Consider the following 288,358-nt stretch of genomic DNA (forward strand, 5'->3'; position numbering starts at 1 on the left):
TATACACATACAGTTCAGTACACCGTCCATACAAGTCAGTAAGTGCCTAAGAACTTGTGAATGTGAATGTGTGAGGAGCAATGCCTCGTGGGACATGTATTCCGGGGAAGCCGAAGGAAGTGATTTAAAGTGATTATACAGACAGAAGGCTTTTTACCCCAAAGATTAACTCCACTTTTGTTGAAAAAAAAAGAATAAACATTACCCCCTGGGTGTTCTATGAAAAATACTGATTTTAACAAACTTTGTTTGCAGATTCTTACCTTTTGTTCTGAAGGAACATGTGTCCATGTGATGAGTGAATCTGTATGGGAGTGGTTTTACAATTATTAATCAGCTGCTGCACCTGCAGGGCTCTAATGCAGAAACTGCCCCTGCTGAGTTAGACCTATAGCGATGAAATCAGTAAAGATTATGCTCCCTACTGACTAGAGCGCTTTAGTTCTTACTCAGAAAGGGGCATGTTGGACCTCTGCAGAGAGGGCACTCTTTAACATACTAGCAGGGCACAGGCTTTTCTACTCAGGCTGTAACTGCTTATTAAAGAAAACAAGATTTTGGAGTTTAATAGGGCTTTAACTGTTACATTCCCAACTTTTATTGTTTTTTTGTAAAAGGTAGGTAGAATTTTCCCTTAAGGATAAGTTTTAAAGGTTTACCTCATTTACTCCTAGACAGTAAATACTGTCTTGCAGACAAACAGAAGGGGTAGGATGAGTGAGGGGGAGTCTACGTGGGTTTAAGAGTGAAATGGTTCTGCAGTTCTATCTCTACTCTAGCTTTTGTCTTCAGCAGGGCTGTCAGCACACTGTGTGCTGATGATATGAGCATACCATATGATTCTGACTGGTCGCAGTTTCCCATTATCCATCTCAGATCTGTGGCATTTACATCATCAATAATAATAGTATAGTGAAATGCAATAAAGATCAAATGTTTTTTCACTTTTTCTGCACTGGCTATAGACCTTCTAGGAAATGAAGCTTGTACAGGCTAGCTGCAGGGTTGCCAACATTCAAACAGTATGCAGACAAAAATAAGATTGCCTGCATAGATTATGGAAAAAAATAAATGCATGTAATAAAAGTGTTTTTTCCCCCGCATTTTTATATCACACAGTTACAATGTTTATTTTGCATTTTAACTTGATGCACAGCTAAAAAATGTATTTAATTGTTTCCTGCCTTTTAGTGAGAAGTGTTTTGGGTGTCATACAATTCTCTACTGTGCAATGCCCAACCTACTGGCACAATGCTAAACACTGCATGTTATGTTATCATTTGTAAAATTTTACATACCTAAAACATGTGAATGTTTATGTATATGTGAACCCTTACTTTGTAAATAAACATTATGAATACCTTTCTTTCTTTTTGTATAACTGACCACATGACCTCTGTTCTCAGCTGCATACAGGGCTTAGAGAGCTAGGGGTGGAGAAACAGCAATACACTGATCTTCACAGCGAATGCAGAGTGGGGGGGGGGTGTCCGCATAAGTCTTAGCCATTGAGGGACAGGCTAGGTGTTCTTCTATCAGTTATGGCAAACCTTGGCACCCACATGCTTTGGAACTATATTTCCCATGATGCTCAACTACACTGCAAAGTGCACGAGCATCATGGGAAATGTAGTTACAAAACATCTGCGGTGCCAAGGTTTGCCATCACTGTTCTAGATGGATTTGCTCTCATGCCTAGCATGATCAGTTTGCAGTAGGAAAACAGGGAGGGGGTGGCAAGATCACCAGGTATTTCACACAAAGGAAGCAATACAAAGAGAGCAGGATACTTTTTAACAAAAATACACAACAGATATATATATATCAGGAATATGAAACATTGGGGTAACATACACTATAATAAACAATGCTGAATGCACACACCATGCAGCAAACCATGAAAGTCATTATATAACATTTATATACATCCACACTATATTGTGAAAAGTATTGGGACACCTGCCTATACACACACATGAAATTTAATGGCATCCAAGTCTTAGTCCGTAGGGTTCAATATTGAATTGGCCACCCTTTGCAGCTATTACTAGCTTCAACTCTTCTGGGAAGGCTGTCCACACTAATGTTGGACAAGAAGGCCTGGCTCGCAGTCTACGCTCGAATTCATCCCAAAGGTGTTCTATCGGGTGCAGGCCAGTCAAGTTCCTCCACCGCAAGCTCGCTCATCCATGTCTTTATGGACGTTGCTTTTTGCACTGGTCCAAGTTGTTTGGTGGAGGGAGGATTATGGTGTGGGGTCATTTTTCAAGGGTTGGGCTTGGCCCCTTAGTTCCAGTGAAGGGAACTCATAAGGTGTCAGCATACCAAGAGATTTTGGACAATTTCATTCTCCCAACTTTGTGGGAACAGTTTGAGGGTGGTTCCTTCCTTTTCCAACATGACTTCACACCAGTGCACAAAGCAAGACCTATAAAGACATGGATGAGCGTGTTTGGGGTAGAGGAACTTGATTGGGCCTGCACAGAGTCCTGACCTCAACCCGAGAGAACACCTTTAGGATGAATTAGAGTGGAGACTCTGAGTCAGGCCTTCGTGTCCAACATCAGTGCCTGACCTCACAAATGTGCTTCTGGAAGAATGGTCAAACTTTCCCATAGACACACTTCTAAACCTTGTGGACAGCCTTCCCAGAAGAGTTGAAGCTGCTTTAGCTGCAAAGGGTAGGACAACTCAATTTTGAACCCTACGGACTAAGACTGGGATGCCATTAAAGTTCATGTGCGTGTAAAGGCAGGCGTCCCAATACGTTTGACAATATAGTGTATATTTGGACCTCATACCAGCAATTCTGTATTTAACCGTGGCTGCTAGCATTCAAAGGCAACGTATATAGGCCTGGCTATAGGTAAGGAGGTCTAAAGCAAACTTTCTCTGCAGATAAAAATTCTGTTTATTTTCACCTTGATCCTTTAATGCAACCAAGGTAAAATATGATCAGTACAGTTTCTAGCACTTTCCCACTCCATTATCCTAGAAATTTACTAAACATAAAATCAAATAGTGCAGCAAAACAACATTTACAATTATTATAAAATGAAGCATTATTTTTCATTTGATTTCAACTTGCTGCTGTTTTCAATTTCAATCACAGCCTATGCTGTCCTTTCTGTTCACAATCCCACATGTGCTAAATAATTCTTGTTGTCTAGGTGAGAACACGGGGGTGAGAAACAGCATGTGACTTGTCTAATCTTCATGGAAACAGCAAACCACATAGAAAGGATTTTGAACTGCGACACATTTGTACTTGGGTGCGATGAATGGTAATGCATTTCCCGTGAAAAGACTTCAAATGTATTAATATTTCTGATGCACACGGTGAAATATCCAAACATTTATATATATGTGTATATATATATATATTTTTTTTTTTTTTTTCTTATGACAGTTGCTTCGCTACAATGTGGCATGCATTTAAATATGTGACATCTGTAGAAGAAAGTCAACCAGCAACAATATAGTAAGGTCTGCGATGGAAAAACACAGGTTCATACAGTATTTTAATGATAATTTTCAGTGGAAGAACTGATTACATCTGCAGCAAGGAGAGGGTTAATTTACAGTATTCTTAGCACAAAAGTGAGTGACAGTGACAGATATCTCTTAAAGTGACCCTGTCATTAAGTGCACAGAAGTAAACCAAAATCAGTTTATTAAAGAGGTGGACCTTTCTGATGGACCATATCTTAAACGTCCACTGTGTTTCGGACCTGGTTCCCCACTGCACAATGGTTCTTCTCGCCAGCTCATCACTACAGAGTGTAGTCAGCAAGAGGAAACACGGCACTTGTAAAATAAATATTGTATACCTAGAAATTACGGCTTAAAAATGGATTCAAACATTTCTCAAAATAAAATAATATTTTACCCCAAACATAACAGTTTATCTTTAAGTAGCGGTTCACACCAGAGCGGCTTCAAAGCCGCATGACTTTGAGGTCAACATCCCTGAGCGACTTTATTGCGGCTTGCATACGACTTCTTTAACAGATGTCAAAGCAAGTCGTGTTGAAGTTGCCCCAAACTTGTGCAGGCACCTTTTTCTTAGAGTTGAGTCGCACCAATTAGAACGGTTCCAAAAGAGGTTTTGTGGTTTTAACACTATATGAGAAATTCAGCCATGAGAAAGGAGTTGCACACTGACATTAGTAACATGTTTCAATATAGCAATGGGTTGCTACAATGTGTCCACATTGATTAGCACCCATCGCTGTTTATACAACTTAAGAAAAATAAGATAAATATAAACTATGTCACTGTGCATTGCATTTTTAGATTAGTCACATTTGATTATGTTGAATCGGGTATATCCATTAATATATGGAGATAATAATAATAATTTTTTAAAAAAAAAAAATTTTTATACATACGATTCACACACATGTGACTATCTCTTATATAATTTTACTAGTGTTTCACCATCTGTAAATGTTTCATGGAAACATATCCTTGAGACATCGATGCGGTAATTCATATACACTGTGAATTTTTTATTCATTTTTCATTTTTTTATTTTTTCACTTTTTCTTCTTATTTTTTCAAAAATATACCACCGCATTATTTTGCACATGATTGTTGGGCAGAAATTCACAGATTAGAGCTTTTTACTTTTTCCACATTTTTGTATATTGGATATTTAAACTGCTCCTTTTCTGAATACAATACATCGTTTTTGCGGCCGGTTAAACGGCTCTTTTAGACATCAAGAATTTTTTGTGACATGGCACATGACCAATCAATATTTTATAGTATATCAATATCATTTTCAAGTCACTCACAAAGGTTTTTTCAATACATATTCTTTTTATTTATATTTTATATATGCATATATCTTTCTTATATATATAATTAATGTATTATATACACTGAATATATGTTTTTATTCTTGATTATTATTTTTTCACTTTAGCACTTACCACTAAGGATATTCATTTGATTGATATCTATATATATGTAAAATGTTTTTTCACAAGTGTTTTTAAGTTTGGATTTTGTTGGGGTCACTCTGTCTGTGCAATCTAGCCGTAGATTCCCAACAGCTGACCAAAGGGAGGAACAACTAGCTTGATGACTCCAATTGTTGCCAGCTGTATGTATGGGGTGTATATATGGCCGATGCACATCCAGAGTGAATTTGGTGATGAATAAGCGACATATCCAGTCGTGAAACGCGTCCACCGATTGTCCTGCACTCACAGTGTGTATTTGTATTTGCCAACTCGATTGATGTGGAATAAAGACACTCCTTTTCTTTGAAGTTATCGGAAGTGCGGTCATTTCTTTTGTTTGAAAGAACGGTTCCATTGCCATTAATAGGGCGTGACTTCTGTGAGTCTGCAAGTGGCCTGAAGAACTGCCTATTTCTAGATAATATTATACTAGCTCCTATATAGGGACTTGCAACCATTCACTGTCTCACCAAATTTTTATGTATTAAAGTTAACGCCTTATTTATATTTTTATTAACACTGATAACTTTGGCACATAAAAACTTAAATAAAGTTTACATCAAAGGGTTTTTCTCTTCATGCAGGCGCGTGATTAGGCCCCAAATATTTTTACATAAGTAAAAAGCTAACCACATTTGTTGCAATGAAGACCACTGTACTTCTGTATTTACGAAACGTCCAGTCTATGCTGGGAATGCTTTGAGGAATTGAAAAAAAAAAAAAAAAAGATACAGTAATCCCCCGCTACATCGCGGTTCAGTTTTTGCGGTCCCGGTAATTCGCGGTTTTTTTTGTAATGTTATTTTACTATATAAATCATTGAAAATGAAAGATTTTTGTGTTTTTCATAGCTCTTGCTCTGTCTCTAAGTATCTTTTATGTGTTTAAATGAGTTTCTATTGTTTTAAAAGGGTGTTTAAAGACCTTAAAATGCTTTTACACGTACAGTGACAGTAAAAAAATCATGCCTACAATGCATTTTAATAGGGTTTTTCTATTTCGCGGAATTTCACTTTTCGCGGCTGGGTCCGGAACGTAACCCCCGCAATGGAGGGGGGTTTACTGTACACTCACCTGACCACAGAGCACCTGTTTCTAAGAAACAGTTTTTCTAGTTTTGAGGATGGATTGCTAAATAAAACTTGCAGCCATGGAGGCCAGTGAGGGCATTTTTTAAAGTGTACCCAAAGACAAAAGCTTTTTTCTGTTTGGATAGAGGAGAGAGGGAACAGCTGCTGACGAGGCATATGCCTTTCAATCACACTGAAGCAAATTTCATTAAAGGTTCTCCTCTATTTACATTGTTAATCAAGCCCTAATGAAGGGGGTGCTCTTGGACCCCCAAAAATATGTTAGCTACTTTTTGGATTGCACCCATGACTTTTATTGGAATAAACCTCTGGACCTCTTGGCAGTGGTGTGGCACTTCAGTTTCTATTTTGTTACATTGCACTACAAGCCAAGGTATCCATGGAGATCCTCTAGGGCAGGGGACCCCAAACTTTTCACTTTGAGGACCACATTGTGCCATTTTAACATATTTGCAGGCCAACAAAAAATACAGTTATTTATAAATTAATCTGCAGCAGAATAGAAAAGCATTTGACAGGCTGTTGGCAGTAGAGCTGGATGGCGCACCTGTATCTTCCACCCAAACCCAAAATCTGTAACCTCATGCACAGGGGCTAAACTTCCAGTGGGCAGAGGGTCTTACATCTGCGTTACTGTCACACACACACCTCTGTACATTTGGTCCCCATCAGACCCCCACTGCACATTTGTGTCCCCCTTAGATCCCCCTTTCATATTTGTGTCCCCTTTAAAGCCCCTTTCCATATTTGTGTTCCCATCAGAGCCCCCCCTGCATATTTTTGTCCCCATCAGAGCCCCCCTGCATATTTCTGTCCCCATCAGATCCCCTCGACACATTTGTATCCCCATCAGATCCCCTCTACACATTTGTATCCCCATCAGAGCTCCCCCGACACATTTGTGTCCCCATCAGAGCCCCCCCCCACACACTGTCCCCATCAGACCCTCCTACATATTGGTGTCCCCATCAGAGCCCCCTTCCATTTGTGTCTCCATCAAAGCTCCCTTCCATATCTGTGTCCCCATCAGACCCCCCCTGCATATTTATGTCCCCATCAGAGCCCCCCTTCCACATTTGTGTCCCCATCAGAGCCCCCCTTCCATATTTGTGTTCCCATCAGAGCTCCCCCCTTCCATATTTGTGTCCCCATCAGAGCCCCTTCCATATTTGTGTCCCAATTAGAGCCCCCTGCAAATTTTTGTCCCCATCAGAGCCCCCCGATGGAGCCCCCACACATCAGACCCCCACCGCATGTTTCTGTCCCCATCAGAGTCCCCTGCATATTTGTGTCCTCATCGAAGCCCCCACATATCAGACCCCCCCACATATTTGTGTCCCCTTTAGAGCCCCCTTCCATATTTATGTCCCCATCAGATCCCCCTACAGGTTTATGTCCCATTAGAGCCCCCTGCATATTGGTGTTCCCATAAGAACCCTCTGCATATTTGTGTCCCAAGCAGAGCCACTCTGATGGAGCCCCCACACATCAGACCCCCCCCCCACATATTTGTGTCCTTATTAGAGCCCCATTCCATATTTGAGTCCCCATCAGTTCCCCCCTGCATATTTATGTCACCATCAGAGCCCCCTGCATATTTGTGTCCTCCTAGGAACACCCTGCATACTTGTGCCCCCCATCAGAGCCCCCACACATCAGACCCCTGCTGCATATTTGTGTCCTCATAATAGCCCCCTCAGATATTTGTGTCCCCATCAGAGCCCCCCTGCATATTTGTGTCCCCATCAAATACCCCTTATATATTTGTGTCACCATCAGAGCTCTCCCTCACACATCTGTGTCCCTATCAGATCCCCCCTCACACATTTGTGTCCCCGTCAGGACCCCCGTCACACATTTATGTCCCCATCAGAGACCCCCTGCTCAATTGTGTCCCCCTTAGAGCTTCCCCTTCCACATTTGTGTCCCCTTTAGAGCCCCGATGCTCATTTATGTCCCCATCAGAGACCCCTGTACAATTGTGTCCCCCTTAGAGCACCCCCTTCCACATTTATGTCCCCATCAGAGATTCCTGCAAAATTGTGTCCTCCTTTGAGCACCCCCTTCCACATTTCTTTTCCCTCATCAATGCCACCTCTCCACATTTGTGACCCCATCAGAGAACCCCCCCTCCCCACAGCACCAGCAATCACATTTGTGTCCCACTTACATCGGTGTCTGGTTTTAGTGCTGTTCTGCTGCACCTCCTGGCTACCATCCTGTTATACAGGCAAGTTGTAGGCAAAATTACAGCTGTAAAGGACACTGATGCTAATAGGAGGGCGGGTGCCAGGAGGTGCAGAAGGTCCTAGAAATCAATAACTTAGTGAGGTGCCGGGTTGGGCAGGCATTGTCCAGCTGCAGGATCTTCACTGTATACTGTCAAGGATGAGTATGCAGAGCAATTCCTGCTACCCAACATAGCTTGAATGGAAACTGACCCTACAGTGAGTCTGAAAACTCCAGCTGCAGGCCAGAAAAAACGTCCTAGCGGGCAGGATGTGGCCTGCGGGCTGTACTTTGCAGGGAGCTTTTAAACCCTAGAGCAGGGGTCTCCAGTGAACCAGATCATTTACATCAACATCAGTACTTTAAGATAACAATACAAATCATTTAAAAAGGAGTGATAGAAAGGTAATTACACTTCTGCCCACTCACCCAGCGCTCAGAAAAAACAGTTTATATATGATGTTGTTCTTATATTAAATGATTTAGAGAAAGCTGCTGCTATACACCAGAATTAATGATAAATACCACATGTGTTACACTCCCCAAACAGAGGAAATAACACATTAGCAGCACTACAAACAATCCTTATTATCTCAGAGGAGACTATGATCAAATAATAGTTCAGTGGAATTCCTTAATGTACAGTCCTTGTCCTTCACCGGTGTATCTATTAGTCACACCATGCGCCTTCACCACACCTTTAGTCAGTCCCCCTAGGCAATACACACTCACCGAAAGACTATTATACAATGCGTCTTTAAGTATATTAATCAGGTCACTGGTTCCACTGCACCGCACACTTCCAGAGAAGGCAAAACCTCTTTCCTGTTAGTTTCACTCGGTCCCATGATGTTGTTCAACATTGGAATCCAGAACTCCCATTGGCAGTGAAAACCATAAAAAATAGAGAGGAGGGGGGGGGGCAATAGAATAGTATTGTCAAACATCTCCATTTATTGTTAAAACATCCCCACCTCCCTTCAAATATTGCACTTACAAGTAAACAAAAATTGTAGACCTATATATCTGACAAAGACATTAGTAGAAGGTCAACATATGCGCACTGGTACCGCTGTACCGTTCTCACCATCCGTCACTCTCAAACAGCTGATCGGTGGTTCCCGGGTGGTGCGTGCGGGGTCCAGGTGTCCTGTTACCTTGGTGACCGCGTGCTCACGTTCTGACGCATTTTGTCATCACGACTTGGACTGAAGGTGTGGTGAAGGCGCACGGTGTGACTAATAGATACACTGGTGAAGGACAAGGACTGTACATTAGGGATTCCATTGAACTATTATTTGATCATAGTCTCCTCTGAGATAATAAGGACTGTTTGTAGCGCTGCTAATGTGTTATTTCTTCTGGTGGATCGGTTCCTTTGTTTGGGGAGTGTAACGCATGCTTACTATTATCACCAAGAGTGAAAGGTTGGGTTCGCAGAACAGTAATAGGGGTGAAATCCTTCAATAGGGAATAGTTTTGGTGACCCTGGTAATACCCAGGGATTCCTCCACTTTGGAAAGATTTCCCCTCACTTCCTGTTTTAGTTATCAAACAAGAGGAAATCTCCCCGATGGGACACAAATCATTAATAAACTAAATGAAAAACTATTTTATTTTGGATAGAGTTTAACTTTAAATTGCATTTACTGCTTGATAAGAATATTTAATACTTGAATGTTCATAGCCTGGACACAGGTTCACTTTATTCAAACATTTTGGACTAAAAAATGCTCATAGGACAGCCCTCAGGAAGCTCAGGTTGTTTTCCTATACTCAGATCAACATAGTCTGTGACAGGTCATTCATCTGTGTCAATGGGGTACAGAATAATTGTGTGGTGCTCAAGCACAATTTTTAATTTCCAGCAATGTTTTTTTTTATAAAACATATAATTGCTGCGCTAGAATATAATAAAAATAAGTATGCGAAAAGCAGCCAACACAAATCTTTGGAACGGAAAGATCAATAATAATAAAAATACAAATGTGGCGCTAATCTGGTAGCTAAAATCAAAGAAATGTCCTTGATATGCGTGGATGAAAAAGCAACAGTTCAAATTCTTTCTCGTGCATCAACAAAAAACTTCACAAAGAAGGGAAGAAATGTGAAGATCCTCAGCAAGGGAGACCACCACCAGGCACCCGCACACACTGATCCTTACCAGATCACATTGACCCTCATCACAAAGGTCAAAAAACGCCCATGGTACAAGCACTGGAAAGCCGGGATCATTCACTCCTCCTCCTATGAAATCTTCCACCAAGCGGACAGTCCTTAGGTCCTTACAGGGTCCCCATGTGAGGAAACAAAATACCAACACATAGTGTACACTGCTATGAAGTTTATTGCTCCCCAAAGATAATAAGTACACTTACAGGATAGCCGCACTTAGAGAGCGTTGCTTTATCCACCTCCGAGCGGTCGGGTGCTCGCGCATCCCACCAAAAATATGGCCGCCGTGTCTCTTCCTGGTGTGGCGTGCGTCGCCACAGGCTCCACCCTTTTTTACATTCAGCTGTCAGTGGGAACCTGATGCCTCATACATTGTAAAGGTTGTGCGGCCGGCTTCCTGAACCACTCCATAACAACCAGCTATTCACTCTTCTTTAAGAACACTGGCGGCCCCACCCCTTAATGCTACAGCTACTAAACATAGCTTACACATTAGGCTAATCAGAGAGAGGAGAGTTATGGCAGAGGATAAGAAGGTTCCCATGTTACAAACAATCATTGGAAATGGTACTATATGTACCTGTTACGGCACCCCTGACACAAAAGGGTTAAAACCGTTTAGGAGATCTTCCCCTTCCAGAGCTACAGGCACAGCTACTTGCAGGACACCAAAGTCCCGAACTGGAAACCAAGGAATGATGCAAACAGTGTAGCTGGAACCTTATGAATGCTGCATACAGCTGAATAGGAAAAAACATATGAAGGGTTTACACTCCTAGCAGTCAAATTGGAACAGCATACAATAAATCCCCCCAATAACGAGACAAGGCTCCGCGTTGAGGTTAAAACAGGAACAACATTTATTGGAAGAACACAGCACACTTTTATACAGAATTTGGAACATCCTTCCCCCAACAACCGCTTTCCCATTGGTCAATTGCACAGTACCTGCAGTTCCCCATAAGGTCCTCTCCAGCCATGCAAATGAGGGCTTGAAAATGAGTCAGCAGTGATTGGTCAGATAGCTTGACCAGAAGGACTGCCATGTGCAAGGAGACAGAAGCCCCCAGGTTGTAATCAATGTACACAATAGCCAGACACAGAACAATGGTTCCCTAACGAGCCCTCAATACACATTACTCTGAGTGTCAATACATCTCTTAGCAGACAGCAGGCAAGTTCATTAGCACACACGACAATAGGTGAATGGAGAGCCACCTCAGACAGTCCGTCTCCTCATTGGACTTCCTGGAATGACAATATTAGGAGTGCACTTCCTGTGCCTTACAGTTTACAGGAATAAGGTTTAGCTTCCAGGATAGAGGCAAGACTCCATTAGCCACATGGTTAAAGAAACACAAAAAGACACAGAAATGCATAACTCCCAGTCTACTGAACAGAACCCCCACATTCAACCCATCCCCAGATAGCCTGGATCTGAGCGCTCAACATATCCAAACAGCGCTCAGATGCCACAAACACAGTCAAATCGCCATGGGGTTTACGTTTAGCATGGGCCGATGAGAGGGTCCATAGTCACATTGCAGGAGGCGAGCAACCAGGCTTCTCCAATGCCCAGTGGCGAGATTGGTCTCGTCACATTTCTCCCCTTTTCCAAACAGACTAACAGGGTATCTGACCTTCTGCCGATCAGTGCCCTTGTTAGTCAAGCAGCCCACCCACAAAACAGAAACAGCAGTACAGCCCACCCAAAATAACGGGTTACTACACCTGGGTAGAAGAGAAATTTGTCCGTGTCCAGGTGCCTCACCTTGGCTGTGTGGGGGACTGGTAGACTGCCTTGGTGGGTTGCTGAGTGGGCAGAGACCAGCGGTACTCTGCCCTGTTGCAAGCGCTACCACGGAAGTAGCCTGGTTGGAGCCTGGTTGTTGGAGGGGGAGACCGACTGTCTCCCCTTTAGATACACCACCATACTGCTGTGGGGGAAGACCGACTGTCTCCCCTTTGGCTAAACAGCCCTGTTGCTGTGGGATGGAGACTGGGCTCCCAATTCCCAATAAAATACTCTGCCGCTGTGGAATGGAGACTGGGCTCCCAATTCTCAATGAATCCATCTGCTGCTGGGGGACAGGACCAACTGTGTCTGCCCCCTGTAACTCAGCCTGCTGCTGGGGAATGGAGACTGGGCTCCCAATTCCCTGCACTTCACTCGGTTGCTGTGGGATGGAGACTGGGCTCCCAATTCCCAACAAATCAAACTGTCCATGGGGAGAGGGGGTAACAAGCTCCTCTCCCAAATATACTTCCAGCCCCTGGGGAGGGAGACCGACTGTCTCTGCTCCCAATACAGTGTCCTGTTGCTGGGGAAAGGAGACTAGGCTCTTTGTTTCCTGCAGGACACTCTGCTGCTGTGGGATGGAGACTGGGCTCCCAATTCCCAATAAATCAATCTGCTGCTGGGCGACAGGACTGACTGTCTCTGCCCCCTGTAACTCAGCCTGCCGCTGGAGAATGGAGACTGGGCTCCCAATTCCCAATAAATCAGGCTGCCGCTGGGGAATGGAGACTGGGTTCTCCTCTTCCCTTAACTGTACCTGCCGCTGGAGTTCCTCCCAACGTGCTAGCTGGCCCTCTCTCTCTGCCCTGTCTAGCAGAGACATGAACACTAAGTCCCTCACGAACCGCTTGGATCTCTCCAGTGGATTGGGTCCGAAGAAGCTCAGCCATAACCAAACCATACGGTCATATTCTTTCAGAGAATATCTGTACTCCACTGCTGGTTCCATCCTGTTGCTTTAAGGGTTGCTGTACTGAGACATGCGTTGCCCCCAACTTGTAAATCCACGGAATGGTGTCTCCTGTAGCTGTCCTTCTGGCTGTGGGAAAGATCCCACCGCTGCCACCAATTGTTACGGCACCCCGGACACAAAAGGGTTAAAACCGTTTAGGAGATCTTCCCCTTCCAGAGCTACAGGCACAGCTACTTGCAGGACACCAAAGTCCCGAACTGGAAACCAAGGAATGATGCAAACAGTGTAGCTGGAACCTTATGAATGCTACATACAGCTGAATAGGAAAAAACATATGAAGGGTTTACACTCCTAGCAGTCAAACTGGAACAGCATACAATAAATCCCCCCAATAACGAGACAAGGCTCCGCGTTGAGGTTAAAACAGGAACAACATTTATTGGAAGAATACAGCACACTTTTATACAGAATTTGGAACATCCTTCCCCCAACAACCGCTTTCCCATTGGTCAATTGCACAGTACCTGCAGTTCCCCATAAGGTCCTCTCCAGCCATGCAAATGAGGGCTTGAGTCAGCATTGATTGGTCAGATAGCTTGACCAGAAGGACTGCCATGTGCAAGGAGACAGAAGCCCCCAGGGGGTAATCAATGTACACAATAGCCAGACACAAAACAATGGTTCCCTAACGAGCCCTAAATACACATTACCCTGAGTGTCAATACATCTCTTAGCAGACAGCAGGCAAGTTCATTAGCACACCCGACAATAGGTGAATGGAGAGCCACCTCAGACAGTCCGTCTCCTCATTGGACTTCCTGGAATGACCATATTAGGAGTGCACTTCCTGTGCCTTACAGTTTACAGGAATAAGGTTTAGCTTCCAGGATAGAGGCAAGACTCCATTAGCCACATGGTTAAAGAAACACAAAAAGACACAGAAATGCATAACTCCCAGTCTACTGAACAGAACCCCCACATTCAACCCATCCCCAGATAGCCTGGATCTGAGCGCTTAACATATCCAAACAGCGCTCAGATGCCACAAACACAGTCAAATCGCCATGGGGTTTACGTTTAGCATGGGCCGATGAGAGGGTCCATAGTCACATTGCAGGAGGCGAGCAACCAGGCTTCTCCAATGCCCAGTGGTGAGATTGGTCTCGTCACCGTACCAAAATTAAAAATATGCAAAATAAGTGTGCAAAATGTGTTAATGATTTAAAGTGCTTGTTCACCAATGCCAGAAGTCTGCCAAGCAAAATAAGTGAGTTGGAAGCTCTGGGGCACCAGGAGAACTATGACTTAATTGGTATTGCTAAATCTTGGCTTCATTCTTCACATGACTGGACTATTAATATTCCTGGCTATGCTCTCTTTCGGAAAGACAGGGTAAAACGGAGAGGTGGTGGTGTCTTTCTCTATGTGAGAAGTAATCTCAAAATGAGTGTGAAAGAGGACCTAGTTGATGGAGAGTGTGCTGAGTCTGAAGCAGTATGGGTGGAAATGTACATGGGTGTGTGTAATACAAGGATTATCATTGGAGTTTGTTATAGACCTCCCAGTATTACTGAGGAGGTGGAGAGCTCCTGGCACAGATAGAAAGGGCTGCAAGGGCTGGGACAGTGTTAATAATGGGGGATTTTAACTACCCAGACATTGACTGGCGTAATGGCACTACTGGAACAGTTAAAGGGCAAAAATGTATAAACCTATTACAAGACAACTTTATGGTGGAGTTTATTGAGGCCCCCACTAGAAATGATGCTCTGTTGGACCTGGTAATCTCAAACCATGCAGAGCTTATTAATAATGTTCATATAAAAGAACATCTGGGTAACAGTGACCATAATATGATTTCTTTTAATATTAGCGGTAAGGAAAAAACGCATACAGGAAATACAAAAACACTTAACTTTAAGAGAGCAAATTTTCCGAAGAGGAGGGCTGCTCTCCAGGATTTAGACTGGAAGGGAATATTGGAATCGATGAGCACAGAACAGAAATCGGAAATTTTCAAAAAGACTTTATGCAAACTCACTGCAAAGTATATTCCCATGGGTAATACGTTTAAAAGGTTAAAAATAAAAACTATATGGCTCACGGCCGAAGTTAAAAAAGCTATAGATAACAAGAAAAGAGCTTTTAAAAAAATATAAAAATGAAGGAACACTATCATTGTTTAATTGTTACAAAGAATATAACAGAATATGTAAAAAGGAAATCAAAAATTCTAAATGAACGACAGATTGCAAAAGATAGTAGGAAAAACCCCAAAAAATTCTTCAAATATATTAACAGTAAAAAGGTTTGGTCTGAGCATGTAGGCCCTTTACAAAATAATCAGGAGTGGGTGACTGGGGACAAAGAGAAGGCAAATGTTTTAAATACTTTCTTCAGCTCTGTATATACAAAGGAGCATGGGGGAGCTCATGACCATAATGAGGATGGTATTGACACAGCCCCAAATGATCCACAATGGCTCAAAAGTGATATGGTCCAGAAATATTTAGACAGAATAAGGGTGGATAAAGCGCCTGGACCAGATGGCATCCACCCACGCATCCTAAAAGAATTGAGCGCTGTAATTTCAAAGCCTTTGTTTCTAATTTTTAGGGACTTGTTAAGGACTGGAATAGTACCACTGGATTGGTGTAGGGCCAATGTGGTGCCTATATTTAAAAAGGGATCAAAGTCTTTGCCAAGTAACTATAGACCTGTTAGTTTAACTTCTATAGTTGGGGAGATACTGGAGAGTTTAATAAAACACCACATAGATGAGTTCTTGCTGGAAAAAAATATTTTAAGCAACAGACAGCGTGGATTCACGAAAGACAGAAGTTGTCAAACAAACCTGATTTCTTTTTATTAGGAGGTAAGTAAAACCTTGGACAGAGGGGTGGCTGTGGACGTAGTATGCTTGGATTTTGCAAAAGCGTTTGACACAATTCCCCACACACGGATAATGTGTAAGGTAAAGTCTACTGGTTTGGAAAGATTGGTTTGTAATTGGATAGAAAATCGGCTAAAAGATAGAATTCAGAGAGTAGTGGTTAATGATTCTCACTCTGAATGGTCTAAGGTTATCAGTGTTGTACCCCAAGGTTCAGTGTTGGGACCCTTACTTTTTAATATCTTTATAAATGATATAGGGTCTGGGATTAAAAGCACCATTTCAGTCTTTGCAGATGACCATTAGATCATCATTATTACATGATACATATAAGTTTTTTTGATCCAATACATTTTTATTAAATTTTGCAGTTTTACAAACAAACAAACAAAGAGTACTGCAGCATACAAAGAGGAAGGAAGTATAATATCAGTAGCATATGACAACAATTGCATTCAACATTGCAAGCATATAGTCGGCCGGATGATAAGGATGAGCATTCATTAGTAGGGAGTTATCTATTGGTCCATATGTTCCAAATTTGGGTGAATTTGGCAAGGTTTAGAGAGTTTACTATAGTCACTACTTCAGATATGTTCGTGGATATGTTTGTTTTCCATTTTCTCAGAATGGTGAGCTGGGCTTTCAATAGTATATTGGTTACCAGTGGTATGTATGGGGTCAGGTACTGGTCTATACCTATTTTGAGTAGGGCTAAGGCAGGTTGTGGTTTGCATAATATACTTCTGCATAAAGCAATGAGGTGAAATGTTTGATACCAGAAGCTAGTGAGATTAGGGCAAAACCAAAGGATATGCAAAAGATTACACACTTTACTGCAGTCACGCCAACATGGGAGGTAGGAGTTAGGGGCAAATTTGGCTAGTCAGTAAGGTGTATTGTGGGTAGATGGGGCATGAGTAATATGTCTCCAGGCTCAGAAGGAGAAGTTGCAGGTTTGAGGTGGGAGAAATTTTGTGTTTTATGTCGATCCATAGTGGAGGTGCTGTGAGGGAAAGCCAGTGTTTAAGTTGATGTTCATCTTGACTGCTGCCAATCTACCACACCTTTTTCAATTTTGGAGGGGTAAGAAGTTGGCCGCCACCAAGGAAGTAGTGGAGGTTGTTAATGTAATACCAATATATGGGATTCCTTCATCAGACCACTTAAATGGGAATCAGCTTTGTAGCTTGAGTTTTGTGAAAGATTGGACTCCCAGATCTAGGATAAGGTATTTGTTGGCATTAACTTATAATATATTACTTGACTGAACTGGGTAAATGGGGGCAACCCTGTCTAGTTCCATTCTTGATGGAGAAGGGTTTGAACAATAGGCCTGAAGCATAAACCTGTGCCAAAGGGGTGGAGTATAGGGCCATAATTGCACTAAGTATAGTCCCATGTAAGCCAATCCTTTTTAGAACCTCAGACATGAATAGGCAGTGGATTCTATTGAGCACCTTCTCTGCATCCACTGAGAGGAGCAGCTTTAGTGAACACTGAGTTAAGGTGAGGGGTAAGGGTCTGGGCAAACAACTTACAATACTCGTTTGGAAGGCCGTCAGGGCCAGGGGACTTACCCGTGGGTAGTAATTGCAAAGATTTAGATTTCTGTATCTGAGAAAGGAGCATTGAGTTTGGAAAGTTGCTCCTTTGTCAGAGATGGGAGTTGTATTTTAGACAGGAAGATTTGGATATCAGATAAGGAGGGCTGTGGAGTATTTGAATCTTCTCAAAGGGTATAAAGCGCACTATAATAGTTAGCAAACTTATCTGCAATGGCTTGAGGGTTCGTAATCTTACATTTAGAGGTGGGGTGTATGAGGTGGGGAATTCTAGTTTTTGCTTGGGCAGTCTTTATTCTGTTAGCTAAGTGTTTACCAGCTCTGTTAGAATTGGCATAATATGTGAGTTTAAGTGCATTTTGGATTTGCCAACTTACCTAGCTTTAGTTTTGGATCTCTGGTCACCCTACCACTAATGCCCCCGATATTGCCTGCTGAACCTTGTTCCCCGCTGACTAGCTCCACATCTGGACCCTCCCCTCATCACCCAGTTTAAAAACCCCTCTAACTTTTCAGCCATCTTCTCTCCCATTAGGGCTGCACCCTCCCTATTTAGGTGCAGCACCCTCCCCATTTAGGTGTGATGAGGATGAGGATGACAGGGGGTGGGGTGTTAGCAAGGTTGCAGTGGGATGCCAGGTGTGATAAACATGAGGATGACAGTGGTTGGTGTTTTAGCAAGGTTTCAGTGGGGAGCCAGATGTGCTGAGGATGAGGGTGACAGGGGGAGGGGTGTTAGCAAGGTATCAGTGGGTTGCCAGGTGTGATGCAGATTAGGAGGAGGATAACAGGGGTTGGGGTGTTACTGAGGTAACAGTGGGTTGCCAGGTGTGATGGGGATGACAGGGGGTGGGTTGTTAGCAAGGTATCAGCGGGTTGCCAGGTGTGATAAGGATGAGGATGACAGGGGGTGGGGTGTTAGCAAGGTATCAGTGGGTTACCAGGTGTGATGAGGATGACAGGGGGTGGGGTGTTTGCAAGGTATCAGTGGGTTGCCAGGTGTGATGAGGATGACAGCGGGTGGGGTGTTAGCAAGGTATCAGTGGGTTGCCAGGTGGGATGAGGATGACAGGGGGAGAGAGAGAGAGAGAGAGAAAAAAGGAAAGGCACAGAAAGAGGGAAACAAGGATCACAAATATGAAAAAAGAAAACATAACACATTTTTTGGCATGATCTGTATTGTTTAGGAATTTAGAAATTGGAAATTAAATGTATTTTTAAAAGTTTAGAAATATCTATGACCTCAATATGCATGTCTGCAGGCTGTAACCGATGCTGTTGAGGTAAAAAAATGAACACTGCAACAGAAGCGCTGCACGCGTGAGGGGAGTGGTCATGGGAGGACGTGCCCCGTGAGCCTCGTGTGAGACTCCCTCCCTATCAAGTAACCCATCCGAAAATGGTCCGAGAGAGCCGCAGGTAAAGAGCGGTGGTGAGACGGCGAGCTGCATGGACCCCTTATCTCCTACCCCTGCTAGCTGTGTGCGGTGATTGTCCACTACAGCGGAGCTGCAAGCCCGGGAAAAACTCCGGCGTCCGCCACAGGCAGTCCGCTAAGCGGAGGTACCGGGACTCAAGACGCAGGACAATCACCGCTAGCCTGCACGCACCTGAAGCCCGGTACAAGGTGGGGGGAGAGAGCGGCTGTGCGGCCGGCGCGGCGGCGGGGGTGGCCACCACTGGCCCATGTGGAGTGGCATGCCCCGCGGCCGAATCCCTTGATACCAGAACCTACGGTCTGAAGGATATCCAGTCCCCGCAGATCAGTGCCGCTGACTAACTGAGCGGAAGCCAGGAGAGATCCCTACAACAGACAAGAGCGGCGGTATCAGCCTACCTTCTCCATTCAGTATCCACGGCTGCATGGTCTGACACAGGCAATTTGGAGAAAACACAGATCCAGAAGCACAGGACCCCCCGAAGAGAGAGTACTGGAAAGGGCACTTTTTTTTTTCCCTAAAACCGTGAGTGAAACCCCCTGATAGCTACTAAGAATTTATGAACAAAACAAAATTGCCAGAGTTCTTGGTAGTGTAACATAGATATATGGTTACATGGGGGACAAGTCTGGAAGGGGATAGAAGAGGATGTGATCGGTAAAATTGGAAACAAAGCCAATTACCTCCTATCACCCATGGACTGATAGAGAGCAAAGGGGAAAGACTAACATAGAATTGGAACATTGGGAGAAATCAGTAAACTGTTGAACTTGTGTTGAGGGGTACATAAGCTTGGAAATATACACGGCTTGATAAAATACCCCAGAAAACGGAAGGGTGCCCTTTAGTGCTATATCACTGTCCTACTTTCCGGAAGATAAAGAGCTAGTATGACCCTTACAAAAAAACGCAAGATTAAAAAGAATACTGGGAAAACCCCAGGGAAACCAGAAGGAGAGATAAGGAAATTCCTTTCTACCAGTCTAAAAACTACAATAGCAAGCAATATGGCAGAAATGGGGGACACACAGACAGATTGGGAATCTAGTGACATCATAGACTCTAGAGCTACGTTACCCCTAGAGGAAAGAGACCTTGGGTCTGATTCCAAATTCCAGAAAGAACAGTCTTTACCCTCCCCGAACGCTCAATGGGCAGCGCAAATGGCGGAATTTAGAGCCATGATTAGTTCGCTCCCTACCAAAAAGGACATGGAACAGCTAGTGAATCGGGTAGAGGAGACCCATAAAAAGGAAATTCAGCTCATTAAAAAAGAGATCCAAGTATTGTCCACTAATCAAAGAAAGGAAGATGCAGAAATTGTTGCAATAAAAGAACGGCTAGCAGTATTGGAGAGGAAGGTAGAACACCAGGGTGAAAATGAGGCTAGGCTACAGCTTCAGATGGAAGATATGGAGAATCGAAGCCGTCGCAATAATTTAAGAATCCGAGGCCTAACAGAATCATTAAAAAATACACAGTTGGAAGAGTCAGTAAACAACCTATGCAAGGATATTATGGGGGCAAGTTACCCGGGTAAAATAGAGTTTGACAGAATTCATAGGGCTCCCGGCCCAATGAAGAGAGATCAGGAAAGACCAAGAGATGTAATATGCAAACTGCACTACTATGCCCAGAAAGAACTGATATTGAGGTTGGCCCGGAACACTAGAGAGTGGAAAATGGAAGGAATGACCATTCAGGTTTTTTCAGATATCTCTAAAGGAGCTCTAAAAAGAAGAGCTATGCTGAAACCCATTTTGGAACTAGCTAAGCGAGAGGGATGTACTTATAGATGGGGTTTCCCGTTTACAGCAACATTTAACAGAGATGGTCGCTTCTTCACGTTGCGCAATTTTCAAGATAGGACGGCTTTTTTTGATTTCCTAGGGGTCCCGGCGATAGAGATCCCAAATTGGTTGGGGAAAATCAGTGGGAACCCGCTTAGAGACCTCCCACAACCCCGAGAGATGGAGGGGAGGAGGGAGGGGAGGGATTAGAGCTTTAGGGTCATCACATTGGGGGCTGAGGGGGATCGGGCCTCTGGGGGACTCCGGAGGTCAGTAAGGACGAGGGGGGACGCAATCCTGTTGGTAGTTGGGAGGTAGGGGCTGAGGATGAAGGGAATAGGTCCCTCCGTCTAGAGCCCCCCCCCCCCCCTGTATACTCTGCGGAGGAGGTTTTGGGGGTTTTTTTGGGTTTTTTTTTTTTTTTTTGTGACACTGGGAGCACAGGGAATGTAGGGGCACAATTCCCCTTACTGGATTAAGTCACCAGAGTTTTTAAGATAAGCTTTTCTCTTTGGGTTTTTTTTTATTTTATTTTTTTTATTTGTTCTTGCACTAAGAGCATATTGAAATGAGGGATATATTCTTTACCAAGGTATTAATTTTTAATAGAAGTGTTGTTGCACTTTTTTTGGGTTTCTCTGATTTTTTTATTTTTTTTATTTTCATGCACTAAGAGTATATGGAAATTAGGGGTATATTCTTCACTACTGTATTAATTTTTAACAGAAGTGTTATTGTAACTTTTTCTGGGTCTTTCTGTTTTTTTTTTTTTTTTTTTTAGTATATAATAGAGCACAGAATTGAACATAGAATATACCAATGGAGACTGTGGGAAGCTTTGGGACCAGATCCCCCAGACCCCCGCCCCAAATTAATAGACCCCTGCAAGTTAATAGAAAAAGGGAGATAGAGAAATCCAGTATTACAGTGAGAAACAAGAGTGGGCTAGGACGGTTAAATGTGAAAGCTGCATACAGAATAGGTTATTCTCCTCACTGACCTCCTATTCCCCCAGGTTCTAATATTATATTCCCCTTTTTTTTTTCTCTTGTTTTCACTCTTTTCACGATGAATTTAAGGGTATAATACCCCATATTAAGACACACAGTCGGTAGTAATTACCGGGCTCACTTTATGTTTATTTTTTATAAATTTTTTTTTTTTTTTTTACACAGGGTTGATTTGGGGTACAATAGCCCCTATTAAGTAGAGTTTTTTAGAGTTTTGAGGGGAATGGGAGATTCACACGTTATTGGGTCATTGGTATATGGGGGGTTGTTTTTTTTTTTTTTTTTTTGGGTTTGCGTACCTATGGTTGTTTTGGGGAAGGTATGGTTAGACATCAAGGCTCCAGGATAAACTAAGATAAACGTGGAGGTATGGGAGGGCAGTAACACAGAGGTATAGGAAGCTAGGGGGTTAGGTACGCAGTGAGGACTGGAAGAGAGGAAAGAAAGGGATGGATGGCGGATATAAAGAAATAAAAGTAAACAAGTATATAAATAAGTATAGGGAGGGAGAAACGGGGACAGAGGGGATTGTCACAGGTATTTCCCTGAAAAAGTTAGAACACACAGGTGGCAGTAAAATGCCGTGTGTTGGAAGGATTTAAAAATCCGACCTGGATTTGACCGGGAAGAGCTACTAGTTCTACCCGGTAGGGTAAAGATCCACAGGGAAGGGCACGAGAGTGAATGAAATAATGTGAGGTGGTTGAATAAAAGACTGAGTGAGTGATTGTGTTGTGAGTTTTTTTTTTTTCCTTCCCTCTCCCTTTCTCCCCTGCTCCTCAGCCTTTGCTTACGTAGCGCACTGTGATAGGTGTAAATGGAGAATATAAAGATTGTCTCAATTAATGCAAAGGGCCTAAATACACCCGAAAAAAGGCGAATATTATTAGCAGAACTCAAAAGAGTGAAGGCGAATATAGCGTTTATACAAGAGACGCACTTTAGATCGGAGAATTTACCATATCTAAAAAGCAATGTATTCCCATATATATATCACTCAACCTACCCACAATCAAAATCAAGAGGGGTATCAATATTAATTGATAGTAAGATACCATGGCGGTTGGAGGAGAAGCTATGTGATGACAGCGGTAGATATCTCTTCCTAAAAGGGAAAATAGGAGAATTGCAGATGACATTTGCTACATTATATTCTCCCAACAAGCAACAGGACAGATTTGTCACTAAAACATTAAATGTACTCAGAGAATTTACTCAAGGCCAACTGATTTTGGGAGGAGATTTCAATACACCGCTGTCTCCCGTGGCTGATGCCTCCAGAACCAAACCTACTTCATCTGCTGGGATGTGTCGGCGGATGAGGAAGAATATACATAAAGAACAATTGATAGATGTATGGCGTCTCCAACATCCAACTGAAAAGGAGTATACATTTTTTTCACACCCGCATGGGACCTATTCGAGAATAGATTTTTTTCTAGTGCCACATGCCCATCTCCTGGCGGTAAAACACACTGACATCGATAACATTTCATGGTCAGACCATGCAATGGTGTCAATGATCTATAACATCTCTACAGTTAAAGCAACTAAACAAAGATTCTGGAAAATAAACGAAAATCTGTTACAGATAGAGGAAGTAAGGTCAGAGGTACAAAAAGAACTTAAGGATTTCTTTGATCTTAATGATCTACCTGGCTGTGCGATAGGCACGTTATGGGAGGCACACAAATCAGTGATAAGGGGAATCTTAATTAAGCATGGTGCAAGAATAAAAAGGGAAAGGAATAAACAACTACTAGCATTACTAGACAAGCTTAGAATATTAGAAACAGAACACAAAAAAAAAAAAGGAAAATATAGCAGTAGGGGAATTGACTCTTGTAAGAAAGCAAATACTCGATTTAATGCATTATAAAGCTAAAGCCGCGATACAAGTATCAAAGAAAATTACGTATGAGTCAGGGAACAAATGCGGAAAAGCGTTAGCAAGATCTGTGCATAATCAAAAAGTAAGATCCTATATCCCACAAATTGTGTCTCCAGAAGGAGTAAAAAAAATATTGCCGGATCAAATAACGGAAGAATTTAGGAATTTTTATTCACTGCTATATAACCGAAACTCTCCGAGGAAGATAAAGAGGACCTAGAAAGGCATATTTCACAGAAGGGAATAGAACAGACCATAAAAAGTATGAAAAGTGGCAAAGCGCCAGGCCCAGACGGCCTGACATCACAGTACTTCCATGTATTGGCCCCCATTCTGGGACCATACATGGAGAGACTGTTTAATGAATGAGGCCCAGAGGGAACTTTATCTAGGGATACATTAACTGCCTATTTAACGTTAATATTGAAAGAGGGTAAGGACCCTTTGAATTGCGGAAGCTATAGGCCCATTTCGCTCCTGAACTTGGACTTAAAAATTTATACAAAAATCATAGCGGCAAGGATGGCAAAGGTACTCCCCAAAATAATACACTTAGATCAAGTGGGCTTTATGGCGTCGAGGGAAGCAAAGGATAGCACTACAAGAGTTCTTAACTTAATTCATATAGTCACCAAAGCAGAAACACCTTGTATCATACTGAGCACCGACGCAGAAAAGGCCTTTGAAAGAGTTGAATGGACCTTTATGCAGTCGGTGCTCAAGTATATAGGAGTAGGCGAAATAATGCGGGAAAGAATAACCAGGGTATATTCCAACCCGACCGCAAGAGTAAAGGCAAATGGGGTGCTATCGGAACCTTTGAGTATAAAAAATGGCACAAGACAGGGGTGTCCATTGTCCCCCCTGTTTTTTGTGCTGACATTAGAGCCCTTTCTGAATAAAGTCCGACTAAATCAGGATATAAAAGGAGTCTTGGTAGGTAAGGAACAATATAAGACTGCAGCATATGCAGATGATTTGTTGTTCACATTGACAGAGCCAGGAATATCGCTACCAGTACTCCTAGAGGAAATCAAACAATACGGGGAATTATCAAATTTCAAAATAAACTATAGGAAATCCGAAGCAATGGGTGTGGGTTTATCAAAAGCAAGTAAGGATAGATTAAAGAGCAATTTCGGATTTTCATGGGTAGAGAAAGCAGTGAAATATCTAGGGACTTATATACCCGCAAATCTAACCCAGATATATGAACTAAACTTCACTCCCCTGATTGGAGAGACAAGGAAAACTTTGGAACAATGGAGGGGAGGCCTTCATTCATGGTTTAGAAGAGGCAATTTGATTAAAATGAATATTTTGCCAAAATATTTATATATTATGAGAGCGCTCCCAGTTAAAATTCCTAAGGGCTCTTTCACACGGGCGGTCCGATCAGATCCGCCTGTCAGTTTTTTAGGCGGATCTGATCGGATCCTCCATGCAGCTCTATAAGGCAGCGGGTGTCAGCGGAGGTCACCTCCGCTGACACCCGCTGCCATCCGCATCCAATCCTGTGCTGAAATCTGGACGGATGGAAACCCTATTTTTCCATCCGTTCAGTAATCGGAGCGGAGCGGATCTGATGAGAGCAGACAAGCAGTCCGCTCTCCTCCGATCCCCCATAGAGGGCAACGGGGGCTGAGACACCTCCCTCTCCGCTCTGCAAGCGGAGACGGAGCTGTCATCCGCCTGGCTCAGCGGGGATAGCGGATCGATCCCCGCTGAGCAACACGGATCCGCCTGCGGAGGCGGACCGTGTGAAAGAAGCCTAACAGTTTTTTCAAAGCTATACAGGGTGTGTTTGGAGGATATATCTGGGCGGGTAAAAAACCGCGTATAGCGCGTAATACTATAACACTTCCCAAAAATATGGGTGGGTTAGCTATACCTGACCTGCGTAGATATTACCACGCCATCCATTTAAATAGAATATTGGACTGGTGGCACCATCAGGAAACGAAAAGGTGGGTCCAAATGGAACAGGCTCAAACGATGGTCTCATTAAAGAGAGCAATTTGGTGCTATAAGACACTCCCCAGATCTTTGAAAACACATCCCTTGTTGGGAAATACAATAAGAATAGGATATCAGCAGACCCTGAGACAAAACCTAACTTCAATCGATTCCCCACTATACCCGATCTTGGGAAATCCTAAATTCACCCCAGGTCTAGAGAGACAGCATTTAAAAAAACTGTGGGAAACAGGACAAGATGGCATCAAAACTTTTGCGAGCCAGCAGATGTGGCCCCCAATTGGTAGATTGACAGATGAGGAGGGACCATATAGGCTACTCTTATGGGAAGCATTTCAACTGTGACACTTTTTAGAGTCGCTGCCGGAACCGGAAAAATTTAAGAAACCACTGACACACTTTGAAAAACTATGCGAGAAAACAGGAGGTATAGATCGCCCACTATCTATTCTATATAAAATGCTGAACACCCCATTGGACCAACCGAATTTGAAATGGTTGGAAAAATGGAAAGCGGATCTAAATATAGAGATAACAGATATACAGAAACAGAGCATGTTTAGGGCAATATTTAGACCAACTAAATGCACTAAAATTCAGGAAATAAACTATAAAATCCTAATGAGGTGGTATAACACACCAGTTAAAATGCATAGGTGGTACACCCAAGAATCGGATAGGTGCTGGAGATGTGGAGAAGGGGAAGGCACATTATACCACATCTTTTGGAACTGCCCAGACATAAAGAAATTTTAGTCAGAGATTGGGGACATAGTCCAAAAAGTAACAGACTTTATAATTGAGGGAGAAGTTGCCTTCTGTCTCTTACAGATACCAGGGCAGACAGAGAGGAAATACGCAAGATCAGTACTACCACACATGATGAATGCCGCAAGAGCATGCATTCCCCAAAACTGGAGAAAAAGACAAGCCCCTTCATTGTTTGAATGGGTAAGAAAACTAGAACACATTAATAAAATGGAGGACCTAGTGCTCTCTTCACAACACAAACAGGAGCAATATAAAAAGACATGGAGAACATGGAATTTATTTATATCTTCGGATATAGGTAAACAATTGTTGGTACCACCATCTCAAAACACAGATGGAGTCCCTAGCCCCATTTGAGGGAGAGAGGAGACATAGGGGAAGGGAGGAGAATTAATTTGAATGTTTTTTTTTTTTTTTTGGTTGTTGTTGTCGTTGTTGTGGGTTGTATGGGGATGTGGGCTGAGTGATAGTGGGTATGAATGAGGGGATAGGGGGGGGGGGGGTAATTTAGATAAAAAAGAGGGGAAGGAAGGGAATGAACAGATAGAAGAAGAAGGGGAAACAAGGACAAGAGTAGAGGCTAAGGGTCATTTAAATTAAAGCACAACGAAGTAAAGAAAGGCAAGGACTGAATGAGTAGGAACAGAGAAGGAGACTTGCTGTCTTAACAATATCTTGCCTTAGCTGATTATTCGATAAATGACCATATATCAATGAGTTGGAAATCTCGGGAGGATTCTATTAGATACCGGAGATGAGAAAACTGATGTAGATAATGTCTTTGTAACCCAGTGACTTAATATGGTGCTATATATTCTGTAATGACTTCTTTGAAAACTCAAATAAAATGATAAATATAAAAAAAAAAATGAACACTGCAAAAATATGTACAGTACAGTGGTGTTCTCTCCTTTATGGAATCACTGCCTCTTGAAATCCCCTATAGCCTGTGTCCTCATGCTTTTATGGGAGACAGATCATCCATCAATCAAGATGTGAAATCTCATCCACTGTGTTCTTTTTTAGTTACTGGACATGGAGGAAGAGGGAGGGACTGAGCTGTCATTTAGGATCTGTATACACGCCCAAATGTGTAAAAGTTAATACCATATTACCTGAATAGCTCAGCTAAAACCAGGAAGTGTCCTATCAAGCAATAGAGACCAAACTGAGCATGTTCAGCTGAACTACACCTACTGTGCTTATCTGGACTTGTCCAGAGTGAACATGCAGGTGGGGGAGGATCTGTGCATACAGGATCACACAGCCTTTTTACACAATGCAGAGGATTAATCACTTAAGTTACACAGTATATATAACAAGCATGCTATTCTGCATCTACAGACAGATTTTACTGTTGTGGGTTTAGTAACATTTTAAGGACATGGCGACCGGCTTTCCGGTCTGCTCCCTAACAACCAGCTATTCTTCACACTGAATTCGAATCATTACGAAAATTTGGAATTCTTTAGAAAATTTTAAATTTAATTAAACTAAAATAAACTAAACAAATTCCAAAACAAATCAACTAAGAGCTGGTTCACACTACCACTACCAGAAAGTCGCCCCGTGACTTGAAGAGACTTGTTTAGAGACTTGGAAGAGACTTGGAAGAGACTTGTGCACTACTTTGAAGAGACAGGCGACTTTGTCTGTGGGGAATGCCTGGCTAATCTCTTTCTTCTTCCTGGAAAGTCTGATAACAAGTCGTGTCAATTAAGATAAGGAGGCAACTCCCATTGAAGTATATGGGACAGTCGGATCACAGGTCGCTTCAAAGTAGTACAGGACCCTTTTCTGAAGTCGGAGCAACTTCAGTAGTGCCAATTAAGACGGCACTGATTGATTAACATTGCTTTTGTTATGTCAAGCTACCTGGGGCAACACAAGTTGCCTCACAAGTCACGCTAGTGTGAATGGGCTCTTGCTCTGGAGCTAAAGTAATGTGTTCCTTACATCTTCTTACCAACAAATCTGACCACTTCAGGGAGCTGATAAGTGTCTCAGTAGTCGTAATTGTTCGTCATAAGTTAACAAAAGAAGAAAAATTACAAAAGGCAAGGCCATGCCAGTAACGACCAAGGCACTGCACATTGTTAGCAAGCTTATAGAGAATCAATCATTTTGTTAATTAGCATAAATTATGGGAATTAAACACATTTTGTGAATTTTTAAATTTCCTAAAAGTTTTCTTTAAGACTAGACCAACCTGGGGTTTAAAACATCAGCTCCCTTTTTAAATGTCAAATTCATGCTTTAAAATTTTAATTAGCTAAACTTAGTTGCCAAAAACAACTTAGTTACTAACTACTGAGGTACAGGGCTGCTGATAGAAATCACGGGGCCCCATACAACCTACCTGGCAGGGCCCCCCCTTGTATATAGCAAAACAACATTTTCACTAAGGCCCCTTTCACACTTATGCGACGCAATTTTACCGCGATTTTGCGGCGCAATTTTGATGGGACTTTGCCGCGATTTTGAAAGCAATGGCTATGGCTCAAAACGCAATCAAATCGTGGAAAAGTAGTGCAGGAACTACTTTGAAGTCGGTGCGACTTCAAAACGCACTGATATGAATGGGGCTCATTGAAAATAATGGAAAACGACTTGTCATGCGATTTTGCGGTCCAAAATCGCGGGACAAGTCGCACTAGTGTGAAAGGGGCCTAAAAATGTACTAAAATCGTTCTTAGAGGACACAAAAATAACAAAGAAGTTGTGTGAATTAGCCCTTTTTTTTAAATTGTCTTTTACATATTTAAAAAAATATTTTATAATGAAAAAGAAGGTTTAAATGTTTTAAAATAATTTTATTTTACATTTTTTTAATTATATTTTTACAATTTGGTATTTTTTTATGGAACAGGGAAGCCAGCGGGGGGAGGGGGGGGTTGGGGGGGCTGTGTCTGTGTTTCTCCTTACAGCAGCTGAAAGCAAGCAGGAGAGAAATAGGTTTTCAGCTGCTGCAGAGAGTCGCACAGGGCATCCTGTAATTGCCCCTCTATCTGACCGCACTGATTCCCTCTGCTGTTCGGGCACCCCTGTGTGCCCGGGCCCCCTACAGGAGGACTGGTGGTCTCCCCCCCCCACCATCAGCGGCCCTGGTGAGGTACAAACTGTTATTTGCACACTCAGATTCCCTGGTAACACCTGATGTCTTTATTGTGTGTCTGTTCTGTTCATTTTGACTGGACTCATCCATGGGCCTAGTGTAAGTAGTGGTTTCTTTTCAAATGAATTTACTGATTTCCTGCATAGAACAGAATCTATATTATTATGTTTTTTTACACATCAGCTGGCTGCTGAACTCTTTGTAAAATAAAATGATCAAATAATGTGAAAAAAAACAGCAAAGAGGATACTGTATATTAATTGTGTGGGATGGATCGGAGACAGAACTAAGTAACTTCTTTGAGTATTGCAATGGCAATCCCTTCACTCATGTTGTTGTTGTATTTAGGTAACCAAGAGATCGAAGGCGTTTCATCGCACCCATCAAGGTGCGTAAAGTCCAAATGAAAAGTAAGACCATTGTGGGCCCCTGGTCATCTGTGTTCGACCAGGGAGGGAACTTTATGTGCTGAGGGAACAACTGTGACACCTGTATGTTCATGTGGCACCGCAAAAAGGAAGTAATGGAGAAGGATGGGCACAACCAAAAGATTAAACAGTAAGGCACGGGCGCTCTCAAATGAAGTCCCGCCTCCTGGACCATCTCCTACCAATGATAGCACACTGGTGACTTCTATCATAGGAGGCGGTCCAGGAGGCAGGACTTCATATGAGAGTGCCCGTAAGCAGAAAGAACCCTGCTCATAGTGTAATCAGGCGGCACTCTAATCCCCATTCACTGGTCACTCTGCATTGGATGGAGCACTGGTCACTCTGCATTGTTGGGGGCACTGGTCACTCTGCATTGGATGGGGGCACTGGTCACTCTGCACTGTTGGGGGCACTGGTCACTCTGCATTGATGGGGGCACTGGTCACTCTGCATTGTTTGGGGCACTGGTCACTCTGCATTGTTTGGGGCACTGGTCACTCTGCATTGATGGGGGCACTGGTCACTCTGCATTGGATGGGGGCACTGATCACTCTGCACTGATGGGGGCACTGGTCACTCTGCATTGTTGATAGCACTGGTCACTCTGCATTGTTGGGGGCACTGTTCACTCTGCATTGATGGGGGCACTGGTCACTCTGTATTGTTGGGGGCACTGGTCACTCTGCATTGTTTGGGGCACTGGTCACTCTGCATTGATGGGGGCGCTGGTCACTCTGCATTGATGAGGGCACTGGTCACTCTGCATTGTTGGGGGCACTGGTCACTCTGCATTTTTGGGGGCGCTGGTCACTCTGCATTGATGAGGGCACTGGTCACTCTGCATTGTTGGGGGGCACTGGTCACTCTGCATTGATGGGGGCGCTGGTCACTCTGCATTGATGAGGGCACTGGTCACTCTGCATTGTTGGGGGCACTGGTCACTCTGCATTTTTGGGGGCACTGGTCACTCTGCATTGTTGGGGGCACTGGTCACTCTGCATTGTTGGGGGCACTTGTCACTCTGCATTTTTGGGGGCACTGGTCACTCTGCATTGTTGGGGGCACTTGTCACTCTGCATTGATGGGGCACTGGTCACTCTGCATTGATGGGGGCACTGGTCACTCTGCATTGATGGGGACACTGGTCACTCTGCATTAAATGGGGGCACTGGTCACTCTGCATTGATGGGGGCACTGGTCACTCTGCATTGGATGTGTGATTGAATGGCCCATATAATAGGAGGCGGTCCAGGAGGCAGGACTTCATATGAGAGTGCCCGTAAGCAGAAAGAACCCTGCTCTTAGTGTAATCAGGCGGCACTCTAATCCCCATGCACTGGTCACTCTGCATTGGATGGGGCACTGGTCACTCTGCATTGTTGAGGGCACTGGTCACTTTGCATTGGATTGGGGCACTGGTCACTCTGCATTGTTGGGGGCACTGGTCACTCTGCATTGATGAGGGCACTGGTCACTCTGCATTGTTGGGGGGCACTGGTCACTCTGCATTGATGGGGGCGCTGGTCACTCTGCATTGATGAGGGCACTGGTCACTCTGCATTGTTGGGGACACTGGTCAATCTGCATTTTTGGGGGCACTGGTCACTCTGCATTGTTGGGGGCACTGGTCACGCTGCATTGTTGGGGGCACTTGTCACTCTGCATTTTTGGGGGCACTGGTCACTCTGCATTGTTGGGGGCACTGGTCACTCTGCATTGTTGGGGGCACTTGTCACTCTGCATTGATGGGGTACTGGTCACTCTGCATTGATGGGGCACTGGTCACTCTGCATTGATGGGGACACTGGTCACTCTGCATTAAATGGGGGCACTGGTCACTCTGCATTGATGGGGGCACTGGTCACTCTGCATTGGATGTGTGATTGAATGTGCAGAATATCGGCCCATATAATAGGAGGCAGTCCAGGAGGCAGGACTTCATATGAGAGTGCCCGTAAGCAGAAAGAACCCTGCTCTTAGTGTAATCAGTCGGCACTCTAATCCCCATGCACTGGTCACTCTGCATTGGATGGGGCACTGGTCACTCTGCATTGTTTAGGGCACTGGTCACTCTGCATTGGATGGGGGCACTGGTCACTCTGCATTGTTGGGGGCACTGGTCACTCTGCATTGATGGGGGCACTGGTCACTCTGCATTGTTTGGGGCATAGGTCACTCTGCATTGTTTGGGGCACTGGTCACTCTGCATTGTTGGGGGCACTGGTCACTCTGCATTGGATGTGTGATTGAATGTGCAGAATATTGGCCCATATAATAGGAGGCGGTCCAGGAGGCAGGACTTCACATGAGAGTGCCCGTAAGCAGAAAGAACCCTGCTCTTAGTGTAATCAGGCGGCACTCTAATCCCCATGCACTGGTTACTCTGCATTGGATGGGGCACTGATCACTCTGCATTGTTGAGGGCACTGGTCACTTTGCATTGGATGGGGGCACTGGTCACTCTGCATTGTTGGGGGCACTGGTCACTCTGCATTGATGAGGGCACTGGTCACTCTGCATTGTTGGGGGCACTGGTCACTCTGCATGATGGGGGGCGCTGGTCACTCTGCATTGATGAGGGCACTTGTCACTCTGCATTGTTGGGGGCGCTGGTCACTCTGCATTTTTGGGGGCACTGGTCACTCTGCATTGTTGGGGGCACTGGTCACTCTGCATTTTTGGGGGCACTGGTCACTCTGCATTGTTGGGGCACTGGTCACTCTGCATTGTTGGGGGCACTTGTCACTCTGCATTTTTGGGGACACTGGTCACTCTGCATTGTTGGGGGCACTGGTCACTCTGCATTGTTGGGGGCACTTGTCACTCTGCATTGATGGGGCACTGGTCACTCTGCATTGATGGGGGCACTGGTCACTCTGCATTGATGGGGGCACTGGTCACTCTGCATTGTTGGGGGCACTGGTCACTCTGCATTGATGGGGACACTGGTCACTCTGCATTAGATGGGGGCACTGGTCACTCTGCATTGGATGTGTGATTGAATGTGCAGAATATCGGCCCATATCGGCCGATACCGATACATTGTGACCAAAATATCGGTATCGGTATCGGCCCTGGAAAAAACATATTGGTCTATCCCTAATGTACTCCATATATAAGTATGTGAAATTGACATGTTCTGTAGGCTCTGAAGAAGAGGGAAACCTTGAAACGCAATAGCCAATGTAAATACAAGTGTTGTGGATTTTCACATATAGATTTAAGCGGATGATTTTATGGTAATGCTATGACACAAGTACTATGACTACATTCACCTCTATTTTATTCAATAAAACCATGTATTGAGAATAATGCGCAAGTTCTACGTGCCCTCTGTGTTGTTCTATGCTTTCAGCAAAGGTGGAACCACCTGTAATGTTAATACTAGGGAGATAAAGCTGGGAGCTCATGTGTGGAATTCACCAATTTGCTTCCCTAAATTGCTGCTTTAGCTTATAGGGTTTTTTACATTGCTTGCCTTTTTCTTAAGTGCAGGGGAAATGGGAAGATCAGCTTCACCTTTTTACTCCACTAAGTGAACATGCAGTTTGCAAAGTCTCTAATCCATTAGGAAAATCAATTAATGCCAGAGTAAGATTTGCAATGACCTTAGAAGAATTTTCTTTTATTTCTATACCATGCCCTTTATTAAGTAACTGTGAGAAATTCACAATCACAAGTGTACATTTTCTCTTATGTATGTAGAATTTACAGTAGCAGTTGCATAGAAAATAAATTGTGCAGAAAACCAGTCTTTATATTGTATTTAGGTATTTGAGACAGGTGAGGGTATGACAGGTGTTTATGAAAAAATGCACTGGGCACCCACTCCTAAATTTATATGAAGACATACAAGTGGTTTTTATTTCAGGCTTTTCTCCTCTGCTCTTTAAATGTTTCATAGTCATCTGGGATTGTATCTGTAGAAAAATAAATACATTTGTTAAGCTTCATCAACCATTAGAAAACAATACAAATATAAAAATTTGGGTAGGCATAAGTTAAACTTTGATTTGAAAAAAGTTTTTTTTAATCTCAGTGTATGAACAAAGTTCTTGCTCAGACTTTGTTAAATTGATAAAGAGATTAGTGGACGATCAGCTGAGAAAAGTGTCAAATGTTAGATGTGAAGAGGAGACGACCTACTGAACAGTGATGCTTGCTTACAATGTTCCACCTACTCATAAAAGGTAGATTCCCTGATTCAGGTAAACCTTAAGATTAAAGGTCTAAAAGCACAAGCACGAAGTCTACTCTATGCTTCAAGACTCCAGGACTTCTGCTTTTACTCCTTTATATTCCCCTGCCACTTTTGCCAAGGGTGATTGCATTAAATCACACTGAGTGGAGATTCAAGAATCTTGAATATTGAAATAGCAGCTTCCTTTTGAGTGGAACAAGGAGTCTTGGAAGTGATGATTTGGGCCCCACAGAGCCCTGATCTCAACAACATCAAGTCTGTCTGGGATTATATAAAGAGACAACCTATCTGCTGAGTTCCTTCAAAAATTATGTGCGATTGTACCTAGAAGAATTGATGCTATTTTGAAGGCAAAGGGTGATCACACCAAATATTGATTTGATTTGGATTTCTCTTCTATTCATTTACTTTCTATTTTGTTAATTGCTAAAGGTAAACTATTAAAACTATTTCAGAAAGCATTATGAATTTACAGCATTTTTTCACACCCACCTAAAACTATTGCACAGTAATATACAGTGTTTATACAATATGGGTAAAATAACTATTGAACACGCCACCATTTTCTAGGTAAATATATTTCTAAAGCTGCTATTAACATTAAATTTTCACCACACGTCCTTAACAAACCCATACAATCCATACATACAAAGAAACAAAAAAAAAGAAAAAAAAAATAAGTTCAGAAATTAAGTTATGTGTAATAAAATTGAACACAGGAAAAAAGTATTGAACACATAAAGAAAGGGAGGTGCAAAAAGGCATGGAAAGTCAAGACACTAACTGAAATTTATCAGTAATTAGAAAGCAATCCTGCCCCTTGTCAGTGCAAATTAATATCAGCTGGTTCAGTCTCAATTACCAAGGTGTCACACAAGAAACATCTCATGATGGGTAAAAGCAAAGAGCTTTCCCAAGAACTTCACAACCTTATTGTTGCAATACATACTGATGGCATTGGTTACAGAAGAATTTCTAAACTTCTGAATGTTCCAGTGAGCACTGTTGTTGCCATAATCCAGAAGAAAAAAGAACATAATTTTCTCCATAAATCTGCCACAACCAGGTGCTCTTCTCAAGATTTCTGACAGAGGAGTAAAAAGAGTTATCAGAAGCCAAAAGCCAAGGAACACTTGTGGAGAGCTTCCAAAAGACCTGGCTTAGCAGCTACAATTGTTTAAAAGAAAACAATATGTAATGCATGCAATTGGCTTGTATGCACGCTCACCACACAAGACTCCATTGCTGAAGAAAAAGTAGTTGAAGCTCATTTAAAGCTTGCTGCACAACATTTAGACAAGCCTGTGAAATACTGGGAGAATATAGTCTGGTTAGATGAGACCAAAATTGAAGTCTTCGGATGCCATAATACACACCATGTTTGGATGTCAAATGGCACTGCACATCACCCCAAAAACACCATATTAACAGTGAAGTTTTGAGGTGGGAACATCATGGTGTGGGGTTGCTTGAAGGAAGGATGAATGGAAAAATGTACCGAGACATTCTTGATAAAAATGTGCTGCCATCTACCAGGATGATGAAGATGACGAGGGTGGACATTTCAGCAAGATAATAATCCCAAACACAAAGCCAATGTTTCTAGTGGTAGGTGATCGAAGGAGCACTCAAAATCAACAATAAGAATCCTACTTGGATCAAAGATCGTTGATTTATTGGTAACAGAACATGTTACAGCCAACGCGTTTCGGGGGATCAGAGACTCCCCCTTTTTCAGGGCGTGAACACTGCCATTCAGATCTGCAACCGACCACTAGGCCATACGCTAAGGTAGCAGCCCAGACCCTTCAACAAGAGTCCATTGCCATTTTTTCATCCAGCTGGGCAAAATCAATTGGGAGGTAATTTCCCCAAGCAGCTCTCTCTTACCACCCACCCGCAGACCCCCTATTGAGCAGGTCAAACCAGCGCAGTCATCAACTTTAAAAAAAAAAACACAACGCCAAGGAAGCACTCACTTGGTTTCAAAGAAAGAAAATAAAGCTACTAGAAAGGACCATCCAATCACCTGATTTGGATCAAATAGAAAATCTATGGAAAGAACTAAAGATCAGAGTTCAAAGAAAAAGCCCATGGAACCTTCAAGATTCAAAGACTATTTATGTGGAAGAATGGGCCAAAATCACACCTGAGTAATGCATACAACTAGTTTCTCCATAAAGCTGTCATTACCAACAAAGGATTTTGTACAAACCATTAAATAGATTTCCGTTTATTGTGTTCAATATTTTATCCCTGTCATTCCATTTTATTACACATAACTTAATTTCTGAACTTATATGTTTTGGTTTATTTGTATGTGTGGATTGCATGAGTTGTTATCGACATGTGGTGAAAATTTCATTCCAATAGCACCTTTAGAAATATATTTACCTAAAAATGGTGACCTGTTCAATACTTATTTTACCCGCTGTATATAGAACTTAACTGCAGAAAGATAGCTGAACTGACACTCAGACCCACATATAAGAACATGAATACAGCAGTATTCTATATATTATATATTATCTATATATTATAGAGTTATCAATTAAGATTCATTTAAGCTCATAACATGGAAAATACATGGGATTTCCCATTTTGGCAGTAGATATTTTTTGGGAACAAAATCTGCTTAACCAAACATAAAGAATCTGCTAGATTTACAAGTTAAATGACCCTACCAATAAGATTTCAGTAATGGGTGGCTGAATTACCCTCTAGCTTTTTATAACTAGAACTGTAATTTCCTGAGTTAGCAGCTCAGATTTCCCTACTCCTGAGTCTCAGTTCAACTGCTCATATTATAAGGAAATTGTGTTTCAATATAAAAGAAAAAATGTAGAGAGAATCTATTGCAAAGTTTCTTACCTGGAGTTCCTGCCACATAAGATCTATCAAACAGGCAATCTTATGCCTAACTGAATGTGACAGGCTGACAATAATGCTGTTAATAGTGCTGTCACTGGCAGGATCTCTAGGTAAGAGATTTTGCAGTTTCATAAAAAAAAAGTTTGCTTAGGAAAATGTTATACATTAGGATATGATGCCAAACATCCTGTAAAATATTAGGGCTTCTGTGTACTTTAAGATAAAAAAGGGGGGATGCAATTACTTCACTTCTGACAATGCAAGCCCTTGCTATTCCTGGCTTAAATACTGCACTAAAATGCAGACCCAGAACAAGAATGAAAATCCAAAAAATAACAATGCTTGTTCCAGGTTAAGCCCCGTACACACGATAGGATTATCGAACGATCTGTCATCCGTTTTTTGTGGCATGCTAGTCTGATGTGGAAAGTGAAGAGGTTATTTTCATACAAATTTTCCCGTACGACAGAATTCTACTTCAGAAGTGATGTCATGTGTTGGATTGCTTTGTATGTGTTCTTTCGTCTCTGAGCATGCCCAGTCTTGCTCTTAAGATTTTTTTCCGTCGAAATCTGTACTAATGAGATGAAAATCGGACGTTGTATTACGGACAACAAAAATTTTATAGCCTGCACATCAGGATTTTGTCAGCCGAAAAGTCGGAGTTGGCTGTCGAAAGCACCATACTAACAATCAGAAAATCGGCAAATCGGTCGTCGGACGAATTTTCCCTACAGATTTTCTTATCGTGTGTACGGGCCTTTAGTGACTCTGATGCTTAGTGGACACCCAGGGAATTAGTACCATACTTTCAGAAGGGGAGGCCAACAGTGACTGCCTCCATACTTTCCCTGAAGGTTCGACATATTACTTAATGGTTTTCAAACATGGTATTACTGACAAACCAGTGTCTTTGTTTGAAAATGTTTTCTTATGGTGTGTACATCTTTTCAGAATGGTTCATTGCTCTTCAGTATTCATTATTCAATACCGTGAAAATAATGGCCTGAGCTTTTAAAACCACTGCACACTTCCCATCCAAAAATATCAAACTTACCATTACAACGATATCTTAGGTTGGACCAAATTATATTCTCCTGAGAGAAACAGAAGACTCCTAGTCGTCCTCCCCTCATTGTGGTGTCAATTATGACCCCAGAGTCTGCTACCAGCTCAGGGCCCTCAAAAAACTTCACTCTGAAAAACAAAGTTTCACATGTACAATGACAGGCAAAAACTCGCATAGCACAGTTATCAAGGACAGACATCTCAACTAGGCTGCTATAACCAACAATAAATCCAATGCATTTAATTAAAGTGGTTGTACAGTCAGTGATGACAATTACTGGCAGCCTCTCTGTTATAACAAGCTATACTTTACAGTGTCTGTGTTTTTTAAAATTATACCTCTAAATCCCTCATTGCACAGAACTGCTGTGCGGTCATGTTGACATCCTGCTGCTGTCCTTCCCTGATATGAGGACTACAACAGGAGGGGCTGAGATTCCCCTCTGATTTTAGCCGGGAGGTCAAGTGACCACACAGCAGCGCTGTAAAATAAGGTATTTCACAAGTTTGGAGATCAGCTCACTGACTAGGAATTAAAAATGTAAAATATAGGATGCACTAACTCACTAAAGAGCAGCACCTAGACATCCCTGGTCTGTGGGAAAAGAGATAAAGTGTGTATGTGCTAGTGCGCTCAAATAACTTAAATAAATTGATATAAAACAGTAAATGATGATCACTTCATCTAACCATGGGAAATGGCTAAGAAATGTAACAAAGTGCTAAAGTGCATACAATTATGAACAAATAATCAATATACATAAATACAAAATACTGCATTTCTCTAAAACACAAAAGTGCAACATGCTTGGTGCATAAAAATGTATCAGTGACACCAGTGAAAGTACCACACCCAGCATCTGGATGATTTAAAGATAGAGTCCGTCTTATGTGCACAGGTGTATTAATTTAACCACTTCCTGCCCGCCCTATAGGCAATTGATGGTGGGAAGGTGGTTGCATTATCCTGACCCGCCGTCATATGACGTCAAGCAGGATGATGCGTTCTGCACACCCCCAGGGGCGCGCAGAGTGGTGATCGGTGCTGCCGTGTGTCCCTCTGACACACCGCATCTCCAATCTCGGTAAAGAGCCTACTGACGTAGGCTCTTTACCATGTGACCAGCTGTGTCCAATCACAGCTGATCACATAGTAAATAGGAAGAATCATTGATCAGCTTTCCTCAGTTCATGCCTGACAGGCACAAGTAGAGGAGAGCCGATCTGTGGCTCTCCTGACAGCAGGGGGGGGGGGTCTGTACTGGTAATCAGAGCATTGATTACCAGTGCAGACCCTTGGGGGGTGCCACTAGAGCCACCATGGATTGCCCACCCATGGCCAACAGGGATGCCCACCCATGACCACCAAGGATACCCACCATGGATACCAGGGAGGGCAATCAGGGCTCAGGGAGCCTGCCAGTGGTGCCCTCCCCATCAGTGCTGCCCACCATTGCCATCTATCAGTGCTGCCCACCAGTGCCCATCATTGCCGCCTATCAGTGCCCACCAATGCTGCATATCAGTGCTACCTATCAGTGCCACATATCAGTGCCACATATCAGTGCCCATCAGTGCTGCATATCAGTGCCCCCTATCAGTGCCCATCAGTGCTGCATATTAGTGCCACCCCATCAGTGCCACCCCATCAGTGCCTCCTTATCAGTGCCTGTCAGTGCGGCCTCATCAGTGCTCATCAGTGCAGGAAAAAACATATCTATTTGCAAAATTTTATAAGATAAACAAAAAACTTTTTTTCCAAACTTTTCGGTCTTTTTTTATTTGTTTAGAAAAAAAGAAAAAAACCTTGCGGTAATCAAATACCACCAAAAAAAAAGCTCTATTTGTGGGAAAAAAATGACATAAATTTGGTTTAGGTACAGTGTTGCACGACTGTGCAATTGTCATTCAAAATGCAACAGCGCTAAAAGCTGAAAATTGGCCTGGGCACGTAGGGGGTGTAACTGCCCTGTATTAAAGTGGTTAAAGTGCATTTTTGGAACATATCAACAGTCTTAAATAATAAACATTTTCTTGGTAGCTTAAATGGATGGGTGCTAATTCAATTTGCTTCACAAACGTTATTTGGTGCTGCATGCAACTCCCGGATGTTCACACACAAACGTCAGGTGGCAGCTTACCAGAGAGACTTAATAGCCAGCGTGAATAACAAAATATTAACTCCACTTTTGGAAAGGGATTCCTTCCAACAGCAATACTACTTCAGTTATGAGAGATTCCCTTAACATTCGGAACAATCCACTTCCCACAGAAAAATACTGGAATTTGCAATGGTACACCAAACGGGACAAATGCTGTTTCTAAATAGGTCTCCAGTACATTCCCATGATGACCCAATAAACTTCTGTGGAAAGCTCCAGCCAAAACAAAGTAGAAATACGAAGTCATGGATTAGACAGAATGAGGAAAACCCACCATCTCTGACTGACTCAGTGAGAAGCCAGCACTGTGCCACATCCACTATACATGCAAATGTATTTGGAACCATAGTTACCAAAAAAAAGGTGGATTTTGTCGCCACAACGCAAGGCAGCCTAATAAACAAAATCCAATATTTTATATCTCCATAAGTTAAAACTTGAATAAAAAGCAAGTGCAACACCCTCTATTCACAATATGTCTGATACCAACAAATATCCAACCCAGTGATGGAGATTCAAAACAGGCATTATATCTAGGACAATGTTCCTTCATTCACTTAGATCACATGTACTGTAGGTAGCGAATTAGTGTGATATAAGTATAAATGCTCTAGATAAATGTCCAAAATTACTCCATTCTGAAGAGTCAAGGCGTCTCCCGAAAAATTCTAACTTCCTCAGGACTGGTTGGGTGGGTGTTGCTGATAAGAATATGTGTAGGAGATGGATGGTAAAAGGTCTTGGGGGCAGACACAGGAGCCCCAGAAGAAGGGGGAAATATTCACCCCAGGCCTGAAACCGGACAGACTAGTGGGCGAATCGCAGTCCACCCATGGAGTAACATTAAGACCTAGGTCATCAATTTCCAATAGGGTGAAGGTCAGATTATTCCAGTGGTTCATCTACACATTGCGCAATCTTGTTCACAAGAGTAGAGATAGAAGGAGGGGGAGAGGGAAATTTAGGTCAAACAGGAGGCCTAGATAGATCCCAACAATGTGGTGGTATACACATACACAGAAAGGCCATATAATTCACCAACTGTCCAACCCTAATCCATGTAGCCATTAAGTAGCGCCCCCTCGGTTAACACAATATTCCCACTTATCGATGTGCCAACAATGTACCCCTGGTTCCAACCAAAAGACTTAAAATAAATCTACCAGCACGCCTGTCGTCCAGCATCAGAATAGATCATAGTACTGATCTTGCATATCATCTCAATACACTATAAGGAGAAATGGTATAAGTCCAGAAGTCTAATACGTTTCAAAGGACTTGCCCTCTTCATCAGAGCCTGATAGTGGCTCAGATGAAGAGGACAAGTCCCTATAAATACTTTAGCCTTCTGGACTTATATCATTTCTGCTCGTGATGTCTTGAGATGATATGCAAGAACCCTAGCATTCATACACATTGGTTTGTGAGTATATTATACATTTTCTGATTTTATTAATAAAAGCAATCTAAAGCATAATGCACTAGGCTGGTGCGTCCTCTGTCTATTTATGGTTGCAGTTTTTCCAAACTACACAAGTCCTGAGAGTGCAATAAACTGTGGCATTTCCATCTGAGTCATGATTTAAACAAGGAATTAGGTGCCTTACACATCTGAGTACCACAATCAAGAGCAGGAGACTTTTTTTTGTCTACTGGTTCCCATACTCTTCCATGGGATTGTGAGCAAGTGATTTGTCTGCTATCTATTTTAAAATAGTATGTGACACAAAAGCAATGCAAAAACAACAAGACTGTGCAAAATAAATATTAATCTATATACTGTTCTGTGTGTTGTACATGTATTCTATGGGTATACATATGCTTTTCCAACTGCTTTGTACTTACCTAATATATCCTACTGAAGGTCTGTTTTGCAAGAACCAGCGGTATGATGTCTTATCTTTCCAGCCCACATTTCGGGGATCTTTCCATAGTAGTCTGACTTGGTTTGCTGAGTCTCCTGTATGCCACAAGGAATTCCTAAGTTGTTCTCCAGGCCCGGTAGTGGACTTGACAGCCTGTTGCAAACAGATGATGACATTTTCATATTACTAACCAGAATAAAAGTAACTAGGTACACTGGGGTAATTTACTAAAACTGGTGCACTTGGAATCTGGTGCAGCTGTGCATGGTAGCCTATCAGCTTCTATTTTCAACTTGTTCAATTAAGCTTTGACAATAAAACCTGGAAGCTGATTGGTTTCTATGCAGAGTTGCACCAGATTTTGCACGCTCCAGTTGTAGTAAATATCCTCCAGTATCAATGCTATTAGACAACAATGTATGGGTTGTATCAACTAGACTGAGACTGTTATCGCAATGTTATAGTATAATGGAAATGACATGATTTGCTTAGATCTTTTTTGGTTAGGCACAAAGGCAGCACTCACAACAGGGAACACACATCAAAGATTATGAGTGGAGTCCTTCACTGGATGCTCTGGTACTCATGGCCTCCAGCCATTGAATACACAGCTCTGCCTCAAAATATAAGACTTTTTGCTGTTTTTCATAGGAATTAGTAATAGAAATGTGTGTAAGGCAAAATGTATTTTTTAATTTGGATAGAGTAAGGTTGAGTTAAAACTCCTGTCAGTTTACTTACTGTCTGTGTCCCATTAGCGAGATTTACCTTCACCTCCTGTCCTGGAAATATAACAGAAATTAAGAGGAAGTCTCCCCAAAGTAAGGGGAATTCCCATTTAAAAAAGTTGTCATTTCAGATGACTCTAAAATGTTGGATTTCCTCTACTTATCTGTCATGGTGACAGTGGGGTGAATCTTCCAAATGGGGACACAGACAACAACAAAAAACTTGGGTATGTAAATGGGTCAATACGTTTTTAGTTACTGATATCTCCTATTGAAAAAGACTAGTTCAGAGTAAAGATCTGACTAGCTCTGGGAAGGTTGCCCACATGTAGCAGGGCACCCCTTTGTAGGTATCAAGATGAAGTCTAAAATGTAAATAGAAGCAATAACAGTGACTTCTATTGTGAACACTAGTATTGACTGTTTATAACATCCTCTGCCTGCAGATCAGTCTGGTTAAAAGAACTTTGGGTTGATTTACTAAAATTGGGGAGTGCAAAATATGGTGCAGCTGTGCATGATAGCCAATCAGCTTCTAACTTCAGCTTGCTCAATTTAAGCTTTGACAATGAAACCTGGAAGCTGATTGGTTTGTATGCAGAGCTGCACCCGATTTTGCATGCTCTGGTTTTAGTAAATCTCCCCCTTTGGGTCCATCTAACATTCTGCCATTTCACCCAGCCCTGATGAAGGGGGATTGAGTGGCCCTTGGAACGTATTGGTTAACATTTGCTTTGTTTGTTGTAACCAGTTGAACAATAAAGACTTTGGACTCACTTTGACCTATTACACTTGGATTCCTCTCCTGGGGAATCTCTATATTTGTGGTGAGCTGATGAATATGGGACAACAATTGAGTTCAAGTAATAATTTTGTCCACATTTTGATAACCTGTAAAAACCCATGCCCAGCACCCCTCTACCACTGCATCTTGTGGACTTATACATTAAAAAAATTGGCAGGCCTCCACGTTTCTTCCTTTGAAAGAAAGGCCTCATTCACATTTAAGCTGAGTATCTTTGATTGTTTTTAAGGTGTTAATTTGAGTTTTTGTTCAGGTGTTTTTACATGTTTCAGACTCAAAGGTTTTTTTCTTTGGTAAGGAAATAACAACCCACTCCAAGATGGGGAAAAAAAGAACTGTTAATATTTTCGTTGTGAGGAAGACAGTGCTGGACTTCGTAGGATGGTAATTATGTGTTTTAATAAACTCAGCAGCTACAGTACTTGTAACTGCTGACTTTTATTTTGGGAAAGACAGGTAAAGTCACTCTTTAATGATACACAGCATTTACCACACACTGAAAAAAAAAATTCAACTCTGAAAATACAGGGCTCAGACACCCGTATGTGGTGAACACGCTCCAAATGCAAGATTTTCTGGAAATCTTTTTAACTATAAAAAGACCCAATGATGGAAATTTGTTCCAATATTACAGTTAATAAATATATATGTAGCACCCGCCTAGATAGGTGCTAGGTAGGGGGTGTATTTGCTCTGCCTGCTTATCTGGGGAGCGGGATTTCTTGTCAGGCCTGTTGCATGTGTCCAGGGTGTGATTCATCTGGGCTAAGGGAGTGTCCCCACTGTATCCAATAGGAAGGCTTGTTGGACAGTGGAGGAAACCCAGCCAGTGACACACAGGCTTTTGTGGCTGTCCCAGTGGGTTGGCACAGTGGTGCATCCTAGGATTGGTTATAAAAGCCAAGGACACATGTGGCAGGGTGTCTTTGGGTGGGAAGTCAGGTCCCAGAAGGAGGGTACGGCTGTCTCTCCTTCCGTTTGCTGAGGATGGTGGTCACAGGCGGTCGGCCTTGTGAACCAGGAGTGTGGTGCTGAATCCAGAGGTCCAGGAAAGCTGACTGGGGGAGTAGAAGGCAGAGCAACTCTGGAAAAACAGCATCAGTGAGTACAGGGAAGCTTGCCAAGGGGTCTGCCCAGTAAGAGGACCACTCCAGTGGATAGAGTCAGTGGACGGGTGTCAGCACACACAGGCAGTAAAAGTAAAGGGGTTGCCAAGTTAGAACCCCTAAAGGGAGAATAACTAAAAGCAGGAACTTTTTAAAAGTATCTTCACTTCAGTGGCAAGGTGAAGCAGCGGCCTTGCCGCACTCTACAGTTAGTTGTCCTCAAGATTGTGCATAGTTAAAGTATCCCACTCATCCCTTCTCCTATCCCAGTTCTAAATAAAAACACAAAAATAACATCCCCCTGATTGATTATTGACTGAGCCAAGGACTTTCATTGCTGTCTATCTACTATCAGTTGCTAAGGGTAACCCAGGTGAATTCAGAAAGTGTAATTCTCAGCAGTCCTCTAGGGAGCAGTGCTACATTTACAATCTGAAACTTTTTTTTTTATAAATGAAACAAAACATTTTACTTTTATTCATTTGTATGCTCACATTCAAAAAGAGGAACTGTTCCAAAATATAAGAAAACTTTGACATGACCATGGCCTGGAAAACTTATGTGATTCTTTTTTCTCTTACAAACCTAAATATACTTTTAACAAAAGCTTGCTATAAATTTCTGTAGATTTTTACATTTCATTTCTTCTTTAGGTTTCTGTTTACGTTAGTTAACATTATATATTTGGTCAAGGTTACCCCAATTGTACTGTTTTATTATGTATATTATTATTCAATATTTTGACCTTTCTCCTTTTCTAGTGTACATCTAATTTGTTAAAAGATAAAAGAGCAACAGGATTCGTAAACATGTAAATATTTTAGTGAACAAATACTATCTGTCACTGTCACATGGTAATTACCTATGCCCAGCTTAGGGTGCAGAGAGAATATATAACAAAACCAGGGGCCCGTGTGGAAGATACTGATGTACAGTAGTGTTCAGTAAGCCTCGGTACTATTGGCGCCGGATTCACATGAAAGGATGTAAACAGGCAGCAACTACGGCTGCATCTCCTGCACCTCACTGAGCGCAATGTCACAAGGGGAAAGGAGTGGGTGGAGCGACGCATTTCCAGGGCAACACCCTCTTTTTCCAACTCACAGGCAATTATCATGTGAGTGATACTAATTTTTCAGTAAATGGTTACTGATCCTTGCTCTTTTTATCTTTTTACATGATTTACTGGATCAAGATCTGCTATTAAAAAGCTACAGGATGTTCTCTTCATTTCTCATTGTGTTTCAGAGACTGCAATATTGGACTCCTATATTAACATATGGCACAGATAGTATGACGGAGCGCTGAGTAATTATCTGTGCAGTCCTTTTTCTGTACATATTTTTTTAGTTGTAATTACATATCATTTGTAAATCTTTTACAAAACAATAAAAGATAATAAAGTCAACTTGTGCTCAGGCTATAAGTTATTTTTAAGTAGTGAATGTGTGTGCCTGTACACCATAGTACACTCTTCTTGGATTACTTTTTTTGTGCTGTGTTTTTATGGGATTTTTGTTTGTTTCACATCTACTGGGGTAGACTTTTGAAAAAAAAAAAGTTTCTGTTGCTTTGTACTCCACATTGTTGTAATAATACAGCTATTGTGATTTTTAGGCACTGCATTAAATAAATAAAAGTTAAATAAAAGTTGTAGGTTGACTGCTTAAAAATGTCTCCTTTTTAATGGAAGCAGAAAGCTAACGTACCAACATCTTTTGTTGTATTCAACCTAAAAGAAGGATTTAGAAGTATGTCTGCTTAAGAGTTCCTGTAATTTTTATAACTGTCCTGCAGCAGGAAAAGAATGGGAGGCCAACAGGACAGTAAGGCTAGTGGGCTATACTGTATACAGACAAACAGAAAGAGATGGCAGATCCAAATAATGAGTCAGAATGGCTAAAACCATGGGAATACAATTTATTTCAAAGGAAAAAAATAGGTATAATTTAATTTACTTTAGGGCCTCAGTCACACTGGAATTCCTGTGTTTTATCTTTTCTGAGCTCAGGAGAAGACATCTGGAAAGTTTAAAGTGTAAGTCCACTTTTGTGGGAAAATAATATAGCAAATTAAAAAACAGTAGTGGCATATATCATTGTGTAATTTAATATTATTAAAAATCACCTTTCCTTCTCAATCTGCAGTGCTGTAATTTTCTGTAAAATTCAGTACAATTTGACAACCTGACAACATTATGTATGTCACTTAAGGGACATGATTGCCTGCACGGAGATGCACAGATGTTTGTGCATCCCCGTGCAGGCAGTCCCATTTATGTCAGTTGGGATGCAGTGGCTGCAAAGACACAGCCGCTGCTACCAATTTGACAGCTCTATGGGGACCCGCACAGATCTAATATTGGGGGTAGAGACTGTGTTCCAATTTGACTTGAATGGGACTGCCTGCGCCGTCATGGAACCCCTTTCAATTCCATGTGGGCACATCTGGCCAATCAATTAAGTAAAAATTTACTTTGCTAAAAAAAGTAAACATTTAATTTCATAATCCTTTATTAACCACTTGACCTCCAGAAGATTTTACCTCCTTCATGACCAGGCAATCAACCTCAGTAAGCCAATGAGGTTCATTTAATAAAGCAGTATAGGCTGTCCACTTCAAATAGCTTTGTGAAAGTTGTTGTGTTCACTTCAATTATCCAAACGTGTGCAAGTAAAGCTCCTGTTTTTTATTTTCCTTTCCTATATTTATTACTTTTTTCAAGTGAATGTTCTTTATTCTATTCATAAATTAGCCCGTGAATCCAGAAAACGTGTGCAGGGCAGGAGTTTACTCAATTAAGCTTAGTAAATTTTTTGGGGTTCCAACTCACAAAGTAGTAAGGCAAGGACAAGAATGACAGTCCTAAAGCCTGAGGTTGCATGCACACGGGCAGAAAAAAATGCCACTGCTTAAGGACGTCTGGAGTTTTTTTTTAAATTTTTGTTTTACTCCTCTGAAAGCAGCTCTAGATTATGTAATGTGCATATGTACATTGTGAAATTTACTGGTGTACTGCAGAGCAGCTTTCAGGGGCTTAGAAAATAAAAATAAATGATCCAAGCCTGTGGTCAGTGTGCAGTTTATCAGAAAGATTGGCACACATAGGTGTGCAAAATGTGTATAAGCACACATTTATTTTGATGGCCAGAATAAATTAAATTTCTGGCCAGTAGAATGCGTTTACACCTAACAGTGTTAGACCGTAGTGCAACTGTAGATCTGGCAGCTTGGTAATGCAGGCAGATCTGTAATATGGGCAGCCTAATCTTGGGAGTAATATTGGTCCTCACACTGGGGTGATATCGGTCCTCACACTGGGGTGGTGTCATCCACGGGTGGTAGCCAGGTTACCCCAGTGTGAGGACCAATATCACCCCAGCGTGAGGACCGATATTACTCTCTAAGATTAGGCCTGCCTGCATTACCAAGCTGACAGATCTACAGTTGCACTATGGTCTGATTAACACTGTGACAACAGGCTTACCTATGGAGGGTTATGTTTCCATCCATGATTTCCATTATCTTTGATTGTTTTAAGCATACTGAATCTACTGTGTTTTGCTATCAACCTGGGATCCTGGTTAGAAGATCCTCTTATCTTAGATACCCCCTCACCTCAACCTGTTTGGGGATAAACTTTGTGCCATCCACCTGCTCAGCTGAATTGTTTTCTTGTGTATTTTGCAACATTTGGATTGTTATTGACATTTTGATCTAATTGTGTTTGATACTCTCCAGAAGAAGCACGGTTGCGCGAAACATGTAGAGAATAGTATCATACAGTGAATCCACCTCCGCCGTTGGAGACTACCCATCATTCTTATACCCTATTATATTCTAGAAATAAAACATAGGGTTCTTTCCTTACATTTTCTAATATCGGTTGGTGTGGTGGTGATCACGTGTCAGTGATTAATACTTTAGAGTGATGGTGTTGCATATTTTAAAGGCAATGTTATGTGAATTTGTTAACTATTTTTTAATTAATTTGTGTCAGTCTTGATGTGGTAACAACGTCCATTTCTAGCTTTCCATTTTTTGTTTAAGCACTTTTTAAAAAATTGGGAGAGTAATTCTGGTATTAGTAATATAGAACAAAATATCGTCTGCATATGCAGCGACCTTATGCTCATCTTCTCCAACTTTTACTCCGCTTTTATCTGTATCTTCCAGGAACAAGTGCTTGGTCTGGGTTTAGGCTTTTGCCCCTCTAGGGCTATTGATACTTCTGAAACCATAAAAGACCTGCACCTTTTTGCAAGAAATCTTACTTTCAAGTTTATGTTTGATGAAGACAGGAAACAAAAAAATTTAGAAAAACAACTGGCCGAACAGACCAAGCACTTTACCATGGCTGAGAGCCGGGCGATCAAAGACCTAGTCTTGCTATATGAAGAAGGTAACACGGAAGTTGTATCCATCATTGATTCGATGGATTCACCTGATGAAACCCTTCCTCTTCCTATTTTCCAAATTCCACCAAAAAAGGTTTTCAAACCCAAATCAGAAAAATTTCCAGATCTATCCAATAATGCCAACATCTGGACGTTCGTCCAACGGGTGTCTAGAGATTTAAAAACTACCCCTTTGCCCTCTATCCCCAGAAATCTCACTAGAGATCAGGCTCTAGCTCTATCTTCACTCCAAAACAATAAAAATATTCTCATAAAACAATCAGACAAAGGGGGCAACATAGTTGTTATGTCCCCCCCCCAGTACGAAACCATGTGTCTAGAAGTCTTATGCAATCGGGAATGGTACCTTCCCATTGAGTCTGATTGCATAAAGGACTTTATTTGTGAATACAGATCCCTGTGTTTCGAGGCCTTCACCCAGGGCCTCATAGACAGGGATACGTATAATTTTCTGTCCAATAAACATCCGAAAACTCCCACTTTTTACACCTTGCCCAAGGTGCACAAGAGTCTTGTGCACCCTCCTGGCAGACCTATCGTCTCTGGCAACGAGTCGCTCACGGAGCACGCCAGCAAATTTGTGGACTCATTTTTACTTCCTCATGTCCTTGCACTCCCTTCTTACATCAGGGACACTACTGACCTTCTTAAACACCTTGAGGAGATTCAGGTCCCTCCGGATGCCCTGCTTGTAGCTATTGATATTGAAGCATTATACTCCAGTATCCCGCACGACCAGGGCATCCGGATGGCCGAATCTTTCCTCAAGGAACAGGATTATAAAACTTGGCCTTTGATGGACTTTGTCCTTCGGTTGCTAAGGTTTATTCTCACGAGAAATTATTTTACCTTTTTGGAACAAACATACTTGCAGGTCCAGGGGGTAGCTATGGGCACTTGCTGCGCTCCTTCTTATGCCAATCTGTATCTGGGTGCCTGGGAGAGGCTGGTCTTTTCGGATGAGGGAATGGAACAATGGATGTCTCACATTTTAATTTGGTACAGGTTCATTGATGATCTGTTGATCATATGGACAGGTACAGTAGATGAACTTTCATTTTTTTTGAAAGCTATTGACAACAATAATTTAAATCTCAAATTTACCCACACGTTTGACAGGCATTTGATCTCGTTCCTGGACCTGAACATCAGCCTCTCCCCGGATGGTCTCATTGATACAGATCTTTATCGCTAACCTAGCGCAGGCAATACCATTCTTAGCGCAGCAAGTGCCCATCCCGCCCCCTTGATCGCAAGTATCCCTTATGCCCAATATTTAAGGCTCCGCAGGAACTGTTCCACGGACGCCAAGTTTTACGTCCAAGCTGGCCTGCTTCGTGAGCGACTCCTTGCCAGAGGATATTCCAAGACGTTGCTCAGGAAGGCTTACAATAGGGCCAACTCCTATTCGAGAGCCGATTTGCTATATAAAACCACCTCAAAAAAAGATGATAAAAGTGTCAGGTTTATTACCACGTACTCTGCACACGATGATGTTTTGCGAAATAACCTGAAACGTCATTGGTCGATTCTTACTCAAGATTTTACCCTTCACAAATATCTAAGTGCTAGACCCAGTCTTGTATTTAGACGATCGATGTCCCTTAGGGACTGTTTAACTAAAAGTCATTATACCAAAGAATCTACCAATGCAGGTCCCCAAAAAGGCACATATCGTTGTGGGTCCTGTGACAAATGCCCTTGGGTAAAAGTTGGAACAGGTATCCGCTTACCCAATGGGAAATGGCTCCAGTCCAGACGTTATGCCGACTGCGACACTCAGGGGGTCATCTACCTCATGAGTTGTCGCTGCGGGGCATTTTATGTCGGCAAAACTATTAGGAAACTAAGCAAACGCATAGATGACCACATTTATCATTCTGAGGGAGGTACCATACAAACGAGCGTCACACGTCACATAGCATTTCGCCACAAGTATGATAACTCTATGGTTTCGTTTTTTGTCTTGGAGGTTATCCCCCAGGAAACTGGGAAAAACGGATCCTACAAAGGGAGTCGTATTGGATAGAATCCCTAGAGGCTATCATACCTCCTGGGATTAACAAGGTTTTGACTTATAAACCATTTCTGGGCTAAAAGGGGTTTTTTCCCCCTTTTTTCCCCTCTTTTCCCCTTTCCCCATTCCCCTCATTTCTTTTTTATTTTTCATGCTTTTTGGAATACCCTTGAGTCCGATCCATGTGAGCTGCTGGGCATCCATGCCCTCACTCTGCCCACAATATGTTCCCGGACCATCCACTTCCTGCGACACCGCAGCTATGACTCTGGAGACCGGTAAGTTTGTCAGTTACTCCAATTTTTGGAAACACTGCTTTTTTCTATATTTAAATTCTCTCATTTGTGTCTCTCCGAGATTTTATATTCTTGATTGCTGTAGCATTTAAAACTATGATATCTCCTATTTTTGTGTTATTGACTTTTTTCCCTGTGTTGGAGGATTTATGTACTCCATAACAGGGTATCTATATGTAGAAACTAGGGGGGACTTTTTGTTCCCTGTAAGTTTCTTTTGCAACAATTGTCCACGTTTAGGATTGTAACTCTATGTTCCATGTAAATGCCAACAGGTGTTTTTTGCTACAATCTTATTTTACAGTTGGTTAGGTGTTTTTCTGTATATGCATGCCATGGTCCTCTTGGTAACCGATTTGCATCCGGAACGTTGTCCACCCTTGTGGTTTCCCCTCCGGCCACTGGGTGGTGTGCTCCCCAGACGTCCCAGCGGATGTGTGGTCCTCTCACACATCGCTGGCCGGATGTTTTCCTTCTGTCCGGCGCTGTTGTGGCCGTTCTGGGCTGCCGTCTGTGGCCCGATCAGAACGACACTGCGCATGCGCCTCCCCAGATGCGCGCTCAGTTGAGGACCTGACCCGCCCACGTTGCGCATGACGTCATGCGCAGCGTGGCGTCGGGTTGAGAGCCATATCAGGCGGGATCAAACGCTTCATTCATTCAGGAGTTGGCATGTATTGGTATGGCGGTCCCACGCGGGTAAGAATTTTGGAATACACTGGTGTATTTGTTACCTGATGATAGATGGGTTTACTAACTCTTGAATTTTTTCGTCTCTCCGGTAATGTTATATAGAAGTGCTTGATGGCTGGTCCTATCCCCCCTGACCCAGCGATATAAGCATAATAGCCCATATCTGGGCTTTATTCAGATTTCAAGCCACTAATCCTTACCAGGAAGGGCTTATCTACCATTTTGCAGGTAAAGCTCCTTTCCCCCCCCCCCCCTTCTTTCTAATCACTCATTGGAGAGATACCCTATAGATTCTGGATTACAGGTATACTTTTTGATTTCCATCCCAATAGATCATTATCCCGCGTGGTGGTTTCCAACACGGCCGCCATACTTGAGCCCTCCTGCTTTTAACCCTGTCCATTTTGACTATATAAATGTGTCTATTTCAGACACTGAATAAGGTATATATACCAGCCTTATATACAGGTTTTTCCTTTTTGCCTTCCTCCTTTTTCCTTGGTGGTGGAGGTGTTTTAAGTTTACTACACTTATATCCTTATCCTACCTCATATGTCTCTCCACATCCGCTGGTGAGACGTTTCTCTTGGGGAGTGTTTCTATCCAACTGGTCTGGTAGTGGATCTCTCTATGGTGGCGGTCTCGGATGCATCTTGATGTTCCATATTGGCATGCATTTTATGTTTGATGTTATATATATATGTATTTGAACCAATAACAAATATTTGTTGTTGCTGTATTATACAGGCACTGTACACTGATATGTTCTTACTCCCCTGAAGAAGCGGTGCACTGTTGCCCGTGAAACATGTCGGGATTGGTCTGATGTTCATCATTGGACCCATTCATCCTTATCATTTATTTACTGCCTTATGTCTCATATATTGTTCTTTTTGTATATGTCAAAATACATGTATCAATGTTGTATTGTTTGTTTTTGATTTTAAAGATGTTATGTCAATAAATATTTCTTTTTTTTTAACTATGTCTTTATCATTTTGAATTATCTGGTACCTTAAAAGTCCCACCAGCCCTCCCATTCCTCCTTCTACCTCTTTTGTTTCCTTGTTTCCCTGTCCTATCCTCCCTTGGTTCTTGCCCCCCTCTGTTCCCTTTCCCCTCTTCCTTCCCCCTTTTTACTTCCTCCTCCCCCCTTTTTCCCTTCCCCCCCTCCCCCCTTCCCCCTTTTTCCTTTCCTCCCTTCTATCCTTCCCTTTCATCTATACACCCTCTCCTTTTGCTTTTTACCCCAGCACTTACCTGCACACCTCAGGTTCCAGCTGTGGGTTTCATCCTTTGGGATATCTTTCCCAGTATAGATTATATACAGATTAGGGATGTGGTACCTTTTGTTTATAATTTTGTAATACAAACACACTCTCCATTTCAATTTATCTGTATCTTGTCTTATTTTTGCCAATAATGGTTCTAATTATAATATAAACAAGGGGCGAGAGAGGGTACCCCTGTCTCGTCCAATTGTTCATTTTAAATTTTTGTGATAATTCCCCATTTACCTTGACCATAGGTGTAGGGTTCTTATATAAAGCACTTATCCAACGTGCCATCTTAGGTCCTATACCAAGTTCTTTTATTGTTTCTATCATGAAGTCTATGTTTCTAATAACAAGGCTGCATAGACAGCTGCAATATGCTTTTTTTGTCCAGTTTCCTTTAAAGTCTTTTTGCTGTTTTGTCATTTAAATATTCTATTTTGCAACTCCCCCAGAGACATCTAACAGAAAAATCCAGTGTGTATTTCTTCCTTTTTTTTTTTTTACCTTTAGCTGAATGCCAGGTTCAGCCACAGCTCGAAAGGGATTCGCCTGCCAATATGTTTGTTCCATCTGTTTCCACATAACTGCATAGAAGCTGGAGCTGTCCTGGTATCCAAATATAAAACCAGCGTAATCATCATCTGTTTCTGTGTTAACATGAAATGTTCCTTCAAAGTCTACTCCATTAAATGCAGTGTAACCTAAACAGAAAAGACCAATACAAAATGTGTCACTTAGGTTTGATAAGCTTGAAAAACAGGGCAATGTTCAGATGTTGGAATAATTATATATATACAGTATTTATAAAGCAATTATTTCACTTTTGAGAATTTATAGGAAATAATATTTCTCTGTCGCTCATTGACAGACGTAGTCCTCCTTGATTAATATCAACTCGGGTTATACTGCCCTCTACAGGAGTAGGACTAGACAGGAAAGAAAACGTTCTGGCCACACCCTAGGGGCAGTCCCAGAGGGTATATCCTCTCACTTCCTGCTACAGCAAATCAGTTTTTTTCTGTCTAGTTAGGAGTAAGGACCTAGATTCCTTGCTATGATCTTCGGTCCTGGCAGGATTTTTTTAGAAATACTTTTTTTAGACAGCTTTTTTTTCTCCAGTGTTCCTGTGAGATCTTCAAGCAAGTACACTGAAACTGGGCGACGGGCTGGATGTTGAGATCCAGTGGTCACCCCAGTTCAGCCTACGAGCGCGTGCAGGCCATAGCTCCGCGCTGGGTCGGCCGCGACATAGTCCCACTGGACGGGGACTGACCCTGCGTGTTAAGCGTCTCGCCTGGACACCAATGACCAACAGAGTCACGGAGTCCGTATAAGTCGACAGCCCCCCCACCCCGGTGGAGAGGGGTTCTGTCAGGAGTTGGCACCCGCCTGGTTCCGGTATGGTGAGTAGAATGTTCCCCCTCTCCCCCTGTCGGGTTTGTTGGTGGACGCGGGCCCCTCTCTGGGATGGTCGGACACTCAGTTTCTGGGTCTCCCCTCTATCCTATAACAGGTCACAGATCCCCCAATTTGAGTGTGATTTTTGTGAATAGAAACCAGGAGGCTTGGTTTGGGAGCTGACTATCTAAAGTCACTATATGACTGTAAGGGTGACTGAAGTCAGTGGCAGACTACTAAAAGGCATTACTATTGAGGTATAGAGGTATCCTACCTGTCTAGTGTGTACACAGGCCGATGCCTATGCCTGAGTTACTGCGGCCACAGATCGCCATCCCTCCAGAAAGTCGGTCACTTCCACAGGCCGCACAGCCTCCCGCAGGCCGAGGACACCTCCCGCAGGCCGAGGCACTTCCGCAGGCCGCACAGGCCGAATGCACACATCCCGCAGGCCGCTGCTAACTTGCAAGCCGCCGCTATCCTACACAGGCCGCCGCCATTTTCCTGCAGATCGCACGAGGCCGCCATATTGGCGTAGCCTCGTGTCTCCAGCATGGGGGCGGCCATGTTTGAGGTGACCAAACACCTCGTGGAGTAATTGGGAGGCGCCGGAAGGCGTGTAAAGGGGCGGAGCCGCCTCCTTGGCCCAGGGAAAGCAAGCCAAAGATTTCCTGTCTGTAACAGACAGTGCTGGAAGTAGGTTGATAAGAAACTTCTGTGCATCAGGTGAGCCTTGGGGTCTCTCTCTCTCTCTCTCTCTCTCTCTGAGGGGTCCAAGCAGGTAGACTGAGGGGTGCTACTGCGCTGGGGGACTAAGTTAAAAAAAAAAAAAAAAGATGTTTTTTTCTTGCAATTAATTTTTTTGTGTTTGCTGGCAAGTGTCTTGTTACATGAACCCTGCCACACATGTATCCCCACCCGATCCCCTCAGGGTGGCCGCAGGACCCTCCAGTACCCCACTTGCGATGATGCATTATCAGCAGTTTTGGAGTCTTTGGTATCCCGGGTGGAGGTAGCCTGTCAGGAACGGGGGTCAAGAAGAGCGACCCCCGCCTACCCCTATGTCATCTGATACCTCAGATACGGATTCTGAGCTGGTCATTGCAGTCCCTTTTCTGGGGTTGTTGTCTCAGGTACGGTCTCCTCAGACAGTAAGGAGGACGCTTCTGCCTCCGCCAGAGCACAAGAAGCGTTGGTGGAAGCACGAGTTGTGTCTGCCTGGGAAACCTTAAATCTTGAGGTTACACCGGCAGAGGTAGCTGAGACTCATATTCCTTTTTTGGTACTAGCAAGCCTACCAAAATGGTGAAGGGTTTCCCTTGCCCAAATAGGGTCGTCCGTAAATGAGCCCTGCTATTTCCAAACGCATGGCTAGGCGCTATCATTTTGAGGAATCCCTCATTACAAAGATGGACGGTACCACCAATAGTGGACTCACAGATTTCCAGACTAAATAAAGCCACTGTTATCCCGTTGGATTGACAGAATGGGCCCCACCCATCTCTAGGGTGGGGGGACGTCTTCACCGGTTTCCGGATCCAGGGCTTTCCAGAATCCCGGATAAAGGGGTTTGCAAGGTCATATGGTCGGGATACAAGATCGAGTTTCGATCACTTCCACCGGTGCGATTCTTCCCTTCCAATAGTCGACATCCCCGGGTCGCTTAAAAGCTTTGCGGGGGACAGCTTGATACAACAAGCAGTGGTAGTTTCCATTCCTTGGAGGAGTTCTAGTCGAACTTGTTCATAATGCCCCGGAAAAAGGGCTAGGTGCGTCCAATTCTGGTCTTGGAAGAGATGGAGTCCATCCATACAGTGGTGGCCTCCCTGCATCAGGGGGATTTCCTGGCGTCCATAGACATTAAGGATGCCTATCCTTATATCCCCATCTTCGCTGGACATCAGCGTTTTCGTTGCTTTTCCCAAAGATCATCCCTGGTTCCCACCAGGAGACTGAACTATCTGGGCCTAATTTTGGATACATCCTTGGCAAGAGTGTTTCTCCATGTGGAGAAACTCCAGAAGATTCAGTCAATGATTGGGATGTTGCTGTCCGTCAACTGGCTGGGATTGATGGTCGCCTCCTTAGAGGCAAGTACCGTTTGCCCAGTCTCATACCCGAATTCTCCAAAGAGGAGATTCTTCTCATATGGAATCGGAATCCCGATTCCCTGGACAATCGGATCCGATTGAGTGAGCGGACCAGGGAGGCTCTGGTCTGGTGGCTTTGGTCTCCGATGCTCAGCCAGGGGAAGTCATTTCTTCTGATAAATTCCAGGTTACCGATAAATGTGTTGGAACTGAGAGCGATCAGACTTTGTCTGATTTACTGGACCGAGCAGCTCCAGGGCAGCCCGGTTCGGATCCAATCGGACTATGCCACGGTCATGACTTAGGTCGATCACCAAGGGGCACCAAGAGTGCCCTGGCGGCCATAGAAGTGGCCAACATTCTTATTGGGGGAACAGTTGTTCCCTTCGTTTTAATGGCCTGGCTATTGAGACCCAGGTACTGAAGGACAGAGGGTTGTCAGCTTCAGTTATTCCTACTCTAATTAAAGCAAGGAAAGCGACTTTCAGCAAAGTCTATTATCGCACATGGAAGACTTATGTCGCGTGGTGTGAATCTTTGGAATTTCCCCCACGCACCTATTCGGTGACCCGAATCTTGGCTTTTCTGCAAAAGGGGGTTGAGCAGAAACAATCCTTGAGCACTATCAAGGGTCAGGTTTCAGCATTAGAAATCTTCTTTCAGAAGCCTTGGGCTACTCATTCCTTGGTGTCCAGGGGGTGCGGCACTTGGCTCCGCCAGTGCGCGCGCCCTTACCGCCCTGGGATCTTAATTTGGTGTTTGTCGGTTCTTCAGAAACCTCCCTTTGAAAATATCAGGGAGATTCCCTTGCTTACATTATCCCAGAAGGTGGCCTTCTTGGTGGCTATCACTTCTGCACGCAGGGTGACAGAACTGGCTGCATTATCATGCCATTCCCCATATCTAGTGGTTCATAGGGATAAGGTAGTTCTTCATCCGAAGCCATCCTTTCTTCCTAAGGTGGTTTCAGATTTTCATCTGAATGAAGATATTGTGCTACCTTCCTTGTGTCCTAAGCCCAATCATCCTCAGGAATATGCGTTGCATTCCTTGGATGTGGTTCGGGCAATCAGGGTATACCTGAAGACTACGGAATCGTTCCGTAAGGCGGATTCACTTTTTGTGATCACGGATGGCCCCAGAAAGGGGTTGCCTGCATCTGCCGCGACTATCTCCAAATGGATTAGACAGACGGTGGTACAGGCTTATTCTATTAAGGGTCGGAATCCTCCGTTCCCTGTTAAGGCGCACTCCACTTGAGCGCTCAGTACTTCCTGGGCCTACCGCCATCAGCCGTCAGTGGTCCAGGTGTGCAAGGCGACTACCTGGTCGTTGGTTCATACCTTTACAAAATTTTATAAAGTTGATATGATGGCATCGGCGGATGCCTCATTTGACCGCAAGGTTTTGCAGGCCGCAATTTGAGGAGACCGGTGGTCTACCTCGAGGGTTTTTTTCCATTGGAATTTCAGTTGAGTCTCATCGTGTGATTGATGAGCCTTTAAAACTTCTAGTTGGCACCGGTTGGGCCTTCTAGATTGGATTTTGATTTCCATTTTCCCACCCCTCATTTGTGGCACTGCTTTGGGACGTCCCGAGTTGATATTAATCAAGGAGGACTACGTCTGTCAATGAGCAACAGAGAAAAATGGATTTTTGTAAAATCTTACCGTAAAATCCTTTTCTCTTAAGCTCATTGACAGACGTAGTACCCGCCCCTCTGTTTTTGAGTTGGGTTGGGTTAAATTCTCTAAACACTGCTTTGTGACATAACTGATTTGCTGTAGCAGGAAGTGAGAGGATATACCCTCTGGGACTGCCCCTAGGGTGTGGCCAGAACGTTTTCTTTCCTGTCTAGTCCTACTCCTGTAGAGGGCAGTATAACCCGAGTTGATATTAATCAAGGAGGACTACGTCTGTCAATGAGCTTAAGAGAAAAGGATTTTACGGTAAGATTTTACAAAAATCCATTTTTCCTGTTTATATTCCTGTTTAATTTATATCATCTGTCACAAATAAATATAGGCTGCCAACAACAGGGAAACTAAAATTGGTTAACTGCACATATGTATACCTGCAAAGACACAAAACACTAACATGTTGATATAAGAGATATAAAACACCAGTTACATATTACAGTACTATTTAACTTACTTGGCCTTTTTTTTTATTATTGTTTGCAGTAATAGCTCATTGCTGATCAGACAAAAAAAAAGATATCTGGTTTGAGGACCCATTCAAACCTTATGTGCTGGGATGTGTCCCCAACTCATGGACACAAAAAAAACAATGGGTGCAGTTCACATCAGCACTACGATTCTTTGCACAAAAACAATCCTTTTTCTTTAAAGCGCCATGTAAGGGCACAGCATGTCAATGTATGCCTACACAATACGTATGCTGCGAGGAAAAACACCTAGCTTGTATATGTTTAGCTGCTTTGATGAGCTGTACACCATATGCTCGAGTCCCCGTGGAGGTTCCCACTAGGTGGGCTATTCCCTGGATACCTGTGTCCTCTGTATCACTTAAGACATATCTGATTGACATTCTGGCAATCCTTGAGGGCATCTAACATAGCCGAGACCTGGGAGATTCTCTGCTCGATACCGAGCCCCCAATTACCTACTCTGTTATCTTTTTATCTGTTTGTGTATGGCCCACACTCAGTCAGCCCCATACTGAGGGCCTTAACCACTTAAGCCCCGGAGGATTTGGCTGCTAAACGACCAGAGGGCATTTTGCGATTCGGCACTGCGTGACTTTAACGGACAATTGCGCGGTCGTGCGACGCTGTACCGAAACGAATTTGGCGTCCTTTTTTTCCCACAAACAGAGCTTTCTTTTGGTGGTATTTGATCACCTGTGCGATTTTTTGATCACGCGCTATAAACAAAAAAAGAGCGTAAATTTTGCAAAAATAGCAATATTTTTCCCTTTTTTTTATATGAAATTCCCCCAAAAAAAAATGTAAAAATCAAAATTTTTTAATATTTTCGGCCAATTTGTTTTATGCTACCTATGTTTGGTAAAAAAAATCGCAAAAAGCGTATTTTGATTGGTTTGCGCAAAAGTTATTGCGTTTACTAACAAAGGGAAAGATTTTTGTCATTTTTGTTGTTTTTTTTTTTAACGCGTAATGGCGGCGATCTGCGATTTTTTTTGCGGTACTGCGACATTGCGGCGGACAGATCGGACCCTTGACTGACATTTTTGACACTTTTGGGGTTACCAGTGACATTTCTACAGTAATCAGTGCTATACATATGCACTGTTACTGTAAAAATGCACTGGTAGTGAAGGGGTTAACTTTATTTGAGAGGGAGGGGCTGTGTGTGTCCCTAGGGGCGTGATTCTAACTGTGATTGGCTGTGGCTTCAACTGTATGCAGAGTGATCAATGGATCTACATAGTAGATCCATGTGATCAGCTCTCATACAGAGAGGAGAATGACAGGCAGCTTGTTTACACCCTTAAACCCTCACAGGCGAGCGACGTAGACCTACGTCACTTTGCCTGTGAGGGGCTGACCGCCCACGTAGATAGTCGTGCGGCGGTCGGCAAGTGGTTAACATGGGCTGTATTCCTGAATGTGCATATATTAATACCCAAGTACTATGTTCTGATTTATTCCCTGAAGAAGGAATTGCTGATGTTGGATATGAACATGGATATGTCAATGTGAGCCTTTTGGGTTGGACATTATATCCTGATACCCTTTCGCTCACCCTGATTAAACCTGCGGTACATTTGCACTTTTGTAGATGTTGCTTTTATTTTGATATGTATTGTTAATTTTATTCTTATGTGAAAAAAGCTCTATGTTTTTATATTGCTACTCCATGTTACTCATTGTCTGCCCTTAAAAGTCCCATTTGTTTTTTTTTTTTCCTTTCTGTATGTCATATGCTGGAGATAGAGAGGTCTGTCACCAGGGCTGTACAAAGCTTTGCAAATGAAAAAAAATAGCAACAAAGAAGGAAGCGAATGGGTTTAACAAAAGACTGCTTTTAATTAAAGAATATTCTAGTAAAAAAAACACACAACACATGTAAAAAAAATTCACACTTACAAATATAAAAAACAAAACAAAAAAAAAAACCACACACAAGGCAGCACAATGCAGAATAAAATGTGCAATTATTATTCCCCCCCCCCCCCCAGAGCCAGCAAAGCATTGTACCCACAGTCAGTGAATTGGGGTTGCAATGTCAGACTTCTGCAGATACTTACACCAGCTTCCCTGCCCAGGCCAGCTCTGTTAGAAAACTGGGGAAAAAGTGGCAATAAACTATGAGGGCACTGTCTGCTATGGTGGAAGAGGGGATTTGTAGTTCCTTAATTTACAGATTATTGTGCTCTGTCCACACAGCCATGCCAATTTTTGAATGTGACAGTGGGTCCAGAGGGGAGGATCCTCCATTTGCTGTCACAGGGGAAGGGGTGAGCAGGTCACTAGCTGGAACATTGTAACGCTGAGCGCTCCAGTCCCTGCTTCTGGACCGGAGCGCCCGCGGCGTTCGTTCCAGATCCACTCACCTGTGCCCGCTCCGGCTCCCTCCTCCGCTCCCCGCTCACGTGGTTCCCGGCGTGTGCGCCCCTGCACCATAGGGCGGGCGCGCGCCGGTTGTTTGAAATTTAAGGGGCCTGTGCACCAGTAATTGGTGCCTGGTCCAAACCTCCCTTCCTGTTTCCTGTGACCTGTTTCCAGTTTCCTGTGACCTGTTTCCTGTGACCTGTTTCCTGTTTCTTATATAAACCCACTCCCCCTTCCTGTCCTGGCCAGATCTTGTTGCCTTAGTGCCCTGAGAAAGCGATTTGTGTTTTGCCCAGCCTGTGTATCTGATCTTCTGCAGTTGCCTCTGACTTTGAACCTTTGCCGTCTGCCCTGACCTTCTGCTACGTCTGACCTTGCCTTTGCCTTGTCCTACTGTACCACGCCTTTCTCAGCTGTCATTGAGGTTGAGCCGTTACCGGGGGACACGACCTGGTTGCTACCGCCGCAGCAAGTCCATCCCGCCTTGCGGCGGGCTCTGGTGAAAACCGGTAGCAACTTAGAACCGGTCCTCTAGTACGGTCCACGCCAATCCCTCACTGACACAGAGGATCCACCCCTAGTGCCTTCACCTGCCGCCAGTCCGGACCCTGACAGTAGATCCGGCCATTGATCCCGCTGATGTGCCGCTGCCTAGTCTCGCTGACCTCACTTCCGTGGTTGCCCAGCAGTCCCAGCAGATTGCTCAGCAAGGTCAACAGCTGGCACAGTTGACCGCTAAGCTGCAGCAGCTTCTTCCAGCTCAGCAGCAGCCGCCTCCACCGCCTGCATCTGCTTCTCCACCGCAGCCTGTGGCCGCCGCCACCGCTAGAGTCCGCTTGTCTCTCCCGGACAAGTTTGATGGGGACTCTAAGATGTGCCGGGGATTCTTGTCCCAATGTTCCCTGCACCTGGAGATGTTGTCAGACCAGTTTCCCACAGAACAGTCTAAGGTGGCCTTCGTGGTCAGTTTACTATCTGGGAAGGCCTTGGCCTGGGCCACGCCGCTCTGGGACCGCAACGATCCTGCCACTGCCTCCGTCCAGTCCTTCGTTTCTGAAGTCCGCAGTGTCTTCGAGGAACCTGCCCGTGCCCCGTCCGTGGAAACAGCCTTGCTAAACCTTGTCCAAGGAGACTCTACAGTAGGCGAATATGCTATACAGTTTCGCACTCTGGCCTCCAAATAGACCTGGAACAACGAGGCCCTCTGCGCGACCTTTAAAAAAGGTTTATCCAGCCATATCAAGGATTGTCTGGCCGCACGAGAGATACCTGCCTCCCTGACTGAACTCATCCAGTTGGCTACTCGCATTGATATGTGCTACATTGAAAGACGTCAGGAACTCCGCCAGGAGAAAGATCTTGTTCGCATCAGGCGATACCCACGCCTGGCTCCTCTCTTCCAGCATCCTTTGCAGCCTATTAATGTGCCTTCCGCCGAGGAGGCCATGCAAGTGGATCGGGCTCGCCTGACCCAGCAAGAGAGGTCTCGCCGGAGGAACGAGAACTTATGCTTATACTGTGCGAGCTCTGAACATTTCTTAAAGGACTGTCCTCTTCGTCCTCAGCGTCAGGGAAACGCTCGCACCTAGTGAACGTGGGAGAGGCGTCACTGGGTGTAAATTCTTCCTCTCCACGCCTGATTGTTCCAGTACGGATTTCTCCAGCCGCTAAAGTCTCCTTCCCTGGGGAGGCCTTCTTGGACTCTGGTTCCGCAGCAAACTTCATTAAAGCCTCCTTCATCAACCGGTTTAGTATCCCTGTTATCCGTCTCGTCAAGCCCTTCTTTATTTCTACAGTTAACAGAGAGAATCTGAACTGCACCGTGCGTTATCGCACAGAACCCGTGCTCATGACCATAGGGGTTCTCCACCAAGAGACGATTGAATTTTTGTTCTGCCTAACTGCACTTCTGACGTCCTTCTTGTCTTGCCCTGGCTCCAGCGCCACTCTCCTACCCTCGACTGGACCTCTGGGGACATTAAATGATGGGGCCCTACCTGCCACACTCGTTGCCTCAAGTCGGTACCTACTAGACAAGTCTCCTCTCCATTGCTCGGCCTTCCTAAGGCCTATCAAGACTTTGCTGACGTCTTTTGCAAAAAACAGGCAGAGGTCTTACCACCACATAGACCCTTCGACTGCCCCATTGACTTGCTTCCTGGTACCACACCACCCCATGGCAGGATTTACCCTCTCTCCGCTCCTGAAACCAAGGCCATGTCGGAGTACGTTCAGGAGAATCTCAAGAAAGGTTTTATCAGGAAGTCTTCTTCTCCTGCCGGAGCAGGATTCTTTTTTGTTGCCAAGAAGGATGGGTCACTACGCCCTTGTATTGATTACCGCGGTCTCAACAAAATCACGGTAAAGAATCGCTACCCTCTGCCTCTCATCTCGGAGCTCTTTGACCGTCTGCGCGGAGCAAAGATCTTCACTAAGCTTGACCTCAGGGGCGCTTATAACCTCATGAGAATCCGTGAAGGAGATGAGTGGAAAACCGCTTTTAACACCAGAGATGGCCACTTCGAGTACCTTGTCATGCCTTTTGGTCTGTGCAATGCCCCTGCAGTCTTCCAAGACTTTGTCAATGAGATCTTCCGGGACTTGTTGTATACCTGCGTAGTGGTCTATCTTGACAACATACTATTCTTCTCCTCCACTCTGGAAGAACACCGTCTCCATGTTTGTCAAGTAATCCAGCGTCTCCGTGTTAACCATCTTTACGCCAAAATTGAAAAGTGCCTCTTTGAACGTAGCTGTCTTCCGTTTCTGGGATACCTAGTTTCTGGACAAGGTCTTCAAATGGTTCCCGACAAGCTCTCCACAGTCTTGAATTGGCCACGCCCCTCGGGACTTCGCTCTATCCAGCGCTTCCTCGGATTCACCAATTACTACCGCCAGTTCATCCCCCACTTCTCCACTATTGTGGCGCCTATTGTGGCACTAACCAAGAAACAAGCGAATCCGAGATCCTGGCCTCCCCAAGCTGAAGAAGCCTTTACTCGCCTTAAGACCGCCTTCGCCTCCGCTCCAGTCTTGTCTAGGCCCGATCCGCTAAAACCATTCTTCCTGGAGGTAGATGCCTCCTCTGTGGGAGCCGGAGCGGTTCTTCTTCAAAAGTCCGCTAAAGGAAAAAATGTCACCTGCAGCTTCTTCTCTAAAACGTATTCTCCTCCAGAAAAGAACTATGCTATTGGAGACCGTGAACTACTAGCCATTAAGTTGGCACTAGAGGAATGGAGACATCTCCTGGAAGGATCCCTTCATCCTATCACCATCTACACTGACCACAAAAATCTGTCATACCTTCAGTCTGCCCAGCGCCTTAATCCTCGCCAGGCCAGGTGGTCATTGTTCTTTGCCCGATTCAGTTTCCAGATCCATTTTCGTCCTGCTGATAAGAACATTAGGGCGGATGCCCTATCACGCTCCACCGATGCCTCCGAAGCTGAAACCGTTCCTCAACACATCATTCCTCCTGAGTGTCTGATTTCAGCTGCCCCTGCTTCACTGGTACCAGTTCCTCCAGGGAAAACATATGTTCCTCCACGTCTTCGCCTCCGGACTCTCAAATGGGGTCACTCCTCTCGCCTGGCGGGTCACGCAGGAATTAAAAAGACTACTCAGCTAATTGCCAGACACTATTGGTGGCCCTCCTTTGAGAAAGATGCAACTGAGTTCGTTCGGGCCTGTACTGTCTGCGCACGTGACAAAACTCCCCGCCAGAGGCCTGCGGGTCTTCTCCTCCCTCTACCAGTGCCCGAACAGCCTTGGTCCCACATAGCGATGGACTTCGTCACTGACCTTCCCGTATCCCATGGCAACACAGTCATATGGGTGGTTGTTGACAGGTTTTCCAAAATGGCACATTTTGTCCCGCTTCCTGGTCTCCCCTCTGCGCCACAGTTGGCGAAGCAATTCTTTTTGCACATATTCCGTCTCCATGGACTTCCAACACATATCGTCTCTGATAGAGGCGTTCAGTTCATCTCAAAATTTTGGAGAGCACTCTGCACCCAATTAAAAATCAAATTGAATTTTTCTTCCGCCTACCACCCTCAGTCCAATGGTCAAGTGGAGAGGGTTAACCAGATCCTTGGTGACTATCTGCGACACTTCGTCTCCTCCCGTCAGGACGATTGGGTCAACCTGTTGCCCTGGGCCGAATTCTCATATAACTTTAGAGACTCTGAGTCATCCACCAAATCTCCATTTTTTGTGGTGTACGGCCGTCACCCGCTGCCCCCCCTCCCCATTCCCACTTCTTCTGGAGTTCCTGCCGTTGATGAGTTGACCCTGGACTTCTCCTCCATCTGGAAAGAAACTCAAAAGTCGCTCACCCTGGCCTCTTCTCGCATTAAGAGACATGCAGATAAAAAAAGAAGAACTCCTCCTGTCTTTGCCCCTGGTGACAGAGTGTGGCTCTCTGCCAAATACATCCGGTTTCGGGTCCCCAGCTACAAACTGGGTCCGCGTTACCTCGGGCCTTTTAGAATCAAAAGCCAAATTAACGCTGTCTCTTACAAACTCCATCTTCCTCCCTCTCTCCGTATTCCTAACTCCTTTCATGTATCCCTTCTCAAACCCCTCATTCTTAACCGATTTTCCCCCAAAGGTCACCGTTCCTGCTCCTGTCTCTGGGTCCTCTGACGTCTTCTCGGTAAAAGAGATCCTCGCCTCCAAGGTTGTCAGAGGTAAAAAAAAAAATTCTTGTTGACTGGGAGAATTGTGGTGCCGAAGAGAGGTCATGGGAGCCCGAGTCCAATATCCTCGACAAGGAGCTCATCCACAGGTTTCTGGGTACCAAAAAGAGGGGGAGACCAAAGGGGGGGTACTGTAACGCTGAACGCTCCGGTCCCTGCTTCTGGACCGGAGCGCCCGCGGCGTTCGTTCCAGATCCACTCACCTGTGCCCGCTCCGGCTCCCTCCTCCACTCCCCGCTCACGTGGTTCCCGGCGCGTGCGCCCCGGTTGTTTGAAATTTAAGGGGCTTGTGCACCAGTAATTGGTGCCTGGTCCAAACCTCCCTTCCTGTTTCCTGTGACCTGTTTCCTGTAACCTGTTTCCTGTTTCCTGTGACCTGTTTCCTGTTTCCTGTGACCTGTTTCCTGTTTCTTATATAAACCCACTCCCCCTTCCTGTCCTGGCCGGATCTTGTTGCCTTAGTGCCCTGAGAAAGCGATTTGTGTTTTGCCCAGCCTGTGTATCTGACCTTCTGCCGTTGCCTCTGACTTCGAACCTTTGCCGCCTGCCCTGACCTTCTGCTACGTCTGACCTTGCCTTTGCCTTGTCCTACTGTACCACGCCTTTCTCAGCTGTCATTGAGGTTGAGCCGTTACCGGGGGACACGACCTGGTTGCTACCGCCACAGCAAGTCCATCCCGCCTTGCGGCGGGCTCTGGTGAAAACCGGTAGCAACTTAGAACCAGTCCTCTAGTACGGTCCACGCCAATCCCTCACTGACACAGAGGATCCACCCCTAGTGCCTTCACCTGCCGCCAGTCCAGACCCTGACAAACATGTTACATGTTACACCCTAAATATGGATGTAACATGTTCCAAAGGTGAACTTAGCCTTTAACATCTGCCTAAAACAAGCCTGCACCCTTTCTCCAACACACACTCACATCCCAGGGATAGACAAGTTTTACACCAGGTGGGGAAAAGGTGTGGCCAGTGCCTAACCCCCCTGTATACTGCTGCGAACCTATCACTGCCACCAATTTATCGTATGTTATGCCATAACCTACAGTGCATCCGGAAAGTATTCACAGCGCTTCACTTTTTCCACATTTTGTTATGGTAAAGTCTTATTCCAAAATGGATTAAATTCATTATTTTTCTCAAAATTCTACAAACAATACCCCATAATGATGACATAAAAGAAGTTTAGTTGAAATCTTTGCAAATGTATTAAAAATAAAAATTGAAAAAAAATCACATGTACATAAGTATTCACAGCCTTTGCTCAATACTTTGTTGAAGCAGCTTTGACACCAATTCAAGCCTCAAGTATTTTTGAGTATGATGCTACAAGCTTGGCACACCTATTTTGGGGCAGTTTCCCCCATTCTTCTTTATAGGAACTCTCAAGCTCCATCATGTTGGAGCACAGCCATTTTCAGATCTCTCCAGGGATGTTCAATCAGTTCCAGTCTGGGCTCTGGCTGGGCCACCTAAGGACATTCACAGAGTTGTCCCATAACCACTCATTTTTTTTTCTTGGCTGTGTGCTTAGGGTTGTTGTCCTGTTGCAAGGTGAACCTTCACCTCAGTCTGAGGTCCAGAGCGCTCTGGAGCAGGTTTTTATCAAGCATGTCTCTGTACATTGCTATATTCATCTTTCTCTTTATCCTGACTAGTCTCCCAGTTCCTGCCGCTGAAAAACATCTCCACAGCATGATGCTCCACCACCGTGTTTCACTGTAGGAATGGTATTGGCCAAGTGATGAGCAGTGCCTGGTTTCCTCCAGACATGACGCTTGCCATTCAGGCCAAAGAGTTCTATCTTTTTTTTTATAAGACCAGAGAATTTTTGTTTCTCAAGGTCTGAGGGTCCGTTTAGGTGCCTTTTGGCAAACCGCAGGCAGGCTGTCATGTGCCTTTTACTGAAGAGTGGCTTTCGCCTGGCCACTTTACCATACAGGCCTGATTAGTGGAGTGCTGCAGAGATAGTTGTTCTTCTGGAAGGTTCTCCTCTCTCCACAGAGAAACACTGTAGCTCTATCAGAGCGATTTTCAGGTTCTTATCTACCTCCCTGACTAAGGCCCTTCTCCCCATATCGATCAGTTTGGCCGGATGGCACCCACTAGGAAGAGTCCTGGTGGTTCCAAACTTCTTCCATTGATGGATGATGGAGGCCACTGTGCTCTTTGGGAACTTTAATGCTGCAGAAATTTTCCTGTACCCTTTCCCAGATCTGTGCCTCAATACAATCCTGTCTCGGAGGTCTACAGACAATTCCTTGGACTTCATTGCTTGGTTTATGCTCTGACATGCACTGTTAACCGTGGGACCTTATATTTAGTAAATTTACAAAGATTTCAAACAAACTTCTTTCATGTTGTCATTATAGGGTATTGTTTGTAGAATATTGAGGAAAATAATTAATTTATTCCATTTTAGAATAAGGCTGTAACATAAAATGTGGAAAAAGTGAAGCACTGTGAATAATTTATGGATGTACTGTATGCAGCAGGTACACTCCATCCACATCTCTTCCCTGGATTGACAGGGGCCGTTTGTCACACCACCCAAACAAATGTATACCATAGTGTCAGTGAAAACAAAGCAAATTACAGTGTTTTCCAGTGATAGAAGTAACTGTGTTAAAGTAAACGGCGTTACTTAACGCAGTTACTTTAGAGGGTAACGAGTAATCTAACTGACTACTCGTCCCGTCAAGGTAATGCAGTTGAAATTACTTTGGCTGCGTTACCGCAATTACATCTACCGCCACTAGATGGCAGTAGTGTAATTCCTCCTCTCCTCTATGACCGAGGCCAGCGCTGTCCGCAGCACTGGCCTCAGTCAATGAGAGAGAGAGAAGCAGCAGCACAGGCCTGGAGGAGGAGGACGTAGCCAGCCCAGTGTGCTGGGCTGGCCACCAGCAGCCAGGCAGCACCTCCACCAGCAGCCAGGCAGCCAGCATCTCCACCAGCAGCCAGGCAGCCAGCATCTCCACCAGCAGCACAACAGGTACCAAAACAAAAAAATCTCAGTAACAGACAGTCAAGACAGGAGGACCCCCACAGTGCACTACACCACCATCAGCCACCACCACCACCACCACCACCTACCCACCCTATACACCCATTGACCCCTATATACACCTACCCACCCACTCTATACACCCACTGACCCCTATATACACCTACCTTCCCACCCTATACACCCACTGACCCCTATATACACCTACCCACCCTCCCTATACAGCCACTGACCTCTATATACACCTACCCACCCACTCTATACACCCACTGACCCCTATATACACCTACCTTCCCACCCTATACACCCACTGACCCCTATATACACCTACCCACCCACTCTATACACCCACTGACTCCTATATACACCTACCCACTGACCCCTATATACACCTACCCACCCACTCTATACACCCACTGACCCCTATATACACCTACCCACCCACTCTATACACCCACTGACCCCTATATACACCTACCTTCCCACCCTATACACCCACTGACCCCTATATACACCTACCCACCCTCCCTATACACCCACTGACCCCTATATACACCTACCCACCCACTCTATACACCCACTGACCCCTATATACACCTACCCACCCACTCTATACACCCACTGACCCCTATATACACCTACCCACCCACTCTATACACCCACTGACCCCTATATACACCTACCCACCCTCCCTATTCACCCACTGACCCCTATATACACCTACCCACCCACTCTATACACCCACTGACCCCTATATACACCCACCCTCCCTATACACCCACTGACCCCTATATACACCTACCCACCCACTCTATACACCCACTGACCCCTATATACACCTACCCAACCTCCCTATACACCCACTGACCCCTATATACACCTACCCACCCACTCTATACACCCACTGACCTCTGTATACACCTACCCACCCACCCTATACACCCACTGACCCCTATATACACCTACTCACCCACTGTATACACCCACGGACCCCTATATACACCTACCCACCCTCCCTATACACCTACTGACCCCTATATACACCTACCCACCCTCCCTATACACCCACTGACCCCTCTATACACCCACTGACCCCTATATACACCTATCTACCCACCCTATACACCCACTGACCCCCAAATACACCTACCCACCCACCCTATACACCAGCAGTTTACCACGCAGGTACCACAATGCCACTCTCAGCAAATACCACGCAGGTACCACTAACCAAATACCACGCATACAAGGGGCATATAAGTTATTTGACATATTTAAATATTTTTTTAAAGTAACGCAATAGTTACTTTCCCTGGTAATTAGTTACTTTTTTACTGCTGTAACTCAGTCACTAACTCAGTTACTTTTTGGGAGAAGTAACTAGTAACTATAACTAATTACTTTTTTTAGGTTACATGACCAACACTGGTGTTTTCAAACTGAAAAGCTAAAAAAATCTGTCACTCTATAATTTAGTAAATCTAACTGCATAATAAATAATGATAGCTAACTGCATGTAGAAACTAACCCCTATGACCAAAAGTTTTTTTAACCAGATGGCAAAATTCTCAATTTTTCCTAACCATCTGAATAATGAACTACTACTAATATATAGATACAAAAAGAGCAAAATCACACCTATAAAGTGCGCTATAAATTCAAATTAAACTGCACACCACATATCATTATATGCTACTGACTCCACATCTGCAAATGGATCCAAGTGTGCAGAATTAGAAGCAAAATAATCAATTATAGCAATCAAATCAACATCTTTTAGCTTTTTTTTTTTTTTTGCAATTGCCAGTTGATGTCATCTTAAACCCTTTGTAAAAATTTGCTTTGCGACAATGTCTTCCTTAGTGTGCTAACATTTTGGTGTCTGAAGAGAGGATATGGTTTTATGTCTAATGCTTAAGTTCACACATATGCTGTTCCCTTGTGGCCACATTGGTACAATCACAGTATCCCATTCATTTGAAACTCAGTAAAAAGGTATCTGACCCATGATGCTTTGCACAGTGGTGGCACAGTGGTGTAGTGGTGAGTACTTTCACCTAGCAGCAAGAGGGTTGCTGGTTCGAATCCCAACCACGACACAACCTGCTTGGAGTTTGCATGTTTTCCCTGTGCCTGCGTGGGTTTCCTCCAGGTACTTCAGTTTCCTCCCACACTCCAAAGACATGCTAGTAGGTTAATTGGATCCTGTATAAAAAAAAAATGGCCCTACTGTGTATGTATGTGAGTTAGGGACCTTAGATTGTAAGTTTCTTGAGGGCAGGAACTGATGTGAATGTGCAATGTATATGTAAAGCGCTGCATAAATTGACAGCGCTATATAAGTACCTGAAATAAAAAAAAAAACATTTGTGCGCAGGGGAGAACTTGCCACATTTTCGAATGCATGAGGGTGCCATCCATTAAGTTTCTAATGACACCCCTCACTTCTGCTAAACAGCAGCACGCTTTTGCTGTGGGTGCAGGAGTGTGCGCGATTTACACGCCTTCCAGCATCCACAATAGTGTTAACCTACCTTTAGGCAAAATGTATCCTAAAATAGTGTTGGAAAAGAAGTGTCAGCTGTGAGTGACTATAGCACCTAAAGTAGGCCTTCTGCAGCTTATCTTTTACACAGACCCAGTTTATCATCTATTTCACAGCGCTGTACTGCTTATGTGGCAGTTGTATTAGTGGAGTGCAAGCTATCACAGTCTCCCCCCTGATGACAGCATTAGTGTATTTCATTACCCAGAAGAAAGAGTAGGCAGAATTGTCAAAGTCCTGAAAAACCCCTGTGAGCCTAAAAGAATGGAGGGTCCATAGATATGTCATATGCACCAAAGTGTTGCTTCTAATCTGGGAATTATATGTTAAAGATACATTTACATTTACTGCTTGCTGTGTCACACAAACCTGTATGACTATTTCCCTTTGGACACCCAAACTTTAGATTTTAAATATAGAACGCTTTACTATGTAGTTTTACATTTTATTTTATGAACAGATATAAATTCAGAAGGGTCTGGGATCTTGCAATGGTGTTAAAAAATGTCTTATATTGAAGCACGTTACTGACACTTCAATGTCTCCACAGGGAAGGAGAATGCTGAGAGTCTGTTGACAATCCCTAGTGCTGTTCTTGTTACTGCTTAAGTAAGTTATTTTGTTTAATATACTAAACATATTTGAATATTTTCACTATTCTGGAATGTTCTTCGGATTTTGACACTTTGGATAGATTTGATGAACATTTATATTATAGTTGAAATTCTCTTACCGAGGTCTATGGTCACCTTAGTCCAGCCTTTCTCAACCAGGGTTCGTCCAGAGGTTGCTAAGGCTTCTTTGAGCAATGAGCAGTTTCTGCCTTCGAGTCAAGGAACCACTGTCACAAATGATCTTTTTAACTATGTATAAGGAATATAATAGAATCCTTGCACTGGCCACAAATGTAAGGAGAGTTTTTGTTACCGTCATGCTAATGTACCGTGAGCTGTATTCCCTGTAATTATTAGCAGGGGTTTCCTGAGACTAGAAAGATATTACAAGGATTCAATAATGTTGAGGTTAAGAAAGGATGCCCTAGACCAGGCGTTCCCAAACTGTGGGTCGCAACCCACTGGTGGGTCGCGAGCTGCGTTTGAGTGGGTCATGATGAGTTAGAAATCACTGAGAGTGGACCCGCTTAAATAATGCTGTGTGAGCCTACGCAAATTACAGAGAGCCAAAGCAGTCAAATTGTGATGGATTCAGGACCCCTCCCATGCAGTTTACGGAGGCTGGTCTGCATTTCCCGCAAGGAGGATACTTGCATCAGTGGGTACGTATGTGGGCTGTTATGTAGGATATGTTCATGGGGTGCAGAGCCAGCTCCTCGGTCCTGCTGGCGGCAGTGGTGGTGGCTAAACTGGCGGTGGGATTCTCTCAGCTATAGTGGGCAGAAATGGTAGCCTTGGTGTCATAGGAGGACTATGCCCGGCGGTGTCAGGAGTTCATGGCAGCTTCTGTGACCCCGGTAGAGAATCTGAAAGGGAAGAGCCAGGACACCAAGACCAGCATAGAGCTCCTCATCATGGAGACTGGGTGAGGTGTGCTGGGACCTGGAGAGGGCAAACAGGGGCTTCACCATCACTGTGGACCACTGGGAGAGAAAGGAAGGTGAGTGCCATGTAGCCTTATATTTATTTATATATTAATTAAGTGTATTCAATAATAAATTAAAAAGTAGTACATTTATATTTTTAATTTAACATCCCCCTCCCTTTAAAGTATGCATTATTATTATTATTTGCATTTATATAGCGCCAACAAATTCTGTAGCTCTTTACAATATTCAGTCACAAGCAAGTGGGTCCCGAAAAATAACTGTATTCAGAACTGGGTCTCGGCCCAAAATAGTTTGAGAAGCCCTGCCCTAGACAATATACAAAAAAGGTCTTGGGGGCTTGGTAAGGTTTTGATTTTTGGTTGTGGCAGTAAACAGAAATGAAGTATTATATACATTACTGAACATAGTGGATTGGAAGTCTATTCTGACTTATACTAGTATTGGACCATATGCAACTAGAGCAGTTGGTGATTTTTATCCATTTAGTTATGTGCATGACAAGAACACAATACATCTAAAGTAGATCTCTATCCAAAACCTTTTTTGGGTTGGGCTAAAAATTCTGACTGTCTTTTCTTTTGTTTTTTTTTTTGCTATCTATATTCTTGGAATATTTTCCTTACCTAAACTGTCCAGAAGATGCAACATAAAGTGAGGTGGAATTCTCTCTTAAAGTTGTCTGGAATGGATGTTTGAAGCTATTCTCTCACCTTCTGTTCTGACAATTGTAAAGTTTTAGATTTCTTTTGAATGACTGTTTCTCGCACTCACGCTCGCATTCTGCTTCGCATGCTTTTGTTGTATGCACGTAAATTGATTTTGTTACACTGGAATGATGCTGTTCCACCTTCCGTTCAACTGAAGTTTCATCTAGTTAATGCCGATCTGGCATGTCCTAAGGGGTTTACCCAGATATGGCAGCTATGGTTGGATATCTGGGTTGTTTTGGCGGGAGGTTTCTTTGTCCCAACCAACTTAGGTGCCACTGTCCTTCCTGTGTTGCTATTTACTTATATGGTCTATAACTCTGTCTAGGTTAATTATTTAATTGTTTACTGAGCATATACATGAAGATTGTGGCACAGGTATGTGTGATTGTACGTGTGTGTATGAATGTGTTCTGGGGGTTTTTGGGCACTCCACACTTTTCAGATATTTATTTGTAAAAGAATATGAAAACCTATTTTATTTTCCTTCCACTTCACAATTATGTGCCACTTTGTGTTGGTCTTTCACATAAAATCCCAATAAAATACATTTACATTTTTTGTTGTAACATGACAAAATATGGAAATTTTCAAGAGGTATGAATACTTTTTCAAGGCACTTTATATCCCCCTGGATTTTGGTACTGTCACCCATGTGTTCCATGGCTATGTGTAATCTTTGGGATCTATAATATTCTTGTCCCTATTGGGTGCTGTACTTTTACTTGTTTTCTATGCAATCTCTGTAATTTTCTTTTTGTTCCTATAATTTTTTTTTTTGTGTGTTTATGAAAAAGCTAAAACACCTTTCGAAAAAAGATTTCAGTAAATTTCAGTCAATTTCTAGTCCAGTAACAGCGGCAAACTGAATACAGAGAGCGAATCTTCCCAGAACTTTAAGATACACTTTAGGAAATAATACAAAGTATACATACCAACTAAAAGAAAAAAAAAAAAACTATTTCTTACCAACAGCTAGTCCTGGATCACTGTTCATTGTTTGGACAATTTCCATTCCCTGAGAAAGATAAAAACTTTTTTTCAACATACTAGAATTTATCGTATTTGTTTACCGCATTGACAGTAATATTTTTTTCTGGAGAATGCATCAAGCTTGGCTGACTCTACAAAGCCTGCATGCTGGTTTAACCAGACTGCTCATACATTATCTGAAAATCAATATTATTCCAATGAAAGATCAACTATATTATTAAGATGACAAGTTTTTTATTAATTGTAAACTTAAAATAACAAATATCTAATCTGAGCCCAAAAACCTGCAAATATCTAATCTCAGCCCAAAAGGATGTGGCAGTTACAAAGTAGTTAAATATGCATTGTTTTTATTATTACTTTAAATGCCACAAATCTAATAAAGAAAGAATTATTTTAACAAAACATTCCTATGAAACTTACAAGGTGGAATTATCAAACGTGTCAGAGAGCCACATCTTCCAAATCCATACTTTTACACTTACCTGTCAGTAAGTGACAGGTTGGTTCTGGTGTTTCAAAAAGCAAATAGATTTTCGAGAGATGAGAGAATGACAGGCTCATTCTACTCTGTAGTTCTCCCCAGTTGTCAGAAACGTTCACGTTCCTGTGTTCTTATCAAAACCGACAAAACTGAAGGACTGCAGTTTGGCTTGCCTTGTGTAAACAGTTCACTTCACAAAGATCTTGGTAGGCAGTGGACCTGATCTAGACTCACTGTAGGGCAATATCATCTCCTTACACATTATTTACATTCCTTTATATGTTAATTTGGTAGGTATAATTCAAAGAAAAAAAAAACAGAAAGCTCTAAACATTGCTGTGAATTAAAAACAATTGGCAACCATATTTAATGGTGTACTTGCATTCAGACAGGTAATGTACTTAGGTAATGTGCTTATAGATTGTATTTTATACATACACTATATTACCAAAAGTATTAATGGCATTCCAGTCTTAGTCCATAGCGTTCAATACTGAGTTGGCCCACCCTTTGCAGCTATAACAGCTCCAACTCTTCTGGGAAGGCTGTCCACAAGGTTTAGGAGTGTGTCTATGGGAGTGTTTGACCATTCTTCCCGAAGCGCATTTGTGAGGTCAGGCACTGATGTTGGTCAAGACGGCCTGGCAGTCTCCGCTCAAATTCATCCCAAAGGTGTTCTATCTGTTTGAGGTCAGGACTCTGCGCAGGCCAGTCAAATTCCTCCACCCCAAACTCGCTCATCCATGTCTTTATGGACCTTTCTTTGTGCACTGGTCAGTGGCGGCCCGCCCATAGAGGGCGCAGGGGCGCCGCCCCCCCAAACGAAGCAGAAAAAAAAAGATTAAATAAAAAAATAAAAAAAAGTCAAGTTTTCGCCCACTAGGGGCGCCGGACTGTGTGCTGGGTATGGGGGGGTGGGGTTTTTGACCCCACCCTTGCCCCGGCAGAGGCGCCGATTGGCGCTCTTCTGGCGGTGTGTCAGGGCGTAGAGAAATGCACCCCGACATACCCCACTTTAACAATGTCAGGGCTGGGATTGGTCCAGACTCCAGCCTGGACCAATCACAGGAGGACATCCCGGGTGACGTCGTGACGCACTGGCGCATGCGATCACCTTCCTGCCCACCGGCGCCGCGTGAGGAGGACAGAAGAAGAGTTTGTCTCCAGCAGTGAGTGACCAGTCCGCACTCCGCAGACAACACTCCCGCCGCCCAGGGCCGACTCAGCAGCAGCACACAGGTCGGAACCATGAGTGAGGTAAGTTCAATTGATTCAAGAGAAGCCGCGAGCCGCCGCAGCCTGCCCCCGCATCGAGCCCCACTCAGCCGCCGCCTCCCTCGCTGCAAAAGAGCTTGGCATCCAAGCGCTGCTCTTCGGGGTCTTTGTGTAAATACTCTGCATGGATCTCATTGTATGTGCATGTAAGATCTGTATCCGATCGTATCCATGTGCAGCACAGAGGTCTCAGGTGTTAGATAAAATCTAAGGGTGCCCATACATACCTTGATTTGTATTGCACAATGGAGGCAACCAACGGCTGCTTGTGAAGACAGAAATAGCTAATGTCTTTGGCAATCATCGTCCGACCTGCTGGAGAATTATTCAATGCAGATCTGCTATCAGTGCAGCGATCGTGCGATGGGGTTTCATGTCTGTGCAGTGATCGGGGACAGCCAACAATCGCATATGCCCGTTAAATGTTTCCATCATGCATTTGTTTGATCATTGCAGTGATCAATCAAGAAAACACGTTTACCAAATATGAAAAATCAGACTAAGTTCTGTGTATCCTGCACAAGACTGGGGCAATGCAATCACCCCGCTCCCTCCATCTCCATGTACAACTATATGGAATCTCTGACATTGTACCTATGTGTGGAATATATAAACACCAGGAAAGTGTTAAAAATGACTCCCACAGAGTTAAATAAACACTGGAGATTGTATAGATACAGTATATGACTAGGTGTAGCATCTATACATGTCCTGGATGTGTCATTATACAATGTATACATCTGTATGACCATTCTCTGGATGTCAACACTATTTCCCTCTGCTATTGAGCAGTGTTGGATAAGGTTTATATCCCTTTAAATGTTATAATGTGCTCCTGTCCCTGTAAAATAGCTTTGTGTATGCCTGAGTAACCCTATTTCTTCTGATTGCTATGTGTACCCAGGAAGGTTAAATGTCTCTACTACCAATATCATGTATAGGCAGTGCAGTGCCTTTCTAGTATAGTTACAAATGACTCTCTGTATATGATTTATTCTTATATATAGTTGTGTATTTGATGTATCCTTATATATAAGTATGTGTATATGCTGTATATAAACTTATATATGTCTGCAAAGTCTATGGCCAAGCAATAACTTTCCTCTGGGCACCAAGCAGGCTCCGTGCTGGATAGTCTTCACCTGTATTCTCTCCCACAAAGTTATCCCTTCTGTCAGCCAAAATCTATTCCTACTGTAAATGACCAAGATATCTAACCAATCTACTGACCTATATCTGTTTCTGCCAGTTCTCTTCTATGTACCTGGATCTGTTCCACTCTATTAGATCAATGTTATCTTTTTCATCTATGTACCAGTTTATATTCCCGCTATGTAAGAACAAGGTGATACATCACTTCTATGTACCTGTATCAATTCCCTCTAGACTGTATAGGGCCAATCATATGTACTGTCTGCCACATATATGTTCAACTAAATGAGAATAAAGTTATTTATCCCATATATGTACAGTACCTGTATCTGTATAAATTGATGGGGGCATGCTGTGGTCACTTTACATTGATGGGGGCACGCTGTGGTCACTCTACATTGAAGGGGGCACACCGTGGTCACTCTACATTGAAGGGGGCATGCTGTGGTCACTCTACATTGAAGGGGGCACACCGTGCTCACTCTACATTGATGGGTGCACACTGTACCTTGATTACTGAAGACCCCTTTCACACTTGTGTGACCTCAAAGTCACGCTATTTTTTACTGCGTTTTTTGCCGCGAAGTAATGCTTATTGCATTTTTCTGTTTGCGCCCCCCCCCCCCCCCAAAAAAATTTTGAGCACCAGCCGCCACTGGCACTGGTACACAGTCATGTTGGAACAGGAAGGGGTTCTAGTGTTCCCATTGGAGGATTTCCCCTCTATTAATTTTCTGGTGACAACTTAAAATTTGCGATTTTGTTTATTTTATATTCACTGATAACAAAAGTAAACAGGGTAAATAGGGAGGGTAAATCTTCCTAACAGGGTAGAGACAGGAATACAAACCTGACAGATGTCCCAATCACTCGCTCATCCATGTTTTTATGAACCTGCTTTGTGCAATGGTGCCCAGTCATGTTGGGACAGGAAGGGGCCGTACCCAAACTGTTCCTACAAAGTTGGGAGCATGAAACTGTCCAAATTGTCTTGGCATGCTGACGCCTTAACAGGTCCCTTCAGTGGAACTAAGGGGCCAAGCCCAACCCCTGAAAACAACCCCACACCATATTCCCATCCCATCGGCACAAAGCAAGGTGTGTGTGTAAAGGCAGGCGTCCCAATACTTTTGGTTATCTATCTATCTATCTATCTATCTATCTATCTATCTATCTATCTATCTATCTATCTATCTATCTATCTATCTATCTATCTATCTATCTATCTATCTATCTATCTATCTATCTATCTATATATTGTGACAGGAAGTCAGGTAAATCTGGGAATGTAGTCACTGAGAGGAGACACATTCCCACCTGCTTTGAAAGTTCACTGATACTATAGGGTGTTGGCTGCAAAAAGAGCCAGCAGGAAGTTGAAAACCATTCAGCTGTTCAGAATGAGGAGATCAAGGCCTCTATAATTTGTCCAGAGAAAATCTATTGAGTGCTGCCTCCTGTCGCCGTGTGGGCTGGGAGAGGAAGGCAGACATACGTGTACCTCCCGACGCCGTGTGGGCATGGGAGAAGGACTGCTGCCTCCTGTCGCCGTGTGGGCTGGGAGAGGGGGACAGTCGGATGTGTGCCTCCCGACAAGCTGGTGAGCATGGGAGAAGACCCCCTACAGCGATGTGAAGCTAAGGAGGGTAACCACGAGTGAAGACGTCTCAAAGGTGAGAAGACAAAGTGTTCCATGTGAAGAGTGTGAAGAGTAAAGGGACCTGTTAAATGAACTGTGTTCAATGTGAAGAATCTGAAGAGTAAAGGATCCTGTTATAAATGAACATGTGCTGTGTGAAAGAAAACAAAGGGACATGTTCAATGGACAATGTTTGTGCTGTGTGAAAAGCAAACAAATGGACATTTGAGTGTCTGCTGTAGGATCAGCAGTGTCGGCCCAACAGTAGGTTGGAAAGACTTCTTAGGTAGGTTCCAGCGTGAGAAGGTAGCCGCCCACAGAGGCAAGGATTTATTTTGTCTTTTATTTTATTTTGGCTGTTTTGACGCTTGCAATTGTGTGAAGTAAATTGCATGAATAAATCAGTCTTGTTTTCAACCTCTGCTCGGCTATCTCTCTGTGAAAACGCACCCCCAAAGGGGTCATCCACGCCTACCACCGAGCTAATCTCTTACATATGGTGGAGGTATGCAGTGGGCATAAGCAGAGATCCCTGCAAGGAAGTGCAAATGTTTGATGAACTTTATCTGGTGCATGAGATTGCACAATCTATGTGTGCAGGAGAGAAGATCCTGACAGAAAAAAAAAAAAAAAAAAAAGTGTTTTAAAGAGACAGAGGTCTCAAAATTATTTGATGAACTTTGTTGTGTCTGGTGCAAGTGACTGCACAAACTGTGTGCGCAGGAAAAGAGATCTTGCAAGAGAGAGAACAACTACATGTGTTAAAGAGACAGTGGTCTGAAAATTTTTTTGCTGAACTGTGAAAAATTTGTTTGTGGAGTTATTGAAGATGGGGCGATCCAAACGCCTGAAAAATGCAAAGATAGATGAAATGAGAGACCGGATTCTATGGATGGAGGGGATGCTACCATTTGAACCAGCCCCATCCATGCCTGAACGGAATCGGCTAAAGAGAAAAGTTGTTGTCCCTAGCAACACTGGGGCAAATGAAACTGCTATGGAGACGCAGGGTTCTCAGATGAAAAGTAAACCCAAAATGGGGGAGATGCTGAAACAACGGAGCTTTGCAGCTCAACAAAAGGATCACCAAGAGAGCATGGCAGGCTGGAAACAGAGACGCCAGCAGCCAATGGAGGCCATCGGTTTGGAAGAAACCGAGTATGTGTGCAGGGCTGAGTTGGATGCCTTGCAACGGAAAATGGAAGAAAAGGAACAAGCCTTGGAATTGCTTAAAATGGAGCATAGAAACTTGCAGGAAACGAATGAACTACTCAAGTCTCATGTGTTACAGTGGGAAGAATCCACTGCTCTTCTTTTGGTCGAGTTGCAAAAACGCAGAGAGACTATAATGGAGAAAGATACCATCCTCATGGAAAAGGAAAGTGAAATTCAGACTTTGCAGAAGCAAAGTATGGCTGATATGTTGGAGTTGCGTAATCAGCTGGAAAAAAGTCTTCAGTGTTTGGAAGTTACAAAAATAGACCTGCAGGAGTCGCAGGAACAGAATGTCGCTCTGAAAACGACATTGTCTCTCAGCGACAACGAGAAAAGTGAAAGAGAGGCTAAATTACTGAGTACTGTGTATGAGCTCACCACTTTGAGCAATGTGGTAGATGAATTACGTGCAGACTGTGAAAGTTGGAAAGGTGAAGCCCAACGTTTCCAGCAGCAGTTAAAGGAGAAAGAAGCCTGTGTGGCAGAATTACAGTCTCATTCCCAGAAACTAGCCAATGAGGTGAAGGCTCTTATGCAGGGAAAAGGAGATTGTGAACATAAGAGGGAAAAAGTAGAGGCACAGCTTCTGGAATCGCAAGTCAAGGTGTCAGAAGGTGACCGATTGTGTGCTAAGCTGTCAGAGAAGGCAAACCGACTGCAGGTTGAGTTGGACAATGTTACAAATCAGCTTTCTCAAGCAGACAGCAAATCTAGAGAAATTGCGGAAGATTTTTCTATCTTGGAATCGCAGCTGCAAGACACGCAGGAACTCTTACAGGAAGAGAGGTGTCAAAGGCTGAGTTTTAGCACAAAGCTCAAACAAATGGAAGATGAGAAAAATGGCTTCCTGGAACAATTAAAAGAGGAGGCGGAAGCAAAGAAAAACCTATCAGAGCAAGTCGCAACATTGCAAGCTCAGATAGCGGATATGAAAAAACGCATGGAAGAAAGCGTTGGTTCATTACAGTGTGTTGAAGATGTGAAAAAGAAGTTTGATCAGATGCTTGGTGAAGAGAAGACTGTGTCTGCAAAATATGCAGAAGAACGCGCCCGTGCAGAAACGGAGGTGCGTGATAACGAGAGCAAAGCCCTGTTCTTGGCTCGCTCTTTGGAGGAAGCTCTAGAGTGTAAGGCTGAACTAGAAAGAGTTAACCAACAGCTGTGTACAGAAATGGAAGATTTGGTCCGCTCCAAGGATGATGTTGTGAAAAGCGTTCAGGAGCTAGAAAAGTCTAAGCGAGCCTTAGAACAGCAAGTAGAAGAGATGAAGATTCCGTTGCAGGAACTGGAAGAGGAATTCCAGGCAACAGAGGATCTGTCCCAAAGAGGGGATAGTGTGCCTGATGCAGTTTTTAAAAGGATCAGTGTTTTGGGGTCTGTCCTGAGTGAGCCTCAGAAATGTGACGACATGTGGCTTGAATCACCCCTTTGGAATAAACCGTTCCTTCAAAAACTTCAAGCATTGGAAAATGTATCATTAGAACTTCAGCAAACAAAGGAGCTGAGTAAGAAATGTGATGATTTCTCAGTTCAGGCTGAAAACCTAGTGGGGAAAACTAAGGCTGTTGGTGAAAACGTGAAGCAAATGAATAAGTGCCTTTCAGGGAGTGTTTCCAAAATGGAACTGGTGAAAGACGGGTGGCAGAAGTTTGATCGTGATCTTGAGATGCATTCCATGTGGAATTCAGATAGAGAAAAAGAACTAGGTGACCTTGAGCGGTCAAATAGTTCAGCAGAAAGTGCATTGAAGAAACCTGTAAAAGAATGTGTTGCAGTTCCATGCTTCTTCACTGATGCAGAGAGGAGGTCTATAATGGATACCACCCAGATCGCTGGGTTCAACTGTGTTGTTGCCTTTAACCCCTATGTTGGTGGAAGGAAAGTTGATGATGTTCTGGTTGGCTACTTCTGTGAAGAGTTTGGCAAGAAATATAAACTGAATATCAAATCAAATAGTAGGCCTTTACTGCGACTCGCTCAGGAGGGCGAAAAGTTTAAGAAGTTGATGAGTGCAAATGCTTCAGATCTGCCTATGAATATGAAATGTTTGAATGATATTGATATCTCTGGGAAAAGGAACAGGGGTCACTTTGAAGAAATGTGTGACAGCCTGTTGTCTCAATTGGAAAATCCTCTGCACAGCATCTTAGAGCAAGCAAAGCTCAAGAAGGAAGATCATTCCCTTTTACAACAAAAAGTCAATGATTGTGTACAGCTGTATGGAGAGGCAACTCAAGTCACAGAGGGATGTCAAGAGTCCCTACTTGGAACAAAGCTTAGTGAAGCAAAGGTTCTCAAAGTTTTGTGGAAAACATTTATGGATTGCAGAGAGAGGCGTCTTAAGAATGTTGAAGACATTAAGACTAGCCCAATTGAGTTGCCTATGGATCACGGTCCTCCATGGTGGATTGGACAGACGGTTATGAGGGACAAGCTGTCTGACATGTATGAGAAAGCTGTCAATGAAGATGACAGAAACGAGAAGGAGCAAAATTATGCCAAAAATGCAGTTGAAGAATGTGTATATGAGATGAGAGACAAACTGTGTGGCATTTATGAGAAATCTATCAGTGAAGATGACAGAAACAGTTTCATCCGGAAGCTTGAGGATAATAGGAGGCTTATCAGTGAGTCAGCAGTGCCTGACACATGCGTGCCTGGAAATATGTGTCCCAACCCTAGGGTTGAAACAAGAGGGGGGGGTATGTGACAGGAAGTCAGGTAAATCTGGGAATGTAGTCACTGAGAGGAGACACATTCCCACCTGCTTTGAAAGTTCACTGATACTATAGGGTGTTGGCTGCAAAAAGAGCCAGCAGGAAGTTGAAAACCATTCAGCTGTTCAGAATGAGAAGATCAAGGCCTCTATAATTTGTCCAGAGAAAATCTATTGAGTGCTGCCTCCTGTCGCCGTGTGGGCTGGGAGAGGAAGGCAGACATACGTGTACCTCCCGACGCCGTGTGGGCATGGGAGAAGGACTGCTGCCTCCTGTCGCCGTGTGGGCTGGGAGAGGGGGACAGTCGGATGTGTGCCTCCCGACAAGCTGGTGAGCATGGGAGAAGACCCCCTACAGCGATGTGAAGCTAAGGAGGGTAACCACGAGTGAAGACGTCTCAAAGGTGAGAAGACAAAGTGTTCCATGTGAAGAGTGTGAAGAGTAAAGGGACCTGTTAAATGAACTGTGTTCAATGTGAAGAATCTGAAGAGTAAAGGATCCTGTTATAAATGAACATGTGCTGTGTGAAAGAAAACAAAGGGACATGTTCAATGGACAATGTTTGTGCTGTGTGAAAAGCAAACAAATGGACATTTGAGTGTCTGCTGTAGGATCAGCAGTGTCGGCCCAACAGTAGGTTGGAAAGACTTCTTAGGTAGGTTCCAGCGTGAGAAGGTAGCCGCCCACAGAGGCAAGGATTTATTTTGTCTTTTATTTTATTTTGGCTGTTTTGACGCTTGCAATTGTGTGAAGTAAATTGCATGAATAAATCAGTCTTGTTTTCAACCTCTGCTCGGCTATCTCTCTGTGAAAACGCACCCCCAAAGGGGTCATCCACGCCTACCACCGAGCTAATCTCTTACAATATATATATATATATATATATATACACACACACACTGTATAGAGAGAGAGAATTATCTACTGCATACCTCATTTAATACAATCCAGTTTGGATCAATTTGTGCATCTCCCTCTGGGTCCAAAACAACAGTCTGGAAAGCTCTGAAGTCTGTTAGGGTAATTTCAGCATTTTGAGGGCAAGCATCAATCTTATCTACCACCATGTCTTGGTCAAAATCTCCTTCACAAGCATCACCTATACCATTGCCTAAAATAAAAAAAGAGGTGATATTTGCACACATTTTACAAACGTAATAAATAATACACTTATTGAGCTACAATACAAACGTTTTATAATAAAATCACTAAAGCAGACACATATTGTTTACCATCAGAATCTGCTTGATCTGGATTTGGTACTTGTCTGCAATTATCTGGCCCAGGCGGTGCAATATCTGGGATGCCATCATTATCATCATCATCATCACATTCATCTCCTAAACCATCCTTATCTGTGTCTAGCTGTGAACTATTGATATCCGATGGACAATTGTCACGTGAATCTTGGTGGCCATCACCATCCCTGTTAATAAATAGAACAACAAAAAGGGAAGACATCAAGCTGTTTGTTTTTAATTTTGTGCAACCTATTTTCTTTTCAAGTTGCCAACACAAAGTTCCAACAAGCATATAATTCACATATAAAATATAAATAAAACAATATTTATATTATTATAGATATACAGACAGCACCCCATTACTCACAGGGCTCCATTTACATCTACCATTGTGTTTTTTGCACATTGTTTGCTGCGTTTTTGGAATGATACCATTAACTTGAATTGTCTGCCCTCTGCTCCGAAAATGTGCCAAAGTAGCTCTTGTACTCTTTTTGGAACTAACTGTAGAGCGTTTTTTGGCAGTGCAATCTTCCAGGTTGTACACGCGTTTTATTACGTGACAAATTCCCCTCTTTTTAGCGTGTCATTTAAAAAAATAAATGGCACCCAAATGCTTGCTGCACAGTTTGGTGTGACTTCACCACATTTCAGAATCATGGACAGAATCGCACTATTCTGCCCACGATTCTGCTATGCTCAGATGTGAACGGGGCCTTAAGCAGATAGGAAAAATGTATTTTTCCATTAGAAAACCGAATTCATATCTATTAAATAGTGCATTTGACTTCATCTAGGAATACAACAATGTTTTACAAAGTCCTTTTAAAAAATTTCAACAAAAATGTTTACATGGGAGGATAATTAAACTTTTCAGGCTCCTTTCACACTTGTGCGACTTAGGATTCAACTTGTGGTACCCCAAGTCGCAGGACATGGGAAATTACATGTTTTTGAGAAAAGGTTCCTGCACTACTTTGGTCCATCTTTTGATGCGACTTTGGTCCAGAGAATGTGAAGTCAGATCCAAATCGGGTCAAAATTGGAGTCAAAAGGAGTATTTGCACTTTTCTGCCTGGAATTGTTTATTGTGGTATATATATATATATATATATATATATATATGAATTGTTTATTGTTGTACATATATATATATATATATATATATATATATATATGAATTGTTTATTGTTGTATACATATATATATATATATAGATATATATATATAGATATATATAGATATATATATATATCTATATATATATATATATATATATATATATATATATATATATATATATATATAGATAGATATATGAATTGTTTATTGTTGTGTATATATATATATATATATATATATACACACAGTATATATGTATATATTTTTTTTTTTTATATGTAACTGTCTCACTGTATAACAACTAATAGTGGAATAAGTCTGAACAGCTGCTTTGGGTTTGTATAACACATTTTCCAGCACTAGCTGGTACTGGTACTAAAACACTGTGCTAGCCTGTGTTCAGGGCACTGGTATTAAAACACTGTGCTGACTGGTGATCAGGGCACCAGCAGGCACTGCTATGATAACACTGTGCTGGCTGGTGATCAGAGCGCTGGCTGGCATTGGTATTAGAACACTGCTGGATGGCAATCAGGGCACTGGCTGGCACTGACTTTATAACACTTGTACTGCTGCTTACTGGTGATCAGGGCACTGGTGCTGGCTTGCACTGTACTGGTGTGACTGGCAATGTGGGTGTAAAGCCCTGCCTTTCCTCTCACAGCTTAACTTTGTGTGGGAGGCAAGGGAAAGCTGGCTGCAAACCACAGCCAAGGTTTACAATTGTGATGCACCATGACTGGTCACAGTAATCATGTAGTACAGAGCCACTCTGACTGGCACTGTAGCTTTTGCCTGTGATCTGTTGTGACCAATTGTAGTGTGATCACAGGAGCACAATTCCCAGTGAACATATAGGTATGGTCTCCTAAAACAATAAGACAGATAACTGGCCTCATATCTGCATGTGCATTTTCTTTTGCAAGCAGTGTAAAAAGCTTGTATGTAGATGAATATGCTTTTTATAATGTATTAGAATTTATCACAGGTAAAAAATTATGAAGGGAGGTAATAGAGGAACAGGCAACAGCTGTCCGAAGCATTCCAGTCTCATCAGCTTAAAGGTCTGAGACACAGATTTAACTATAATGTACACATTGTAAATCACCTTCGTCCTATGATTTATGGGATTTGCCAAGAGTATTCATAAATCTAGTATGACAGGTGAACTGCCCTTTCTCTACAGGCAATCCTACAAGTTAACTTTCCTCTTTATAATTTTTGGGAAGGACACCGATTCCTACAAATAAGTAGAGATGTACCGAACGGTTCGCCGGCGAACAGTTCCCGGCGAACTTCGAACGTTCGCGTTCGCCGCTGCGGGCGAACATATGCGATGTTCGGTCCGCCTCCTATACATCATCATTGAGGCAAACTTTGACCCTGAACATCACAGTCAGCAGACACATTCCAGGCCAATCAGCATACCTCCCTCCCACACCCTCCCACCTCCTATAAATAAGCAAGGGCAGCATCCATTTTAGATCATTTCTGTGTTACTGAGAGCAGGGAAAGTGCTGGTGCTGCTGCTGCTGTTATAGCTGGGGACAGTTCCCGGTCTTGTTAGCCAGTGTTCTTGGTACACTCCTGCTGTAAGGACAGCACCCCAAAAAGCCCTTCCTAGGGCTGGTATTTGAGGTTTTTTTTTGGATATATATATATATATATATATATATATATATATATATATATATATATATATATATATATATATATATATATATATATATATTTATTGTCCCCAAAAGCCCTTTTGAGGGCTGGTATTTGTGTAATTTTTTTTGTTCTGTGATATATATATATATATATATATATATATATATATATATATATATTGTCCCCAAAAGCCCTTTTGAGGGCTGGTGTTTGTGTAATTTTTTTTTGTTCTGTGATATATATATATATATATATTGTCCCCAAAAGCCCTTTTGAGGGCTGGTATTTGAGTATTTTTTTAATATATATATATATATATATATATATATATATATATATATATATATATATATATATATGTAGCATGTCCAGAACCAGAAAAAAAAGATCATATAGGTGTAAAAGGGGTTCCCACCATCCCTGCTCTACTGAAAAATTATCTTTTTTTTCTGGTTCTGGACATGCTACAGAGCTGAAACTTCACAGGTACACTTTTTAGACCCCCTAGACACTAAATCACACAAAAAAGTTCTTAAAAATTGTCATTTTTGATAGAGAGACAATTATTGGAAAAAAAAAAAAAATCTTAACAAAAAAAAATGTCTTTGGATTTATTGTCTGGGGGGTCTAAAAAGTGTACCTGTGAAGTTTCAGCTCTGCAGCATGTCCAGAACCATAAAAAAAAATAGAATCAGGGTTAGGGCTAGGGTTAGGGTTAGGGTCAGGGCTAAGGTTAGGGTTATTTTTAGTGCTTAGGGTTAGAGTTAGAGGGGTAGGGGTAGGGCTACTAACTCTAACCCTAAGTATCTCACCGTAACCCTAACCCTAGCCCCTAACACTAAACCTAACCCTAACCCTCTAACCATAACCCTAACCCTCTAACCCTAACCCTCTAAGCCTAGCCATAAAAATAACCCTAACCCTAACCCTAACCCTAACCCTAACCCTAACCCTAACCCTAACCCTAGCCCTAACCCTAGCCCTAACCCTAGCCCTAACCCTAATTCGTATTTTTTTCAGGTTCCGGACATGCTACAGAGCTGAAACTTCACAGGTACACTTTTTAGACCCGCCAGATGCTAAATCCAAAGAAATTTTTTTTTTTTTTTTTTTTTTTTTTTAATTTTTCCAATAATTGGCTCTCTATCAAAAAATTACAATTTTTAAGAACTTTTTTTTGTGTGATCCCTCTCCGGCATGCCACAGTCCAGGTGTTTGTCCCCTTGAAACAACTTTTCCATTACTATTGTGGCCAGAAAGAGTCCCTGTGGGTTTTAAAATTCGCCTACCTATTAAAGTCTATGGCGGTTCGCAATGTTCGCCGGTTCGCGAACATTCGCCGATGTTCGCGTTCGCCGTTCGCGAACAGCGAATTTTATGTTCGCGACATCACTACAAATAAGACGGTGATCAGAAGTGCATTTGTGGGACACCATTAAACAATCCCACCAGTTATAAAGCATACATGTGTTGCACGTTACATTTATGTTCATTTCAACAAAATATGTGGTTTTCCTACCGATCTTGATTGGTATCACATTGATCTCCCACTAGGTCGTGGTCAGCATCTGCCTAAGAATGTCAGAAGAGAGGATAAGAACATGTTCCTTCTGACAGCACACAATATATTGTCTTGAAACACTATTAAAATCAGAGGCAAACACAGGGCTATCAACCAGATAATATTCTTTGGTAAGAAAGTTTTGAACTCCTCAGATTTGGGTTACAGCTTAAAACAGTATTAATACCAAAACCAAAAATGTAATATATTGCAGCTTACCAATCATTAGATGTGGTGGCTGCTCTAGTTTTCTTTTTTTAGGCTGCTTATCCACTATTTTCACTTGGTGATCTGGCCAGTAACACACCTCTTGTCTTAGCCTACACTCTGGGTGAAGGAGCACAGGGGCACCTTTGGACAACATCATTATTAACTTGGGGGGAGGGGAATGTTAAATATACCAGCAGATTTAGATACACTAACAAATTGACAAACTCCAGCTCCATTTAAAAGCAGTTACAACCAGAGGTAAGCAACCCTGGCACTCCAGCTGTGGTGAAACTACAAATCCCATCATGGCTCCATCTGTCAGGGTGCTACAATGACTCATGGGTCTTATAGTTCCACAACGCCTGGAGTGCTGAGGTTGCCTATTCCTGGTTACAACAACAGTGTTTTTTCCTTTTGGGATATAGGTTTTACATAAAAAAATAAATACAAGCTGAACATTGTAAACACCACTGTCAGTAGTAAATAGTTTATCTCAACCCTGTAACTGCTACATCTGCGGGTCAGCTTGTTCTTTTGAAAAACAAAAGACTTACTGGCCAGATCACCAGGTGAGCATAAAGGATAGAAAGCCTAAATAGTGTAAAATTACTAGTGCTTTTCTACATCCACCACTTTGTGATATGGAACATTTATATTCTATTTAGCAAACTATGTTAAGAGCTATAAACACCTAAACAGCATGAGTGACAGATAACTAAAATGATTAAAAAACAGTGACTTGCTTTGGTATTAACAATTCCTACTGCACACAGCAGATTGGAAGTGCAATAGGATATAACAGTTTATCCATAGCAAGGAATTTTATTTGCCATGGATTTGGAAGCTGCCAGTACAGGACAAGGTGAGTTTGCAACACAGTAGTAAAGTTAAAGTTAGGGTTTAATCAAAAGGTTGATGTTTTAAGTGTTATTGACTCCTAGGGACAAGAACAAATATACAGAACTCATAAAAAGATTGCCGTAAAACGTTTTTTTTAGAAAAGATACAGGGAAGTGATGTTGATGCACTGCAATTAGAGTCAACAGTACACACAAAATGTCCCGGAGTACCTAACTTGAGGACAAGAACATGAGCAACCCATTAGAGTTTTTGTCAAAAGCAACTAACCAAGTTTCACTGTACAATTTTTATAGAAAAATTAAACAAGAAAATCGTATTGGTCAAGGCAGCTTCAATACTGTGTGCATTTTCTTTTTTCCAGGTTCCATTAATTATCCCCTGTAACTGAGCCCCTGAGAAATCACTCTGACTATAGCTCAGCAAGCGGCACAGAAAGACTTTGGTGCATAGCAGTATAGGACATTTCTAATACCTATTCCAGTGAATGGTAGGTATTAGAAAAAAGTAATGATTTTCCAATTTCATTTACTGAGCTACATTTGTGTTTTTAATACCTTAAAAAGATACCCAATCAACAGACTGTTCGTTAAAAAACTATTTTATTACAAAATTGTGTGTATATGCCCTCAATAGAATGATTGCAAGCTCTCCTGAATAGCTTCTCTTCTGCTTGTGGTCAAACAAACCAAAAAATGAGGCTGTTTGCTGCCATCTTGGAAATGATGGCAGCTCAATATTGCCCAAGCAGAGTTTGCACTCCAAGGCAGACCTGCTGTGAAAGTAGAGGCATTCAATAATGACCAAACAAATGTAGACAAATACACATAGTGCAGCTGCTGAGAGTATAGCTGAAATATTATTATTATTATTAGACAGGATTTATATAGCGCCAACAGTTTGCGCAGCGCTTTACAATGTGAGGGAAGACAATACAGTTACAATACAGTTCAAAACAGGAGGAACTAGAGGGCCCTGCTCGTTAGAGCTTACAATCTAGAATTGACATATTGCACCTATACAACATTAACCAGTTAAAGCGGAGTTCCACCCAGTGAACATTTTTTTTAATAAAAATACCCCAGGGACAGTCAGGGCTAGTGCATTCCATCTCAGGTGTGGGCAGCTTGAAGCCAGCGGGATCCTCTTCTGTGTCCTCTTCCGTCTTCTTCGGTTCCACGATGCACTGCACCGGCCCCGCCGTCACTTCCGGTGCCACAGCGTCATCCCTGCACAGCTTCTGGGCATGTCGGGGCCGGTACAGGCGCATTGATTCCTGGGAGCGATGACGTTCAGCTCCCAGGAATCATTGCATGCCAGGAAGTGACGAATCGCCGTGGCCGCCGAGGGGAGGAAGAGGAAGTAAGGTAAGTATATTTTCTTCTAAACGAGGTAAGTAAAAAAAAAAAAAATTGCGATTATCCATTTGTTTTTCAGGTGACCCCTAGCGAGAAGATGGAGGTAAGTATAATTTTAGGGTGAAACTCCACTTTAAGGACTAGGTCTTTTTCTGACATTTGTTGTTTACAAGTTTACTTAGAATCCCCAAAACATTATATATATTTTTTTTCGCAGATACATTAGAGAATAAAATGGCGGTCGTTGCAAAATTTTATGTCACGCCATATTTGTGCAGCATTGTTTCAAACTCAATATTTTGGGGGAAAAAATACACTTTCATGAAATAAAAAACAAAAACAAAACCGTAAGACCCCGTTCACACTGGGGCGATCCGACTTGCCGGGGCGACCTCACAGGTCGCGGTGCGCAGCTCGCACCGCGACCTCGGAGCGGCCGGCACGGACTTCATAACTTCTAAGTCGGAGTGACTTGTGTCGCTCCTATTAGAACGGGTCCACAGCTTCTCTATGGCAGGCGACCTACAGCGACCTGTCAGGCGACCAGGTCGTCTGACAGGTCGCCCCAGTGTGAACCGGGTCAAAATTTAGCCTAATTTGTTTGTATAATGTGAAAGATGATGTTACGCCGAGTGAACAGGCGACAAATATCCATAGACAACGATTTAGGCATTTTTACAGGTCCCCTTTTTAGAGATACAGAGGAAGTCTAGTGCTAGAATTATTGCTCTAACTCAGTGATTACGGCGACACCTCACGTGTAGTTTAAACATCGTTTACATATGTGGGCGCGACTAATGTAAACATCCCTTGTAATAGAAAAAAGCATTACATATCCTCTTTATTGTGAGATCTGGGGTCAAAAAGACCTCAAATCTCTCATTCACACTTAAAAGAAAAAAAAATGTAATTTTACATTTACTAATTAAAAAAAATTGGCCCTTTAGGGCCATTAGGCGGAAGTGACGTCAGACGTCTCTCCAGTTCTACAAGGGCATAAAGTTGAGTGGGGGCCATCTCGCCCTCACTCGACTTTCGTCCAATCACTTCACTGGATCAGATTGTTTCCTCCGCTACCGACAGCTTTGGTAAGCGGAGGAAGCGACCGGGAAACGGCGGGAGGGGGGGGGGGCACCTTTCCCACTGCCCTTAAAAGTGATCCCTGGCAAATCCGCCACCGGGACCACTTTTATGTGAAAGAGGATCACCCACTGTTTAATAAAATCCCAGGGTTATGGCAGCTAGTTGCTGCCATAACCCCAATATATAACGTCAAAGTAATGATGTATATATACAGTGGGCAGTCCAGAAGTGGGGCTGTGGTGGTGTAAGTCTGCCCTTTACTGCTGTGGCTGCTTCTAATTTGTGTGTACTCCCACTGTCTTTGCGAGGCACTGCCCTGCATACATAACCAGTGATGTAGCCGGTTGAAGAGGGAAGGTGGGGAGCAGCAGCTGGAGCCAGCACAGACAAAGGTTTGAGATTCCTAGAAGTGTTAGATTCCAATGAAACGTGCCATGCTTAGGAACAAGAAAAAAGAACATTTATGTCGCAATTATGTTTTATTGATGTAATTAATATTTTGCCAAACCTTTAAAGCCTACCTGGTCTGGGTTGCGAATAGTGGGACAGCTGTCACATACATCACCTACTCCATCACCATCTGTGTCTTTCTGGTCTGTGTTCGGGATAGTTTTGCAATTATCCAAAACATTCCTAATTTCTGAAAATAATTTGTGCATAGTATCACCAACAATATTTTAATTAACACAAATGTATATAAATACTTAAATATGGAAGCATAGTAGTCTCATTATTCGAATTATGTTTTCCAAAAATGTTTACTCTTAGCATAAAAGTTACAGTAGTTTGTTAGTAAAATAAAGAGCGCATCATTTTTGAGTTTTTATGTTGTGATATTTGTCACATTTCCTAAAAAGCTGCCATTAAGGTTTCTTAAAAAAAAAAAAAAATCATTGGAAAGAAAAGCTGCCATTAAGGTAAAAAACACTCCACTACCTGTTCTTATACCCCCCAAACACCTGGTTTCTATGTTACTGCCAGAAGCTTCAGTTTTGCTCCTCTAATGTCCTAGTTTTACAGGAGAAACTGAGGGCAGTGGAGCCATAGGCTCCTGTTGCAGTCAGTTAAACTCCTGTGAGGAGGGAGCTGGGGCATGGTTTTCCAGAGTTGTGTGTCTATGGGCGCCTGTACAGCTTTAAAGCATTCCCTACCCATGTTATTTAAAGGATTTGTGTGTTTTCAATGTTACCCTCCAAGCTGCATGAAAAGACCCCCTTTCAACTCTTTCCACTGTACAGTGTTTTTTTTTTGCATCGGTGCGTTCCCCTTTACCAATGCCCATTTACCCTTTTTTTCAACAATACCTAGCCCATTAAACTTAAAAAAAAATGGTCAGAACTAACCAACAAGGCTTTACTCTTGTAGAATTCAGCAGAATTCAATACTAAGTTCTGGTTTCCCAGTCTTTAAGTAGGATTTAGCAAACCCTCCTCAAATGGAACCCAGGCAGATTGCTGCACACCTGCAGCATCTACCTAAACCCTGTAATGGGCAAAGCTGTGACACTTGGTAGTGTACATAGTTAGTCAAGTTGAAATAAGTCCAGATCAACCAATTGTTGGTTGCCCAGCCCTTGCTGCCTTCTGCCCTTTCCTATAGGCCTTTGAGGCAGCCCACAGTGATGACCAATATGTGTGATGGCCATGACATAACAGCTACCTCTGCATCTCTGGTATAGGATTTGGTATGGCAGTAGGGCATAGATGCTACTATAGTTATATCAACAACAAACAAAATGGCCCCTGCCCCCACCTATAACTGGCCTTCATAGCAAAGAGCACATGGAAGGGCAATGCATGCGAGACAAATTCAGAAAAAATTCCCAGCTCAATTCACCAACCAGTTTGCTTGCCAACCAAATTAACCTGTCTAACAGTATGCGTTACAAACAGCGGTTTAGTTAGCACACATTTGCAAACGCATGTGTAAACTGCAGGGCCACTTCACAGCACCCTGTATTACCTGCAGTCCTAACTCCTGTAAATTCCACTGTGGAAGCACATGCATTCTAATGGATAGATAGGGGGCAGGTGGGCCTGGAGGTAGCCCAACCCTCCTAAAAGGCACTTGGGGGCACAATGGACGCCCAGCTCATAGCACAATGGCAGCAAATGCATCCAGTGTGTCCACTCACCAGTATACATCAACAACAAACAAAATGGCCCCTGCCCCCACCTTTAACTTGCCTTCATAGCAAAGAGCACATGGAAGGGCAACGCATGAAAGACAAAATCAGAAAAACTCACCAACCAATTTGCTTAAGCTGGGAATTTTTTCTGATTTTGTCTCCCCTACTATAGTTATATACAGGCATATCTAGATACCTTGGCTTTATACTGTACCAGACAGCATTTTTAAGTAAGTTTAGTTTGTCACATTTTAAATCATTTTTTTTTTAATCTATAAACAGCTTTTTTTTGTTGGTAATTTTTTCATCCGGTCTGAAGGATGATTCCTTGACCACAGAATTTATTAAATCATTTTTCTGCAGTAATATAAGCTTTTGGGGACTTCCTGTATTTTTAAAGATTCATAAAGTTGTAAACAATATTTCCCATTAAAGTGTATACTTACAATTAGATTAAAGAGGTTGTAAACCTCAGAAAAAAAAAGGAAAAACTGAAAGGCATCACATACTAGCTCATTATGAAATACTTACCTTAGAACGAAGCCCCCACAATGCCGCCCGCTCACTGGTAACATGGCAGACATGTTCGGCCGTCCTTCTTCCTGGTTCACGTCTTTCAGCCATCTGATTGGCCGGAGGCGCGATAACATCATGGGAGCCACCGTTCACTGCACAGGGCTCTGAAGGAACAGCACAGGTGGCCGTTCCTTCAGAGCGCATGCACCAATGACATCATTGGCTGCATGCAATGTAAATATCTCCTACACGGTGCATGTTTAGGAGATATTTACAGTACCTATAGGCAGGGCCGCTGATAGGGGGGGACCACCAGCCCTCTTGTAGGGGGCCCGAGCACACAGGGGGGCCCTCACAGAGAGGGGGATTAGTGATGGACAACAAATACAGAAATCTTCCTCCAGCACCTGAATCTGATCTGTCCCCCTCCCTGCTATCAGCTTTTATCTGCTGAGAAAGAGACAGTCGTCCCTTCACTAATCCCCCTCCCTGTGTGGGCCCCCTCCCAGCACTGGCTCTAATGTTATCTCTACTCAGGAGTTTATTTGTAACTTTGTTTCTCTCTCTCTGTCTCTCTGATCACTGAGCTCCAACTGCCCAGCCTGTATATTTTTCTCATCTCATCTTCATTTTTATTTAACATATTTTTTTTTTTTTTGATTTAGCAGGAATTATGTGAGTTATGTTATATTTGTGTCTGCTAATAGTTATTTTGTTGTAATTTTAGCTAAATATATTTTTAATATTTTCTTGGGGGGCCCTGCCAGGTAGTCTGTATGGGGCCCCGCGATTTCTAACAGCAGCCCTGCCTATAGGTAAGCCTTATTATAGGCTTACCTATAGGCAAAAGTCATTAAGTGGAGTTTACAACCTCTTTAATCCAGAGCACTTACTCAAGGAAGTGTGTAACCAACCCCCCCCAAAGAAGTATAACTGTAAAAATGATATAAACATACTGTCTCCGTCTATGTCATCATCACATATATCTCCTTTTCCATCTTTGTCTGCGTCCTTCTGATCATCATTTTTCACATTACGACAGTTATCGCAAGCATCGCCAAAATTATCCTGATCTGCATTTTTCTGATCCAAATTGGGAACATAGACACAGTTATCCTGCACCAATAGAAGTAGATCTTATTTATTACAAGTCCATAACACATTCACACATATATTACAGGTAATAATTATTAGACCAAAATTTTGCATATTCTGATCTCAGTTCTAACACTGAGCGATATTTAAAAAAAATAGTCTTACAGAAAAACTATATTTAAAATTCAAGTTTGGTATATAAAAATGTTTTAAAACTGTTAAACAACTTATCTGTTGGCATTTTCATTTTAGGTAGAAGTAAGCAAATCTTTTATTTTTAATTTTTGGGGGGGGGGGTGGAAATGGTAATGGATTGTTATAACACGTCAGGTTTCTTTCTTTGCTATCTACGTCCCATTAGGATAGTTTCCCTTCACCTCCGGACCCATAGCCAAAACAAGAGGTGGGAGGCGATCACTTGGTTGTCACTAGGGTCATCACAACTTGTGTTTCCATTTTTCTTTTCTAAACCTGATCCTGTGACAAACCAAAATTTGGGATTTTCTTTCACTCTCGTTGATATTGGTAAATAGGGCAAATAGTGAGGGTGAGTTTCTGGAACAGGCACCCTGACAGCAAAAAATAAAAAGAACTGACAGGTTTTCTAATATCTCTATCCAAAACTAAAAAAAAAAAAAAAAAAGTTTTGCCTTCAGTTATACTTTAACTATGACTCCCTCCATCTTTCAGCCAAATCCAAGGGTTGAGACATTGGTTATGTGCAGTCTGCAGAAGGGGCTTGGTACATTGTGTGCACAATGATTACTTATTCAACAGATACTTATTATCAATTAAACATATAACAACCTTGCTAAAATTAAAATAAAATGACATTGTATTATAAGGATAGGTCCACTTTAATCAACAATTGAAAAGAGTAGTCTGACATTGAACTGACCCCTTTTCTTTTTACTAGACTATTAAAACAGTGCATCAGAATAAGGGAAAATAAAACAGGCAGATTTAATTTCTTTGTTCAACTTTGTTAACAACTTTGGCAACAATCATCCTTTAGAAGACAATCTTTTGAACCTGAATATTTGGTATCCCATCTCCATCAGCATCATCATCACATGCATCTCCAATTCCATCCCTGTCAGCATCTTCCTGGCCAGAATTAGGCACGGTTACACAGTTGTCCTGTAAGCAAGAACATTCAGTTCATTAAAAATAACCCAATAGACACAAAACTTTTTTGAATAAAAGAACTCAGTATAGTTAAGTGGTTTTGAGTGTGATAAACTACTTAAGGAAAGCATTTCAATCTTAAAAGGTAAGTAAAATTAATTAACCCTTTTTTTAGAAGGGCAAATGTTCTTTTTTTTACATAAATATTAATGTTTATATTATAGAAATTAATTCCACCAAAGACATCTTAAATCATACATCTTCTGAAAGCCAAGGAGCTATAAAATAAATGATTTTATGCATTCTGATATATTTGGGCATATTTAGGGTATTTTCAGTAAAAAAACACAAACGTTTTTTTTTTAGCACAAACAATTGAATTATCAAAATTGACATTCCTTGCACTATGAATTGTAATTATTGCCTTCTAAATTTCCGTTCTGGATTGCAGTTTGATTGTCCACTACTTGCCATGTACTTGGTGCATTGCTTGATATCATTGCTCCCCCACTCCTTATAGGTGGGCATGTTTAGCCTTAGCTCTTTTTTTCTGAAGCCATTTTTCCTTTTTTGCACACTTGTTAACCACTTCTGGTCCGGAAGGTTTTCCCCCCTAATGACCTGCCCATTTTTTGAGATATGGCACTGCGTAATTTTAACTGACAATTGCGCAGTCATGCGACGCTATACCCACATTTTCTCACAATTAGAGCTTTCTTTTGGTGGTATTTGAGTATCTCTGGGGTTTTTATTTTTTGTGCTATAAACAAAAATAGAGAGACAATTCTGAAAAAAAAAAAAAAAAAACAATATTTTTTACTTTCTGCTTTAAAACACAGCCAATGAAAACAATAAAACAATCACATTTTTTCATAATTTTAGGCCAATGTGTGTTCTGCTGCATTCTTTTTGTAAAAAAAATCCCAATAAGTATATATTGATTGGTTTGCGCAAAAGTTATCGCGTCTACAAACTATGGGTTAAATTTTTGGCATTTATAGATACCTCAACGGGGATCTCAACATAGGAAAAAAACTATTTAGTCGCAAGGAATGCATGAGGACACGAGGCCATAAAATGCGATTAGAGGAGAAGCGTTTTAACCTCAGGCTACGCAGGGGGTTATTTACAGAAGGGCTACTAGACTGTGGAATTCTCTACCACAGATGGTAGTAACTGCGAGGAATATGGTTACTTTTAAAAGACTTTTGGACGTACATCTCAAGGATCAAAACATTCAGGGGTATGGGAAATGATTTTGGACACACACACCTTACATGTTGAACTGGATGGACTATTGTCTTTATTCAACCTCAACTACTATGTAACTATGTAATATTGTGCGCACACATGCAATGGCATCAAGCTATGGTTCCCAGAAATGTTTATAGGTGACACTTCTTTACAGTTCATCAAATTAGAGATAACTATAAATAATGGCTCTAAAATTATTGCTGCTCTCTAAAATGTGTGGTGACACCTAACATGTACTGTATGGGCAATCATTGTTTTCATACAAATGGCCATCTGATGTGCATTTGCATTCGTATGCGAGTGTAAGTGTAGAAAAGGCATTTTTCTAATTTTTGGGGGCATTTTTTAAAATGTATTTTATGAAACTTTAAAGTTCTCATTATTTTTTTTTCAATGTAACTTTATTGCTACCACGTATCTGATAGCATAGTGCATGTGACAGGTTCTCTTTATGGAGACATCATTTGAAGATGATCTGTACTCATATACCTTTTTTAACTAAAAATACCTCTATAATACTAATCCATCCCCCTTTACAGAACCGCTATTCTCATACTTACAAGGTGTATAGTATTGGATTTTAGTCAAAATCCTACTTTTAAAAACGCTGTCTGAGCGTGGCCATCTTGGATGTGGGCATCTGAAGCCGCAGTGTAATCTGCTGTGTCCTTCTTCCTGATTCCAGGGAGTGTTCTGGGAGTTCTTCCTGATTTGGAATCCAAACTGAGATGTGACCGCTCCAGGTGAGACAGTATCAGGTGCTGGTCGGATCCGTAATCCGGTAACTGTTTGATCAAGGAAAAAGTGACCGCACTCCGAAATAGAAATCAAACAGGAGTGTATTTATTCCACATCAAAAATAGGCATCAAAACTTCAAACTGTGAGACATGGGACAATAGGTAGACGCGTTTCACGACTAAAAATGTCGCTTACTCATTACCAAGTGGAATGAGTAACCACTTGGTAATGAGTAAGCGACATTTTTAGTTGTGAAACGCGTCTACCTATTGTCCCATGTCTCACAGTTTGAAGTTTTGATGCCTATTTTTGATGTGGAATAAATACACTCCAGTTTGATTTCTATTTCGGAGTGCGGTCACTTTTTCCTTGATCAAACAGTTCTTCCTGATTCCAGCCTCCTGGGAGTGATGACAAACAGCTCCCAGGATGCATGCAAAGGCGGAAGTGATGTCGGTGGCCGCGGCCACAGAGGGGGGAGAAGGAGGAAGTACAATCAAAAATGTCCTGAAAACAAGGTAAGGGACCCCCGAACAAATTTGAAAATGCCCAATTGTTGATTAACATAGCGAGCACTCCAGGAATCACTAAAGTTGCAAAATAGGCCGGAACTCCACTTTAACAGCTCTGAACCTGGAAGGGTTTAGAACTGAACACTTCTGGGTTTATACTACCCTCCTTAAAGGGCCTGTGCAGCCAGGTGGGAAAGGTGGGTATAGGAAACATGGCAGGGAGATCAGGCGAGGTGGGGTGGTGGAAGCACATTCTTAACAGTGTAAATGTGATCAGACAATGACTGCTACTAGAAGGCAGCAGCCTGCACAGCAAAGGCAAACACAAACTTTGATGGGGCTAGATGTTCTGCCAATGTAATATTTACATTGGTGATATTGAAAGGGTAAAAGCAAGTATCTACTGACTTTATCAGTATAGCAACCCTGAATCTCTGTCCCAAAGAAACCAATCAACCCATCACTGGGAAGGCATGCCTAGTTACATGCAAATAACAGTTTTCACATATTTAAAGAGGAAGTAAACCCTCCTATGCAACTTTATATATATATATACAGCCCTCAAATTTTCCACTCGCCTGCTCGCATTTTGCGAGTGGAAAATGATTGAAGGCGAGAGAGGAGAGGAAGAGACAGAACACTGGTCGGTATGTGCAGGGGTGGGCAGTGTCCATATCTGTGATGAGGGGGGCACACTCGGAGCTTCTGCCTTCACCTGCCTGACAGGAGTGATTTCTGGACTCCTCCGTTCCAGCCACTTATCTCTCCTGCAGCCGTTAATCACTTCTCTCCTTCCAAGCTCCCCTCCCCCTGTTGGTTTGTTCTCTTTCCCGGCCAGGTCACTTTCACTTTGTCCGTCTCCTCGAACTTGTCTTTATCTTCCCTGCACAATCGTAAGTCAGCAGCGATTCTTGTACTCCTCTCTCTCTTGTTCACATTAACCCTTCATCTACTTCTATCTTTCAGCTGTCCTCTCCATAAACCTGTACTGTATGTCCTGCAGCCTCTGGTCCCAGCTCTGAGCATTTCAAGCAGCCATTTAGCTGACCCTGTCCTGTTCCAAAATACAGCCTTAGCACTTTCTCTACAGTCCTTCACTCTGCTCTTCATTAACATATATTATTACAACCCAGAACCCCCCCCCCATTCACTCTCTTATCCCTAATAACTGGTGAACTGTGGTTTGGCCAGTGTGATTGTATGTGCGTTTTACCTGGATTTTAGGTGCATTTCTATTGAATTTCTATTACAAAGTGCGTTTTCATGAAAGCGCTTTAAAGTCCTGCATGCTGCATCTTTGATGCGGCTTCAGAAAATGCACTGTGTAATAGAATTCAATAGAAGTGCACCTAAAATCCAGGTAAAACGCACATACAATCACACTGTTGTTATTAATATTTATTTGTGCAACTTCTGCATTCATGCGAAAACATTTAACAGAGTCATTTTATAAAATAATTTTTTGAGGGCGCATTTAGGGGCGGGGCAGGGTAGGGGTTAGGTGGGGCAACTGGTGGCTAGGAACCCTTAAGGCCTGTCTAGTAGCTCAGGACTTGAAATTTTCAGCCCTGTATACACATATATATATATATATATATATATATATATATATATATATACTATATTGTCAAAAGTATTGTGACGCCTGCCTTTACACGCACATGAACTTTGATGGCATCAATGTCTTAGTCTGTAGGGTTCAATATTGAGTTGGCCCACCCTTTGCAGCTATAACAGCTTCAACTGTTCTGGGAAGGCTGTCCATGAGGTTTAGGAAAGTGTCTATGGGAATGTTTGACCATTCTTCCAGACAGAGACAATTGAGTACTGTCCGTGATGGCTACAATTACCTCAACCATTCTTCCAGAAGCACATTTGTGAAGTCAGCCACTGATGTTGAAGAGAAGGCCTGGCTTGCAATCTCCGCTCTAATTCATCCCAAAGGTTTTCTATCAGGTTGGGATCAGGACTCTGTGCAGGCCAGTCAAGTTCCTCCACCCCAAACTTGCTCACCCATGTCTTTATGAACCTTGCTTTGTGCACTGGTCCAAATGATTTGGTGGAGGGGGGATTATGGTGTGGGGTTGTTTTTCAGGGGTTAGGCTTAGTCTCTTAGTTTCAGTGAAGGGAACTCTTAAGGCGTCAGCATACCAAGACATTTTGGACAATTTCATGCTCCCAACTTTGTGGGAACAGTTTGAGGATGGCCCCTTCCTGTTCCAAAATGACTGTGCACCAGTGCACAAAGCAAGGTCCATAATAACATGGATGAAGGAGTGAATGGGACACCTGTCAGGTTTGTATTCCTGTCTGTACCCTGTTAGGAAGATTTACCCTCCCTATTTACCCTGTTTACTTTGTTATCAGTGAATATGAAAGAAACAAAATCCTAAATTTTAAATTGTCATCAGAAAATTAATAGAGGGGAAATCCTCCAATGGGAACACTAGTTCTAGTGACTCTTATAACAACCAGGGATTCCTTAATTTTGGAGAGATTTCTGCTCCCTTTGGCATTTGGGATTTTGCCCATCAGACAGGAATTGAAAGGAAATCTTCCCAATAGGACACAGAGGGCAAAAAAAAAAAAAAAAAAAAAATGACAGGGCTTATAACCTTCCCTTACTTAATCCAAAATGGAAAAAAAAGTTTTACCTTTAGTTTTACTTTAAGTGCATAAACCCTAAGAAAAAATTTAATCTGCTAGTGTAAATCCTCTAACAATTATATTTGGAAATAAAACTGCAGGGGACAAAGCAAGTACTGAGGACTTAAATGCATTTTTATTTGTCTGCCAATGTGAAATAATAAGGTCACATAGAATGGCTAGTGCTCTCTGTTTAATATTACTGGTCTAATGTGAGTAAAGGTGAAATAACGTAAAAGCAAGAGTCAAATAGATAAAGCATCTGACTCAGATGACATTCATCCTCATTTACTAAGCCCTGTAATTTAATGGTTATTGTATCTTATTTTGATACTGTTGCTTTTAATTGGGTAATTTCCACAGCACAGCATATCATGTAGCTAGATGGCAGGGTGCTGAGATGAAAGGTGACCTACAGGCAGTCAAATAATTTAACAGCAGACAGATAAGTGCACAGTACCAGGCGCTAGGCAAAATAAACCATAGGAAGATGACCTAGGCATTAGCCTAGGCATCAGCAATTCACGTAAAGCAGAACAGGAAAGGTTCAAAGAGGTCAGGTCAAAGTGCCCTCAGGAGGACAAGCCAAAGGTCAGCTACACATTCGGACAGCAGAGAAAAGGATCAAAACACAACCGTGGCCAAATGAACAAAACTGGGATAAACCATGTTTGATAAGCAGGATAAAATTGGCAAGCAGATGAATAGTTCAGTAAGGCCTCATTTACACATGGTGTATCAATGCATTTTCTCACATGGGGATGCACAGGTGTTCGAATGCCAGTTGGATTCTGGTTTTCCAGCATGCCCATTCAACAGAAGCTGGTCATGAGACCAACCTCTGTAGAACAGACAGGTGTACACATTAGTCAAAAGTCAGCTGGTTCAAGCCTTTACTGATAAGAGCTACCTCCTTTTTTTAACTGGAATGGGTCAGATTGGGGCACTGCTGTATGTAAGCTACTTTTAAAAAAACAAAACAATCAATATCACTGCTAAAGAATGCATGTGCCATAACTAGCCAATCCCAGTGCAAGCTGGAAATCAATGTAGTAGTCATTGATACTATAGTCATTTCCGCTAGATTCAGAGTGGTGCAAATTGGCTACCCTATTGCTTAGTAAACACAGAAGGTCAGCGCTTAGCATGGGCCCCATTCAGAGAATGCTTTACATTTTCTCAATGAGTGCAAGGTGCTCTCTGATTGGACAAAATGGAGAGGCAGGGCAGTGATGTCATTATCTCCACCTCGAGGGTCACTTTTGCCTGCTACGCCACCTGCACACTGTGGTTTCACCTGCTGGCTGCTCAGACATGGGAGTAAGTCACACATGTGCAAGTCACAAGCAAGTCTCAAGTCTTAACCTTCAAGTCTCAAGCAAGTCCCAAGTTACTGTGGTGAAAAGCAAGCAAGTCAAGTCGAGTCCCTGCTAGAAGTCAAGCAAGTCAAGTCAAGTCATTTATTTTGGTCAAGTCACAAATCAAGTCAAAATACTGATCTACCCCAATTTTCACCTTTAAATCAGTTAAACGTCAGTGATCTGGAAAGGTTTTGTTTTATTTTCAACATTAACAAAACTGCTAAGTGCTTTTTTCTTGGCATATTAAAGAAACTTTGAATGCCCAAACAGCTCAAAATCCTTCGTCCGGTCATGTTTCAACACCACAGTCACTAAAAACATGTTAAGTATTTCCATTGTTAAACATCCAGTGTCCTAAAAATCAGAACACACTGAGGTGTTTTAGGTGACTGTGGTGTCAGAAACATAACAGACACATTCATTTTGCTTTGACACATCTTGAGAAAATGCAAATATTGAATAACTTAAAAAAGTAAAGTCATTTTGAGTCATATGTCTCAAGTCAAAGTCAAGTCTCAAGTCATGAATACCAAGTCAAAGTCAAGTCGAGTCTTTTATTCATTTTAGTCAAGCAAGTCTCAAGTCCTCAAACTGGTGACTTAAGTCTGACTTAAGTCAAGTCATGTGACTCAAGTCCCCCACCTCTGTGGCTGCTACACTAATCCACTCTACAGGTACAGAGTAGTGATGTGGCAATGTGAAACTTCCTGGGCTACCATGGCTGTAGTTATGTTTTTGTCTATTACTTACCTTTTTACATCTCAAGTCAGAGCATCTCAGCTTTTCATCTGGAAATCCATCAATGTCTGTATCCTTGGCGCACATCAATCCATTTCCTGCCCATCCAACTTTACACTGTGAAAAAGATGAATATAATTCAGCACAATAAAGCTCAAGAAAATAATATAGCTACAAATCTTATCCTAAATGTGTAAAAAAATACACTCTAATGTGAAAAAGTATGTTTCACATATTCTGTGCATACTATTGTTTTGATCTGTTTGACTGTCCATTGTACTCCACGTTTCTAAAGTGGTGGACACTTTATTTTAAAAGTGCAAATTTCAAGTACATACTGTAGTAAATGATCTGGCAAAAGATCACTTAAAAGTTGTGACTACTTTAGTTACAGTTGTGGTCAAAAATATGGGTACTCCACTTTTTCTCCAATAATTGTAATTTGCTGTGAAATAATGTAAAATGGACTCAAGTAAATGATATACAGTATATATATATATATATGCACTGTATGTGTGTGTATATATACAATATTTTTCAGATAAATACTCACTGGAAATTACATTTCATCCAACTAAAAAAATGTGTCCATGCCACTTGCATTTGTTTCAGTATTTAGAGGAATGTGCTAAGTCATAAATTAAAAGTACAAGGTCTACTCTGCGAGCTTTGAAGAAAAAAAAAAATGGTGGATGACATTACCTTGTTTAGTCTTAACGTATTTGTAAGTTAAAACTATTTGGGTACCTATACTTTTCACAGCAACTGTATATCAAAGCTAATACCAGAAAGTGAAAATGAGTTTTTTGCAGCCAAGCCACAAGTCTTTGAAATACAAACATGCAGAGTTGGTTTTCTGTGAACTGTAGTATCCTTCACCTCATTGAATCTTTGGCAATATTGAGGTGGATGGCACTTTTGAATGAAAAAAGTCATCAGTGTATATCTGTACAGAGAGTATGCAGGTGGATGAATCAGCCCATGTCTTTTTCCATAGTTTTGGTTTTGACATTACTCCCATTAGAACCTGTCACTGTCCTTGCCTCGTTGGGTGCCCAGATTTGTCTGTGGATCATGCCCCGGCCTGCCTGAACTTTGCCACTCTATTGTGTGCCCCGACCTGTGTGTGGCCTAACCCCTCACTGGCCAGGACTTTGTCATCCCTACCGTAAGTCTGTCCTTTTGCGGATCACCCTTTAGCAGCCAGAACTCTGTCACCCCCACTTTGGGCCCGACCCTGGGTACCTTTGTTTTGCCCCTTTCCTTGTGAGCAACCCGCTATCATTCAATAAAGGCTATGTCCGCACTCCTACTCTCCGTGTGCGTTCTGTCCCACCTACACCTCCTTACAGAACCATTATGGAACCAGCAGGTATGTAAAAACTAAGGGCCAGGTCACATCTATGTGATTTTTTTTTCTTTTTTTTTGTCAGGTTGCTTGTTTTACACAAGTTTTAGGTGTGTTATCATTGAACTCACTAGAATACAGTGTTTGATGAAAGAGCATTAAAGATGCAGCAAGGTTTTTAATGCACCATACCTGAAAGGCACATAAAAAGCATATGTGTGAATGGAGCCTAATTCACATATACTGACTAAATGTGTACATTGTATTATTCATTCATACCACTAGTAGTTATTTTTAGATATTCATTAATTCATCTCGTTCAACCAACGGTCCTCTTCCAGCCTGTGTGCTGCAGTACAGGGAAATGCATGACAATGGTACAAATTAATAGTTACATAGCTTAGTACTAAATACACGTAGCAGGATTCCCAGCCATTTTGCTAGATATGGGTCCCCCTGGGTCACCGGGTGCAACAAAAATACCTTTGTGCATGCTTCTCCAAGTGTGAGCACTGAGACAATGACCAGTCCAGTATCTTTATTTTTTTATAATTATTGAGAGCTTGGATAGAAGAAGGGATGAGTGGGATACTCCTTTTGCTCAACTATGCACAATTTACAGGGGACAACTGAAAAATGCCTGTTGGCTCTGACTTGACGCTGGCTTGATGCCGGTCAATGCCGGTTAACGCTGGTTTGATGCCTGTTCACTGAACTGACTTCTGACCACCTCCTTGTGCCTAAAAGTCATTTTGAAGCTCCCTCTGACACTCTTGTGTTCTCCTCAGACTTATACCCTATCCCAGGATGCTTTGTGGCAGATTCTGCCCTCTGGGATGGATACAAGCCCTGGTGTGCTATTTGTTAGGTTTCCTCCACTGTCCAATAGGAGCCCCCATTGGACACAGTGGGGAGACTCCCCAGACTCAACAGACACCCTGGAAACACATGCCTAACTGAACAATCAGGTCCCCTGATAAGCAGACAGGGCCCCGGTATGGTTTTCCTAGCACCCACCTAGGAGAGTGCTACATACAATAGCCTTTTTTATGCTACTAGGAATTTAGCTTTAAGTGTCCTTAGAAGAGTCAAAAGCCCTCATGAATTTGGTCGTTCTTAGCCCCTAACACAGTTGCTGAAGCAACTTTAATATACAGATCTCTTGTGAAATCTATTCAAGCTGATGTTTTGCCAGTTATAAGAAAAGTAATAACCAAAGTGACAGCATGAAGGGCTGCAGTGACCTGTAGGAAGGTCTAGGGAATAACAAAAGTGATATGTTCCTTTCTAGCAAACATTGAATTCTTGGTATTTATGTTTTCCAATAGCTATAATGCTTGAAAAACACCTTGTAGTTTTTTTCTTTTCCATAGGGCCCTGTTCAACTACTTTTCTGCTCTACACAACATAAATATACTGTAAATAACTTGAATTGATCAGCAGAGGATATTTTATCATCCTGACAAAGAAACATCTCGATGGTCAGTGCTTGCTTGCTGCACCTATACTCATTCATCGTGATCAAATTGTCATATGGTAGTTTAGGAGTTTCTTGGATTATAAACAATTCATGTCTATAGAGGGGTACTTTAGTAGGATGGTTATTAATGCCTATTGGTTAAATGGGTTTTGTTTTTACCCTTGTTAACCTTGCAAATTTCTACTAAGTTATAGGAGACACATGTCTTACCACACATGCAATGGTTCCATCCCTGTCCATAACACAATCCGCATTTTCATGACACTTGCTAATCTCTCCATTTGGGCACCTTCTTTCTGTTTTACAAGCAGAATTCTGATTACTTCCTGACCCTGTTTTACAGGCTGTACATTTGTATGAACCCTAGGGGGAAAAAAAAAGAGAAATGCAGCAATAAATGTAATTTCCAGAAATTAGGGTGATTGCATAAGTGCATAAGTCTTCCTTTCTCTTGCCGACTTTCTTCCATTACCTTCCATCACCTTTCACTTACACTATTCTGTATTATTTTTATTTTTCACTGAGCCAAACCTCTGAGACATCCCTTTATCTGTATGGATTCTCATATTCCACATTCTCCTACTTGATGCTCTATGAATTCATTATTTTTTTTTCTAGTAAAAGGGCTGAATGACACCCATCAGCTGAACAGATTTTTCAGCAATGGGGACTATTTCTATTACAACCCTAAAATCTGTTATATGGTCAATGTCCCAAATGTGGACACATTATCAAATACAACACTTAGGCTGGATTCACACATATAGGAATTGGATACGGGTTCCCCCCCATCCAATTCCCATGACAGGAGAGTGTGACCTACTCTCAACGGAGCCGGTTTACACAGTTCCAGGGTGGCCGCGGTCCGCATTTGGAAAGGGTCCTGAGCGTTTCTAGGTCTGGTTCAGAAGCAAATTCAGGCAAATATTTGGACCTGATTCGCAACCTGAATCAATGAACTGGGACAAACTGGATCCCCTGCTGTGAGCCACGGCTGCAGCATGTGTGAACCCAGTCTTAAGCCTCGTACACACGCACCGATTGTTGGCCGTGAATTTTCGGCCAGCGTCCGATCGGCCGATTGTCGGCTTGTTAGTATGATGCTTCGGACAACCGACTGCGACTTTTCGGCCGAACAAAATCTGGCGTGCATGCTATAAAATTTTTGTTGGCCGTCAACAGAACGGCCGATTGTTCTTCAGTCAGTACAGATTTCGGCAGACAAAAATGTGATGAGCAAGACTGGGCATGCTCAGAGAAGAAAAAACACACGAAAAGTAAACCAGAACATGACATCACTTCTGAAGTTGGTTTTTGTTGGCCGATAAAATTCGTGTGCAGTCTAGAGCACATTTCAACCAACACAACAACACTGGACAAAAGACGGCCGATCGGTCGGCCAACAATCGTTGCGTGTGTACGAGGCATTAGGCTTCATGTAGGCTGGCAGCTCTTAAACTTGAGTTTAGGAGCTTTTGACTTTTTTATTGGCTAAACTCCTAAATTCAACTTGATAAAAGCTTACGTATGTGTCAATGTACACACAGGCTTTTATCAGAGTTTAGGAGTTGCCTCGTTTAGGTGAGGTTAAACCTCCCTTTCCTGAACGCGGAATAATTTAGTTCAAGAAAGGAAATGTTTTGACTGCTTGCCATGGGAAAACACAAATTGCTGCAAAATTGTGGCAAAAACTGTGGTTTGCATTTTTGCGAGCATTTTCCCACATCCGTGGTCAAGGTAGTGTACAGGTAGCCTTATATTGGTCACATCGGAAATCAGACTGTCTGGCTTCTTTAAATTTCAATTCTACCTCCAACTACACAATGTGTATTTTTTATATGGTAACATATGCTAATTGTCTGCGATTTGAGTGACTGAATAACATACTGCAAGTAAAACAAATATTAGCATACTTACTTTAGTGTTTGTGCAGACAGTGTTGGCAGGACACACTTTGCTTCCACTTCCACATTCATCTATATCCTGACACATCTGCGAATGATAATTACTGTCAATGTTTTGTACATTTCAAAACACCTTCAGTATACTCTGATGATACACATATATACATTTACAACCGTTTTAGACAAAACTTGGTTAGCTACAACAAGGGGCACAGACTTTCTACTTTTATGGCCAATAGACCACTCCTATGTTTAAAGTGTAAATAATAATGTTCCTGATTTCATTTATCGATGGATCCTTTAGGTCCAAATTGTTTTACAACAGAAAGTAAATGACAACATTTTTGGAGTTATAAAGTCTGTCTTTGTTATAGGTATGTTTTTTTCATATAGACATATAAAAACCCTAGTAACTAAACCATAGCTTTTTGGTATCTGTGTGTACTACTACCAGCATGTGGCTGTTTTCAAAAGCTGGAGAATGCACAAGTACTAGGAATAGTAATTGCCCATGATCTATCCTTATTTCCCACTAAACAAAATGAAATTCACTAACTAGCAAGATGAAAATCTGTTGAAGTCTGCTACTAGAAACAAATGGAATTGAGATTTTGTCATCATTCAAATGGTTTTAAGTGTTTTTTAAGGGTGAAATAGGCTTTACATTTGCTTTTGTGAGTTAAGAAACTAATTTTAACTACACTAGATCTGTTTTTGTGCCTATTTGTTGTCTAAGTATTGTTACAGGAACCCATTGGTTGCTGACAAATTTTAACAATTGCCTTACACATTGGTGTATTTGCCTTTTTATCACCACTGTATTGTAATGAATGTGTGTCTTCTGCCCAGGTATTGTCAACATTACCCACTTGTTTCCCACATTTTATAAGAAATGACCATTTGTGGATCCAATATTGTAACAACTGTCCATTTCTTGCTCCCTTATTGTAATTACTGCCTATTTGTTGTCCATGTATTGTAATCAAAAATGTGTACTAATACTGCGCTATGGATGTATGATGTTTAACCTCAATCCAAAATGCTGCTGTTCAAAAGTAATTAAAAAATGACAAAAAAGGACACACAGCGCAAATCGGAATATATAAAGTGACTGGTGCCAAAATTCTTGTGTAGGTGGATGAAAACTGCAATATTGCAAATAAATAAATGAATGGTAAATGAATAAATTAAATAATTCATCCTAATCTGAATCATACAGTGCTGTGAAATCAAGTGCAAATACATATGCGTGATAGAAGGCAAATCAATATACCATACAATGGTGCATAAATATGAATAAATGAATAAATAAATAAATAGAGTTCCAAAAAACTCCCAAAAAAGTCCTTAGGCAAGTAGCCAGTGAAGGTGCAATGTGCTTAAGTGCTCTTTATTGTATAAACTGGTGACAATCCGTGCCAAAAAGATAAGGTGCAATGGTGAGGGGGTCCACTCCCCATGGATCCTTCCACTTATATATTATGGTATATTGATTTGCCTTCTATCACGCATATGTATTTGCACTTGATTTCCGATTTGCGCTGTGTGACTTTGTTTTGTTTATTTTTTCAATAGGAGTGGTTGATATCTGGTACAGTGTTGCCATATACAGACTGAGCTTTAATTAATCCCCACTGTGGGCATACACAACGATATTACTTATCATGGCACAGTCTCATCCCTAATTGATTACTAACTTCATCATGAGTCATCTTGTCTCAGCATGTTTGGTCTATCTCAATTGCTCTGGACATAGCATCTGAGAGTTCTTGGTTTCACAGATGATATAATGAATGTGAATGCTGCTATATGACCGGACTGCTGAGCAACATCTAATCCCAGCTGGTGCACTTTATAAATGATTGCTGCAATTGATATGATATTGCTATATGTCATGATATATTGAATCAACCTGGACTTCTCTTTATCAGAATCTATTCCCTGAACCTATAATGGCAAGCTTGCTATTTAACCACTTTGCAAAATGACGGCCGCAGGGTGGTTGTATTATCCTGACTGGGTGTCATATGATGTCCAGCAGTATAAGCTGCTCGTGCACGCCCCCGAGGGCACGCAGAGTGGCGATGGGTGGTGTGGTGTGTCGATTTGACACACCGCATCTCCGATCTAGGTATGACGTGTGCTCTTTACCACTTGATCAGCTGTGTCCAATCACAGCTGATCACATGGTAAACAGGAAGTGCCGTGTATTGGCTTTCCTCCATTTGCGCTGACAAGGCGTGGGTAGATCATCGGCTTTCCTGCCAAGGGGGGTGTCTGCTCTGCTCTACATTGATTATCAGTGCAGACTCACCAGCGATGCCCACCAGTGATGCTCATCAGTGCCCCACCAGTGATGCCCACGTCTACTCATAAAGGATTCCAATCAGTGCCCACCTGTACTCATTAAAGATGCCAATCAGTGCCCATAAAGGATGCCAATCAGTGCCCATTAGTAATACCAGTCAGTACCCATCAGTAATGCCTGTCAGTGCCTCCTCATCAGTGCTGCCCTTCAGTGCCATCTATCAGTGCCGCTCACCATTGCCCATCAGTGTCTATCATTGCCACGCAAAACTGCCTATCATTGTCGCCCATCAGTGCCACCTATCAGTGCCTATCAGTGTTGCATATCAGTACCACCTATCAGTGCCTATCAGTGCTGCATATCAGTGATGCATATCAGTGCCGCCTATCAGTGCCCATCAGTGCTGCCTCATCAGTGCCTGTCAGTGAAGGAGAAAACATACTTATTTGCAAAATTTTATAACAAAAACAACAGTCTTTTTTTATTTTTAGCGCAAAACATAAACAAGCCAGTGGTGATCAAATATCACCAAAACAAAGCTCTATTTGTGGGGGGAAAAAAGATAAAATATTTCATATGGGTGCAGTGTCGCATGACCGCGCAATTGTCATTAAAAGTGCAACAGTGCTGAAAGATGAAAATTGGCCTGGGCAGGAAGGGGGTAAAAGTGCCCTGTATTGAAGTGTATTTTTGAACAAGTCAATTGAATTGTATTACCTATTGTACCTACTTTTTTTTGGGAGCCTTCCCAGTTTTACTCTTATACTTAAGTGTATACACGTGTGAGGGCTGTGTTTTGCCTGTTCCCTGCATTCACGTAAAAGGCAGTCCCATTCACCTCAGTTGGTTATACTTGGTGGACTTTTTTTTTTTCAACCAGATTAACTATGTAACTATGTAATTGGGTTGCAGCGACTGCACAGACACAACAGCTACTCCAAATTTAACATCCGTGTGGATGCGGGTCCCTAAACTCGCAGTGTCTGTACTTGGGCAGACACGCATCTGCACCTACGTGAATGTCAAATTGGGAGCAACAGCTGTGCCCACATTATTATGAATAGAACTGCCTGCACACAGATGCACAGAGCACCTATGCATCCAGTGCAGGTAAAAAAACTGCCCTCACATGAAGGTATACCTAAGTAGGCAGTGTGAATGATTTCTTAAACCACCAATAAACCTTGTAGTCTACTGCAGTAGGCAAACCTAGCTGCTTGTCTGATATGCACTGAGAGGTCACCACAACATTTACATCCTAAGGAGTGGAATCTGTGAAATCTCTTTGAGTGGATGTTGTCGCCCTCATGGCATTGTCTCTTTTCTGACATATGTAAGTAAATAAGAGAAGCTTTACCATGTTGGTTTATAGGTTAAAGGGGTAATATGATGTTAGAGTTTAATTTGACATGATACCATTGTCAACATAAGTTTAATCTCTAATTTGTTGGCCCGATATCCCCTCTGCAGGAGACTTTGTACATGGAGGCGTCCCTTCAACCTGGCTGGTGAGTGCAGTTGCCAGTGATAGACCCACTTTCGCCATTATACAGATTCCTGTGTTCCATACCGTTGTAGGTATGGAAACCACTATTAACCTCTGCATGACTGATCAAATCTGACTTACTGTATTGATTTCTGTAATTGGTATTTATGTATTATTGTGTTATGTGCATGTTGCTGTTCATTGTATTTATTATATTTATTATCTCTATTAGTAAAATTCTTAACGCGTTTCCCTGAAGAAGCCGATATGGCAAAACCGGTTGGAAACAAATGCGCAGTGAATATTACTATCCATACATACTGAATATTTGGTTGTATAAAATGTTTTTATATCTTTTTGACAAATAAACCTTTATATTTTTTATACATAACAAAAAATGTTTTTATTATTATTGAGCACCTATAGGCCCCGTTCACATAGGGGCGACGCTACCTCGGAGGTCGCGGTGCGAGCAGCGCGCCGCGACCTCGGAGCGGCCGCCACGGACTTCATAACATTGAAGTCTATGGCGGTCGCCTCCTGGGCGCCCCAAAGAAGCTCCGGACCCTTTTTCTAGGTCGGAGCGTCTTGTGTCGCTCCTATTAGAACGGGTCCGCAGCTTCCCTATGGGAGGCGACCTGCGGCGACCTGTGAGGCGACCAGGTCACCTCACAGGTCGCCCTAGTGTGAACCGGGACTTAAAGTCCCACACCCTTTGCTTTCTAAAATTTAGATTTATTGGGTATTTATTTATTTGGTCCCATCCACACAAAACCCGTAAAAATACTGCAGTAGACAGTTCACTGATTGGCGGTAATTTTCTTAGTATGCACCCTCATTTAAAAATACAGAAAGGTATGATTTAATGCCATTAAAAAAGTTAATGATGATTTGTTAGCAAAACCTGTAATATGTGCAATCAGTTATGTGTACAATGTCAATATATTATGAACCCTTTAAATAGTAAATGAATACAAACCTTTCTTGAGAATACATTTAAAGACTAAAAAATTATTGGTCAACTTCCCTTAAAAAAGCTCACAATGACAATTTGCAAATAGATGTAAAAGCGTCAGAACTGGTGATGGCTGATAACACTGTGATTGTAGGACAATTCGGGCTATAAACAGATGATTTGTGTTAATTTGAAAGACATATGGACTACATGCAGTTATACTGTACATACTGTTGCACCCAATAGTTAATGATGTAACACAGCAAATGCTTACAGAATAGAACTAAGCAAAAAATGTGTGTATATATACATGGGGCTTTTTTCAGCTGGAACTTGGTGGAACTCCACCTCTGGCTCAGGCTTTCTGCTCGCTGCTCACCACTATCACTTGTAAACACAGAAGTATGGCTTCTGTGTTTACACGTGACAGCTTGCCTCCTAAAGGCTCCCACAGATCTGATTCTCTGAGAGCCCCCCTCTCAGTGCAGGGTGGGGACAAGGTGCCTGAGGTACAGTGCAGATCCTGACACCCTCACTGTATGATCTCCCTGAAATGAGAGAGGCAGAGCTGCCTACAGTGTGCAGGGAGGTAATGAAGATGACTGGGTGCTTGACACAGCAACACTAGTAAGACATGTGGAAGATGGTGGAGCTTTTAAGGAGGGAGGGAGAAGATGGGGCAGTGGAGAGGGGGGTTGTATGCCGAGATCAGAGCTGAAGAGGGATGAAAGTCAGATGAGAATAGGGGATGCAGAGGTAATCAGCCATGGAAGAAGGCTGAATTCTGCACTCTATGTTTAGTGCATCCCTGAACTCTGCACTCTGTATGCAGCGCACCCCTGAATTTTGCACTATGTAAGTAGCACACCTCCAATCTTTGAACCTAGCGCACCCCTGAAATCTGCACTCTATGTGTAACATTCCCCCCCCTCCCCAAACTCCCAAGGGTCGCAGCGTGGTGCTGACGTCACCCCTCGTATCCAGGAAGACGTGCAGAACAGCCGACCGGCCGGCGGCTTGCTTTGTTTTTCTTCTGTGCACAATTCAGCGGTTTTATGTAAGTGTATGTCCTTTATTAATAAACTTTATGTGATGGTTTTACACCATGGAGCCTCTACTGCTTCTCATTGCATGATGGTGGTCCATTGGTGTGGATTGTGATAGCGGAGCCGGGCTGCCATTTGGGTGATCTCTATGTTTTTTTTATACATATATCCTGGCCATCCTCTCCTATCCTGCTGGGAAACCTGCTAACCTCCAGTCGTGTTGTACAGGCTCATTTATACTACCTTCTGGTAAGCAGTTTTGATATCGGTGGAGAATTCAGCACTTGTGGTGGATTGCACATATATTTGGTTCTTCACTCAAGTCACATATTTATAGATTTTATAGACTATTTAGAGACTTTATTTATTGCTTGCACCTTATCTAGTGCACACTAACAAATCCACCAAGGAATTGGTTAAGAAAGGGGAGCATTATAGACTGCCTGTAAACACCCTCATTTGATTCCCATTCTAATATTGAAAAAGGGAGGGGGGGGTTGGAATAGTCAAATAATGCAAGGTAATCCATAAATATGTTGCAACTGGCAAAACTTTGCATGGAAAAGTGATCAAACAAAGTTCACTGAGCTGATATTAGAGACTGGTGGGCTGTTATATGAAATGCTGCAAGAATTACTTTCTGCGACAAGAGGAAATGCAAGCTTTTGATGCCAAGGGTGTACTTACGTTTTTCTCGGTACACCATATACCATATTTTGGTGAACCAATGATTGATTCAAATATAATAAAATGTCAACAGTTTTGATGGGGTGTTCATAATTTTTCACATGGCTATATGTACGGTGATTTGTATTTCAGATTTAGCTAGGTCAGTCTGAAAATGACAAAACTGTAGCATACAAATGTTTCTATACCCTGACATCTAGTGGACAGAACATATTGTATGGTAAAATATACAAAACTTTGTTTGGAAGAGTTGTACACTATAGATGATAAAAATTACTGTAAAAAAAAAAAAAAATAATAATAATGGGAAAGTGTGCGTGGGGGTAAATTTCATGTCTAGGGTTTTTTTTTTATTAGGTGTGCTTATCATTTTTTGCTCATTTGTCATTGAAGGTTCCTTTTGGTTGTTCTCTAAAGTGCTAAGTGCGTTCACTGCTCACACATCTATGGGATCAAATCCTGTTAACTGCATATCCAGACTTTGTGTTCTTCAAGTTTAAATCGAACTCTCAGTAAAATATTTATGTGCCAAAAGCACAGGCCTCAAGCTTTTCATTCTCATTCACTCGCCTTGAGATGCCAAACACTGATGTTACTAATAACTCAATATTGATTCCTAGGGAGAATCTGTTCTACTTAGTTCCACATGCTCCCAGCCTCACACAATCACTGCACATCTGATACCCTGCAAATAAGAATCTTAGCCTTAAGCATTGGTTCTATGCACCTATCACAGGGGAATCAAATTACTTATATACAGTATCTCACAAAAGTGAGTATACCCCTCACATTTTTGTAAATATTTTATTATATCTTTTCATGTGACAACACTGAAGAAATTACACTTTGCTACAATGTAAAGTAGTGAGTATACATCTTGTATAACAGTGTAAATTTTCCATCCCCTCAAAATAACTCAACACACAGTCATTAATGTCTAAACCGCTGGCAACAAAAGTGAGTACACCCTTAAGCAAAAATGTCCAAATTGGGCCTACTTAGCCATTTTCCCTCCCCAGTGTCATGTGACTCATTCGTTTTACAAGGTCTCAGGTGTGAATGGGGAGCAAGTGTGTACAATTTGCTGTTATCGCTCTCACTCTCTCATACTGGTCACTGGAAGTTCAACATGGCACCTCATGGCAAAGAACTCTCTGAGGATCTGAAAAAAAGAATTGTTGCGCTACTTGAAGATGGCCTAGGCCAGTGATGGCGAACCTTGGAACCCCAGATTAGAGTTGAGGGGACACCTGGATGTTTAGGTTTGACGGGTTCGGCCGAACTTTCGCAAAAAAGTTTGAGTTCGGGACCCAAACTTGACCCCGAACCATATTGAAGTCAATGGGGACCCAAACTTTTGAGCACTAAAATGGCTCTAAAAAAGTAAAGGAAAGGGCTAGAGGGCTGCAAACGGCAGCAAAATGTTATTAAGAGCACGGCAAGTGCTCTGCAAACAAATGTGGATAGGGAAATAACTTAAAATAACATAAAATATATAAAAATAAAAAGTAATAATCTTGATCTAGGAGGATGAGGTCCATATGGAGTAGGAGGTTGAGGTGGCCGTGGATGTGGCGGTGTAGGTGGAAGCGGCGGTGGAGGAGGACGAGGTAGCCAACACTGGTTTTTGTTTTTAATTTAATTTTTTTTTTTTTAAATGAAAGGAAAAAGCGGCATCATTTTGTGCCCCCTTTTCCTCATGAGATGGGGACAGGGATTATAACTTGGTGTAGGCTAGTTATTAGCAATCACAGGGTGAGGTAAAATTGTTGCTGGGGAAAGTTTAGTTGACCTTTATGACCTTGGGTTATTCAGCCGCTGTTCCCGCTCAAATTTGTCCCTGTATCTGGGGAGATTGGGCCAGTTCCCCCTCTTCCTGCTCAAATCCCCTTGTATCTGGGGAGATTAGTCGAATTTCCCCCTCTTCCCGCTCAAAAATCCCACCTAAACCCCTGGTTTAGGGCTATTTAAGAGGGATCACCACAGCTAAGGGCTCAGCCACCTCACTGGAACGGAGCTGTGGTGTTCCCCTCCCTCCCTTGTTTTGTCGCGGCCAGTATTATTATTTGTAGGGTCACCTTTGTGTTATGCAAAAGGGGGGCAATGTATATATATATATATATTGTGGCAGGGCACATGGATCCGTGGTCGACGGAAGATACGTGTCACCGAGGTTCCTGGCCTCGGTGAGATAAGAGCCGGTAATTCTGTGTCAGCAGCAGCTAGTGCTGTTTGACATTTTTCTATTTTAGTATGGCTGCAAAGCCGAATCCGGGCCGGCTCTTATTGGGAGCAGTTAAGGTATGGGTGGGTGGCTGCTCCCCACGCTCCAGGCCAGGTCTTGCCTGGGGTTTATAAGGCAGACAGCCTAACAGGTGATTGAGATTTGTCTCCAGGCACCAGAAGGCTGTGGAAGTGAGTGTTGAGGCTGGAAAGCTTACAAGCAGATGAGCTGACCCATTGCTGTGCTTAAACCTGCCTTTAAGACTGTCAGTTTTCCTTTTTGTTGGGTGTGAGTTAACACCAAGAAAGACTGTTACTTTTGTGTTCCTGAAGTGTAAATAAAACACTCCTGATTTACTTTGAAGAACCATCTGTTTTGCCTCTATACTGCACCCGCAAATCCTACCTACCAGAGCAAATCCCCACATTTGGTGCTCGGATGCGGGCATGCGCAGTGAGGCTGGCGTAAAACGCCAAAATATTTTTGTTCTGCTGAATGTGACTGTACATGTCGTATATTAAGCCTGCTAAGCTGCAGCCACAGGAAAAGATGGAGGAATTGATAAGGCAGCTTACCCAGGCCAGTTTAGGACAACAGCAGGCCATAGAGCTACAGCGGGAGACTAACCTGCAACAGCAGAAAAGACATGAGGAGGCTATGCGTGCACAGCAGGAGACTAATCAACGGCTGCTGCAACATGTGTTGGCGTTGGAAAAGTCTGGGGTGTCTCGGGGAGTGCATGATGCCCGGAAAGCGGTCCGTGCAGCGATACCCAAGATGGCTCCCACGGATGATGTCGAGACGTACCTCGCCATATTTGAAAAAGTGGCGGTCCGGGAGAAGCTACCCCGTGACCAGTGGGCTGAGGTGGTCGCTCCGTTCCTGGCATCCGGACCCCAGCAGGTGTTTTTCGATTTGACAGATGACCAAGCTGCCGACTACCCGACCGTAAAAGGTGAGATCCTGGCGAGACTGGGCGTAAATGTCTTAGTCCGCGCTCAGCGAGTGCATCAGTGGGGCTACAAAGCGGCCGAACCGGCCAGGCCACAATATTACGATTTACTGCACAGACTGCAAAAATGGCTGCAGCCTGATCTGTTAAAGCCCACTGATATGCTGGACCGCTTATTGGCTGACATGTTTTGGAGGGCCTTGCCTTATCCCCTCCAGCACTGGATCGGCCAGGCTTCTCCTGACAATGCTCTGGATATGGTTGACCTGGTGGAGCGCTATGAGGCCACCAAGAACTTGCAGGGATGTACAGGGGGGAGGGGGCCAGTCAAACCCCGGAAATCTCCGCCACAGACCCAACGCTTGGTGGCAATGAGACACACTCAAGACGTACTCCCTGTACGCCCGGCCCCAATAGTCTGCTGGCGGTGTCAGGAGCCAGGTCACGTGAGGGCTGAGTGTCCCCAACAGGACGAGCCTATGGAGACTAACTATGGACACCGCCACTCGTTGTATGCACGAAAGCTATGCGCCACAGGCACTGGTGAGGTGATAGACAGTAACCATCTGTGTCAGGTGGAAGTGGGAGACACTTTTGCGGTGGCTCTGCTGGACTCAGGAAGTCTGGTGTCCCTGGTGAGAACGGCGTTAATACGGCCTGCTGAATATACCGGCCGCAGAGTCGGGGTCGTATGTATTCATGGAGACTTAAAGGACTATCCCACAGCGCTGGTAACTTTGTCTACAGCGGCCGGCAAATGGACCCATGAGGTGGCTGTCGCTACCAAGTTGCCACATGAACTAATAATCGGAAGGGACTTTCCAGGTTTTCCGGCACTGTGGCCTACGGTTAAAGGGTCTGACAAGCCTGAGACAGGGACAACCCTAGCAGAATGGCCTGGTTCCAGTGTGAGGCCAGAGCCCTGGGAGCCTGAGTCCGAAGGGCCCTCGGTAGGGGTGACCACAGCTTCTGTGATAGAGGGGGACACCACCCCACTAAATGTAATGGTGGGAGACGTGGAGGACTTGCCATCCGGCCCTGAGTTGGCAGACCTCAATGTCTCCGGGGAAAATTTTGGGACCGCACAACACCGGGATACGTCCCTAAGCAGGGCCTGGGAAAATGTTGTAATCATTAATGGTAAACCAAAAAAACCTGGGGCTGAATTGATGTTTCCACGTTTTATTGTTCAACAGGAAATGTTATATCGAGTGAATCAAATCCGGGGTGAACTGGTTGAACAGTTGGTGGTGCCCACAGCGTACCGCAAGCTTGTTATGGAGCTTGCCCACCAACATGTTCTTGGGGGACACTTGGGGTGGCAGAAAACACAGGACCGCATACTACAGAGGTTTTATTGGCCCGGTGTGTTCAGAGAAGTGGAAGAATATTGTAAGTCATGTCCGGTCTGTCAGATAACTAGCCCCCAGCCCCATTTCCGTAGTCCCCTGATACCTCTCCCGATAATTGAGGTCCCATTTGAACGAATCGCTATGGATCTAATCGGCCCTGTTCCAAAATCTGCCAGGGGTCACCAACATATTCTAGTCATCCTTGACTACGCCACTCGCTACCCGGAGGCGATACCCCTGCGACATACATCCGCCAAACTTATAGCTAAGGAGTTAATGGAAATGTTTTCCCGGGTGGGACTGCCTAAAGAGCTCCTGACTGACCAAGGGACACCGTTTATGTCCAAGGTTATGAGAGAACTCTGTAAGCTGCTCCACATAAAACAATTACGTACATCCGTCTACCATCCCCAGACGGATGGTCTGGTCGAGAGGTTTAACCAAACATTAAAAAACATGTTAAAAAGAGTAGTTTCCAGGGATGGTAAGGACTGGGACCTGCTTCTACCCTATCTGATGTTTGCAGTGCGAGAAGTACCTCAGGCTTCCACGGGGTTCTCGCCCTTCGAACTGTTATATGGTAGGCATCCTCGCGGGTTGTTGGATATAGCCAAAGAGGCCTGGGAACAACAACCCACCCCCTACAAAAGTGTTGTTGACTATGTCACCCAGATGCAGGAACGGATGGAAAAGGTGATGCCCTTGGTCCGGGAACACATGGAGGCAGCCCAACGAGCCCAGAGTAGGATCTACAATCGACAGGCTAGGGTCCGGAACTTTAACCCGGGTGATCGGGTAGTGGTACTAGTACCAACAGTAGATAGCAAGTTCCTAGCTAGGTGGCAAGGTCCCTATGAGGTGCTCGAAAAGATAGGAGAAGTAAATTACAAAGTACACGAGCCAGGGCGGCGGAAGCCGGAGCAAGTGTACCACGTAAATTTACTAAAGCCGTGGAAAGATAGGGACTTGTCCGAGAACGACAGCCCCCAGCCAGGGTTTCTAGGTGAAAAGGGTCCAGCCCCTCCTCTTGAAGCCTGTGAAGCAGTAACCAAGGTAAAAGCTGCAGATAGCCTGTCCTCCAAACAGGTCCAGGAAGTCAGGGAGTTCATTAGTCGGAACACAGATGTGTTCTCTGACCTCCCTGGACGTACGTCTCTAATCCTACATGATATCGTCACTGAGCCCCGGGTCAAGGTCCGGGTAAAGCCATATCGGGTACCCGAGGCTCGGCGACATGCTATTGAGGAAGAAGTACAACTCATGTTAAAACTCGATGTTATTGAAGAGTCTAAAAGTGAATGGGCCAGTTCTATAGTCTTAGTACCCAAACCAGACGGGACGTTGCGGTTCTGCAACGATTTTCGTAAGCTAAACGAGGTCTCCAAGTTTGACGCGTACCCTATGCCCCGAGTAGACGAGCTGATCGAGAAATTAGGCCAAGCCCGATATTTTTCAGTGCTAGACCTCACCAAAGGGTACTGGCAAGTACCCTTAACGGAGTCTGCCAAGGAAAAAACGGCTTTTGTTACTCCTCAGGGCCTATATCATTATAAGGTGTTACCCTTTGGCCTGCATGGCGCCCCTGCCACCTTCCAAAGACTAATGGACATAGTGTTGCGACCTCATCGTCAGTACGCCTCGGCTTACCTGGACGATGTCGTCATCCACAGCCGGGATTGGGAAAGTCATCTGCCCAAAGTGCAGGCGGTAGTGGATGCCCTTAGGAAGGCCGGGCTGACCGCTAATCCAAAAAAGTGTTCAATAGGATTAGAAGAGACTAAATACCTGGGGTATGTGGTTGGGCGAGGAGTCATCAAACCCCAAATAAACAAAATAGAAGCCATACGTAGTTGGCCCCGACCAGTCACCACTAAGCAGGTCAGATCATTCCTGGGAATGCTGGGATATTATATGAGGTTCATTCCCCATTTTGCCACCTTAGCTGCTCCACTGACAGGGCTACTAAAAGGACGAAAGTCCGTCATGGTTCACTGGAATGATAAGGCGGAAGAGGCCTTTTCCGCTTTGAAGTCGGCACTATGTGGGTCCCCAGTCTTGGTCACCCCAGACTTCAAGAAGGGATTTATAGTACAGACCGATGCCTCGGAAGTAGGTCTAGGGGCTGTACTATCACAGGAGGTCAATGGGGAGGAGCATCCTGTCGTGTACCTCAGCCGGAAGCTCACCCCAGCAGAGACCCGATACAGTATAGTGGAGAGAGAGTGCCTGGCTATCAAATGGGCACTCGAGTCTCTTCGCTATTATCTGTTGGGGAGGAAGTTTCGTCTGGTGACCGACCATTCCCCTCTCCAATGGATGAGCCAGGCCAAGGAGAGAAATGCTCGGGTCACCAGATGGTTCCTGTCCCTTCAGAACTTCAAGTTCTCAGTGGAACACAGGGCAGGCCGCCTACAGGGAAATGCGGATGCCCTGTCTCGCGCACACTGTATGACATGTGTTCACCCCCTGAGGGTTGAACAAAGGGGGGAGGGTTTGTGGCAGGGCACATGGATCCGTGGTCGACGGAAGATACGTGTCACCGAGGTTCCTGGCCTCGGTGAGATAAGAGCCGGTAATTCTGTGTCAGCAGCAGCTAGTGCTGTTTGACATTTTTCTATTTTAGTATGGCTGCAAAGCCGAATCCGGGCCGGCTCTTATTGGGAGCAGTTAAGGTATGGGTGGGTGGCTGCTCCCCACGCTCCAGGCCAGGTCTTGCCTGGGGTTTATAAGGCAGACAGCCTAACAGGTGATTGAGATTTGTCTCCAGGCACCAGAAGGCTGTGGAAGTGAGTGTTGAGGCTGGAAAGCTTACAAGCAGATGAGCTGACCCATTGCTGTGCTTAAACCTGCCTTTAAGACTGTCAGTTTTCCTTTTTGTTGGGTGTGAGTTAACACCAAGAAAGACTGTTACTTTTGTGTTCCTGAAGTGTAAATAAAACACTCCTGATTTACTTTGAAGAACCATCTGTTTTGCCTCTATACTGCACCCGCAAATCCTACCTACCAGAGCAAATCCCCACATTATATATATATATATATATATATATACAATTTGTTCTGTGTATTAATGTTGTTCTGGATAATTTTATTAAGTTGAATTTGTTTATTCTTACAACCTGGGTCGTAATGACCGGGTTGTTTTCAGTGTTTTATGATATTGTTGAAAATCTTTTATCACGTTTGTTTATTTATTATCTGTTATTTATTAATAATCTAGGGAGTCCTGTCTACTATCCCATTAGGGTACACCCCAAAAGAGTGAGAAATATCAAAAACACAACAATGGCTGGGTAAGGCCGGTATACATGTCTATTCTGCACAAGGTATGGACAAGTCCTGTGGGATCCATGCCTGGTTAATTTTAATGAAGGTGAGCTTGTCCACATTGGCTCTGGACAGGCGGCTGTGCTTGTCTGTGGTAACGCCCCCTGCCGTGCTAAATACACTTTTAGATAATACACTGGCTGCAGGGCAGGCCTGCACCTCCAAGGTGTAAAGGGCAAGCTCAAGCCATGTGCCCAATTTGGAGACCCATAAGTTGAAGGGGGCAGACCCTTCATTCAGTACGTCTAGGCGTGTGCACACATACTGCTCCACCATGTTGGTGAAATGCTGCCTCCTGCTAAGACGTTCCATATCAGCTGGTGGTGCTGGTTGTTGTGGCGTGTTGACAAAGCTTTTCCACATTTCGGCCATGCTAACCCTGCCTTCTGAGGTACTGGCGGTGCCCTGTCTGCATTGGCTACCTCTTCCTCCTCCTCTGCCTTCGCCTTGTGCTTCCACTGTGCCCCCGCTGTCAGGTGGGAATGCCACCAGCAGCGCGTCTACCAGCGTGTGCTTGTACTCGCGCATCTTAGGATCACGCTCCAGTGAGGGAATTAGGAATGGTACGTTGTCCTTGTAACGGGGATCCAGCAGCGTGGCCACCCAGTAATCAGCACAAGTTATAATGTGGGCAACTCGGCGGTCATTGCGGAGACACTGCAGCATGTAATCTCTCATGTGTGCCAGGCTGCCCAGAGGCAACGAAAAGCTGTCCTCTGTGGGAGGTGTATCGTCAGTGTCCTCTGTATACCCCCAGCCACGCACCAGTGATGGCCATGAGCTGGTCTGGGTGCCACCCTGTTGTGAACATAGTTCCTCCTCCTCCATCTCCTCATCCTCCACCTCGTCATCCTCCAGAACTGTGCCCTTGCTGGACAGTTGCGTACCTGGCGTTTGTGGGTGCAGGAACCCACCCTCGGAGCCACTTGTGAATGACTGCCCTGAAAGCCTTGGAAATGATCCCTCTTCCTCCTCCTCCTCCTGTGCCACATCCTCTTCCATCAACGCCCAAATCGTTTTTTCAAGGAGGCAAAGAAGTGGGATAGTAACACTGAGAACGGCGTCATCGGCACTGGCCATGTTGGTGGAGTACTCGAAACAGCGCAACAAGGCACACAGGTCTCGCATGGAGGCTCAGTTATTGGTGGTGAAGTGGTGCTGTTCTGCAGAGTGACTCACGCGTGCGTGCTTCAGCTGAAACTCCACTATCGACTGCTGCTGCTCGCACGGCCAGCATGTGCAAGGTAGAGTTCCACCTTGTGGGCACGTCACATATGAGGCGGTGAGCGGGAAGGCCGCAGTTACTCTGCAGCGCTGACAGGCGAGCAGCAGCAGGGTGAGAACGCCGAAAGTGCGCACAGATGGCCCGCACTTTCTGCAGCAGCTCTGACATATCGGGGTAATTTTTAAGGAACCTCTGCACAACCAAATTCAGCACATGCGCCAGGCAAGGGATGTGCGTCAAACCAGCTAGGCCCAGAGCTGCTACGAGATTTCGCCCATTATCGCACACCACCAGGCCGGCTTAAAGGCTCACTGGCACCAACCACTCATCGGTCTGTTGTTCAATGCCCCTCCACAACTCCTGCGTGGTGTGGGGTTTTTCCCCCAAATAGGTAAGTTTTAAGACTGCCTGCTGTCGTTTACCCCTGGCTGTGCTGAAGTTGGTGGTGAAGGTGTTACGCTGACCGGATGAGGAGGTGGTAGAGGATGAGGAAGCGGAGTAGGAGGAGATAGCAATAGGAGGCAAACTGAAGCGCCCTGCAATCCTCGGTGGTGGAAGGACATGCGCCAAACTGCTATCCGCCTCAGGCCCAGCCGCCACTGCATTTACCCAGTGTGCTGTTAGGGAGATATAACGTCCCTGACCGTGCTTACTGGTCCACGTATCCGTAGTTAGGTGGACCTTGCCACAGATGGTGTTGCGCAGTGCACACCTGACTTTGTCCCCCACTTGGTTGTGCAGGGAAGTGATGACTCACCTGGAAAAGTAGTGGCGGCTGGGCACGATGTACTGTGGGACAGCCACCGCCATAAGGCTTTTAAAACTCTGCATCTCCACCAGACGGAATGACAGCATTTCATAGGCCAGGAATTTTTGAATGCTGGCACTCAGGGCCAGGGATCGCGTGTGGGTAGGGGGGTACAAAAGTATGTAAAGGGTGTATCTCACAATGACAGATGCAGCAAAGGCTGCAATATTAAGTATTTTGCCCAAAAAAGGGTGTTTTTTAAACAACAGAAAATTATAGCTGTATTTGTAGCTTAAATTGCACACTGACTAATGCGGCAGAGACCCCAGATGGAGGGTATTGCCAAAATGGGGGTGTTTTTTTCAAAGCCTGAAAATTATTGAAGTATTTCAAGCTTGTTTTTATCACAGATGCAGCAAGCAAGGGTTGTAAAATTTAATATTTTGCCCAAAAAGGGTGTTTTTTTACTAACACAATATGACAGCAGTATATAACGCTTGAATTCTACACGTACAGATGCAGCAAGGGCTATAAAATTGTGGATTTTAGCCCAAAAAGGGTGTTTTTAAAAACCCAGAAAATTATAGCTATATTTAAAGCTTAAAATGCACACTGAATAATGCGGCAGAGGCCCCAGATGTAGGGTATTGCCAAAAAAGGATGTCTAAAATGTCACAAAAGCACATATGCAGTACTGGTGCACTGAGCTTGCATGAAATGCCACCCCCCCCCCCCCCCCCCGCCGCCCACCTAACTAACAGATGGATAAAAGTAATTTTTCTCTGTCACTGGGCTCAGGGCAAGGTAAAAAGATTGTGCACTGCACCCACACAACAAAATCTATGTAGATCGCATGCTGAGTTCTGATTAAAGAATAAAGCATCCAGGTGTACGCTCAACTCTAATTCTGTCCACTCCTATTCTCTCCCTCAAAGCAGCAGCCGCAGCCTTTCCCTACACTAGATAGAGGAGAGTGACGTGCGGCGCTACGTGACTCCAGCTTATATAGAGGCTGGGTCACATGCTGCACTGGCCAATCACAGCCATGCCATTAGTAGGCATGGCTGTGATGGCTTCTAAGGGCACACGAGTTAAACGCTTGCTGATTGGCTGCCCTGCAGCTTTTTCAAATGCGCCATTAAATTGGCGAACACCAAACTCGATTCCGAAAATACAGTAAATTGTTTGGGTCAGGGCACCAAAATCCCTAAAGTCCGGTACGAACGGGTTCGCTCAACCCTACCCCAGATGTTTTGGAACTAAATTTCCCATGATGCTCACGCACTCTGAAGTACAATTGAGCACCATGGGAAATTTAGTTCCAAAACATCTGGAGTGCCAAGGTTCGCCATCACTGGCCTAGGCTATAAAAAGATTGCCAAAACCCTGAAACTGAGCTGCAGCACAGTGGCCAAGACCATAGAGCAGTTTAACAGGACAGGTTCCACTCAGAACAAGCCTCGCCATGGTTGACTGAAAAGGGGTGTGGGCACATGCTCAGCATCATATCCAGAGGTTATCTTTGGGAAATAGACGTATGAGTGCTGCTAGCATTTCAGCAGAGGTTGAAGTGGTGGGGGGCAGCCTGTCAGTGCTCAAACCATACGCCACACAGTGCATCAAATTGTTCTCCATGGCTCTCATCCAAGAAGAAAGCCTCTTCCAACGATGATGCACAAGAAAGCCCGCAGTTTGTTGAAAACATGCAGACTAAGGAGAAGGATTACTGGGACCATGTCCTGTGGTCTGATGAGACCAAGATAAACTTATTTGATTCAGATGGCCTCAAGCGTGTGTGGCGGCAACCAGGTGAGGAGTACAAAGACAAGTGTAGAAGCTGGCCAAGCATGTCTCTAGACCTAACCCCTATTGAGCATCTGTAAGGCATCCTCAAATGGAAGGTGGAGGAGCGCAAGGTCTCTAACATCCACCAGCTCCTTGATGTCCTCATGGAGGAGTGGAAGAGGACTCCAGTGGCAACCTGTGAAGCTCTGGTTAACTCCATGCCCAAGAGGGTTAAGGCAGTGCTGGAAAATGATGGTGGCCACACAAAATATTGACACTTTGGGCCCAATTTGGACATTGTCCCTTAGGAGTGTACTCATTTTTGTTGCCAGCGGTTTAGACATTATTGGCTGTGTGTTGAATTATTTTGAGGGGACAGCAAATTTACACTGTTATACAAGCTGTACACTCACTACTTTACATTGTAGCAAAGTGTAATTTCTTCAGTGTTGTCACATGAAAAGATATAATAAATTTTTTACACAAACGTGAGGTGTGTACTCACTTTCGTGAGATACTGTAGATAACCTGATTAATACAGGTAAAGTAACTATGCATGATCACATAAAAAATATAAAGTAAAAAAAAAAAAACAATTATATATACTGTATATTTCCTGACATTGAGGAATTTAAATCCCCTCTTCTATCATCTTAAAGGAGGGGTAGAACTATTAGGGACATGATTATTAAATCTGAATTTCAAGAAAGTGAATGAAGTACCAATGTTTTTAGGTCCAAAAAGAAATGGTTCTTTCCTCTGCTTATCCTGTGTTCAGTGCTCTAGTATGATCAAGGGCACCTCATTTACACATCCCCATACAAGGAAAACTATTGACATTTTAATACACGTGAGAGTGTATACAGTATGTGATTTATATCCTTAAATGTCCATGTGAGTTATATTATGTGGGGGAGACCACTCAAAAAATTAAGGATAGGATATCTCAATACAAATATTCTATTCGTTCTCCACAGTCTGAGTTACCATTTACTAAGCATTTATAACAGTGTGGCCACAGTGTAGCCCAGTTAAGATTTATGGCAATTGACCACATACTGCGACTGAATAGAGGGGGAAACGGTGTGTTAAAATTGCAACAGAGGGAAGTAAGTTGGATTTCACAACTTGGTACTATTTATCCAAGGGGTCTGAATAAAGATTATGATTTACATCTATCTTTATAAATATTTTGTTAAATATGTTAAATATTTTGTTTCTTTTTTTTTTTTTTCAGATTTTTTTTATGGATAATCAGAAACACGGTTGAATTGTGTATCTCCTGAATATTAGCTGTAATGTTAGACTCTATTTTGCAAAGTGATGACTATCCAGGTGTTGCTAATTTCCAGTCGATTAGAGAATTTGCTATATAATGAATGCGATCAGAACCTGATTTTCATGCTTGCCTTACCTGATAAAGGCTCTTAATAGATCCAAAACATCTGGAGTGCCAAGGTTCGCCATCACTGGCCTAGGCTATAAAAAGATTGCCAAAACCCTGAAACTGAGCTGCAGCACAGTGGCCAAGACCATAGAGCAGTTTAACAGGACAGGTTCCACTCAGAACAAGCCTCGCCATGGTTGAATGAAAAGGGGTGTGGGCACATGCTCAGCATCATATCCAGAGGTTATCTTTGGGAAATAGACGTATGAGTGCTGCTAGCATTTCAGCAGAGGTTGAAGTGGTGGGGGGCAGCCTGTCAGTGCTCAAACCATACGCCACACAGTGCATCAAATTGTTCTCCATGGCTCTCATCCAAGAAGAAAGCCTCTTCCAACGATGATGCACAAGAAAGCCCGCAGTTTGTTGAAAACATGCAGACTAAGGAGAAGGATTACTGGGACCATGTCCTGTGGTCTGATGAGACCAAGATAAACTTATTTGATTCAGATGGCCTCAAGCGTGTGTGGCGGCAACCAGGTGAGGAGTACAAAGACAAGTGTAGAAGCTGGCCAAGCATGTCTCTAGACCTAACCCCTATTGAGCATCTGTAAGGCATCCTCAAATGGAAGGTGGAGGAGCGCAAGGTCTCTAACATCCACCAGCTCCTTGATGTCCTCATGGAGGAGTGGAAGAGGACTCCAGTGGCAACCTGTGAAGCTCTGGTTAACTCCATGCCCAAGAGGGTTAAGGCAGTGCTGGAAAATGATGGTGGCCACACAAAATATTGACACTTTGGGCCCAATTTGGACATTGTCCCTTAGGAGTGTACTCATTTTTGTTGCCAGCGGTTTAGACATTATTGGCTGTGTGTTGAATTATTTTGAGGGGACAGCAAATTTACACTGTTATACAAGCTGTACACTCACTACTTTACATTGTAGCAAAGTGTAATTTCTTCAGTGTTGTCACATGAAAAGATATAATAAATTTTTTACACAAACGTGAGGTGTGTACTCACTTTCGTGAGATACTGTAGATAACCTGATTAATACAGGTAAAGTAACTATGCATGATCACATAAAAAATATAAAGTAAAAAAAAAAAAAACAATTATATATACTGTATATTTCCTGACATTGAGGAATTTAAATCCCCTCTTCTATCATCTTAAAGGAGGGGTAGAACTATTAGGGACATGATTATTAAATCTGAATTTCAAGAAAGTGAATGAAGTACCAATGTTTTTAGGTCCAAAAAGAAATGGTTCTTTCCTCTGCTTATCCTGTGTTCAGTGCTCTAGTATGATCAAGGGCACCTCATTTACACATCCCCATACAAGGAAAACTATTGACATTTTAATACACGTGAGAGTGTATACAGTATGTGATTTATATCCTTAAATGTCCATGTGAGTTATATTATGTGGGGGAGACCACTCAAAAAATTAAGGATAGGATATCTCAATACAAATATTCTATTCGTTCTCCACAGTCTGAGTTACCATTTACTAAGCATTTATAACAGTGTGGCCACAGTGTAGCCCAGTTAAGATTTATGGCAATTGACCACATACTGCGACTGAATAGAGGGGGAAACGGTGTGTTAAAATTGCAACAGAGGGAAGTAAGTTGGATTTCACAACTTGGTACTATTTATCCAAGGGGTCTGAATAAAGATTATGATTTACATCTATCTTTATAAATATTTTGTTAAATATGTTAAATATTTTGTTTCTTTTTTTTTTTTTCAGATTTTTTTTATGGATAATCAGAAACACGGTTGAATTGTGTATCTCCTGAATATTAGCTGTAATGTTAGACTCTATTTTGCAAAGTGATGACTATCCAGGTGTTGCTAATTTCCAGTCGATTAGAGAATTTGCTATATAATGAATGCGATCAGAACCTGATTTTCATGCTTGCCTTACCTGATAAAGGCTCTTAATAGATCCAAAACAATGTACTTTTTTGTATTTTAATGTCTCCTTGATGATTTTTTCCTCTCTTAATAAAAATACAAGGTGCTGCAGATTAGACTTTTTTCTTTGTTTTTTATGATTTACCGTATATATATATATACAGTATCTCACAAAAGTGAGTACACCCTTCACATTTTTGCAAATTTTTTTTTTTATATCTTTTCATGTGACAACACTGAAGAAATGACACTTTGCTACAATGTAAAGTAGTGATTGGACAGCTTGTATAACAGTGTAAATTTGCTGCCATTATTGTCTAAACCGCTGGCAACAAAAGTACACCCCTAAGTGAACATGTCCAAATTGGGCCCAAAGTATCAATATTTTGTGTGGCCACCATTATTTTCCAGCACTGCCTTAACCCTCTTGGGCATGGAGTTCATCAGATGCCCCACAGATGCTCAATAGGGTTTAGGTTTAGAGACATGCTTGCCTAGTCCATCACCTTTACCCTCAGCTTCTTTAGAAAGGCAGTGGTTGTCTTGGAGGTGTGTTTGGTGTCGTTATCATGTTGGAATACTGCCCTACGGTCCAGTCTCTGAAGGGAGGGGATCATGCTCTGCTTCAGTATGTCACAGTATATGTTGGCCATTAATGTCTAAACCGCTGGCAACAAAAGTAAGTACACCCCTAATTGAAAATATCAAAATTAGGCCCAATTAGCCATTTTCCCTCTGTGGTGTCATGTGATTTGTTAGTGTTACAAGGTCTCAGGTGCGAATGGGGAGCAGGTGTGTTACATTTGGTGTTATCGCTCTCACTCTCTCATACTGGTCACTGGAAGTTCAACATGGCACCTCATGGCAAAGAACTCTCTGAGGATCTTAAAAAAATAATTGTTGCTCTGTTGCTTTGTGAGATACTGTATGTATATATATATATATATATATATATATATATATATATATATATATAGCACTACTCCCATGGGAGCTGCTGAGTGTGGGTTCCCCTGGGTTACCGTGAGCAACAGCAGAACATTCTGACATATTCCCAAGTGTTTTTACCTCAGACAAGGACCAGTCCAGTTTTTTTGGCTTTTATATTTTATTAGGAACTTGGATAGGAGAAGGGATGAGTGGGATACTCCAACTGAACTGAACTATGCACAATAGGCAGGAACGATCTGGAAAATTGCTGATTAACGCTGGTTAAATGCTGATTAACGCTGGTTAACACTATGTTGAGCTAGTCACGGCTAGGCAACTGATTCACTTTGCCCTTGGCTGTGAAAGAGTCCTTAAAGGTTCCTGAGGTAGCTAATCTTTAAGGTAGACTGTATCACAGTGACTTCAGGGCCCTTCCTGGTGCCCCCTTTACCCCCTAATCTTCAGGGCTTGACAACTTGGCACCCCCTTTACTGTATCACTCTGGGATAGCTGGCTCCTTGATCTCCTAGACCCCGCTGGAGTGGTCCCCTCTCTTAGGCAGACCCCTGGGCAGATGCTTGAGTACTCACGACACTGTTTTTCCTGAAGTAGTCTGCCCAGCAGCTCCACTTGGTAAGCACACTGGATCTTTCTGCAGCATTCTGATCCCGAACCTGGCATAGTTCAAGGTGGGGTTAGGTCTGGGACCCTACTGGCATAGGCCTCACAGAACCCCAAACATTGAGCTAGCTCTCTTCTCACCACAAAATCCTTGGTTTCCTCATCAGGGGCTTCTACTATGTCAGGACATGGCGGACTGCTTCTGGCCTCAGATCCCCAGTCCTATTCAGTCTCATCCTCAGACTTCTAATTTTCAATCCCTTCTTCAACGGACCCGAATCTATTTTGGAAGCTTGGAGAACCCACGTTGATGGCCCCGGCCTCCTACTCCCACACGACTGCCACCGGCCATCTTTCCTTCTTAATGGGGATGGGAGCAGACCTTGTCATGGCTGCGGTGACCTTCGGCGCATCAGGTGCCCACTTCCCCGCCATCAGTACCTGCATGAACCCTTTGTCTTGAAATCGGGTTTCTCTTGCTGTACAGTCTTAACCACTGCCAGGTTGCATGGTCTCCAGCTGCATTAGCACCCTGATGACTCCTCTCCCACCTCCAGGGAGAGGTCCCGATTCCAGAACTGACATGACCCCGAGTGACTCCTGTCTCCCATGACACATACAGCTGTCGGGGGCCAACCCTCACTCTTCTCCGCCCGCAACAGCAGATAGCTGCAGTGCCCACACTGGCTCCATGCCGCACCCGCATGGTCACACTCATACACTGTGGACATACCAGGCCTAAGTGCTCAATTTTTCCTCCGGTGCATAGCGCCAGTCCTCCATCGGGCACCATCCGAAGTCCTGTATCTCACAGGACAATTGCCTTCGGCTCTGCGGTCTGCTCCTGGGTCTGCCCAGCAGGTTCTCCGACAGCAGGTGAAACGCTTACTGGTGCACACTTTCTCTCTACAGTAACCTCCATGTTACTTCTCCTTGCACGTGTCTCCCTCTCAGTCACACCCGAAGGAGGAAGTAATATATGGACTTCCCTTTTCACTCCTGATTGGCTGTGGCCAATCACCCCACATCCTTGTTTGGCGGTGGCTCCTCCTGCTAGGCAGAACTGTTCAGCGTGCGCTTTTCCTTGTGGTGCAGTAACCCCTCCGATGCCGCTCTCTCTCATCTCAGCCAACGTGGAAGTCGCTGCAAAGTGGACCATGTCCCTCACCGGACATACATCCACTCTTTTTGCTTGTAACAGGGCCCCAGCTGCGCACCATCACCTTGAGCCAGCTGTCCCTCTTTGCCAGTCCAGAGAATTGTCCCGCTGTCGTATGCACGGTCAACAGTCCTCCTCCCAGCACATGTACAATCAAGGCCCGTCACCATACTGTCTCCGAAGAAAGCTCCACTGCCCTTCCCGGCATGGCTGACTGCTATCTTCACAGTACTGACACTGTCGCTATACAGAATAAATGTCCCACTGTCGCATGCACGGTCAACATCATTCCATGTAGTCTTGACACACACGCGGCCCCTGGCACACCGATCCATGTGCCCCTGGCCACCATTTTCTCCGTCCACACTTGCACCTTTTCCTGTCAGGCAGATACAGTCTTTATTCACGATTAGAGACCTTTTTCCCGCCTCCTAGCTCTTCACAGTGGTATACATTTCATGGCTGAGGTAAAAGATTCCCGCCATTGATGAACACATATCACAGTTCTGACTGAAATTTTGGCGTTGCCGCAGGCAACCTTCAAGGTGTACCTCTATCTTCACCCCACTCTCCCTATCTCCTGTAGAGCAGGCCTCACACTTGGATTGAGCATTAGAACAAAGTCCCGGACACAAAAATGGCGTTTTTGAAAATTTTCTTCGGCCGTTGCCATTAGCAACCAGGCCGGTAACCCAGGGCGAAATCCCGGATGAGTTCCCAAATGTAGCACTACTCCCATGAGAGCTTCTGAGTGTGGGTTCCCCTGGGTTACCATGAGCAACAGCAGAACATTCTGACATATTTCCAAGTGTTTTTACCTCAGACAAGGACCAGTCCAGTTTCTTTATTTTTTATATTTTATTAGGTACTTGGATAGGAGAAGGGATGAGTGGGATACTCCACTGAACTGAACTATGCACAATAGGCAGGGATGATCCAGAAAATTGCTGATTAACGCTGGTTAAATGCTGATTAACGCTGGTTAACGCTGGTTAACACTATGTTGAGCTAGTCACAACTAGGCCGCTGATTCACTTTGCCCTTTGGCTGTGAAAGAGTCCTTAAAGGTTCCTGAGGTAGCTAATCTTTAATGTAGACTGTATCACCGAGACTTCAGGGCCCTTCCTGGGGCCCCCTTTACCCCCTAATCTTCAGGGCTTGACAACTTGGCACCCCCTTTACTGTATCTCTCTGGATTAGCTTGCTCCTTGATCCCCTAGACCCCGCTGGAGTGGTCCCCTGGGCAAACCCCTGGGCAGATGCTTGAGTACTCACTACACTGTTTTTCCAGAAGTAGTCTGCCCAGCAGCTCCACTTGGTCAGCACACTGGATCCTTCTGCAGCACAGCTCAACCCCTGGTCCCTAGGCCGACTGCCTGGACCACCTTCCTCACTTCAGCAGAAGGAAAGACAGCCGTCCACCTCCTCCTGGGACTTTGCTCCCATCAGAAGACACCCAGTCACATGCACCCTCTGGATTTATTTCCAATCCCAGGATGCAATGCGGCAATGACCACCCACTGGGACAGTCATAAACCCTGGTGTTCTATTGGCTAGGTTTCCTCCACTGTCCATCACGGTCCCTCATTGGATACAGTGGGGAGACTCCCCAGACTTAACAGTCACACCTGAAAGCATGTGACAGGCTAACTAACAGATCAGGGCCTCCTGATAAGCAGAACATGGCCACACATATGCTTTGCCTAGCACCAACCTGGGAGGGTGCTACATCTATATACACAGAATAAAATTATAAACGCAACCCTTTTGTTTTTGCCCCCATTTTTCATGATCTGAGGTCAAAGATCTAAGACTTATTCTACTGTATGTACACAAAAGGCCTATTTCTCCCAAATATTGTTCACAAATCTGTCTAAATCTGTGTTAGAAACGCTTCCTGAGCACACTGATGTGTGTCATGATGTGCTGTCTGCAACCTAAAGGGTTAATCCAGAGCAGACTAATTGAAATAATTGGCAAACAGGCTGCCTTATTTAAACAGCTCAACAGCACTGCACTTTGCTGTGTAATCTTCAGCTCTCCTGTGTTCTGAACCTGCTTCCTGTTGATTTCCTGTCTGATACCTGTTGACCTTTGGCTCGTCCCTGACTTCGCTTGTTTGCTGCCTGTCCTGATCCCGGCTCGTTTTGACTACTCTTCTGGATTCTCCTTGTCGGCTCATCCACCTTCGGACCTTGACCGGTTACCCCCTAGTGGGGCGACCCTGGGGACCGCGACCTGGTATCCACCTGCAGCCAAATCCATGCTCACCTTCAGAGGCCCTGGTGAAGACCGGTGGATGCTTAGATCCCGCACCTCAGGTTAGCCTGTGCTACTCACCTCGGGTTTCCAACCAAGCTCCGCCCACCGGCAACGGTAAGCCTTCTCTGCACGACAGGCTTCCACCTGCCTCATAACAATCTGTGTTGGTGAGCACTTCTCCTTTTCCGAGATAATCCATCCTCCTCACAGGTGTCGCATATCAAGATGCTGATTTGAAAGCATGATTATTGCACAGCTGTGCCCAAGGCTGGCCACAATAAAAGACCACTCTAAAATGTGCATTTTTTCACACAGCAAAATGCCACAGATGTCGCAAGTTTTGAGGGAGTGTGCAATTGGCGTGCTGACTGCAGGAATGTCCACCATAGCTGTTGCCCGTTAATTGAACGTTCATTTCTCTACCATAAACCGTCTCCAAAGGCGTTTCAGAGAATTTGGCAGTACATCCAACTGGCCTCACAATCGCAGACTACGTGTAACCGCAGACTACGTGTAACCACACCAGCCCATCCTGCATCTTCACCTCCAAGATCGTCTGAGACCAACCACCCAGACAGCTGCTGAAACAATCGGTTTGCATAACCCAAGAATTTCTGCACAAACTGTCAGAAACTGTCTTAGGGAAGCTCATCGGGGTCTCGACCTGACTGCAGTTCATCGTCGTAACCCGACTTGAGTGGGCAAATGCTCACATTCAATGGCCTCTTGCACTTTGGAGAGGTGTCCCGATTTTCACTGTACAGGGCAGATGGCAGACAGCGTGTATGGCGTTGTGTGGGTGAGCGATTTACTGATGTCAACGTTGTGGATCAAGTGGCTCTTGGTGGCGGTGGGGCTATGGTATGGGCATGCGTATATGGTATGGACAACGAACACAGGTGCATTTTATTGATGGCATTATGAATGCACAGAGATATCATGACAAGATCCTGAGGCTCATTGTTGTGCCATTAATCCACGACCATCACCTCATGTTGCAGCATGATAATGCACGCAGTCTCATTAGCCTCTCACCTCACACTTAGCCCCTGTGTCACCAGACGGGCTAGTAAGACATAAAAACTTTCTCCAAGAATATCACCAATATAGATCAGATCAGTATTCCTCTTCATCAGAAAATAAGGCTCACAGGTAACAGATCACAGGTCCATAAAGCGGGTCACAGGTCCATAGGAAAACAAAGATCCGGACATAGTGCATTACCGCAATAAATTACTTTATTGAACATAGCATAAAATCATAAAATTACCTTGTAAAGCACTATACAAGTGCATGTGATGAGCAGATCGAATTACACACAGCGGTCTCGACCGCAATGGATGGCGGGTGACGTCACCGACCCCTCTCCCTTCGCATGCGTTACATCCCACTAGGCGGGACTTCATCAGCTCTATCCTCTTCCGGGATCGCGGCATCCGGCCATCTGATTGGCCGGAACCGCGGTGACGTTACTCCCGCGCACGTGCGCGGGAGCCAACAGTCACGGCACGGGTCTCTGAAGAAACGGCACCAGCGGCCGTTCCTTCAGAGCGCATGCGCCAGTGACGTCACTGGCTGCATCTAAGGTAAATATCTCCTAAACGGTGCATGTTTAGGAGATATTTACAGTACCTATAGCTAAGCCTTAATATAGGCTTACCTATAGGGAAAAGTGTCAGAGGAGGGTTTACTTCCTCTTTAACTGGTTATGTCTTAGCAGTTATCATCAAAACCAGAAGGAGAATCTCAAATCTCTAAATTAATTGCCTGCCTAAGAATATTGACAATCCTGCAATAAAAAAAAAAAAAAATACAAAAATCATATGGAAATACATATCTGAAGAGTGGTTAACCAGTGTGAAATGTTAGAAACACTCACTAGATAATGTATATAATTTATAAATGGTCATGCATTATGTATTACCTAGGAATTGTTCATATACTGTATATCAATTTAAATTAACATAAAATTTCTCTGTTAGGCAGCAGGCACATGGAATTTTTCACCCATATTGTGTGTTTCAGTCATTGATTCACTCCTTTATATTTGAAAGCTTGTTTATTATTTACAAGATTGATAATGATTTTTTTTTCAATTTTAATCCATTATAATGTACATGATTGATTTTTCCATAATTACAATTATATTTATGATGTGGATGATCATGTTTTTACAAATCAAATTCATGGTAACATTTTTTACTGAGTATTTACATATGATATGATGTAAATGCTTTATATTTTAGATTAGGCTAATGTTCCATCAGCTACTTCTGTTTTAATTGTGTCCAAGATTTAGGCACTATACCTGCAGAATACTTGCATTTTGAATGCATGTGGAAAGTTTTCTATGGTTATCTATAGCATCTGCAGTCTATATCATCCTTCATACACTGTTTTATCAGGGCACTGCTGAATCCGATCATCACATTAACCTATTTTCTGCCAGACCACTATTTTATTTTTTTTACACATATTCAAAAATTTGTGTTTCTTACATAAAATATACATAAAACCCCAAAGTAATATATATTTTCTAAAAGCAAAAGATCTGGAGAATAAAATTATGGTATTTGCAATTTTTTATTTTTTATTTTTTTATGTGGCATCCTATTTTACTCAACTGCTTATCAAATCTATATTGTCAGATAAAAATGCATTCCAATTTTAGTGCACACAAACACAATAACATTTTTTTTTATGTTCTGATTTTACAATAAAGAGAAGCAGACAGCTCTGGCTGGGACAGCTTTCTGATATTATTTTAGAGTCTCTTATCCATCACGGTTTTAAAAATATATATAATGGTATTATGAAAATTATTATATTTTCTTATGAATATTACATATGTGTGTTACTGTGAGCTAAGAAAGTGCATATTTTGCTCTGTGCCATCAATGATTTACTGAGTCATCGTTGGTGCCAATTCATACATTTTAATCATGCTCACTGAGCTTTGTAAATTTCAATGACATGCACGAGTGTAGTCTCTTTTTTTAATGTATCAGGATAGCCTTTTATTTCCTCTGCTGGATATTAGAATGATAAAATTCAAACAAATTAGCTTTACTTCAATACCATTAACATGTATGTACCCCAGTTAAGTCCATATTATTATTGAGCTCCATGTGACTTAGACATATTATGAACAATATTTCTGAAAAATCTTCAGCAATAATTACCTGCTTATTCGCTCTAGCAAACTCCAGGCCAACTCCTTCTACCCTCTTTCCTATATAACCAATAGGACATGGGTCACAGTGAAATCCAGGAGATTTGTTGACACAGCGCACACGGGGAAAGCATGGATTCACAGAACACTGGAAAGACAAATCATGAATATTGGTGGAAGTATAAATACATGTTTACTTTCACATCTACTACAGATAGGTTTGAAAGGATTAAAGACCAGTTGAAGATAGTTATAAAGGCTAAATTCAAAGTGAAGAAAATGTTGCAAATGCCTTGCCTTTATAGTTCAACTCCCATTTTTGATTAAAGTCTGTAGTTGTAACTAATATTACTCAAACATGTTCGATTTTGATTGAAGCCTGTAGTTGTGACTAATATTACTCAAAACATTTGTTCGATTTGTCAGCAGTTTGTCCAAACAGGCTAAAAATCAGCAAAACCTAAACCCGAAATCCAAACACTTTTGACATTAATGATGACAGAATTTGTACATGGCTATTTGGCAGCCTGGAAGACTGCCACAGCCCTTTATGGGGGCTTCTAAAAGATCTGTGGTGATCCTAAGGATCTCCAATGTATTTCCTGTCCATCCTCTGTTTTTCTCACAACTATAATGGTGCTTTTGGGTGCTTTTTTTTTTTTTTTTTTTTAAGCTTAGGGGTGGGTTTTCAGAGGGAAAAAAAAGTCATAATTGGCCACCTCTTTGACAGCTAAGCCTTTGATTGATCAGTATGCACTGGCCAATCAGTAAATTTGCTGTGAACGAGGCAGGCTATCATAGGCTTTGTTTACATCTGAAGGCCCGCTCCTAGGGTTAGAAGAGGAGAAAAAAAAGGAGCCCAATGACTGCATTATGGCCAGCGCCAAAATAACAGCTGGAGGAGGGGACTGCTGCTTATTTTCTGATTTTAAATGACCACATCAAGAAATCTGTCATTTAGTGGCAAGAGAGCCCCATGTACCGATCAACAGCTGATGGGTCATTGTGATTACCATCAATTAGATTGCTAGATGACTTGATTAATGTGTACATTGCTGAATACCATGATTGATGCTGGATTTGCTTTTGAGGACATTAACAAACTATATTTTGAAAGCTGGTAAGTATGTGTTTAAGTTTTCCTGAAAAGATTCTTAATTAATAAGTGGTGTTTTTTTTCTTTTTGGTTTGAAGTCTCCTGTGGGAATGGGTAAGGGTCACTAATGCACCCTTGTTTTCTTTCTACTGGAAGGGAATGGGTATCTGGCTACCCCATTACTATAAAAGGGCTTCTAGGTTCAACCATAAGGCCCCCCTTAAAAGGCAAATGGCCTGTTATGGTACAGGAAGGGGGAACTGCAATGCTGGTGCACATGCAAAGACACCTGCTTACGAATGCCATCTAAGCGAGTTTCACACTTTCCTGTCATCAACAGCTCCATAATACCAGATCCTCTTATCTGGAACAATCACCACCTCTTGAAGCACTTCAGTCACATCCAGGAAACTTTAAATGCTGCAATTGTGCTTCTGAATGCCAACAGTAAACAATACAGCAGGTTGAACAAGAAGGTCCTTTCTAAAGCTACAGGCAAGATGGAGTTGACAGGCCCTGAGACAGGCAACACACCTCTCATACTCCACCTGACACTAAGAATGCAGTGACAATGTATGCCCAAAATACTCCCTCTCAGGATTCTGTCGGTCAGTCAGATCTTCTGGAAAAGACAGATTGCATGTTACAACGGGCACTGAATGCCACATCTAAACAGATAGCAGACAAACTGTCCTGGGAGATGTATGATATTGGCATGATAACCGCCAATCTATGAGCTCACATGGATAGTGCAAATACCGGGATCAGTTTGCATGACTGTTAAATTGCATCTGTCAAAGAATAAGATAATCTTATTCCTTTAGAAACTGAAAGTGCTGAAACTGCTTCTGGAGCATCAATTTGCACAATAGGGGCCTACCTGAGACCATTACCAACTTCATTACTAATACAACAGCTTTGTTTCAGGAGCTGGTCCCATTGATACTATTAGAGCATCTATCAATTATTCTATCAATCAAAAGGGCCCTCAAGCCTGTAACTTTGAGATGGTTACAATTGTGACGATCTTTTATTTCCACACAAAGGAAACTTTCCTGCAGAAATCATGTGAACAGCAGCAACAGTGCTACCAGAATCATCCCTAAAATATTTGCAGATCTTGCACCCTGGACATTAGCTAAGTGGAGAGCCCTGAAGCCAGTACTCCAAATCATGCAGAAACATTAAATCACATATACTGTAGATGGGGGTTCCGCTACTAGCACACCTTTACTTTTCTGGACAAGCAATACTCAAGTACATCTCTGGAAGGAATGCCAAGTTACCTGCCAGGGCTCCAACTTGAAACTTTAAACCCTGCTCCTTTCTTGACTTTCCCAGAGCAGCCTCCGGGAGAACAAAGTCCATGGATTTCCTTCAGCCAAGGTGCATTACCTAAACAGCCCAGGTTAAGGATTAACACTTCACAAACCAGCTTTAGATTTAACACCAGATGCTGAAGGTTGCTTGCTGCTATTACCAACTTCAGGACCCAACTCCTTTTGCTACCACTCCCAAACACACAAAATAAATACTCTGTTAAACATATCTTTTAACACCTTTTTGCAAATCACCTTGGCTTTTCACATCTACCCACCTTACATCATGGACAAGGTGTACATGCCAGGGCAACCTCTAGAACTTGACCATCTGTCAACCTTTTTCCGGTCCCTCACTCATAGTTATTTCAGGCTGGCCAATGTCTATGTCTTGGAACTTCTTAGAATATGATGGACTATGGTTTCATTATTATTTTTAAGATTTAAATACTAGCCTCAACATGTGAGGGTGTGTGCACCTCACATCAGGGAAGCTTCAAAACATTCTTCTTCAATACCTTGCAGCCTGGTAAGCATAATCCTTTCCAAGCTTTACTGAGGTAGTAAGCAAACTTTACACAATAGACTGAGCACATATATAAAGTGAGTACACCCCTCACATTTTTGTAAATATTTTATTATATCTGGTCATGTGACAAAACTGAAGAAATGACACGTTGCTACAATGTAAAGTAGTGAGTGTACAGCTTGTATAACAGTGTAAATTTTCTGTCCTCTCAAAATAACTCAACACACAGCCATTAATGTCTAAACTGCTGGCAACAAAAGTGAGTACACTCCTAAGTGAAGATGTCCAAATAGGGCCCAAAGTGTCAATATTTTGTGTGGCCACCATTATTTTCTAGCACTGCCTAAACCCTCTTGGGCATGGAGTGCACCAGAGCTTCACAGGTTGCCATTGGAGTCCTCTTCCACTCCTCCATGACGACATCACATTGCTGGTGGATGTTAGAGACCTTGCGCTCCTCCACCTTTCGTTTGAGGATGCCCCACAGATGCTCAATAGGGTTTAGGTCTGGAGACATGCTTGGCCAGTCCATCACCTTTACCCTCAGCTTCTTTAGCAAGGCAGTGGTTGTCTTGGAGGTGTGTTTGGGGTCGTTATCATGTTGGAATACTGCCCTGTGGCCCAGTATCCGAAGGGAGGGGATCATGCTCTGCTTCACTATGTCACAGTACATGTTGGCATTCATGATTCCCTCAATGAACTGTAGCTCCCCTGTGCTGGCAGCACTCATGCAGCCCCAGACCATGACACTCCCACCACCATGCTTGACTGTAGGCAAGACACACTTGTCTTTGTACTCCTCACCTGGTTGCCCCCACACACGCTTGACACCATCTGAACCAAATACGTTTATTTTGGTCCCATCAGACCACAGGACATGGTTCCAGTAATCCTTGTCCTTATTCTGCTTGTCTTCAGCAAACTGTTTTGCGAGCTTTCTTGTGCATCATCTTCCTTCTGGGATGAAAGCCATGCAGACCAATTTGATGCAGTGTGCGGCATATGGTCTGAGCACTGACAGGCTGACCCCCCATCCCTTCAACCTCTGCAGCAACGCTGACAGCACTCATACATTGATTTCCCAAAGACAACCTCTGGATATGATGCTGAGCACGTGCACTAAACTTCTTTGGTTGACCATGACGAGGCCTGGTCTGAGTGGAACCTGTCCTGTTAAACCGCTGTATGGTCTTGGCCACCATGCTGCAGCTAAGTTTCAGGGTCTTGATAATCTTTTTATAGCCTAGGCCATCTTTATGTAGAGCAACAATTCTTTTTTTCAGATCCTCAGAGAGTTCTTTGCCATGAGGTGCCATGTTGAACTTCCAGTGACCAGTATGAGAGAGTGAAAGCGATAACACCAAATTTAACACACCTGCTCCCTATTCACACCTGAGACATTGTAACACTAACGAGTCACATGACACCAGGGAGGGAAAATGGCTAATTGGACCCATTGGACATTTTCACCTAGAGGTGTACTCACTTTTGTTACATAGTTACATAGTAGTTGAGGTTGAATAAAGACAATAGTCCATCCAGTTCATCCTGTGTAGGTGTGTGTGGCCGTAATCATCTCTCATACCCCTGAATGCTCTGATCATTGAGATGTACATCCAAGAATCTTTTAGAAGCAACCATACTTCCCGCAGAAACCACCTCTTGTGGTAGAGAATTCCACAATCCTGTAGCCCTAACAGTAAAGAACCCCCTGCGTTGCCTGAGGTTAAAACGCTTCTCCTCTAATCGCATTGTATGCCCTCGAGTCCTCATGCAATCCTTTCGACTGAATAGCTTTTTTTCTATGCTGAGATCACCATTTATAAGTATTTATAAATTGCTATCATGTCCCCTCTCAGGCGTCTCTTCTCCAGGGAGAATAAATCAAGTGATTGCAGATGCTCTTCATAATTAAGGTCCTCCAATCCCATAATTAGTTTAGTTGCCCTTCTCTGGACTCTCTCCAGCTCCAACACATCCCTCCTGAGGACTGACGACCAGAACCAGACAGAATACTCCAGATGCGGTCGGACCAGAGTTTTATAAAGTGGTAGAATTATAGTTTTATATCTGGAATACATCCCTTTCTTTATGCATGCTAATATTCTGCCGGCTTTGGCAGCTGCCGCTTGACATTGCATGCTATTGCTTAGTCTATCCTCTAACAAGACTCCCAGATCTTTCTCCATGTTTGATTCCCCCAAAGGTTCCCCCACTAAAGTGTATTGTGCTTTTATGTTTTTAGTCCCCAAGTGCAAAACCTTACACTTCTCCACATTAAACCTCATTTGCCATGTCGTTGCCCACTCTGTTATTTTGTCCAGGTCATTCTGTACGATATCTGCTTCATGCCGTGCAGTTATTGCCCTGCCCAATTTTGTGTCATCTGCAAAAACTGATATAGAACTACTGATCCCATCCTCAATGCTGTTTATGAATAAATTGAACAGGGTTGGTCCCAGGACTGAGCCTTGGGGGACCCCACTTACCACCTCAGACCAGTCTGAGTATGCGCTATTTATTACCACCCTTTGGACACGCCCTTTTAGCCAGTTCCTTATCCAAGAGCAAACCTTGCAGTCGATGCCTGCAGACCTTATTTTATAAATTAAGCGCTTCTGGGGAACTGTATCAAACACCTTAGCGAAATCCAGGTACACCACATCCACTGGTCTCCCCCTATCTAGCTCACAGCTCACCTCCTCGTAGAATGTTAAGAGATTGGTTTGACAAGAACGCCCATTTGTAAACCTGTGCTGATTACTGCTGATGATGTTGTTGTCTTTAGAAAACTCTACGATATAGTCCCTTATTATCCCCTCCAGAAGTTTACATACTATCGATGTCAGACTGACAGGCCTATAATTTCCCGGGACATGGCTTTGCCCTTTTTTGAATATCGGTATCACGTTATCTTTCCTCCAATGGCCTGGTACATTTCCTGCCATAATACTGTCAGCAAAGATCAGGAACAGTGGTCTAGATATTGTCTTACTAAGTTCTATTCTTCTGTTGCCAGCAGTTTAGACATTAATGGCTGTGTGTTGAGTTATTTTGAGGGGACAGAAAATTTACACTGTTTTTTAAGCTGCACACTTACTACTTTACATTGTAGCAAAGTGTAATTTCTTTAGTGTTGTCACATGAAAAGATCTAATAAAATATTTTGATACATGTGAGGAGTGTACTCACTTTTGTGAGATACTATCTATATATATATATATATATATATATATATACTATATTGCCAAAAGTATTGGATTGGGATGCCTGCCTTTACACACAGAGGGACTTTAATGGCATCCCATCCTTTGCAGCTATAACAGCTTCAACTCTTCTGGGAAGGCTGTCCACAAGGTTTAGGAGTGTGTCTATGGGAATGTTTGACCATTCTTCCCGGAGCGCTTTTGTGAGGTCTGGTACTAATGTTGGATGAGAAGGCCTGGCTCGCAGTCTCCACTCAACACGACTCAATATTAACCTCTACAGGCTAAGACTGGGTTAGCATTACATTTCACGTGCATGTAAAGGCAGGTGTCACAATACTTTTGGTAATATAGTGTATATTTCGAATACCAACATACAAGATAGGTATGTATTTACAGCCTTGCAAAGCTTCTGTTAATTGATGATGTTGTTTGGGCTATATTGATGCACTTAATAGTTACTGACTGATGTGCTTGTACCAATGACCTTAGTGGAACTGTCGGGGTTATTGGGGGTTGATTAAAATAATAATAGGTAAAAAGAAAAATGATTTTAAAAGCCATGTATATTCATATTATGCATAAAAGGTTCTGAACAGGACAGGATCCATCTTGTTTTTAAGGTGAAACAAAGTTCATATATACTTGTTAAACAAAATGTCTCTCACAGGCTTACAAAGGGTCTATGGTTTCAACAGAGATCTTTGTATTTCTATGTAATCGTAAATAAGATTTCTTTTGACATCTCGATCAGATAAAACTTAGTCAGTCTGACGCTATGTTAAGGGGGGATATCTCAGTCTGTCTATAAGTATATAACAATGGACAATACCCCAGTATATTCTAGCAGACATTTAAAGATGAACCATATAAGTTTTTATAGAAAACATCATCATATGTAAGATGTATATTAACGATAATACATTGTATTCTTATTAATATAGAAGTGTGAACTTGATACTTATATAATATTAGATATATAATATATATATATATATGTATACTTTTCTATGATGTGTAAGGACTTGTGCGTCTTAAAAACAAATTACTTCATGTTAAGGCATGTGGTAGGAGTGTTTATATAAGGATTGCTTTTGGACTGGTTTAGTGCTCAAGGTGTCGTAAATATTCCCAAACCTAGACTATATCTGACAGCCCTTTGGCACAATCCAAATAAGTAATGGCTATTCACTAGCTAGAGGTCAAGAGGTCATGAGATAAGAAGGATGGGTAATTGTTTCAAATTATGTTAAATACAAAATCTAATGAACGGTACGACACTGCCCTCTGGAGACAAAATACCAGGTGCAGTCTTGAGATAATTTCAGATTTCCATATAAAAATATTATATTGTGTTAAATAATATAATTATTGGAATGGCATTACTTGCACAGGTGAATTATGGAGATACAGGTGGACATTTATGTATGTACTGGGAGTCTAGACAAAGTTTTATATGTGTTATATGATTAATCTTGCATATAGAGGAATCATCCTTAACTTTATTATCCAAGTATGGGGTTAATTATCAAAAGGGGTGTGTCTCTGACCTCACTAGTTTAGGTATAGAATATCCCGACCAATTGGGATAATGTTTCATCCCTCTGGGTTTTACTTATGGTAATTTTTATAGCTCTTTGTTCTTACCATATAAAAGACCAACCCAGATATGAGAGAGGACAACACTTTACACTACTGACAACACACCTCACACTTACACCACACACGCTGTTACATTTTTCGAAAGACTCATCCAGACATACTCCCTGGTCCATCATTCATCTGAAACTTGAAGGGAATCCACCATCTTAAGAAAGGCATCCATCTTAGGACTCTGGTAACGATTTGAAGCTAGCAGCCATAAGTGTGGTAAATATGCCTTGCTATGTTATTTGATTTTATTCAACAATTGTTTATTCTTTCCTTATATGTTTTATATTGCATATTTAAGGGTAATGAGATTACAATCCCAGCCGTATAAGCCATAGTAGATTTTTCTCTAAAAAGCGGATTTTTGTTTTTATACATTTTTATTAATATCAGATTAAATGCATTATTTGCAATTTTAAGTCTTCCGTTTTGCATGGCTTATTCTCATTTCATCTGCAGTGGAATGACTTTGGCTATGTGATTACGCAGACCATTGTAGTCTGTTTATATAGAACATTAATTTATGGCTTGTACTATACCTGGGAAGAAATGGTAATCTTGCTTTTGTTTTGTTTTGTTTCACATTGTTTCACTTTGCTTTAGTTTCACTTTCATTATTGAGCTAAACATCACATTGCATTGATTATTTGAAGTTAGTATTTTTTTTGTAGAGTTATCTTTTTATGTCACTTCCTGTTTGATCATATATTGTGTTTACATGTCTGGCGAATAAATATTTTTATATATATGCCACACTGTAGACTGTACTCACTAAGATTGGTATATGCTTTTAAAAAGAAATTAATCAATTAAAAAGAATTCACGACATTGATTTATGGCAATAGGTGAAGACTCTCCTTTTTCACAGATCTTTGCTTATTAACCATAAATAAATACACTGCTATATTCAGAGCAGTATAAATATTCTGACATAAGTACGAGCGCAAGATATTTATTATTAAATATTCTTACATATAATGGAGGCCCCAGCGAGATAATTATTGATTTCTTACATATGCCAATCATAAATATTGATCAGGTGACATAATCAATAACTTAAAAAAAAAAAAAAATATTTTTTTTTTTTTTTTTTTTTTTTGGATTTTTTTTTATTAATTGCAATGTAATAGAAATGCCTTAAAAATGTTTATAGCAGGTAATGTTCACGCTGCCAACTCTGGCAAGGTGTGAGTCCCTGGTGGTAATGCCACAACTCCAGTAGATTTGGCACAGATCATAAATGTGTGGAAACACCTCTCTGAGTCTGAAATGGTGGAATATGTAAATGCTGGTTAGAGTCATATATCAAAATCCTCAGAAAGTCGGGCCAATAAAGGGCATCTGACATGGGTAGAGGACAACCTGTATGTATGAACTCACCATTAAGCTTATCTAACACCAAAAGACGTCAGGAAGTGTGATCACATACTTTTTGGTCATGGCCAATCTTACTGTATCTTTGTGAGGAACTGCACCAGAAGGCTCAGCAAAAAGGAGTTTAGTAAAGTTTCAATCTCAACTCCAAATAAATGAGAGAATGAGATTAGGAACCTCTTTGAGCAGGTGAAAGTAACCTCTATTGGGACACATCAGTTAGAGAATGTAGCGTGAAACTGCAAAATAAAGTAGAATTGTGACAGAAGTCTTATCACAAGTAACCTGTAATGAAAGTAAACATGTGAAAGTGAAATGTAAATGATTAATGCAATAATTAGGAAGTTTTGAGCAAGGAAAAATGTTTTCTAGCAAAAAGTTGCCGAGTAACCAGCAGTGGAAAATGAAAAAAAAAAGTGTAACAGTCAAGTCATGACGGGAACTCATAAGTAAATCAATAGCAGAGTTCCATAAGGTCATCGTGTCCATGTAAAAGGGTAATGCTTAATTAGTCCTGCTTTTTAAATATTAAATAATTATTCATAGACCCAGATATGATTCCCAGTCTGATGGTTATGACCCAGACAAGGGGGGGAATCAGGCAAAGAGTCCATGTCCTACCCCAGCCACATTCCTAATATAGGAGGGCAGAAATTGGGCAGCCATGCATAAATAGATATGAGTCATATCAGGTCACTGCAAAAAGACTAGGACCCCTAAAAAGACACCATGCACCTCCAGTTTTTTTAAAAAAAAGTTTTAAAAAGAGTATTGTCCTGATTTTGTCATGAAAAAGGGTCCTTAAACATTATTGATTACCCTGAGGCCTATGAAAACAACTTTCTGTGTTGTGCCTGCAGGGTGTCATTTAAAGTCAGCCCATACAAAAACCTAACTGCTGCTAGAGCTGTTATATACAATTTAAAATGTACACAGCACCAAAGCCCCATTTAATTTTTTTTTGCTGTACTCAAAAGTGCCTAACACCCTTCAATGAAGGAGCTGAGTACAACCACCTGGAATTTAAATCCCTGTGCTTTGATGCATTGCCCATGTACATAATAATATTAAGTTTGGCAAAGGAACAAGATATGCCACCTAGGCCCCAAGGGGACACCGGATACCTTAAGGAGGACACCGGACATCCCATTAACAAGGGGGGGGGGACACCCACAAATAAATAGGGATTTGCCCCATCCTTGGGTTCCCCAAAATCCTCGGGAAAATTAAGTGACATTAAGGTCCAGACCTCACGCCAGAACCGAGTAACTGGTTCTGATAGGGATCTGTCCCAATATGTCTGAACCCGAGAGATATAGGCACCGCAGGAGGCGGAGCCAATAATTTAATTCTGTTAAAGTTTTCAGCAGAATAGAAGCCAAGTTGGATCAGCTGATCACTTGATTCACTTTGGGCACTACAGCCCAGAACTAAAATAATTCCTCTTTAGGAACAAATCCAATGGCCAGCCAAAGGCCACAAAATCTTTAAATGTCCAAGTGGTAAGGAATCAGAAGGATACACTGAATAGAGGCTTAGGAAACAGAGGTTCTAACACCATTTTATTCCCAGGTCACAGCATTGAGGATCCTGAATTCCTGCCAGGGAATCTTGGTTGTTATATACTAACTACCCTCCTATTTTTTAGTGGTCACTTCATCCCTCTGACTCAAACAGGTCGCTTAAAGCGGGCACATTTTCAAAAATCGCCAATGACGGTGATACCAAGGAGGATCAAACCCTAATGACGTAATGCAGTCAAGAGGTTAAAGGTTGTATACGGTAACCAAGAAGGAATCCTCAATGCCAGGTAGTTTTATTGCCTACAATAAATTGCATTGATGCCCCAAAGGGGGAGATATTATATTTTTTCCCTAAGTAGTAGGTAAACTTTAAACAAAGTATTGTATTACTATACAATTGTCCAATGTGTAGTATCCATGGCGATGGATACATCTCCATGTTAATAAGCCCCAGAAGTCAGTCGCCCTAGGAAAGGTCGCATATATAGTTTCACCTTCCGTGGTGCTCATATAAAAGGCTGATCGCACGGTGGAGTAAAGGAGAACTCTGAGAAAGCTTAGGGTACCAACATCGCATTGAAATGTTAATTGATAAGACTGTATATTCATACTGTATGTTTCATCCAATAGGAAGAGATTAACCTTCCATGGCAGGTTGTTGATTGGTACAGACGATGATGTTTGCCAAAGACACAGCGATCGGATGAGTCATCTCTCCTTAAAGCCCAGCTCTGGATGGAACACCTCATTGAATTGGATCCCTCTTCAGGAATCAAGCTGCGAGACGCTCCAGATTCTTGTTGACGGAGAGGAAGATTTGTTTCAACAGATCTTTGTGCATTTGATCCGAGGAAATCCATTGAGAGAAATCACACTATCTCCTGTTTTCAGTTGAAGGAGATGTGAGAATGGTGCATTGCTTATGTGAGCAAACCTCAGTCTAGGTGTATGACACTCTAGACCATGCTGAAACCATTCATTATCCAACCAACATCCTAGGTTGAATGTCCAAACCGATTTCTCTGATTCCTGATTGCAAACATTGTTTTACTGCGCTTTGAATGGTAATTGCCAATGCCATTGCAGCAGTTAATTTCTGTCTACATCAAGACTTTACAAGCTGATGTTGCAGATTTTCAGGAACATTTGCGTTTCTTTACCAGGAGATCAGAATTCAAAGAGACTAATAAGGAACAGTTTGTGACATAGCTAACACCAGCAAAGTCGCTACGAACTGACATTTTGAACTGATTTTTTTTTTCTAATTTTTTTACCGCTTTACTTAAAAGTTATGAACAATTCCCAATATGAACTATTCTCTTACAAAAAGAGAACAAGATTTTTTTTTCCCACTACTCCTTAAAAAGCTTTCTTTCCAGATAGGCCTAAGTTGCTCACTTGTCTACTGGGAAGAAAGGGGGGGATATGTCGGGGTTATTGGGGGTTGATTAAAATAATAATAGGTAAAAAGAAAAATGATTTTAAAAGCCATGTATATTCATATTATGCATAAAAGGTTCTGAACAGGACAGGATCCATCTTGTTTTTAAGGTGAAACAAAGTTCATATATACTTGTTAAACAAAATGTCTCTCACAGGCTTACAAAGGGTCTATGGTTTCAACAGAGATCTTTGTATTTCTATGTAATCGTAAATAAGATTTCTTTTGACATCTCGATCAGATAAAACTTAGTCAGTCTGACGCTATGTTAAGGGGGGATATCTCAGTCTGTCTATAAGTATATAACAATGGACAATACCCCAGTATATTCTAGCAGACATTTAAAGATGAACCATATAAGTTTTTATAGAAAACATCATCATATGTAAGATGTATATTAACGATAATACATTGTATTCTTATTAATATAGAAGTGTGAACTTGATACTTATATAATATTAGATATATAATATATATATATATATGTATACTTTTCTATGATGTGTAAGGACTTGTGCGTCTTAAAAACAAATTACTTCATGTTAAGGCATGTGGTAGGAGTGTTTATATAAGGATTGCTTTTGGACTGGTTTAGTGCTCAAGGTGTCGTAAATATTCCCAAACCTAGACTATATCTGACAGCCCTTTGGCACAATCCAAATAAGTAATGGCTATTCACTAGCTAGAGGTCAAGAGGTCATGAGATAAGAAGGATGGGTAATTGTTTCAAATTATGTTAAATACAAAATCTAATGAACGGTACGACACTGCCCTCTGGAGACAAAATACCAGGTGCAGTCTTGAGATAATTTCAGATTTCCATATAAAAATATTATATTGTGTTAAATAATATAATTATTGGAATGGCATTACTTGCACAGGTGAATTATGGAGATACAGGTGGACATTTATGTATGTACTGGGAGTCTAGACAAAGTTTTATATGTGTTATATGATTAATCTTGCATATAGAGGAATCATCCTTAACTTTATTATCCAAGTATGGGGTTAATTATCAAAAGGGGTGTGTCTCTGACCTCACTAGTTTAGGTATAGAATATCCCGACCAATTGGGATAATGTTTCATCCCTCTGGGTTTTACTTATGGTAATTTTTATAGCTCTTTGTTCTTACCATATAAAAGACCAACCCAGATATGAGAGAGGACAACACTTTACACTACTGACAACACACCTCACACTTACACCACACACGCTGTTACATTTTTCGAAAGACTCATCCAGACATACTCCCTGGTCCATCATTCATCTGAAACTTGAAGGGAATCCACCATCTTAAGAAAGGCATCCATCTTAGGACTCTGGTAACGATTTGAAGCTAGCAGCCATAAGTGTGGTAAATATGCCTTGCTATGTTATTTGATTTTATTCAACAATTGTTTATTCTTTCCTTATATGTTTTATATTGCATATTTAAGGGTAATGAGATTACAATCCCAGCCGTATAAGCCATAGTAGATTTTTCTCTAAAAAGCGGATTTTTGTTTTTATACATTTTTATTAATATCAGATTAAATGCATTATTTGCAATTTTAAGTCTTCCGTTTTGCATGGCTTATTCTCATTTCATCTGCAGTGGAATGACTTTGGCTATGTGATTACGCAGACCATTGTAGTCTGTTTATATAGAACATTAATTTATGGCTTGTACTATACCTGGGAAGAAATGGTAATCTTGCTTTTGTTTTGTTTTGTTTCACATTGTTTCACTTTGCTTTAGTTTCACTTTCATTATTGAGCTAAACATCACATTGCATTGATTATTTGAAGTTAGTATTTTTTTTGTAGAGTTATCTTTTTATGTCACTTCCTGTTTGATCATATATTGTGTTTACATGTCTGGCGAATAAATATTTTTATATATATGCCACACTGTAGACTGTACTCACTAAGATTGGTATATGCTTTTAAAAAGAAATTAATCAATTAAAAAGAATTCACGACATTGATTTATGGCAATAGGTGAAGACTCTCCTTTTTCACAGATCTTTGCTTATTAACCATAAATAAATACACTGCTATATTCAGAGCAGTATAAATATTCTGACATAAGTACGAGCGCAAGATATTTATTATTAAATATTCTTACAGAACCCCAACCATCTGTAGTTTTTAACACTGGGTATTTATTTTATACTTGAACTTAGCCATTTAACAACTTAGTGAATTGTATTTTAAATGAGACTTTTACTTCTAGATTGATAGATAATATCTGTTGTTTGTTTATGATTATTCTATTATTATAATAGCAATCATATTCCCATGAAGACTATTTTATTATAATTTACTATTTCAAGGATAATGTCCTAGGACTTCATAGATGTTTGTGATATATGTTTGTATGAGGAATACTTTTTGTGTGATTTTTGGTTTGTGATTTTAGATTACTGTAGTAATACATTTTAACATATTTTGAGTTGAAGAATTATTTTTTTACAAGACTTTTTTTTATAAGGTTATGATTATATCTAGTGAACTGTGATTACCTCATTAATATCAGTGCAGTGTGTGCCATTTCCAGAAAAGCCAGGTGGACATGGGCCACAGGAAAATCCAGACCCTGTTTCTGTGCAGATAACTCCAGCAAAGCAGGGATTAGGTACACATCCATTTGCAAAAGCTGTAACATCAATTTGTAGGCCAGTGGCTTTAGTGTGAAGTCCTGAGGAAATAGTGAAAGAAAAAGTGCTATAAACACATAAAAAAACAAAATGCACATGCGAAATATTAGATGGAAAAAAAATGGAAGCATTTGTGGGATCAGTTTGAGTAGGTTTTTCAGGTACCCAAAGTGAGGCTTCTGTCAAATAGTATTGTTGTGTTTATTTTTTAAGGATATTTAGACATTTTTGAAGAATATTGATTGATCAGAATTTCAAATCTTTTGACAGGTAAAATTGTAAACCAATGTATTTTAAACTGTGTATTTAGCTGTTCAATGGAACCCCCCCCCCCCCCTAAAGCTTTAAGTTAGCAATTTCTATACTGTATATTTAAACCTTAGATTACTGTCCTTATTTAGAGAGTTATGTTTAGAAAGTACAATGATTTTCAAAGTGCAGCTTGAATGCACTTATGAAATGGCCTTCAAAGACTGCTATCGCTGTACCCCATGCAGAAGCACTCCCACACTCATGTATGTGAACATGTGTACTGAACCTTAACTAGAGTGATTGTAAAGGGAATCTTTGATTTTTATAAAAATAACAATGATTTTGCACCGACCAGCCCAGATCCTCCTCTTCTCGGGTCACTCCTGGCTCATCCCCCCCTGCCGAGTGCCTCCATAGTAAGCCACTTGCTCTGGGGGCACTCATGAACGTTATAGCTCCTGAACCATGCTTTGTGTGTCCATAAGACACACAAAGTGGGGCTTGGCCCGTCCCTGCTTCCTCCTCACTTTCTGTGATTGACAGCAACAGGAGCTAATGGCTTCCACTGCTGTGTCTGAGCCAATGCTCTCATGCACATTGCTGGATTGAGATCAGGCTCAGGTAAGCATGGGGGGATGGTGGGCTTGGGGGAGCTACATGCAGAATATATTAAGGTAAAAAAAAAAAAACTTTCTGCATTTAGAACCACTTTAATAAATGCACTTTCCCTAATTTTAAACAAATCAGGGAAAGTGCATTGATAACTCCTAAAATATACTATTTTATGATTAAAAAATAAGTGTACTCAACCTTAGATCAGATATTTGTTTATCAATGTAGAACTGCCATAGGAAACACAGAGACTGGAATTGCTGACCTCTCTTTCTGAGAATGCTAGTTGTCTGTCATCCATGCTGACCTACCAGTAAACTTTCAATGTCAATGAACCAAAACAAGTTTGCAGATAAAGACCTCTGACTTGTCCTGATCCTAATACTTGAGGTTGTTTATTTGGAAAGATTTGAAGCCATTGTGTTGGGATAACAGACATAAAATTTGAATTTTAATAATAATAATTATTATTATTGCAGTCTTTTTTAAATAGCTTTACTTTTACATAGAATTTTTTGTCATACCTAGTTAAGTAGTCCCAAAAAGTAAACTCAATCAATCTAATAGTAAAAATGCTGCAATGATGGTTATTACAAAATGTCAAACCAAACAAAAACCTCATAAGAACTTGGGACCATAAGAGGTGGTCACCTTACCTTCTGTGTCCTCATGAAAAATTACTTAAATGTAGGCTAAGGTGTTTCAGTAACCCTCTAGAATTACAAATGAATGTGAAAAATAAGAAGATCACTATGAAATAATTAAAAGTTTAGCATACATAAAGCAACTAATAAGAATAACTATTGTTATCAATGTTGTTATATGTCTGGCTATTGCTTAATATTTAGGCCATAATGGGACAGAGAATATACATTCACAGGAAAGTCTGGTGTGTTAATTTAAGCTCCCACCAGATCTGTTTATACAGAGTGCTTATTTGTACACTTTTTAGTGAAATTTTCACTTTCTAAAACTGCTAAACTGTAGTTTGTCTTGTGCATTTTTATTGTATAAGAATCAGATAGTGACTGCTAATTTTTGAGTGCAGAAAAGGCAAACAGATATGGGGTTGTTTCTCACTTGCAACCTGCCTCTTTCCTGAGAAAACTTCAATCTATTAAAACTTAACTTGGAAAAAAGTGTTTTTTTGTCCACCAACAAATATAAACACAGCTTCAGTGTAGGATGCCCGAGAAACATTCTAGGAGATTTTTTTTTTTTCTGTTATTTCCATTTACTGCTGTGCTACCCATATTTGTTAGGTAACGTTGATGGGCAGCCTCACTGATGAATGGCCTTACTAATCAATAATCTGCTCTACTGTCTCTAGTAGCTTTCTTATTCTCAGAACCCCTGTATTTTCTTTTTATTCACTCAGTGTTCAGTTAATGTCCAGACATATGAGGTGTGTCTAAAAAGTTTAGTAAATGGTAGTATCTGAAAACAAACAAATCAGAAGATACAAACAAATGACCTTTATTGGCCTTCGAAATAATAACCATCCTTCACAACACACTTTCAGCAACATTCATAAAGCTTCTGGAAACTGCCAGCAAAGACCTTGTAGGAATTGGTCGCAGAACCGCTGTCACACATTCTTGGATTGCTGCCACATCCGCAAAATGTGTGCCTTTTATGGCGTTTTCAGACAGAGAACAGAAAGAAGTCCACAGGCACCACATCCGGGGATCGCAGGGAAGATGGTGAATGCCATTCTATTGATTGCTGCTTGGATTCCGGATCAAACTGGTAGCACCTGGTCTCATCCTCTGTGATGATAGTTTGCAGAAAGGATGGATCCTGGTCACACATAGTAATGAAATCTATAGAGGTTTCCATCTGTTTTGCTTTCTGTTCATCTGTCAGCTTGTGCTGCACAAACCGGGAACAGATCTTCCACTTACCCAAATCTTTGCAGATGATGCTGTGCACCATGATGTACTTGCTACTGCCCAGTTCCTGTGCAATCAATCGTAGAGTCAGTTGCCAATCTCATGCCAGCATTTGTCATTTCCTTCCTGTCTTGAAAGCAGTTGAACCAGTCATAAACACATTTTCTGCTCATGGCTTCCGTCCTGTACACTTACACCAACATTTCATGCATCTCCGTCACTGTTTTCCCCAATTTGTAGCAGAGCTTTATGTTCAGTGTTCACTCATTGCTCCATTGCACTGCGCTCCTACCTCTTACACTAACTCATTTCAACTGCCCACAGCGGGTTTAACCTGGCGGTCATATGTACTCAACGCCAGGTAGCGCTTTGTGACGTGTCTCTGAATAGCCATGTGCAAACCCACGCACCTGGCCCATGTTGCCATTGAGATATCAGACTATTCACCAAACTTTTTAGACACACTTTGTATATCTTCCCCTTGTGTTTTTTTACACTCCCACTAAGCCCTTAGCTGGCTAGTTATGAAGTTGCTAATAGTGTTTTCTCAGGAGCAAACTAAACTTTAAGGTCAGATCACAACCACCCTCTCTCCTGTTAATGTAGTCAAAGAGGCAGTAAAGCCTGCAACTTGTGTTTCCCAGAAAGGGAGCCACAAAGATCTAGAAAGCCCATGCTTGTGCAGCAAATCTCCCATTGTGATTTCCCAATGATAGGTGTAACTACATGGCCAATGTGATATACACTACTATGTAAAAGATTTAGGCATGTTAAATAAATGCTGTAAAGTAAGAATGCTTTTAGAGATAGAAGAGTTAATATTTTTATCAATTACCAAAATGGAAAGTAAATGAACAGAAACAAAATCCAAATCAAATCAATATTTGCTGTGACCATCCTTTGCTCATACAGCACCAATTCTTCTAGGTAAACACGCACACAATTTTTGAAGGAACTTGGCTAGTAGGTTGTTCCAAACATCTTAGAGAACTAACCACAGACCATCTGTGGATGTAGGCTGCCTCAAATCCCGGACACACTTAATGATAATGATACCAGGGCTCTATGGGGGCCAAACCATTGATGTTCTGCTGCAGAACAAATTTGGGGCCAATCACACTCCTCCTTGATGGTATGGCATGATGCATAAGTATCTACCTGCATTTTTTCAACATTGAGAATACCATTGATCTTGACCAAATCACCAACTCAGTTTGAAGAAATACACCCCCAAACTTGCAAGGAACCCCCTCCATGTGTCACTGTTGCCGGCAGACACTCATCATTGTACCGCCCTTCTGCCCTTAGACCTGCTACAATTTTTCTGCATCCCAGCTATGTTTTCATGCATAGTTGAGTCGCTTAGCCTTGTTTCCACGTCTGAGGTATGGCTTTTTTTGTCTGCAATGTTTCCATGAAGACCTCTTCTGGCAAGACTTCCCTGGACAGTAGATGGGTGTATCTAGGTTGTGCCATAAGTCCCACTGGTTTATGCGAGTTTTATGCTGGAAATCTTCCGATGCCGAAGGGAAGTAAGCATGATGTTTCTTTTATCTACTGCATTACGTTTCTTTGGCCGACCACTGCATCTACGGTCCTCGTTGCCCATTTTTTTTTTTGCTTCTTCAAAAGAACTTGAACAGCACATCTTAGAACCCCAGTCTGCTTTGAAATCTTTGCCCAGGAGAGACCTTGCTGATGCAGTATAACTACTTTGTGTCTTGTTGATGTGCTTGGTCTTGCCATGGTGTGTGACCTGTGACATAAAACGGTCTTCCACAACCTCGGCTTAGAAGCAGAGTCTTTTGTTTTCCTTACCCAGTTATAAGCCTCCCACGCAGTTGTTTCTGTGTCAGTTAATGTCAGTGTTTCATCCTGCACATGAAATTGATGATTATTAGCACCTGCTTGGTATATTTAGGTAATCATACACTTGACTCTAATTCTACAAAATCCCTGACTTTGTGCAAGTGTGCAAGTGTAAGAATTGATGCTGGTTTGAAGTCAAAGGGTAGTCACACCAAATATTAATTTGATTTAAAATATTCTTCTGTAAGGATGGGCAAACAGTTCAGCCCCAGCATGAGTTCAAGGTGAACATTGGCTGTTCGCCCGTTTGAAAAACACCCGAATTATCAGGGGGTTTGACCGCTTGTTCAGCCCACCGAATGACCACAATGAACTGCGCCGCCGCACAGTGCATTGGAAGCCTTGATTGGCTGAAGCAATGAAAGCTTTGCCCAATCAGGGAATAGAGCACTGCCATATCCATGACTGGAGAAAGTAAAGATGACTCTATCCAATCATGGCTCATTGCTCTTAGTCCCACCCCACACTATAAAAGTATTCTTTCAATAGCGGCCATTTGTAGTGTGATATCGGCGTGGAGAGAGATAGAACAGGGCTTTGTCCAATGCTACTAGAGACTGCTGTAGTGTGCTATTCTGATTCTATTGTCAGTGTAGAATATTAGTTTAAAGGGAATCTAGTAATAGTTCAGTCAAAGTGAGTGTAGTGCGACCATTCATTTTTACTTTAGTGTAAATCTAGTGATAGCTTAGTCAGTGTGAGTGTAGTGCGACCATTCATTTTTACTTTAGTGTGAATCTAGTGAAAGTTCGGACAGTATGAGTGTAGTAACCTGACCTTTCATTTTTACTTTAGTGTTAGTTTGTTTTGTCAGGACAGTTTTACTGCATTATAGTTCAGTGCGTTAGTGCGCGTTTAACAAAGTATATTTCTGTGCGTTACTGCACATTTAACGCAGTATATTTCTGTGAGTTACGTGCTGTTTAACGCAGTATATTTTAGTGTGTTACGTGCCATTGAATGCAGTATATGTGCATTAGTGTACATTTACCGCAGTATATTTCTGTGCGTTAGTGTACATTTAACGCAGCATATTTCTGTGCCTTAGTGCACGTTTAAGGCCATATAGTTCTGTGCGTTAGTGTACATTTAATGCAGTATATTTCTGTGTGTTAGTGTACATTTAACACAGTACATTTCTGTGCGTTAGTGCACGTTTAACGCTGTATATTTCTGTGTGTTAGTGCACGTTTAACGCCATATATTTCTGTGCGTTATTGCACGTTGAATGCAGTATATTTCAGTCCGTTAGTGCACCCTAAACACAGTATATTTCTGTTCGTTAGTGCAGTTTTACTGCAGTATATTGGAGTGTGTCTGTGTAGTGAGTACTCAGGTTAAAGTGCATCAAACTCCACTTTCCATTGATTAAAGTGCATCCACGTACATATTTCCACATATTTGCTACATTTTGTTAATAAGCATTTTCCCATCATGTCTCGGAGGCCAACAAGGAGAGGCAGATGTTCCCATGGCACTATAATTGGGCCAGCAGCGTATGTGTCCATATGCAAAGGTGGACGCAGTCAGTCCTCTGACAGGACATAATTTCCTCTGTTTAGTGATGTTTTCCATGCTATCCAGCCACAGCATGCAAAGGAGGTAGTGGACTGGCTTACTAAACCATCCTCCTCCTCCTCATCCTCTGTCACCCAAGCGGAGACTAGTGCGCAGTCCACTGCAGCTGCCAGAGTGGCTAAATCTGCCTCCTTGTCCATAGCTTTTCCTGCCATAGCCCCAGCATCAGGCATGGAGGAGTCAGCTGAGTTATTTGAACACAGCGTCAGCCACTTGCTCCTTGACGATGCATAGCCATTACTTGATTCAGATGTTGGTTCTGAGGTTGAGGAAGGTAGGAACAAGAGCCTACAAAGAGGGGAGAACACTGGTACACAAATTGGCAGTCATGTTCCCCCAGCCGCAGCGTATTGCCAAGTTGTCTTCAGTGACCAATTTTACACCTGTTACTTCTATCCAAAGTCTGCAGAAGAGACACCAGAATTTATCCAAAAAATCTCTAATCTTTTTCCCAGTGCACTACATTGTGGTCTCATCACACAGGCTGTCTCCCCAAGCCGTTGTTTACAAAATAAAGAAAGCTTGCAAGGAAAATGTAATTTGTTTGGGTTTATAAATGAAATTATTTCTGCAGCAGCTTCTATACACAGTACAGATGTGTCACTTTACAGGTAGACTAAGGAGACCCCCCAGGCACTATATTGAAAATAATTTTTCATTTTTATTGTTATTTCTCATTTTGATGCTTTCGCTTTAAGCATCAGTAAATCACTGCTCATTTAAAAATGACATTTTTTACAAACTTTTTTTTCATTGATACATAACCCCCAGTGCAGTACCTGGACCCCCATAACCATTGTATTCCCAATAATTTGCATATAATCCTTCAAAATGGGCACTTTTGATTTTTCTAGTTCAGATCCTATACACTTCAATGGGGTTCGTTATTGGGTTCCGAGCTTTTATGATGTTCGAATGTTCTGGTGCGAACCAAACAGAGGATCATTAGACCCATCCCTATTTTTCTGTTCATTCACTTTGCATTTCATTTTGTAAATTGATAAAAATAAACAATTCAAATATATATATATATTTTCAAAGCATTCTTACTTTATAGCATTTCTTCATATCTACTTAAAACGCTTGCAGATTACTGTATATATCAGAAAGCTGTCTTTGTCAAGATTTCTCGGCCTGGCTATTTGGTGTTCTCTGGGGTTGCCTGTGACCTGCTCCCCCTTTTTTGGCTTGATCAGGACTAGGGCCTTTGGCTGGTGGTAGGTGTTTCTCTCTTTCTCCTCCTCCTATTTTGTTTCCTGCTTTCTTATCTGCTTTATGTTGTCTACCTGTTGCAATGGCTGCTGGTCCATCTGTTTCAGTGTCCAACTCTCACGCAGTCCTCTCTGGCCTTGTCCCTTACTCCAAAATTCTCTCCTTTGTCCCAGTGGAATAATACTTGCCCTAGTTCTCAATTCAGGTACATGGAGGGACATAGCCAAGTGCATACTATACCTCCTAATCTGTCCATAACTCTGTAGAAGGCCATCTGAGTCCATACTCTGCTAGCCTGTTGTAATGTTTAAATAGCTGTTACTAGGGTGTACTTACCTCTGACGCTTGTCTAACTGTGTCATTGCTGTGTCCTGGCTGTGTTAACTCACTTATCTGACATCTGGTTCCTGCCTGCTTTTAGTTTGGTTACACCCTGTCACCTTTTTTACCCCTGATCTCCCTGAATCTGCATATGTCTATCCTATGACCTGCTAAACAATCTGGTTTTGACTATTTGCTTGTCCTTACTAGTACTCTGCCAGTCCTGATCTATGCTGTGTTCCTGACTACTACAAAGTACAACCTTTTCATGCATGGTTAAAGCAGAGTTCCACCCAAAAGTGGAAGTTCCGCTTATCTGTTCCCCCCTCCCCCCTTTCAGTGCCATATTTGCCGCCTTTTAGAGGGGAGGGGGGAACGGGCACCTGTTTTTGACAGGTACTCATCCCCACTTCTGTGAAACCCCGCCGCGGCACGGTCCCTTGGAAGTGCCATATGAAATGTTGTATATGCAGACATAAGATGTGTTTTAAATCTGTGGCTTTGACAGCCTTGGATAAGGAAATGTACCCAACCCTAATCTTAACATCTTGAGTTTCCACTATAGCATGTCTCAATGTTCAGTTAATAAAGCTTGTAAATATATTTTGTGAGAGCCACATAATGTAGGTATTTATTTTGTCATCTTTACCATTCTTACAAAAATATTTTGAGTAGCCAGTTCAATACATATGCAGAATTTGTATCAAATGTTAATTCAGCGCAGCACATTAAAGTCTGTTATAAGTCAACAGAACATAGTACCCATTTCCTGTAATTCCCTTCATGTTTTCACTAGTGTTCTGTGTAATAACATGTCTTGTTTTTCTTTTTTTTAATCTGCCTTCCGTCTGTCTTTTTGGCTCTATTATATATGGGTATCAGGGGAAATAACTAGTTTTCTGTTTTTCCTTTTTGGCATCAGAAACTGAATCAGACAGTAATATTACTTTGTCTTGGCATAATCTGCAGTCAAAGGAAAACTAAAGATATTCCGCTAAGGGAAGGAATGAGCATCTTCTGCCAAAACAGAACAAATCCACAGGCTAGCTAAATGCCAACCTACATCACTTTTGGACAGTTTACAACCACTTATTATTTCCTATTTGGTATCACCTTTAGAAATATGGCTTGTTTTCCATACACATTTCATAGCTGTTTTAATCTCTGGTTTAGTTGTTCCTGTAATTTAATGTGGAATAAAACTAAACATAGAGCTGCTAACAGCCAAGCAGAATGTAAATCAAGACATACTACATGTACCCAAGGAAGATTCCTGTGTGTTGTTGATTATACCATCTCTATATGATCACTAGCAAATACTAATGAACACAAATTATTCTATTATCTGTCCATATAAAAGCAAATGTCCCAATGCCCCATGTTGCCCAAAGCTTCTTCTACAGTTGAGAAGTCTCCTCTTCATGGCTGCATATCATCTCAATGTAAGAAGTGAACCCCATTTCTCCCTTTTAATACCTACACCCATCATACTTACATACAGACTCATTGATTGGAATACCTGAATCCAAAAATTAGCTTTTCCTGCAAATGCTTGCAGGAAACCATTTTAATACCAGTGACCAACCAGTTGACCTATATTTCTCATCAGTAAACATAATTGTGTAAGTATACTTTCATGTCCAAGTATGAGCATTCACTTACCGCAAGCATCACATTCCATTACAGTGTTTTTCAAAAATGTTATCTCTTTTACCTATAAGGCAGAAAAAAAGATTTTCACATATTAGCTTAAATTTATCTTTAAACTTAAATTTTAAATATTTTAATTTTTATATATAATATATATTTATATTTAAAAAATGTAATTGTACATTATACATATTTTTAGATTCCTCATTCAGTTATATATTTTCTTTTTGTTAGGAAACTGGTGTTGAGAAGTGATCTAAAATATCTTTAAGTGGTCTTAAGACTTTTCCTTTCATTCACCTGGTGATCCAGCCAGTAACACACCTCCTGTCTTAGGGTCCTTTCACATAGGCTTTCTGCCCGGTGGACTTAGTTTTGCTCAGTGGGGATCGATCCACCTATCCCCGCTGAGCAAGCGGATGACAGGTCGATCTCTGCCTTCTTTGCAGAGACAGACCGGTCAGATCCCTGCTCTCCTCTATGGGAGATCGGATGAAAACGGACCTCCTGTCCGTTTTCATCTGATTCTATCTGATCTGACCCACCAGACAGATGGAGAATGGGGTTTCCATCCATCTGGATTTCACAGGCAGGATCGGATAGCAGTGGGTGTCAGCGGACATGTCACTGTTGACATCCGCCGCTCCATAGGGATGCATGGAGCATCCGATCAGGTCCACCTAAAAAAACTAACAGGCGGACCTGATCGGAAAGACCATGTAAAAGGGGCCTTAGGGTGTCTGCATTCTGAATGAAGTAGTAAAGCAGACACCTTTTGGACAGCAGTAATGTCAGTCTGGTGAGAGGGTAGTGTTAGACTAGAAGATGTAGATGGACTTGACTAACACATTGAAGGTGAACTCCAGATAACACTTTATAAGCAATTATACCAAACAGTTTTTTTCCTTTTGGGATAACAGTTTCAAGTAAATGAATAGAAGCTGCATCTCACCATTTAGCAACAATTCCAAATCATGAATCTTCTGGGAAGAGACATTAAAGAGTGCACAAGGTACTTGAACAGTACAGTGGTTGGAACAATGATGCTTATGTTTGAAAGACCTGGGTTAGGTCATTTTTGGAGTTCTTTGCTCTAGTGAGGTAATGGGATTCCAGACAGCTCTTTACCCTCTCATATCTTATGTTACAACAACGCAAAAGAGACACCAACTCTAAAAATGAAATCTCTCATTGCCACTTGCAAGCACCCCTGTCAGTGTTAAATGGTTTGTCTCAACACTCTAACTGCTACTTTGTCTGAACAACTTGTTCTGTTACAGGAAGTTGAAAAATAGCAGACTTACTGACTGGATCACCAGGTTATAATTAACGAAAAAACGTACAAAAAGGAATCTAAAACAGCCTTCACATCTCGGAATTAGTAAGCTGCAATTTAATACATTTTTGTTTTTGGGTTTAATACCAATTTAACTGAGGGTGGTAGATTTTTTTTTGGACTAGAGTGAAAGTCTGATTCCAAACATTGTTGTTGGAGAAAATAACATTTTTAACGTAATAACAGAAGAGTGACAATGGCATACAGATTTTTTTTTTTCATTCCATTTCATTTGGTTTTAATCCCACATCTATGTAACTTAGACTAGCTAGCAAACCGTTGTATTTTTTGTGAATTTGGTTTATTATATTTGAGTTATCTGTATAACTTTTTGTAGAACCTGGTTCACACTATTGCAGCTCTGCTTTTGCACAATAATGGCAGCCCATTCTTTTGACAGAGGAAGATTTCTCTGTCCTGCACTCCTGTTTAGTGCTTGTTGGTTTAGTCTTAGCTAGACTCTCTCCACTTCTTCCATGTTCCCTCAGTCAGTGTTAGTTTTTCGCAGAGATAGGGCTCAGGAAAATCAGAGCTTTATTTCTCTTCAAAAGACTGGGAAAACATCCTCTATACTGCAATTAGCTAAAGTAAAATTGTATTGCATTTAACTAATTTCCTTTTAATGAAGAGTTGCGCTGCCTGTGGATGGTACCAAGTCAGCAGGTGACCATACTGTCTAGACAGACTAGGTCTAAGGAGATATTTCAGTGCCTAAAGCAGCAACAGAACACAGCTGTTCACACAGTCATATGGTATAGCATGCAGACACATTTGAGCAAACATAAATGTACACAGACTATGTGGTCCATGTAAAAAGATTTGGAGCATGTTAGTAATAATTATATATTGATTCTGATAGGAAGCCATGAGTGTGTACTTTAAAACTTATCGTTTAGCATCTGTGCATGGAAAATCATTTTTAAACAGTTGCTAGTTACCTGCTGTTTTAGGAGTTCTCTGACTTCTTTCAGCACTAGATTGGTTTCTTTCATCTCTGCAAGCATTTGAGGAGAAACATCACCTAAAATAATAAAGGTTTATTTTATACATTAGTACATTAAGGGAACATTTACTTTAGGTCTTTAGGTTTAATTAACATGAAGGAAGGATTTCATTACCAGTAGCAGATAGGGGTGGTAGAGGTAAACTGAAATATACGCTCTTCCTATTCAGTATTTAAACGGTCAGTACTGGCATAATTTGCCAGGTGGAGTATGGGTCCTGGTGCTGTAGGCTGGTGATATGTTTTGGTTGCATGTGTGGGCTACCAGGTGGCACAACACAGGGCATCCATTCTAGTCAATTATTTTTAAAGAGAAAGAGTTTCTTATAATTAAAGTTTGCTGCCATTGCAACTAACTTTTATTAAAGTTTGCCTTTTTTGAGGCATTCAGGTTATCCCTTTCTACATAGTGCCTGTCTCTGTACACTGTATACAAAGGGTCAATTCTAGCATCATTTGCCAGGTGGAGTATGGGCCCTGGTGCTTTAGGCTGGTGATACGTTTTGGCTGCATGTGTGGGATACCAGGTGGCACAACACAGGGCATCCATTCTAGTCAAATATTTTTGAAGAGAAACAGTTTCTTATATCTGAAGTTTTCTGCCATTGCAACTAACTTTTATTGAAGTTTGACTTTGTACAGAGGGGTAACCTTAATGCCTCAACAGAGTGCCTGTCTCTGTACACTGTGTAGCAGAGTGGTATGTTTGCCACCACTACCCCCTCCCCTTCCCACCTGTCACTATTCATCAAGGACTCTGTCAGCTTCACAGCCGACAGATTCCTAGCAAATATTGATGTTGACACTGGGCGGAGCTTCAAAGGGAAACTGAGGGACTAGCTCTCTCCTTGTGATTGACAGCAGGCAGTGGACAGATTATATAGCAAAATGCAGGAAATATTGTCTAGGGAATCCTCCTACTGTCTGCTGTCAATCACAGGGGGAGCAGACCTAATGGGAACAAGTGTCTCTGTATGCTTTTCAGGCTCTGCCCATCCAGCTACAAAACTCCTTGGTCATTGCACAGTCTGTGACAGCTGCGCTGAGAATGGCATCTGACTATGTAAAACAATGTTGTCTTTTCAGCAAAGCAGCTAACATTTGCCTGATAGATATGAAATGGAGTCTGAACCTTCAAATGCTGGCTTGCTAAAAATCATACATTTGAAATACTCTTGTGAAATATTTCCTATTTATCCGATAATAAGAAATGAAAAAATAGATTATTTTAGTCCAGTATAGGGCAGGCTCCCAGCACAGAGATCCCCAGGCCCTGTTCTAAGGATCGGGACCTTAAACGTCCAATTCCAAGTCACCTGATCATGGGATAGCCTCTGATTTGCTATCACAGTGATCAGTCACTGTGAAGCCCGCCCCCCATGTTTTCTATCTCTGTGAATGGACGAGAGATACATTGGGTTTTTTTTTTTTACTAAAGGCAAATCCACAAGTGCAGTTGTTGTAGATCTGAGCCCACTCTATTTAGTTGCCAGGAGTAAAGACATTGCATCATTCGCTGTCCTTGCAGGATTAAAAAATAAATAAAAGTGTGTAGAAAATAATAATAATAATAATTAAAAAAAATAAATAAAAAAATACCTATATCAAGGTTCGATCTAGAACAGTGATGCCAGGGTTAGTGTTTGGTTCAAAGGTCAATGTCAAAGCTCAGGGTCAATATTTTTTTGGACAGGATTTTTTTTATTTTTAATTAGTATATACAGTATGTAGATAGTAATAGATGAACTTGTGTCTTTTTTCAACCTAACTAACTATGTAACTATGTAGTATCAGTGTCAGTGTCAGTGTCAGTGTGTTTTAGGTAGGACTGAAAAAAAAGCAAAATGTGCACTATTTTTTCTGGGCTGTACTACGGGTACAAACAACAACTTACATACACATATGTGGTATTTCTGCGATCGTTAGAAGCACAAGAATTTATTTTGAGTTGTTTTTTTGTGGTAGGTTATAATAGTAGCAAGAAATATACAGTTACATTAACCACTTAAGCCCCGGAGGATTTGGCTGCTAAACGACCAGAGGGCATTTTGCGATTCGGCACTGCGTGACTTTAACGGACAATTGCGCGGTCGTGCGACGCTGTACCGAAACGAATTTGGCGTCCTTTTTTTCCCACAAACAGAGCTTTCTTTTGGTGGTATTTGATCACCTGTGCGATTTTTTGATCACGCGCTATAAACAAAAAAAGAGCGTAAATTTTGCAAAAATAGCAATATTTTTCCCTTTTTTTTATATGAAATTCCCCCAAAAAAAAATGTAAAAATCAAAATTTTTTAATATTTTCGGCCAATTTGTTTTATGCTACCTATGTTTGGTAAAAAAAATCGCAAAAAGCGTATTTTGATTGGTTTGCGCAAAAGTTATTGCGTTTACTAACAAAGGGAAAGATTTTTGTCATTTTTGTTGTTTTTTTTTTTAACGCGTAATGGCGGCGATCTGCGATTTTTTTTGCGGTACTGCGACATTGCGGCGGACAGATCGGACCCTTGACTGACATTTTTGACACTTTTGGGGTTACCAGTGACATTTCTACAGTAATCAGTGCTATACATATGCACTGTTACTGTAAAAATGCACTGGTAGTGAAGGGGTTAACTTTATTTGAGAGGGAGGGGCTGTGTGTGTCCCTAGGGGCGTGATTCTAACTGTGATTGGCTGTGGCTTCAACTGTATGAGGAGTGATCAATGGATCTACATAGTAGATCCATGTGATCAGCTCTCATACAGAGAGGAGAATGACAGGCAGCTTGTTTACACAAGCTGCCTGACTATCTCCCTCTCCCCCGCCGATCGCAGAGTGGCCGGCGGCGATCGGGTCCGCCGGTCACGCGCGCGGGGGGGTCCGTGACCACGCGGGAGCGGGAGCGCGCCTCCGGCGGCGCGCGCTCGCTCCCTAAACCCTCACAGGCGAGCGACGTAGACCTACGTCACTTTGCCTGTGAGGGGCTGACCGCCCACGTAGATAGTCGTGCGGCGGTCGGCAAGTGGTTAAAAAAAAAATTATTATTTTGGGCCAATTTTCTTTGATAATAAAAAAAAAACAAAAAAACAGGAGATATCCATTACCATTTACCACCAAATGAAAGTCAAATTTGTCCTGAAAATAAAACAAGGCTCAAGGGTATAAGTAGTTGATATGATATTGACAGTTTTATTAACAAATTGTCAAAATTGCAAAATTGGGCTTTAGATTTGTTTTACTCTGAGGCGCAAAGGGGTTACTGTGGTTATAAACTATACCCGGTAAAGTGACTGGCCTCAGGTGATACACAGAGATGAAACAAATCCTCCTACGTAAATTGTACCTGTGTATCTGAATATCCATTCAATATCCAGAATTTATGAAGCTTGTTTAGGCTCTTGCAAAGAACTGAAGTTACAGTCTGCAGAGCTCAGTGAGGAGAGCTCTGACAACTGATTGGTGGAAAGGGACACACTCCCCTCCACACAGCACCCAGGAACAGAGCTGAGATCCCTCCCTTGTCACTATTTTTTGCTGGTGTCAGGAAAATTTGTCAGAAGTTATTCATGCTGATAGCAGAATAACAAAGCCGCAGACAGAAATTACACTTGGTGCGCCTAATTGAGACAAGTATACACTATAGAGGGATATGCTTTGTTCCTGTTTCATGCCAGAGGTTTACAAACTTAACCACTTGCCGCCCGCCCGCCGTCAATTGACGGCGGATCGGTGCGGCCATTATCCTGGGAAGACATCATATGACGTGATCCCAGGATACAGGGCAGGCGCGCGATCGCGTGCGCGCCGCCCTGCACTGCCGGTGTCGGGGTGCCCCCGGGACACCCCCCGTCATCGGCAGGGGGGAAACAGCCAACGGGCGTGGCTGTTTCCCACGTGATCGGCTGTGTTCCAATGACACAGCCGATCACAATGGAGGCGCCCACAAGATGACCGCGCATGCGCGATCGGGAGCGTGCAGCGCGGTCATGTCGGTGGCACTGTGTTCCGTAGGAACACAGCTGTCACCGGCGGTAGTAAACATTCACTGACAGTGACTGTTTACTATGTGATCGGCTGTGAATCCATTCACAGCCGTTTAGAAAATGTAAACAAAGAGCAGTAACTCACTGTTACTAGCTCTTCTCCCCTCATACAGTTTCCAGTGTGAGGAGAGCAGAGCCAGAAACAGTGAGTTACTGCTCTGTATACCTGTAAAAAGTAAAAATCACACAAATAAATGTCCCCACACAGTCCTCAGCCCCCCCCCCCCCCAATGTCACCTGTCACCCAACAGTCACCTCATCAGTGCCCAGAAATTGACACCCATAAGGCTACGTTCACATGTGAGCGCAGCGATCGCGGGCAGAATCACTGCGATTCTGCCCGCGATCCGGAAATCATTGCAAATTGCGGGACGCCTGTGCGTTGCCCGTGATTTGCAATAGCACCCCAAACGCTGTGCGATGTTGCCGCCATTTCCGCCTGCCGAATCGCGGTAACATCGCGCAGACAACGCATGACGCCCAAAAAAGGTACAAGAGCTTCTTTGGGGCGTCATGCGTTGTTTGCGTGATGTTACCTCGATTCGGCAGGCGGAAATCGCTGCAACATCACACAGCGTTTGGGGTGCTATTGCAAATCACGGGCAACGCACAGGCGTCCCGCCATTTGCAATGATTTCTGGATCGCGGGCAGAATCGCAGTGATTCTGCCCGCGATCGCTACGCTCACATGTGGACATAGCCTAAAGTTCACCGGTCACCAGAGACTGCCATCAGTACCGCCGTGCACCATCGCCCGTCACCTGTCACCCATCAGTGACCATCGCCCGTCACCTGTCACCCCATCAATCACCGTCACCTGTCACCCCATCAGCCATCGTCATCTGTCACCCTATCAATCATCGTCACTTGTCACCCCATCAGTGATCGTCACTTGTCACCCCATCAATCATCGTCACATGTCACCCCGTCAGTGATTGTCATCTGTCACCCCATCAATCATCGTCACTTGTCACCTCATCAATCATCGTCACCTGTCACCTCATCAATCATCGTCACCTGTCACCTCATCAATCATCGTCACCTGTCACCCCATCAGTCATCGTCACCTGTCACCCCATCAGTCATCGTCACCTGTCACCCCATCAGTCATTGTCACCTGTCACCCCATCAGTCATTGTCACCTGTCACCCCATCAGTCATCGTCACCTGTTTGCCATATACATGCAATCACTTACTGACCGCCTAACGACTATATGCGTCGGCCATTAAAAGCTAAATACTGGGGTTATAGCAGCAGATAGCCCCCATAACCCTGGTATTTTTTGAAACGGCGGGCGGTCGGCTTTCAGATAAGGGTGGTCCCAGTGGCAGATTCGCCACGGAATTACCCTTACGGTGCAGGGGAAGAGGTGCCCCCCCCCCTCCTGCCGCGTCCCAGACGTTTTCCCAGCTTACCGGACCCGCCGGCAGCGGGGAAAACTATCCGGGCCCGGATCCTCAGAGACAGGAAGTCGAGTGAGGGCAAGATGGCCCTCACTCGACTCTATGGTCTTGGAGGACCGGAGCTACGTCAAAAGACGTTGCCTAGCAACCGGTTTAAAGGGCCGCTTTTTTTTTTCTTTTTTTTTTTTTCCTCTTTCAACAATTTTTTTTTTTTCTTTTTTAGTGTAGTTGTGAGGTGTGAGGACTTTTTCACCCCAGATCTCACAATAAAGAGGACCTGTCATGCCTATTTCTATTACTGTGTAAAAATAAAAAAATAATAAATAAAATAAATAGGAAAAAAAAATAAAAAATTTAAGCCCCTGTCCCCGTTAGCTCGCGCGCAGAAGCAAACTCATACGCAAGCCCCGCCCACATATGTAAACGGTGTTCAAACCATACATGTGAGGTATTGCCGCGATCGTTAGAGCGAGAGCAATAATTTGAGCCCTAGACCTCCTCTGTAACTCTAAGCTAGTAACCTGCAGAAATTTTTAAACTGTTGCCTATGGGGATTTTTAAGTACCAATGTTTGGCGCCATTCTGTGAGCATGCGCAATTTTGAAGCATGACATCTTGGGTATCTAATTACTCGGCGTAACATTATCTTTCACATTATGGAAAAATTGGGCTAAATTTACTGCTTTCTTATTTTTTAGTTCAAAAAATGAATTTTTTCAAAAAAATCGCATTTGGAAGACTGCTGCGCAAATATGGTGTGATAAAAAATATTGCAACGATCTCGATTTTATTCTCTAGGGTCTCTGCTAAAAAAAATATATAATGTTTGGGGGTTCTAAGTAGTTTTCTAGCAAAAAAATGATTTTAGCTTGTAAACACCAAGTGTCAAAAATAGGCCCAGTCTTAAAGTGGATAAATGGACAACTTTGTGAAAAGTGCTACTTGAATGTTAGGCATATGTATGTGGCCAGGCTGTGAAAAAGTGTTACATATGTGGAATCGCCATACTCAGGAGGAATAGCAGAATGTATTTTGGGGTGCAATTTTTGCTATGTACATGCTACGTGTTAGAAATATTGCATAAATGGACAGCTTTGTGTAAAAAAAATGTGTTTTCATTTTCTTTCCACATTTTCCAAAAACTTGTGGAAAAAAATGACATATTCAAAAGACTCATTATGCCTCAAAAATTATACGTTGGGCTGTTTGCTTTCCAAAATGGGGTCATTTTATGGGGGTTTCCATTGTCCTGGTGCTCCAGGGCCTTCAAAAGTACGATAGGTTGTCAGGAAATTATATGTGTAATTTGTGCTCCTAGAATGCCGGACGGTACTACTTGGATGTTAGGCCTCTGTATGTGGCCAGGCTGTGAAAAAGTCTCACACATGTGGTATCGCCATACTCAGGAGGAGTAGTAGAATGTGTTTTGGGGTGTAGTTGCAAGTATACATATGCTGTGTGAGAGAAATAACCTGTTAATACGTCAATTTGTAAAAAAAAAAAAAAAAAATCTTCATTTTGCAAAGAGTTGTGGGAAAAAATGACAACTTCAAAAAACTCACCATGCCCCTTATTAAATATCTTGGAATGTCTACTTTCCAAAAAGGGGTCATTTGGGGGGTATTTGTACTTTCCTGACTTTTTAGTGTCTCAAGAAATGAGATAGGCCTTCAGTACATCAGGTGTGGTCAAGTGTGATCAATTTTCAATGATTAGCACCATAACTTGTGGACTCTATAACTTTCACAAAGACCAAATAATATACACTTATTTGGGTTATTTTTACCAAAGATAAGTAGCAGTATAAATTTTGGCCAAAATTTGTGAAGAAAAATTACTCATTTGCTAAATTTTATGACAGAAACAAAGAAAAATGCGTTTTTTCACAATATTTTCAGTCTTTTTTTATTTATAGCACAAAAAATAAAAAACCCAGTAGTGATTAAATACCATCTAAAGAAAGCTCTATTTGTGTGAAAAAAAGGACACAAATTTTTTATGGGTACAGTGTTGCATGACTGAGTAATTGTCATTCAAAGTGTGAGAGCGCTGAAAGCTGAAAATCAGTCTGGGCAGGAAGGGGGTGAAAGTGCACTGTAGGCAAGTGGTTAAACAACCATTTAATTTTTTTTTATAATTTTATTTAAAACAACTGCAGAAATAGTCATCCTGGCTAGAGTAGAGCGGACACCTGGATGTCCGTGTTCGGCGGGTTCGGCCGAACTTTAAAAAAAAGTCCGGGTCCGTGTCCCGGACTTTTGCCGAATTTTTCCCGGACACCGAACCCCATTGAAGTCAATGGGGACCCGAACTTTCAGGCACTAAAATGGCTCTAAAACACCAAAGGAAAGGGCTAGAGTGCTGCAAATGGCAGCAAAACATATTTAAGAGCATGGCAAGTGCTCTGCAAACAAATGTGGATGGGGAAATAACTTAAAACAACAAAAAAAAACCAGAAAAATAAAACAATGTTCTTCATCTCTGAAGGACGAGGCCCATATGGAGTAGGAGGGAGGTTGAGGTGGTGGTGGATGTGGCGGTGTCATAGGCGTGCGCACAGGGTGTGCCGGGTGTGCCTGGGCACACCCTAATCACCTAGGGCACATTAGCATTATCGCTCTGTTTGCCAGTGAGGAGATGGGAAAGATCTCCCTCGGACCTGCTCTGCTCTATTTCGCTTTGCCAGCAGGGAGAGTAATGTATCGGGGCCATGTGCATGTAGGCAAACACATGCATGTGTATTTAAACTTTGGGGTGCACACCCTAATGCAATAGGCTGCGCACACCTATGGGCGGTGTAGGTGGAAGCGGCGGTGGAGGAGGACCAGGGCCGGATTAAGAGCATCATGGGCTTGGTGCTGAGGATTTTGAAGGGCCTTAAGGGCCGTGCCTTGGCATGCACCCAGAGGAGGAAGGGTGCAGCCATGCATGCCTAATTCAACATGGGATGCTGTCTCTGAAGCCCATAAACACATCCATGCATCGGCAACTGTCCCTCCTTGTCCGGCCTTCGTGCTGTGTGGGGAGGTTCTGAGGGAGATGCCTGGGGAAGCGAGCATAGAAGCCAGACTTCTGTGTTTACAAGTGACAGAAGAGCGGTAACAGTGAATATGGCCAACCCGGGGCCTATATAAAAGGTAGGGGCCTGGAGCTGCAGCTCCAATAGCCCCTACGTTAATCTGGCCCTGAGGAGGACAAGGTAGCCAACACTGCTTCTTTTCACAAATTTTAAATGAGGGTACACCCCAAAAGAGTGAGAAAGAGCAAAAGTGGAACAATGGGTGGGTAAGGTCGGTATCCATCGCTATTCTGCACAAGGTACGGAAAAGTCCCGTGGGATCCATGCCTGGTTCATTTTAATGAACGTGAGCTTGTCCACATTGTCTCTGGACAGGCGGCTGCGCTTGTCTGTTATAACGCCCCCAGCCATGCTAAATACCCGTTTAGATAATACACTGGCTGCAGGGCACGCCAGCACCTCCAAGGCGTAAAGGGCAAGCTCAGGCCATGTGCCCAATTTGGAGACCCAGAAGTTGAAGGGGGCAGACCCGTCATTCACTACATGTAGGCGTGTGCACACATACTGCTCCACCATGTTGGTAAAATGCTGCCTCCTTCTAAGATGTTCCATATGAGCTGCTGGTGCTGCTGTTTGTTGTGGCGTGCTGACAAAGCTTTTCCACATTTCGGCCATGCTAACCCTGCCTTCTGAGGTGCTGGCGGTGCCCTGGTTGCGTTGGCGACCTCTTCCTCCTCCTCCTCCTCCTCCTCTGCCTTGTGCTTCCACTGTGGCCCCGCTGTCAGGTGGGAATGCCAGCAGCATCGCGTCTACCAGCGTGCGCTTGTACTCGCGCATCTTGCGATCGCGCTCCAGTGAGTGAATTAAGGACGGTACGTTGTCCTTGTAACGGGGATCCAGCAGCGTGGCCACCCAGTAATCAGCACAAGTTAGAATGTGGGCAACTCGGCGGTCGTTGTGGAGAGACTGCAGCATGTAATCGCTCATGTGTGCCAGACTGCCCAGAGGCAACGAAAGGCTGTCCTCTGTGGGAGATGTATCGTCCGTGTCCTCTGTATCCCCCCAGCCACGCACCAGTGATGGCCATGAGCTGGCCTGGGTGCCACCCTGCTGTGAACATGGTTCCATCTCCTCCTCCAGCTCCTCCTCCTCATCCTCCTCATCCTCCAGAACTGTGCCCCTGCTGGACAATTGTGTCCCTGGCGTTTGTGTGTGCAGGAACCCACCCTCGGAGCCCCTTGCGAATGACTGCTCTGAAAGCCTTGGAAATGTTACCTCTTCATCCTCCTCCTCCTCCTCCTCCTCCTCATCCTGTGCCACATCCTCTTCCATCATCGCCCGAATTGTTTTTTCAAGGAGGCATAGAAGTGGGATAGTTAAGCTGAGAACGGCGTCATCGGCACTGTCCATGTTGGTGGAGTACTCAAAACAACGCAACAAGGCACACAGGTCTCGCATGGAGGCCCAGTTATTGGTGGTGAAGTGGTGCTGTTCCGCAGAGCGACTCACGCGTGCGTGCTGCAGCTGAAACTCCACTATGGCCTGCTGCTGCTCGCACAGTCTTTGCAGCATGTGCAAGGTGGAGTTCCACCTTGTGGGCACGTCACATATGAGGCGGTGAGCGGGAAGGCCGAAGTTACGCTGCAGCACTGACAGGCGAGCAGCAGCAGGGTGAGAACGCCGAAAGTGCGCACAGACGGCCCGCACTTTCTGCAGCAGCTCTGACATATCGGGGTAGTTTTTAAGGAACCTCTGCACCACCAAATTCAGCACATGCGCCAGGCAAGGGATGTGCGTCAAACCGGCTAGGCCCAGAGCTGCTATGAGATTTCGCCCGCTATCGCACACCACCAGGCTGGGCTTGAGGCTCGCTGGCAGCAACCACTCATTTGTCTGCTGTTCCATGCTCCTCCACAACTCCTGCGCGGTGTGTGGTTTGTCCCCCAAACAGGCAAGTTGTAAAACTGCCTGCTGTCGTTTACCCCTGGCCGTGCTGAAGTTGGTGGTGAAGGTGTTACGCTGTCCGGATGAGGAGGCGGTAGAGGATGAGGAAGCGGAGTAGGAGGAGTTAGGAACAGTGTAATGTTCCGGTACCTTTGGTACCCTAAATTACACTTTCCACAAGTGTATGCGCCCTACCATTTACTTTTGGAAAGGTGCGCATACACCTTTAAGACTGGAGCTGTCATCACTCAGCGCCGGACTAGATGGCTATTTAAGGCGTCGGCTCTCACTCACATGTGTTCGTTCAAACACCCTTATCTGGATGCTAACCTTGCTTGAAGCTTCCATGCTTGCAAGCTTACTTCGCTGACGGAACCTCGCTGCGCTGATCCCTGTATCCCGCTACTGGATCATCCGCCTCTCCTGAACCACCCTTCGGCTGTATCGCTAATAGTGCTAAGTACCCCGCAGGGGAATTCTCTATAAACTTATACTAAGCTTACACTATCTAGCTCTGCATAGTAGAGACTGTTTATCACATCTGCATAAACTAGATTGCTAGCTCTTGAGACTACTGCTACTTTTCTGCACTGGGTTGATCTCTTTTGTATGTCCACCTGCTATTCTATCATCTGCTATCATACAACATTGCTAAACCTTCCTGCATCCATCTGCTACTGTCTCACCTTCAAGTGTCTATCACCTACCACCTCCACTCAACCTATCCCTCAAACCTTCATCATTGTGTTACCACATATATAAAGTCACTCTAGGAACCAGCTTGCTAATTGTGTGTATTTACTGGCTGAAATAAGAACTTCCACACATGATGAGTCATTGAGGTTGGGAATGGTATCTCAGCATATCTCTTACATGACAACTGACGTGGAACTATTTCTGCAGCTGAAAATCCACACCATATAAGAAACGCAGGAGCGTTACAGATTGAACGAACCCAAAAAAATGGATTCAGCAGAAATAGCCACTCAGGTGACACAATTAAAACAGCAAGTATCTGCGTTAATACACGCACTTGCTGAATTAAAAGAAGACAATCAGGCTCTGTCGCAGCAGGTAATTAGACTGACACAACTTACCTCTGCTCAGTCCCCTGAACCCAAGATAAATCCCCCTTTGGTATTTACAGGCGATCGCAAAAAATTTTGCGAATTTTAAAAACGCATGTGAATTACTTTTTTTGCTAAAACCTCGTACCTACCTTACTGATCACATTAAGGTTTGTACTATTATTTCTTACCTATCAAGCGATCCTCGAGCCTGGGCAGATTCTCTTTTTGAGAAAAACGACCAGCTTCTCAACTCCTATGCCTTGTTCCTGGCAGAGCTCACTAGCCTATATGATGACCCCAATAGGCAGAGTACTGCTGATCTTCAGTTAAGATCCTTGAAACAAGGAAGGAGGCCTGTGGAAGACTTTGTCGCAGAGTTCAAGAGATGGACCCTTGATTCAGAATGGAATGATGCATCTCTGAAAACCCAATTTAGGCTTGGCCTATCAGAAGCCGTTAAGGACGAGCTCGCCCGAGCGGATCTGCCAAAAACCCTGGATGCATTAATACAACTCAGTATTACCATAGATAGAAGACTACGAGAAAGAAAGGCTGAAAAGATGGGAATGCCATTATCCGTTTCCTCTTGGAGTCTGGCCGTTGACCCAGTTCCTATGGAGATAGGAACCATACGCCCACCGCTATCAACTATGGAAAAAGCCAAAAGACATAATGAAAATCTCTGCTTGTACTGTGCATCCCCGGATCACAAGATAAACGTCTGTCCCCTAGTCAACAAAAAGAAGGGTGAGTGTTCACATGTCTCTCTAGGAGGATTGACAACTTCATTCACTAACCCCTACATTTCTGTTTTTTTGACATTACAGTGGGACCAGAACAGGATTACTACTAAGGCCATGATTGACACAGGATCTTGTGGAAATTATATGGATATATGTTTTGCTGCTTTAAATAAAATTCCTATTATTTCTAAACTCAAACCTGTCTCAGTAAGTCTTATTACCGGTGTTCCGTTATCCTCTGGTCCGATCACCGATCAGACACAAGCACTTCTAGTCACTATTAACGAGTCTCATAGGGAGACTTCTACCTTCGATTTAATACCATCACCCCACTTTCCCATTGTGTTGGGACTTCCCTGGTTGCACACACACCAACCAACCATAGATTGGAAGAAATGGTCCTTGACCTTCCCTTCTTGTTATTGCGAGGAAACGTGTAACCTCCCGTTTTCCGGGAAGATTCTGTCTGTGGTGACAGATGAGATTGCACCACTATGTTATCAGGATCTTTCTGAGGTTTTTCTTGAGAAAAATGCTCAAGCATTACCTCCTCATCGAGACTATGATTGTAGCATTGATCTACTCCCAAATAGCAAATTGCCGTTCGGTCATGTTTATCCTCTTTCACAGGATGAACTTGCCCATCTCAAAACCTATTTGGATGAGAACTTGGAAAAAGGTTTTATTAGACCTTCCACTTCTTCCACAGCAGCAGGACTCTTTTTTGTTCGCAATAAAGATTCAAGTCTCAGACCTATCATCGACTACAGGAAATTGAATGCTATCACAATAAAAGATCGCTATCCTCTACCACTTATCCCTGAGCTCATTGAGCAGGTGCGTGGTGCTACCTATTTTTCAAAATTAGACCTGAAAGGAGCATACAATCTCATTCGAATCCGTGATGGACACGAGTGGAAGACTGCGTTCAGAACTAGATACGGATTGTTCGAGTATCTTGTGATGCCATTCGGCCTATGCAATGCCCCTGCAGTTTTCCAACGATTTATAAACTATATTTTTAAAGACTTACTAGATGTCTGTGTTGTGGTATATCTGGACGATATACTTATATATTCACGGACCCTGTCTGAACACATAAGACATGTAAGACTTGTATTATCGAGATTGCTTGCACATAATCTTTATGTGAAGCTGAAGAAATGCTTGTTCCATAAAGATGAGGTACTCTTTCTAGGCTACATCATATCCAAAACAGGAATCAAGATGGACATGAGTAAAATATCCTGCATTCAGGATTGGCCTACACCAACTACACGCAAGGCGCTACAGCGATTCCTGGGATTTTCAAATTTCTACAGGAAGTTCATAAAAAACTTTTCTGCTATTGTGAGACCCCTCACACAGCTCACTAGCATAAAAATACCATTTAAATGGTCAGAAGAAGCAAATAAGGCTTTCCACTTGTTAAAGACAAGGTTTACTTCCGCTCCCATATTACGCCATCCAGACCCATCTCTCCAATACATTCTGGAGGTAGATGCGTCAAACCTGGCAGTAGGAACAATACTCTCCCAACGACCTACCCCCACTTCACCACTTCATCCAGTCGCCTTTTTTTCTAAATCCCTGAGCAGTCCCGAGATAAATTACCCCGTGGGTGAGAAGGAACTGCTTGCTATAAAATTGGCTCTGGAGAATTGGCGACATTTACTCGAAGGCACCCAATTACCAATAATTATATACACGGACCATAAAAATCTCCAATATCTTCAGACTAGCAAAACTCTCTCGCATCGACAGGTACGATGGTCACTATTCTTTCTAAGGTTTAACTTCCTAGTGACCTACACACCTGCAGATAAGAACAAAAAGGCGGATGCACTATCACGACTAACTGAAGAAAATTACTTTGAAATTCCTTCCGTTCCTATAATACCTCATAAACGCATTATTGGAGTTGTCCGTTCCTTGAAGGAAGAGGTTCTGCATGGTATAAGGTTGGATTCACCCCCACCACAACTAAATACCGATGCAGAAGGCTTCCTCTACTACAATGACAAACTTTACATACCACCTACCCTACGCACCAAGATCTTGGAATTATCGCATGATGTGCCTATGGCAGGACATATGGGTATGACAAAGACTTTCAATTTGATTTCTCGGCAATTCTGGTGGCCTGACATGAAAACATCTATACAAAAATTCGTCTCTTCATGCAATGTCTGTGCCAGGTCCAAAATTGACACTACGAGACCATCCGGCCTACTATGCAGTCTACCAATACCCCAAACTCCATGGGAGGTTCTGTCATTGGACTTCATCGTAGAATTGCCTCCTTCCAAAGGATTTAATACCATCTTGGTGTCAGTGGACCATCTGACAAAGATGGCACATTTCATTGCTATTCGCAGACTACCTTCGTCCAAACAAACGGCAGAACTCCTGATGAAACATGTCTTCAGATTACATGGTATCCCAAAAACTCTTTTGTCTGACCGTGGATCCCAATTTATTTCTAAATTCTGGCAAGAACTATGTCACATACTACGGATTGAGCGGAAGCTCACTTCTCCTTACCATCCGCAGACCAACGGACAGACTGAAAGAGTCAACCAATGCATCGAGCAGTATTTACGTTGTTACACTTCTTACCAACAGGATGATTGGTTGGATCTTCTCCCCCTGGCAGAATTTGCCTACAACAACGCAACTCACAGTACAACCAAGCAGAGTCCGTTCTACTTGAACTATGGGTTCCATCCCTCTATTCTCCCTCCACGCATCCTTCCTTCAAATAACCCAGTAGCCTCAGACTATCTTTCCCAAATAAAGGATTCTCTGGGTTTACTAAATACTACCATTGCACACGCTCACAGTCAACAAAAGAAGTACTATGATCTTCGTAGAAGACCTTCTCCACAGTATACTATCGGGGACCTCATTTGGCTCTCAACAAAAAACTTGAGACTGAAGATCCCTAGCAAAAAGCTTGGACCTCTGTTCTTGGGAACTTATTGGAAAAGCTGCAGTGCAGCTTACATTGCCAATGGACCTAAAAATCCATCCCATTTTCCATGTGTCGCTACTAAAACCCCATGTTCCGGACCAAGGAATAAGGCCTAATATTCCACCTCCCCCTCCTGTACAAGTTGAAGGTGGAGAAGAATAGGAGATAAAAGAGATTCTGGATTCTCGTATCTACAGAAGAAGACTTCAGTACTTGGTTAGATGGAAGAACTATGGGCCCCAAGACGACACCTGGCTAAACACCTCTGACATACATGCCCCTAGATTAATCCGCAATTTTCATGCGAGATACCCAGACAAACCAGCTCCAGAGGCCTTCAGGAGCAGGCCTTAAAGGGGGGGTATTGTAATGTTCCGGTACCTTTGGTACCCTAAATTACACTTTCCACAAGTGTATGCGCCCTACCATTTACTTTTGGAAAGGTGCGCATACACCTTTAAGACTGGAGCTGTCATCACTCAGCGCCGGACTAGATAGCTATTTAAGGCGTCGGCTCTCACTCACATGTGTTCGTTCAAACACCCTTATCTGGATGCTAACCTTGCTTGAAGCTTCCATGCTTGCAAGCTTACTTCGCTGACGGAACCTCGCTGCGCTGATCCCTGTATCCCGCTACTGGATCATCCGCCTCTCCTGAACCACCCTTCGGCTGTATCGCTAATAGTGCTAAGTACCCCGCAGGGGAATTCTCTATAAACTTATACTAAGCTTACACTATCTAGCTCTGCATAGTAGAGACTGTTTATCACATCTGCATAAACTAGATTGCTAGCTCTTGAGACTACTGCTACTTTTCTGCACTGGGTTGATCTCTTTTGTATGTCCACCTGCTATTCTATCATCTGCTATCATACAACATTGCTAAACCTTCCTGCATCCATCTGCTACTGTCTCACCTTCAAGTGTCTATCACCTACCACCTCCACTCAACCTATCCCTCAAACCTTCATCATTGTGTTACCACATATATAAAGTCACTCTAGGAACCAGCTTGCTAATTGTGTGTATTTACTGGCTGAAATAAGACCTTCCACACATGATGAGTCATTGAGGTTGGGAATGGTATCTCAGCATATCTCTTACATGACAACTGACGTGGAACTATTTCTGCAGCTGAAAATCCACACCATATAAGAAACGCAGGAGCGTTACAAACAGGAGGCAAACTGAAGCGCCCTGCAATCTTCGGTGGTGGAAGGACATGCGCCAAATTGCTATCCGCCTCTGGCCCATCCGCCACTGCATTTACCCAGTGTGCCGTTAGGGAGATATAACGCCCCTGACCGTGCTTACTGGTCCATGTATCGGTAGATAGGTGGACCTTGGCACAGATGGCGTTGCGCAGTGCACACCTGATTTTTTCCCCCACTTGGTTGTGCAGGGAAGGGATGGCTTGCCTGGAAATGTAGTGGCGGCTGGGCACAACGTACTGTGGGACAGCCACCGACATAAGGTTTTTAAAACTGTGCGTCTCCACCAGATGGAATGACAGCATTTCAAAGGCCAAGAATTTTGAAATGCTGGCATTCAGGGCCAGGGATTGCGGGTGGGTAGGGGGGTACTTCCTCTTCCTCTCAAGTGTTTGGGAGATGGAAAGCTGAACGCTTCCATGGGACATTGTGGAGATGGTTGGTGAACCAGGTGGTGGTGTTGCTGACAGATCCTCTGTTTGCGGGGTGGCAGGTGCCGGTATCACTACAGATGTGGCTGGAGCGGCCGAGACTGCAGCAGAAGAGGAAGCAGGATGAGCCAGAGACGTTTCTTGGTTTTGAAGGTGTCTACTCCACTGCAGCTCGTGCTTTGCACTTAGATGCCTGATCATGCAGGTTGTGCTCAGGTTGAGAAGGTTTATGCCTCTCTTCAGGCTCTGATTGCACAGGGTGCAAACCACTCGTGTCCTGTCATCAGCACATTTTCTAAAGAACTTCCACGCTAGAGAACTCCTTTGAGCTGACTTTTGGTGCGCTCGTTCCCTTGCTGCGTTGGGCAGTAGCAGGCGTAGTGTCTAGGGCACGGCCGCTCCGCTTCTGCACCCTGCTCCCTCTTCTGCTGTGCTGGTGGCTCTGTGCGACCACCGCCTCTTCCTCCAAACTACTCAGGTCACCTGCATGACGTTCATTCCATGTGGGGTCGAGGACCTCATCGTCCTCCACATCATCTTCCACCCAGTCTTCACCCCTGCCCTCCTTGTTGGTCTCCACAATGCTGAACGCCGCAGCAGTTGGCACCTGCGTTTTGTCATCATCGGAGACGTGCTGCGATGGTCCTTGCATGTACTCATCTTGAGAAATAAGTGGTTGGGCATCGCTGCACTCAATCTCTTCCACTTCTTTGGCAGGGCTAGGTGGATGGCCCTGGGAAACCCTGCTGACAGAGTCATCAAAAAGAAGAAGAGACTGCTGTATGGCTTGGGGCTCAGACTGCTTGCCTGATTAGCAAGGGGGTGAGGTGAAAGACGGTTGGACATCGGCTGCAGGTGCCAACTCTGACCTTTCTGCAGTAGACTGGGTGGGAGACAATGTGAAGGAACTGGAGGCACTGTCAGCAGCAAACCAATCTACTATCGCCTCTCTGTGTTCTGGCCTCATCACTTCTAGAGGCGTATGATGCCCTACCAAATACTGATGCAGGTTCTGTCGCCTACTCACACTTGAGGAAGGTGTTTCACTTGTGCGTGTAGCTGGCACAGATCGACCACGTCCTCTCCTTGCAACAGGAACTCTACCAGCAGCAACACGACCCAGGCCACGGCCCCTATTTGACGGTCTCCTCATATTTCTGTAATTTAAGATCTTGCCCTAGAAAGGTGTTTATTGAATAGCGGAACAAAACAACAACAGTATCGCACGGGTGTATCTCACAGTCAAATATGCAAACTATGCCGCAATTTAATGTTTTTTACCCCAAAAGGGTGTATATTGAATAGCGGAATAGGATAAAAAAACGGTGTATCTCACACGTACAAACACAGACTAGGCCCGATTAAATTTTTTTGTACCCTAAAGGGAGGATGAGGAAGAGGAGTAGGAGGAGTTGGGAACAGGAGGCAAACTGAAGCGCCCTGCAATCCTTGGCGGGGGAAGGAGATGCGCCAAACTAATTTAAAAGGTGTATCTCACACGTACCGATACAGACTATGCCGTAATTTTATTTTTTACACTCCAAAAGGGTGTATATTGAATAGCGGAATAGGAAAACTTTTATAATACGGTGTATCTCACACGTACAAACACAGACTAGGCCCCGATTACAATTTTTTGTACCCTAAAGGCAGGATGAGGAAGAGGAGTAGGAGGAGTTGGGAACAGGAGGCAAACTGAAGCGCCCTGCAATCCTTGGCGGGGGAAGGAGATGCGCCAAACCAATTTAAAAGGTGTATCTCACACGTACCGATACAGACTATGCCGTAATTTTATTTTTTACACTCCAAAAGGGTGTATATTGAATAGCGGAATAGGAAAAATTTTATAATATGGTGTATCTCACACGTACAAACACAGACTAGGCCCCGCCGATTACAATTTTTTGTACCCTAAAGGCAGGATGAGGAAGAGGAGTAGGAGGAGTTGGGAACAGGAGGCAAACTGAAGCGCCCTGCAATCCTCGGCGGTAGAAGGAGATGCGCCAAACAAATTTAAAAAGGTGTATCTCATATGTACCGATACAGACTATCCCGTAATTTAATTTTTTACACTCAAAGAGGGTGTATATTGAATAGCGGAATAGGACAAATTTTACAAAACGGTGTATCTCACACGTACAAACACAAACTAGGCCCCGATTACAATTTTTTCTACCCTAAAGGCAGGATGAGGAGTAGGAGGAGTTCGGAACAGGCAGGAGGCAGACTGAAGCACCCTCAAAACCTCGGCAGTATGAGATGCGCCCAAAAAATTGGAAAGGTGTATCTCACACGTACCGACACAGACTATCCCGCAATTGAATTGATCCCCAAAGGTTTTTATTGAATAGCGGAAGAGGAAATATGATCAAAAAAAGTGTATGTATCTCACACGTACAGAAGCACACTAGGCCCCAATTACTATTGTTTGTACCCCTAAAGGCAGGATGAGGAGTAGGAGGAGTATGGAACAGGCAGCACCCTCAAATCTTCAGAAGTATGAGATGAACCCCAAAAACTTGGAAAGGTGGATCTCACACGTACCGACACAGACTATCCCGCAATTTAATTGATCCCCAAAGGTTTTTATTGAATAGCGGAATAGGAAATATGATCAAATTCCGCTATGATTAAATAGCGGAATAGAAAATATGATCAAAAAAAGTGTATGTATATCACACGTACACAACCACACTAGGCCCCAATTACTATTGTTTGTACCCCTAAAAGGCTGGATGAGGAGTAGGAGGAGTATGGAACAGGCAGCACCCTCAAATCTTCAGAAGTATGAGATGAACCCCGAAAACTTGGAAAGGTGGATCTCACACGTACCGACATAGACTATCCCCCAATTTAACTGATCCCCAAAGGTTTTTGATTAAATAGCGGAATAGAAAATATGATCAAAAAAAGTGTATGTATATCACACGTACACAACCACACTAGGCCCCAATTACTATTGTTTGTACCCCTAAAAGGCTGGATGAGGAGTAGGAGGAGTATGGAACAGGCAGCACCCTCAAATCTTCAGAAGTATGAGATGAACCCCAAAAACTTGGAAAGGTGGATCTCACACGTACCGACACAGACTATCCCCCAATTTAACTGATCCCCAAAGGTTTTTGATTAAATAGCGGAATAGAAAATATGATCAAAAAAGTGTATGTATATCACACGTACACAACCACACTAGGCCCCAATTACTATTGTTTGTACCCCTAAAAGGCTGGATGAGGAGTAGGAGGAGTATGGAACAGGCAGCACCCTCAAATCTTCAGAAGTATGAGATGAACCCCAAAAACTTGGAAAGGTGGATCTCACACATACCGACACAGACTATCCCCCAATTTAACTGATCCCCAAAGGTTTTTGATTAAATAGCGGAATAGAAAATATGATCAAAAAAAGTGTATGTATATCACACGTACACAACCACACTAGGCCCCAATTACTATTGTTTGTACCCCTAAAAGGCTGGATGAGGAGTAGGAGGAGTATGGAACAGGCAGCACCCTCAAATCTTCAGAAGTATGAGATGAACCCCAAAAACTTGGGAAGGTGGATCTCACACGTACCAACACAGACTATCCCCCAATTTAACTGATCCCCAATGGTTTTTGATTAAATAGCGGAATAGAAAATATGATCAAAAAAAGTGTATGTATCTCACACGTACACAACCACACTAGGCCCCAATTGCTATTGTTTGTACCCCTAAAAGGCTGGATGAGGAGTAGGAGGAGTATGGAACAGGCAGCACCCTCAAATCTTCAAAAGTATGAGATGAACCCCAAAAACTTGGAAAGGTGGATCTCACACATACCGACACAGACTATCCCCCAATTTAACTGATCCCCAAAGGTTTTTGATTAAATTTCGGAATAGAAAATATGATCAAAAAAAGTGTATGTATATCACACGTACATAACCACACTAGGCCCCAATTACTATTGTTTGTACCCCTAAAAGGCTGGATGAGGAGTAGGAGGAGTATGGAACAGGCAGCACCCTCAAATCTTCAGAAGTATGAGATGAACCCCAAAAACTTGGAAAGGTGGATCTCACACGTACCGACACAGACTATCCCCCAATTTAACTGATCCCCAAAGGTTTTTGATTAAATAGCGGAATAGAAAATATGATAAAAAAAAGTGTATGTATATCACACGTACACAACCACACTAGGCCCCAATTACTATTGTTTGTACACCTAAAAGGCTGGATGAGGAGTAGGAGGAGTATGGAACAGGCAGCACCCTCAAATCTTCAGAAGTATGAGATGAACCCCAAAAACTTGGAAAGGTGGATCTCACACATACCGACACAGACTATCCCCCAATTTAACTGATCCCCAAAGGTTTTTGATTAAATAGCGGAATAGAAAATATGATCAAAAAAAGTGTATGTATATCACACGTACACAACCACACTAGGCCCCAATTACTATTGTTTGTACCCCTAAAAGGCTGGATGAGGAGTAGGAGGAGTATGGAACAGGCAGCACCCTCAAATCTTCAGAAGTATGAGATGAACCCCAAAAACTTGGAAAGGTGGATCTCACACGTACCAACACAGACTATCCCCCAATTTAACTGATCCCCAAAGGTTTTTGATTAAATAGCGGAATAGAAAATATGATCAAAAAAAGTGTATGTATCTCACACGTACAGAAGCACACTAGGCCCCAATTACTATTGTTTGTACCCCTAAAAGGCTGGATGAGGAGTAGGAGGAGTATGGAACAGGCAGCACCCTCAAATCTTCAGAAGTATGAGATGAACCCCAAAAACTTGGAAAGGTGTATCTCACACGTACAAACACAGACTAGGCCCGATTAAATTTTTTTGTACCCTAAAGGGAGGATGAGGAAGAGGAGTAGGAGGAGTTGGGAACAGGAGGCAAACTGAAGCGCCCTGCAATCCTTGGCGGGGGAAGGAGATGCGCCAAACTAATTTAAAAGGTGTATCTCACACGTACCGATACAGACTATGCCGTAATTTTATTTTTTACACTCCAAAAGGGTGTATATTGAATAGCGGAATAGGAAAACTTTTATAATACGGTGTATCTCACACGTACAAACACAGACTAGGCCCCGATTACAATTTTTTGTACCCTAAAGGCAGGATGAGGAAGAGGAGTAGGAGGAGTTGGGAACAGGAGGCAAACTGAAGCGCCCTGCAATCCTTGGCGGGGGAAGGAGATGCGCCAAACCAATTTAAAAGGTGTATCTCACACGTACCGATACAGACTATGCCGTAATTTTATTTTTTACACTCCAAAAGGGTGTATATTGAATAGCGGAATAGGAAAAATTTTATAATATGGTGTATCTCACACGTACAAACACAGACTAGGCCCCGCCGATTACAATTTTTTGTACCCTAAAGGCAGGATGAGGAAGAGGAGTAGGAGGAGTTGGGAACAGGAGGCAAACTGAAGCGCCCTGCAATCCTCGGCGGTAGAAGGAGATGCGCCAAACAAATTTAAAAAGGTGTATCTCATATGTACCGATACAGACTATCCCGTAATTTAATTTTTTACACTCAAAGAGGGTGTATATTGAATAGCGGAATAGGACAAATTTTACAAAACGGTGTATCTCACACGTACAAACACAAACTAGGCCCCGATTACAATTTTTTCTACCCTAAAGGCAGGATGAGGAGTAGGAGGAGTTCGGAACAGGCAGGAGGCAGACTGAAGCACCCTCAAAACCTCGGCAGTATGAGATGCGCCCAAAAAATTGGAAAGGTGTATCTCACACGTACCGACACAGACTATCCCGCAATTGAATTGATCCCCAAAGGTTTTTATTGAATAGCGGAAGAGGAAATATGATCAAAAAAAGTGTATGTATCTCACACGTACAGAAGCACACTAGGCCCCAATTACTATTGTTTGTACCCCTAAAGGCAAAGGTTTTTATTGAATAGCGGAAGAGGAAATATGATCAAAAAAAGTGTATGTATCTCACACGTACAGAAGCACACTAGGCCCCAATTACTATTGTTTGTACCCCTAAAAGGCTGGATGAGGAGTAGGAGGAGTATGGAACAGGCAGCACCCTCAAATCTTCAGAAGTATGAGATGAACCCCAAAAACTTGGAAAGGTGGATCTCACACGTACCGACACAGACTATCCCGCAATTTAATTGATCCCCAAAGGTTTTTATTGAATAGCGGAATAGGAAATATGATCAAAAAAAGTGTATGTATCTCACACGTACAGAAGCACACTAGGCCCCAATTACTATTGTTTGTACCCCTAAAGGCAGGATGAGGAGTAGGAGGAGTATGGAACAGGCAGCACCCTCAAATCTTCAGAAGTATGAGATGAACCCCAAAAACTTGGAAAGGTGGATCTCACACGTACCAACACAGACTATCCCCCAATTTAACTGATCCCCAAAGGTTTTTGATTAAATAGCGGAATAGAAAATATGATAAAAAAAAAGTGTATGTATATCACACGTACACAACCACACTAGGCCCCAATTACTATTGTTTGTACCCCTAAAAGGCTGGATGAGGAGTAGGAGGAGTATGGAACAGGCAGCACCCTCAAATCTTCAGAAGTATGAGATGAACCCCAAAAACTTGGAAAGGTGGATCTCACACGTACCGACATAGACTATCCCCCAATTTAACTGATCCCCAAAGGTTTTTGATTAAATAGCGGAATAGAAAATATGATCAAAAAAAGTGTATGTATATCACACGTACACAACCACACTAGGCCCCAATTACTATTGTTTGTACCCCTAAAAGGCTGGATGAGGAGTAGGAGGAGTATGGAACAGGCAGCACCCTCAAATCTTCAGAAGTATGAGATGAACCCCAAAAACTTGGAAAGGTGGATCTCACACGTACCGACACAGACTATCCCCCAATTTAACTGATCCCCAAAGGTTTTTGATTAAATAGCGGAATAGAAAATATGATCAAAAAAGTGTATGTATATCACACGTACACAACCACACTAGGCCCCAATTACTATTGTTTGTACCCCTAAAAGGCTGGATGAGGAGTAGGAGGAGTATGAAACAGGCAGCACCCTCAAATCTTCAGAAGTATGAGATGAACCCCAAAAACTTGGAAAGGTGGATCTCACAAGTACCAACACAGACTATCCCCCAATTTAACTGATCCCCAAAGGTTTTTGATTAAATAGCGGAATAGAAAATATGATCAAAAAAAGTGTATGTATCTCACACGTACAGAAGCACACTAGGCCCCAATTACTATTGTTTGTACCCCTAAAAGGCTGGATGAGGAGTAGGAGGAGTATGGAACAGGCAGCACCCTCAAATCTTCAGAAGTATGAGATGAACACCAAAAACTTGGAAAGGTGGATCTCACACATACCGACACAGACTATCCCCCAATTTAACTGATCCCCAAAGGTTTTTGATTAAATAGCGGAATAGAAAATATGATCAAAAAAAGTGTATGTATATCACACGTACACAACCACACTAGGCCCCAATTACTATTGTTTGTACCCCTAAAAGGCTGGATGAGGAGTAGGAGGAGTATGGAACAGGCAGCACCCTCAAATCTTCAGAAGTATGAGATGAACCCCAAAAACTTGGGAAGGTGGATCTCACACGTACCAACACAGACTATCCCCCAATTTAACTGATCCCCAAAGGTTTTTGATTAAATAGCGGAATAGAAAATATGATCAAAAAAAGTGTATGTATCTCACACGTACAGAAGCACACTAGGCCCCAATTGCTATTGTTTGTACCACTAAAAGGCTGGATGAGGAGTAGGAGGAGTATGGAACAGGCAGCACCCTCAAATCTTCAAAAGTATGAGATGAACCCCAAAAACTTGGAAAGGTGGATCTCACACATACTGACACAGACTATCCCCCAATTTAACTGATCCCCAAAGGTTTTTGATTAAATTTCGGAATAGAAAATATGATCAAAAAAAGTGTATGTATATCACACGTACATAACCACACTAGGCCCCAATTACTATTGTTTGTACCCCTAAAAGGCTGGATGAGGAGTAGGAGGAGTATGGAACAGGCAGCACCCTCAAATCTTCAGAAGTATGAGATGAACCCCAAAAACTTGGAAAGGTGGATCTCACACGTACCGACACAGACTATCCCCCAATTTAACTGATCCCCAAAGGTTTTTGATTAAATAGCGGAATAGAAAATATGATAAAAAAAAGTGTATGTATATCACACGTACACAACCACACTAGGCCCCAATTACTATTGTTTGTACACCTAAAAGGCTGGATGAGGAGTAGGAGGAGTATGGAACAGGCAGCACCCTCAAATCTTCAGAAGTATGAGATGAACCCCAAAAACTTGGAAAGGTGGATCTCACACATACCGACACAGACTATCCCCCAATTTAACTGATCCCCAAAGGTTTTTGATTAAATAGCGGAATAGAAAATATGATCAAAAAAAGTGTATGTATATCACACGTACACAACCACACTAGGCCCCAATTACTATTGTTTGTACCCCTAAAAGGCTGGATGAGGAGTAGGAGGAGTATGGAACAGGCAGCACCCTCAAATCTTCAGAAGTATGAGATGAACCCCAAAAACTTGGAAAGGTGGATCTCACACGTACCGACACAGACTATCCCGCAATTTAATTGATCCCCAAAGGTTTTTATTGAATAGCGGAATAGGAAATATGATCAAAAAAAGTGTATGTATCTCACACGTACAGAAGCACACTAGGCCCCAATTACTATTGTTTGTACCCCTAAAGGCAGGATGAGGAGTAGGAGGAGTATGGAACAGGCAGCACCCTCAAATCTTCAGAAGTATGAGATGAACCCCAAAAACTTGGAAAGGTGGATCTCACACGTACCAACACAGACTATCCCCCAATTTAACTGATCCCCAAAGGTTTTTGATTAAATAGCGGAATAGAAAATATGATAAAAAAAAGTGTATGTATATCACACGTACACAACCACACTAGGCCCCAATTACTATTGTTTGTACCCCTAAAAGGCTGGATGAGGAGTAGGAGGAGTATGGAACAGGCAGCACCCTCAAATCTTCAGAAGTATGAGATGAACCCCAAAAACTTGGAAAGGTGGATCTCACACGTACCGACATAGACTATCCCCCAATTTAACTGATCCCCAAAGGTTTTTGATTAAATAGCGGAATAGAAAATATGATCAAAAAAAGTGTATGTATATCACACGTACACAACCACCCTAGGCCCCAATTACTATTGTTTGTACCCCTAAAAGGCTGGATGAGGAGTAGGAGGAGTATGGAACAGGCAGCACCCTCAAATCTTCAGAAGTATGAGATGAACCCCAAAAACTTGGAAAGGTGGATCTCACACGTACCGACACAGACTATCCCCCAATTTAACTGATCCCCAAAGGTTTTTGATTAAATAGCGGAATAGAAAATATGATCAAAAAAGTGTATGTATATCACACGTACACAACCACACTAGGCCCCAATTACTATTGTTTGTACCCCTAAAAGGCTGGATGAGGAGTAGGAGGAGTATGGAACAGGCAGCACCCTCAAATCTTCAGAAGTATGAGATGAACCCCAAAAACTTGGAAAGGTGGATCTCACAAGTACCAACACAGACTATCCCCCAATTTAACTGATCCCCAAAGGTTTTTGATTAAATAGCGGAATAGAAAATATGATCAAAAAAAGTGTATGTATATCACACGTACACAACCACACTAGGCCCCAATTACTATTGTTTGTACCCCTAAAAGGCTGGATGAGGAGTAGGAGGAGTATGGAACAGGCAGCACCCTCAAATCTTCAGAAGTATGAGATGAACCCCAAAAACTTGGGAAGGTGGATCTCACACGTACCAACACAGACTATCCCCCAATTTAACTGATCCCCAAAGGTTTTTGATTAAATAGCGGAATAGAAAATATGATCAAAAAAAGTGTATGTATCTCACACGTACAGAAGCACACTAGGCCCCAATTGCTATTGTTTGTACCACTAAAAGGCTGGATGAGGAGTAGGAGGAGTATGGAACAGGCAGCACCCTCAAATCTTCAAAAGTATGAGATGAACCCCAAAAACTTGGAAAGGTGGATCTCACACATACCGACACAGACTATCCCCCAATTTAACTGATCCCCAAAGGTTTTTGATTAAATTTCGGAATAGAAAATATGATCAAAAAAAGTGTATGTATATCACACGTACATAACCACACTAGGCCCCAATTACTATTGTTTGTACCCCTAAAAGGCTGGATGAGGAGTAGGAGGAGTATGGAACAGGCAGCACCCTCAAATCTTCAGAAGTATGAGATGAACCCCAAAAACTTGGAAAGGTGGATCTCACACGTACCGACACAGACTATCCCCCAATTTAACTGATCCCCAAAGGTTTTTGATTAAATAGCGGAATAGAAAATATGATAAAAAAAAGTGTATGTATATCACACGTACACAACCACACTAGGCCCCAATTACTATTGTTTGTACCCCTAAAAGGCTGGATGAGGAGTAGGAGGAGTATGGAACAGGCAGCACCCTCAAATCTTCAGAAGTATGAGATGAACCCCAAAAACTTGGAAAGGTGGATCTCACACATACCGACACAGACTATCCCCCAATTTAACTGATCCCCAAAGGTTTTTGATTAAATAGCGGAATAGAAAATATGATCAAAAAAAGTGTATGTATATCACACGTACACAACCACACTAGGCCCCAATTACTATTGTTTGTACCCCTAAAAGGCTGGATGAGGAGTAGGAGGAGTATGGAACAGGCAGCACCCTCAAATCTTCAGAAGTATGAGATGAACCCCAAAAACTTGGAAAGGTGGATCTCACACGTACCAACACAGACTATCCCCCAATTTAACTGATCCCCAAAGGTTTTTGATTAAATAGCGGAATAGAAAATATGATCAAAAAAAGTGTATGTATCTCACACGTACAGAAGCACACTAGGCCCCAATTACTATTGTTTGTACCCCTAAAAGGCTGGATGAGGAGTAGGAGGAGTATGGAACAGGCAGCACCCTCAAATCTTCAGAAGTATGAGATGAACCCCAAAAACTTGGAAAGGTGGATCTCACACGTACCGACACAGACTATCCCCCAATTTAACTGATCCCCAAAGGTTTTTGATTAAATAGCGGAATAGAAAATATGATCAAAAAAAGTGTATGTATATCACACGTACACAACCACACTAGGCCCCGATTACTATTGTTTGTACCCCTAAAAGGCTGGATGAGGAGTAGGAGGAGTATGGAACAGGCAGCACCCTCAAATCTTCAGAAGTATGAGATGAACCCCAAAAACCCCAAATATCATTCAGCTCTGCTGCAGGCCACAATTAAATTTTTTTAACCCAAGGCTGTATATTGAATAGTGGAATAGAAAAAAAGTGTATGATTTTTGAAACCACTCAATATTAGCACATGTGAACTGAACACAGCAGTGTATGATCAGTCACTCAGCACAGCACAGCTGAAGGAAAAAGGCTGCACACAGTGCCTGATAGAAAAATACTTTTCTCCCTCCTCCTCAGTGGGCAAAAAAGATTGTGTTCACTGCACCCCAAAAAGATTGTGTTCACTGTACCCCAAAAAGATTGTGTTCACTGTACCCCAAAAAGATTGTGTTCACTGCACCCCAAAAAGATTGTGTTCACTGTACCCCAAAAATATTGCGTTCACTGCACCCCAAAAAGATTGTGTTCACTGTACCCCAAAAAGATTGTGTTCACTGCACCCAAAAAAGATTGTGTTCACTGTACCCCAAAAAAATTGCATTCACTGCACCCAAAAAAGATTGTGTTCACTGCACCCCAAAAAGATTGTGTTCACTGCAGCCCACACACAGCAAAATGGATGTGGACCACTGACACCTGCCTATCTCCTATCACAGCAATATCGATTGTAGTTTGTAGAACACACTGTCCCTAAAAATCAGCAGACTCTCTCCCTAACAGGATTGATAAGATCGTAGATCGGGACTGCAAAACCCACCCCACACAGCAATATCGATTGTAGTTTGTAGAACACACTTTCCCTAAAAATCAGCAGACTCTCTCCCTAACAGGATTGATATGATCGTAGATCGGGACTGCAAACCCCACCCCACACAGCAATATCGATTGTAGTTTGTAGAACACACTTTCCCTAAAAATCAGCAGACTCTCTCCCTAACAGGATTGATAAGATCGTAGATCGGGTGACTGCAAACCCCACCCCACACAGCAATATCGATTGTAGTTTGTAGAACACACTTTCCCTAAAAATCAGCAGACTCTCTCCCTAACAGGATTGATAAGATCGTAGATCGGGTGACTGCAAACCCCACCCCACACAGCAATGTCGATTGTAGTTTGTAGAACGCACTGTCCCTAAAAAATCAGCAGACTCTCTCCCTAAAATGCCTACAACTCGCCCTGCCTAACACACTCCGACCTGTCCCTCAATTCTATCCGGACACAAATGTTTTTTTTTTCCTGTCTGTCCCTAATCAGCAGCCAGCACGTTGATGTGTGCTCTCTCCCTGATCTAAACAGCAGAATGACGCCGCAGCGGCGCTGCCTCGAACTTATAAAGACTTGGTCACATGCTTCAGACGGCCAATCACAGCTACTGATACATTTGTAGGCATGGCTGGGATGGCTTAGGCACACCAGTTAAACGCTTGTTGATTGGCTGTTGAAAGCCCGCCAAAGCATGCAAAACCCGGAAATAAAACGACCGAACACGGATTTTTACCCGAATATACAGTAAAGTGTTCGTGTCCGTGTTCGGGTAACAAAAATCCAATTATTCGGTACGAACACGAATAATACAGTCCGTGTTCGCTCAACCCTAATCCTGGCACATTGGGTATGCCAGTTCTTATCCCCATGCCAAGGGGACGTGGATCATGTAGCTACATGCCAAGTTTATACCAGCTCTGCATTTCCTTAAGCAGTAAGGGAGAGACCCATCGAAAAGCACCAGTGCCCGATGTTCACATTAAGTGGATCCCAGACCTGAACCAGTTTTATGTGCATAGGGAACTCCCCCTGTGACATCAGTAATACAATAATATAGTTGGTATTGGCCCTATAATATAATTCTCCATATTTACAATCATGGGGTACTTGGTCAGCAGGTAGGTGGCCTCTAAGCCCCCTTACTGAAGGTGGCAAAGAGCAAACCACTCCTCAGTATCTTGCGCCTATGCTTTTGGAGGGCTGCCCCCTATTTTGGGAAACAACTCTAACAGCATTCCCTCAAAGATGACGGCTATGGGGCTACTATCAACATGGCTGGGGTTTTTTACACTCGCTGCCAACTACTGTAGTTGTGCCTGGGGTATCGGGCTAGTTGTTTCTAAAGGGGGAGGTTACAGATGTTTTATTTATGTTAAAATAACTTAAAGGAGAAAGAAAAAAAAAACAAGCATTTTAGGCAAACATGATTTAGCAGTGATGATATCTGCCCTTTGGTTAATGTGATGTGTAAGTTAATGATAAATCTTCCTCCTCTCCGAACAACAGAAGGACTTCTTTACAGGGTTTGTTCCATAAGGAAAGTTTGTATGATGTTTGGAGGTGTCTCCACGCATCTGAGAGAGATTACAGTTTCTACTCCTCCAGACATCATACATACTCGAGGTTGGATATGTTCGTGTCTGATTGGCGGATTCTGGGGATGATCTCATCCGCGGCCATCAAGGATATCACATGGTCTAACCATGCTGTGGTGGAGGTGACCATGGATGAGGGAATCCCCAGGGGGGCTAATTCTGTATGGCGTTGCAACATTAAAAAACCTACAGTCCGATGTGTGTAAAAAACATGTTTCCTAACATTTTACTGAACGGAAAGATCAGTTGGGATTCATCCCCGGGCATCAAACGTCAGACACAACTAGGAGGATTGTAAATGTAATTGATATAGCGGGAAGACGTCGGACGCCTTCTCTGCTGCTTACACTAGACGCAGAGAAGGCGTTTGACAGGATCAATTGGATGTATATGTCGTCCGCCCTACGTAAATTTGGCTTGGAAGGCAATATCTATTCAGCAATTATGGCACTCTACTCTCAACCTACAGCCAAAGTTTTCACATCTGGCACGCTTTCAAAATCCTTTAAAATTTCAAATGGCACAAGACAAGGATGCCCTCTTTCCCCAACAATCTTTAATTTATCCATTAAGCCCCTAGCCGAAGCAATAAGAAATTCTCCCAACATACAAGGCTTCACCATTGGTCACACAGAACACAAGATTACTTTATTCGCAGATGACATTATCTTGATGTTGACATCTCCAGAGTCATCCCTACCTGCAGCCCACACTATCCTTACAAGTTTCAGTAAGATCTGTTATTATAAAGTAAATAATTCCAAATCACTGGTCCTGAATCTAAATGTTAGTCCTGACACAAAAAAACGTTTGCTAGAAGACTGCCCTTTCCCATGGACAGATGAGAAATTATCTTACTTAGGAATTACCATCACACCTCGCACCTCTGACCTTATCCATTCGAATTTAAAACCCCTAAAACAAAAAATCTGTGAAGACCTTAATAACTTCTCAAAAATTGACCTAACATGGGGAGCGAGAATGGCAGTAATAAAAATGACCATCCTTCCTCAAATTTTATACTTATTTAGAGCTTTACCCGTCCCCCATGCCCAAAACACAGTTGAATGCCCTTACAAGTATTATTAGGAAATTTATATGGTCAGGGAAAAAAGCCTGCATAGCCTTCGATGTACTCACTGCACACAAATCCATGGGAGGAGCTGGATTACCAAATTTACAAGCTTATTGGTGGGCCTCCAGGCTAGACCAAATAAAACATTGGTGCACCAGTAGTGAAACCCCATTATGGGCATTAATTGAGGAAGATTTGTTGCCGACTAAAAGCCTAACACTCATGCTTCAGTGTGATTTATGGATACCTTGGAACTGGCCCAACATTCCCATCACAGTCAAAGCTTCTCTACAAGCTTGGAGAACTATTTCCAAACTAACACCCACAGTAAACCTTTTCCACGCCTGTGATATTCCCATAAAGATATTAGAATCTAAATTTAAAAAACTTAATGTCACTAAGTTAGGTGATCACGGTCTATCACTCATAAAACAACTCTTCAGTAATTGTAGGCTTAAAGATAAAGAAGAAATTATGCAGGAATTCTCCCTTCCTCATGACCTATCACTCACCATCTCTAAGATAATTTTCACTCTAGCTAAACATCCAATATCAGAACTACTAACTAATTCCCAAACATGGAATTTCATCTCCACGGTACCACCCCTAACTAAGGGTATATCCCTCTTTTACTCCGACCTTACTTCTGATTCCCTTAAAACTAAATCGCCACATATGCTGAAATGGGAGAAAACGCTTAATCACTCCTTCACCCTAAAGCAATGGCAAATAGCGATCTATTCGACCAACAAATTATCACATTGTACAAATCATTGGGAAATGATGACAAAGATTGTAAATAGATGGTATTTCACTCGCTATAGGTTATCCAAAATGAATCCCTCCCTTTCACCACTATGCTGGAGAGAATGTGGTAGAGTGGGTACCTTACAACACGTCCTCTGGGAGTGTCCCTCCCTCACAAGCTTTTGGAAAACAATTTTCAATTGTACGGCATCTATTACTGGAATCTTAACTCCGCCCAAACCAGAGTTGGCATTACTGAATCTAAATATTGAATTATACCCACTGATGTATAGACAAATGATTGTACATCTCCTTTTGGCTGCCAGAATTTTAATATTACGTAAGTGGAAAACCACCGACACCCCAAATCTTTCTGAGGCAATCACCCTGGTTAATGAGAACTAGAAACTAGAAAAAGCTTTATCCTTCAACGCATTAATCTATCACAAATTTCAAAAAGCTTGGTTGGAGTGGCCCTATTTAACATCTGATGTTAGAAGCTTATAATGTAACTTTTTATTTTGCTTAGTTCTACTCATTCTGATGCTGGGGATGATGGGAGGTGTCGACAACCCGTGGCTTGGTGACATTGTTCCCCTTTGGGTTCTAAGTCAGGGTGGTTCGACGCCTCTCTTCTCCTCCTTTCATCAGAATAAACTTTGTTAACCTTTACATACATGATGCCTAAGCACTTGTACGAAACTAATACTACTGTTTGAACACTGTATTATCCACTTTTTGATATTGTTCTACCTTGTTGTGATTATTTTCCAATATCACATTTTGTTACTGTGATTTTCTGTTTTTCATCTGTATTTGAAACCCAATAAAAATGTATTGATTGAAAAAAAAAAAAAGTTAATGATAAATCCACTTTGACATTTAAAAGTTATTTCAAATCACACTTTATTCATTGAGCAGAAATTAGCTAGTGCACAGGCTCAAGTCATTGTATATATGCAACCTCTTGATTGTGCAGTGCCTAAATATTGCAAAATTATTATTTTTTGGCACTTTATATACAAATTCAAGGTCAATACTGTACAAATTTGTGGTGAAATGTATTCCTATACAAAGGAAAAGCAATAATACAAACATTAGGAGGTACTGTGCAGGTGCACTATAGCCCATTATGCTTCTTCAGTTCTTCATTCAAGAAAGACAACAGATTACAGCAGATATTCTTGCCGATTTAAGCCCAGCATCTATTTTTCTACTCCTTTCCTCTTGTTTGCAAGTGAACAGTGCATAATGGCACATTACTAATAATCTTGTGAGTGCTTTCAAGCAGCCATGTAATTTAGTGCTATATAGCAAATCAACCTGTAATTTAGTTATCAAGATAATTGCTATTCTGGCATTATTCCGAAGGTTAGGAACCACTGTTCGGTTGTTCAACTGGTTGCAAGTACCATCAAATATTTGAGATTTCCCCTTGGGTATCATTAAAAATGTTTTTCTTGGCATAAATACATTTTACACAGTTTAATTGCGTGCGTTCAAAATGGTTTTTACAGAAAGACTGAGGCACTGATAATGGGATTTTATGTTGCTTTCTAAGAGAGTAAAGCTTCTGCTAACAGAAAAAATGATTTTCTTATTGCACATGAATGTCTATTTAAATGGAAAGTACTCATGTGACTAGATGAGAAGGAATGGCCAGAAAAGTCTATTAACATACATAGAAATAGTCTTGGCTACTGATTTAAACTTGACTAATTTTTCAAGCAATACAAAATGTACACTGCTCAAAAAAATTAATGGAACACTTTGAAAACACATCAGATCCCAATGGGGAAAGAAATCATGCTGGATATCTATACTGATAGGGACTGGGTAATGTGTTAGGAACTAAAGGATGACACATCGTTTGATGGAAATGAAAATTATTAACCTACAGAGGGCTGAATTCAAAGACACCCTGAAAATCAAAATGAAAAAATTATACAGCAGGCTAGTCCATTTTTCTAAAATTTCATTGCAGCAACTCAAAATGGTCCTCAGTAGTTTGTATGGCCCCCATGTGCTTGTATGCATGCCTGACAACACTTCACACATCACTGAGCTCCTGAACAGACTGAGGCGATTTACCGAAACATAATGTCCTAGAGGTGTTCTATTGGATTCAGGTCAGGCAAGCGTGGGGGCCATTCAATGGTATCAATTCCTTCATACTCCAGGAACTCTACTCTTGTCATATGAAGCCGGGTATTGTTGTGCACCAGGAGCACCTACTGCACCAGCGTAGGGTCTGACAATGGGTCCAAGGATTTCATCCCTCCATGGATATTGCTCCCCAGACCATCACTGAACCACCACCAAACCGGTCATACTGAACAATGTTAAAGGCAGCAAAAAATTCTGCACCGCTTGTCCAGACCCTTTCACGTCTGTCACATGTGCTTAGGGTGAACCTGCTCTCATCTGTGAAAAGCACAGGGTGCCAACGGCGGACCTGCCAATTCTGGTGTTCAATGGCAAATGTCAATCGTGCTACAAGGTGCTGGGCAGTGGGCACAGGGCCCAGTAGAGGACGTTGAGCCCTCAAGCCACCCTCATGAAGTCCATTTCTGATTGTTTGGTCAGAGACATTCACCCCAGTGGCCTACTGGAGGTCATTTTGTAGCACTCTGGCAGTGCTCATCCTGTTTGTCCTTGCACAAAGGAGCAGATACCAGACCTGCTGATGGGTTAAGGACCTTCTACGGTCTTGTCCAGCTCTCCTAGAATAACTGCCTGTCTCCTGGAATCTCCTCCATACTCTTGAGACTGTGCTGGGAGACACAGCAAACTTTCTGGCAATGGCACATTGATGTGCCATCCTGGAGGAGTTGGATTGCCTATGCAACCTCTATAGGGTCGTCCAGGTATCGCCTCATGTTACCAGTAATGACACTGACCCTAGCCAAATGCAAAACTGTCAGAAAAGCTGAGAAGGGAAACAAATGTCTGTGGCCTCCACCTGTAAAACAATTCCTGTTTTGGAGGTAGTCTTGTTGTTGCCCATCTAGTGCACCTGATGTTAATTTCTTTAACACCAAAGCAGCTGAAACTGATTAACAACCCCCTCTGCTACTTAACTGACCAGATCAATATCCTAGGAGTTTAATTGACTTGATGCTATACTCTGATTAAAAGTGTCCCTTTAATTTTTCTGAGCAGTGTATTTAACACTTATTCTGTTCTCTAAGAGCTCATTCACATTAGTTGTGCACCTAACACACAGTGGTGTGTGTTGTTCACACACGCTGCAAAGTGTTGTTGAAACAGATCACAATGCTTGCGTGTCTCCTTTGCTCCTAAGCCTGCTCCATTTAGTTGCCAGGAGTAAAGACATTACACTATATTTCCAGTTATAGAGATATGACTCACTTTTGATCCTTTCATATGACATTGGTGTCGTTGGTGCTTAGTCCAGTGCTGTCACATGCTTGTGAAGAGTCCTCGGTAAGCTCCAAGCAGACCAAATAGAGCAGCGGGGGAGTAAAAGCAAAGTAAGTATCTGCAGTTGGGCAAGCATAGGCTAACTTTAATGTCAGAGAAAGCCTTTTCTACTTCTCATGTCAGGAGACAGAAAGGGGATAGAGATAAGCTTGAATTTACGCAGGATTTAACCTATTATACATTTATATCAGTCCCTATCTTCGAGAAGCTTACAATCTAAAGCTCCTTTCTCACATGCATACACACTAAGGTCACTTTAAACATGAGCCAGTTAGCCTACCAGCATGTTGCTTGCAAACCTCATGCAGATAGTGTCCTGGCCAGGATTTTAACCAGGGACCCCAATGCTCCAAGCAGTGTTGCCAACCATCAGTATTTTTACTGACAGTCAGTAAAAAAAGGGGCACTTTTCTGCTGCCAGTAAATGGAAGTGACAGGAAAAAGTTGCCAGTAAAAAATATGCGCAGCTCCAGTCCGGAGCCCGCGAAGACCACCCAGATGCATGCTACAGTGTATTCGGGCAGCACCTGCAGGGAGCATGTCTGACTGAGGCAGTGCCTGAGTGTGTTGCATGATGTCATGGTGCAAGAGAGCCAAGCATGGGGGTCTGTGGGATGGAAGCAAGGCAAGTCGGGAGCGGGACTGTCAATGCTGTTTGGACCGGGCTGAACTGAAGAGACCACCTGGCGTAAAGAGTGATTGTCACTGTGACTCAGGAGGGTACGTGTCGGTGTCTGTGACGTGTCATCATCATCTGTGCTGCTGCACATTGCTGTTAGTGTCACTGTGAATGTCAATTTTATGTGTATGTGCCGCCCATTCTAATTTCTTGCCCTCCTGAGTCCTGTCTTTGAGCTACTTACTTACTATATGGAAAATAAAATAAGAAGCGTGTTTTTTGCCTTCATATCTACCTTAAATCACATTGCAAATTGCATTATGTACTTGTTTGTAGCCTAAATACTGAAATTTGCACTTAAAAGTGTAATTTTGCAACTTTTGGAAATGCCAGTTAAAACTTGCCAGTGAATTTTGGATGTTGTGTCAGTAAATTTCAATCTGGTAGGTTAGCAACACTGGCTGTAAGGCAGAAGTGCTAACCACTAAGAGACTGTGCTGCCCCAGCGCTGTGGATTTCTCTGAAAGTATCCTCTGCCTTCGCTTTTCTTTATCATATGTTCAGTTTGAATTGCCAAGGTATGTGACAGATTTGCCGTAAGGGATTTTTTTAAACAAATGTTATTGATTCTATTGTTTAATTGAACAACTGGTTATATAAAATAGCTTGCATAAAGAATTTGCCTTCTGCAGCACATGAAAGCGGTATTGTGTTTGTAAGTACAGAAAATACAAATGTTAAAAAAATGCAAACAATTAAGTTACTTACATTTTGTTTATGAAGGCACATTGTAAAGACTAAAATAACTGCTGCTTTTCATTTTACTGCATTTGTTTGATTTTTCCTTTATTTCATTTGGTATTTCTGTAATAATTATAATTATTATTATAATTAAAATTCTCTGAGCAATGTCATCTGTTTAAGTTCGAGGGCAGTTTTCATCTATTCTAGGATGATAGAAATGTATAAGTTTAAGCGAAAACTTCTAAAACCTGTGGCCAGAGAAATAATGTGTGTAGACTGTCGTTGCAAACCTCTTTTTCTGAAAGTACAATTACTTTCAGCGTTGCTGACCAGATCAAGTATGTTCATCATTTTCCCCAGTTGTCTTCAGGACAACCTATGAGATATAGAACTCCTACCACCAGGTTAGGAAACACATTACTAGGTCAAAGGTTAAAAGAGGTCCTCCAGGTGCACACCTCAGTTTTTGTTTTCCTTCATCTGGAAGTGACATTCCGCCTGGAATCTGATGGTGGTGGTGGTGGGGGGGGGGGGCTGGCTGGGTCATCTTTTAGTGGGGCCTGGAGGTCGGTGAAGGCAGCTTCTCTCAAGTCTATCATCTGGCCTGTTGGTGGAGGCTGAATAGTGGATGGACGTAACTGATGCTCATGGGATCCCTCCTTATTAGGAGACCTGGTCCCTTCCCCTTATCCCCCCCCCCTCTTGGTGGGTATTTTTATAGGCAGGCAGTTGTGCAGTGGCCAAGCTGGGTGCTCTATTAGGCTCACATGGTGGAAGGGGAGGATAAGCATTCCTCTTTCTAGCTTGTGGACGGTTTCCCACTTAACCAGAAAATGACAAGCATCATTTTCGGGTAGAGTGACGTCATCCTACAGTGCCAGAGGCTTAAGTTTCAGCCTCTTTCTGGCATAGAGGGGAGAAGAAGGGCTTTGCTGGAGCTATTTAGCTGGCACTCACATCACAAGCTGCAGGAGCTCCTGGAGAGGAGTTAGTGACGGTATAGTCTCTTCACAGCTGCAGACTCTGGTGGAGACAGGCCCTCACACTTCCCAGGTAGGCAGATAGTCTCTTACTGCTGATTTTTCCTGCATGATGTTGCATGTTTTTTTTTTTTTCTTTTTTTAGCCATCTAGGGTTCCTTTTTGCTGGTTTCCAGCTAACAGAGCACAGGGAGGGTATGTTTAACTTTTTCACTTCTGGGTATGGAGTATTAAAGGTTGGTACCCGGGGATGCCATCTCTGTTTCTGCTGATTGTCGTGTCATGTGGTTCCCACTTCTTCTATCACTGGTTAGTGTTCCTCTGTGGATACTTTTAACAAATCTAGGTTCCATTTCACAAGGGCCAGTCTTGCATCCTCGAGTACACACCTTGAACCTGGCTGCTTGATTTTTGGGGAAAAAATCCAAAAAGCTAAGGGTTAATTTGTTAAGAACCTGCTAGTTAACTGTAAACCAGTTACAAGTGCTTTACATTGTAAAGTGTGGGGATTCAATTCAATTCTTGAAAATGTAAGGATGATAAATTTTTTGTTTGATACTCCTTCCATTTTGAAATTCCTGCAAGATGGGGTAGACTAGGGCTTAGCTCCAAGTACTCTGAATGTGCAGGTGGCAGCTCTTAGCATTTTTCTTCAAAGATTGCTGATGGAACATCCACTAATTTTAAGATTTTGCAAACCTCTGTCTAGGAAAAGGCCAATCATGACTAAAACTTGTTATAGATGGGATTTGTCATTAGTCTTAAGAGGTATCATTAAATCTGCCTTTAAACCACTAGCAGAAATCAACTTAAGATATTTTACCTTGTGATTATTACAGCCTGTAAAATCAGTGAACCTCAAGCTCTCTCTATTAAAGAAACATTTCTGTCAATTTTGGAAGATGTCATCATTTGTAAGACAGACCGTGTGTTCCTTCCCAATGTGCAGGGCCAGTGCTTCCACTAGGCAAACTAGGCAGCCGCCTAGGGTGCATTGCCACCTAGGGGCGCAGCCATGAGTCGGCACTCTCTCTCCATCATAAATGATCCTTGTGAGCTGAGGGGAGGGATGGCAGTGGGGGAGGAAGAAGGGACAGAGGAAGATGCCAGGTGTCTTGGGTAGTGGTGGAACTACCAGGCCCTGGCTTTCCACCACTGTTGGGGGGGGGGGGGCACAAGTAGCTGGTCTTGCCTAGGGCATAAAATAGTCTAGCAACGGCCCGGCCAATGTGGCATCCATGTTCCACAGGACACAGGATATTACATAGTTACATAGTTAGTTACATAGTTAGTGAGGTTGAAAAAAGACATCAGTCCATCCAGTTCAACCTATTATGTGTGTGTGTGTGTTTGATGTTAACCATACATTGTATACCCCTGTTTGCTGTGGTCATTAAGGTGACTGTCTAATAATTTTTTGAAACTATCGATGCTCCCTGCTGATACCACTGCTTGTGGAAGAGAGTTCCACATCCCCACTGCTCTGACAGTAAAGAACCCCCTACGTATTTTAAGGTTTTTCCTCTAGTTTTAGTGAGTGGCCACGCGTCTTATTGTAGTCCCTTTCTCTGAAAAGTTTGTTCCTTATGCTAGGGTCACCAGTACAGTATTTGTACATTGATATCATATCCCCTCTCAAGCGTCTCTTCTCCAAAGAGAATAAGTTCAATGCTTGCAGTCTTTCCTCATAGCTTAGATCCTCCATTCCCCTAATTATTTTTGTTGCCCTTCTCTGGACTCTCTCCAGTACCAGCACATCCTTTCTGAGGATGAGTGCCCAGAACTGAACGGCATACTCCAGGTGTGGCCAGACCAGAGTCTTGTAGAGTGGGAGAATAATTTTTTTATTTCTTGAGTGAATCCCCTTTTTTAGACATGCCAGTATTCTATTGACTTTGCTTGCAGCGGCTTGGCATTGCATTCCACTGCCAAGCCTGTTGTCCACTAGGACCCCCAGGTCCTTTTCCATCTTAGATTCACCAAGAGGTTCCCCCCCCTAATGAGTAGCTTGTGTTCGTGTTTCTGACGCCCAAGTGCATTACTTTACATTTTTCAACATTAAACCTCACCTGCCATGTAGTTGACCACCCCATTATTTTGTTCAGGTCTGCTTATAAGGTTTCCACATCCTGTATAGAAGTTATTGCCCTACTTAGTTTAGTATCATCCGCAAATACCGAGATTGTGCTAGATTTTTCCTCCTCTAGATCATTTATAAATAAATTAAACAGCATTGGTTCCAGGACAGATCCTTGGGGGACCCCACTTTCTACACCCGCCCAATCCGAGTACTCCCCATTTATCACCACCCTCTGGACTTTCCCCTGGAGCCAGTTCTCTATCCAGGTACTCACCCTATGGTCCATACCTACATACCTTAGTTTGCAAAGGAAGCATTTGTAGTGAACTGTGTCAAATGCCTTTGCTAAGTCCAGATACACCACATCCACAGGCTTTCCTTTATTTAGATGGCAACTCACTTCATCATAGAAGGTTAATAGGTTGGTCTGGCAAGAACGATTTTTTCTTAAACATTTTTAAATATTGGTGCCACGTTGGCTTTTTTCCAATCAGCTGGCACCATTCCCGTCTGTAGACTATCCGTAAAGATCAAAAATAAAGGTCTGGCTATCACCTGGCTGAGTTCTTTAAGAACCACTGGGTGCAAGCCATCCGGTCCCAGTGATTTATTTATGTTAAGTTTCTCTAGTTTAGTTGTATCTTCTGTTAACCATGGGGGTACTTCCTGAGGTGTATTATTTAATTTAGCATTACAAGCTGGGTTAGTGTAGCCCCCCAATACTTTTGTGAGGACTGAAGAGAAGAAATTACCGTATTTATGGAGGTAAAAATGGAGGAAAAAGCAGCTGTGCGTGTTATACGCCGATATATAAAAAAATGTCCAGAAAGCAGCACCGAGAGTTAGAAGAGGGCGGGCGGCGCCGAGAGTTAGAAGGGGGCGGGCAGCACCGAGAGTTAGAAGGGGGCGGGCGGCGCCGAGGAGAAGGAAGGACACGCTGTCATCGGAAGTCCCGCCTCCTATGCCGACGTCAATCACAGGCGCTTGGACTTCCGATGAGAGCGCATCCTTCCTTCTCCTCGGCGCCGCCCGCCCCCTTCTACCCCTCGGCACTGTTTTCTGGAGATTTTTGTGTATAGTGGATGTGTGGATAGTGGATATATGTGTATAGTGGCGCTGGCGAGGATGCAATCATGGGCGCTGGCGAAGGCTGCATGTATGGGCACTGGCAAAGGCTGCATGTATGGGCACTGGCAAAGGCTGCATGTATGGGCACTAGCAAAGGCTACATGTATGGGCACTGGCAAAGGCTGCATGTATGGGCACTGGCGATGGCGAGGCTGCAATTATGGGCGCTGGGGAGGCTACATGTATGGGCACTGGCGCTGGCGAGGCTGCATGTATGGGCACTGGCGATGGCGAGGCTGCAATTATGGGCGCTGGTGAGGCTGCATGTATGGGCGCTGGCGCTGGCGAGGCTGCATGTAAGGGCACTGGCAAGGCTGCATGTATGGGTACTGCAGTGACGAGGCTGCATGTATAGGCACTGCACTGGCGAGGCTGCATTTAAGGACACTGCGCTGATGAGGCTGCATTTGTGGGCACTGGTAAGACTACATTTAATTTACAAAAAATGTTCCGAGTTTAAAGCTGTTTATTTTAAATTTCAGCTTTTTTCCTGAAATTTCTGCCCTAAAATTTAGGTGCGTGTTATACGCCGGCGCGTGTTATACGCCGGCGCGTGTTATACGCCGATAAATACGGTATTTAGCACTTTCGCCTTCTCTCTGTCCTCTGTGGCCAGATTCCCTTCATCCTCTTTTATGGGGCCAATGTGTTCTGGTCTCGCTTTCTTACTATTTATATACTTAAAGAATTTCTCGGGTTTTCATTTACTTTCTTCCGCTATATGTCTCTCGTGTTCTATTTTAGCCGCCTTGATTTCGCCTTTACATTTCTTATTGCACTCTTTATACTGTTGGAATGCTGCCAATGACCCCATCAGCCTTGTATTTTTTGAATGCCCTTTCTTTGGTATTAATATGCCTTATTATGTTGGAGTTTAGCCACCCTGGTTTTGCTTTTGCTCTTTTAAATTTATTCCCTTTTGGAATGCACTGGCCAATCCCTTTGTTTAGTAAGCTCTTGAAGCACTCCCATTTTTCCTCCATGTTCTTTGTTCCTAGGGTTCTATCCCATTTGATTTTTTCTAGCAAAAGAGTGCAGTTTTGGGAAGTTGGCTCTTTTGAAATTCAGTGTCCTTATATTACCCTTTTGTATCCTATTACTATGATTTATACTGAAACGAATTGATCTATGGTCACTGTTTCCTAAGTTGCCCCGTATTTCTATATCCGTGATTAGGTCCGTATTGTTGGTAATCAGTAGGTCAAGTACCGCATGGTTTCTTGTTGGTGCATTCACCATCTGACCCATGAAATTATCCTGCTAAACATTTAGGAACTGATGAGCCTTGGATGAATGCGCGGTTCCTTCTGCCCAGTCTATATCTGGATAATTAAAGTCCCCCATTATAATTACATTTCCCATCCTTGCTGCCAACTTTACCAACTTTCTGTAACAGGCCGTCCAACGATAAAGAAAAGAAATTCATTTTTTCCCAAGTCATCCTCCAGGACGGTCACATGAGAGATGGCTCCTCCTCCTACAGGAAACACAAGCACAGTTAAGTTTAAAAGGCCGCCCCACAGGCTGCCCCACAGTTCTTGTGTTTCCTGTCCTGCTTACACAAGCATGGTCCTGAACATCCCCTGTTTGTTTTCTTTTATTTTCCCCTATCCTGGGCAGGTGTCCTGGGATACCTCTTCCCTTCACCGGCCTGTGCCGATAAGGGTATCTGGTGGGCTGGTGCCAGCAATGGGGGCAAGGAAAGAGGACGTCCACGGGAGAGGAGGGGGTCGTGAGGCTTCAGAAGATACCCCCTCCTCTCTCTCTCTATCTTAGAGGGCAGAAGCAAGGCTGGAGACCTAGGCAGGTAAAACCCAGTATCCTGCCCAAATGCTTACCTTACTCCAGGGAGACCGAGGTATAGCGGACCAAGAGGGGACCATGGCGGCCAGCCGGAGGCCGTGCTGAGCCGCTCGCCATTTCCCCTCGGAAGGGTCATCTCCATGCTGGGCTCCCGGTGGAGTTTCCAGCATGGGCTGTGACAGCCAGCGTCGCCGCTAGCGCGGTGGAAGTGACGTAGCCAATATGGCGCCGCCACCGGAAGTGGGGCGGCGGACATTTTGGATGTGGGCAAAGAGCGCCGGAACAGCATCAGAAGCTCTGGCGGGAAATTCAAATATAAATGGCGCCAGTTCACAGGAGATCGGCTTGGCTACGCTTCACCTGCTACAAGGCTCTTTCCCTCCAGGCGGTCCTAATGGCGGAGGACCAGTCCCTGTTACCAGAGGCTGTGGTGTGTGGCCCCAACCCGAGTATGGTAAGTGGAGGGAAGAAGAGGGGAAGGGGGCTCCCCTCCCCCCCCCAAAAAAAAAAATGTTTTTCTTTTCTATTGGCCTCTCAAAAAAAGGGAGGTCAGGGGGGAAAAAGGGGGAGAATTTAAGGGGGTCAGGGGAATTAGGGGGGGGGTAATAGGGGGAGGGTATACGTATACCCTGAGACGGGAGATAACTAGATATGTGTCTCTGTTTCTCTCTCTGTCTACAGCCCAAGCCCGCAGAAACTACAGACACTTCGGTAAACCAAAGAAAAAGCACTGCCACACCTGCGGGACAAAAATGCCAACGGATTCAGACAAGCTATTGTGCCAAAGATGCATTAATAAAGTAATCAATGAAGAATCCAAGCCATTAGGGAAGGATTTCCTTGATTTCAAAAAAGAAGTCACGTCCACTCTGAAATCGCTACAGTCATCCATAGAAGGGACGAATAGAGCAGACCAACCATCCACGTCAGGATACCGCACAAAAACGGCAAGGATCCAAACGGTCACCAGGCTAATGGAAGAATCCTCAGAATCAGACTCCCAGGATGAGGAAGGGGAACTCCTGGGAGGAGACAGCTCAGACTCAGAAGAGCATGACAGTGAGGTACAGGGAAAAGTGACCAGACACCGATTTCCAACAGAAGAGACGGAAGAACTACTGAAAGCAATATATGTAACAGAAGATTTACAAGAAGAGAAAGAACCAAGATCGGTGAGAGACCGACTATATAGAGGCCTACAGGTGCCGAAGACACGTACCTTTCCGGTCCACCAATCCCTGAAAGGGATCATCAAGAAGGAGTGGGAATGTCCCGAAAACAAGCTTTTCTTCCCTAAAGCAATGAAAAAGAGATTCCCCTTCGAGGAATCAGTAGGAGTTTGGTCCAAATGCCCAAAAATTGACGCGCCTCTAGCCAAAGTGTCAAAAAAGTCGGACTTGTCTTTTGAAGACATGGGCCACTTAAAAGATCCGATGGATAAGAAGATCGATGTGACACTTCGGAGGGCCTATGAGGCGGGGGCAGCATCTTTTCAGCCAAATATGGCAAATACCTGCGAGGCTAGGAACGTGTCCTTTTGGCTGGAACAGCTAAGGGGATAGTTGGAAAAGGTCCCAGGGAGTGAAGAGGCACAGGATTCCCTCCTCTTGATAGAGAAAGGGGTGGCCTATATGGCAGATGCAGCGGCGGAAGTTGTACGGATAGCAGCCCGAACCACTGGTCTGGTAAACTATGCCAGAAGAGCCCTCTGGCTTAAAACATGGGAAGGTGACTACGCATCCAGAAATAAGCTGTGCAGTATCCCTTTTGACGGGAAGCTACTCTTTGGCCAAGAACTGGATAAGGTTCTGGAAAGATCGGCGGACAAATCAAAAGGATTCCCCGCCAAAAAGAAGGAGAAACAGAAGAGATTTTTTCACCGCCCGAGAGGCGATACACAGTCCAAGGGAGGAAAACCAAATACCCAGAGGAAGTGGGTATACAATAAGAGCAAGGGTAGACCAAACAACCCCTTCCCCAATAATAGCAGCAATGTCAGCAAGCCCCAGTGACGCCAGACGGCCAGTAGGGGGGAAACTGAGATTCTTCTCCCCCCAATGGGAAGAATTCTGTACGAACTGTTTCATAGTACAGATTCTCAAGGAAGGTTACAAGATAGAATTCGTGACAACTCCCCCTCATAAATTTCGGGTAACATCTCTACCAAGAACATCACCAGCAAAAGAAGCCCGGGAAACATCCATCTCGAACCTATTGCAAGAGGAGGTAATAAAGGAAATACCCTTATCACACCAAGGGGAAGGGTTCTTTTCCAGAGTCTTTTTAAGGCTAAAACCATCAGGCAAACACCGCATAATCCTAAATCTCAAGGACCGCAACCGAAGATTAAGGCACAGGAGGTTCAAGATGGAATCCATCTTCTCAGTGAGAACCCTACTTCCCAAAGATGCTTTCCTAGTAACCCTAGATCTCCAAGATGCCTATTTACATGTGCCAATCCACTTAAGGCATCAAAAGTTCCTAAGGTTCGCAACCAGATTGGGGTCACAAATACGCCTATTCCAGTTCCAGGCACTCCCATTCGGAATCTCCTCGGCACCGAGAATATTTACCAAGATTATGGCGGAGGTAGTCCAGGACCTTCGAGTAAGAGGGGTCCAGATAATCCCCTACCTAGACGACTTCCTGATATACGGCAAATCAGAGGCAGAAGCGTTGGAAAATCTCAGAACAACAGAGGATTTCCTCACATCACTGGGGTGGGTGATCAACACCCAGAAATCCAACAGAATCCCTTCACAGGAGACAGTGTTCCTGGGTTATCGAATCAACACAGTGACAAAAAAAATCCTGTTACCAGAGAACAAGATTGTGAAGCTCAAAGAAGCTACGAGGCGCTTGATAGAGCTACACCGTATATCAAGAAGAGACACCATGGTGGTCCTGGGCCTCATGTCAGCAGCCATCCCAGCAGTACAGTGGGCTCAGCTACACATGAGACCTCTTTAGAGACATCTCCTGAGTCACTGGAATGGGAAGACCTCAGAACTGGACGGTCTAATTCCACCAACCGTAAAAAGATCACTAACCTGGTGGCTAAAGGAAGACTCCCTCTCTCAAGGGAGACACTGGATGCCCACAGTACAGGTCAGGATAACGACGGATGCAAGCCTTTTTGGCTGGGGAGCCCACATAGGACATCAAGTGAGACAGAAAACCTGGTGCCAATCTGGGGAAGAAGTGTCCTCAAATATGAGGGAGCTAGCGGCTGTAAGAGAAGCTCTGGTAGGATTCCAACAAGAAACAAAAGGAAAACATGTCCAAATTCAGTCGGACAATGTTACGACAGTCTCTTACATCAACCACCAAGGGGGTACACGCTCAAATCACCTGATGAGAATAGCGCAAGACATTCTATCAGAGGCGGAAGCAAACCTTTTATCCCTTTCGGCAGTGCACATAAAGGGGTCAACCAATGTGCTGGCAGATCTACTGAGCCGGAAGCACCTGGACCCAGCGGAGTGGGAGCTAAATCAACAGATTTTCAACCAGCTGGTACAGAAGTGGGGGACACCAGAGGTGGACCTTTTCGCCACAGAAAGCAACAGAAAAGTAAGGAAGTTCTTCTCTTTACATAAGGAAAGAAACGCATTGGGCATAGATGCCCTAGCATTAGCCTGGAGCTTCGGCCTGGCGTATGCGTTTCCCCCGATCCAACTCATTCCAAGGACAATCAGGAAAATCCATCGGGAGGGGACAAGGGCAACCCTAGTGGCACCCTTCTGACCAAAACGAGCATGGTTCACTCCACTCTGGAAAATGGCAGAGGAAGAACCCTGGATTCTACCAGCTCAGGAAGATCTTCTGGCCCAAAAGGGAGCGCATCACCCTTCCAGTCAGACACTACAACTAGCAGCATGGATCCTGAAAGGAGCATACTACTAAATAAAGGACTATCTACAAGAGTCACGGAAGTACTGCTCCAGAGCAGAAAACCAGTAACCAGGAAGATTTACAACAAGATATGGAAGACATACAGATTTAAAATGGAGCCCAGCAACAGAAACCTAAAGGATATTATCACATTGCTGGATTTTTTTCTAGACGGAGTAGACAAAGGTCTGGCCGTAAACACCCTTAATGTGCAGGTGGCAGCTCTGTCAATCTTTCTGGAAAAACCTATAGGAGAAGATCCTTTAGTAAAGAGGTTTTTTAGATCCATCCAAAGATCCAGGCCTAGCAAAGACCTTAGCTTGGCCCCATGGGATCTAACACTAGTACTACAGGCACTCACCAAAGCCCCTTTTGAGCCTTTAGAAGAATGCAATCTAAAGAATCTTACTCTGAAAGCGGCATTTCTTGTGGCAATTACATCAGCCAGAAGGGTGAGCGACCTACAGGCCCTTTCCATCAAGGAACCTTTCTTAAAGATTTTTCCGGATAAATTAATCCTCAGGACGGACCCTCTGTTCCTTCTGAAAGTATCATCGGAATTTCATCGGACACAGGAAGTAGTCCTTCCATCATTCTGCCAAAACCCAACCTCACCAGGGGAGGAGGTTTTTTTCTACTCTGGACGTTAAGAGGTGTATCCTACACTACATAGAAGTCATCAGAGAAATCAGGAAATCAGCTAACTTATTTATACTCTTTGGAGGCACTCAGAAAGGTAATGCGGCCTCAAAATCATCCATAGCCAGGTGGATCAGAATGGCTATCTGCGCAGCCTACACAGGGCAAAACAAAAGTTTACCAGCCGGTATCAAGGCACACTCCACCCGGGCGATATCAACATCTTGGGCAGAAAAGGCTGGGGCCTCAGCAGAGCAAATCTGCAAAGCAGCCACCTGGTCAAGTGATCTGACGTTTGTCAAACACTACAGGGTCGACCTGGTCTCCGCCCAGGATCTATCCTTCGGTCGCAAAGTGCTCCAGGCAGTAGTCCCACCCTAGGTATGCATCGTTGGGGTCTCATGTGACCGTCCTGGAGGATGACTTGGGAAAGTATAAGTTATTACCTGATAACTCCCTTTCCAGGAATCCTTCAGGACGGTGGACCCCCACCCTATTAATAAATTGTATACTTAGAATTATAGTTTGAGCTAGTCGCTTAAGCAGGCCAGTTCATCTTTTTACAACTGTGGGGCAGCCTGTGGGGCGGCCTTTTAAACTTAACTGTGCTTGTGTTTCCTGTAGGAGGAGGAGCCATCTCTCATGTGACCGTCCTGGAGGATTCCTGGAAAGGGAGTTATCAGGTAATAACTTATACTTTTTAGATGTTAGCAGATGTCTGTTAGCCTACCTAAACACAGCAGGAGACTTTCATAGAACTGATTCTTCAATCTCAGACCCCCTTAATTTCCAAAATTCCCAGGTATCAGTGCAACAGGAGAACAAAAATAGAAAACTTGACATCAGTTTAAATAAAAGCAAGAAGCATCCAATTAACAATTTTTTCATACCTAATGTTTGTTACAGACGCTTTTTAACAATAAAAATAGTAGTTTACCTTCTGTGTATTTTGTATATATTGTTTAGGTTGCATTAAGAGTTTCTGTCATATGTAATGCTGTCAATAAAAATATGCTCTTAGTAAATCCTCCATGTTCTGTCAGTAGAAAAAGTTGTAGGGGGGTGAGAATGCTGTATTGTATAGAGGAATACAATTTTTCTTAATGCATCTACATGTGTATTGTTGGGGGGCTTACTGGGAAAGTAACACTGTTTACATTTGTTAATACATTTTTTTTCTCATTACCTTTATCGTGCTTTTTTAAACTTATATAACACCCATGTTTCTCTCATTATCACTTTATGTCAGTAACACCTGTGGTTCCAAATAAATTATTTGCACCTGCCATGACTCTGCAATCATAAGCATAAAAATGGAAAGTAGATCTTCACTTCAATGCTAACCACTTTCTGCCTTGCTTATTGTAAAATGACTGCTGGGCAGGAGCAGTGTTATACTGGGTGGACATCATATGACATCTTCCAGGTGCACGCCAATAGTACAGAATGGCGTTCATTCATAGCAATTCAATGTGTACTACTGTGATCTCTGTGATTGGTCACAGTGATCACATGGAACAGGGGCCAATCATAGTGGACCTGTACCATGTGATAGCTGTGGCTAATCACAGCTATCACAATAGTACAGAATGGTACACGAATAGATGCCATTCACAAAAATAATTCACAAAAATTATTGCTTTTAACGGTGATCAGGTCATCACTGTAATAAGCAATCATAGTGGAAAAAAATCCTGATCACCTCCCCAAAGCAGTACAGTGTCACTATGGTGACACTGTACTGCTCTGGTCACAGTATGTGAAAAAAGAAAAAGCATTTATTTTTACATACTGTCACCACCAGCCACAGCAGTCATTTGATGATGTTTGTACTGCTCTGGTGACAGTATGTAAAAAAATGTGAAAAAAAAAATAAAAATAATAATAATTTACTTACTTCATTTTGAAAAATAATTGTGACAAAACATTACAACTTCAAAAAAACTTGCCATGACTCTTACTAAATACCCTGGACTGTCTACATCCCAAAAGGGGTCATTTGGGGACTATTTGTACTGTCCTGCCTTTCACATAGACTAAATAATATGCACCTATTTTAGTTGTTTTTTTTTTGTTTGTTTTTGACGATAGAATGCAGCAGAATACATTTGGCCTGAATTTATGAAGAAAGATCATTTATTTGCAACATTTTATAAATGATGAAGAAAAACTTTTTCACAAAACATTTGTTATTTTTTCTCATTTATATAGCAAAAACAAAACAAAAAAATAAAAACACCAAAAGATAGCTCAATCTGCCTAAAAAAATGATCAAATATGTATTTGGGTACAGTGTTGCATGGCTGAGTAATTGTCATTCAAAGTGTGACAGTGCTGAAAGCTGAAAATTGTCCTGAGCCAGAAAGGGGTGGAAGTGTCTACTATTGGGGTGTTTAAAGATAACATGTGTTTTGCTAACTAAACTCAAGAACAAACATGTAATATATTGCACTTTACTAGTCCTTAAATGTGGTACCTACATTTAGCTTTATTTTTTCAAGCTAAGAACATTTTTAGCAAGTACAGCAATTAGCTGTTGCTCCTTGTCACTTGCAGTGTACCTGACCCTTCCCGTGAGCTGAGCAGGAAAAAAAATCTTATCTTTGTTCTGTAAACTGCTAGTTCTATCAGCCCTGTGTAATGAAAATGAACAAAAGCATACATATTTGAAGTTCAGCTTGGGGGTCTACCATGGCTACCTCCATAAATACAGTGGAAGAGCAAGCATAGCCACCCTGGGACAGAAGGTATGTTATTCAAAGAATTATCAGGTATAAGTAAAGAAAAAAAGCCTAAAAAAGAAAACTGATGCAGTCACCACATCTAGGGACTAGTAAACAGCATTATATTACATATATTACATTGCAGAATTATATTACATTTATATTTTTGGGTTTAGATCTGATTCAAGGACTAGTCTTCCAGCAGCACACATTCACCTTTTCTTTGCTACTTTGCTGCTCCATTCAGCTGTAAAGAAAATACAGTATGTGTTACTTCCATGTATGGAGGAACATGGCACCCACCCTATGTGACAACACTGGTGTTTGGTGATTGGTCCAGCAGTGTCATATAGGGGCAGGGAGACAGCCATCTGAATAGGAATGCTAGTTGGGCTTACAGTGCTGTCTTTCCTCACTCCCCATGGCTGAATGAGCAGCAAGGATGGTATTCCTGCTTGGAAGGGGTAAATAAAGTGAACCTGTTGTGTCCTGCATGGGAAAACTCAGGTTCACATTAAAGAATAGTATACGTATTTTATACATTGTTACATTGATCCAGCAGTATATAATATACCTGGCCGATCCTCCTGGAAACTGAAAATCTCTTCATTTAAATTAAAAGGTTCTCTGATTTGACGAGTTAGAGAGGTGGGGTGGTGATATGATGTTCTCCACCTCATCCAATAAGAGAGCACTGTGCATTCATTCAGCTGCAAAGCATTCTCTGAATGGTGCCCATGCTGAGCTGCTGACCTCCTGTGTTCAGAATTCAGCAGAGCAGACACTCGGCATGGCACCCAGAAGTGAGTGGAGATCACTATAGCAACTATCAAATATCCAGCCTACTTTTCCTTTAAATGCTAGTTCAGAAGAAGCAGATTAGAAATTTCCAGACTATCATATTTTATTTATTTTTTTACTACATGTGCTCTCAACGTGCTTTGTGAGATGAATAAAACAAGGCCGTCATTATCTTATCTGGTCATAGATTTTGTTGTAGATATTACTATACTGTATGATTGAATAACTTAAGTGAATTTCAAAAGGACCCTCTTCAGAAGTTTATGCCATTGCCCGATGTATTTTAAATAATGGAGGTAGGTGAGAAACGCAGTGTGTGAATATAACGTCTTTAAAACTCAAGCCAGTTGGACATCAACATCCATTGTGTTGGTGCATCACATAAAACTAGCCAACGTGCTTCTGGAGACTTGGGCTCTCTCTTAGTAGTAGTAATGATAGATCAGTTGGCTGTGAGGACTGCAGTCTTTTTTCTAGTATGACATAAGTGATTTGGAGTTTCTGTTGTTCTTGCAGTGACAAACCTTTTAAATGGGACCAGGATTGCTGTGTTAGATATTCCTTCACTATAAGTGTTCACTACTATGGCGCATTTTACTATATTCATGCACCATAGTAGTGAACACTTATGTTGAAGTGCAGTCATTGAGTAGTCAATATTTCTCATAGGCATGTTATAACTAGGTAGAAAGTTACCCAGAAAATACAAGCCCAATTACCATGATGCAGAGTTGTTTGACTTGGTGTAGATAATGGAAATCATTTTATATAATTTTAACAGCTCCTCATTTATTAGAAAATGTGCTTCTCTATTTAACAAAGTTTCTTTACATTTAACAGCAGAGTTCATGTAGAGGCAATTACCCAAAATATTATCAGACAGTCACTAAAAGCCATTTACCAAGGGCAAAAACGAATACATTATAACACATTATATAATGGTTTTTACACCCAAGAAACTAAATATTTCCATTTAGTTACTACATGGTGTCCAAAATCATCAGGCCCATCCCACAGTGGTATAAGTGGTTTTTCTACCATACCACACAAAATACAAAATTCAAAAGGATTACTTTTTTTTTAGTCAGTAATTTAGGTATGACGTTGTTGGCAGGGTTTAATGTGTGCACTGTAGGCTTTGTGGGTGACAGAGAACATTATTTATGATAGTTTAAAGTTAAAACAACATTAAACAATTTACATTAAGTTGAATGAACAAAATACACTGCTTGTGCTCTAACATTTATTTAATATTCCGTATTCCAATGAATTTGTAAGATCTTGGCTGTAGGTTAGATAGAGTAAATAGGGCTTAAACCACTGCAAATCTAAACTTTCCTAGCTCTGTATTGGACAGCCATGTAAAACTACTTGTAACCAAGATCACTGAAACTGTAGCATTCTAGACTATTTAAATCTATTTATTACTATAAATTGCAGAAAGAGGGACATGGCATTTTGATTAGGTTTAAATAAGCCTCATTGTGTGCCAAATTTTAAAGTAAATGTATTAATCTAAGTCTGAAAACCCACATTATTATTGTCAATAAGCAAATGCTCTTGAACAAAGGTCACTGTCACAATAACAAAAGTACAGTATTCTGATAAATTATATACAGGCAGACAAAAATAGGTTTTCAAGCATTTGTTACCCCAACACTTTAATATTCCTGATATGTGCCTGCTGTACCATATGAGAAAGTGTCCTGTTCTCTTTGTATTGCTTCCTTCCTGTGAAACCACTGGTCTTCCTGCCAGTTCCTCTGCTTTCCTGTTAAAAACTGACCACACCAAGCCTAAGCAGGAGAGCACAATGTGGGAACTCAGCCTGCTCTTGTCCAATGATCAGACTTGTCCTGACACCCCCCCCCCCCCCCCGCTGCACAGTCATTCACAGGGAAGCTTCGTGTGCTACTGCTTCTCCTTCCCCCAGCCTGAATGCAGCTGAGAACAGAGGGAATGTGATTATTAATAAAACAATGTAAAAGGTATTTACAAAGTATTTTATATCTATACAAAGAAGTTTTACCCTTCATTTCTATTTTAAACTGAATGGGGTTTTTTTTTTTACCAGATGATCATTCACAATCACTTTAAGAACCTTAACATATAAATATATGCAAAAAGAAACTCAAAGGACAAACTTCACAAAGCTAAAATTCCAGAATAGGAATACTTATTTTATTTAAAGTCGAACTAAAGATAAAACGTTTTTGTTTTTTTTTGATTTTGAGGGTGTCACATTTTTTTGCCATCTGTGTTCCATTGTGGAGGTTTCCCTTTACTTCCCATCCCATAGTCAAAATAAAAAGTGAGAGGAAATCCTTCCAAAGTGATATTTTGTCACCAGTTTCACTGGAACTATTGTCCCTATGGAAAGATTTTACCTTTTTTTACTGTTCTGGGGACAACCCAAAATTTGGGATTTTTTTTTTTTTACTTTTGCCTTTGGTGATAATGGCAAACAGAACAAATAAAGAGGGCACAGGAAAACAGACAGCAGTAAAAATATTTTAACTGATATTTTATTTGAGCCCAATGAAATTTGGAAATGACATTTATGGCTGAACATAAAGATACTTATTCTTGTGAATATTCTTGTGAATTCTTCATGAATTGAACCTAAAATCTGTTGCTGCTTCTGGGGTCTAGATAGATGTATTAGGTTATCCAGTGACATGATAGTCAGTATTTTTATTTTCAAAAATACTATTAGGAATCCTGTTTTAACATTTGTCTATGTATTGTGTTATAAATAACACAAAACAACTGATATAATTGGCAACAGAATCATTGTATCACTTGTAAATTCACCAAACCTGGTAATTTGGGTCAGCTGTGCACTTCCTCCAGTGCTTGCCCCCAATTACAACCATGCATTAGACAATAGTAACAAAAAAATTCAACGTTCTTGTTCTATATTATGTTCTCATAGTTGAACTGATAAGCTATGGGTCATAGAGAGCAATTATTCAACACTCAAGACTTATAAATAATATTTATTACTTTCTGTATACTTAGCAAGAAGTGACCATGGTTGTCTATAAGTGCTTAAAACAGTAGCCAATACTATATTATGAAGAATTACTTCCAAAACTAAAATGGCAGTAATTTTTTTTTCAGCTTTATTTTCCATATTTTTTTTTTCCCTCCAGTTATGAGAAAAATTATGAGAAAATAGTTTCCCTCAGTTGCATAATAATTAAATACATTCACATAAAAATGCAAACTATGTTAAAAATGTATTATACATGAGCAAGCGAAACTTATGCAATACATGGGAAGTTATGACTTACCTCTTCCTCCAGATAACTGACAGTATGCAGAAAAATGATGAAATGCAAACATGAATATTAGTGTAATCATGGTAAGCTTGTGATGTTGCACAGTCTGCTGCTTCTCTTGCAAAAAGTCAGGTTGATTCTGTTTTTAAAGTTTAAGTCATTCCACTTCTGATTTTTTTTTTTCCTTGGAGGGGAGGAAGGGCAAGCTTGGCTACAATTGTAAAACTGGAGTTCAGCATCCCATCCAAACATCCATACTGTATCCTTATGCAGAATTTAAAAAATCAGTGACAGTGCAAATGGCTGTGTATAAAATGTGTTGTTACATGTAAGCAACAATAACAACAATATTAATATTACAAAATATATACAGTAAAACCTTGGATTGCGAGCATAATTCGTTCCAGAAACATGCTTGTAATCCAAAGCATTCTTATATTAAAGCGAATTTCCCTATACGAAATAATAGAAACTCAGATGATTCGTTCCACAACCATTTATTCATAAGTTCTTCAGTTTATAGTCTATATAAAAAGATTATAGCAATGTGATAGGGTGTGTAACCATAAAATGTCCATCCACAAATGGCGCCTCCACAAGGGGATTAGAAGCAAAATTCAGTAGGAGCTACAGAGTATAAAAGAGAAGAGAGGCGCCTCTAAGTGTAGCAATATGGTTACATTTAATGAAGGTACAACAATTAGCAACTCACATGATTGATGATTAAAAGAGGCACATCTAAGTATGCAGGCATCCAGGGTAAAACTGTCCAAAAAGACCACCCTCCGCACCGCTGGCTCTCACTGCCGTCTGTCTGCAACCAGCCGGGAAGACTACCCTGCAGTAGAGCGATCTGAAAGCGAGGCTTGAAGCGCCTGTGGAGCATGGAAGAGATGACATTGATAGCGGTGCAGAGAACGGTCTATGTAAACAGCTTTACCCCGGATGCCTGCATACTTAGATGTGCCTGTTTTATTCATCAACTATGTGAGTTGCTAAATGTTGTACCTTCAATAAATGTAACTATATTGCTACACTTAGAGGCACCTCTCTTCTCTTTTATACTCAGTTGTGACATGACGCTACTTGTATATCAAGACATCGCTTGTTTATCAAGTCAAAGTTTATAAAAAAAATTTGCCTGTCTTGCAAAATGCTCTCAAACCAAGCTACATTTAATCTAAGGATTTACTGTAATTCAGAAATACAATAGGTTTTATACACAGCTATTTCAACTCACAAAGCTAACTCATCAGAATTAGGGCTTGTTTACACTTGACTAAATTTCTTACTCTTAACAAACGCTCCTCTGGAGTTAATGGGCTTTAGTATGGGCATTAGACACGCATTAATGCACTTTAGTATAGGCGCTTGACTGTGTTAATGCGTTTTAGTATGGGCGTTAGACTGGCGCTTTCTAAGCATTAATGATGCTATAAAAAAGCTCTCCAAAGTACCCTATGTGTGGTTTTCAAGCATTTGGTGCATTAAAACTGCTCTACAAAGGCCTATTTTTTTTTTTTTTTATTAAGGAAAGTGACATTATAGGAAATAAACATTTTCATGTGTGGCTTGTCATGGTGAATGTTTCCTGTGCATATTCCTTTAACAGGGAAGGCAGCAGCATGGATTCCTTCCAGCGTCACTGGGTCACTTCCTGCACAGACATCCCGGACTTCCTAATTTTTTGCTTACAAAACACTGAACAAATGTAAGTGCATGTCTTATCATTCAATGGAATAAAAGCAAAAATGGTATTGCACTATGGCATGTCATTTCTTTCCACATATGACTGAGGAGAATGGGCAAACTGGTTAAAGGAGAAAGTAGAGAATAAATACGTGGATCTGGGTCCTGTCACACAGTAGTTTAGCTGTGAAATCGAGATACCCCCTTGAGGGGAGAACCTTCCAGCAAAAGTATAAGGGGAGCACAGAGTGGACCACCTGCACTGGATGTGTTACAAGCACAGATAAAGAGCACCAGTCACTTTATTTTGAAACCTTTTTTAACATTTATGGACTAACTATTTGTACCAAGACTTGACTGTTCATTGAATGGATGGTTATATCTACAGTTGTGCTCATAAGTTTACATACCCTGGCAGAATTTATCATTTCTTGTCCATTTTTCAGAGAATATGAATAATAACACAAAAACTTTTCTTTCACTCATGGTTTGTGTTTGGCTGAAGCCATTTATTATAAACAAAACGCGTAGCGCTAACCATAGAAAGTTCCATAAATTATATAATCATAAACAGTGTACATGATATTGGTAAAAATTACATGAAAAAGTTAATATGAAAGTCCTTAAATGAAAAGGAATTCATTAAAAAATGTGTAAGGAAAAGGAACCACAAGTCCCAGCATACAGCAGATGTCCGTGCTCTTCACACAATATAAGGAGGAAACACCCGTGGAAAGAATCACACTCAATAGCAGCTTACCAAATCAGTATAGCCATTCAAACTAATGGAAAAGCCAAAAAATGCTTGATATATAGATTAGCAGGAACTTCAGGTGTCAAGCAACAAGATCCCAGATAAGCCACACTCCAAGGAGATACATGGGGGCCATACGGGCAAAAAGAAATAACAATGGCACATAGCGTGATACTGTAAAATTCTACAATCTAGGTTTATTTAAAATAGGTGTACTCACATAAATGAAAAAACATTTCTAACCGGCTTTGAGTTTGAGTGTTGGAGACGTCGCGGAGATGCTGTCGTTTCTACAATACCAGCGGTATACTATTTTGTCATGCCTGATGTTTTTTCATTTATGTGAGTGCACCTATTTTAAATAAACCTAGATTGTAGAATTTTACAGTATCACGCTATGTGCCATTGTTATTTCTTTTTGCCCCGGGTGTTTCCTCCAAAGTGACGCGGTGCTGATTCGTTTCACCAGCAAATAGGCGCTGGTTTCTTCAGAGCTGTTCTAATGAATTTAAGTTCTCTTCCGTTCTAATTGGTTGGGGTAGAGCAGTCACAAAGTGTTTCAGCTGCAAATACCTCCATTCACTTAATTTTGTAAATTCACCCCTGTGTTTTAGCTCTTGAAATGAGCATCGCTTCCCTTTACATACAATATCTTTTAGTTGTGTGTTTCCTAACCAATTTCCAAAAATGTTCCTTTTCCAGGTAAAAATAAATTTGTCGCTGCTAATGAAATTAATGGTGAATTGTGTACCCATTTTGCTTGTCTATAAATAAAAATCCAAACTTTAAAAAGTTTTCTAGTCTAAATATGTGTGCCTACATCCAACATTCTGTATTTTTGTGGTATACATATATTTTTGTCTAGTTGTGTTGTGTTCTTATTGTGGCGGAATGATTGTTTCGGATTTTAGGTGCTGAAAGCGGTACCATTATTTTGCATGTAATTCTTAATGATGAGCAGCCCAAACCAACTATTTACATATGATTTTTTTTTACTGTGCGTTCTTCTTTATAACATCTCAGGTATGATAAAGTTTGAAACACAAAATCATAAATTATAATATAATAACTATAAATAAGTTAAAGTATGTATGTATATATATATATATATATATATATATATATATATATATATATATATGTATGTATGTATGTATGTATATATATATGTGTGTGTATACATATATTTTATATTTTATCTATCTATATATATATATATATATATATATATATATATATATATGTGTGTGTGTGTTTGTGTGTATACTGTACATATATATACAGTGGGGATCGAAAGTTTGGGCACCCCAGGTAAAAATTTGTATTAATGGGCATAAAGAAGCTAAGGAAAGATAGAAAAATCTCCATAAGGCATCAAATTACAGATTAGACATTCCTATAATATGTCAACAAAAGTTAGATTTTATTTCCATCATTAACACTTTCAAAATAACAGAAAACAAAAAAATGGCGTCTGCAAAAGTTTGGGAACCCTGCAGAGTTAATATCTTGTACTGCCCCCTTTGGCAAGTATCACAGCTTGTAAACGCTTTTTATAGCCAGCCAAGAGTCTTTCAATTCTTGTTTGAGGTATCTTTGCCCATTCTTCCTTACAAAAGTCTTCTAGTTCTTTGAGATTTCTGGGCTGTCTGTCACGCACTGCTCTTTTAAGGTCTATCCATAGATTTTCAATTATGTTGAGGTCAGGAGATTGTGAAGGCCATGGCAAAACCTTCAGTTTACGCCACTTGATGTAATCCCCTGTGGATTTTGAGGTGTGTTTAGGATCATTATCCATTTGTAGAAGCTATCCTCTCTTTAACTTCAGCTTTTTCACAGATGGCATCAAGTTACCATCCAAAATTTGCTGAAATTTTATTGAATCAATTTTTCCTTCTACTCGTGAGATGTTCCCTGTGCCACTGGCTGCAATACAACCCCAAAGCATGAATAATCCACCTCCATGCTTAACAGTTTTTACAGAGGTTCTTTTCTTTAAATTCTGTGCCCCTTCTTCTCCAAATGTACCTTTGCTTATTCCGGCCAAAAAGTTCAATATTTTTTTTAAATCAAACGGTTCTTTATTGAACAAAAAAGTGCAAGTAACAGTAACAGGGTAATACAGTAATCCACAAATTATTAGCCAAGCAGTGACCAGAACAACAGGGTATGAGTATCAAAAGGACATATTTGCGAGTACATACACATGAAAGTAACCCGGACAAGTATCAATGGCATGGAACAACTACATGACAGCGTGAGGCGTGAGGACCGAGGAACACTGTGAATGGCCTGCGGACCAGGGAACTATGTAGGGGAGGGGGACGGGGCACCGGGTCCAACACACGTCTCCGGGGCCTGGATCCACCTAAAGATAATGGTATAGATAAAGATAGTGGTAAACTTATTCATGCTGGTGTCAGGAAATATTCCCAATAGACACGGTTTGGGAAACAGTGAGAGAGGAGAGCCCATGGTGTCATGAAGGAATTTAACTATCTGTGCCCAGTAGCCCTGAACCTCTGGGCAGCTCCACAACAAGTGATAGAAAGTTCCCCGCTCCCGTTTACACATAGGGCAGGTGTCTGAGGTGTCACATCTGTATTTGGCTGTCAGGATGGGGGTAAGATATGCACGGTGAAGGATATATATTTGCGTAAGGCAGTCGGACAATTTAGGGGAAGCCAGTTTACAAGTATCCAGGGCGTCGCTCCACTCGTCATCTTCCAGGTCTCCCACATCCTCCTCCCATCTAGCCTTAGGGACATAAGCAAGGACTGTGGACGCCGGCTCGTGCAACATAGTATATAAAATCGAAATGAGGTGACTAGGGTCCGAGCAGCTAACCACTTCCAGCACAGGAACTGGAGGAAGGGCAGGCAGAGGTTGAGGGAATTGTGTCTGGAAAGCGTGTCTCAGTTGAAGGTATCGGTAATGCATATGAGGGGGAAGATGGAACCTGTTGGAGAGGGACTCAAAGTTCCTAATATTACCATTTGTGAGGAGATGAGACAAGAATATGATTCCGTGTCGGACCCATACATGCACATCTGGTATAGTCTGGAACTCAGGAAGGGAGGCATTACACCACAAAGGGGTGTATTAGTGAAGGTCCGGGAGGGCCAGCTTGCTCGAGACCACATCCCACAGCCTCCGATAGTGATACAACATTGAGGTCCTGCTGTCCCTGTTATCCGGCCCCCGTATACCTGAGACAATGAGAGACAGTGGATCTGTGAGTGCATGGGTCCGAGACGGTGCAGGGAGCGCTAGGAATCTATCCCTATCAGAGGAAGTAAAATGGAAAAAATGAGACAACTGCGCTGCAATATAGTATAAATTAAAATCAGGGAGAGCCATCCCCCCTAGATTGGTAGCATTCTTCAGTTTCCGCCAGGACAATTTGTGCCTGGAGGATCCCCAGACAAACGGTTTAAGAAGAGATTCCAATTGAAGAAAATACCGGAGTGGGAGATATATCGGGGAATGCCACAAGACATAGAGCAGTTTTGGGAGTAACACCATCTTTATCAGATTGATGCGTCCCATGACCCCCAATGGCAGTCTAGCCCAAGTCTGAGTCCGTGTTTTGACCATGGTAAGGAGAGGTAGTAAGTTGTCCGGGACGTAATCAGACGCTCTCTTTGTGACTTGAACTCCCAAGTATTTAATGCGGTCCACCCTACACAAGGGGAACTCCAGGCTGTGGGGGACCGACGAGATATCGTCAATGGGCAGGATTTGGGACTTATCCCAGTTAATTTTTAAGCCCGAGAATTGGCCATAGCGGCCAATCAGGGACAGCACTGTATGGAGAGAGGTCTCTGGGTTCGCAAGAAACAGCAGTGTGTCGTCCGCATACATGCTAATCTTCTCCTCCAAGGGCCCTACGCGTAGGCCACCTATATCCGGGTGGGTCCTAATAGCAATGGCCAGGGGTTCCTCCACCAAAGCGTATAACAGTGGGGACAACGGACAACCCTGCCGCGTCCCTCTACTAAGAGGGAAGGCATCAAATGTTAAGCCGTTGGCCAACACTCTGGCCACCGGGGCTTGGTACAGAACCTGCACCCAGCGGACAAAATGCGGGCCAAAGCAAAACCCCTCCAGGCATCTCCAAAGAAACCTCCACTCAACGGAGTTGAAAGCTTTGGCGGTATCCAGGGACACCACCACTCTGGCTCCCACATTATCGTGCGTGGCCTGTAAATTCATAAATAGCCTTCTCAAATTGAAGGAAGTGTTCCTGCCGGGCATAAAGCCCGACTGGTCAGTGTGGATCAGAGAGAGGATGACCTTGTTAACCTGAATGGATAAGAGTTTTGCCAAGATTTTCACGTTCACCTGGAGAAGGGATATGGGTCTATAGGACTCTGGACGTTGCGGATCCTTACCGGGCTTAGGTATTAGAACCACCAGAGCCTCTCTCATGGATGGGGGCAGAGTAAAGGTCTCAAAAATATTTGTAAATAACGCCAACAAGCGGGGGGCCAAGTCTTCAGCGTATGCTGAATAGAATTCTATTGGGAGGCCGTCCAGGCCGGGTGATTTGGCTCTCGAGAATTGCGATATGGCCTCCACGATCTCCTCCACCGTAAGCGGGGCCTCCAAAGACTCTACCTGCTCGGCCGACAATTGGGGGAGTTCTATAGAGGCCAAAAATGCATTCATCAGAGAGTCATCTGCCGGGGCCACGGAAGTGTAAAGATCCTGGAAAAACACCCTGAACAAATCAGCTACCTGCTTAGGATCAGCGGTCAAAGAACCCTGTGGCGAGCGCAACTTAATCACCACCGGGGGCCTATCTTCGCAATGCACCAGATAAGCCAAGAGCTTACCTGCTCGCTCCCCGTGCTCAAACAGTTTCTGCTTCTGAAAAAATAACTTCCTACGAGCCCTTTCGTATTCCATTTGCGCTACCACTCTAGTTACTAGCTTAAGCTGCGCGGCTCCCTCCGGCGTTGGAGCCGCCTGGAAGGCCTGCCCCGCCACAGCCAAATTGCGCAGAGCGCCATTATAGCTCTCCAAAGATTCAGTCTTGATTTTATTGATTGCATGTGTTAAATGGGATCTGACATGAAGCTTAAACGTTTCCCAGACCACTGACGGGGAGGCAGAATGGTCATTCTCCGCAAAAAACTGTCTCCAGACCGATGACACATCTGCCTCCTCAGGAAGAAGCCCAAGCCAATGTGGGTTAAGCCTCCACGCTGGGGAGGGGGGACGGTCACGGTCAAAACTAATCCTCACCCAGTAGGGACAGTGATCCGACAAACCACGAGCCGAAAATCCAGCGTCCAACAGGCGTGGGAGAAGGGAAGGGGAGACCAAGATAAAATCTATGCGAGACATGGACTGACGAGCAGAGGAGTAACAGGAGTAGGCCAGCTTATCAGGGTATTTAGCTCTCCAGGTGTCAAATAGGTTAAATTCCGTCAACAGTCTAGCAAATCTAGTCGAGGTGGGTAAGGGAGAGGACGGGGGCACCGTATGAAGTCTGACCAAACTGGGATTCAGGGTATTATTAAAATCCCCCAACCAGAGTACTGGTATGTGGGGGTTTGACATCATGAAATCCAGGCCCTCCATAAGGATAGTGGATGAAAATGGGGGGAGGCACATAATACGCCATAAGTAGGAAGGGTTCCCCGTACAGCATCACAGAAAGAAACACAAATCTACCCTGAGGGTCTACTAGGGATCCCCGGAGCTCAAAATGTACAGTCTTGGCCACGAGTATAGCCACACCCCGCAAATGGGAAGTGAACATGGAATGGAACGTCCAGCCGAGCCACGGGCGACGGAGTGCCATCTGAAGTCTGCCCTCTAGGTGGGTCTCTACCAGCACCACTACATCCGCACGCTGGCTTTTAAGAAAGGTAAACACTGCCGAGCGTTTAATCCTGTCGCCCAGGTCCCGGACGTTCCATGTTAGAAATTTAAGTTGGGCCATTAATTGTCGGTAGTAGCAAGCTACGCAGGAGCTCCGGGAGTCCCGTTTGACCCACAATAATAAGAGTCACAATGCATGTTAAGGGAGTAGCCTCGGTCAGGCACAGAGGCAGTTGTTCCATAAGTACTGCAAATAGCCGTAGAAAACTTAACAGGGTAAACAATACACATTCCCACAGATACTGATCATTTGTGAACAATAAAGAAAACAGTTCCCCCCACCCCGCCCTGCACCAACCCCAACATGTGCGGGCATTTAAATCCCATATCCAACAACAACAGAATCCGGACCTGTAAAACTTAAGAAAATAAGGACCATAAGAAAAAACCCCGCACAAAAATGAGGGGAAAAACAGGTCCAGCATCTGGCCCAGGAAAACAACAGCCTGAGCATATGCCCCCACCGTCCACACAGACAATGGAGGAGTGGTTGGTGAGCAGCTCTGCCTAACACAGAGTCCTCGGGCGAAACTTCGCTGGGTAGCAAAGGCACAATCGTAGGAAAGCTAGAAAACTAAGTAAGGAGTACCAAGAGTAAGGGAAGAGGAAGAAAAAAGAAGAGGGGAGAAGAAAGCCAGAAGCAGTGAAAAGGAGAAAAAAAAGGGGAAAGGACAAGGGTAGAGAAAAGGGGAGAAAAGAGAGGTTGGTAAGAGAGAATAAGAAGAAAAGAGGACTAGGGCCCACCGGCCAAAAAACCCACGGGCAACAGTAATCATAGACACACATGGAGCCATAGGAGGAGATAGAGGAGAAGGTAGATATGGATTAAGGTCACCGAGGCTAAGAAAGAGGGGAGAAAGAGACACAGAGAAGTAAATTCAAACATTTAAGGATATCAAGGCACATAGGAGAATAGCGTGGTCCTCCTCCAGACCATGGGGATGGTTCGTGGACCGGGCAGGATAAAAGTGAGGGAATTTAAGGCAGCACAGGAACAGTCATAGTCACCTTCCAGATAGGGGTATAGGATGCACAACCCGAAAAGGGAGCTGCCAGATGAGTGAAATTGCCAACGAGGCGGTCACCAGCGGGTAGCAGAAAAGAGGCAGGGGGGTGTTCAGTTCCGAGTGTCCAGGCGTTCCAGCCACGATATGGCAGCCTCAGGGTCGTCAAAAAAATGAACTCTGTCTCCCCCCTCCACTCGCAGTGGAGCCGGGAACAACATAGCATATTTTATGTTCTTGACACGTAGTCTACGTTTGGCTTCAAGAAAGGTCTTGCGCTTTTTCTGCACTTCGGCTGAAAAGTCGGGGAATATCGCAATTCGTCCATTTCCAAAAGGGATATTGCCCTTTTCCCTGTTCAAGCGCAGTATGGTGTCTCTATCTCTATAGGTCAACATCTTAGCAATAAAGGTGCGGGGGGGGCGCCCCCTGAGGAGGGGACTTCCCCGATAAACGGTGGGCTCGTTCCACGGTAAATGTGGGGGAGAAGGCCTCGCGCCCATAAGTATCGGTCAGGAGCCGTTCCAGGAAATCCGCCGGGTCTCTGCCCTCTGCCCCCTCTGGGAGACCAATCAGCCTGACATTACACCGCCGCAGTCTATTCTCCATATCGTCTTGTTTGAGTAACAGCTGGCTCACCTGGAGCTGAAGACAATCAGAGACATGCTGCAGGGGGGCAGGGAATCCTCTACTCCGCTGATCCGTTGTTCAGCCTCGCCGACCCGGTCTCGCAGCTTCTGTTGGTCCTGGCGGATCAGGGAGGTGTCAACTTTGATCTCCTCGATTTTGGCCGTGAGGGAGGTCTGGCAAAGCGAGATCGCATCTAGGACACGGACCGTGTCCGCAGTCGCCACGCTACCTCCCGCTCCCGCCTCGGCACCATCTTGGGAAGAGCCATCCTTCTCCTGTCGGCGAAATTTGTCGAGCTTAGCCACGGTGTCCGTGGGTTTCTTCGGCGGCGACATGGTGCCTGAGTACTAGGGCACAAGGAGGGTGCCGTGGGGCCAAAAGTAAAGCCCGGGATGCAGGATAAATGGGGTTAAAGGATGATCGGCCGGCGGGGCTCTAGTCACTAGCGTCCTACTCCATGCCGCTCCAGGCCACGCCCTCCCCAAAAAGTTCAATTTTAACCACATAGGTCCACAGAACTTGTTTCCAAAATGCATCAGGCTTGTCTATATGTTCATTTGCAAAGTTCAAACGCTGATTTTTGTGGTGAGGACGTAGAACAGGTTTTCTTCTGATGACTCTTCCATGAAGTCAATATTTGTACAAGTATCTCTTTATAGTGGAATAGTGTACCACAACTCCAGTGTCTGCCAGATATTTCTGGAGGGATCGTGCAGTCAAACGTGGGTTTTGAATTGTTTTTCTCACAATCCTGCGAGCTGTTCTGTCTGATATTTTTCTTGGTCTTCCAGATCTTGCTTTAACTTCCACTGTTCCTGATGACTGCCATTTCTTAATTACATTCCGAACAGAAGATATTGACATCTGAAAACACTTTGCTATCTTCTTATAGCCTTCTCCAGCTTTGTGAGCGTCAACTTTTTTCAGTTTCAGTTTTCTAGACAACTGCTTGGAAGATCCCATTATGCTGATTGTTGGGGCAAGGTCAAATGAGTCTGGTCATTTAAAACCTTTGAGATTGACATCACCTGGTCTTCCCAAATGATGATTGAGAACAATCCATGACACTGGCAGGTCTCAGCCTTGCAAAGGGGGCAGTGCATGCTATAAATTGTGCAGGGTGCCCAAACTTTTGAATACGCCATTTTTTTGTTTTCTTTAATTTTGAAAGTGTCAATGATTGAAATAAAATCTAACTTTTGTTGACATATTATAAGAATGTCTAATCTGTAATTTGATGCATTTTTTCCATCTTTCCTTGGCTTCTTTATGCACATTAATACAGATTTTTACCTGGGGTGCCCAAACTTTTGATCCCCACTGTATAGATATACGAGTATATATATATATATATATATATATATATATATATATATATATATATATGTACATATATATATATATATATACGTATATGTATATATATATATATCTATATATATATATATATATATATATATATATAGCATATATATATATATATATATATGTAAAGTACAGTAAAACTGCAGGAAAGGGCACTGGGGGGCAAACTAATGTAAATTTATTTTATTTTTTATTGTATTCAGTGTGTTTGTGTGTATAACTTTTTGATCTTGCCGCCGGTTCCACCCCCCTGTGAGCGTCACGTCGCAGGAGACGGAAGCCGGGGCTCACAAGCATCGGGCAGAAGATCCGGCCACCGCACACCGCTGGGATACATCGCTGGATCCTGGGGACAAGGTAACTAACCCCTCTTTCAGGATCCAGCGATGCTCCTGGCGGTACCCCGGGTGTGGCTCGGGGTTAACGCTAATTGCACTGAAATTTAACCCCGAGCCAAACTCGGGAATACCGCTAAGGAGGTTAACCCATCTTTTTTTAACTTTTTGTGTTTGTCCATTCTATCATACGTGTTAAAATAACTGCGTTGTAGTATCTTTTTATATCTGGTGCTGCTAATCCCCCATGTGCTTTATCTTTGCTCAATACTGCAAACTGTACTCTTGGCCTTTTATTTTGCCAAATATATCAAAAATGCCCAAGGGAGGGCTATTGGCATCATTTGAAATCTGTATAAACTTTTTGGGAGAATTACCATTTTTACCCATAGGCGTGCGCAGCCTATTGCATTAGGGTGTGCACCCCAAAGCTCAAACACGCATGCGTATATATATATATATATATATATATATATACTTTGTACACATACACACACACTAAATATATATATACATACACACTTGCACACTTGTCAAAAGTATTGGGACACCTGCCTTTACACACACATGCACTTTAATGGCATCCCAGTCTTAGTCCGTAGGGTTCAATATTGAGTTGGCCCATCCTTTGCAGCTGTAACAGCTTCAACTCTTCTGGGAAGGCTGTCCACAAGGTTTAGGAGTGTTTCTATGGGAATGTTTGACCATTCTTCCAGAAGCGAATTAGTGACGTCAGGCACAGATGTTGGACGAGAAGGCCTGGCTCACAGTCTTTGCTCTAATTCATCCCAAAGGTGTTCTATCGGGTTGAGGTCAGGACTCTGTGCAGGCCAGTCAAGTTCCTCCACCTCAAACTCGCTCATCCATGTCTTTATGGTCCTTGCTTTGTGCATTGGTCCAAATCATTTGGTTGAGGGGGGATTATAGTGTGGGGTGTTTTTCAGGGGTTGGGCTTGGCCCCTTAGACTCTTAGGGCATCAGCATACCAAGACATTTTGGACAATTTCATGCTCCCAAATTTGTGGGATGGCCTCTTCCTGTTCCAACATGACTGCGCACCAGTGCACAAAGCAAGGTCCATAAAGACATGGACTTAGCATGGGTGGTGGAAAATGAACTTCAAGTGCAATAATTTACATTACAATAGTAACTAAAACATATAAAATTAAGTGTAACAATCTAAAAAATAAAAATTTTAAAGTGCTCTACTGGTGTGAACCTTCCAACTAAAAAGTTTTTGCACTTAAGTTAAATTGTATGGCAAATATCTGTAGAGGGGTTCCACCATCACTGCTAAGTTTTGAAAAAGATGTATGCCTTATTTTCCTTTTGATGTGTATTACAGGTGAAATTACATGTGAGGCACTGATATGGACTGATAGGCAGCACTAATAGGCACTTGTTCTCAGCAATGACTGGCACTGATGAGGCTGCACTCATGGGCACTGATTGGCAGCACTGAGAGGTGGCACTTATTGGCAGCACTGATGGGTACTGATAGGTGGCCCTGCTGGGCACTAATAGGCATCACTGATGGCTACTGATAGGCGGCATTGGTGGGCACTGATTGGTGGCACCAATAGGAAGCACTGATAGGCACTGTTAGATGTCACTGATGGGCACTGATGAGGCGGCACTGGTGGGCACTGATAGGTGGCACTGATGGGCACTGATGAGGCGGCACTGCTGGGCACTGATAGGTGGCACTGGTGGGCACTGATGAGGTGACACTGATAGGTGGCACTACTGGGCACTGATAGGTGGCACTACTGGGCACCACTTATGGACACTAACAGGGGAGAGGGGGAGTTTCACATTCAGCAGACAGTGAGACTTGCAAGAGCCGCTCAGTATGTGTGCAGTGGCATACCTAGAGCATTTGGCACCCGGGGCGGATCCTATATCTGGCACCCCCCCAACTTTAAAATGTAAAAACACCCACAAAAATTTGTAATGTTTTCAAGAATATTTATTGCACAAAATTCACAGCCCCCCATCACAGTGCCCCTTGCAGTCTGCCCTCCGTCTCTAATCACAGTTCCCCTTTTTGCACTCTCTGCCTCCCCTGCACAGTCCTACCTTCAGCATAAATAGATAGCTAATATTATTAGCAATGTGTTTGAGTAAGAGATTGGAGACTTGCTAAAGGAGATATTCAGAGACTGCAGACAGGATACAGGAGATGGTCACAGACTGCAGACGTGATACAGGAGATGGTCAGAGACTGCAGATGTGATACAGGAGATGGTCAGAGACTGCAGACTTGATACAGTAGATGGTCAGAGACTGCAGACGTGATACAGGAGATGGTCAGAGACTGCAGATGTGATACAGTAGATGGTCAGAGACTGCAGACATGATGCAGGAGATGGTCAGAGACTGCAGACGTGATACAGTAGATGGTCAGAGACTGCAGACATGATACAGTAGACGGTCAGAGACTGCAGACATGATACAGGAGATGGTCAGAGACTGCAGACATGATACAGGAGATGGTCAGAGACTGCAGACATGATACAGGAGATGGTCAGAGACTGCAGACATGATGCAAGAGATGGTCAGAGACTGCAGACATGATACAGGAGATGGTCAGAGACTGCAGACATGATACAGGAGATGGTCAGAGACTGAGGACATGATAGAAGATAGAAGAGCACTAGGGGGGCCGGAGAGCACAGGGGAAGCAGAGAGCACTGGAGGAGCTGAAGGGCATGGTTGGGGGGGGCTGGAGAGAATTAAGAGGGGGTTTGGAAAGCATTGCAGGGGGTTGGAAGGCGCAGGGGGTGGAGAGCACTGGGGGGGCAAGCAGGGAAAACCAGGGGGTGGAGAGCACTGGGGGGGACAGGGAGCACTTGGGGGGCAGGCAAGGAAAACCAGGGGGGTGGATAGCACTGGGGGGGACAGGGAGCACTTGGGGGGCGGGCAAGGAAAACCAGGGGGGTGGAGAGCACTGGGGTGGACAGGGAGCACTTGGGGGGTGGGCAAGGAAAACCAGGGGGGTGGAGAGCACTGGGGGGACAGGGAGCACTTGGGGGGCGGGCAAGGAAAACCAGGGGTGTGGAGAGCACTGGGGGGACAGGGAGCACTTGGGGGGCGGGCAAGGAAAACCAGGGGGTGGAGAGCACTAGGGGGGACAGGGAGCACTTGGGGGTGGGCAAGGAAAACCAGGGGAGTGGAGAGCACTGGGGGGGACAGGGAGCACTTGGGGGGTGGGCAAGGAAAACCAGGGGGTGGAGAACACTGGGGGGGGCAAGGAGCACTTGGGGGGCGGGCAAGGAAAACCAGGGGGGTGGAGAGCACTGGGGGGGACAGGGAGCACTTGGGGGTGGGCAAGGAAAACCAGGGGGGTAGAGAGCACTGGGAGGGGGCAGGGAGCATAGGGGGGAGGGAGATGAAAAGCACTGTGAGGAGCTGAAGAGCATGGGGGGGGGATTAGGAGCACTGGGGAGCCAGCAAAAGAAGTTGTATAGGAGGGGGATGGGGCAGCTTCATATAGATGAATTGATCTTTCCTGCAGGAGGGAGAGGAGGAGAATCAGTTATTCAGCAGCTGCAGAAAGAATAGGGAAAGATGAATTCCTCTATATGCAGCTTCCACATCCCCCTCCTATCCAGCACACACACTTGGGCAATGGGCACACACTCACCTTCTTCCCAATGAGGCTCCGCCCCTTATTCCAGCCGAGGCTCCACCCCCTTCTTCCCACGCGGCTCCGCCCCCCGCTAGCAGCACGGACTGAAAGGAGCTGCCACTGCAGCTGCCTTCACACAGCGATGCGGGATCTCAGAGCACGCCGGCTGACACCCCCCCCCCCCCATTGGTACTTCTTTCAGGGAGAAAGACCAGCTGTCAAAACTCAGCGGTGATGTCGGGGGTGGGCGGGATCGAGCAGCTGTCAAACACCAGCCAATGATTGGGCTGCTTAAGAAAGGGGCGGAGCCACATAAACGAAGCAGCCACCCAGACCCCATCCTATTGGCTGGTGTTTGATAGCTCTTCAGTCCCGCCCACCCTGACATCACCCCTGAGTTTTGACAGCTGGTCTTTCCCCCTGCAAGCACATTACCTGACAGTGTCACACACACTGAGCGGCTCTGGCAAGCCTCACTGTCTGCTGGAGCCAGCAGCACAGCCGCCTCTCCACCAAGATGGAGATCTCGGGAGACAGCTGGCCCTACACTAACAGACACAGGGTGATTAGGGTGTGCCCAGGCACACCCGGCACACCCCGTGTGCACGCCTATGAGTAGAACTGGCTTGCTGTCTTCCCTTGTATTGGGTGATAATGTGTAATATGTAGGTATATGTGCAGTGTGATATGGACTGCAAACACATGTAATACAAAACATCTTGCTCACTATCTTTTACTGTTTACATTTAAGTAAAGCTGTATGTATTCATTTTTTATAGGCAAGATTTATGGTAGATGTCAATCACTGTTGAGAGGGTCCACCTAAATCCATAAGCAGATAGTGTAGATCAAGAGGGCAACTATGGCCTTCCTTCCTATTAGAATGCAAAACTCCTTTAAATAACATGCCTGTGCCGTGGTTCCCTCGGACTGTGGGATCTGAAATAGTAACTACAATGGGGGGGGGAATCAGGGGCGGTGCTGCTACTAACCAGGCCGGACCAATTTTGCCTGGAAAAATGGGGTAGGGCACCGCGGGTACCCATATGGGCAACAAAAGCAGAGGCAAGATGAAAGCCCAGTTCAAATTGCCTCTCAATCTGATGGAAAGGAGTCACCTGATCTATTTGACGCCCCCAGTCATGCCCACCTACCGGCAAGGATCAGGAATTTGTTGAAAACAGTTTGATAAAAAAAGAAATTCCTTGTTCTTTTGTGAGTAGAGAACTACATCTGAAAAACATAATACAATCAATTCATATCAACACTGTATAAATTAACAATGCATAAAGCATAAGAAAAGGGGATACTGTGTCCAAGCACAGGATCCTAACCTGTTAGTTTTCAACCCTATTAGTGGATTTTAACTAACAATTAATTATTTTGACATTGCCTAGCCAAGAAAGGGCTTGAAACTAATGGATTCATTTATACCAGGATACTGAATAGCTGATAAATTAAATATCCATTTTGTTTCACGTTGCAATAAATTTCTATCTACGCTTCCACCTCGTTCATTCAGTGGGACATGTTCCAAAGCAAAAAATGTCATCATTTTATCATCAAAGCTATGATATAGACCCATATGTCGACTAATGGGACTTTCAAACTTCTTATTTTTGACAAGTTTCACATGATCTCGAATTCTATTAAAAAAAGGTCTTTTTGTTTTGCCTATATAGAAGGCTTTACAGCTACAATACATTATATATACAACTCCAACAGTTTGGCAATTTGCATAAAAATTGGGTTTATATAGTTTCCCATTTGGAAGAACGATTTCACTCAAATTAGGCAAATATCTTCAGAAGTTGCATCTTCTGCAAGAATATGTGCCCGTTAATTTCCTTTTACATTTGCTTGAAGGAGTGTAGTGACTATGGACCAGCTGGTCCCTTAATGATCGAGACCTTTTAAATGTTATTTGAGGACGGTCACCAATATATTTGGACACCTTTTCATCAGCCTCTAAGAGGTACCAAAATTTCTTTAAAATTAATCGTACCTGGTCATGTTGGCCAGAGTAACGAGTAATTAGCCGTACCTCATCAGTATTCGTAGTTTTTTTCTTTTTACCAAAAATCAAATCAGTACTGTTCCATTTTTTAGCTCTGTAATACGATCTTTTAAGACATGCCCTACTATACTATAGGTACGATTAATTTTAAAGAAATTTTGGTACCTCTTAGAGGCTGATGCAAAGGTGTCGTGATGCGGTCGCGTCTGTATGACGCACTTCCTGTTTGGCTTCAATTGGATCGCCGGGTGCATCTTGCTCTCACTCCTACGGTGCCGTCAGACGCCGGGGGAGTGGAGAGGGTGTATAAATGCCGGCGCAACACGGTCAGTATTACACTAGACCACCGGGGAACGACACATGCGGTTGAAGATTTCTGTGGTAATGGAACATTTCTCTTTTTCACCATTCCACTGATTCCTTTTGGGGCTTATTTATACTGACTAAATTACTTCGTGCTTTATGCACCTTTCTCTCCCTTGTGCAGCATTATCTTGGAGCATATCATTGGGAAAGTCTGTCGCAATTTGGCGCCCGATTACATATCAGTGTGGATGGAACTTTATGTGTGCAATATTGCCTCATAAGGGTAAATATTTTTGGTCATTTTACCTTTTACCATCAGCATATATATATATATATATTTTTTACAATTCTAGGTGTACTTACACACCATATATATATTCTTTTGTCTTGCTTAAAGGGATATTTCTTCCTGGGGATTTATATGGGATAATCTTGGTTCTCCCTCCCCGCTTTTGATATTGGAATACCTTTGAAGTATATTTTATTGCTATCTCAGAATAGGTAAATATATTCCCATCCTAGAATGTGATATTTACAAGTCACAAAATCCATATGGTTTCTAACACATTCCTATATTGCAGTCTCTCATTCTCAATACGTATTGTCCTTGGCTTGGCTATCACCCTCTCTATGGGTCAACTTTAAGGGGCTAGATGTCTCAGTTCCTCCCTCCTCATTCATCTGGTCTCCGGCGCCTACGTTGTGTTCACCTCCGGCAAAAGAAAGGGGTCAGGTCTTGATAAAGGTACTTTTTTGATATTAGTGCTAAAATTGTGAAGTGTATGAGGGCATCAAATTTAGGACCTTTTGGTTTCTGCCCTAGTAGTTATTCCTTTGTTCTATTGTTTATGCTCTTTTTTTCTGTAATCTAGAAATGTTCACTCTCAAGAAATATCTGGCAAAACTCCTGAAGAAGCTATTATGAAGATGGCGAAACATGTAGAGTTGATATTTTTGAGTGCATTCCTTTGCTTTTAACATTTTATCAAATGTCCTGTCTTGTCCTTTTTTCTTTGTGTAATAAAATGTTCAATTTTTGAGAATTCTGATTTTTCTCCATCATTTGCACCTTTAAAGTCCCAATTTGCCCCCCCCCCCCCATTGTAGTTACTATTTATCATAGGGATGTGGTGCTTTTTATCCTATCTCTAGCAATATTTTCAAAAAAATGTGGGATCTGAAAGCTTGCCCCGCTAGGGGGTGATGGACCTGGATGTCGACCCTTCCCTTCCTTTCCAGATGCTACTGTTCCCTTTTGCCTTCCCCCATTCCTTTCCTGCTGCCTTTTCCAATTTTCCATGCTATCTTGATCTCGCCTTTCTGTTTTTTCCCTCTTCTTTTTTTTTTTATTTTTTTCTTTCCTTTCAGTGCACTGACAGCTGGATGCTGCCTCCCCTAGTTAAGTGTGATGTATTGGGGTCGGGGGTTGGGGGCTGCCTCCCTCCGGGGGCGCAGTGAGTTCCTGTAGGGGCGCCGGGGGGGGGGGCGGACCAACCAACCTTTAGTGTGATAGAGTGGGAGCTCTGTTTCTATCTCGATTTTAGTCGATATCTTACTGCTTCTACCGTAATTTTTTTCCTGATTCCTGTTTCTATAGATATCTATATACGTATTTTTATATTTCATGTTCCACACATGCTGTACCGCTTTATATCTGTATGGCTGAGCCGTGGTGGCTCATTTTGCACTGTTATGCCTTTTACGAAAACTTAAAAAAAATTATTGAAAATTAAATAACATGCCTGGAGGTGCCCTTAACCTGCCTGTGAAGTGGTATATTTGTACACTGTATACAACCTGCTACAGTAAAACTGGCATTTACAAAAAAAAATACTGTTTAAATTTAATGTCAAATGACAGCTTTGGCTTCCTTACTTCTGTTTGTAGACAAACAGCTGGATATTTACTTCATTTATAAAAGCCCCTTATCTTAGATTGGTCTGATATAGATGTTAAAGGAAGACCCCACACAAAAAATGGTGGTGCCCTCCCAAATTCCATAAAAGACCTTTGGGTCTGGTATAAATTTTAAGGGGAACTGCATGTAAAAAAAAAAGAAACAAAAGCTCAGGGTCACCATCAAAAAACATGCTAAACACTTAACCCTGCATACAGCTTGGCAGGAGAGGAAATGGGGGGACAAGTGTTCTCCCCCTTACTCCTGAACCATACCAGACCACATGCCCTGCCAAAGTACCTTGTTTCCATTTTGATTAGCACAAAGGTCTCTTTCCCACAACCCTGGCCCAGTGGTTGTGGGGGTATGCAGGTGACTTATTAGAATCTGGGAGCCTCCTGTAACAATAAAATACTTGCCCTCGTGTGAATGAGTATGGGGTACATAGTACATGCATACATTGTATTTTCATTAGGGAGAATATTGAGTAAGGTGTACCAATATGGAGGCGAGTAAGCTTCCGATTTCGCCAGATAACTGCAATCCAATTGCTAACAATGGGTGTAGCTGGGATATATATAGCAGTGCGTGAGGCTGACGTAATCGCTTTTGAGAATGCTCTGATTGGCAGAGCGAAACGCATCAAGCCGTTACTCTCACGCACTACGTCACTTCCCGTACGAGCGGGTGGAACGCAGAGGAAATATTGGCGTCCCCGAGATAGGAGCTGTTACAGCATATTGTGATTTGATATGCTGTAAGTGCAATCTTAATTGGTTTTTAACAAAGTTGATAATACTGCACGATGAGGTCTCTCTCCATTTGAATTTTATAGTGGATCTATTCCTGGATGGTTCTTTATCGGAAACTGCTGCTATCTATTGGTGAGGAGATTGTTCTGAGGTGCTGATAACCTGGTGATTTCCTGGGATCCTGGCCGGTGTTTTTTGCTTATAAGGCTTGAACCCTCTTACAGTCCGGTGAGTAGGGGACTGAGAGGGGAGCACCCGGACATTTGAGCACTGAGCACTTTAATCATCTCTGGTGTAAGACAGCAGACAAGCACAGAGCACTTTTTGTATCAAGAGGATAATTTATTTATTCATTGTCACTGAGCACTGGACACTTTAATATTGGTATTAATTATATGTTTACACTAATGAGCTTAATGGCATTAATACATAGCACTTTATAACTTATAATATTTTTGGATATTTTTTGGATATTTGCTTGGGCTTATATATTCACGATAATGAGTTTTATATCACTGAGCACTTTATAACACATGGTATGGTATTTATTTAATAAGATATTTATTTAAAGGATAATTTTGCATTGAATTTATTATATTGGCATTAGCCACTCATTATTGACTTATTGATTAATGAGCAGCGCTGATACTGACCCATTCAGTTTATGTACTATAAAAGGATCCTCCTTTTTTTCAGCAGCAGCTCATCCTTAATTGCTTACATTTATTTCCTAAGCGAAGACACTTTTGGTATATACAGTAATTGTATTTCCATTGTCAATCACGTGTCCAACAATCCTGATCAACATCAATCATGATGAACAACATCTGCCAAAAGAAAAAATTCCACCAACCAATGAAAGTATCTGATCCCATCACTGACCTGTGCCAAATTACATCTCTCAGGGCCTGCTGCTAAAAGTAGTGGAGGAGGCAAAAAAAAGTATATATTTTGAAGCCAAAGCAAAGATGCATTAGCATCTTTAAAAAGTGGCTGCTATGCACCCTGAAGTGGAGAAGAAGGAAAAGGGTGTAGTAGAAGGCACAATGACCCTTGAGGAGGAGAAAAATGATTAGAAACGTTCCATTAGAGTATATGAAAGGAGTTGCAGCACAACGAGCCTGGCCCAAAAAAATATGGCTGCTTACCTTATGGATCTTGTTTACCCTGTAGGCTAAGCAGGAAAAATCTATCTGTTTCTCCATCCAGCCCAAATAGCCTGGATGGAGGAATTTGTACTATCAGCTATGATATTCTGACAGCCGGTACCCACTGCTGTCAGAAAACCTGAATAGTGACTGCATCTGATTAGATGTAACTTCTGTTTGGCTCACAATTTTCTGCCCAGCTCCTTCAGCTTTTTAGATCAAAGGATATCAGGTGGGAGGATAAATACAAACATGTTACTATTTTGTAACCACTACAAAAAAATCATTTTCCACAGCATAGCTTACCAAAGTTAGACTGAATAATATATGACACCAAGAAATATGCTGACCAAGATCACTAGCTGTGTACCTAATAGGGTGAGCACTATAAAAGCTGTCAAAGCTAACTTATTTTTTTCTGAAAACTACAAGATGCAGTTTAGATGTATCCCAATATGCTTCCTTTGACTGGAAAAAGTCCTCCAGTTGTTCAGGAACTACAAATCCCATCATGCCTAGTCATGTCTGTGAATGTCAGAGTTTTACAATGCCTCATGGGATGTGTAGTTCCGCAACAGCTGGAGGGCCGTAGTTTGAGGATCCCTCCTCTAAAGGAAAGCTTGTTACTGGCAGGGCCACCAGGTGAAATTAAAGGAACACCAATCTTAAAAAAGAAAATTAATAGATCCAATACATCACTAGAAAGTTGCAATACACGTTGTATTACATTTTTGTTCTTGGCTTTGGATGCACTTTTAAAGCATAATTTTAACATTTTGTAATGTTTAAGCAGAATAACAGTTTTATATGGCTAGAACTTGAGTTTTTGGTTCCAAATATTGTAAACTGGTAAAGCTCACTTTTGCCTCTAATCCATGTAATCCAAACACAGCAGGAGATTAAATATAAGCAAAGTGAGTTAATACTTTCCAGCAAGCAAAGCCAGGCCTATCATGGAATTATAAAAGAACAGGGCAGCCTTCAAGTAAGAGCAATTTTTTTATACCAAACTTCATTCCCAGGCTGAACTGAACAATAATGCTATATATTTTTGTAGATATGGTTGGAGCAGTGGTAAATATTTTGGTATTGTAAATTGACATGTTTTTTTTTTTGTAATACCACTAAAAAAGTGCTTGACAAAAGGAGCGTCTAGCATTCATGCATTACCCTACAGCAGGTACAAGCATCAGAAGTCATAATGATTTTAATTTAGTAAACTTAGGTTATGCCATTTACCCAATATCATACCATTCTTAGGGCATCCAAAGGTTCAATAATGAGTATCATAAAACATTAATTTTTTGCATAATTAAATAGGAATTGTCTGGCCTAAAAGTATTCATTAGTTGTCTGCTTCTAACATCTAGCACTGTATGGACCGGACAGTAGGTGGAGAGTGGCCCATAGGTATTCAGGGGCCTGGCCACATCAGAGCACAGTCCAGGATCCAGAGGCTGGGAGGGGACCCCTGTGCTGGGAGGGGACCCCTGTGCTGGGGGGGGGGGTCTGTCTCCAGGCAGAAGGGTTGCTGCTGAAAGAGAAGGAGAGGGAGAATAGAAGGAGCCAGAGAATTTGTCACCCCCTGCAGTCTCAGGCAGGCTTGGCTATGATACCCTGCTAGCAAGAGGGACCTGTACAGCAGAAGGTCTGAACAGAAGTCGCCATCTTTGCTCCAGGTTTCACCAGGGACTGAGTGAGTGATCCCTATTTGTTCAACCCCCACATCTACAAGGGAGAGAGCAGCCAGGTGCAAGGCCTAGCTAGTTTTGATGAGGGACAGTGTTTAGCCTATCTTCATCCTTGCTAGGGACATTTCAAGTTTTGAGCTACATGAGGTACATGCATTGGATTTATTTATATAGAAAAGTTAAAGATCCCTACAATGAGTTTGGAAGTTCTCTTGAAGGAGTATAGCTTGGGATTTTGTGCTGGGAGTCGGCAATTTTCTCCAGTTTGTCCTCACAGTTGTGCTTTGAAGCCAGTTCTGGGCATCCCATACTTACTTAACCCTGTCCAAGTTACATGCCCTAATAAATTATCAAACCCAAGCCTATGGACTGGCTTATTGACTGTTAAGTGCCTGCTGAAAATGTGTGTTGCCTGGCTGTGCAGGTCAAGGGGGACACAGAGGCCCATACACACATTGTAGGAACAGTAATCTTAACACTACAACAGGCAACCAGCTACCCACTCCTCCAGTCTCACTACTGCCCCCTCCCTCATTCTCCTCATTCACTACTGCGGCAGACATTGTTCCCACCACTTACCCCCAATGTCAGCCATCCTATTCCCCCTTACTACCTATCATCACATCAGCCAACCCCAATAATCCTCCTTGTGCTCTCACCACTTAGCACCGCACCTGTCACCTCCCCCTCCCCCAAGGCAACCACCCATAATTCTTATTACCACCTACTACTGCACCTGTCACCACCACAACACTCCCATCTCCCCCTGCTCTTACCACCTACCACAGTACTAACCTTATTTCACCACCTATTATGATGCCAACCTTACCTCTCTAGACCCATTCTCTCTCATCATCTACCTATGTACCTGCTGCCACCAACACAGCAATATGTCATCATTCCCGCTTTTTAGTGCAAGTGATTTGGGTGTAGGTCTGCTCTATATGTATAAGCCCAAGTAGTGAGCAGCACATACACTGCAATGTGTTAAAGGTAAGTAAAGCATGTCTGCGAAACAGCACTTTTTGTTATTCTGATGAATATACACCTGCAGTTGTGTTAAAAAGGTAACAATACATAAACCAGAATTGCAGTTTAGCCACCAAGAAATTGTATTGGAGCAAACGGTTCAAGGTTGAGAACTAAAAATGATAGTTTTCTATTAAATTCACTAGTATAGTTACAATATGCCAGATATGTTACTTTTAACTTGATGCCACAAAAAAAAAGACCTTATTATTTTAGAGATGGCAGCAGGGATGATTTTAGACAAAATTGAGCCCCAAGCAGAAAGCAAAGAGACCTTTCAATGTTCAGTTTGCCCTCCTGATGCCAGCCCTGTATGCCAGTCCAGTCCAGTCCAGTCCAATCCTCTAAGTTCTTTGACATCAGAACAATGTTTTTGCTTTGATGCAGGAAGCTGTAATGTACTTGGGTTTAGATATACTTAAAGTGAATACAAAACTTTATAACTGAGTTCAAACAACACAAGTATGTGGAAGCTTCCCAGTCCATAGATGTGGTGGCTTCCCAGTCCATAGATGTGGTGGCTTTTTCAGGCTTTTCCTTTATTTCACCTAGTGATCCTGCCAGTAACACACTTCCTGATACAGTACTGTTTTGAGGAGTGGTATTGTCACCAAAAGACAGGACTAAAACACTTCCCCTTTCCTTTTCCCTATAACATAAAAAGCAGGGGTTCTGAAGTCCTGTCCTCAGAAGACAATGCAATGCCCTGTACACACGATCCGAAAATCGGACGACAAATCGTCAGACGTTTTTTGCTTGCTAGTTACAAGTAGAAATTAAAAAGGTTACTAAAGTTACAAAAATACTTGTACAACAGAATAACAATTTGGAAGTGATGTAATGTATTGTAGTGTATTTGTATTGTATTTTTGGATGACAACTGTACTGATTAAACGAAAATTGTACGATCTGGTATCATACAAGAAATATTTCCATGCTTATCCGATCGGATAATATCGAATGAGCTGTCATGATCGGCTAACGAAAGCTATCGAAAGCTGTGCACTAATTATTTTTCATACAATTTATTTTTCGTGCGATTTTGGGATCATGTGTACGGGCCTTAAGTCATTAGTGGAATACATCTATTGGAAACAAACAGACAATTTGCTAAAGTAACCACAAATAATCATCTGCGCAGACTGTATAAATTCATGTGAACATTTCATTTGGTTTATTAGTTCTAAAATATTTAGTGAACAGTGAACATTTTATTTGCTATATTAGTTCTAAAATATTTATTGTTTAAATACATGTTTATTAGTTCTAAACTATTAAACCTAGTAAGGTTAGATTTAATTTTCAGAATGTGGAGTAGATTTGTTTAAGCCCTTCAATGTAAAAGAAGTGATGCACCAGATAAATGTGTTAAATCAAATATAAGTGCATATAAACGGCCATCAAATAGTCCATATAAAAATTGTGCTTTGTGTCCTCAAGTGTTTAACAGAAAGCCAACATTCCCATAGGATATATCAAACACCTCTTGTGTGCAAATCCCTTCACCAGGTAAATTGGCCTCCCACCTCAATACAGGACCCAAACGGGTCAGCATCAGCTCACATGCAGATATACAGGACCCAGAGATCTCTTTCCAGCTTCTCAACTCCAGAATGAGGGCATATAATGTGGGGATAAAGAACAAACTATAGTGCTCTCTGTTTGCAAGATAATGAATCTTTATTCAAATAGCACAAGTTACTCACATTTAACAGGCACTCAGCCGTGCCTGCTTGTATGGCAGAGAAAGAGATAGCGATACCCGGAAGATCAGCGGCAGGCGCGCAGGCTCCGCCCCTATACGCGTTACATCAGAGCGTTCAATCTCTCATTGATTTCTTCGGGTATTCTGCACAAATATTGTCAGGATAGTTGGGGGATAAACCTAAACCAATAAGCCATAATATTATGATCACTGACAGGTAGAGTAAATAACACTGATTATCTCATTACAATGGCACCTGAAAGTGGGTGGGATATATTAGGCAGCAAGTAAACATGTTGTCCTTGAAGTTGATGTGTGGAAAGCAGACAAAATAGACAAGAACAAGGATTTGAGTGACTTTGACAAGGGCTAAATTGTAATGGCTAGTTGACTGGGTCAGAACAACTCTAAAACTTCATCTCTTGTGGGATGTTCCCAGTCTGCAGTGATTGTGACCTACCAAAAGTGGTCCAAGGAAGTAAAACCAGTGAACCAGTGAAAGGATCATAGGCAGCCAAGGCTCATTGATGTGTGTGGAGAGTGAAGGCAGCCCTTTGTAGTTCAATCAAATAGAAGAAATACTGTAGCTTAAATTAGTGAAAAATGTCATGCTGGTTCTGGTAGAATGGTGTCAGAACACACAGTGCATTGCAGTTTGTGTATAGAACTGTGACCAGACCAGACAGACCAGTCAGGGTGCCCATGCTGACCAGTGTCCACAGCCAAAAGTGCCTACAGTGGGCACGTGAGCATCAGAACTGCATCATGAAGCAATGGAAGAAGGTGGCCTGGTCTGAGGAATCATGCTTTCTATCACAACATGTGGATGTCCTGGCACACGTGCATTATTTACCTGGGTAAGAAATAGCACCAGGATGCAGTATGGAAAGAAGGCAAGATGATGGAGGCAGTGATCTGCTACCGACCGCTTGGTGCCAGATACAAGAACAATACCTTCAGAGCTCTAGTGGCATCCATGCCTTGACAGGGCTGGGCTGTTTTGGCAGCAAAAGGGGACCTATTCAAAATTTGATGGGTGATCATAATGGTATGACTAATCGGTGTAGATCCACTTTAGCAATGGCAGTTATATAATACATTTTGCTGAACTATTAAAAATAGTTAAAAAAAGAAAAAAAGATTGCCAAGAGAAACTCCATGCATGGGTAAAATTTGCAGAAGCAATTTTCAAGTGAAAATCAAATTCACATGAAAAAGTCAATATATCAATTTCAGTCTTTAATCACTTCAGCCCCATGAACAGGTCATTTTTTGCTATACAACACTGCGTTACTTTAACTGAAACATACAAATGTCCATGGGCTTAAGCCACTGTCCAACTGGGAGAATATAGTCTGCTGAAAGGTCGCTGCAATCCCAGACTCAGAAGAAAAAACAAAAATTGAAAAAAAAGCACTATACCAAAGCAGAGTTATGACACCAATCCTCAATGGATAAAAACATACAGTATATGTTTATTGAACAAACCAAGACCTACAGAGGTAGAAGGTAGCCACAAAGAGCGTTGCCAAACCCAGTAAATTCCTGAATGAACTCGGAGTCACCCTGTCACTCATGTAGCCTCCTCTTCCAGGTAATCTACTTGAGTTGGCAACGCTCTTTGTGGCTACCTTCTGCCTCTGTATGTCGTGGTTTGTTCAATAAACATACATGTTTTTATCCATTGAGGATTGGTGTCATAACTCTGCTTTGGTTTAGTCCTTTTTTTCCAATTTTTGTTTTTTCTTCTGATCTCATTGGTTATGAGTCTGGGATTGCAGCGACCTTTCAGCAGACTATATTCTCCCAGTTGGACAGTGGCTTAAGCGCCTGGACATTTGTATGTTTCAGTTAAAGTAACGCAGTGTTGTATAGTAAAAAAATGGCCTGTTCATCTGGCTGAAGTAGTTAAAGAGTGAATTTGATATATTGACTTTTTCATGTGAATTTGATTTTCACTTGAAAATTGATTCTGCTAATTTTACCCATGCGTGAAGTTTCTTTGACAATCTTTGTGGCTACCTTATGCCTCCGTATGCCATGGTTTGTTCAATAAATATATATGTTTTTATCCATTAAGGATTGGTGTCATAACTTTGCTTTGGCATAGCGCTTTTTTCCCAATCTTTGTTTTTGTGTTACTTTAACTAACAATACAATTATTGTATTATCAATACAATAAAACATACCAAAATAAAAAAAAAGGTAAAAAATCAAATGTATTCATCAGTTTAGGCCAATATGTATTCTGCTACATATTTTTGTTAAAAAAAATCCCAATAAGCATTTATTAATTGGTTTGTGCAAAAGTTATAGCGTCTACAAACTATGGGATATTTTAATGGAATTTTTATCTACTTTTTACTAGAAATGGCGCGATTGGCGATTTTTAGCAGAACTAGGACATTGCGGCAGGCAAATTGGACACCTTACTGACACTTTTGACACTTTTTTTTTGGACTAGTGACACTAATAAATTGATCAGTGCTAAAAAAAAATGCTAATGACACTGGCAGGGAAGAAGTTAACACCAGGGGCAAACAAAGGGTCAAGTGTGCTCCTAGGGAGGGCTTTCTAACTGTGTGGGGGATGGCTTAACTGGAGGAAGGCTAAAAAAAAGGTCCTGCACGATTTTGGTGCAAATTCAGTGAGATTTGAGCCATGAAGAATAATGCTCAAATCGCACAGCTGAAGAATCATGTGATTTGAAGGAGGCGCATGGTTCACTGCATAGTGTGAACCAGCAGTTAATGTGGACTTAGGTTCACGGTGCAGCTAATGATGTGGCATCAGTGGTGGCTGGTGCTCCATGGGCGGGGGGGCGGCAGACGGACCACACCATACCCCCCGGACCACACCAGCTCCAGCCTAACCCCCCACCCCCCCCGGTCTCTGGCTCACTCACCCTGGGCAGGCAGCGGCCTCCCCCTGCGTCTCCTCCGTCGGTCAGGCTTCCCCTGCGTCTCCTCCCTCCTCCTCCTTGGCCAATAGTTTGGCTCCTCCTTCGGCCAATTGGGAAACTGGTCTTAGGACCAGCTTCCTGATTGGCCAGGAGAAGAATCAGTGTGGCAATAGCGAATATTCATTCGCTATTGTCACACAACTGGCTGGGCTCAGGGTGCAGTGCTCTGCGTCCCGGTCCGACCCTTTTTTTTAGCCTATTAGAGCCTCTGGCTCTAATCACGTGCTTCAAAAAAAAAAAAACCCATTGGAATCCATGCGTCCGGCACCCTGCATGTTGATCAGGGGGCCGGACGCATGGATAGAGGATGGATAGGGAAGGCGGCGCCCCTGCACCCCCAATGGACGGGCCGCCACTGTGTGGGATTATGATATGGGATAAGTACTAAGATCAAAACCTCTTGTACTGAGAGCAATGAGATGGACTGAAATCCTCTACATAGAAATACAGAAAGTAGTACCAGACCAGAACCAGAAGAATGAGTCCTGGACAGTGGCAGCCCGCCCATAGAGGGTGCAGGGGTGCCGCCCCCCAAAACACAAGCAGGAAAAAAAAAAGATTAAATAAAAAAAAAATAAATAAATTTTCACCCACTAGGGGAGCCGGACTTAGTGCTGGGTATGGGGGGTGGGGTTTTTGACCCCCCCTCGCCCGGCAGAGGCGCCAATTGGCGCTCTTCTGGGGGTGTGTCGGGGCGCAGAGCAATGTGCCCCGACACACCCCACTTTAACGATGTCCGGGCTGTGATTGGTCCAGAGTCCAGCCTGGACCAATCACAGGAGGACATCGGACCTGGTGACGTGACGCCTGGGGGGATTCAAGAGAAGAAGAGACAGTCACAGGACACAGGAGAGCCGCCGCCGCGCTGTGAGGAAGAAGAAGATGACTGTCCGCTCCAGTTCGTGTCACCACTGCACCGCGTCCCGCCGCCGCCGCCCTGGGCCGACTCAGAGCAGCACGACGTCCGTGACTAGTGAGGGGGCACGCACGCTGATCTCTGCATTGGGGACATCACATGTACACTGGTCACTGCATTGGAAGCACGCACGCTGATCTCTGCATTGGGGACATGTATGCCGGTCACTGCATTGAGGACATGTATGCTGCTCACTGCACTGGGGACATGGACGCTGATCTCTGCATTGGGGACATGTATGCTGGTCACTGCATTGGGGACATGTATGCTGGTCACTGCATTGGGGACATGTACGCTGATCACTACATTGGGGACATGTACGCTGGTCACTGCATTGGGGGCATGTATGCTGGTCACTGCATTGGGGACATGTACGCTGGTCACTGCATTGGGGTAATGTATTCTGGTCACTGCATTGGGGACATGTACGCTGGTCACTGCATTGGGGTAATGTATGCTGGTCACTGCATTGGGGACATGTATGCTGGTCACTGCATTGGGGACATGGACGCTGATCTCTGCATTGGGGACATGTATGCTGGTCACTGCATTGGGGACATGTACGCTGATGTCTGCATTGGGGACATGTACGCTGATGTCTGCATTGGGGACATGTATGCTGGTCACTGCATTGGGGACATGTATGCTGGTCACTGCATTGCGGACATGGACGCTGGTCACTGCATTGGGGACATGTATGCTGGTCACTGCATTGGGGACATGTACGCTGGTCACTGCATTGAGGACATGTACGCTGGTCACTGCATTGGGGACATGTATGCTGGTCACTGCATTGGGGACATGTACACTGGTCACTGCATTGGGGACATGTATGCTGGTCACTGCATTGGGGACATGTATGCTGGTCACTGCATTGGGGGTATGTACGCTGGTCACTGCATTGGGGACATGTATGCTGGTCACTGCATTGGGGACATGTATTCTGGTCACTGCATTGGTGACATGTATTCTGGTCACTGCATTGGGGATATGTACGCTGGTTACTGCATTGGGGACATGTATGCTGGTCACTGCATTGGGGACATGTACGCTGGTCACTGCATTGGGGACATGTATACTGGTCACTACATTGAAGGGGGTCTGTACTGTGGGGTTTGTGCTAGGGGGCCTGTACTGTGGGATTAGTGCTAGGGGGTCTGTACTGTGGGATTAGTGCTAGGGGGTCTGTACTGTGGGGTTTGTGCTAGGAGGCCTGTACTGTGGGGTTTGTGCTAGGGGGCCTGTACTGTGGGGTTTGTGCTAGGTGGTCTGTACTGTGGGGTTTGTGCTAGGTGGCCTGTACTGTGGGGTTTGTGCTAGGGGGCCTGTACTGTGGAATTAGTGCTAGGGGGTCTGTACTGTGGGATTAGTGCTAGGGGGTCTGTACTGTGGGGTTTGTGCTAGGGGGCCTGTACTGTGGGGTTTTGTGCTAGGGGGTCTGTAATGTGGGGTTTGTGCTAGGGGGCCTGTACTGTGGGGTTTTTGCTAGGGGGCCTGTACTGTGGGGTTTTTGCTAGGGGGCCTGTACTGTGGGGTTTGTGCTAGGGGGTCTGTACTGTGGGGTTTGTGCTAGGGTGCCTGTAATGTGGGGTTTGTGCTAGGGGGCCTGTACTGTGGGGTTTGTGCTAGGGGGCCTGTACGGTGGGGTTTGTGCTTGAGGGGTTTGTGCTGGGGGGTCTGTACTGTGGGGTTTGTGCCACTCTCAGTCAGTGTATCCCATAATAGGGTGTCTCTCACAGTATATACCATAATAGGGCCCCTGCTCCATATTATGGGATATACTAGTACTGATGGACCCCTTAATATGTGATATAGTGGGAGAATTTGTTCACGCAAGCAAAATACAGGGGACAAAATGGGTGGAGTCTATAAGGGGTGGGGCTTATGAGAAATGGGGGGGGTCAAAATGGAAGGGCGGGGTCTTGCACCCCCCCCCCCCCCCCATCTTAAAACTTCACCAGCCGCCACTGGTCCTGGATTATAAAGTCCTGGAAAAAAAAAGTAATATAAAAACAGTCAACACTAGTTTCCCCTTCATCAAAACAGGATGGACAATGACTTCACAGAACTATATTAGAATCAGTATTGAACTCTTCACATGGAGTAACAACCTGGCAGCAGTTGCTGAATAGCAATCACTTGCTGCCCTGCAACTGACAGTTTCAGTCTGGCACAGCTTTCTGTATTTCTAAGGTTTGAATTCTGTTGAGTGCCCATTGAGGAAAGCCTTGTTGTGTGGGAGCTGCATCGTCAGAACTGTTGAGCTTGTTTGAAGTTTAAGGGCTCGTTCACACCATACGTGCATGAAAACTGATGGGAAAACCACACAGATTCCACTTGCAGAGACATCAGCTTCACATCAGTTTTCATGCGCATTTCAATGAGTTTGTATTCATGTTGATATCAGTTTTCATGTGTGCCAGTTATGTGACCTATTCACACGAATGTTGATGTCATATAATTTTTTTCCTATGCAGAAAACTGTATACACCTTGCAAATTCCTGCGCAGAAAAATCTGCACAGGATACCAGTGTTGTGGTGTGAACAGGACATATAGAAAACAATTATTGTTTTTGGTGCCCTTGCAGAACGCATGCAGAAAAACTGACATCTCTGGTGTGAAAGAGCCTTAGGTATAACTAAAGGCAAAACTTTTTTTTTTTTTAAAGTTTTGGATAGAGCGTATTGTGATTAGAACACTTGTCAGTTTTTGTTGTTGTCTGTGCACTTGAGAGCCTGCGTTCACACTGAGCACGGCTTCGAATTCTTGCGACTTCATCTGAACTCTGGATTTCAGTCCATCTGAACTCTGGATTTCAATGTGAGTTCATGCACAGATATCTACTGAAGTTGCGCCCGAAGTCACCAAAAGTAGTGCAGGAACTACTTTTGGAAATCGGTGCAGCGCCGCAAAGTCAACGTCGCACCGATTGGGATGGTAACATTGCTGGCAATAGGGCTGCGATTTGACATGCAATTTTGACCTGTCAAATCATACTGGGGCTTAGGGAGATTTACCCTCATTATTTGTCCTGTTTACCATTATCATTGGAAGTCAAGGTAAAAGAAAATTCCATCATTTGGTTTGTCCCCAGAAAAGTAATAGAGGGGAAATCTTTCAATGGGGACACTGGTTCCCTTATTTGTAGGGATTTCTTCTCACTTCTTGTTTGGCTATGGGACAGAAAATGAAGGGAAATCTCCACAATGGGACACAAATGGAGAAAAAAAATCTGACAGGGTTTATAACCCTCGCTTGCTCTATCCAAAATAAAAAAGGTTTTGCCTATAGTTCTACTTTAAATATTGCGAAGTTTTTTAAACAAAGTTTTATAAAACGTGTACTCAGAGCCGGTTCACACTTCTGCGTGTGCCGGGTTCGCATGTCATGTCGGAGCGCACTGCTCCGACATGACATGCGATCAGCTGTGCGGTGCGAGTTTAGCCATACAGTTTGTATGGCTAAATTCGCACCGCACCCGCAGCAAAGACGCACAGGAGGCATTTTTGCTGCCGCATCAGGATCGGATCGCACAGCGGTTCACACTTGTGCGATCCGATCCTGTGCGAACTGCACGATCGCACTGCGATATGCGATCAAACTGGGGGTGTCGTTAAGATTACATTGACACCCCCAGCAGATCGCATATGGCAGTGTGAACTGCCGGGGGTGCGTGTGCGATGCGGGAACAGGCTGCGAATTCGCAGCCTTCCCGCATCGCAATAGTGTGAACCGAGCCTCAAGGTCCCTGATCACGTAAATATATATTCAATATTTAACAAATATATTACATTTTAAAAAACCACAGCAGGTGCCATCCGTGTACCTAAAAAATAAATAAAGTTTATACAATAAACTTCTGATTGAAGCTCTACCTCTATTGTTAGATGTGAAATCATACTTTTGGAACCTGTGAGACATCTTGGTATTATATCCTTGTATAATATATACTTTATTCATATCACAAAAGATAAATACAAAAATACACTGCCACAACACGAACCAAAGATACAACAATCCCCAGACCTAGGCCTCAATGGCATACCACAATTACATAAGCATTTTCTGTAATATTGGTAAACAGTTACGTATAATTCCATTTACTTGAATATACTGTAATGTAAGTCCTCCATGTGCATTGATGAACACTTCTCGAAAGGCAACCACTGCCCTCTCACGGTCACTGTAAAAGCCAAGCCATGCACCATAAAGCATAAACTCATGGTTACATATTTCAGAGACACCAGCTAAACACCTATATTGTCTTAATGATGAAAGCCATCCACTCAAGGCATGGTTAATCCAGTCCATTCCATGAGGCATTTATTTTCCAGTGTATCCATGTAATGTCTTTGTGGTCTGGTCTAGGAAGAAACTTGGGGGGGGGGGGCTGGCTCCCCAGAGTGATGGAAACATGGGAGGGGGGGTGTTGGAATGAAACTTAATTTGTTTTGCCTGCCTCTCTGGCTGCGTCAGGTTCTGCTGGCCAGAAATTCTTCTAATCCAGCAATCAGCTTCCCTGCACACATTCAAACAGGAAAATTTACTTTGCGTCCATTCATTTTTAACTGAAGCCCTGATGAAGGGGGAGTTTCTTTGACCCCCCAAAACATATTGGTCTTTTAGCATAATGTCAATACATTAATTTGGACTTCTATCTTTTGGTCTGGCACTCCTTCCATATATGCACATTTTATCTGGTAACTTGCTGAAGTACCTATTAGAAGGTAGCTTTATCTGTTGTGACCAGCCTAACATGAGCCACGGGCACTTCAAATGTTTTTTGCCCTCTCCCTACTTTGTATAAATTCATATCAAAGTCCCAGCGCCTCTTGAATGCCCTTTTTTTTTCATTGGAATCAGCTAAAAAGAGCATTTGGTCAGGAAAGGTAGTACGTGGTCAGAAAGAAGTGTCTCCAGCTGGGTCCGGACCAAGGTGGTAGGTCAAACGTCCTTTTGAGACAGCAGCAAACATGCATCTTCCCATTCACAGTGGTGCCGGTATTACTGTTCATGGGGAGATGCATGTTTGCTGCTGTTCCAAAAGGAGAGTTGTTGTTACCACATCGTATTTGCTGACTGTCCTATTTCTAGGACATCTTCTTTAATCACTTCCTGCCCAAGCCAATTCTGCCACTTCTCAAATACATTTAAATAAATCAGCTTTTTTTCCACAAGATAATTTAGTCCCAAACCAGTATATCATTTTTATAAGAAAAAGCCTTGGAGAAAAAAATGGTGGCTGTTGCAATGTTTTATGTCACATGATATTTGTGCAGCAGTATATCAAGCTTAATTTTTTTGGGAACAATACACTTTGATGAATTTTAGTGCACACAAACATAATACCCCAACTTTTTGTAAAAATATAAAGATGATGTTACACCAAGTAAAACAGATAGCTAGCATGTCATGCTTTAAACTTGCACACGTCCATGGAATGGCAACAAATTATGGTACCTAATAATTGAGTGCTAGAATGGTGCAGGATCTATGTATGCATTTGCATGCGAGCATGGGGAATGACAGGGCACTTTATTTATTTTTATTGATTTTATAAAAAAAAAAAAAAATGTTATGTTGTCTTTTTAATTTTTGATCAACTTTATTGCTATCAAAAGAAATGAACAACATCCCTTGTGATGGCATGGACACATGCTCTTACTTGAGAGATCTGGGGTCTTTTTAGATCCCAGATCTTTATTCTGCCCTCAAAAACATCTAATCAAACTGAGATTGGTTTCATTAGATGCTTTTTAAGCCGTAATGACTTGTAATCAACAAACCGAAATGAGAAGTGCAAAATCCTTGTCGCTTTCGGTTTCATGCATGGTGTGCCGACCCAACCGGTCACTTCAGCCCAGTGCTCTCACATCCCACAAAAGGTGGTAGGCAGTGGCTGCGACACACACACACACACACACACACACACACACACACACACACACACACACACACACACACACATCTTCCGTCACCTGTAAAGCATCGCAGGCTCAAAAAAAAAAATACTAGGGTCTTGACTGCAGCTGCAGCCATGACTCTGGTAGAACCACTGAAACCGGAGGATGTATGGGTATGCCCATTTGTGGGAAGTGGTTAACAGTTATAAAGGCACGGCAGCCCTTTGACTTGAGCTCCTGGGCATTTGCCTCCTTGAGCCAAAGCCAGCTGCAGCCACTGCTTCCTTCCCTGTCCATGTACTGCACTGTAATACTTTTTAGCTGATTATCTAGTGGTTTGCATTTTCTGCTTTCACCTTTTGTTTTTTTCTGGTGAAGCTGTTACCATGCAACATTTTGAGATCTGCCTTCCACCCCAACAATGATGATATAAAGTCTTCTGTTTTCACCTTACTGCATGCACAACATGTGTTGGCTATATAATCTATCCTAATAATTGATTTGGGGGGCTGAAGCGCTAAACACAAGGTGTTATTCTTGTATAGATTTCATAATTCCCTAGTGAATATGTATATACACTTCAATTTTAGTGTGTTTTTCTAGTGGATGATCTGTTTAAATACTAAGCACATAATAAAATGATGTGTTTTTACTGTATGCCGTGGTATTTCTGAATTCTTTCCTAACAGTCTAAGCATCTTTAAAGTCCCCTACCTTGTTCTACTTTATTGGTTTTCAAGTGTGTACAGGAAGAGCAACAATTATATGTACTTTAAAGTTTTGTATCTGGCAGTTAGCAGATGTTGTTTGATATCCAGTATATAACTTTCTACTGATAAAAGGGATATACTTCTATATTAGTGGATATTTCAGGATGGAAATACCAATTTGGAAAAGCAAATCAGTAATTACACAGAATATTCAATAATATCTGTATCATACTCCACTAACAACCTTACTAGGAAAAGCAAATAGAAGACAAATGCAAATAAAAAATGAATTTATAAAGTACCTTGCGCTGTGAATGTGGAAACATTTACTTGGCTCTGTCATCTATCTTACAGTGGCTCTGTCATCCAACTTACAAGGCAGACAACAAGTGTAAATTAGAAAAGCAGATGGTTAGCATTTTATTTTAACAGTTAATAAAGAGGACATAAAGTATGTAAAAAAATAACCCTTTTTTTTTTTTTTACTTTATTTCATTTTCAAAGAAATACACATGAAATTCAGTGCCACTGAGAGCATTTTTGGACATCTGTGTGCTAAAGAATGGTAATTTTACAACTTGAAACTCAAGAGTAGCATCTAAACATAAAAAGTTGCCAAAATAATGAAAGACATTTTACAAAACATACATTTCAAGTCCAATTACAGTCTCAAACCTTTTTATCTCTATATAATCCTGCTCCCCCACGGGCTATGATTTGTGACTTATTTTTTCTTAAAAGAGCCTTAACCACCTCAATAGTGGACACTTTCATCCCCTTCCTGCCCAGGCCATTTTTAAGTTTTCAATGCTGTTACACTTTGATTGACAAATACTCAGTAATGCAGCACTGTACCCAAACTAAATTTTTATCATTTTTTGAGACAGATGGAGCTTTCTTTTGGTGTTGTTTAATCACTGTTTTTTTTTTTTTGCTATATAAATGAAGGAATACTGAAAATTTTGAAAAGAAAAACAAGTTTTTCTTAGTTTCTCTTATACTATGGTCATATATGATGGCTAGTATGAGTAAGACATTAATGTGTCAATCAGTCTCTATAAATATACTGGAATACAGAACAAAGGTGCCCAATAGACTTTAAGAGACACAAAAAGTTTATAAAAATATTTTTTTTATTTAAAAGCAATATCTTAAAAGTTTACACACTGAAAATCTTAGAACATTTTTCCAGATGAATACACATAAGATATATAAAGTTACATTAAATGCAACATGAATGGTAGTCCATGGAAAATATGCTAGTCTATTGGATCTTGACACATTTCATGAGACTCGTATTATACATTTAAATATCTGAAAGCAGAGACAAGGTCATTAGAAAAAAAACACGCTTGCTTGGATGAGCAGAAAAAAAATTGTACTTACAGTTCAAACCAAAATATCCAAAATCAATCCGCACTGAATCAGAGTTTCCATGGGGCAATTGATTACATAACCTTTACAAACATGAAGACAAGGATAAGCAAAAAAGGGGGAAATGCCCAGTGATCCACACTGTCTTCTCTGGGAGTTGTGAAAGGTGGGAGGGGGAAATTTGAATCGGGGAGTCCCTGAAGCGTCCCAGGTATATCTTGGGAATGGGTTGATAATGTCACTGAAAACTGGGAAAACAAAAACACTCAAAAAAAAAAAAATTTAAAAAGGCACTATAACCAGAAAAGTGGTAGAAACATAGGAAGTCCAGAGTGCACCTCAAAAAAAAAAAATTAAAAGTGAAAACAAAGAGTGATATAAGGCAAAAATTCTCAAACATTAAAATGTCCCCATTTTTGGAAAGCAAACACTCCAAGGTATTTTCTGAAAAGCATAATGAGTCTTTTGAAAATATAATTTTTTGTCATAAGTTTTTTGAAAAATGCAGGAAAGAAAACAAAATATTTTTTGTTGTACAACGTTGTCAATTAATAAGATATTTCACCCCAAAAAACATTCTGCTTCTCCTCCTGAGTCAGGCGATACCATATGTGTGAGACTTTTTCACAACCTAGCCACACAAAGTGGCCCAGAAAAAAACCCCACCTTCAGGCTTTCTAGGGACATAAACTAAACATCTAATTTCTTGACTACCTATCATGTTTTTGGAGGCCCTGGAACACCAGGACAGTGGAAACACCCAAAAAATGACCACATTTTGGAAAGCAAACATCACAAGGTATTTTCTAAGAGGCATTTGAAGTTCAGATCAGAGTCTTTTGAAGACTTAATTTTTTACCACAGATTTTTGGAAAATAAGGAATGAAAATAAAAATACAGTACATACAAAGTTGTCAATTTAATAGGATATTTCTCACACACAGCATGGGCATACTTAGAAGGAGTAGTAGAATGTGTTTTGGGGTGGAATTTTAAGTATGGAAATACCACATTTGTAAGACTTTTTCAAAATTTTGACTGAATATATACTGGACATTGTATCTTGTGTATCACACAAATCAACCAATTGTATCAAAACCAATGAGGTAATATATCTCAGCGTAGAAACACCTATAGCAGTCCATGCTTCTATAAGTGAAGCAAGCCTAGCCTACCGGTAGGTGGCTGCCCACAGGAATGCCGTATTCACTGGCCAGGAAGTACAGGAGGCTAAAGAAAGGAAAAACAAAAGGTTTCCTGTGGTTCCAGGAGTACAGTTGTCTGCAGGGAATGGCTGGGACTGGTATCTCACAAAAGTATAGTCAGTGGGATGAGCAGATGGGTTAGTTGAGGAGCAGGCTTAGACAGCAAATAGTCAAAGGATCGGTATAGGCAACAGGAAACAAATGTGATCAATAAACTGGCCAGGATTAGTATATGCAGTGACTGCGATGCTTTACTTTGCAGCACAGGTGAACAAGTCCTTATGGTGACACTGTGACTGCTGTGGCGGTGATCAGGGACAGTGTAACTAGTGTGGTTGTGATCAAAGACACTGTAACTGGTGTGGTGGTGATCAGGGACACTATAAGGCCCCTTTCATATGGCTGGGTTGGTTCGGCTTCCAGATTCCTGTGGCGAGAATCTGCGGACTCTTGCTGCTGGAATGTCTGGGTTATGCGATCAACATGGGTATATGATACGCACAAGGTGTACTAAGCTGCGCTCACCATTTAAACGTGCAAATATGTGATAAATAATACCTTAGAAATTAACATATAAAGTGCATAGTGACAAATCATCAACTATTTAAATGATTGATAAATAATCTAAAAAATTCAAAAATAATTCAAAAATAAAGTGCATCAAAAGTTCACGGTGATAAGTCCCAATACGTGAATAAATAAATAAAAGGTAAAACTCTCCAAGGAATAAACTCTTCACAGGGTAAAATCCTCAATCCCTTCACCATATAGGCACCCAATGTCTGAGTGTGCTTACCAGAAAGCACAGACCCCTTAATTACAGGGGTCAGTGCAAGCAGGATCAATCAATGCGACCAGAATCCAAGTGTATAAGACCAAGCCCTCTAGAATGGTCCACTTCACAACCTCCTGTAAACCACAGAACTCCACACTCCTCCTCCTTATGCTCCTCAGCGATATGCAAACAAAGGAATGACCAGGATAGTGAAGTACGTTTTAAACAGTTTAATGTAAAATAAAGTGGACACACTTACATCAGGGTCATAAAAACAGGCATATAAGACTTGAGATCCGAGATTGGACACAGGACGGTACCGCTTCCGCGTTCACTGGTCCTCTCCAGACGGTCTCAAGGTTGGCAATGATAGCAGGGTGATTGAGATGATCAGAGAAGACAGGATCAGCCTTTTTACACAATGCAGAGGATTGACCCCCTAGGATCCACACTAAAGGGTATACCAAGCATGCTTTACTGCATATACAGACTGATTTTACTGTTGTGGGTTTAGTAACACTTAATCATTCACCTGGGGTGGCATCTTTATTGTTAACAAATTTCAATATGCCACCATCTACGGACCACGTTACCCTCCACCACACATTGACAGGGGGTAGGGTGTTAGAAAGGTATCAGTGGGTTGCCAGGTGTGATGAGGATGGCAGGGGTGGGGTGTTAGCAAGGCTGCAGTGGGTTGCCAGGTGTGATGAAGATGAGGATGGCAGGGGATGGGGTGTTAGCAAGTTTGCAGTGGGTTTCCAGGTGTGAGGAGGGTGACAGGGGGTAGGGTGTTAGCAAGGTACCAGTAGGTTGCCAGGTGTGATGAAGATAAGGATGATGATGATAGGGGGTGGGGTGTTAGTAAGGTATCAGTGGGTTGCCAGGTGTGATGAAGATGAGTATGATAGGGGGTGGGGTGTTAGTAAGGTATCAGTGGGTTGCCAGGTGTGATTAAGTGGAGGATGAGGATGGCAGGGGGTGGTGTTAGCAAGGTATCAGTGGGTTGCCAGGTGTAAGGAGGATGACAGGGGGTGGGGTGTTAGCAAGGTATCAGTGGGTTGCCAGGTGTGATGAAGATGATGATGATGATGATGATAGGGGTTGGGGTGTTAGTAAGGTATCAGTGGGTTGCCAGGTATGATGAAGAGGAGGATGAGGATGGCAGGGGGTGGTGTCAGCAAGGTACCAGTGGGTTGCCAGGTGTGATGAAGATGATGATGAGGATGACAGGGGGTGGTGTTAGCAAGGTATCAGTGGGTTGCCAGCTGTAATGAAGATGAGGATGACAGGGGGTGGGGTGTTAGTTGCCAGGTGGGATGAGGATGACAGGGGAAAAAGAGAGAAAAAAATAAGGAAAGGCACAGAAAGAAGGATAACAAATATGAAAAAAGTAAACATAACACATTTTTGGCATGATCTGTATTATTTATGAATTTAGAAATTGGAAAAGAAATATTTTTAAAAGTTTAGAAATATCTATGACCTCAATATGCACATCTGCAGGCTGTAACCGATGCTGTTGAGAAGTCAAAAAATAACACTGCAAAAACATGTACAGTACAGTGGTGTTATCTCCTTTATGAAATCACTGCCTCCTGAAATCCACTATAGCCTGTGTCCTCATGCTTTTATGGGAGGTGGATCATCCATCAATCAAGATGTGACATCCCACCCACTGTGTTCTTTTTTTGGGTTACTGGGCATGGAAGAGGAGGGGGGGGGTGGTGCTTTCATTTAGGAAATGTATACATGTCCAAATGTATGATGGTATTACCATGTGAGATGAATAGCTGAGCTAAAACCAGGACATGCCCTATCAAGCAATAGAGACCAAACTGAGCATGTGCAGTTGAACTACACTTACTGTGCTTATCTGGACTTGTCCATAGTGAGCGTGCAGGAGAGGGAGGATCTGTGCATACAGAATCACACAGCCTTTTTACACAATGCAGAGGATTACTCATTTAAATTACACAGTAAATATAACAAGCATGCTATTCTGCATCTACAGACAGATTTTATTGTTGTGGGTTTAGTAACACTTTAGGTACTTTAAGGGAGCCTGTGCGGCCTTATTTACATATATAATGGAGCTGGATTGATAAACTAGCTCAGATGTAATTTCTGAGTATAGGTCTGCATTAATAATTCTTGTTGCTGATTACAGATTTACACGATATTGTGCACGTTCATTAAACACTATAATGTGAACGAAGCCTTAGGAGAACAAGTGTTTATTTATAAACACTATGTGATTCCCAACTGATAATCTAAGGGCCGGTTCACATTTGTGCGAGTGCGGCGATCGCATGTAATTTGGAGCGCACTGCTCCTTCATTATATGCGATCGGATGTGCGGATGCGAATTCAGCCATACGCTTTGTATGGCTGAATTCGCACTGTATCCGCGCCAAACACGCACATGACCCTTTTTTCCAGCTGCATTAGGATCAGATCCTGTGCGAACTGTCAGATCGCACTGCGATATGCTTTCAAACTGGGGGTATCGTTAACATTTAATTGACACCCCCTGCGTATCGCATATGGCAGTGTGAACTGCCAGAGGTGCGTTTGCGTTGCGGGAACAGGCTGCGAATTTGCAGCCTTCCCGCATCGCACAAGTGTGAACTGGGACTAATCCAGTGTTCAATTTCAATATTTTGATATAAATACAGTATATATTTCACTATTTTTACAATGTTTTTCTGCATTAAGGTATGATCATTGAAAAATATTACCGTTTAATGTTTATGATTAAATGTGAATTGGAAAGATGATGTCAGATGCTAGTCAAAAAGTAACAGCTCATTATGCTGTGAAGGCATGTTATGTGCCAGTTTTAAAATTTGACTCATGAAGATTACAAAATTAAAAACCCCAAACACATAATGAAATGAAACATAGGCAGAGTTGTCATTCAGATTATGCTAGATTGAATGAAATAGCAACTGGAAGTGGAACTAAGTGAAAGATAGCAGGTTCACTACACTGCTGATTAAAACATCCAGACCCTTAATGTACAAATTCTGATAGGCCTGTTTCATATATTTAGAATAATTGAAATGTCTTTAATATACACTATATTGTCAAAAGTTTTGGGACACTTGCCTTTACACGCACATGAACTTTAATGGCATCCCAGTCTGTAGGGTTCAATATTAAGTTGGCCCACTCTTTGCAGCTATATCAGCATAAACTCTTCCCATCCTCTCGCTCATCCATGTCTTTATGAACCTTGCTTTGTGCACTGGTCCAAATCATTTGGTGGAGGGGTGGTTATGGTGTGGGGTTGTTTTTCAGGGGTTGGGTTTGGCTCCTTAGTTCCAGTAAAGGGAACTCTTAAGGCTTTAGCATACCAAGACATTTTGGACAATTTCATGCTCCCAAATTTGTGGGAACAGTTTGGGGATGGCCTCTTCCTGTTCCAACATGACTGCACAAAGCAAGGTCCATAAAGACATAGATGAGCGAGTCTGGCCTGGGTTTGGTTCATGTGAGTATCCACAAATCCAGCCTAAAAAGCATGCATAAGTTCCCAAACCCCACTGAAGTCTTGTTTTTTTCTGGCCATATACATACTTTATATATACTGTATAAATATAAAAAAAAAAAATACTTATTGTGTATGTCCCGGACAAGCAGCTGCAGCCATGATCCTGATATTAAAACTTTCAGCCAGTGATCAGCTTTACTGTAAAAGTGATCTGAGTGTCTCTAACGGCACCTGACCACTTTTACAAGGCTCAGAAAAGTACCCCTCCACTGCCATTCCTGGGTTCTCCTGTTCCACCAGGGAGCCCAGGACTGCTACAAGTGCTCTTCTTGGCTGAGCACAGAGGAGAAAGATGAACAACTGTTTCTCCACCTCAGCAATGAAGCCAGAAGCAACGAGGATTTCATAATTTCCGGTATTAGTGTTTGCTTCCTTGGCCGGTACTGACCATTGAAGCAACCAGAAGGCAGGGGAGAGACCCCAGATCCCTAAAGAGTACCTGTCACTGCTGCCTATTGTAAAAAAAAAAATACAAAGCGTCCCTTACCCCACCCGTGCTGACTTGCAAATGTAAATGTGCACATAGGTCACACACAAGTATGTAAAGGATGATTGCACCACACATGTGCGGTACAATACTAAACACAGTTTGTTATTGGTCATTTCTATAAATTTACCATCAGATGTATAAAAAGTGGGTAATGTATTAAATTGTCAAAATCTTACCAGATACGGTCAGTCTTAGAGTTACATAAAATTAATTCTGTACAGATTTTCCATTTATAAAATTTGTGGGCTGATAATACATCCTGGCTCAGTCTCCAGGCTTATAATTCTCTGGAGGATTATACTTCCCTTGACCCTTATTAACAGTATTTGGAAGTGGATTAACATGCCTTTAGCTATTGTTTTTTAATTGGATAACCAGAAAGTGGAAAAAGCAAGACTTTTAAATGCCACAATATTGCATGAATTCATCAAGCTTGACATTGCCTGTTTCTTCTACTGATGACCAGTCAGGCATCATAGAATGAAGGATGGCTTACAGGAATCACATATGTGATGTGCAACACAAATAAAATGTCAATGTTTGGATACAAATATAGTATACAGATAGCAACTGTCCTCAATTAGACTTTTCAGCACCTACACAAATTTGCATTTCTCAAAGAACTCAAAGAAGAATTCAAGAGCAAATATATTCATGTTTCATTTTAGATAACTAAAGCCTGTTTTTCCCCTTTTTGGACTCATTCTGTCCGGTCCCAGTGGTATCCACATTTAAATACATGGGGGTGGTGGTTTCTGTGGATTTGCTCCAATATTGCCAATTAAACATGTGTACCCTCTCCTGGCAAGATTTCGGGATACTTCCAAAGTGTGGAATAAATTGTGGTTATCGGTGGCCGAGTAAACATTATTAAAATTATTCTAACGCCACAACTCCTGTACTTTTTGCACAACTCTCCGGTGGTGATTACTCTTAAGGTATTCCAGGAGGTATATATACGTTGTTCTGGACTCTTATCTTTAGGGGGAGGGCGGCCCAGATCAGGATTGAGCAGCTGCAGAAGCCTCGGGATGTGGGAGGTCTCTCCCTTCCCAACCCATGGGTATATTACCTTGCCTCTCAGCTGCAGCATCTGGTGGGGGCTTCGACCGGGGAGCGGCATTGGCACTACTGCGGCACTGCACTGGTGCTGGTGGTATACCGGAGGGTCTGGAGGCACAACTTTTCTCCAGGTCCAATAAAATCTTCCCTACCTATAGGCTTCTTCAAAAGATTTGAGATAAAGTCAAACAGTTGCAGCGGGTTGATGGTCACACATCCTATAGTCCCATTTGGAGTAATCGCTCATACCCTGAGCTCTGGAAGTTGGATCAGGCTGGCAGGTGGCGTCCTTATGGGGTGACTCATCTTAAACATATTTTGCTGAATGGGTCATTGGTGCCCTTTGAGCAACTAAAACGCCAGTTTCTTGTCCCTGGCTGTAAGCGGTTCTATTATTTGCAGTTACAACACGCTGTGCGTGCCCAACCCTCCCTACACCATTCCCGACTGTCCTCTCCCCCGATATTCTCCCTTATGGAACAATTTACTTCCACTAAGGGATTTATATCGGCTTGCTATGCCTAATTGCTGGGATTGTATTTGGAAAAATACCCTAGTAAGGCGTGTGACCCCTGGTGCACGGACGTGGGGGAGATTGCTGACGAGCAGTGAGAGGATGCCTTGGAGTCTGTACAGATCTGCTCGCTTAATGTGTCACAGCAGGTCTCGCAACTGTACATTCTCCTTCGGGTTCACCATACACCGGTGAGGGTTCATGCCATGGGCCTCCGCGCCGACAATGTGTGCAATAGATGTGAGAGGGATGTGGAGGATTTAATACACTTATTGTGGAGATGCCCGAAGTTGCATCGGTATTGGTCGGCTGTGACCTCTACTGTCAATAGGGTTTTGGGTTTGGACATTCCATTGGATCCGAGGCAATGTCTCCTGGGTATACTCAATCACGTGGTTCAGGATTGATATCTAAGTGAGGGTGCGGCTTGGGCTTTGTTTTAGGCTCGACTGCTTATACTTAAGCAGTGGCTTGCGCAAGAACCCCCGACCTGTAAGATGTGGTTGGAGCAGTAAGGATCTGGGGGGTTTGGCTGATTTCTCCTGGCATGGCTCCCACAGACCTAAAACTAGAATGTTTGTTGCTTTGACCATTGTGAGCCCAGTAGGGCTCTTTCTACTCGCTTTAGCATTGCCACTCTCTATGCCTGGGTTTGGTTGCCTAGCTTGCTGGGGGGTATGTTTTTATGTTTTTTCTTTGATTTCTTGTATTCACTGACTTTTATGTACTTATTGGCTGAGATCTGTAAGCCAATTTGTGCCTTCTTTTACAATCTTTTTGGCTGCGTTTTGTATGTTTCTGTGTGCGATTTCTCAATAAATTTTTCTTTTGATTAAAAAAAAAATTAAAGCCTGTTTTTAGTAATTCAAAACAGCAATCAAGACAGTGTTGGCTGATAGCCTTGAAGGCCATGATGGTGTCATATGTTGCTATGTGTTGGTTTTAAAAGGAGTATTTTTTATTAAAGATTAGAAACTTGAAAACTGCAAAAATCGTTACATATCAACATGCAAATAAAAATACTCTTAGCTTTTAGCACCATGGGATTAAAATCTAGCCATTTTTAGAGCTAATAGGCAAATTACTGTCAAAAAGACAGTTGAGCACTGCCAATGGGGACATGTACCAATGCAAAAGAGCAAATACATATAAAGAATATAGTACTGAGGAGAGAGCATCTTTTCATGTTCCCCAAAGACTTGCTGGTAGGTTAATTGGCTCCTGTCTAAATTGCTTTTAGTACGTATATGTATGAATTTAAGTTAAACTGGCCATGCATGGATTGAAATTGGGCAAGTTCAGCAGGGACTGTAAGAATTTCAATCCATGTATGGGCAGTATGGTTGTACACACATTGATCTACCGATCGACGTGTGTGCAAACAGCCTGTTAGAAAATGTTCTCTCAATCAATGCAGCCGGCTATAGTCAGTGGTGCTGATCAGTGTATTCTGATGGCGGGGAAGTCCCCCCACTTTCAGAATGCAAAAGCGCAGGGGGAGGATGGTTTGGTTCCACTATCCACATTAGGTGCGTAGATGGCGATTCAAGTCATTTTCTTTCATTCAACCTGCTGGTTGAAAAAAAATGTCTCATATGGCCATTATTAGTAATCTTAGATTGTAAGCTCCTTGAGGACAGGGGCTGATGTTAATATACAATATATATGTAAAAAGTTGCATACATTTCAGGATAACATTGAAAGCAGGGATGGGCTTCAGATTTTTATCAACCAAAACAGTTTGCAGTTCAGGAAAATGGCAAAAAATGGGACTGTTTGCTGCCATTAGCAACACATTGCCAAATGTGAAATTAATTCCTGACCTTTAAACATTGGTCAGGTGGCATAAAAGAGCCAATCATTTTTTTTTTTTTTTTTTTTTAATATACCAGTCCAACACCCCCCTAAAAAAGTCATGCTTCCAATCGGCCTTTTGTCAGTTTGTGTGTGGAGTTGGAGTAGATGGACACGGCTGACAGAGCATTTTTGCGAGGGATTGTAACTGCTAGAAAGTACTATATAGTGCTATATACAGAGCTATACAGTGCTGTTTTGTGCTACATAACAGTTGATTGCAGTATGGTATGCTACAAGGTGTCTAGTGTACCCCCTTTATATTCACTGTGTTATATGTACTATATTACTTTGTGCATCATGATGGGTTACATGTTACTGTGTACTTCTCTTTATATTCAAAGTGAATAGACCCAGCAGCCCTTCTTTTAGGACTACCTTTTAGTGTGTGTCAGCAATAAGGATAAGCTGAGAATACTTGGGTTTGGTTTAAGGTAGGATCACAGTATATGAGTAAGGTCCAGATGCGGAATCCAAACCCCACTGAAATCAGAGGGAGTCGAATGTTAAAAACAGTATGGTCATTTCATAGGCTAATAGGCAAGGGATTATCACCAACTCTCATGGGGGAACGTGTCAACCCTTTCTCACTATGGCTCAAAGCCCAAAAAGATGTAAATTGGTAAAATATCAATGAAATAACTGTTACTTAAAGCAAATGTGTGTAAACAATAAAATTCCTCCTAAAAAAGACGTGAAAAAAATGGTGATAGAAAAGGCCTCCAAACGTAACAAAGTCACAATCAAAAATCAATGTAAACAGTCCTTAAAAAAGAGATGTGTGTACTCCAATGGTGTATCTTCCTACTATGACTATCAGCACTGTATAAATTGAGATATAAAGGTCATGGGAAAATGAGCACTGCCCTGGGGAACATATTCCAGAGCAAAACATTTTTTTAAATTCCATTTGGAGGGGAGCAGCGGTTTTAATAATGCTTAAAGGGCCACATTAAAAGTACAAAATTCCTTTGAAGACTTAGAAGTGCCACATCTGTACAACGTACACAACCCACTACAGCAAAACTGACATTTACAGTGACAATGGAAACTGACAAAGGAAAAAAATATGCCATTTACATTGGTCACTTTGCTTCTGTTTATAAACAAACGGCGGGAACTCCCTTCATCTATACTAGACCCTTATCCAAGATAATAGTCTGATATAGATGTTAATGGGGGACCCAAACACAAGAAAAATCCCCAAAATTTGATACCAGACCAGAAGCGTCTGATATGGAATTTGGATGTGGGATACCCACGCAAGAAATAAAAAAGCATATCAGACCCTTATCCAATCATTTAACCAGACTGATCCATGATGCCACACTAAACCTGTCCCTTAGTTTAAATGGTAAGGGATCCCTAGTCAGTAACTGAACAAGGCCGGGAAATATTACTGATTGCTAAGGACATGGCAGGTGCCAGCACTTACTGCTTCCTTGGAGGCCATTGACAGCAAGGAGGACGACATGTATACTAGTGGCAGAAATACTGCTACTATACATAATGTTCAGAAAAATATGTTCACTACCTGGGGGTATATACTGTATGTTACCTTAATCCCTAGACAATTTTTGAAAAAATTACCCTCTATTGGATGGGACTTTAATGGTAACTGAATTAAGTAAATTACTGATATCATTCAAAAGATGTTTGTGAATTTAGTAAAACAGTTATTTTATTAGAAAAAAACTACCAAATGGTAGAATTGTATGGATCCACATAGTGTACATATAAACATCAAGGTTGTATATTGATTCTCAAACAATTATACAATACATAAAATGCATAGTGAAATACTGATTGGAGTGGTGTATACTTCCAACGCGTTTTGATAGATAAATGTATTACATTTTTTTTTAAATCGGCTCTTGCATCTGTACGGTGAAGGCGAGCGTTTACACACAGGGGGAAACCCAGAGAGATATGAATACTGGGTATGCATCGGAATGGAGAAGGAGTTTGGTGATAATCTTCTTTTTTGAAGCGTGTCATTTTTTTGCTTGTATATGAATCTAATATATGTTAAGAACTTTTGTACTGATCATTGTTGTGCTTTTCAGGAGTGGAGTATGTAATCCCTGAAGAATATTTTCAATATATTTATCTATTGAAACGCGTTGGAGGTATACACCACTCCAATCAGTATTTCACTATGCATTTTATGTATTGTGTAATTGTTTGAGAATCAATATACAACCTTGATGTTTATATGTACACTATGTGGATCCATACATTTCTACCATTTGGTAGTTTTTTTGTAATAAAATAACTGTTTTACTAAATTCACAAACATCTTTTGAATGATATCAGTAATTTAATTAATTCAGTTACCATTAAAGTCCCATCCAATAGAGGGTCATTTTTTCAAAAACTATACATAATGTTTTTTTTTTTTGGGGGGGGGGTGGGAATCAGCAGTGCAAACTTGTTGCTGATGCAGGCAAAGCTGCTCCTTATTCACTGCGTACTACTACAGTACAGTAGTACCCTCCCCCCCCCCCAGTTCCATAGCTTTTAATAAAGTTAGGCAATTTCCTGTATTTACCATGTTTGAGAAACTTAAAGTAAAAGGCAGAAGCCCCTCACATGAAGTTAATAGGTGGTGGGTGGTGAGTAGGTTCAGCATCCATAGGACAAACTAGTGGTTGGGCTGCATCTTTAAAAAGCCAGGGCACATTTGCCTTTTTCTTTCCGGCAATGAGCATGCTATACAGCCAGAGCACGTTTAGGAGGTGGTGGAGTGGACAACCAAACCTTCCTCCTCCTCCCCCCAGGTGTACAGCAGCACATTTTGAAAAAAGCGAAAGTCTTGGATCAGCAATAAGTACAAAATCCTTGCAGCTGATCAGCTAACAAATATAATTTTTCTTATTTTACCATTATTATTTTTTTTGTCCACTTTCATTTCTATTCATTTTCTTCGCAAATACAAGTAAAAAAAAAAAAGAAAAGTCCAATTTTTTATTATTACAAAATCAGCATTACTCCTCCAAAGTTGGGGCAGACAACCTACAAAATGTTTTAGTTGCATATAACTCCAATAATTTAGTGTCAATTTTCCCATAGTGTTTATGTCGTGAAGTGGTCTAATTTTTCCCTTATGTGTGATATACTGTATTTTAATCGCAAATCTCCTATCCCACCTTGAAACTGATTCTCCATTCCTTGTATGAAATATGGTGTGCCTACTAGTAGTAATAACGGAGAGTTGTATTTCCATTTGGCCTGTCTATTTATCATATCCCACATCTTATATGCAACTCTCGTTATTTCATGTGTATCTTTATGTAATACCCTATATTTAGGTGGAACTCAAATATTCCTAACCAACTGTGCTCGACTCAACGTGGTCTCCAACTTAACCCATCTTTTTTCAGGATATTTTTTTGCCCATTCTAACAATCGTTATATCAGTTCTTTTTATATCATGTGCCGCTACTACCCCCTGTGTCTTGTTTCTACTGAAAGCCGCAAACTGCACCCTAGGCTTTTTTCCCCTGCCAGATAAATTTTAGCAGTATTGATTATTGTTTTAAAATATGCTGATAAAATAGTAATAGGTAGCATTTGAAATATATATAATATCTTGGGTAAAATTACCATATTAAACATGTTTATTCTGCCTAACTGGGAGATTGGGTATGTCAATATCTTCTTATATTTAACTTTATCTCCTCTAGCAATGGGATATAGTTGCTTGGTAAAGATTTTCAGATAGGGGTGTTATGTGTTTTCCTAGGTATTTTAGTCCAGATTTAGCCCAAGAAAATGGAAATTCCTTCTGCAAGGCCTGTTCTTATTTTTTATTTACTCCGATGTTTAGGATTTCTGATTTTATTGGGTTTATTTTGAAATTTGACAATTCCCCATATCACCTTAGTTCTTTAATAATGTTGGGAGGCTTATTCTGGGGTTTCTAATATAAAATAAGGTATCATCCGCATATGCTGCTATTTTATGTTCTTCCTGATCAATCCTCACCCCTTTTTTATAACTACATTATTCCTTAAAGATGTCAGCAAAGGTTCTCGTGTTAAAACAAACAGGGGCGAAAGAGGACAGCCCTGTCTTGTCCCATTACACATCTCAAACCAAGGTGATAGATTACCATTTACTTTTACCGATGTAGATGGGTTTTTATATAGGGCTCGTATTCATTGGTACATCTTGGGGCCAACGCCCAGGTCCTTTATTGTTTCTGCCACAAAGTCCCAGTTAACCCTGTCAAATGCTTTTTGGGCGTCAATTGACAACAAAAGGGTTGAGACATCTCGTTCTTTAGACCTGTGTAACAGCAGTTGGGTTCTAATCCCATTATCTTTCCATTCTCTCTCTAGGATAATCCCGTCTGATCTGTATGTATCCACTCTGTCATCAAACCCTTCAATCATGACGCTAAAATGTTTGCATATAATTTTGTATCTGTATTTAGCAGAGCTATTGGCCTATAGCTAGAGCACAGGGTGGCATCTTTAGGTATGACAGTTATATGGGCCTGTAATGATTCAACTCTCATCTCTCCCTTTTCCCCTATCTTGTTTATATAGGAGCAGAGTTTCGGGACCAGTATTTCCTTAAATGTCTTATAATAACTTGTAGTATAACCATCCAGACCAGGACTTTTTCCCTAAAGGGGTATTTTTTAAGGCATCCCCAACTTCTTTCTAGGATTCTGGTGCCTCTAAGGCTAATCATTTTTCATTTGTTATTTTGGGGAGCTTCAAGTTCTGTATATATTCTACGATCTTTTGTTTTCTACGCTGTGCCACTTCAGGTGTTCCCTTTTGACATGCATTATATACATTTTTGTAATATTTTTTAAATACACTGGTGATTTCTGTAGTTGAATACACCCAATCTTCTTTTGCTATTCTTCATTTTCTCTATGTAATTGTTTGATTTTTTACTTTTCAATAATCTTGCAAGATATTTTCCAGGTTTATTTCCCCAAATATATCTTTAATTTGCCACCCTTTTAATCACTTTAGCCCCAGAGGATTTGGCTGCTCAATGCTTATCTCATTTCATGAAGTGCTAAAATGGCAGGGCAGTACAACCCCCCCCCCCCAAATTCCAACTTTTTGGAAAATAGACATCCTAAGGAATATCCTGAGAGGCATGTTGAGCTCGTTGAAAATTAAATTTTTTTGTCACAGGTGTTTTAAAAATTACTAAAAAAAAAAAATCTTTTTTTTTTTACACAAAGTTGTGATTGAAATGATATATTGCTCACGCATGCCATGGGTGTATGTGTAATTACACCCCAAAATATATTCTGCTGCTTCTCCTGAGTACAGGGATACCACATGTGTGAGACTTTTTGGGAGCCTAGCTGTGTACGGGACCCCGAAATCCAATCACCACCTTCAGAATTTCAAAGGGCGTACATTTTTTTAATTGCATTTTCTCACTACCTATCATGGTTTAGGAGGTTCTGAAATGTCAAGATACCACAACCCCCCCCCCCCCAAATGACCCCATTTTGGAAATTAGACACCCCAAGCCATTTGCTGAAAGGCATGGTGAGTCCATGGAATATTTGATATTTTGCCACAAATTTTGGGAAAATTACATTTTTGTTTTTTGCAGAGAGGCATGTTGAGTGTTTTGCAGATCTCAATTTTGTCACAAAGTTTTGGAAATTAAAAAAAGAGGAAAAAATGCATTTTCCTTTTTTTTCCTTCATTTTCCAAAATAAATAAGAGCTGCAAAATACTCACCATGCCTCTCAGCAAATAGCTTGGAGTGTCTACTTTGCAAAATTGGGTCAATTGGGGGGGGGGGGGGGTTGTGCTATCTTGGCATTTCATGGCCTTCAAAACTGTGAAGTAAGGAGTGAAATCCACATTTTATGCCCTTAGAAAGCCTGAAGGCGGTGATTGGTTTTCGGGGTCCAGTACGCGACTAGACTGCAAAAAAAAACACAGATGGGGTATCCCTGTACTCAGGAGAAGCAGCAGAATGTATTTTGAGGTGTCATTTCACATATACCCATAGCATGTGTGAGCAATATATCATTTAGTGACAACTTTGTGTAAAAAAACAAAAATAAGTAAATAAAAAAAAATGTTCCCAAAACTGGTGGCAAAATATAAAATATTCCATGGACTCACCATGCCTCTTAGAAAATAGCTTGGAGTGTCTACTTTGCAAAATGGGGACATTGGGGGGGGGGGGTTTGTGCTATCTTGAAATTTCAGGGCCTCTGAAACTGTGACAGGTAGTGCGGAGGTAAAATAAACAAATTAGGGGTGTCATTTCACATATACCCATGGCATGCGTGAGCAATATATCATTTAGTGACAACTTTGTGTAAAAAAACAAAAAACAAATTGTCACCTTCCCGAAACTTAGGGCAAAATATAAAATACTCCATGGACACAATATGCCTCTCAGCAAATAGCTTTGGGTGTCTACTTTTCAAAAAAGGATCATTTGGGGGGGTGTTTGAACTGTCCTGACATTTTATGCTCAATCTTAGTCACACATCACCCACTCATCTAACCACTTGAAAACCAAGCCTTTTCTGTGACTTTTTGTTTACATGAAAAAATATTTTTTTTTACTAGAAAATTACTTTGAACCCCCAAACATTATATATTTTTTTAAAGCAGAGGCCCTAAAGAACAAAATGGTGGATGTTGAAAATGTTTTTGTCACACGGTATTTGCGCACAGATTTTCCAAACGCAATTTCTGCGAAAAAAATACATTTTTTTTAAATTTAATGCACAAATACACTATATAATTCCAAATTGTTTGGTAAAAATTAAAAGATGATCTTATGCTGAGTACATAGATACCAAACATGACATGCTTTAAAAATTGCGCACGCCTGTGCAGTGGCAACAAACTTCGTACATTTTTAAAAGCCTTTAAAAGTCTTTACAGGATACCACTTTAGACTTACAGAGGAGGTCTACAGCAAGAATTACTGCGCTCGACCTGGTGTTGGTGGGGATACCTCACATGTATGCTGCAATTGCGGTTTACATATGACACTAGACCAACGCTTGTGTGCGCCTTTGCGCGCAAGCACAGGGGGACAGGGGGGCTTGATTTTTTATTTTGCTTTTTTATGTTATTTTGACACCTTTCCTTTCATTTTTTTTTTTCAATCATTTTTATTGTTATCACAGTGAATTTAAATATCCCCTATGATAGCAATTTGTAGTGACAGGTACTCTTTTTAAAAAAAAAAATTGGGGTCTTTTAGACTCTAAATCTCTCCTCTGACCTTAACGCATCTGACCACACCAAAATTGGTGTGATAAAATGCTTTCCCAATTTCCCAATGGCGCTGTTTACTTCTGGCGAAACAGAAGTCATGATATGCTCGTAGCTTCCGGTATCTTAGGCCATAGAGATGATTGGAGCCGTTCTAGTCTCCAATCAGCTCTATGGTTAGATAATTGAACAACCGGCTGCACTCTCGGGTTAACCGGTTGGACAGGAGAGCCAGAGAAAAACCACTATCCGCTAGGATTGCTTTTACATGCAAGCCGACCTCTGGCTGTAAAAAACAATGCCAAGATGATGCCTAAATCTGCAGGCATCATCCTGGTATAACCACTCAAAGTCCAGCAACGTACTAGTACATTGTTGGTCCTTGTTTGGCATATAGTGTAGGTTTTGGTTTTTTTCATGCAGTCTGTGGGCTGAACGAAACAAAGAGAACCTAACAGAAATCTCCACAAGAAAATTGTGTTGTATACCCACCATTAACCGCCCAAACATCCAAACCCACTTCTTAATAGCGGGTATACATGACAAAATTCCATGTATACCCAGACTTGTATAAAGTACTCGAAATTTCTACTTGAGTAAAAGTACAAGTGCTCGATCAAAAAATTACTTGAGTAGAAGTGGAAGTGCTCGCAGAAAAAGTTACTTAAGTAGAAGTACTAAAGTATTCAACATTTTTTTTACTTAAGTATTGCAAGTAATTTTTTCAAAAAATTTGCTACTTAAGTACTAAAAGTAAAAAGTACCAGTAGTTTTGAAAAAAAAATTCTACTCAAGTACTGAAAGTAGAAGTACAAGTACTGTGTTATGTAGTTATTAAAGAAATAAGTCAAAAGTTTGAACATCATATTGTCTTTTATTATTTCAAATGATTTATTCAAATGATTAACCTGTGTTTGTTAGTAGTTTCTTGATGCACTTTAAGCGCTGTAGCACCATTTATTTGTTTGTTTCATATTTTCTTTTTATTGGAAAGATTTGGTATAGCAGCTTTTATTATACACAGCCTTTATTTTGGTATGCGCTGATTTACAAATGACATTATACACATTTTTTTGAACTTTATGCAACCTGCCATCTACTGTTCTGGCAGTGGTAATTTTTTTAAAAGTAACGAGTAACTATGCAGTACAAAAAAAAAATACTTGAGTAGAAGTATCGAAATCATCGAAAAAATGTAGTGAAGTAAAAGTAGAAGTAGGAGAAAAAAATTCTACTCTAGGAAAGTACAGATACCGCATTTCGGTACTTAAGTACAGTACTTAAGTAGTTCTACTTCGTTACTATACATCTCTGTGTATACCTAAGGGTATTTTAACTGCAGTGGTGAAATCACCTACCACAGCGCTGCCATCAGAGGTATCCATATATATGCTGAGTGCAAACGCTGTTTGTGTCAGAATATGAGTGTACCTGCAAGGCAAACTGGTTAACAATAGAATGAAAAACAAAGTACAGTAAAAGTACAGTAGGAAGAGTAGAAGAACAGAAAAATAACTCAAACGACAACTGTTTTTGGCTTTTTTATTTTATTTTTTTTTGTAAAATTTTTTGTAACTTTTTATATTTTTTTTGTAACTTTTAAATTTTTTTTTTTTACACTTTTTTTTTTTGTGAACTGCAACTTTCCAGGTTAGGGTCTCTCAAAATGTTGATAGCCATCGAACATCTTTCGAGCCCCTGTGTTAGTGTGCCCTAAACTGTGTCGTGCTGTACCCTACGCTAATACTCCACTAGTGTGTGGTAGCGTTGGAAACATTCCCCGATGCAGCCAGAGACCAGGTTGGTCAGGACAGAAGGGACAATAATAGTGGGTGTCACGCCTAAATCCGTGCCTGCTACAGACACGACATTTTCTTTGGGGGCGTCTTTGGGTAGGGGGACTCAGGAGGACATGTGAAAAATGCCTCTCATGCAGCCGGCTCACTGCATCTGGAAGGGGAAGTGGGGCAGGAGCGCCTCCTAGGTACAGGTAGCCTCCGATGATCTCTTCCTGGAATTCTAGGAAGGATCCAGTTCGTTCTGATGCTTTGTATAGCACAAAGGCGCTCAGCATAGCCAATTGGAATATATAAACAGACACTTTTTTTGTACCAGCATCTGGCTTTACGGGCAACTAAGTACAGTGCCAAAAGCTTATCGTTAAGGTCCACCCCTCCCATATTAAGGTTATTGTAACAGATCCCCAATACTAGGACCAAGTATTGCTGTCTTAGGTCTCCAGACTCTCACGTGATGCAGTGACCTGGCCCCTCAATTCCCCCCAAACATTAGCCGAAGCTCAATGAAGGGTATAACAAATGACACTTTATTCACCAACTCACTTGCAATATATATCCAGTAATTAACATACCTGGCCATCTGGACAGACACAGGTCAATGAGACTGCAACATTACCATAATTAATTCAACAAACAACAAACCCAAAACATAGCCGAATACACATTCCTAGAAGTGTAAACACACTTAACCTCTAAACAGATGAAAGCAGGAGACATAGGCTCTCAGACAGCCCGTCTACTTATACAACACACCTTAGTAGAACTGTCAATACACATTTCCCCAGTATACCAAAACTGAGTCTTATATCATTAGCATCTGTTTAGTCTCTCTTGTAACAGGCAGCTTTAGGCCTGTAACATTGATCCCAGTCTGAGTCTGTATCTTGGGGTGACATGGATTTGAGTCCAAAGCAACACTACTCCCATTGTCCCCCAGCATATACCCCCACACAGAGGGGCACTCCCCTACAAGCCAGGGCCCATAGTCCGTGGGCAGGAGGCTGGCCTCCACACTCCTCCAGTAACTCGTGGCGAACGTCCCAGCAAATGGGCGTTCGTCACAGTTATATTTGTGGACACAGAGGTTTTTCTCCATAATACCAGTTGCCGTAGTAATTTGGACTATCGTGTCTGCGCGAAGGGAGGACAGAAGGAAAACATTCCGTGTATCCCTCCACTTCACTGCAAGCAATTTGTCCATTTTCAAGCAGCTCCTCTCCCCCCGACTAAGACGGGAAATTACAAGCCGTTGGGGGAAGCCCCGGCGATTAGGTCGCATGGTGCCACATGCGCCAATTTGTAATTCGAGCAGGTGACTAAATAGTGGCACACTTGAATAAAAATTGTCCACGTACAAATGGTACCCCTTTCCGAGGGGGCGACGTCATTATGTATGACGAAACGTGCGTTGGGTGGACCCTCATTGGTGGAGGCGGACGCAAGAGCAGTGGAGGACGATGGCAGCCGTCTTTTTGGATAGAAACATCCACATCCACATCCATGCTGATATGTAAACGCTGCTGCCACTCTCAAACATGTGAGTGCAATATATTTATTTTATCACAATAAACGGCCTATCTTGATATATTAAACTATGAGAGGCTCCCTTTGTGTTTTTGAGAAATATGCTCACAGAGGATAAACAGCATTTGGAGGATGACTAATGACGGATATCTGCTGGGATGATGATCTGTGCCTACTGATATCAACTGATATATACTGCCTTTAAGATTTTGTGATCTGGTAAGGGTATTTAATATACCTCTATTGGTGGTGGTTCTGTGTCACCTGGTTCTTCGTGGGAGTACTGGTGGATGTCATCCTTAAGCTTCACGTGGATATCCATTGTTATTTATGTGGATTCTATTAAGGACATTTCTTTTACATAATTTTATGTGGACTTTTTATCATCATTATTAGTGCTACAATTAATACCCTTTATATGCTTGTGTGATTACCTCAGAATCCATATGTGTAGCTGCTTCTTATTTAATATTTTTAACTATTCAATTATTTAAATTGTGGTGCATAGCGCAGCTATTTTGTATTTTTCTATTTTACATTTGAGTCTTATGTGATATAGGTCTCCTGCAAGAAAACAACTTTAGCAAGGGTCCGTCTGAGCTCTTCTAATATTTTATGTCTCTTAGTTGGCGTGTTTAAACCTCTAACATTATATGACATAATTTTCAGATGGTTCATTTAATCTCTCTGTCTGTTCTCGCCTTTTTTTACTTATTGCCCCCCCCCCCATCCGCCCCTAGGGCAGGCCGAGTGAGGGAGTGGGGGGCCTATTTTACGAAGCTCCCACATTATCCCAACATGGAGCTCAGAAGGATGAGCGACCACAACCTGTAGTACCACAAGTTTCCTTACCTCTCCCCCCACCCTCTTACCCCTCCCCTCACCATCCAAATCCCCCCTCACACCATCCACCCACCCCATCTCTTCCTACCTCCCCCCTACCTCCCCCCCTAATATCTAGATGTTGTTCCAAATAATTCCTGGTCTTCAAGTGGAGGTTAGGAGATTTGCCCATCTGTGCCTCCCAATCTCCACTCTTTACCTCGGGGTGATGCTCTTCCCACCCGTTCGTGAGCTACCCTCCCTCTCGCTCAAGTGGGTGGAAATTGGGCTCGGCTGCGCTGCAAGACTACACAGTCCATCATCATTAGCGCTCTCCTTCCTCTCCCACGTCCCTCTACAGCCTCCTCTAACCCCAAGCCCCCCCAACTGCTCCTCAATCTCCTCTATTCTATTCTGAAAAAAATTCTATAAGATTCAGTTCTTCTTTTTAGAGGCTAGTCACCACTGTTCTTCTCTTGTTGTCTCATCTATCATGCCAGCCTGGTATTCTCGGAATAGAAAGATCTAGTTTACCTAAAAAATCTCTGGTTTCTTCAGGGAATCTTAGTCTTAATGAGCGCCCGTCTCTTTTTCCTATTAATCAATTGCCTACATTGCACTTTCACCCCCTTCCTACCCAGACCGATTTTCAGCTTTCAGCGCTCTCACACTTTGAATGACAATTACTCAGTCATGCAACACTGTACCAATAAAAAAAAGTGTCCTTTTTTTGCACACAAATAGAGATTTCTTTTGATGGTATTTAATCACTACTGGGTTTTTTATTTTTTGTGCTATAAATAAAAAAAGACTGAAAATATTGTGAAAAAAACACATTTTTCTTTGCTTCTGTCATAAAATTTTGCAAATTGGTCATTTTTCTTCACAAATTTTGGCCAAAATTTATACTGCTACTTATCTTTGGTAAAAATAAACCCAAATAAGTGTATATTATTTGGTCTTTGTGAAAGTTATAGAGTCCACAAGTTATGGTGCTAATCATTAAAAATTTATCACACTTGATCACACCTGATGTACTGAAGGCCTATCTCAATTCTTGAGACACTAAAAAGTCAGGAAAGTACAAATACCCCCCAAATGATCCCTTTTTGGAAAGTAGACATTCCAAGGTATTTAATAAGGGGCATGGTGAGTTTTTTGAAGTTGTAATTTTTTCCAACATTTCTTTGCAAAATGAAGATTTTTTTTTTTTACAAATTGACGTATTAACCAGTTATTTCTCTCACACAGCATATGTCTACTCGCAACTACACCCCAAAACACATTCTACTACTCCTCCTGAGTATGGCGATACCACATGTGTGAGACTTTTTCACAGCCTAACCACATACAGAGGCCTAACATCCAAGTAGCACCGTCCGGCATTCTAGGAGCATAAATTACACATATAATTTCCTGACAACCTATCGCACTTTTGAAGGCCCTGGAGCACCAGGACAATGGAAACCCCCATAAAATGACCCCATTTTGGAAAGCAAACACCCCATGTATAATTTGTGAGGCATAATGAGTCTTTTGAACGTGTAATTTTTTTCCACAAGTTTTTGGAAACTGTGGAAAGAAAATGAAAATGAATTTTTTTTACACAAAGTTGTCCATTTATGAAATATTTTCAACACATAGCATGTACATAGCAAAAATTTCACCCCAAAATACATTCTGCTACTCCTCCTGATTATGCCAATACCACATGTGTGAGACTTTTTCACAGCCTGGCCACATACAGAGGCCTAACATCCAAGTAGCACTTTACACAAAGTTGTCCATTTATCCACTTTAAGACTGGGCCTATTTTTGACACTTGGTATTTACAAGCTAAAACCTTTTTTTCAGCTAGAAAACTACTTAGAACCCCCAAACATTATATATTTTTATTTAGCAGAGACCCTAGAGAATAAAATGGAGATCGTTGCAATATTTTTTATCTGTCTCTTATTGTGGGTGATGTTTACATAAATATAGTGACTTTTCTCCTCCACCTTGTGCCACTTCTAGGTGTGCTAAACTCTCACCTCTATTACAAGGGATATGCGCCTGTGGTATATCTCAGGAGGGGTGGTGATTCCTCTTTCACCTTAATCTCAATAGATATCCAATCCTTCTACAGATATCCAGCGCGGGTTCCCGGTATTTAGGATTCCCTTGGGGTTCCTTCAACTAGTTACCTTGGGGTACGATCTCCTCACACTATCCTCCTTTCTTCCGATCTCATTAAAAAAATAAGGCTATCATGGTGCAGTATTATGTGCTTTTATTGGGGCATAATAAGAACTGCACTTACAGTTAGCCTTCTTGTATCCAGCATAAACAAACACGTCACTTCTGGGTTTTGGGTACCTCCTACGCGTTGCATCATGGGATCATGTGACTTCTTCAGGGAGTCTCACATACCCCCTGACATGCCCATTGGCTGTTTTCCCCCTGCCGGTGACACGCTGTGTGATCGTGCGCCTGCCCTGCCTGAATGGGCCGACGTCATATGATGTCCGCCCAGAACACTGGCCGTACCGTCCCGTCGTCATTTGACGGTGGGCGGGGCGGCAAGTGGTTAAACAGGCTGGGAAACCCCAATTATATTGTATTCCTTGATTTTGTAAAGATTCCACGAGTGGTTTCAGTATTCTTCTTCTTCTTAGTGTGGCCTGTGATAGATCTGTGAAGATCTGTAAATTCACACCTTCCTAGCCTACCTCTGACTTTCCCCTCAGACCTGTCCAGATCTGGGCCTTATCTGAATATCTCTGGAATTTTATGATGATGTCTCTAAAGGTTTCCACAGAAATATCTCTTGGTCTCCTGAGGCGGTGTGCTCTTTCAATCCTTATCTGATCCATTTCTCCTTCTTCCAACAATGGGTTAAAGATCTTTTTTATTTTGGCAATTCGTTTTTCATCCTGATGTTCCGGTAAACCGCGTATACTTAAATTATTCCTCCTGCTTCTATTCTCTTGATCCTCCAGCTTGTAGGCTAGATCTCTGCATTTCACGCTTAGGTCTTTCAGATCACCCCTTAGTTCCTTTATTGTCTGGGTGTACTCTTGTCATTTTTCCAATTCCTCTACCCACTGCAATAAGTGAGCCAAATCTGTATGGATTGCTGTTAAGTCCGTTTTTAAGGACTTTTCTAAGGCTGCAAACATAACAGCCATTTCTCCCTTTGTTAACATTTGATCATTTGATATTTGCTCCACATTTTGGTCTGCATCGGCGTATTTATCCAATGTTTGATTTGGCCCGGTCTGTTCCCCAAGAACCAGGCCTGTTGATGTCCTGCTACTATCCCTTCTTTATCAGATGGTAACTTTTCCATACTATCCTCTTGTATCAAAAACTTTTTGTTTGTATTGGGGCTGGCTCTTAGTTTTGGCGACTTTTCTGTCGTTCCGCCTTTGGCTGGTCTGCCTTTCATATATAAATTGGTTCACATGAACTTTAATTTAGTCCATGTGAACTATTTTAACCCGGCCCTTTAAATATTTACCGCCTCATATTATTCATCAGTGTTAAGTCTAATAGAGGAGATCTTCTATCATAAGAACCAGTTCAGAGTACATTCCAAAACAGTTCAGAACAAGCACAGAAGGAAGAGGAATAGGAAAAAAAAAAAAAAAGAATATTATCATGGGATGATCTCACCCGTCTGTGGAGGCTAGTAGAAATTCCTTATTCCTGGGAATTGTGGATTTATAGATCTGTAGAACTGCTGATCCCTGGGTCGTTTAGTTTGTTAAAGTCAATAGTTGTGGACCACTAGGGGGAGATGGCTGCTTGCTTTTTTTCTTTCTTTTTTTTTCAGATCCTTTCTCTGCACGTTCTGGGATCTCACTTTTGCTGCTGAAACTGGGGGGCCACTAGGGCAGGAATGACACGGAGGTCTCGGCCGATGTAGAGTGAGGTAGAGTGAAGTGAAGGCGGTGGAGGCTTCACCTTCTATCCCACGACAGCCACCTGCCCCTTGTCAGCTGCTCCACCTGTCAGAGCGGGCCAGAGCTCATCCATCTCCTGCAGTTCAGTGGAGCTGCCGACCAAACCGCACCATGGCCCGGAGGGTCCAGAGGCCACCCAGGGGACTCCAACCGCCAGAGCTAGAGGCTAAGGGGTGGAGAGAGTGGAAGGAACGGCCAGGTCCTGGAGCCCCCGCACATCGGCCGGTCGGGCGGCCGTGGAAAGTGAGAGACGAAGAGGCTGGGAGGGACAGCTACATCTCAGAGCCCCCACACGTCATGGATGCCTCTTACCATTATTATCTAATTTCATTGCTGTTCTCCTATCACCATTACCACCTTTTTCTAATGCTGCTGCCCTGATACTATAGGGCCTTGTACACACTGCAGCTCAAATAAGTTGCTCCTACAGGTGTTTGAGTTGTTTTGAGCTTATAACTCCCCTTCAGGTTATCCTATGTGTATATGCACACTATAGGCATTTCTGGAGTTTACATATATGCCTGTAAACTCCGGAAAAGCACCTATAGTGTGCATATACACATAGGCTAACAAGGAGGGAAGTTAACAGGCAGAGGAAAGTAAAAGCTCAAAATAGCTCAAACGCCTGTAGGAGCAGCTTCTTTGAGCTGCATGGTGCATGAGGCCTAACATCTCCTGCCACTGCTGCTGGCCTTGTCAGCTCATGCTGGTTCTACTGATGTATTGTGGAGTTCTGAGACTGAAAAGGTGCCACACATAATTTTTCGCCAGCTGGCATTCAGCTGCAAACTTAGTAATTTTCTGTCTGCCGGTCCAATCCTGTATTGCATCTTAAACCTTATACAACTCAGTAATATATTGCAAAGTTTGACTGAGTTATTAACTTGCAATGTTTTGACAACTATGGCAATGCACTGCACATAGCATAGTGTAGCACTGCCCCCGTAGGGACTGCTGGATACTCACTCTGCAGGCTCCCCTTTTTACCAGCACACAGTTATAAGTAGATACAGTTCCAAAATCCCTCCTTCCTCCTGTTGGCTCTTCACAGCAATAAACAGTCTAGGGGTATTGTTTGTTTTTTTTGTTTATTTTGTAATTGGGATAGAAGGGAATAGGGGGATACTCCAATGTAACTATTCACAGTATCTGAGGACTTCTATCTTCACAAATTTGCTGGTAGATATGGAGCAACCAGGCTGTTAATTCATCCTGCCACTTTAGATGAATGAGGTGGGGGGCCGGATTTAAAGAAACTGCAGCTTCAAACCTCTATGACGTGTTTCAGTTTCGCCGCGTTCAAATCAATTAACTGGCGCTGCGGCGAATTGGCGAGTAAAACAGCAATAATGAATTCCGCCGTCAGCGGGATTCACTTACGATCGCGGCTTCGCCAATTCGCAAACTTATGTCTTCGTGCTTATAGCAGTTTCACATAGCGATGTGGGCTAGTGGATTAGTGCACACATCACATGTCTGTAATTCATCTCCCTCTGCTGTAGGTTCGAGGCTTACCATCTCCACCTACTTTTTTTATTTTCTTTTTTTGTTTATATTGCTAAAATGTAACGGATTACATCATATATATTGCTAAATAATGTTACACTCAGAAGCGCTTGCAAGCTTACACCATTTTAAGTGTTTTTTTGATCTTGTCTGTGTGTCGAATCGATCTTATGAAGGAAAGTACCAAAGGCAAGTGACCAAACCCCTACCCTACTTCAGGGCAAGATGAAACCTCACAATTTTACCATGGTCTTCTTCCCACATTCCATACAATGTTTAGTTCTTTAGCTATATGTGCTTTTTAGCCTTAACACACTCCATTTTTTCCACCATACAGCTTTATTCTGCACAATAGCTAAGTGCTTTGCAACTTCACTGCAGTTCACAACGTCATGGGTTCAAATCACATCACTACACTTGGGATCTCTTTTCACTCTCATTTTTTTAAACAGTTTTTTTAAACTATCTTGAATTTGGGGGGGGAGGGGGGTGTCCTACCCAAATTTCAAGCACATCAATGGAAACAACACAATTTTGATTTTATGAGTGTGGTCCTAGTTTTATCGAGATGCAATTCTTTACATATTTACCATGGTTCTTACAATTTCTTGACCAATAAACATAGGTGTCTGATATTGGACTCTCTCCATATTTCAACAACACAGACCCTCATAGTCCAACACTACATTTGCCTCACACCTCAACACAACACTGTCACATCCCTACTCTACATTACAACCCCTCACATCACCAGTACAAGCAGCATGCAAAGTGCAAAACTCCGGCCTTGGCAGCTTAATGGGCCATACACTAACAATTTGTCTAGACTTTTTCCTGTAGACTTAACCAAACCATATAATAGAAGCTCAAACCTCAACACTTTCAATTTGGATGCAATCAGGCAGGCCCTTGCACTACATAGAAAATGTCAATCGGAAGGATAAAGTCTTCTCTAAATCTTACAGTGTGGATGGCCCTTTTGTCTGTAGGCACCCACACAAAACAAAAAAACACATGTTCAATTCTAATGTATTTATTTATTTGAGAATGACAGCAGAAGGAGGGATGCAGCAAAAGAATATTGTCACTCTCCAGTCCGTGTGCCTTTACAGCGCCAGACCACGATCTTTGCTCCATGGCTACGGGATTCTGATGTCTTCCACAACTTCCGGCAGAGTTCAGAATCCATTCTGCACCTCTACCAGCTCATAGGGGACAGGCATGGCAAGGTTGCTGGGCAGCTTCCAAGCCACTTTCGAAGTTCCAGGGTGTTCATGTTGGTCATTGGCCATGTGCCTTACCAAATATCCACTGACCACAAAAGAAAATGAGTGGAGTCCATCAAGGTGGGTTTCTACCACCTACACCCGCAAGCAGTACCACTCCTGGAAAAATAAAACAAAGGATAAGACATTTCATAATGAAAATCACATCTTAATGCCTGTTTGCTTCATTCTGAACTTCATTTAATTTCGACATCACGAGTGAAATAACACATTTTATGCCAACTTACACAAACCAGAAATCATTAATGTAAACATTTGAATACACACCTGTGACGCCAGACAGCCCATCACCACAGGCTTCCCATGGTACGTGCCATGATTCCAAGATGTTGATGTTCTGGAAAATTACAACACCATAAGATACCAAGCAGCCGTTCATGTTATCAATAACTACACAGGTGGCATAGACACAAATAAACACCTGCCAGCTCTTCTCAGCCCTTTACACTATTCACAATACCAACATGTTTATGGTTAGAGGTGCATGTTTTTGCTCAAGTAACACAATTTTACCAATGTTGACTACACTTTATCTACAATGGCAAGTGTCATTGGCAGATGATAATCACCCTCTGTCTCCCTGTGAGTGGCACCTCTGCTAACTAGCTAATTAATACACATGCCCTATCTTGACCGGTTACAGTACTTACATGTAAAGTGGCTAGCAACCAGGGTATTCCGGGTGGCCATACCGGCAGCGGTGCTCCGCCGCCTGGGGGCCGCCGGCTGACGGACCTCTGGCTCCCTCTCCTCCGTCAGCTCCCAAGAATCATCCCGGGCAACGCACATGTTGTGCAACACGCAGCACGCCAGGATGATCTTGGAAGCCTTTGTAGGAGAGTACAGGAGTTCACCCCCAGGCCGGGCCAAGCAGAGAAACCGGGACTTGAGAAGACCTATGGTCAACTCAATGATACTCCGGCTTCTCCGCAAGGCCCTGTTGTAATTCCTCTCTGCTGGGCCCTGGGGGTACCTGATTGGAGCCATCAGCCACGTCAGCTGCGGGTAACCAGCATCCCCTGAAAAATAAGAAAAATATACATTAGTTATTCATATCATGTGACTTTAGATGACTCCTCAAAATGGGAGACAATTAGGCATTTTACTAAACAACCTGCTCGTCTGTTTGCAAAAAATCATATGAAACATCTCAACTCTGTCTAACTGCCTAAATCACTAATACAAATGGGAAAAAGGACACACAAAGTGGTGGGTTTCTCTTGCAAGTTACAACTTGGCCCCTATTTTGTTCCTATTACATTAGCCTAGGTCTTACTTCTGGAATATATCTGCAACTAGAGTGAGGAAACCAATATTGACTCACTTATGCAAAGTACTTTGGGGATATGGCAATACCATTGGAATCATTTGTCGGTTTTCTTTGGGTGGCTAGAGGACACCATTTACACATTGGTTAACCACCTTCATTGGACTCAAAGACAACTTTGCAAATCTTTCTTTTGTGAGCTGCTAAGCTGCTGATCTGGTTGTGTGTGAACAGCCTGACAACTCCTAACACATCCATTTTAGGTAGGCTTTGCTTAAATCAGGGTGTACACCGATGTAGCTTATTCCTATGTCTATGTAATCTTACAGTTTATGTTGTTAAGACAAAATACTTTACCAATAAGCCACCCTTCGGGCATTTGTCCACTTTCAAACACCTCGTACAGAGTACTTGTTCTTAACATACTGGAATCATGGCACGACCCTGGGTGACCAGTGTTGACACTCATGATGCGCTGTTTGGCGTCACACACTAATTGGACGTTCACGGAGTGGTACTGCTTGCGGTTCCGGTATTCACTTTCGTGGCTCCTTGGGGGCCTAATGGCTATGTGGGTGCCATCGATTGCCCCTAGGATTTGCGGCATGTGTGCCCGCCGGTAGAAACCCAACTTGACTTCATTCCACTCATTTTCATTCTGTGGCCAGTGGATAAAATTGGGCACTATATCCACTATGGCATTAATGACCAACATGAACACCCTTGAAACTGTGGGCTGGCTAATGCCCATGATACTTCCCGAAGTGGCTTGGAAGCTGCCACGCCCTAAAATATACAAAGTGGCCAGCAATCTGGCCATGCCGGGCACCGCATGGCCGCGCTGTGTGTCCGGGTCAATTTTCTCTGCTATGAGCTGGTAGAGGTGTAGAATAGTTCCTCGCTCGAGCCGGAACTTCCTCCTGACATCAGAATCCCGCAGCTTGTCCAAATAGATCCTTGGAGCAAAAATGCGTGGCTGGCGAGGTAAGGGCACACGGACTGGAGGTGCTGCTGCTGGAGGTGCTGCTGCTGCTGCTGCAGCTTCCCCACCTTCTGCTGCCTCCTGTGCCAGGGCCTCCTCAAACAAGGCACCAATAAATGCCAGCATTGCACCATCTAATGCGTCTGGGATATCGTCCTCCATTTTGAACGCGCAAATTCGCGAATGCGCAGATATATATAGAAACGGCCGCTAATTATCACACCTGTGAGCCAGCTATAAAAGGAGCACATGGCCAATATGGCTGCTGGATGTTATAGATCGATGTTTCTTATGTGCTAGCAAGACCCTGTGACCCACAACCTACATTATCTGGAGGTAAGACAATTGTATCTCTCTCTCCCAAAAAAAAGGAAGGAGACAATTTGTACTTATCTTGGGTGTGCTTAAGTTGTCTATGGTGAATCCCCTCCAACCCACAATAGCTTGGGAACCCCTCAAGTGTCTTTTAATCATTGGCAGTTGGCCCCATGTGCATGTGGTTTGGACATGTGTTTTCTCATGTTTGTTAAAGGTGTGCAGTCTAGATTTGGCATCTAAACCTGCCCCCTTACCTTCCCAGCTTCCAAAGACACCATTTTTGCTTTCCTGATAACTGTAATTTATTATGTGCACGTATGTAGGTCATGCGATTTCTCATGTATGTTTAATGTTTGCAGCCTCCTTTTGCCTATAAAGGATTACACCACCACCACCACCACCACTGTGTTTGTGCCATTAGGTAAGTGTTTGGAGGGCCTCGTGTGATTTGTACCCCTATGAGTTTTCTTATGTGTTTTTTTTTTCCATTTCTTTGCAGCCTCTTCTGCTCTTTGCCACCACCACCACCACCACCACCACCACCACTGTGT

General features: G+C 42.6%; 1 protein-coding gene across 1 annotated transcript; it reads right to left on the reverse strand.

Moving 5' to 3' along the window:
- Positions 1–33,704: 33,704 nt before the first annotated feature.
- On the reverse strand, positions 33,705–220,060 carry COMP (cartilage oligomeric matrix protein). The gene is made up of 19 exons (XM_082243515.1): positions 219,969–220,060; positions 165,506–165,588; positions 163,244–163,295; positions 153,711–153,886; positions 139,077–139,214; positions 109,540–109,614; positions 107,833–107,985; positions 104,807–104,911; positions 97,449–97,556; positions 96,278–96,437; positions 93,199–93,317; positions 89,127–89,179; positions 84,821–85,014; positions 84,521–84,699; positions 75,083–75,131; positions 54,070–54,266; positions 42,206–42,378; positions 38,188–38,327; positions 33,705–33,978 (listed from the first exon to the last, which is right to left on the reverse strand). Exons 1-19 carry the CDS (start codon positions 220,036–220,038, stop codon positions 33,926–33,928), a joined length of 2,277 nt encoding a protein of 758 aa, XP_082099641.1. The 5' UTR covers positions 220,039–220,060; the 3' UTR covers positions 33,705–33,925.
- Positions 220,061–288,358: the final 68,298 nt, after the last annotated feature.

The sequence above is a fragment of the Pelophylax lessonae genome, assembly GCF_965119305.1.
Source record: "Pelophylax lessonae genome assembly, chromosome: 1".
Classification (NCBI taxonomy): Eukaryota; Metazoa; Chordata; class Amphibia; order Anura; family Ranidae; genus Pelophylax; species Pelophylax lessonae.

Excerpts from the sequence above, each read along its gene's own strand:
- COMP (XM_082243515.1), bottom strand. The coding sequence starts at position 220,038 with ATGATTACACTAATATTCATGTTTGCATTTCATCATTTTTCTGCATAC. Across the intron at positions 107,986-109,539 it reads CTGTCTGCACAAACACTAAA|GGTTCATACAAATGTACAGC; the intron begins GTAAGTATGCTA and ends TTTTCCCCCTAG. Across the intron at positions 97,557-104,806 it reads CTGACTTGAGATGTAAAAAG|GACAACTGTGTAACCGTGCC; the intron begins GTAAGTAATAGA and ends TCTTGCTTACAG.